Source organism: Tamandua tetradactyla, chromosome 13 (assembly GCF_023851605.1).
Source record: "Tamandua tetradactyla isolate mTamTet1 chromosome 13, mTamTet1.pri, whole genome shotgun sequence".
NCBI lineage: Eukaryota > Metazoa > Chordata > Mammalia > Pilosa > Myrmecophagidae > Tamandua > Tamandua tetradactyla.
In genome coordinates, this window is record NC_135339.1 from 56,464,377 (window position 1) to 56,752,734 (window position 288,358).

Genomic DNA, 288,358 nt, shown 5'->3' on the forward strand with positions numbered 1-288,358 from the left:
CGTTATCCAGGGTATGGACAGATGAGTAAAAAAAATAAGGACAGCAATTAGCTGGAAGATGGCGGCTTAGTAAGATGCGCGGATCTTAGTTTCTTCTCCAGGACACCTACTAGGGGAGTAGAAACGATACAGAAAGCGCCCAAAGTCACAACAGAGATAAAAAAGACAGCGTACCCCATCCTGGAACGGCTGGCTGGCTGAGAGAAGCAGCTCGGGTGAGATCGCCGAGGCGCGCGGGCCTTACTGGGCGGGGTGGCAAGCGGCTGGAGTTACTTGTGGAGAGCCACCTCCCGGGTCTGGCCTAGTGGACACGCTGCGGCCTGCTCTAGAGTTCCCCCCGCCCATCGAGTAAGTCAAGATGGCGCCCGCATCCTGTTTCCGCGTATGACGTACGCGCCCACCAACCCTATCTTCCAATCACCTCTGTATACGTGGCACTAACCTATTGGGTTTGGGCACAGTATATAAGAGGTTACCCGGACAGGGTGGGTGGAGACGACCCACAGGGAGCCGTACCTGACGGCCGCATAGAGGTTGTTCCCCCGCGGGGTATCTTGTCCCGCGTGGAACCTGTAACAGAGAATGCAAGCTTAACTCCAGTAAAGGTCTGTGCTCACAACCGTTGCGTGCCTCGAACCCGTGTTTATCACTCGAGTCGGTTTGCCTGCGTCCGTCTCTTTCTCCCCTCCTGTTCCCTTCGCCGGCCGGGGATCAGAAGCCGAACGAGACGGCCGCGGACAGTTACTCCCTTCCCCCTTCCTGGGCCGGCTGGGAGAATTGGAGAGGTGGTCCCCTGAAACCAAGGCGACTGGCGCCCACACCACGCGCAGCCCCCGGACCAACTGAGAGAATTGGATCGGAAACCTCCAGGCCGCGGAGAACGGTGACCCCGTGACTCCCGGGGAACGTGCACTCTCTCGGGCGGGCCGCTGCCGCTGGCGCCCTCCTGCCACGCGTGTTGCCCAGGGCCGACTAGGAAATTCGGACGGGCTCTTTCCCTGGCTGCGGCGACCAGCAACCCTCCCTGCGTTCGGACCCCGGGCCGGCTCAAGCCGCTTCGGCTAGCGAACCCCCAGGACGGCGAGAGTTTTCCAAAGTTTAAGGTCCCACAGCACCTTTTACTGGTGGGACCCGCAGACAAACGTGTGCCACGAGCGCCACCTACTGGGCAGGATAAGAAAAACAGAACCCAGAGATTTCACAGAAAAATATTACAACCTTGCTGGGTCCAACACCAAGAGAAATCTGAATAAATGCCCAGACGCCAGCAGCAGAAGATAACTGTCCACGCTCAAAAGATTGAGAATATGGCTCAGTCAAAGGAACAAACCAATAGCTCAAATGAGACACTAGAGCTGAGACAACTAATGCTGAATATACGAACAGAAATGGAAAACCTCTTCAAAAATGAAATCGATAAATTGAGGGAGGACATGAAGAGGACATGGGCTGAACATAAAGAAGAAATAGAAAAACTGAAAAAACAAATCGCAGAACTTATGGAAGTGAAGGATAAAGTAGCAAACATAGAAAAAATAATGGATAGCTACAATGATAGATTTAAAGAGACAGAAGATAGAATTAGTGATTTGGAGGATGGAACATCTGAATTCCAAAAAGAAACAGAAACTATAGGGAAAAGAATGGAAAAATTTGAACAGGGTATCAGGGAACTCAAGGACAATATGAACCGCACAAATATACGTGTTGTGGGTGTCCCAGAAGGAGAAGAGAAGGGAAAAGGAGGAGAAAAACTAATGGAAGAAATTATCACTGAAAATTTCCCAACTCTTATGAAAGACCTAAAATTACAGATCCAAGAAGTGCAGCGCACCCCAAAGAGATTAGACCCAAACAGGCGTTCTCCAAGACACTTACTAGTTAGAATGTCAGAGGTCAAAGAGAAAGAGAAGATCTTGAAAGCAGCAAGAGAAAAACAATCCATTACATACAAGGGAAACCCAATAAGACTTTGTGTAGATTTCTCAGCAGAAACCATGGAAGCTAGAAGACAGTGGGATGATATATTTAAAATACTAAAAGAGAAAAACTGCCAACCAAGACTCCTATATCCAGCAAAATTATCCTTCAAAAATGAGGGAGAAATTAAAACATTCTCAGACAAAAAGTCACTGAAAGAATTTGTGACCAAGAGACCAGCTCTGTAAGAAATACTAAAGGGAGCACTAGAGTCAGATACAAAAAGAGAGAAGAGAGAGATATGGAAAAGAGTGTAGAAAGAAGGAAAATCAGATATGATATATATAATACAAAAGGCAAAATGTTAGAGGAAAATATTATCCAAACAGTAATAACACTAAATGTCAACGGACTGAATTCCCCAATCAAAAGACATAGATTGGCAGAATGGATTAAAAAACAGGATCCTTCGATATGCTGTCTACAGGAACGCATCTTAGACCCAAAGATAAACATAGGTTGAAAGTGAAAGGTTGGGAAAAGATATTTCATGCAAATAACAACCAGAAAAGAGCAGGAGTGGCTATACTAATATCCAACAAATTAGACTTCAAATGTAAAACAGTTAAAAGAGACAAAGAAGGACACTATATACTAATAAAAGGAACAATTAAACAAGACAACATAACAATCATAAATATTTACGCACCGAATCAGAATGCCCCAAAATACGTGAGGAATATACTGCAAACACTGAAAAGGGAAATAGACTCATATACCATAATAGTTGGAGACTTCAACTCACCACTCTCATCAAGGGACAGAACATCTAGACAGAGGATCAACAAAGAAACAGAGAATCTGAATATTACTATAAATGAACTAGACTTAATAGACATTTATAGGACATTACATCCCACAACAGCAGGATACACCTTTTTCTCAAGTGCTCATGGATCATTCTCAAAGATAGACCATATGCTGGGTCACAAAGCAAGTCTTAACAAATTTAAAAAGATTGAAATCTTACACAACACTTTCTCGGACCATAAAGGAATGATGTTGGAAATCAATAATAGGCAGAGTGCCAGAAAATTCACAAATACGTGGAGGCTCAACAACACACTCCTAAACAACGACTGGGTCAAAGAAGAAATTGCAAGAGAAATTAGCATACCTCGAGGCGAATGAAAATGAAAACACAACATATCAAAACTTATGGGACGCAGCAAAGGCAGTGCTAAGAGGGAAATTTATTGCTCTAAATGCCTATATCAGAAAAGAAGAAAAGGCAAAAATTCAGGAATTAACTATCCATTTGGAAGAACTGGAGAAAGAACAGCAAGCTAACCCCAAAGCAAGCAAAAGGAAAGAAATAACAAAGATTAGAGCACAAATAAATGAAATTGAAAACATGAAAACAATAGAGAAAATCAATAAGGCCAGAAGTTGGTTCTATGAGAAAATCAATAAGATTGATGGGCCCTTAGCAAGATTGACAAAAAGAAGAAGAGAGAGGATGCAAATAAATAAGATCAGAAATGGAAGAGGAGACATAACTACTGACCTCACAGAAATAAAGGAGGTAATAACAGGATACTATGAACAACTTTACGCTAATAAATACCACAATTTAGAGGAAATGGACGGGTTCCTGGAAAGACATGAACAACCAACTTTGACTCAAGAAGACATAGATGACCTCAACAAACCAATCACAAGTAAAGAAATTGAATTAGTCATTCAAAAGCTTCCTAAAAAGAAAAGTCCAGGACCAGATGGCTTCACATGTGAATTCTACCAAACGTTCCAGAAAGAATTAGTACCAATTCTCTTCAAACTCTTCCAAAAAATCGAAGTGGAGGGAAAACTACCTAATTCATTCTATGAAGCCAACATCACCCTCATACCAAAACCAGGCAAAGATATTACAAAAAAAGAAAACTACAGACCAATTTCTCTAATGAATACAGATGCAAAAATCCTCAATAAAATTCTAGCAAATCGTATCCAACAACACATTAAAAGAATTATACATCATGACCAAGTAGGATTCATCCCAGGTATGCAAGGATGGTTCAACATAAGAAAATCAATTAATGTAATACACCATATCAACAAATCAAAGCAGAAAAATCACATGATCATCTCAATTGATGCAGAGAAGGCATTTGACAAGATTCAACATCCTTTCCTGTTGAAAACACTTCAAAAGATAGGAATACAAGGGAACTTCCTTAAAATGATAGAGAGAATATATGAAAAACCCACAGCTAATATCATCCTCAATGGGGAAAAATTGAAAACTTTCCCCCTAAGATCAGGAACAAGACAAGGATGTCCACTATCACCACTCTTATTCAACATTGTGTTGGAGGTTCTAGCCAGAGCAATTAGACAAGAAAAAGAAATACAAGGCATCAAAATTGGAAAGGAAGAAGTAAAACTATCACTGTTTGCAGACGATATGATACTATACATCGAAAACCCGGAAAAATCCACAACAAAACTACTAGAGCTAATAAATGAGTACAGCAAAGTAGCAGGTTACAAGATCAACATTCAAAAATCTGTAGCATTTCTATACACTAGTAATGAACAAGCTGAGGGGGAAATCAAGAAACGAATCCCATTTACAATTGCAACTAAAAGAATAAAATACCTAGGAATAAATTTAACTAAAGAGACAAAAAACCTATATAAAGAAAACTACAAAAAACTGCTAAAAGAAATCACAGAAGACCTAAATAGATGGAAGGGCATACCGTGTTCATGGATTGGAAGACTAAATATAGTTAAGATGTCAATCCTACCTAAATTGATTTACAGATTCAATGCAATACCAATCAAAATCCCAACAACTTATTTTTCAGAAATAGAAAAACCAATAAGCAAATTTATCTGGAAGGGCAGGGTGCCCCGAATTGCTAAAAACATCTTGAGGAAAAAAAACGAAGCTGGAGGTCTCGCGCTGCCTGACTTTAAGGCATATTATGAAGCCACAGTGGTCAAAACAGCATGGTATTGGCATAAAGATAGATATATCGACCAATGGAATCGAATAGAGTGCTCAGATATAGACCCTCTCATCTATGGACATTTGATCTTTGATAAGGCAGTCAAGCCAACTCACCTGGGACAGAGCAGTCTCTTCAATAAATGGTGCCTAGAGAACTGGATATCCATATGCAAAAGAATGAAAGAAGACCCATCTCTCACACCCTATACAAAAGTTAACTCAAAATAAATCAAAGATCTAAACATTAGGTCTAAGACCATAAAACAGTTAGAGGAAAATGTTGGGAGATATCTTATGGATCTTACAACTGGAGGCGGTTTTATGGACCTTAAACCTAAAGCAAGAGCACTGAAGAAGGAAATAAATAAATGGGAACTCCTCAAAATTAAACACTTTTGTGCATCAAAGAACTTCATCAAGAAAGTAGAAAGACAGCCTTCACAATGGGAAACAATATTTGGAAATGATATATCAGATAAAGGTCTAGTATCCAGAATTTATAAAGAGATTGTTCATCTCAACAACAAAAAGACAGCCAACCCAATTACAAAATGGGAAAAAGACTTGAACAGACACCTCTCAGAAGAGGAAATACGGATGGCCAAGAGGCACATGAAGAGATGCTCAATGTCCCTGGCCATTAGAGAAATGCAAATCAAAACCACAATGAGATATCATCTCACACCCACCAGAATGGCCATTATCAACAAAACAGAAAATGACAAGTGCTGGAGAGGATGCAGAGAAAGAGGCACACTTATCCACTGTTGGTGGGAATGTCAAAGGGTGCAACCACTGTGGAAGGCAGTTTGGCGGTTCCTCAAAAAGCTGAATATAGAATTGCCATATGACCCAGCAATACCATTGCTAGGTATCTACTCAAAGGACTTAAGGGCAAAGACACAAACGGACATTTGCACACCAATGTTTATAGCAGCATTATTTACAATTGCAAAGAGATGGAAACAGCCAAAATCTCCATCAACAGAAGAGTGGCTAAACAAACTGTGGTATATACATACGATGGAATATTATGCAGCTTTAAGACAAGATAAACTTATGAACCATGTAATAACATGGATGGACCTAGAGAATATTATGCTGAGTGAATCCAGCCAAAAACTAAAGGACAAATACTGTATGGTCCCACTGATGTGAACGGACATTCGAGAATAAACTTGAAATATGTCATTGGTAACAGAGTTCAGCAGGAGTTAGAAACAGGGTAAGACAATGGGTAATTGAAGCTGAAGGGATACAGACTGTGCAACAGGACTAGATACAAAAACTCAAAAATGGACAGCACAATAATACCTAATTGTAAAGTAATCATGTTAAAACACTGAATGAAGCTGCATCTGAGCTATAGGTTTTTGTTTTGTTTTGTTTTGTTTTGATTTTACTATTATTACTTTTATTTTTTTCTCTATATTAACATTCTATATCTTTTTCGGTTATGTTGCTAGTTCTTCTAAACCAATGCAAATGTACTAAGAAATGATGATCATGCATCTATGTGATGATGTTAAGAATTAATGATTGCATGTGTAGAATGGTATGATCTCTAAATGTTGGGTTAATTTCTTTTTTTCCGTTAATTAAAAAAAAAAAAAAGAGAGAAGGGATAATTGGAGGTGAAGGGATACAGACTGTACAACGGGACTGGATATAAAAACTCAGAAATGGACAGCACAATACTACCCAATTGTAATGCAATTATGTTAAAACACTGAATGAAGCTGCATGTGAGGTATAGGTTTTTTGTTTTTGTTTTTTTTCTTTCTATTATTGTTTTAATTCTTATTCTGTTGTCTTTTTATTTCTTTTTCTAAATCGATGCAAACGTACTAAGAAATGATGAATATGCAACTATGTGATGTTATTAAGAATTACTGATTGTACATGTAGATTGGAATGATTTCTAATTGTTTTGTTTATTTTTTTAATTAATAAAAAAAAAAAGAAAAAAAGAAAAAAAATAAGGACAAAACATAGTGGGGGTGGGGTAGATAAGGGGGAAAAACTGGGTAAATTGAAATACTAGTGGGCAATGAGAGAGAGGGTAAGGGGTATGGGCCATATGAGTTCTTTTTTTTCTGGAGTGATCCAAATACCCTAAAAATGATCATAATGATGTGATGACACTGGAAGCCACTGATTGTTTAGTTTGGATAGACCGTATGTGTGTGAAGCTATTTCAAAAAAAAAAAAAAAACTAGCCTGGAGGGGGCAAGGAGCAAAGCAGGGAGACCAGTAAGTTTACCACAGTAATCTAGGTGAGAGCTCACTTGGACTATGGGAGTAGAAGTGGTTGGGCCCTGAATGTATTTTGAAGGCACAGCAGATGGATTTACTAATAGAATGCAGGATGGGAGAGCTCCTATGACTCAGGGCCCAGAATTGAGGCTCTCAAACTCCTGCAAGAAAACCCTCTCCCAGGCCTATATGGGGCCTAAATTTGCTAAGAGGGATTCCACTGGGTCACTGTAATAGGGGGTGTGGGTTGTGGTGGCACAGACTGGTGCTTTGAGTGAAGGAAGGCGGAAAGAACAGAACCAGGGAAGAGTGGGTGGTTAGGATTTTCTGTTGGGTCACAGACCTGAACCCCAAGCTGAACCCCATCTGATAGTAAGGCAGTGGATACGAGTAGAGGCTGGATCCCTAATGCTGCAGACTTGGCTTGGCGGGGGTGGGGAAACAGATTGCATTTCACTCACCTTAGTAAGAGAAGACTCAGATTTGACTTAGAAAAAATCAAGTGTGGTGTCATTTCTTGTAATCATTTCTGTGGAGTAAATCAAAACTCACAACACAATGTCTTTGTCATTTTTTTTTAATTTAGTTTTTCTTATTTTTGTTTTTAAAGACATGCAAGCATTGCTTTTATAATCAGAACAAATAAAAATATATATTAGAGAGAATGGTGAAGTGGTTAACAGTAATCAGTTAATTCAAAAATGGTCATGGAGTTGGGTTAAGAAAAGAGTAAGGTAATAAGTGGTGTCTTCAAAGGGAACCCAGATGGTGAGTCCTTAAGAATGGAAAAGGAGCCTTAGAAACTGAAGCAGTGAATATAAGACTCATGAGGAGATTGGCAAAGGAAGGAAAGAAACAATGAATGGTAAGAACAAATAAATGCCACACAATTCTGCATAAAGTTTATTAAATAATATGTACAGCAAATGTAGTAATTCAACACATCTATTTATCAAATCAATCCACTGCAATTAAGGAAAATAAATGAACAAAAATATCTGTGTCTGAATAGGACATGCTATAGGTATGTAATTTAAATGGCGATGCTTTAAATTAATTGGATATATAATGTCAGTGATTTTTCCTTCAAAATATAATTTTTCTTGTAGTAACCTATTCTAGCAATAGGACTTAATAATACTGCGGATAAATAGGACTGCAAAAACAAACAAAACCAGCAAAAAACAAAAACACATACACAAGAACAAAACCATAACTGAGATTACATTTACTGTCTCTCTCAGAAAGAATGATTATTTAAAATTTTAACACTTTACAATGGCTATTTTGGTGCTACAAATCTGTAGGTGAGTTATCTGGAATTCCTTCATTTAAATAAAAATGCAAAAGATGTTATAACTTCCTTATTTTACCCCCTTCCATTGAAATTTTTAAAATTCTTTTTCTATACAAGGTAGGTACATAATATACATACATACAGTCCCACTTCTTAAGCATATAATTTTTCTTTTACTGATCCCAGAGAGACTGCAAAAGATAAGTAATGTGGGGCTTGCCTTTATTTGGAGCATGGCTAATATATCAAAATGTGTTGCAAGGCATGCCGCCAGTTAGTTGCACTTGCTATTAATAAACCTGTATAAACATTTCAGCATAAAAATAGGTATTTTACATTACTAAATGTCTGAAGACAAAAGAGCGATTGGAAACCTTTGTTCCTTGTTTGGTCATACACAGGAAGCGGAAGTTTGATGCGAATTTTAACATGTGATTTTATTAAAGATGGATATATTGGTGAGGCATACTTGGGTTTCTGGAGATAGACAAACACATGAGGCTGGCATCATATGCAAATGTGGCTTTACAAATTGGTTTTATTTTCTAGCTGTATTTAAAGAGGTGTTCAAAATTACCTACCTAATCAAGAAGCACCCCTCAAAAAACTATTAGATAAGATTGTATTATAAATGGTTTGACTCTAAGATCAGGAAACGCATTAGCCAATACAAGAACTACATTCCAAAATGGGTGAAATGCTGCTATGCAAAATGCACGTGCATATCCACTTTTATTTTTTACTATATTCCTTCAGAGAGAGAGGCAACAACAACAACAACTCAGTAGTCTTGGTTGGTAGAGTGGACCTTACAAATCAATGGATTTGTTACTGGGTCCTAAGGTATATCAAGGTGGCCTTTACTGCCCAGGAATTTCACTCCCCTTCCCTATTGGCCTTTTCCCTTGGGATTAAAAGGATCTGGCCTAGTGAAAACAGATGTCCCTGGGAAAACGTGACACATTCCTCTTATTAGTCATTTACACTTTAGTGTGAATAAGCTGGTGGCAGTTTCTTTCCGGAGAGCAGGATTTGAAAGGATAGGGAGAGAGTGAGGTTACTATGCCTGACTGGTGGGAGATGGGCAGCTGGTACACTACAAAACGGATGGTGGGGAGAGAAGCTGAGGCAGAGGCATGAAGACAAACTATGCCTACTTGTAAAGACTCCAGACTTTGGGACAATGTTCGTGCAGAGGACTGGGGGGTCTCTGTACACATCCCCACCACCCAGAATTGCTCCTATTTGTGGCCCTGGATGTGTATTTGTGGGGAGGATGAGAATGGAGACACTGGTGACAGTGTCAGGTATCTTCAGTCACAAACTATCCTCTGATAAAGATTCTTCCAACATAGTTGCTGCTCAAAGATAAATTCATAGAGACAGAAATATGACAATGCTTCCTAGGATCCCTCCAGGAAAAATTCATCTCTTCCTCACTCACACCTTTCTTAGCACGTATCACAGTCTCTCTTGATTTAGTGTTTTCTGTCTCTGTCTCTCCAATCACCTCTGAGATTCCGGAGGGCATTGAATGGGTTATTCCACCTTGTCTCCACAAGGGGTTTAGCGGAAAGGCTCACACACATCCTAGAATTGGAGAGAGCTGTGACTAAGCATCCCAGCGCACCTCAGGGACCGCTCTCCTGAGATCTGGCCCCATTGAAGGACAGGGTTCCTGGTGGCGGAAACATGGCCACACAACCGCACACCAAGGGCCGCCACACGAGCCTCCTCCACTGTGAGGAGATGTCTCACCAGGTACTACAGCCTGGGGCGACTATGTTCTGTGGTTGTCCTTGAACTCCTCTGGGGAGTGAAACTGGGGACTCTGAGAGCCCCTTCTAAGATGCGAAGAATGTCTTGCTCACCTGTGTCCCCAACATCTGGCATGTATTGGTGTGTGCGAAATGAATCACTGAACACTATTCTTTTTTTACGGTGAGAATAGGCCTATCTACTGTAAATGCTCCCAGCCCAAAAGTTGGTATGAAAAGAAAGTTTAGCAATGGTATCCTGTCAAATGAGGCTGCACTGCCCAAATGGTGACCATTTTTAAAAAACTGAAATGGGAAAGGAACACACTGCAAGCAACCTCAAGAGCTACAGGGCTTCTTAATCAGCAGGAAATACAAAGCTCATCTACCTGCCTGTCTACCTGCTCCCAAATTCTCCCATGCAAACCTTGTGTACTTTCTGTCTGAATGCTGTGGGAGCAGCAGCAATGCTGCAGGGCTGGCTGGAAGCATGGGGGCCCCATTTTACCTCAATCCCCCCCAACCCTCTACCTTAGTAGATCTCAGTCTGGGGCAGTTTGGGGGCCTCTGCCACCACCTAGGGACAGCCTTGGATTCCCACACTAGGAGCACTGGGGGCAGCTGGCGAATGAGGCTGGGGGAGTCTGCAGATTCTCAGGCTTGGAGCCTCTGGAGAATGGCTGGGGATCTGTGTGGCAATCTGAGGATTGCTTCAGGCTAAATGACCCCTTTGAGCTGGAAGCTGGTCAAGGCCAGGGCAGCAAGAGGCATTTCAGGCCCAACTGTGTTCCGGACCATACTCTGGGTCAGAATACCCAAGGGGTGCAGGGGAGGGAAGCTTAGACTGGCTCCAGAAGCAGCTAAGTAAATACGGATTTGCCTCATTCCTTTTTGCTCAGCACATGGTTCAGCCCTGCCTGATACACAGTAAGCTTAGACAGGCTTGGGTTTTAAACAACACCACTTCTCTGACCCTCTGTTTTGCTTCTTACTTTATCCACTGCATTAATTATCCTATTGACTCAACATTTAAATAAAGAGACCGGTTCATGAATTATGCTTCATCTGCCAATAAAAATAATATCTGTAGTTTTCAGTCTTCTTATAAATACAAAGGTTTTACATAGTTGCCTGGAAAAGTACCAAACTGCCTTGTCCTTCTTGAAGTACCTAGAAAAAAACACACACACACAGAAAATAAGAACACCTACCCAAATGACTTGAGAGAGAATGCTGCAGAGACTTCTGTTCAAGTGTCACTTAATAACAATCCCAAAGGCTCGTGGAATAGGGTATAGTTTCTAAAGCTCATTGCCCTATCTTTTCTTATTTAGGCTGCAAAATAACACTGGGTGGTATGCAAGGCAGGCATTTCTAATATTCCTATTTTGCAGATAAGTAAGCCCAGACACAGGCTTAGGTCTTACAGACTAAGAAGTACTGAGACAGGACTTGAACCCAGGGCTTCTGACGCATAGCCCATTGATCGTTCCAATACTTCTCCTTTTTGGAGGAATGAGCATGTTCAACTAATACAACCAGGTACCTGGGATTTAGAATTTCTGAACTGTAGGATTTCTAAAAGTCCACTGGCTATGACTCCATATTAAAAGCAAATGTCTCTGAGGAGCCTGTACCAAGTCCCAGATTGAATTCCTTTCTTCACTACTGAGCTGATCAGGGCTTCTGCGGAGCCAGGATATCAAGCTGCCTGGGATCAAAGCTCTGCTTTTTGTTGCTCCACAGCCAGAATTACTGGACCTCCAATCTAGTTCCTTCCTTTGAGATATTATCTCTAATGTGGGGGTGGTTTCATCCCTACCCTCTTCCAAGCAGACATCACCCACTGATCATTGCACCCTTTACCCACCTGGCTTGGTTATGGCCTCAGAATCCTTTTGAACACATTTCAAGCAGCCACTACCAATGGACTGCGTTGCTGTCCACAGAGAAACTGCTAAGCTTAAAGAATGTGTCAGTGCTGGAGAGATCTAAAACATCTAATTAAATCCCCATCCACTTATGAGGTAGAGAGAGGTAGGAGGGGAAACTGGATGGTAAGACCGAGAGATGGTAAGGAAGGTTGGCTCTTATAGATGTGAAAATGAGTTCTGCTGGACTACTTTGTAAACAGTCTGAATACTCGACTATATTTTATAATAGCATTTATTGTTCTCATTTTAATTATATAAGTAATTTAAAGTTCAATACAGAAATCCACTAGGTGACAGCATTATTGATATTTTTGGTGGATGATTTATAGTCCTTATTTATTTATTTTTTTAACTGTAGAAACATAGACACAACATAAACTTTCCCATTTTCACCCCTTTCAAGCATACAGTTCAGAAGCAATAATTATACTCACAATGTTATGCCACTATTACCACCAACCATTGTCAGAACTTTTCCATCATCCCAAGAAAGAAACTCTGCACCCATTAAGCAATAACTCCTCTTCCCCCACCCCTTCATCCTGGTTACCTGTACTCTACTTTCTGTCCCTATGTTTTTGCATATTTTTGGTTTTTCACAGACAACCAAAATATATGTGTCTAGCTTATTCCACTCAACAAGACAGCTTTGAAGCTCATCTATGTTTAGCAAGCATCACCTATTTCTTTCTACTTTTTTCAATATGGCTCCTAGAATAATGTGGCTTGCATAAATTTTTTAACTTCTCAGATCTGGTTTCCTTCTGAACAGAATGACTCAAGGCAGAGAGGGCCTCAGGCTTCTAGAGGCTCAGGCAGGAAAGAGTAGCTTTCTAAGAGCCTGGAAGAGCCACAGCAAATGTTTCTGGTTTTCCATTTATACTGATACCTTGCTGTTCTCACCCCCTGAATCTAAACATTCCTTTGCTTTTACAAAGCTTTTCCAGAGATATCAAAGAAGAACAAGGTTTTATTAAGATGATAAAGGTAAAGCCATTTGTGCAGTGGAAAACTGAGGCAAAGAATGAGTCAGTGGCTCCCAACATTACATTCATATCTGGGCAGAAGGAACATAGGCTTTAGGAAGAGTCAGGTTTGAGTTCAAATCCTGACCTCACCACTTGCTATGTGGGTAACCTTGGGTTCTAATTACTTAACCTCCTTGGGCCTCAGCTTTTGAATCTGTTAACTTAGGAAAATTCTAAAGAATTCTGGGAGGATGGTTAGCAATGGATTCTCAATAATTATGTCTTTCTCTTCCCCTTCCTAGAAATTCTAATCTTTTATTAAAGTGGTTGCTTTGATTAGGATTATTGAAAGCCCAGAGTAAATAAGGTGTTTGGAATGACTAAGTATATACTTGAGTTTTGTGGCAGAGACCTAGGCTCAAATTTTTCTTGTGTAGCTCATAAGTTAAAAAAAAATTTTTCCAAATATACACAGTAGAAATATAAACAGAAATCTAATTAATGAATCTGATAACTGCCCTTTCATGTGACAGATGTTGGCATATTTGATGTTTGGGTCCAATATTAGTATCATCCACATTTTCTTAAGGGCAAACAGACTGGATGGCATGTCATTCTGACTGTGAATCCATAAACTGAGAAGGCTCTTCTCTAAGCGCAGAGAGTATTGTTTTTTGCATGGCTTATTAATCCTAGTTATTTCTCAGTACACAATGAGGAAGAAAAGCATGATGAGGCTACTTACCAACAAACCATCCATCATCACATTTTTCCATGACATCAACGATATCTCCATCTCGGAGTTCCAACTCATCATCATTCTGTGGTATATAGCTATATAATGCTTGGTAGCTAAATCTATAGATGAGAAAAATGAGTATTAAGTGACTTGAACACGGACAGAACTAAATGATAGGCTTTTAAAACTCATTTCATCTGTTCTATAACTAATTGTTGTGATGTGCTCTGAAATGTTTTGCTTTTTTGTATATATGTTATTTTTCACAATAAAAGAACAAACAAGAAAACTCATTTCAATGGAATCAATGTTTAAGTAGTGTTTCCTACCCATGAATGGTGATAAAAGTATTTTATTAGCTATTTCTCTGATAACGCAGCATTTGTAGAGATGCATTCAGCATAAGCAAATCAGCATTAATGGGGATGGGGAATTTCTGACTAAAAGTTTTGATCAGTCCTCTTATTTATTTCCATTTGGTTACCACAGCCAAACTTTTTTGTCTAGATGACCCCACTTAAAGTTAATCAAGTCTTTTCATCAACATAGGATATTATATATAAATTATTGAGAATAATAGGAAGTTACTTGAGGCCAGAGATATGAAATCAAATAAAACAAATCTATGCATACTGGTCATATTCACTGGAAAACATTAAGCAACTGTAAAAATAAAAAAAGATATTAGAGCTAACAAAGTACTTTCCAATTGCCTCAGTATGTGGTACACCCTCCTTGAGTTTCTTTATATACTTGAACACATTTCACTGATTGATTTTAAGTGAGGAATTATTTTGTGAAACTTTTTGCTTTTGGTCTATCCTAGTAATGTTTAGCGCAAGAGGTTCATTTACTTGCTAGTTGGCCAAAAACAAATTGGTCTGTGCTGTTGTCTGCTCTAAAAACAGTCACTGGAGAAAGCTGGATTGCGTCTGGTGAAATCTGATAACTGCTTTGGCATCAAGGAAAACTTTGTTTTCACTTATTCCTTCTTACTATGTACCAACTTCATGATTCTGTTCATTTGCTATTTTGAAGCACAACAGTAGCAAACCAAACTTTGCAAATGAGCCAAACTACCATTTCCAGTAGATTTCAGTCAATCTCAATGAATAAGAGGTTCATTCTGCTCTGCCAATATCAGAAGGAAAAATTAACTTTAGATATTTATCCAAATGTATTGAAAACTTTGGCATATCCGGCTGCCAGAAGGAAGTTCTCTAAAGAAGACTTAAGAAATGCAGCTAGATTTCCAGTTGGTAAATGAATACATTTCTTTATTTTCTTTTTTGATGTCTTTATACGTTGTCTCCTATCCAACCTAAATCCCTCCAGCTGGACTTCTAACTCCTGCCTTACCAACATCTTAGAATACCTAATCCCCTTAACTTCCACCATTGCTGGTCTGCTAGCCTGGCCTCCAGGACTAATTCCTGATACCAACATTTCTGTTCCCACTGTCAAGACAGTGAAGACTGTTAGAAGAAAGCCCAGGAACCTTTCTGCTTAGGTCCACCAATCAGCACGAATTTTGGATGGGCCTCATGCTACTCAGTATACACAGTTCCACTGAGTCCTCCTCCACCTTCTGTCAGTTCTTGTGTCCCACTCTCAGGGGAGTGCGCTTCACTTTGCCCACTTCCTGAGATGGAAGCTTGCTGTGGTAGGCACCTTTGTTTCCTTCCCCTGTAGATTTAAATCCATGACTTCACCCTCCCTCCTATTCTTGAGTGAGAAGGGTTCCTTTCCTGGCCATACTGAACCCTTTTCCCTGGGCTCTTGCCTCTTACATGTTGTTCCTTTAGTTTTATCTTCTCTCTAACACCCTTCTACTGTCAGCTGTTTTTCTTCCGGTGCCAGTGTGTGTAATTCTCTCCACCCTAACAATACCTCCCCAATCCCTGCTACTCCCTTAATCTGAAGCCCCCACCCCAATTCCTTCTACTCACCAAACCTACTCAACAACCCTTTTAACATAGCTTCTGCTTCCACCTCTCTAATAACATTGCTGTTTCAGAAGTCACCAGTGATTTCCCATTTGCCAAAAAAGAATGTCTGGTGGACACTTTCCATGCCCCACCCTTCTTGGCCTCTCTGAAGCAGGTGTCACTGCTGACCAAATGCTGCTCTCTATTCTGTGAAGGTAAGCTCTCCTAGGCCTTCTCATCTGTCTGCTGCTGCTCCTTCTCAGTCTCCTTTGCGGCCTTTAAAGTTGATTCCCCAAGGATCTGTCCTTAGTTCTTCTCTTTCTTGACAATGTATTTCCCTGGGTAATCTTACAAACTTCTGTGGTTTCAAAGAGCCCACTCTGTCCTATCAAGCCTTATCACTTGACTGGATTAATATCTCCTTATCAGTATCTTTGTACCCCTGTTTCAGTATCTCTGAAATCTACCCTCTATTCTGTTGCCAGAGTTATTTCTCTAAACTAAAATATGATTGATATTTTTTTCACTTCAAAAATATTCAGTGGTTCTTTAGTACCTGCAGAATAAAATCTCAACTTCTTTCAAAAGCATTCTGAATTTTATGATCTGGTCCCTATTTACCTACTGAGCTTTATCTCTAATATTTCCTTCATGAGCAGTATATTGAAGTCAACATGCCGTCTTAGAGTTCTCCAGACATGCCACTCACTCCATGTCTTTGCAGGTCCCTTACCTGAGGAATCCTTTACTTCCCTGTTCTACTTCTCAAAATCATACTTGCCCTTCAATGTTGAGTCCAAATCCCTCTTACTCTGTGAAAAGAATTTTCTCCTACATGCTGGGAACATAAGAGGTATCCAGTAATTCTTATTTGAATGGATCAACCAACCAACCCTGTGTGACAGCCCATTCTTAACCTGTCTCTCTCCCAGGAATCACTGACCTATTCAGCCACCACCTGTTTCACATCGACGGAGGAAACATGACTAGAACTAGGAATTTTCAGAGAAGCTGGGAGAGGTTAGCTCATTCCCCCAAACGGCTGCCCCAGAGTCAGCAAATACCTGCTTTTCTAAGGCCAAGAATGTGAGAACTGAAGTCCACCAGGTATACTTACAAATCTTGTGAGGATTGACTCCTGTCTGGGGTGACTCTTCGCTGCTGGGCTTGAGGTTGCTGAGAAATGATTAAAGATGATTTATTGTCAGAAGGGGGCACCTTGTGATGAAAGTCAAGGGGATGAGAGACAGTGCTGCAGTAATGAACAGATTTTTCGGCAATGTTTATGATCTCATTGCAAACCGCTTCCTGTGAGGTGGCCCCGAGATATCCAGAAACCCCCATAAAACAGTCAACAAGGGGACAAAAAAAAAATAGAAAAGAGAGGAAGAGATGTAACATTCCAGATGAAGCACAAAAGTCCAGGGAAATAACAGAGTTGAAGATCCAGGTTAAAAAATATATATATATTCCAGTAGTAGAGTGCAGGAGGAATCCAGGCGTAAGCATGGAAAAACAGGTAAGATACAGAAGAATTTGGGATTTAGTATGAATATTAAAAAAAAAAAAGGCAGCAGCATAAAAGTCTGTTAATTAGTAACTGTTACCAATGGAATAATTTCAGGATAGAAATGCAAGTATGTATCCCCAATCATGCACTTATAAATTAATTTAATCCCACATGGAGGCAAAGTGGAAATATTGTTTCTCTAAATTCTTCTGCCTTTTTTGGGGGGAAGGGCAGAGCTGGGGGTGAGGTTGGGTGGCCTAACATCTCTCTCTACCACAATAGCCATATAAATTTTGTAACTCATGGCTTTGTGAGTTAACCAGGCATTACTCTAGACTCCAAAAGTCAGTAAGGATTCTTTTTCAGAAAAGCTAGTTTTATTCAACAAGCATCTTACCACATAGCTCTTTTCAGATTCTGTGAGATCAGGTCCTGCTCTCAATGAATGATGAGAAGGCTGTGATCACCAAGCAAATTATAAGGGAGACATTTTAGCAGATGTCACATAGGAAAGGATTCAAAATAAAAGCGTGTGCAAATACATGTATCACACCATCACACTCAGATGACACTAGATACTCGTGGTCTATGGCCACTGAGTTTCCACAACAATGCCACCAGTGCACAGTGGGTGACAGGAGAAAATGGAAATGCACAGAGCTAAAGGCAATGGAATGGGAAACTGGAAACATAGCTGCATGAGGTGAGAATGAAGCACACAAGATCCCCAGACTGGCAGGAGACAGACAGGAAAGGTTGACTTAAGGTACAGTTTCATCCCTCCATGAGCCACGCATATCAGTCCCCTTACTCTGAGCCAGCAAGCATCTAAGGAGAGTACTGCATCAAAGTGAGACTCAGTTATTCTGTTGACTGGGAGCCTCATCTGGCAGAGTAGGCTCACAAAATGATTGGATTCTGTTATACTTTGGTATTTAAGAATGGAAAATGAGAATAACATCTTTGAAATGCTCCTTGGAAATCTTTAAAATATCAATGAAGACCTTTTCCCTGGAAAAATATGCTCATGACATACTCCACCTTGGTGTGAGGAGTTCAGATACCTCAAACGGCAGAGCTTGCTCCCAGAAATAGGACTGTGTGTCCTCGCACGGTTGTGGAAACGAACTATTTACTCTTCATGCACCAGTCCAGGCCCCCCACGCTGACACAGAAACACAGGTGCAATCATGGCCAAGCAGACACCTCTGTTTAGTGGGGGCTTGCATGGTAGAAGCCAGGCCTTAATGGCAAGAGGGTTTGAAATCATTTCCACTAGAAAAGATGCAATTCTAAGCTCTAGAATGTCTTCCTGAATGAGTATTTGGAAAGCTATCTTCAGAGAAGGCTTCCAGGTAATGTGCAGTAATAGCAATGAGCCACAACAACTCCAGGGACTCCTGGAAGGGGACTCAGAGATCCTTTGTTTATGACCCACTTGTTTCAAAGAGAGTTCCAGAGAGGGTAAGGGCCACCCCTAAAGTCACACAGCAAATTAATGATAAGTTATCTATCTCCTGGTTCCATCTGCTGTCCCACTAGATCTTCTCTCTCACCCTCAGACCATTTCCCTCCTTACAAAGTGTGCTCACTGACATTATCTTCATTGAATCCCAAGAAACCATGGAGACAGAGAGGACAGGGTTTAAAATCCCATTTTCTTAAACACCCAGGGTAGGTGATGCTCAGAGAGGGTTAGTGCATTCTCCATTGTCACACAGAGAGATAAAGCTGCTTGGATGCTCTTTCCTTCTGCCACATGACCTTCTCCTGTCGCTCTCCTCTGTGAATGCCCTCATCCTTTGGTGTGCCCTGCAGGACCCACTTCCATCCTAGCATCACTTCTACACTAATGTCCTTTTGGGAATCCTCTTCAAGTAATCCAAACCCCGTCCAAACAGCAACCATTCAAACTAGTCCCTCTGGACTCTGGTCAGAGTGGAGGATGAGCTGGAATTTTCATGCTCCTTCTTCAATGTCTGACTACCTGTAGGGCTTTGCTGGGAGCTCATCTTGTATAGCCCCACTCACCACCCATCCAACCTCTGGATCAAGGCTTCCATAGGACAAAGGAGCATTTCCAAGCACCTGTGCTCTTTTCATGTGGCAAAGGGATAAAATCAATTCTGGGAGCCCTAAGCTAGTGATACTTGCAAGCATATTTCGACTTAATAGAAATTTTCTGAAAATTAACTGTCCTATCATAGAAGGGGCTGCCTGGAGAGGAAGTAAGTTGCCTGTGGCAGGAGTTGTTTAAGCAAGGTGCTGACTATTTCTGTTTGGGATAGTTTATAGTGTGCTTCTTAAACCTTACCATTTGTAAGTTATCACCTTGGGCCCTGCTAAAATGCAGATTCTGATTTGACATATTGGGAATCCTGTCTGGAACTCTGCCTTTCTATTTGGTAATGCTGCTGGCTCACACCCCAACTTTGGGCAGCAAGTCTACAGAGACCCTTAATTATGCCGACTGAGGTTCTTTGGCTACAATGTGCTAAGGCTGGCCTGAGTCACACCTCAAGAAAACAAAGTTCTCATGAAAACCAAAATATTTCCAAACCCTAGTTGGTGGCTGAATGACCTCAGCTTGAATGCAGTACAAAGAGAGGGGGTGGACAATCTCTTGGCATGATATCCAAGGCTTATAGAAGTCACCTGGTGTCCTTCAATCAACTTAATTCTAAAGGAGTGACTGGAATCCATCACCTAGCAATAATTGGTACTTCAAAGAGGGTTGGTGAATCAAATATGGTAAGGACAACCAGATATTTCACTATCCTTTTCTTTTGTAAAACCCCCCCCCCCTTTTTTTTGCTAAAGTACTTAAAAACAACAACGACAACAACAAAAACAGTTTTCAAAGCACATATAGGTCCACCACTTCATCTGACTGTTGTACTAACTCTAACGTGGGGAAGGTAAAACAGGTAGTTGGCTCAAAGAAGTTTGAAGATTTGTACGAGGTCACAGAGCAACTCAGTGTGAAAGCCAAAGCTTCTTGGTGCTTTAGCACCACACCCCACCTCCCTCTTGGGTCATGATGGGATAAACTGGTGTAACTATGATAGCAACACCCAGCCTCTGGCTCTTCTGAGAACACGCATTGCAAATTTGCTTCTTTAATATTTTTTACTTCAGGTGCTCAAGGACATTTCCTTTTGTCAAAGACATGATAAACAGTAACAGATACATTCATCATTAACCCAAAGAACCACAGTTTTGGAAGAGATATTGATGACCCAGCTAGTACCTTTCTTGGTCTCAGCCCATATCCAAATTAGAGGCGTAACATCACCATAAACTTTACATCTGGATAACACAAACTCAACCCCATCCCTGAGAGGTAGGGGTGGCTTGGTTCCTTGTTTAATAAATGAAGGAAGAAGATAAGACAAACATTTATCCTTGCAGTGAGGGAAAAGGCAAGATAAACATCCTATTAGCTACGATTCAACTTCTCCCTATCTGAAATGCATCTTCAATTTAAACAAAATATCTCATATCGCTGAAATGTAAACAGGTTTGGGGGTGGGATAGGGATGGAAGTAGCATGGGGTGGACCCTCAGTGGAGATGGACACCACTAATATACAACAGTGTGAGGACCGCTAAGGCTCAGATATTTTTTCCTCTAGGCCTAAGTATTTTCTTTCCTGGTCCCATTTTTTAACCACTGTTCAGCTTTATAGAGTTCTTCCTCTGAACCTATATGGTGCAACATGGTAGCCAGTAGCCACATGTGGCTATTGAGCACTTGAAATATGGCCAGTGTGAACTGAAGTGTTCTGCTGGGATAAAAATGCACACTGGTTTTCAAAGACTTAGAACAAATTAAAGAATGTAAAATATCTCATTAATAATTTTTATATTGATTACATGTTGAAATAATATTGTAGACATATCAGATTAAATAAAATGTATGATTTAAAATTAATCTCACTTGTTTCATTTTGCTGTGGCTACTAGAAAATACACAATTATATATGTGGGTCACATTATATTTTTACCAGACAACAGTGATCTGAATGCTCCCCAGGTCCTCAATACCTGCCCTTACTTAAGCCTCAAAGAAGATCAAGTTGTAACCAGGACCTCTTCCAGGATTGAGAATAAAGGCAGTGTTATCTCATGCAAAATCCATGTCAGACTTCTGGAGATACGTTTTAGTTTTTCACATGTTTAGAAAAACAGCAACTAGTTCAACGTAGAGACGCGCGCGTGTATGTGTGAGAGTTGTGGGAATACGAGGGACTCCTCCCCCATCTTCCCTCCATCAATAGTGAGCAAGGGATAGTCCCTGATCCAAAAACCGCCTTCTTCCATATCTGCATATAAATCACCCCCCTTGGCATAGAGCCCTTGTTTCATTCTCCCCAAGAGAGCCACCCTGCATGCGCCAGCCCTGCTGCCCTTCTATCCTTGGTGCACAAAAGTCCCTCAGAAATCTAACCCCAGCCTCCCTGGGGCTGTTAATCCCTCTGGATCCACAGAACACCTGGTGCAACAGCAGAGTTACCAAGCATTCTTTTCTAACCCTCAAGCCCAAAATAAGTTACAAAAAAGTTAGTTGCAGGCTAAAGGACAGCAAGGAGTCCTGGAGATGTGGCCAGGACAGGGAAATTCAAACTTCCCACACTTCAGTGTAGAAATACTATGGGTCTCTTCTGCTTTCCTCACCATTTATCCTAATATCTTTTTAGGGTTGGACACTTAAGTGTCAGGTCTTGGTTTCTCACCTTAGGTGTTGAAAGTATACCTGCTAGTTATTTTTTGTGAGAACTGTAGTCAATGTCTCACCCCACCCCATAAATTGCTGAACACCCTCTGTATCTATTTAGACACTTCCCTTCCTGGTGAGTGAAATGAAAATGTTTTCTACTTCTAATTAGATTTCTTAACATTTTAAATGTCCTTTTTGTTCATGCAAGTTGCATCAGAAGTTTTTCCTTCTGTTTATTTCCATGCTCAAAGCAGGCCGATGCCTTTTTACTTCTCTTTCTGGGAAATAACCTAATTTACACATAGTAAGGGATGTTCCCTCTGAAGTCACCAAAGCACATCTTTCTCTCTTAAGCTGAGGAGATTTTCCTTCTCCTTTCTCTAAGGTTGTGTAGTGGTTTATTCTTGTGCTTTTCAAAGAGACACTCTGAGGAACTTGGCTTTTCTTTTCTTTTTTTTTTTTTTATTAATTAACGGAAAAAAGAAATTAACCCAACATTTAGAAATCATACCATTCTACATATGCAATCAGTAATTCTTAAGATCATCACATAGATGCATGATCATCGTTTCTTAGTACATTTGCATCGGTTTAGAAGAATTAGCAACACAACCGAAAAAGATACAGAACGTTAATATAGAGAAAAAATAAAAGTAATAATAGTAAGAACAAAACAAAACAAAACAAAACAAAAACCTATAGCTCGGATGCAGCTTCATTCAGTGTTTTAACATGATTACTTTACAATTAGGTATTATTGTGCTGTCCATTTTTGAGTTTTTGTATCTAGTCCTGTTGCACAGTCTGTATCCCATCAGCTCCAATTACCCATTATCTTACCCTGTTTCTAACTCCTGCTGAACTCTGTTACCAATGACATATTCCAAGTTTATTCTCGAATGTCGATTCACATCATTGGGACCATACAGTATTTGTCTTTTAGTTTTTGGCTAGACTCACTCAGCATAATGTTCTCTAGGTCCATCCATGTTATTACATGCTTCATAAGTTTATCCTGTCTTAAAGCTGCATAATATTCCATCGTATGTATATACCACAGTTTGTTTAGCCACTCATCTGTTGATGGACATTTTGGCTGTTTCCATCTCTTTGCAATTGTAAATAACGCTGCTATAAACATTGGTGTGCAAATGTCCGTTTGAGTTTTTGCCCTTAATTCCTTTGAGTAGATTCCCAGCAACAGTATTGCTGGGTTGTATGGCAATTCTATATTCAGCTTTTTGAGGAACCGACAAACTGCCTTCTACAGTGGTTGCACCATTTGACATTCCCACCAACAGTGGATAAGTGTGCCTCTTTCACCGCATCCTCTCCAGCACTTGTCATTTTCTGTTTTGTTGATAATGGCCATTCTGGTGGGTGTGAGATGATATCTCATTGTGGTTTTGATTTGCATTTCTCTAATGGCCAGGGACATTGAGCATCTCTTCATGTGCCTTTTGGCCATTTGTATTTCCTCCTCTGAGAGGTGTCTATTCAAGTCTTTTTCCCATTTTGTAATTGGGTTGGCTGTCTTTTTGTTGTTGAGTTGAACAATCTCTTTATAAATTCTGGATACTAGACCTTTATCTGATATGTCATTTCCAAATATTGTTTCCCATTGTGTAGGCTGTCTTTCTACTTTCTTGATGAAGTTCTTTGATGCACAAAAGTGTTTAATTTTGAGGAGTTCCCATTTATTTATTTCCTTCTTCAGTGCTCTTGCTTTAGGTTTAAGGTCCATAAAACTGCCTCCAATTGTAAGATTCATAAGATATCTCCCTACATTTTCCTCTAACTGTTTTATGGTCTTAGACCTAATGTTTAGATTTTTGATCCATTTTGAGTTAACTTTTGTGTAGGGTGTGAGATATGGGTCTTCTTTCATTCTTTTACATATGGATATCCAGTTCTCTAGGCACCATTTATTGAAGAGACTGTTCTGTCCCAGGTGAGTTGGCTTGACTGCCTTATCAAAGATCAACTGTCCATAGATGAGAGGGTCTATATCTGAGCACTCTATTCGATTCCATTGGTCGATATATCTATCTTTATGCCAATACCATGCTGTTTTGACCACTGTGGCTTCATAATATGCCTTAAAGTCAGGCAGTGCAAGACCTCCAGCTTCGTTTTTTTTCCTCAAGATGTTTTTAGCAATTCGGGGCACCCTGCCCTTCCAGATAAATTTGCTTATTGTTTTTTCTATTTATGAAAAATAAGTTGTTGGGATTTTGATTGGTATTGCATTGAATCTGTAAATCAATTTAGGTAGGATTGACATCTTACCTATATTTAGTCTTCCAATCCATGAACACGGTATGCCCTTCCATCTATTTAGGTCTTCTGTGATTTCTTTTAACAGTTTTTTGTAGTTTTCTTTATATAGGTTCTTTGTCTCTTTAGTTAAATTTATTCCTAGGTATTTTATTCTTTTAGTTGCAATTGTAAATGGGATTCGTTTCTTGATTTCCCCCTCAGCTTGTTCATTGCTAGTGTATAGAAATGCTACAGATTTTTGAATGTTGATCTTGTAACCTGCTACTTTGCTGTACTCATTTATTAGCTCTAGTAGTTTTGTTGTGGATTTTTCCGGGTTTTCACCGTATAGTATCATATCGTCTGCAAACAGTGATAGTTTTACTTCTTCCTTTCCAATTTTGATGCCTTGTATTTCTTTTTCTTGTCTAATTACTCTGGCTAGAACCTCCAACACAATGTTGAATAATAGTGGTGATTGTGGACATCCTTTCTTGTTCCTGATCTTAGGGGGAAAGTTTTCAATTTTTCCCCATTGAGGATGATATTAGCTGGGTTTTTCATATATTCCCTCTATTATTTTAAGGAAGTTCCCTTGTATTCCTATCTTTTGAAGTGTTTTCAACAGGAAAGGATGTTGAATCTTGTCAAATGCCTTCTCTGCATCAATTGAGATGATCATGTGATTTTTCTGCTTTGTTTTGTTGATATGGTGTATTACATTAATTGATTTTCTTATGTTGAACCATCCTTGCATACCTGGGATGAATCCTACTTGGTCATGATGTATAATTCTTTTAATGTGTTGTTGGATACGATTTGCTAGAATTTTATTGAGGATTTTTGCATCTATATTCATTAGAGAGATTGGCCTGTAGTTTTCTTTTTTTGTAATATCTTTGCCTGGTTTTGGTATGAGGGTGATGTTGGCTTCATAGAATGAATTGGGTAGTTTTCCCTCCGCTTCGATTTTTTTGAAGAGTTTGAGGAGAGTTGGTACTAATTCTTTCTGGAATGCTTGATAGAATTCAGATGTGAAGCCGTCTGGTCCTGGACTTTTCTTTTTAGGAAGCTTTTGAATGACTAATTCAATTTCTTTACTTGTGATTGGTTTGTTGAGGTCATCTATTTCTTCTTGAGTCAAAGTTGGTTGTTCATGTCTTTCCAGGAACCCGTCCATTTCATCTAAATTGTTGTATTTATTAGTGTAAAGTTGTTCATAGTATCCTGTTATTACCTCCTTTATTTCTGTGAGGTCAGTAGTTATGTCTCCTCTTCCATTTCTGATCTTATTTATTTGCATCCTCTCTCTTCTTCTTTTTGTCAATCTTGCTAAGGGCCCATCAATCTTATTGATTTTCTCATAGAACCAACTTCTGGCCTTATTGATTTTCTCTATTGTTTTCATGTTTTCAATTTCATTTATTTCTGCAAAGAATTTGTTATTTCTTTCCTTTTGCTTGCTTTGGGATTAGTTTGCTGTTCTTTCTCCAGTTCTTCCAAGTGGACAGTTAATTCCTGTATTTTTGCCTTTTCTTCTTTTCTGATATAGGCATTTAGGGCAATAAATTTCCCTCTTAGCACTGCCTTTGCTGCGTCCCATAAGTTTTGATATGTTGTGTTTTCATTTTCATTCGCCTCTAGGTATTTGCTAATTTCTCTAGCAATTTCTTCTTTGACCCACTCGTTGTTTAGGAGTGTGTTGTTGAGCCTCCACGTATTTGTGAATTTTCTGGCACTCCGCCTATTATTGATTTCCAACTTCATTCCTTTATGATCCGAGAAAGTGTTGTGTATGATTTCAATCTTTTTAAATTTGTTAAGACTTGCTTTGTGACCCAGCATATGGTCTATCTTTGAGAATGATTCATGAGCATTGAGTAAAAGGTGTATCCTGCTGTTGTGGGATGTAATGTCCTATAAATGTCTGTTAAGTCTAGCTCATTTATAGTAATATTCAGATTCTCTATTTCTTTATTGATCCTCTGTCTAGATGTTCTGTACGGTGATGAGAGTGGTGAATTGAAGTCTCCAACTATTATGGTATATGTGTCTATTTCCCTTTTCAGTGTTTGCAGTGTATTCCTCATGTATTTTGGGGCATTCTGGTTCGGTGCGTAAATATTTATGATTGTTATGTTGTCTTGTTTAATTGTTCCTTTTATTAGTATATAGTGTCCTTCTTTGTCTCTTTTAACTGTTTTACATTTGAAGTCTAATTTGTTGGATATTAGTATAGCCACTCCTACTCTTTTCTGGTTGTTATTTGCATGAGATATCCTTTCCCAACCTTTCACTTTCAACCTATGTTTATCTTTGGGTCTAAGATGTGTTTCCTGTAGACAGCATATAGAAGGATCCTGTTTTTTAATCCATTCTGCCAATCTATGTCTTTTGATTGGGGAATTCAGTCCATTAACATTTAGTGTTATTACTGTTTGGATAATATTTTCCTCTAACATTTTGCCTTTTGTATTATATATATCATATCTGATTTTCCTTCTTTCTACACTCTTCTCCATACCTCTCTCTTCTGTCTTTTTGTATCTGACTCTAGTGCTCCCTTTAGTATTTCTTGCAGAGCTGGTCTCTTGGTCACAAATTCTCTCAGTGACTTTTTGTCTATAAATGTTTTAATTTCTCCCTCATTTTTGAAGGACAATTTTGCTGGATATAGAAGTCTTGGTTGGCAGTTTTTCTCTTTTAGTAATTTAAATATATCATCCCACTGTCTTCTAGCTTCCATGGTTTCTGCTGAGAAATCTACACATAGTCTTATTGGGTTTCCCTTGTATGTGATGGATTGTTTTTCTCTTGCTGCTTTCAAGATCCTCTCTTTCTCTTTGACCTCTGACATTCTAACTAGTAAGTGTCTTGGAGAGTGCCTATTTGGGTCTAATCTCTTTGGGGTGCGCTGCACTTCTTGGATCTGTAATTTTAGGTCTTTCATAAGAGTTGGGAAATTTTCAGTGATAATTTCTTCCATTAGTTTTTCTCCTCCTTTTCCCTTCTCTTCTCCTCTGGGACACCCACAACACGTATATTTGTGCGGTTCATATTGTCCTTGAGTTCCCTGATACCCTGTTCAAATTTTTCCATTCTTTTCCCGATAGTTTCTGTTTCTTTTTGGAATTCACATGTTCCATCCTCCAAATCACTAATTCTATCTTCTGTCTCTTTAAATCTATCATTGTAGGTATCCATTGTTTTTTCCATCTTTTCTACTTTATCCTTCACTTCCATAAGTTCTGTGATTTGTTTTTTCAGTTTTTCTATTTCTTCTTTATGTTCAGCCCATGTCTTCTTCATGTCCTCCCTCAATTTATTGATTTCATTTTTGAAGAGGTTTTCCATTTCTGTTCGTATATTCAGCATTAGTTGTCTCAGCTCTTGTATCTCATTTGAACTATTGGTTTGTTCCTTTGACTGGGCCATATTCTCAATCTTCTGAGCGTGGACCGTTATCTTCTGCTGCTGGCGTCTGGGCATTTAGTCAGATTTCCCTGGGTGTCAGACCCAACAAGGTTGTAAGATTTTTCTGTGAAATCTCTGGGTTCTGTTTTTCTTATCCTGCCCAGTAGGTGGCGTTCGTGGCACACGTTTGTCTCACGTGTTTGGAAGGGATCCCCCCGGTCACCGTTCTCCGCGGCCTGGGGATTTCCGATCCAATTCTCTCAGTTGGTTCGGGGGGCCCCGTGTGGTGGGGGTGTCAGCTGCCGCGGCTTGAGGGGACCCTGTGGCTCCTTTATTAATTCCCCTATTGGTGTTTGGTTGGACCCAGTCCCTGCCACTGTCGGAAATTCCCTCCTCTCCCTGGAGGGGTGTCAGTCGCCAGCCGCAGCGGGCCTGGGGAATTCCCCACCGGACCAGGAAGCCGCCCGCGGGGGAGGGCCATCGCAGCTTGGGTAGCCCTCTGATCCGAGACTCGTAGCCGGACCAGGAAGCCGCCCGCAAAAGAGGGGCGCCGGCCGCCGCGGCTTGGGAAACTTGCCTCTCCGAGACTCTCAGCCGGCCCGGGAAGGAGGGAGGGAGGAGCTCCAGCCGCCACAGCTGCCGCTGCTCGGGAAATCGCGTGCCGCTCAGGGATCTCACCGCAGCCGAGTCTCGCAGTCAGACTATCCAGTCTAGACTGGGGTACGCTGTGTGTCCATTCCCTGCCGTGGCCCCGGGAGCTGTTCTGCACTGTTTCTGTTCACCTAGTAGTTGCTCTGGAGGAGGAACTAAGACGCACGTACCTTACTAAGCCGCCATCTTGTGGACCTCGGAACTTGGCTTTTCTGAATAATTTTATTTTAAATTTCTTGCCCTCAGATTTAATATTCTGTTGATTTCCTTCCTTTGGAATTCAGAGTCACATCACAAAAGTTTTGTCAGTTTTCCTAGGCCTCAGTTTTCTTCATTTCATGAAAACGTTAACCAGATTGGAGGTTCTTAGCCCATGGTCCTGTAGAGGATGCGCATATGAACTCAGAACTGAACTTCTTGAAATTTTCTGCAAACTATGAATGCATTACTCTACGTACACGGCCACCAGTGCCTGGCCTGAACTCTGAGCTGAGCTCAGATCCTCAAAATGTTTCAGAAGAGGTTAGAGTTAGACGACATTTAAAGATTTTTTTTTTTCAATTCAGAAATTCAATGAGGCTCTTTGACAAATTGTAGGCACTCTTAAAATCCAAAGCTGGATGCCAGTCAGCAAACAGTGCTTCTAAATATTTGACAATGCTATTGATGAACATTTCCAAGATAGTTTTCCCCTTTACTCTCTTGATTAGTTGTTCTAAAACTTCTTGGCCAAAATTATTCTCAACAAAATCAAGAATTTGGTTAATAGCTTTGAACTTTTGCGCTCTGTGTGCATGTGTGTGTATGTATGTTAAATTAGCTGCCATACTTTAAAAACAAATAAAATGAGATTCTTCCATTTTTCACTTGTGAGAGTATACAAGTCTGTAATAAAATCCCCAAGCTAGAATTTTACACTTGTTCTTCTTTCTCCTTTCAACTGAAATTCACACAAGACTTTTACCTAATCATAGAACATAAAAGCCGAAAAGAACTCTGGTTCTCTTGTCTGAATCTTTTATTTATGGAAGCAGAAGCTGCCAGGGAAGGAAAGTGAGTCATCCAAAGACACACAACAGATTAATGGCAGAGCTAGGGCTAGAATCTGGGTATACCCAATTTCTGTGCAATTCTCTTCTCACCCTCTCCTGGTCTCCCTGAGAGGTCTCCTGTGCTTCAATCATCCCATACTGCTGCTCAGAGAAAACAACCAAAAATATGAGCAACCCATCCAATGTGAAACCACAGTTTGGGAATTCACACATCTGCAGAGGTTTTTTTTGGTGGGGGGAAGGAAAACTGCAAAGCGGAGCCTTAGCACTATACAGGAAAGTGTACTGATTCTCAAGGGCCGCTGTGTCTGCAAGGAAGATGACTCAATACATTGTTGGGAGGTGCCAATAAACATCTGGCGTGGCAAGGAGCCCCCTCCATGCCCCTGGTCCCAGCCACCTCTCCAGACTCATCCCTCCTGTGGAGTTCCTCAGCCTCACCCAAACCAGATACTCACCATCTTCTAGCACCTTTCACATTTCTACCTCTGGGCCTCTACATGGGTTCTTTACCTCAAATGCTGTCCTCTCATATAAACTCATCATATTCTTTAAGGTCCACATCAAATGCTACCTTTTTCATGGTCTTTTCAGATGACCACTTTTCTCCTCCTGTTGCTTATTATTTCTCCTCATCTTGAACTTCCAAACTGCACTGTTTGTGATGCTCTTCATTTGCAAGGTTGCATTATAATTATTCACAACCATGTCTCATTCCCCCAAAGAAGAGCATAGCCATCCTTTGGTTGGGGGTTGTCTTTGTTCTTCCATTCATCCAACATATTTACTGAGGCTCTTTATATGTCAGGTGTTGTGGTCCCTGACCATAGGGTACGAATTCTCTAATGGGGACACAGGCAAGTAAGGCAGTAAATACAGTACAGCTGACAAGTGCTCAGTTAGGCCAAGTGCAGAGGGCAGTGGAAGCACAAAGTCAGAGCACTTAATCTTGCAGGTGGCAGGGGAGGGGAGGAATGCTTCCCAGACAAAAAGGAACACCTGAGTGCACAAGTGAACTATGGGTAGCAAACTAGCAGGGTAAGTGTTGGAAGACGAGGCTGGCATGGTAGACAAGAGCCAGATTACGCTGGGCCTTTTAAGCCCATGAAGGACCGACTTTCCTATGAGCAACTGGAAGCCCCTAACATTCATCCCTGTCTTCCAGCACTTGGTACAGTACCAGAACATCGTGGATAACTGGATGAAAGAGTAACGGATTGTAATATTTCTGAATGTCCTTTCACTTAAGGATTTCAGATAAAATTCACTCTATTTATTGATCAGATACTCAGTCTAGCTTCCTAGCAACTACAATAAAATCAGACTTTTGGTCTGGCTTCCTGCAGCAAGGTGAACACTGGCTGGCAATTTTCTTGATGCTGGCTTAGAATACATTTACTCAAGTCACCCAGCTTGAGGTCATATCATCCTTATGGGACTGTCAGAAAACAGGTATCATTCACATTCTGTCTATATTTATCTCCAGTTGTAACCTGAAGAGGGGTTCAAGAGGTAGGAAGTTTTGCTGGCTCCTGCTCTCAGTCACAGGAGGGGAAAGGGGTAGATGGGTGAGCACAGATCGTTTTTACCCAGTCCTCCAGCTCTCACCAGGAAACAAGCTCAAGGTCTATGGCTTGGGCACACGCATGGGGAATTGGCTTGTGCTGGGAGAGCAGAGGCAGGAATGAGATAGGAAGTGGTGCATTTGAGGTCTGGTAGACCACCAAGAGTTAAAGACCAATGTTCAACAAGTCTGACTTCCTAATCAACAAAATCTCCAGTGCTGCCAGCCACTCTGTTCCTTTCCTCTGAGGAAGCCAGGAGCATATACTCCCCCGGCCCGACATGGTGCTCTGACACTGCGTGCACTTCCTGCCCACAGTGGATCCTGGAATTGGGCTGTGATGATGACTCACCACTGACGATAACAAGGTCTCCAGGCACCTTGGTTCCACTTGGAAAATTTACAGAACTGTTCCTGCGTTGGAGACATTTAATTATTTTCAACTAACCACTACCCCTTCCAAACTGTCTTTTCCTTAAACAGACACACCCTTTTCTTCCCCAGAGAAGGCTGGGAACACCTACTCCAGGGCCAGACAAAGCCTTTCCCAGGTGTTACTGCTTCCCCTTGGCCTCACACACAGGACTCGGGCAACAGTCCACAGCAACTACAGTGGAAAGTCACCATTCTAAGTATTCTTAGTACATGCCCGGTATCACCTTAAGCCCCTTATATACTTCATCTCATTTAATTCTTCCAACTACCCTATGAGGGAGGGACTATTGTCCTTCCTACTTTGCACACGAGAAAACCATGGCTCAGGGAGGTTAAGTAGCTTGCTAGCAAGAGGCGAAACCCGATTTCTTGTCACTCTCCCACACTGCCCTTACCCCCAAGAATCCTCCATTCCTGACATACTGGTCAATGGGCCCACAGTGTTAATATGGAGCTTGAGGTTTCCAAGCACTGCTGAACTAGGTATTTTGCTGTGTCTGCTGCTTTCATTGGAACTCAGGCTCCTCAAGAGTAGGAATGCAATGACCTCTGTGCTCTACTCAGAAGATGGTACCTGTAGGCCTTGAAGTAATATTTTCTGAGTGAATAAACGAAGCTTCAAAAGGAAAGCAGATTGGCAGGTCTGAGGATCAAGCCCAGCAGACACCCAAATGATATGGAGATGCCTCCAGGAATTCCATCTGTTTCTAAAGAGGTTCTAGAATGTCTTCAGTTCCAGAAGCAGTTCTAAACCAAGATGGTGGCTCCTATTGACAAAAGCTGACCATGAAAATCTTCCTGGCTTACCCAGAGAGTTGATGGGATAGTCACTCAAAAATGTGGCATGCCCAATGGATGAACTACCTGCCTGTTAGGGCTCTAGCACTGGGTCTACATGCTCCTTTCCTGAGCCAAAGCGCATTTGGTTATCAATGAACAAAGGCTTCCATGTTCCCACACAAACACACGACAGGACGAAGACCTGACAGAACTGAACACTAGAGTAGTGCCACGAGTTATGGAAAACAGTGCATTGCACACAAAACCAAACCACACCAAACCAAATCAAAGCCTGGTGTTCTCAGCTGTGTTAGTCAGGGCACACCAAAGACCAACAACCCCAAGGCATAAATGGGGTGTAAGGAAGGTTTTCCTTCTCATGGACTTTTACAGCAGGCCTAGAGGTACCCAAAGCTGGGGTAACAAATCACCTCAAGAGGCCAGAATATAACCTGTCCTTGGCCTCCAGCTGTACCCAGCCCTGATGCTTTAGTCAATGGCCCCTCTGTTCCCTCCAGGGCCGTATCTTTGCTCCCAAGGCAAGCAAACGGGTCTCCCCTGCATCCACTCAGCTTCAGTAGACAGCCCATGGGTGAGACATTTGAGCCCACCCTGCTGAGCAAGATGCCAAGGGCACACAGTCATGCTGCAGGCCTACCTGGCTCACACCACTCTGAGTAGCTTTCCTCTTGGCCTGCTCACCACCTCTATGCGGTCCTTTCTGCTCAGTCTCCCTTCCTGGAAAAGGGCTACCCAGGCACTTGCTGGGGTGGCTTTCCTCAGGAGTGTTGAGATCTGAGAGTCTCTGTTCAGTGTTCAGGCACCTGACCACGTCTGAAGGTTTCAAACAGCTCTTCTTAGAGATCTTGGGTCCGCCAGGGCATCTCTCATCTGCCTCCCTCTCTGCTTTCCTCTCATACTGTCTGCTATCTTCTCGCCACTGCTCCTGCTTGCTCTGGTTGCTAAAGGCATCACTAAGCTCCGAGATGACCCTGTCGGAGGTCCCAAGTGGTGGCTGGGAGAAACTATCCTGGTGGACACCTGCAGGTGGTATGTGGGTACCGCTGTCTCCATTGATGTGAAGGGAGGCTTTGGCAATGGGCTCCAGGGAGTAGGCTTTTCGGGGGTAAGGTAGGGCTAGTGGAGTGTATCGATCTGACCAGCTGGAATGGGGGAGGGAGAGGGACAGGGAGGGACTGGGACTCAGCGACAAGGCAAGGTGGTCTGCATTATAAACAGAAGCCTCTGGGAGTGGAGGCAAGGGTGGTGTCAGGGCCAGTGGACGCCTGCCTGGGACCCCTACAGTCAGGGAGATCCATTCAGAGGTGATAGCGTGCATCTCAGGAGACATGGTCCGGCGGGACTGGGGCAGAGATGAGGAGGCTGGCATGATGAGCTTGCTATGACTGGGAAACTTAAAGAGAAAAAGAAGAGAAAAAAGGAGGGAAAACGAAAGAAGCAAAAGGTACAAGTGTCAGCATAAAAAAGGAAGAAAATAATCATAAGGGTATGTATATAAAAAGGAATGAAATGGAGAAGATGGACAGGACACTCTGGTGCCCAAAAGGAGATAATTTGGTTAGGTTTGGAGAAAGGCTGGGATGTGGGGGAGGCAACAACCAAGGTTGTGTGTGTGTGTGTGCAGGCCTGGGTGCAGACAGGAGAAAGATGGGAGAAGCAAATGGTGGGGAGTTAGGAGAAATATTTCCACGTGAGTCGTTGTAGATAGCAGGCAAGTGCCCACTTGGTTTGTAGAATTAGATTTTCAAAGGGATACACTGGAAGCTCCAACCCCATTCCTCTCCCTGACCCTATGCACAGCAACTGAAGGCCTGGCCCAGAACCACAAGGGATAAAAAAAAGGTGGCCCACCATTGCCCTCATCCTTCTTTGGGCGCTCTCTATAGAGTCTCTCTATAGCTTTCAGCAGAAAGTCCCCCTGAGAGCGGTACCGGTAGTGCAGTCACTTGTTTTATAATCACTTTTGAAGTGAAGAATCTAGCTGAATTTTCCAAATCATTACAAAGCAAAATGCCCTGTTCCAATCTTACCACCCCTCCTGTGAGATCACAGGATACATATCTTGCTGTGTAGGATGCCCCAGGGCAATCTGTCTGTTTTCTGCCAAAAACCAATTCACTAGGGTCAGAAATGAGCAGGCAGAAGAAGAAGAAAAGATTAGAGGACGAGGAAAGAGGCACCATCTAAGTGTTGGCTGAGTTCACAGGTCCTGCCCTCACTTCCCTGGGCAACCTCCTTACAACTTAACATGGTGCAACAGTCAGTCCATTTGACAAGGGTAACATCCCAAAGCGATTCTCCTGAACTCAAGATTTCTTGGCTTTGGAAAAGTAGGGGTGGGTTTGGAATAACTTATATTTTAAAACAAGTGAACTAATAATTCATGTTCAGGAAAACAAACATATCATCATGCCTATAAACCTAATTCCTTTTAGCCCAGCATATGGAGAGGTGCTAGAAGTTCCTTTTCCATTTTTGTCCCCATGAATGCTCCGGTGCTGGTCCCCATGTCTGAGAATGATAAACTGAAATTCTCTCTTTCAACCTTTGGCTTCTTCAGGCCAACCTCGGCCAACCATATAACTAAGAGAAACATACTAGACTACTGTTTTGATATAGTGGTGATACCCAGATCACCAGCTTCTTTAGGATGGGAAACTTTTATCCTTGGTCCAATGATAGAGCTTTCGACCAATGATAAAAGCTCTAGTTTTTCTTTCCCTAGTCAATCATCCTAAGCTCTTTTTTTTTTCCTCGAGATATTTCTCCAACCAAGTGGTTGAAAAATGCACACAAACAAGCCCTGGCATATACTCTGCAATTGCTGCAGGCAGTTTTTAATCACAGTGCTTCAGGACCAGTCCAGGGGGACTGTGTGCCATCAGCACTGTTGGCGTGTCAAACTGAGTGTGAATACCAGTGACGAGCTGCTTAAATACCTGTGGGCTTGCAGTGGCACTACGACTGGGGGAGGAGGAGTAAGGCTGGTCAACATAATCCATGGGGTTTTTCACCAGTGGCCTTTTGATCACATCCACATAGGTGATGGGGAAGATGCCTTGCCGGGATGTTCCTGGGATCCTTCCTTCGTACCAGTTCTCATCCACCTGTCGAAGCAGTGTGATCCTCTCACCCTGCAAGACACAGCAAGGCAAGGACCCTTGTCCCACCATGCCTCAGCATGTCAGAGGCCCCTGGCTGCACCCTGTCATGTCCTGCAGGATTTATCATATTTTGGGCTCAGAAAAACCTTTCTAGCTACACTGGATTTCTCGCATGGAAGATGAGCATTCTACCACTGAACATCCCATGCACCCATTACATTGAGTTAATTGGCTGGATTAACATCACTGGGATGGAGAAATTAGTAGCACTAGAGCTACCTTGATGCTAGGAAGTTAAGCTTGGTCTTTAAATACTTCAAATAAAGGAGTGTCATACCCCCTTGAAAAGATTCATACCCCACCAACCTTGAAAGTAAATAAAGTTTATTTTTTTTTACTCATTTAATGCAAAATAGATACCCAATCTCTTTCTTTAAGATAATGTTTTTGGGGGGAGTTTTCTTTTTTCTTTCCTTTTACAGCTTTGTTTTTCATATGTAACTATAAAAAATAGAATAAAAGTGAACATAAAGAAAATAATAATCACCCATGACCCCATCACTTGCTAGTCCCATCACTGTTGATATTCTGATAAATGTTCTTCCCAGATTTATTTCTACACACATGTATTAGACTGCCGTGTTTTCTTATGAAAATTCAGTGTTTATTTTCCTTTTGCAACTTGCTTTTTCATTCTTAATAAATTACGTTGATACTCCCAGTTTATCAAGAAATATACTTTTACATTTTTATCAGTATTGCAAAACTTAATGTGCCACTGCAGGGTATCTTGCATGCATACGTGACATCATTACTGATTCCCTGCTGTTGGATATTTAGAAATCTTCCAGATTTCTCTTTTATACAAGGTGGCTTGTCTTTTTCTACGGCCCATGCTCACTTCCTCCAGTCCTTGATAAAGTGCATAATTTTAACAATGTTAGCAAGACAGAGAATTTTGACATGTAAATAAAGCGTATGAATTCCTGGGAAGAAGAGTCTCTGCACAGCTTCATTATGTTCAGAGTAAACACGCTGAGTTCCTTGACGGTAATAATGGTAATAAAAAAACTGGCAGCTCCTGTTTCCTTAACACTAATGCTATCTCATTTAATCTTCTTACAACAGCTCTACGAGAGAGCCATTTAGCTTCATTTTATATAGGAGAAAATTGTGCCTCAGAAAGATGACTTAATTCCCCAAAAGCTGCACAGCTGATACACTGTGACATTTGGCTTCAAAGCTTTCTAAAACTTCTCCAGGGGTCAAAGTACTTGTTTTTTCTACCAGGCCACATCACTATGTTGTAAAACATAACCCCCAACACATCAGTAGATGCTCAGTAGATGTTAGTTGAATACAGTTTATGAAAGGTGTCTCAGGATTCCAGAAATATTGCCTTTAAAAGTGAACTCAATGTAATGGGTACACAGGTCGTTCAGTGGTAGAATGCTCGCCTTCCATGCAGTAGACCCAGGTTTGATTCCCGGACCATGCGCCACCATCACCCCCACCTCCCCCCCCCCCAAAAAAAAGTGAACTTAATGCAGTTAAAGGCTGATATTAGCCTATGGTTTATTTTCAACATATCTAAGCTCAGAAATTCTCAAATTGCCCTTCTTTCAAAATTTGATTGGTGTACATCTCTTAGGGATACAGATGGCACTGCCAGACTGACATATGCATCAGAGCCACATTTCCCATAATAGTGCATCTGACAGAGCCCTAAAGTATGGATGAGAAGGGTGGCTTACCTTTCTGAAGGACATTTCTACTTGCGTATCACCATTAAAGTTAAACTTAGCAACAGCTTCTCCATATTCCAAAATCTGCACTGGTGTCAACTTTTTGGGCTGAGCTTTCTCAGCAGGAGGAAGAAGCTGAGAAGGGAAGGAAGAAAAAAGATCAAGGAAAAAGGAAATATGATACGTTCATTAAATAAACGATGCTTTGGACAGGGCTGGGCTTTTCCTTAGAAAGAAAAGAAGCAGTGGTACCTCAATGTAGGTGCGTGGGAAGATCCCCACCCGGCCGTGGTGTTCTCCTTCGTACCAGTTCTGATCAATCTGCTTATAAATGTAAACAATATCTCCCTTCTGCAGAGGAAGCTCCCTGTTGACACAGAGAACCATGGCATTTTATTTTTTTTTAATTAATTTAATTTAAAAAATAGTAACAAATATTCTTAACATATGATCATTCCATTCTACATATATAATCAGTAATTCACAATATCATCACATAGTTGCATATTCATCATCATGATCATTTCTTAGAACATTTGAACTACAGCATTTTAGCAGATGTTTCAACATGTGTACGATTTAGGCACCAATTTTTTTTTTATCTGGAGACGACTAAAAGTAGGATTGAAGGGGACAAACGGCAGAAGAGTGGGCTCCATACTTGGAAGTGAGAACCCACTATTCACAGAAAGACATCACATTTGGCATTTTTCAAGTCTTTTGTGGGATGGATGTTAACCTTCAAACTGAGCACTCGAAAGTGCTCAGAAACCTTTTAATTTGTATCTGCTGGGGTTTTCTCAATGAATTTTTAAATGTGAATGCTGTCTTACGCTCAGAATATTTACCTGAGACACAGTGATGCACTTAGCAGTCTAAACTGGTTTATTCAATGATGCATAACATCTCACTCTAAATACCTGCCTTCATTACTCTATTCCATACCCTAACAAGACCCATCTTCAGTGCTTTCAATTACTCTCATATTGTTTGTTATAAACTGACATCCAATCAGTCCATCCATTTAGCCATTCCTCTACCTACCCATTTCACCATCTATCTATCATCATGTAGTAGAAAGATTCTGATGTTAGGCAGATCAGAGGTCAAGACGCAGTTCTACCACTGACTAATTCTGGGATCTTGGGCAAGATATTTAACATCTCTGAGACTCTGTTTCTTTATCTAAAAACAGAAACTCAGAGTTTTGGGGGAGAATTCAATGCCCTACTGCAAATAAAGCACCTAGCACAGTGCTTGACATATGGTTAACACACAGTAAGTGTTAATCCCTTTTCTTTTCAATATGGAAAAGGAATTTTGGAAAAAAAAGTGCATTCTCCATATGTTCTTCAGGCCTTCTTTCAACTTCTCCATATTCATTTCTTTGCTTGCCTCAGTAACAATGTCATAATCTAACCAGGACCCCTTTTTTTAAAAATGACATTAAAAAAATGCTAAACCAAATGAAAACTTAAAATGAGAGCAAAAATCGTAACTTGAAATATTCTTGAATTAAAAAAAAGACCAAGATCTTTTCCATTTGCGTCAAACCAACAGCATGAAAGAAAGCCTCTGATTGTAATTTGGAGGGGGTGTGCCTGCAGTGCAGTATGCCAGGGAGTCCATGGTACATGAAAGATGCTAGCTAAACAATGCGGCACATCTGGAAAAATTTACAGCCAGTTAACACTGTGTTGAACGAAAGAACAAGGCAGTCTTTGTGAGTCCCAAGCTGGTAGATGCTAATCTGCTCCTAAAAAGCCCAGTGAAGGGGATCCAGGGCACTTGTCTCTGTAAGAAAGAATACCTTAGGCCAAATTTTGCCAAAGCCCTCTTTGGAGCTGTTGTGAATCAACACCCCTCCCACCCCATCCCCCCATTACCCACCCTCTCAAACAGATGACCAGGACTCGCAGCAGGACCACCCCAGCTGGAGAGGTGTTAGGGAGCTGTAATGGTCCAGCTGAGAAGCATGGGAGGTGGACATCACATATACTGATGAAACTGAGAGTTAATTTATATATCTTTAGTATCCTCTCTCTGGTTAGCAGAGGCAAGGAGGTGGATAACATATTTGGAGTACTTACTTTTGCTACATTTGCAAAATGTTTTAAGGGTATTGCACCACTTACATCCTTCGCTGTCCTGCACAAGAGGTTATCTTTTTAACCCCTTCTTATAGATAAAGAAACTGCAGAGGGGAGAGGTTGGGTAACTTCCCCATGGTCACAGAGGCAGTATGCAGCCCGATCAGGATTTGAAGTCAGGATTGCCTGATTCTAAAACCTGCAATCTTTCCATCACATTATTCCACCACCTCTCGTACAGCTGATGAGTCAAATGATTGGAGTAATTACAAGCAAACCTAAGTGCAACAGATTTGTGCCTAAATCCTGGAATCTATGGCTTGGTCATTCTTGTTAGATTGGAGATCAAACCATGGCTGCCCAGCCTCCGCTCAGTGTCTCACAGGATCCAAGGATGGGAGCTCCCCTTCTCATACCAAACACAGAAACTCCCATTGAGTCCCCCGTGGGCAGGACAGTGGGATGGCTGTTGCTCATTTTACTTTCCGCTACCAATGAAAACTTATGATACATTATAATCCATAATTAGAAACAAAGTGAGCAGACTGCTTTTTGGAACCCAGTCTTTGGCAGCATTTTCCATACTGTGTTCCATGGAAAATATAAAGGTTTCCTGGTCACCTAAATTTAGAAAACACTGGGTTAAATAGCAAAATCAGGTTTCTCCACTGTAGGACTTCTAAAGCCATTAATACATGCCAATGATACAGTACGCAATAGTTCCCAAATTAATTTCCATGGTGGAACACTGTATTTTTCTAGAAAAATATCTATGGGGTTGGTTATAATTCTGAGGAACGTACTTGGAAAATACTAGTTTCTTGGGAGTTCCCACAAGCCTTTAATCTCCTGGAGCAAAGCAAGTTACTAAATTGGAGGCTGGATTTGGTTCCTTCTATAAAAAGAGCTCCTCAGATTGACCCAACACTTAAGCAAACTGAGTCTCTATGTAGGAGAAGACAGGGTGTTGCAGTAGGTAACAGCACAGGTTCTGATGCCTGGTGGCATAGGTTTGAATCCTAATTCCATCACTTAATGGCTTAGGTAAGTTTCTTTCTTTTTTTCTTTCTTCTTCTTTTGAAAGAGAGAGAATTACCTGTAGTGTCTGCTAGCCTGCCTGTATTTAAAATATTTCAAATAACTAGTAAGCTTCATTAGAGGAATCTTCCATTTTGTTTCTCTTATCTCCTTAGTACCTAGTATAGTGCCTGACTGGGTAAGTTTTTTAACCTTGCAGTCCCATCTTCATTTGTGCAGTGGGATAATGGAAGCACTCATCCCATTATGGGAGGGTTGAATGAATTAACATTTTTGAATAGTGCTTGGCACGCACTAAACTTTATAAACTATGGGTTTTTATTTTTATTTTTTCATTGTAGTTATTTCTCCAACTCTTCTCTAAAAGTGAATTGCTGTGCTTCAAAGAGGTAGCTAAGGAAACAGATGAATATGACTGGTGGCACTTACTTTAGTGTCTGAGCTTTAAAGTCAAATTTGGCTCTGGCAGGTCTCATCTAAATACAATAAACAAGGACAAGTTAAAATCACAAGTCATACACAATGAAAAGGACATATTCTCACAAGTCTCCTGAAAGCAAAGCAGAAAAGATTCACTCTAATAATTTCATTATGGTGTAGAATTCTGGGCAAAATTTCAGTTGTCTGCCCTTAGCAGAACACTAGATGGACACTCAGTTAACCATGTCATGCATGAAAATATCCCCAAAGGGGGCCAAATTTGGGGAAGAGATGGTTAGAAAAGTTCCAAAGCTGATCATGGCTATTAAAAAATGATGCCATGGTGACCAAACAGAATCAGCCAGAAGTCTGGAGATGTTCCTTATCTTACTTTTTGGTGGATATCTATTCAAATTACGACCTGCTAATCAATGCAACCATGATTCACCTCTCACATCATTTTTGACTCTGTATATTACTTTTGGTCTATGAGGTCATCCCAAAAGCCACATAAGTGAGCCCTGAGCTCATTGTCTTTCTGCCAATGCTTTTCCATTCCTGTTTGGGTAAGCCTCTCCTTCCAGACCCCCAGGCCTGGAAATCATCCTCAACCCCAGTCTCCACTTTCTCATCAAGTCTGTCATCAAGTTGCCTTGACCCTCCCTGCATTCCTCCACAACCCTGCTTAGGTCTGACCTCTTGTTTCTACAGGCACAAAGCTTCCTTTTACTTCATGTTCTCTTTAATCTGTCACTCAGGGGCACAAATAACATTCCTCAAATACTTCTGTCACACCACTTCTTTGCTTTGAAGTCTGCCAAGGCTCTCAATTGTCCCTCAGATCAAATCTCAGTTCCTGAGCTGGGTTAAGGTCTTTGGGCACCTTCTCTTCACTCTTACCTAACTGCTTTTATCTCTTAATACACTCTTCCTATTCCAGTCTGGCAAATCTATTTGCTTCTACACCTTGTCTAAATAACCCCCCTTCTCTGTCTGGAACTTCATCTCCAATTCCAGAAAGAAGTGCACCTTTACTTACCATATTTCTTGTGTGTATTTTTCTTCCCCACCTTTAAAAGTAATCATGTTAGCTATTTATTTTTAAAGGATGGTAGGAGAAAAACCATGTGAGCAAACTTTCTGACTGCCAGTATAATTCTGTTCCCCAGCCATGAACAGCCCCCAGAGTCAACAGGAATAACTAATATCTGGAGCTGCATGAGCACCAAAACTTTCATTCAGCAAACGGGGTCTTCAACTACTATGACCTTCTGGTCTGGGGAAACAGTGTGATGGAAATTAAATTATACATTTCCTCCTCAACATTGGAGAGCATGAACGAAATGAAGGAAGAAAACCAGGAGACTCTAGGTGAGAAGATGTGGTACTCAAAAGCTCCATGAGGCTTAGTCAGAGATTCCAACCTCTAAGTAATATGTCCCATACGTCAAGGCTCCTTAAACTAGGGTCTTTCAGAGATCTTAAGGACCGTGAATTATCTACAGGATTTTTTTTTATTTTTGGATTTCCCTTTTGACCTTTCCATCCATCTTATCTGTATGTGTCCATATTAGGGATCACTTGAATGGCTGCCTCATAATCAAGTTAATACCACACAATTTCAATACCTGCATTTGTATCTGGCTGTGATTTAATAGCAATTTAACAGTTGCAGGCTAACAAGAAAAGAATGGTTAATGATAAATACCAAGTTCACAAGAGAAGACCAAAAGACTAAAGGGTGCATTTTAAGGACAAAAATTTCAATGATTCCAGTAGAAAAAAAGTAATAGAAGTGAGCCACAATACAGCACTAAGCTGCAAAGCTATGTGAACTTTAAAGAATTTATATCACAATACACCATATTCATACCTTGGGAGGTAATTCAGTTTGAGTAAAACAAGGGAGTGATCACCTATCAATTAAATTAATAAAACTGGATAGGTGTGTAGTTCGTTTAGTACTTAAGTTGTAAATTGGTTTAGGTCAATTCTAGGGGTTGTTGAGACTTTTTGCTTGTTTGCATTAAAAAGAGAAACACTATCCCACTGAACAACGCTTAAGACATATGTATATGAGTCATCTTTAGTTGTACAGAGCATTATCTCTTGTCTCATCTTTCTAATCCTTCTTGAAGGCAAATCCATTGTTCCCTTCTCTGGTTCCCACAGAATTGCATTATTAGAACAGAGATAAGCAGTGTATGTGAGTGCCTCTCCTACTAGACCATCAGTTCCTCACCTTCCCACAGGTCTTACACAGAATTAGAAGTCAACCAAACTCTACTGAAAGCAACTGAAGTAGTCTACATAGCATGGTGTACTTGGGACTCGATGGTCTCTATTTTCTCATGTCTGTCAGTCAACTTCCAGAACAGTGTGGCCTAAGCTAACATCACCTGCATACCCTAGGAACTTCTTTGAATTCTCAGGCCCTACCCCAGAATCAGAAACTTTAGTGGTAGGCCCAGCAATATGTACTATAACAAGTCTTCTAGGGGATTCTGATACATGCTCAAGTTTGAGAATCACGGCTCTAGGACGAGGCAGGTTACACAGAGCTTGCCTGCCTTTGTCCATGGTTATTACATTTTCACTGGCATGCATTACCTACACCTGTAAGTGTGTAGCCCTGGGTACCTTTGCATGTTCCTATGCTCTCCTTCAATCATGCCCAAGCAGGAAGGTCATTTTGAGGAGGAACTGGAACACTGAGGGCCAACGGGTTTTCCTTCCCTTGCAATTGAGTAACACTCGCTAACTTTTGCCTCTTCTCTGTTACATTTTCTTTTTCTCCATCATTCCTTCCTTTAATCTGGTTCCCTCTTTCCTCTATCTCTTCTTCCCAGACAACTTCTATTTAACATTTGATGAATGACAAGAGATGCCTCTGCCATTCCAAAGATACAAAGGTGAGCATTAATCAACTATTATATTGAAAGGTTAAAAAAACTATTCACTCTTTGGGTGTCACTGCCCTACCCCTTAAAGTCCCCACCCTTTTCTCAAAAGGAGACAATCATCTGAAGGGCTACTTAGGGTCATGTGACAAAGTACTAAACTCTTTTGCAAGATGCAATATTTGGCCAGCACAAGAATTTCAGCATGTTGACATCTGCACAGGAGGCCAAGACCTGGATAAAGTCACTTCAAAGGTTTGTTCTTCTTCATTCCTTTTAAAACATTAAGCTTTTGTAATCTAAGTTTAGAAATGTCAAAATTAAGGAAGCAAATGGAATGCCTCACAGAGCTCTCTTGGCTACTCTGTTAGCCTAGCCACAAAACTCTAAGGGTTTCAGAATTCTTCAGTAAGGAGCTTCAGCACTACTGAATGCTTTCTACAACAAATCCATCCATATCTGAGCAGCAGTTTTTGTTTCCTGATATTTTCTATTAACATCACTAAGTTTTGGGGCCTTGGCAAATGATGTGAATAAAGAACTGTTGGCAAATCATTGCTGTTTTCTTTCTTTTCTTTGTATATGTTATGTCTAACAATACAGAACATTTGAAGAAAAAAGAATTGCCAGCTAATTTCTGGAATACACACTTCACTAAACCATCTCTTCAAGGAAGACTCTTGTAAATGCCCATACAATAAACTACTAATGCATATGGACTAAGGCATGAGGTTTCTAAGCAGAATGCACAGGTGTAACAGTATCAGTGATAAAACAGGATGTACAGCACTGGACTCACAAAGGTAGCCGATACTCTAGAGGCATGCATTAGGGATATGTGCCAGCAAACCCCAGTCCCACAGCCAGACATGCTTGAACATACAGTGCACAGGACATAGTGGGAACCATGTCCTTTTACCAGCCATGAAAGAGCCAAAGCAAGCCTAAGTGCAGCCAGGGTGACAGATGCTATTTGGAGAACTAATTTGACCTAGAAAAGGCAATGCTGAGGGGAGGCAAATATTGCTTTGGGTCAAGCAGCAGACTGAGGTGACCAAAACAGACCTCTGACCCAGATTTCCTTTTTGCGGTATCGTCTATATTGAGGAGATCCCCAAAGCGCTCATTAGTGATAAACTGATGGTGCGTTGGAATGACGCCCGTGTGGCGTCGAGCTGCGATATCGGCCTCTTCTTGCTCACGCTTAAGTCGTCTCTGGTCCGCTAAAAGTTTCTGCCATGAAATTGCATAAAATGGGGAGTGAATCATCTGGTCCAAGGGAATGGGAAATTGCCAACAAAAGCAACTAAGGAAGAGGGTGCTGGGGCAACAGGGAGGAGACTTTAAGGATTAGATGACAGGGGTGTTACAGCTAGAACTACAGTATTCCCAGTGTAACCACCTCTGGCCTACCCTGTGTAGAAAGGAGACAGCACTGCAACAGGAGAGACCTGAGAGAATCTGGGATATGGGGAAAGATGAATTATATACCATTACACTGTCTGGCAAATCACCCCTGGCTCAGCAAAAACCTCTTGCTTCCTGAGACACACAGCAAAGGCCAGGTACCCCAGGGGGCAAATCCAGAGCATTCACAAACATGCTGAGCTGGCACATGGGCTGAAAGAGCTATCCTTACCTTGCTTAGGCAGTGACGAACTTCCACAGTGGACTCCCATGGTGGGACCAGGCTGGGCTGATTCCTCCTACCCAGTCTGGCCCATTAAACCTGCTATGGGCTTTTAGTATGTGGAGTCTACGGCAACTACGTCATTTTTTAGTTTTCTGTATCTGTTCCTCTAACACGCTCAATGGAGTGAAGCTGTCCATTTCAGAAAACATGCCCTCCTTCTCCTAGGCCAGCCAACCCTTCCCTTGGGTCCAGTTCTTAGGGGCCCTTAGGACATGCACCAAAGGCTACTTATATTCCAGACAGAGAGCATTAATTACTTTCTTACCTTTCTATTTATTGAGTTAGATATAGCAGAATTTAAGAGAACAAGTTAGAATACAAATATAGAAAATAAATTAATAATGGTGCCTAGGGTTAGAAGAGGATATCTCTTCTAGATTAAGGAAATAGTCATTATTTTCTATTTTTAAAGGTCTTTTACAAAAATTCAACAATGTTGCATTTTATTAAATGCCTGTTACCTAATGAAATAATCCTATGGAATATAATTTTCATCTGTTTTCTTATACTATGCTAGCTTTCCATTCCTAGGATTAACTTTCCTTGTAAGAAAACATTAATTATAACCAATAGGATAATTCTTAGCATGCTCAATAAAGCACTAGTGTTCTTCCAACAAGTAATTATATGCCTCCAGTGACATCTAGCCCCAAAGGATGAAGGGCCTAATTTTTCTCCAAGGTCTACATATAAAGTAATACTCATCAAATGAATGTGGGATTTCTGTGCTCAGATAAATTGTTGTGAAGATTAAATGAGAAAAGACATGAGAACAAAGCCATGTAAAGAGCACTGGCCCAGAAACAGAGAGCCCTGGGTTCCAGCTCTGCCTTGGATATAAGATCACTTGCTATGTAGCCCTGGACAAGCCACTACCTTGCCATGGCCCTTTCTTGGATAAAGTGAAAGAGGTAGACAGATGATCATTAATGTCCCTTCTAGGGCTGACACTTTCTCATATTCTGAATGTTAAAAATGAAGCATTTGCACAGAAAAGTATTTGGACTTATATCACAATAGCTGGGCACTCTGAAGTAGTTCTGTAGTGAGGGAAATGGACTGATGCTTGAGGCTGCCATGTATCCTAGCTCTGTATCCTGGTGTTTGAGTCAGACCTCAGAAAATGCATCAGTCCCATAACTTAACCACAGAAGCTAAAAACCATACATAAAAACACAGAACCTCTAAAGGTCTCAGAGTCAGTGTTATTCAGGAAGCAAACTGTTCACCATCTGTAGGCAACTTTCAATATGTCAATTTCTAAACCAAGAAAGTAAATTATGTTTCCCCTGTGCTAGGCAAGAATTCTACCAAAAAGCCTTTCTGGTTGGAAACCAGGGTTTAAACTACTAAAAAGGAATTACACCTTCATCACAGTAGCCCCGGCCTATACTGGCAGGAATTTCACATTTCAGTGACGGTGAATCTTCAACCAAGAGCTATATAAGTGAATCGATCCACTAGTCTGATGGACCCTCAATGAGAAGGAGTGAATTATCTTATTACTACAGGTAATTCAGTACATCAAATGCTTCCTATTGTTTCTTTCCTTAAACAGGTGAAGTGTCTTATTGAAGACTGTTTACATTGTGCCTGGAGAGCAGGAAAGGTATAGCCATTTCTTATTTGTCTTTTGTTTCACCATCTGCAGCAATGATATTAGTATTTGGATCTCCTCAAAGCCAGCATTACCCTAAGCCCTTTAGGAAAATTCACTTAAACTTTGGAACCACTCAACAAAATCAAACAAACAAAAAAAGAGGGTCTTGGACTTTAAAGGGAAAGAAACAGGGTGTTATACACTGAACACCCTCCCCCACACCAATGGGTTCAAAGCTACTCTTCCATCTCAGCTTATTACAGGAAAATGGGCATCAGAGCTTTGTATAATCTATATATCCCTTTCTCCTGAAATGTAAAGTCTAGAAAGCATTCCTCATAACATTTTATGAAAATAGAAACTTGTGATTTTTTCCTTTCGGCAGACATGTAGAACTATCCCTTCCTACATCCCCAAGTTGTAAAAGCTCCATTCCCTGCTTTTACTGTCATACCACTGTAGTATAGACATTTCAGTAGCAGCAGGAAAATCTACATTTTAAAGGAGATTTCAAATGGCTGGTGGTTACCAATTGTAATAGGGTTTTACCTTCTGACTTACAGGCAGCATTACTACAGGCAATCTTCTCAAACTGTTTTATAAAATGTATCATGGTCATTATTATTTTTCATTTTCTTAATTTTCCTATCACATCCTTCTAAATTTGAATTATGCTTCATGCCATTAGAGGGGTGGGCAATATTGGAGAAGTATATGGATGGATTTCCCTAAAGACTATGGAGGTGGGGAAGGGGGGAGAGTAAACCAAATTCTGATTTTCAATTTACAAACCACTAAATGTAATGAGCAATCTCTTTCTACCCCTCCTGTAAACTAGTGCTGGCTGGACTTGACATTTACAACCTAGTACTTATGGGGAGATCAGTCCTACCTTTTGGATAAGAAGACATTCCTAGAAGGGGAATGAGTATGGTGATGCCAGGAACAGAGGCACTTATAAAGACCTCAACCTTTGCTTCTAACTGCTAGAACGCACTAACTCTGACAAATGCCAAGAATATTTACTTCCTTCAGATTTTTAGCCTGGGAAGAACTAAGAGACTTTAAAGACGGATTTACCTCTTTATCATCATGACGCCGTCGAATAAATTCTTCTGAGGATTCCAGATAATCAGCTGGTATAAAATGCCTTGGTGATTCTGAATCTTCAAAACAACAAAGTAGAGTTAAAATAGGCAATGACGCAGTTCAGGAAACCAGGTTGGGCAAAGAGTTCCAGCTATTAACCTGTCATCCATTAAAAATAGCAAGTTTTTATAGTCATTGTTGATTAATGATCAATAATCTCGTTCTGAAGAAAAACAAACACCCCCACCCCAATCTTGGAACTACTAGTGAACTGATTTCATACAAAGAAAAACAATCAGAAGGCAAAACGTGAGCAAAAACAGAGGTCCTTCTTTGAAAAGTGTCCCTACTAAGAAACGTGCAGTGTCTTCAAGGGACAAACCGTGCACTCTCACACACACACACACACACACACACAGGGCCACTGAGAGAGGCTGCCTCTCAAAAAACCATGGGGTAAGTCTGGGATTGGTGCAAACACATTTCTCAGATGAGCTAAACGGCCAATTTTTCTTTCGAAACACAGTTTGGTGGTTAGTCTAAATGACACGGGGACTTTGTTTTTAAAGAAGTGCAGCCACTATGAGCCATGATTAATTGCCAAGCAAAACAAACAGAAAACGAAAGATGGACCGGAAAATGAACACCCACGGGCACAGAGGAGGAGGGGATAGAGCAAGCAGAGTGGAGACACAGATGAAGTGAGACTGGTCAAATACACAAAATGCCACCTCCACGGGACGGTCCCAGCTCACTTTGGGGGTTGTTGTTCCTATCCAGGCCGTGGGCTGAGTAGGGCCCAGCGTTCCCATTAGTAAAGCCCCTTGGGCAGGTCTCCAGGACCACAGGGCTCTCCTGAGGGGACTCGGAGATCCGGCTAAACCTCTCCATGGTGTGCCGGGAAGACAGGCGTTTGGGAACACAGGGCTTCCCCCTCGATGGGGGCTCATCCTGATGGGGTTGACTGGGGTGCTCAGCTTTCAGGCCTGGCGAGAGGCCCAAGGAGTCACTGGGGGAAGGCTGCCTGGGATGGTGCTGGAGAGGCTTTTTCAACCGGAAAGGGAGGGGGCTCATCAGGTAGATATTCCTGAGGAGAGTGCTTTTGTCCCCTCTGGAATCTGGCCGCCAGTCGGGCTGTCTGGGGATCTGCTGTTGCTCGTGCTTCCGGATGGTGGTGAAGCGGGTGTATGAGGCTGGGCAGGTGCCCTTGCACTTGTTGAGCCGATGTCTGGGGAAGTCTCCATGGACACTGCCACTGCTGCCCTCTCTGCTGTCACTGGAGATGTTTGAACAATGGTCTAGCTCATCAGAGCAGGCTGAGAGGGGGTCAGAGGGCACGAGGCCCGTGAAGCCCAAGGCATGGGGATCTGCAATATTGCTACATGTCGGGGAGGCATAAACACCTCTGGGGTTCATCCTGCCCATCTCCCTGGGCCGGAGCTTGGTTGACTCAAGGAGGGACTCGGCCGAGCGGGCTGAGGTCAGGCTGCTTCGGGACAGCATGGGCGTGGGGGACTTGCTCAGCCTGCCGGATAGGTCCAGGGACGGCATGGACCGGGACCGCTGAATCAGCTGCTCAAAAGCTGTGATGCGGGAAGAGACGGTGTGTTTGGGGATGTGCTCTGAGCCCTGCTGGCTGGGGCCCAGCTCACCCCTGGCCAAGGCCAGGCTGCTCTTTTCAAAGTGGGAGGCAAGATCCCGCACACTCGAGGAGGAGACAGATCCCAGGAAGAGTCCAGCTCGGTTGATCTGGTGCATGTCCCTGTAGAGCATGGTGAACTGCATCCCAGCCTTGCGCGAGAGTGGGCAGGGCCTCCTGGAGCTGGAGCTGTACTCCTGGAGGCTCATGGTGCTGCCGGACTTGCTGTCGTAATCCCGCCGGGAGCGCATGAGTAGGTTCTCCATGCTCCCTCCCGCGTGGAGGGGGAGACCTCTTTTGGAATCATTCAAAGAAACGGAAACGCAAAGGTTCTCACAGCTCTGAGCCTTCTCTGAAGTCAACAGGACACTCTTCTGTTCCTGCAAAAGAGCGCTGGGAGCAGAGAGCCTGGGTTTGAATTTGGAAGGAAGGATTTCCGAAATGCAGGCTTTAGCAGCAGACAGGGGCTTCTTGTGTTTACAAACAGGGCCTAACACATTGCTAGTGTTAAACGTTCGGCTATGAACTGAAGATGAAGAAATCATGTGAGCATTCCCACCTTTACGATCCACTGGTAAGCATGCAGAATAAAATAAACAGACCCATTAGGTTAAAGCTGAAAGCTGCTTTTTTAAAAAAAAAAAAGGAGACGTAACATGCTCATTTCTCATAAGGGCCTTTTTTTTTTTTTTTTTTAAATTTTCCAGTCGCTATCTGGAAGCAAAATAATTTGTGCTGCAAAGCAGGTGCAAAGATGCAACGAAAAAAAATGGCCACCCTGCTAGAGTCAGGAGAAGCTGAAGCTCAGCTAATTTCTAAGGGAATTAGAAAGAAAAAAAGAGAGAGAGAGAGATGCTTCAAGGAGAACAAGGTTGGGGGTTCAAAGGAAGGGAATCTATTAACGCCAGAAAGAAAAATGGCCGGTGAGAAAACGGGAGGGGATATAAAAGGGCTTGAAAGCCTGGGTCTGGATCTGAACAAGTCAGAACCTGCCCCAGATGTGGAGGTTCACCCGCCGAACACATTGAGGTAACACGTGTGTACAGGAGAGAGGCCTCCAAGCTACACCCACCCAATTACCTTTAGCGGAAGCCGAGCTGGATGGTCGCTTGAGTCCGCTTAGGCCCTGAAGAGGGATGTCGCCACCTTCCAAGACACTTTTATAAATCTGCCTCTCATTCTCCAAACTAGCGAGATCCCCAGAGGCCCCATCTGATTCCCTCTTCACTGCATGGAAGTTGGAAGAATATATACTACAAACAATGTAATTTTGAAAAGAAAGAAAAAGATACGGATAAGAGTTAGCATCTTCAATATTTTTCCTAAAACATGCATTTCTAGAAATGCATTACCAGCTGAGGACTAGAAAGACATTCATGGCATCCTAATTAAGCACTGTCCTTTCTAGAGGGCATTCTTATTTAGACACAGATTTCTACAAACAAGACAGGCCCCCTGAGGCCCCCAATGCTCAGGAATCTCATTCAAACAGCAGGGCTCTCATTGAGATTATTGAATTTGCACATAGAAGAATAACTCAGTAAAACACTGCCTTGGGGAGGGAGAGCTTGGGGCCCAGAGGTTGCAGACAAGTTAGTACAGTTGAAATATGAGTGGAGCCTTGCGTCAGATGTGTCACTGGCCAGTACCAGCTATTTAAGCCCACCACTTACATTATTTTTCTCGATTATTCTCCACAAGTGCCTTGGTCGATTGAGGATTAAAATTACCTACCAATCAGTAATAAAATGAGGGAGTCCAGCTGTCCTGGGCTTCCAGGAAAATGAGCAACCAAGCAAAATCGGAACCAAGCATTCTATGTGCTTTTATTATCACAGGCCAAATCTGCACATACTTCTTTCTGTGTGTGTTCAGAACCTTATGCTATGTATTATGAGTATAAACTACTGCTCATTTGTATTCCTGATTTATTTTTCTCGTTTTAACTTTTACAAGTTGCTACAAATCCTTTTTCAGAATGAGGTGTGGCAAAAACAAAACAAAACAAAAAAACAAACAGTACTTACTCATTGTCCTCCTCCCCTCCCCTAATCCCAGTTTTCCATGCCCTCCTACGCTGCTACACTGACACTGGCACTGAGACACACACTTGTGCACGTTTCCCAATTAAATCAATGACCTCTTTCTTGCCAAAGTATTTGGGCTTCTGCTAGGCTGCTTTTCAATCCTACTGAATTCAGTTTACTAGTATCAGTATGGATTTTTCATCTCTGAAGACCCTTAGCTTAATGAAATTCTTTCCACCCAATAATATGTGCATATTTCAAATATATAGAAAAGCTTAAAGAATTATGACAGTGAATACCCACAATACCCATCACCTAGATTCTACAATGAACACTGGGCTATATTTACTTTATCACACATCTGTCTTTGACTCCACCCATCCACGGTGGTGGACCTTTTTGTTGTTTTTTTTTTTACATTTCACGCTGCTGGCCTTGCCTTCTGTACATATCCCCAGCCTCGGAGTCCCCATGGTGCAGGCAATGACGGACTAATAACCCATTAAGGAGAAGCTCTGGTAGGAGACACTATATTAAATGCTTAACAATCTCTCTCTAGTCATAATCCTTTTTTTTTTTCCATTTTTTAGATGAAGAAACTGAGGCACTGAGAGATCCAGTAACTTGTTAAATCAGGCACAGTTAGTAGAATAGCAGAGTTGGAACTTGAACTGTGTCGTTAGATACCACAGATAACACCCTCAGCTGCTGTTTTATAACATTTCCCTCAGACTGAAGATGCAGTGCCTTCTAAGAGTCCCGGCTCATACAACCACAGGAACCCAGAAGGGAGCTAAATTCCCTTGTCACCATCCTCACCGAGTGTTAGCTGGGCCCTACCAAGGGCAAGCAGCACTAGACCTCAGTGAATGGATTAGCACCCTTGTCAAAAATCATTGGTGACTATGCACCAAAAAAAAAAAAAAAAAAAAATCAATTGGCCATAAGTGTGTAGGTTTTTATCTGCACTCTTCATTCTATTCCATTGGTCTATATGTCTATCCTTGGTGCCAGTACCTATGCTGTTTTGCTTACTGTACCTTTGTAGTAAGTTTTAAAATCAGGAAGTGTGAGCCCTCCAACTTTGCTCTTCTTTTCCAAGATGGTTTTGGCTATTAGGGACCCCTTACCATTCCACATAAATTTGATGATTGCCTTTTCATTTCTGCAAAGAAAGCTGTTGGAATGTTGATTGGGATTGCATTGAATCTGTAAATTGCGTTGGGTAGAACTGACATCTTAACAATATTTAGTTTTCCAGTCCGTGAACACAGAATGTCCTTCCATTTCGTTAGCTTTTCTTTGATTTCTTTTAGCAATGTTTTGTAGTTTTCAATGTACAAAAGTCCTTTACATTTGTGGTTAGATTTGTTCCTAGATATTTCTTTTAGCTGCTATTGTAAATGGATTTGTTTCTTCAGATTGTTCATTACCAGTATAAAAATACTGATTTTTGCAAGTTGATATTACACCCTGCCACTTTGTTGAAATTCTTTATTCGCTCTAGTAGCATGGCTATGGATTTTTCAGGATTTTCTGTGTAGAGAATCATGTCATCTGCAAATAGGGAAGGTTCCCATTTACAATTTAGATATCTTTTATTTCTTTTTCTTGCCTAATTGCTCTGGCTAGAACTTCCAGTACAATATTGAATAACTATTGTGACAGTGGGCATCCTAGTCTTGTTCCTGATCTTACAGCCTTTCACTGTTGAGTATGATGTTAGTTGTGGGTTTTCCCAATATGTCCACGTATGTGTTGAGGAAGTTTCCTTCTATTACTAATTTTCCAAGTGTTTTATCAAAGGGTACTGGATTATTTGCCAAAGCAGGTTTATAATCTTTTTTTTTTTTTTTAAACATGGGTACGCACCGGGAAATGAACCTGGTAGCTGGCATGGCAGGTGAGAACTCTGCCACTGAGTCACCGTGACCTGCCCTATAATTAGGTTTTATTAGTAGACTCTTTAATAACCATTTGCTTTTCAGCCTTATGTACCCTGTGGATCCCTACCAGAAACTTTAAATTTGCCATTGGTTGAAAAACATGCCTTTCTGGCCATCAAAATGATCTTGGTTATGGCTGTACTTTTGTGAAACAATTATTTATGCTGAAAAAGCTCCCTTGAACTGTGATCATCTTTTTATTTTTGCTTACAACAGAATAAAACAGGTTTAAGGTAGGGAAAAAAAATTTTAAGAGGGTATTGGATTTTGTCAAGTACCTTCTTGCACCAACTAAAATGATTATGTGGTTTTCCTCCTTCATTCTTTTAATGGGATGAATTACATTAATCGCTTTTCTTGTTTTGACCCACTCCATAAATTAGGGATAAATCCCACTTGATCATGGTCTGTAATTCATTTTAATGTGTTGTCGGATTGTTTACTATTGTTTTTTGAGGATTTCTGCATATATATACATAATTATATCCTATAATTTTCTTGTGATATCCTTTTCAGGCTTTGGTATTAGGGTGATGTTGGCTTCACAGAATGAGTTAGGCAGTGTTCCCTCCTCTTGAAATTTTTATGAAGAGTTTGAACAAGATTGGTGTTAATTCTTCCTGGAATGTTTGGTAAAATTTACCAGTCAAGCGATCTGGTCTTTGGTGTTCCTTTTTTGTGAGGAATTTTATTATCGATTCAATCTTTTTATTTGCTTTTGGTCTTCTGGGATATAATTCTTCCTGAAGCAGTGTAGGCAGTTTGTACATTTCTATAAACATGTTCATTTCATCTAGGTTATCGAATTTGTTGGCATACAGTTGCATAGTATTCTCATAATCCTTTTTACTTCTGTGAAGTTGATAGTAATGTCCCCTCTTTCTTATCTGATTTTATTTGCATTCTCTTTTTTTCTCTATCAGTTCAGCTAAAAGTTTGTTGATTTTACTTATTTTTCAAAGAGCCAACTTAGTTTCGTTCATAATTCTGTTTTTTTTTAACTCTCTATTTCAATTATCTCTGCTCTTGATCTGTTATTCTTTCCTTCCTTCTGCTCATTTTGGGTTTAGTTGCTCTTTTTCTAGATCCTCCAGTAGTGTGTTTTAGTTCTGATTTGAGATCTCCTTTTTTAATGTAAGAATTTAGAACTATAAATTTCTCTCAGCACTGCCTTTACTGCATCCCATAAGCTTTGGTATGTTGTGTTTTCATTTCATTTGCCTCAAGATATTTCCTAATTTCCCTTGCGATTTCCTCTTTGACCCACTGGTTGTTTCAGAGTATGTTGTTTAATGTCCACATATTTTTGAATTTTCCAGTTCTCCCTCTGCTACTGATTTCTAGCTTCATTCCACTGTGGTCACAGAAGATACATTTGATTTCAACATTTTTAACATTTATTGGCCTAACATATGGTCTATCCCGGAAAATGACCTTTGTGCACTAGAGAAGAATGTGTATTCTGCTGCTACTGGGTGAGGTTAGTAGTCTGTGAGGTCTAGTTGGTTAACAGTATTGCTCTAGTCTTTTATTCATCTGATTGAAAGTCATGAATTGAAGTCTCCTACTATTAATGTTGAACTGTCCATTTCTCCTTCCAAATGTGTCAACATTTGCTTTATATATTTTGGGACTCTGTTAGCTGCATATATATTTATAAATGTTTTGCCTTGCTGAATTGGCCCCTTTTTCAGTATACAGTGACTTTCTTCGTCCTTTGTAATAGCTTTTTACTTAAAATCGATTTTAACTTATATTAGTATAGCTACCCTAGTTCTGGGGAAGATGACTAGTTGTTTAAAAGATTCTGCAGGGAAAGGGTACTTTGGAGCACCTTATGTCACACCATCCCAGATGACCATAAGCTGCTTTGTCTCCATTACTTGCATGATTGACTCTCACCTTCTCCCAGGGCTGCTGGGTAATGGACACACTCATGCCTCACTTTTCCAAATGTCACACTGCAAAAACTTTTTCAGACTTTTGTCTCTGGTCTAGATCATTCACTTACCTTCTAAGTGGTCACTCTACTTGCGCTGAGGATATCTTTTCCATTTGTGAAATCAGTCATTTAGAAATTCTTCCAAAAGTATAAGAATGACATCAGATTACCTTTTCTAAATCCTGACATCAGTGATCATGAAATCGTCACAATCCTCTAAACAGTAATATTTCCGGGAATTAGAACAACCCAGGCTTAGGATTCCTGTCCTTAACTGGTATCTCTCATTCCGGGCTGGAGGTAGCCATTTCTGTCTCCAGAGACAAAGCGCTTTGGTTTTCCTAGGCTCAGGAGCCAGCTCGAAGGACATGGGCTGCCACCTGATACAGTTTTAGGGGTTCCTGCTTCTGCCTGCAGGGAACCCTCACAGAGCTCACCAGGTTCCCAGCAGTAAATACCCTCAAATCTTGCCAGAGGGCAGAGCCTTATAGGTGGCTTGTAAATCCTATGGCACTATATGCCAATATAAACAAATGTAAGCTCGCCTAAACTGGCTTTAACTTAGAATTTCTCGTTAAAACAAGTCTCCCTTTTTTCTAAATTTCCCCTTTATAGTCTATTTTCCTCCCTTTGGTTGTACTTTCTGATTTCAACCCTTCAGTTCAACCCCTTGGTTCTCCCTTTTGTCTAATTCCAACTGCGAACAGATCCATGCATAGATAACGCCCTTTTTCTTGCCAACTAACAGCTGCTGATCACTGAAGTCCATTTCACGAGGGACTGTCTCTAAAGCCCTGCTCAGAGCAGTTTTGGGCAACCAGACCTCTCTGGCGCATTGGGGGAGTGACTAAGAGCCAGCTTCCATTTTGTCCTTTGAATAGCCTACCCTTAGCCAGAACTTCTAACCCAGCTTCTCTCGTTACTCTTAACTTCCTTCAGTCTTTACTCTAGACTAACCTGGCTGTTTTACCCCACCTCACACCTCTTCTACCGCACCAGTCTTCAGACCTCCCACCCCCACACACCCACCTCCCACCCCTTACCCCACTCTCTGGCTTTATTCCACCCATTATCACCATTTTTTCCTGCTTCCCCACCAGAACAACAAAACAGAACTAAGGAAACCTCACAGAATGGATTTGCTATAGCCAATTGTTTTGTTCCTGATACCAAAGCCAACATACTTTTTCCAGATGTATAACACTTTGCAACTGCAGAGCTCCTTATTTAGAAACAATATATAAGAACTCTGGAACAATGTTTTAAAATTTATTATCTCTATTGAATCTCCTTATGTTGGAATGATGGGCATGATTTGTCCCTTGTACAAAAGGAGAAACTGACAACCAGCATGGTGAAGGCCTTCTGCCCAAATTCACAGAGTTGTTGGGTCTTTACTGTGGCCAAGTAGATCAGAGAGAATGAAAAAAGCAAACTGATATCCCAGACTGGATGAGAAAGATCCAATCAGGATTTACCAATTACTTAACAAAACAAGTTGAGTTCAGAAGCTCAGCTCTGAGTAGCCAGGGATGAACCAGCTTTTGGTTTAGGAAGAGCAAGCCAGGAGACAGAGCAGAGAATTCACCATCTGGTTAAAGGGCAGAGCTGGCTGTCAAGTTCCAAAGGGATCCAACACACTTACTGGAAGACTAAAGTGAGAAAACAGAACAGTCATTGTAGGGCCAATTGTTTCCAATTGTGCTAACAGGCGGACTTTGGAGACCGCGGGTGAAATCCTGAAAGGCTGGGATTTTAGCTGGACTCCGAGGAATGTGGATCAGCTGAGGCAAATCTGCTGTTTAAAGACTTGGAAACAATCTCTTTCGCTCAGCCTCAATTGCTTTCATCTGCAGAACTAAGAGGTGTGGCGGAGACAACCCAAGAAATCTACCTTCAAACATGTTTTCTATACAGACCTTTCTTATGAGCTCCAGACACACACAACTACCTCTAGACATCACCTGGATGTTTCTCAGGCATCTTAAACCCATAATGTCCCAAACCAAACCCAACTGTTCTTCTTCCAGTGCTGTAAAGTCAGCTTCCATCACCCAAGCCAGAAAGTCCAGGGAATGTTCCCATTTTCTCCTTTTCCTTGCTTCCCCAAACTAATCAGTCACCAAGTTCTGTTTACGTCCTCTCCTTCACACATGTCATGTTAACCTATCCAATCTACCTTTCCGATCACCACCTCACCGCCTCTCACCCACATCTCTGCAATAAGCATAGCAGCACTCCTCCGACCTCAGCTTCAACCATCTTTGCAAATCACTGCCAGGAGTATACCTAGAAGAGACCTGATCACATCATTCCACTCCTCATTTATTCCTCAACAAATATTTATTGAGAACGTACAAAGTGTCAAATCACTATCCTAGGTGGACAACTAACCTTCCAGTTCTTGTCTGGAAATATATAAATACATATATATATTTCTACCTTCATGGAACTTACTTATATTCACTGTTCAAAATCATTTGGTGACTTCAAGAAAGAAAAAAAAGTAACTTGTTACAATCTAGAGAGGGATGTTTCATTTTATAGCCTTTTATACTGTATGAAAAAATTTATGCTCATGTTTTATTTGCAACTCCTTTATAAAGCCTTCCTTGACCTTTCCTCCTCCAAAACTGGGATGCTCCGTCCCTCCTGGGTCCCACCATTGCCTTTACCACACTGGATTTAATGGTTATTTGCACATCTGTTACCTCTATTACACTCTAAGCCCCCTGAGGCAGGAAGTTTATTTTACTAATCTTTGCATGCCTGGTGGCTAGCACTGGTGTTCAAAAAATGCTAGTTGGTTAAATTATTCTATAAAATTAAATGCCTAGGTGCATGCAGGCATTTCTGACAAATTCTGACACGTCTGTAAGACACTGGAGAATTCTTAATGTTTCATATAATTCTTCAGGTTACGATTCGTATTTTGTTAGATTAAGGTGGGGGGGGCGGGGGTGTTCTCCCTAAGTATAGTTACCATCACCATTTAGGAACAGAGGCTTGTTCTTGAGCGCCACCTGCTGGTCAAATGGAGGAAAACTCTTTTGTTAGGCAAAGAGTGTGTTAGTGCCGATCAATGATGAAAACAGTAAGTAGCCCCTACTCCTAATTTATTTATCTGATAAACCTAGGGGAAAAATGACAAAATTTCACAAAAAGCAGTGGTGGCAACTAGTTATATGCAAATTCATTATATATAATTATAAATATATAAACACATATTTATATTTCATATATAATTACAAATTTATATATATATATGTTATCTATATTTTTTCCCAGAAAAGAACTACAAGGTAGTTGTATTAGTATATTGAGACTATGGGTGAATTTCTTTTCCCTGTTTCCAGTTCTCTTTAATGTTAGGGTCACTGTAATCATGTTAATTAATAAAACTCTAAACTGCAGTCTCTCCAAGATATGAAAATGGATTTAAAACACTACCATCACTCCTCAGTCACCACAAAGTTTTGAATCTGGGCCATTTATGATTCCTCTTTCTTCCTCATTCTTTGGATTATGTCAAGGCCTCCCAAAGTGTCTTTCGTACCACTTATATAATCCCCATCCAACCAACGAAAGGGGCCGGATCCAGTTCACAAGTTGGATGAGCTGGATTTTAGTAATTAATATTTACAGATGCATCCATTTATTCAACAGACGTTCGTAGTGCACTTTTGTAGGTGCCAGCCCCTATATTTAAGCTGCTTCCTCATCAATTCCAAATATGGAAAAATCTTACTCATTTGAACAAACTGGGAGAAAATAATGCCAGAATCACTGAAAAATCCCCAAGTGGTAGAATAGCTGGAGGAAAAAACTCATCTATTACTGCCAAGTATTTCATGAATGCTAGGCTAAGGCTAAATAATGGAGGTCTTTGAAGACCTATTTCAATGATATAAATAAAAATATATGGCAAATTAACATACCAAATGTCTATATGAACATAATACAAACTGAAACAATGTGTTCTTTTAAGCAGTTTACATTAGTTTTCTTTAATCCTCGTCACAGTATTATAGTTGCTTAAGTTGTTTTTTTTTAATAGTTCAGAAACAGTAAACTAAAGTATGGTTTCTGCTAATTCGCTACCAGATTTTGAAACAGTATGCTGTAGGTGGGCGGTCACTGCCAAAACCATCTCCTAGTCTAGAACTCCACTGTTCCTCCTCTAGAAACAGTCCTGCCACATACCTGCTGTGGGAACTTGAACAAATTACATTGCCTCCCTGGGATTTGTTTTTACCTACAAAATGGGAATGGCACATAATAAGCCTGGGATGTCGAGGGGATTACATGCATTAACTGAGGTAGGGTCTATAAAGTACCAAGCATAGGACCTGGCATATAAAAATGCTCAATAAATCCTTAAAATTATTTCATTCAAGACAGGTGCTTCTAACCCAAATAGTCTGTGACAGCCGCATTCTCTTCTGAACCCTCTTGACCCTTGCAGTCTATTTCATTTATTTGTCACTTTGCCTTTTTGTTTACTAATGCTTCTTTTTTGTGTTTTGCCTCCCAAACTATTAACCTATCTCAGATGTTCCTTTGTATCTCCTATTATAATGTCCAATGTTGTGCCTTACATCCAGTTATGCTAAGGGATTCTCTCAGTCAGGCCACAAAGTAGCATGCTGCCTCACCCCCTTCAGGAACATAGGGGTGGAGAGGTAGAGAGGAGAAATCAGGCAGCAGGGTTAACATTGGGCAGTCCCGAAACAGCAGGGGACAGGCAAAGTGACAAGCCTCACACAAACAGATGGCCTCAGGGACCAAGGGGAGTTTGCCATGGGCTGTGGCTTTGGGGAGCCCCTTTATTGCAGGTAGCCTAAGGTCATTCGGTTAACTTTACTTCTGAAAGTACATCTTGGGACATAAAATACACATGTCTGATATCCTTAGAGCTGAAGGCCCAGTTTGATGTGAAGCTCTTTTAAAGAGAGTAAATCTCGGAGCCCAGAGTCAGGGAGAGAATGGGAGAAGGACCTGATTCTCCAACAAATCCTGAAGCTTTGCTTCCATATCCGCATGCAAGGTATACGCAAAAGCCTTTAAACCTGGCTTCCTTCAAGGTGGGAATACCCTGTAAGGCAGGTAACTTTTACTCTAGCTGCTGTATGTCTTTCCCATTTCTTATCATGCTCTAGAAGCACATATCTGTATAGAAGAAAAATTAACAAAGTTGATATAGCAGGAGCTTTTGATCACTACTCCAAAAGGATTAAGGTTTTACCACTAATCCACTGAAAGAGCCAAAACCCAGCTGACTCACTTTCAAATGACACCCCTCCTACAAAGCACCTTCTTTGGCAAGGTAGGCGAGACATGCCCAAGTAACTGTAATTCTTATCCAAAAAACCCATAAACTCAGCATTCAGACCAAGCCAGGCTTCTTACTGGAACAGGTAAACTTCACTCATTATGGCTTTACCCAACCCAAATAGAACAGGTAATTGCGTTTTTCCATATATTTCAGAGAATAAGATGTAGACATGATGGTGACAAGCCAAGAAGTCACTCCCACCAGAAAAAGGTCCCTTCCCAGATCTAACAGGTGTATCTTGTATGTAAGAGTGCACCAGGCACTATGGAAGTGCAAACCTTGCCTTGAGGGGTTTACAGTTTAGTAGCAATTACAAAAATGCAGAGTATAATTCAGGTGAACAGCAGACATGAGTATCAGAAGAGGTATATCATGAGACTGGGTAAAGTTCAGCTACATCACATAACTCAGTTCCCTCTTGGCCCCCTATGTCTGCTAACTGGTCCAAGCCCTAGATCCAACTGCCCCACCCCCACCCCTTTATGCCAGACATGGCTTGTACCAGTCATCCACCCCACACCCCCACAACAAGAACCAGCCTACGAGGAGAACTCTGTTTCTAAACTCAAAGAAACTCATATTCTAAAGGCAAAGATGACAACGTGGAGAAAAGCTTATCAAAGGTAATATGAAACATCACAACATTAAACTGGAAGAGGAAGAGAGGGGAGAACAAAAAAATAATTTGAAGACCATAATTAGATTGCTACTTGTCACCAAACGATACATTATTCAAAACCACTAGACTGCTACAGATATAACACACTTTGGATCCCAAAACACAAGCCCCTTCCCATTTCTGACATTTTATACATTAAAGTATAAATACAGAATGTGACTTACTATCCAGGAGGCTCTGAAGAAGTTTCCGGAGTAGGGCTGACTCCTGAGCTCTGTCAATGTCAAAAAAAAAAAAAAGTATAGATGATTTATTTTGACTCAGGTGCTTCACAGTAAGGGGAAAAAGAGAAAAGTCACTTGGATGGGAAAGTTTTTCCATGATAGTAGAGGGTGTTCTCTGTCTTTGGGGGGAAGATTTGGGGGCAGGTGGCCTCTACTACCTTACACTTTTGCCTTCCAGTGGATGGAGCTAAGGCCCTCTGAGTGGGTCAGGAAAAGGCTTCGGTTTATATTTATTTCAAATCACAGGTGCACTGGGAAATGGAGGAAGAGTCCGCCATTTGGCCAACAAGCATTAGAGGCACAGACAGCACACCCTCCACCAGCTTCTCCCCAATCCTCAGACCTTCTTCAGAGTCCACTGCAGATTCCTTCATGCAGCCCAGATGCCAGAGAGTGTCATTCAACACTTTAGATACGGAATGTACAAAACCTATCGTGAAATACCACACTGCATTTAGATAACTCATTTATGCCTGCAGATTTAGAAGTGTGGAAATGGGGAGATATACAGTTCCACAAAGCCTATTAATGACCACTTCCACATGGGTGGGGAATGCTTTATAAAATTAAAATTATGGGCCAAAGGAAGAAAACTGTTAACCTAGACTGATACACAGAGAAAAAACAGCGTAATTATGTAGTTTAGTTTTTCTGTTGTCTTGTGGAGAAAAATGTAAAGGATTCAATGTATTCATTTAAAAAAAAAAAGTAAAATGGTAGTTGAATAAATCAATGCAAAACTTAACTTAAAAAAATACTCCTATCTCTAATAATGACCATTTAGAGGGAAAAATGAAATTTGAAGAAGGAGAGACATTTGGGGAAAGGAGAAAAAGAAAAGAAAGGAGGAGACTGTGGAAGAGAGAGAACAAGATGACAAGGAGGGGAAGCCACCTTCACCTGTGGTCACTCTAGCTGCCCTCTAGCTGCTCAAACACCCACCCTTGACCTCTTGCATCCTTTCACTTCTGAGGGCACCTAAGGCCCAGGATGAGGACTTCACATCCCCACCCATTATTCCTCCGTGCAGGCACCTGCTCTTCCCTCACCATTCCTTATGGCTGCACTGGTCTCACCTGACCAACCTTCTCCCACTTTGATCCTCCCACCCCTTGGCACCTGTTCCATTCTGGTTCTTCTACTCCCTTTGACAACCACACCATGGTCTCCCATTTGCTTCTTTCCTTTTACAATCACATCTTTCCAATCAGTGCTGTACCCCTCATTCTACAGTGTCATATTCTAGCTCACATCAACTACCCACCTAGCAACCTCCAAAGTCTTCAGCAATCTTCGTTATCAAATTCTTTGACTTTTCTTCATATTTAATTTTTTCTGGACCCCTGGATACTTCTTATGCTTTCTCCTCCTGTTCTATCATTCACTTTTTCCCTACCTCTCTGAATTGTTATTTCTCTGACACCCCTCCCCTCTCTGATCCCATGTCAGTGCACCCCCAGCAAGCAGTTATTGGTCTCTCGTCCTTCCTCCCAACATGATCCCCTGCCCCTAGATCTTTTATCTACTCCTAAGTTGGGTGTCCTCATTTATTAACCTCTCTTTAGGTGACCACCATTAATTTCCAAGACTTTGCCTCTCTCAGGAGGCCTAGTTTCAGATTTCCAAATGTCTACTGGATATTCCCTATGCGACCTAACCAATATTCCAAAAATGAATTATCTAAAATCAACTTCTTCATCTCACCCCTACTCTGATTTTCCTCCCATCTTTTTTATATCTCCACGTCTGATGACCCTATTCTTGCAGCTGCTTGGCTCAACTCAAACACTGTTTTTGCCTCCACTCCCACCCCTCCACTCATTCTTTGGTCTTCACATCAACTACTTAAAATTTCCTCTGGGCTCTCTCTCATATCTGCCCTCCCCCTCCCTTCACGCTGGTACCACGACAGTATAGGCTCGTACCACTTCTAGCCTGGACTACTGCAACAACCCTCCTCACCAGCCTCTCAGACTTCAGTCTCTTCTCCTTCCAGTTTAATCTTTCTAGATTCATGACACTGATTTTCATAAAATACCTTCTAAATTACACCATTAGCCAGAGCACATTCATCTCCTTAGCCATTCTTCATGAGCCTCTGCAATTCAATCCCTCTTTCCCAAACCTACCTCCTAATATTCCTAAAAACTTTCAATTCCAGCTCAACTTGTCTACTTTAGTCCTCGAATATACCTTAAACACATTCACTTCTGTGCTCTTTCTAATGCTTTTACCATACTTCAAATGGTTGCCCCCTACCTTTGCCCTACTGAAGTTCTATCCATTCTTTAAGATCTGCTAATTCCTTGGAAAAGCCATCCCTGATTTCAACATGAGTTCTCTCTCTTCTGGCACTCAAAGCCCCTACCATTCGTTTAGCTCTTACAAGGCAATGCCATGTACTGTTGGAGATCTTTTATTTATAAGGGTGTGACTAAATTATCAAGTTCTAGAGAGCTAAGTCTATTTCTTATACTGATGTGAAACCCTCCTACAAGGGTTACTAACAAGTAACAATTAACTAAACCACTAGGCCCTGGGCAGGATTCCGGTATTAGAAACAATCTCTCGCCTGGAAGTTGCAGTTCAGTAGTTTTTCTAGCTGCCTTTCACCTTTACTTGTGTTACAAAACCTCTCATTAATTTGCACCATTTTGAAACATGCTCCCAGATTTGTTTTCAGTTGACCCATAATCTCAGAGCTCCAGCAATGCCTCAGTCTATTAGGACTTACCTGCAGCCACAGTTCTCACTCTAGAACTCACTGTGATTAATCCTCACCAAAGACTTTCAATACCCACCACTCAACATACCCTCTCCTATGTCATCACCTCTTGTGCCTCCATTAAGTTCTGATTCCTGGGTCTAACCCTGGTCCCTGCTGGCTCCCTCATTCTCCAGGGATTCTCTGGATTCCTGAGTCCTAATCTCCCAGGATTTGCTTGCAGCTCCTTAGTTTGTGACCCTCTTTTCCCAGTCCTCCTTGGCTGCTGCCATAATCCTCTGACCTTTCCCAAGTTTGAGTCTTTGGCACTGACATGACCTGTTCATCCCCAATCCACTCATGCCAGTGGGCTGACCCTCCTCATTTTAGTCCTGCTTAAATACTGTATGGGTCAACTAGCACTTTCCACTTTCCCTGCCCTAGTTTGTGGCCCTTCTTAGCCTCTTCAGCAATGTCTGTGTTCCTTTTTTGTTTTCTAAAAAGATAACAGTTCCTTGTAAGAGTCCCTTTTGTTTCAGGGAGCCTTGGGACAGTTTTTCAAACATTTGGCAATTTTTATCCCAAGAACCCATTTACTTTGGATCCCCTCTCCGAAATAGCCTTTAATAAGCTATATTTTAACATAGCTTCTTTTTTTAAAGTATCAATGCAGGTTGAGTTTTAAATGCTTGTTTGTGACCAGGCCATCTGGCTCTGAAATGCATTTTTTCATTGAGAACTTTCTGACCTTTTAAATTACAAATACTAGTACTCTGACAGTGCCATACACATAAGAGGGACTTAAATTGCTGCTGCTGTGTTTTTGAAAATGATCTCTGAGGTTGGCATGGCTACGAAAAAGGCATGGAAATTGCCCAAAATGGCTCCCTGAAATTTGAAAGAAGGGACTGAGAGGCTAAGGATGGGAATTTAAAAGGATCACCCCCTTAAAGCAGAGAAAGAGAATAAAATGTACGTGTGGTGGGGATGGGGGTGGGGGGGTAAGTTAAGTCATCAACCATTCTTCACATATTTGAAAAATCCCCTTTAAGGAAGATGCTGAGCTCAAAACAAACCCAAGCAAAAATTAACTTGGGGCGGGGGGGGGGGGGGGGGGGGGGAGGGGGAAGGAATCTAAAACAAGAATGAGAAAGCCATGCAGCTTAAAATAACCAGCATAACCATCCATCACCTCAACTACATAAAAACCATAGAGCAACGAAGAAAAACAGCTTGAAAAGGAAATGACGGCATGAGAAAAACTAGGAAATACCTGTGACAGGTTTGCACTGGGTACTTTATTAAGCGTCTCCATTTTTTCTAAATCTGCCTCTAACTCTGTTTGGCAGAAGTTGAGATCTTTTTCTAGATTACTCTGGTTCAAGAAAGAAAAGATGGGAAAGAATGTTTTAGTTTAGGGGGAAGGGAGAAAGAATGGAAGGTTAAGTTCGAAAAATGAATTTTTTAGTGTTATACTTTTTAAAAAAAGCAAAGATGGCATGACTAAAACACAAGAGTTCACTAGAAATTAGTTAAAGACATGAAAACAGAGTGCAACATTAGGCATATAAAATATAAATCCAGAGGCAATCCAAACTTCTAAAATCTATTCTACTTACTAAAGAGAACTACAAATACCACAAAAACCTACCTTTAGGAAATACCTATTTTTCTCTTTCCAGAGTGTGGTGACTATGACTGTTGCTATATGTCAGAAGAATAAGTACTTGCTTAAAAAAACCTCTCAACATTAGTATATGTCTTAGAGACTTTGTTAAACAGTTTTATCACCAAGTCAAACAAAAAAGTTCTCACCAAGTTAAAAAAACAAAACAAAAACAAAAATAAAAAAAAACCTCACAGCACACGCACACTAACCAAGGCTAGAGAGCAAACACACACACACACGCAGTCCAACGGAGGAGGCACAGCGGAATTACCTTTCTATCCTCTCTAGGAAGGATAGAGCAGTCTCCAGGAGTATAATCCCATATCTTTTTGGGAGGCTGACGGGAAGCAGAGGAGGAAATGGAGAAATGAGCATAAAGACATCAAGACAAACATGGAAACGGGTTCAAACAGAGAGGGCCAGACTAGGAGAACTGTATCAACAAAGAGAGGCGAACTCAAAAGCAAAGGGAGTGGGTAGTCTGCTGTTCTAGGGAGACTGCTGAAGGCTGCAGGGCTGCCCCCAATGAGGGACCCTGGCGAACTTGGGAGCTGGAAACATAACTAGGAAGTTTGTTTCTAGGTCTGTGTCTCAAAAGTAAGTAATTGCTGAATCCCAAACACTGAAAACTTAATTTAAAAAAAAAAGAGAAGAAACCAGTAACAAAAATAAAATCTCTTAAATTCCCGTGGCTCTTTACAAATTAAGATTGATGCTGGAGGTCCTACATGTTTGAAGCCGTCTTCCCCACTGTCAAATTCAGTACATGTTAACAAATGTGTGAATTTAGAGATCTGGCCAATGTAGGGTGAACTGAACTATAAATATGCTTTGTGGTTTTTCTTCTCTCTTAAAGCGATGAAATCTGTTTCCAAAATGGGTGTTAAATACTACACTGCTTAACTAGACAACTTCACACGAGTAGTTTTTAAAATCTCATTTCACAGTTGAGCTGGACTTTGACAGCACTGTAGGTGGTACAGACATACCTTCCACATCCCTTAGACAACAGAGTTTAAACAGTGGACTGTAAGGTTACTTGTTTTCTCCTGTAACCTTTCATATTAGAATTGGAGTCACCTGCTAAGACAGAAATCTGTCAGGAGATTGTCAGTAAGTTTAATGAGGAAGGGGTTAAAAGGGTGGGATATTCAGAAGTTACAGGCCACTTTTAACTGTGGAAACTCTCTCCTACCACTGAGTGAAACCTCTGGTTCTCCCTACTTAGACCTGAAATTTCTTAAACAATGACCTCTGAATTGTTGAGAAAGAGGGAAGGTGTGTAGCTCCAAGAATTGTGTGCAAATTTTATCATAACTAACTCGTATTGAATTACATTGTGAAATTTTGTCTGGAGCTTACTGGAGGAAATCATGTTAATTGCTGTAGAAAGTAGATAAAAGAGAAGAAAAAGCCATTACCTAACCTCTTTGTAATTCATCTGTAAATGAAACATGATCTGAATCCAAGGTGCCTTTACCACTGATAGCAACAGGCCAAGAGTATCATCTCTGCATTTTGTAAAGCAATTGATATTAACAATTATCATTCACCTTTAAGCACTTACTACATGTGGATTATTCATCTGGAGAGAGAGACTTTAAAAGCCATTTATGGTAACCCTAGACATTTCTTTATTTACTGTAAACAACAACAACAAACAAACCAAGAAAGTATTCACAAATACAACTGGTTTTAAATAACAAAAACACAATTCTTTGCAATGATAGATTTAGTAAAAGTAATCATTCATATTTAATTAGGAAAAAACTGTTTCATAACTTCTAAAATATAGCATTTCAGATAAAGCTAGTTTAATTATTAGACAGATGCGGAAATGGTAATTTCTGGATTCAGAAAGAGACTTCAAAAATCAATGGCAGGGGCGGGCAATGGTGGCTCAGTGGCAGAATTCTCACCTGCCATGCCAGGCTCAGTTCCTGGAGCCTGCCCGTGCCAAAAATAAAAAATAAAAATAAATAAAAATCAATGGCAGGGACTGATGATTATGCATAATTCCACTTCAAAACTAATAGCTTTTAATTTCCTTGATAAGGGTGTGTCATTATAGATACATATTTCACTTATTGTGGGTATTTTTTTTTTTAATGGGAGGGTGTTACATGTACCAAAAAAAAGCATTTTGTGGGATAACTGAGCAGATCCTTTTTTTAAAGAAAGGAAAAGGGTGAAAATACAGTTCAAATATTTGCCTGTAGAAAAGACTGACTGAGGCAGACTTGATTGATGTCCAAATGGTGAACAGTAGAGGAAAAATGGGGAGAAAAGAGAAGAAATGGTATATGCACCAAAGTTCTGGGGAAGAAGAAAGGAGAGGGTGCAGACTTATGTCAGCAGGTGGTGCTATGAGCACGACAGCGTGGCTGCTGTTTGGAAATTGTTTTGGAGGGGAACAAACAGGGAGAAACACTAGTGCCTACAAGGAGGATGTTTGCAAGCAGAGTGCTCACAACTCAGAGGATGCCTGGACTTTTAAACAAAACTCAGCATGATTAATTCAAATTAGCACTTCTAGGTCTTAGTCTTAATGAAAAATACATATGAATTTTAAAATTTTGTTGAATTCCTGTCTGCAAATTAAACTATTACCCCAAACTGTAGTAGTTCAAATGCTGCAATTCAGTGCTTCAAGTCTCATACAAACATCAAATAACATGTTTCATTTTTATACATTTAACCCCTCAGCTGTGAATTTTTTTTGTGGCTGTAATGAGATTTTACATAACTAGAGTTGCCAAGTCAGCTTCCTGTCATCTTCAGTGGAAGAATGAGCTCAATTCTCCCTGCTGGTTTGATATTCCTCTGGGTGCAGGACCAAGAAAATCTTCCTTTAAGTGCCAAAAGCCAAACTGTATCAAGGCCAACTCAGAAGCATCACAGGGCAGCTGCAGAGCATTAGGCTGAACACTAACTTTGCTACAATTCCTAACTTCCATTTCAAACTTTGGCAAACATTACTCTAATTCATGGAAACCATTCCCCAAAAGTCACTTAAAATGGGGTTGCATTTGTGGGGCATATCTGCATAGAGGGGCCCTTTCTGGCCTGCTTTGGCACTTCCCTTACATATGTGCTTTAAAGATGCCATGCAAAGCAGAGACAGAGCTGGCTTTCTCTGTGTGTAATGCATTTTCCTGCTTGTCTGCAGCAGAGCATAAAATCTTTAGCCAAGGAAGGAAACAATAACTGAAACGATGCCATCTACAGGTGCTCACTATTTGTTATTAGTGGGTGGGAGGTTCTAAGACAAGCAATAATTTTGTCATGTCTCTCTGGGATATGTGGCAAGAAATAATTCCAGAGCTCACTGTCCTTTCTTGGAGAAGTAACACAATGGAAACTTTACAGGCTGTAGTGAGAATAGAAAACCCCACCACCGACAACTGAACTGATGCAGCTGCTCCCCACTTCCTGAATTCCTCACAAATAGATCTGATTCTTTAGCAGCAACAATGCCCCAACAGCATATTTTTAAAAGGTGTCTATAACCACTGAAGCTATTAAACTTACCGGTTTCCCAAACTCCAATTCCGAAAAGAATTTATACCAAGGTTCATTCTTTAAATCTATCTCTTCTGGGCTTATATCCCGACTCTATAGGGGTTGGTGATAGGGAAATGAAAGAGAGAGAAGGATAATATTATGCAAAGATTACATAGGAACAGGCCAGTAGAGATGCAGTGGTTTCCAGGTATATACTGCAACTGTATTCAATAGCAGCAACCGTCCATTTTTACCTACATCAGAAAAAACTGGATGAGCTCAAACAGATGGGAGAGGATGGGTTTATAAAAACAGGAACACTGAGGTAGGGAGCAATGAGTGAATCCTTCTCAGTCCTAAGGCAGAAGGCAAATGGACTGCAGACGTAGAACTCTGTACCATGCTGCTCCCTCTACAACATGTGGAGATATGGGCACTTATTAATTTTCAGCACTTAGGAGAAAAGAAAGCCTTTATTTCCTCTTTACAAAGAACCATTAGTTACAAATGAAAATCTGGTGAGTACACCAAACATTTAGCCATCTATGCCAGGTGAGCAGAGCAAACGATTTTTATGGGCTAGTACAGCTTTAGTACTTATTTGCAAGGCTGCCTTAAGATTTCCAAAATAAACACAGATACTGACACTTTATAAAAGCCAATCTGTTAATACTGCATCTTTAATGGCATATGAGTAGGTGAGAAACCATGTCCTATACACAGTAAAGTGAAGGATGACATAAGTAAAAACAGAGGACACAAGTGAGAAAACACTTTCAACAAGCATCCGTAGGGTTGGATACAGAGAGAGTTTGTGCTCTAACAAATAAATGTTAAAGAACTGGGAAAAAAAAAAGTGCAAGAGAAGCTGGACAAGACAAAACAAGAGGGGGTAAAAACCTTCTGAGTTATATTACAGAAAATAAATGTTAGATTTCTCAGTTTATATAACTTTGAAATAGTTCACATAGATTGATAATTTGATCCCACAAGATTTAAGTGTTAGTCAAATGTTTATAACGTTCTGGTACCTTACTCTAAGGAATAATATGTGTTTCCGGGAATAATTAGTTGTAAAATGAGTGCCTGGAAAGCAAATATGGTGTTCCCGTTATTAAGCTGGAGAAAAGTTCACGTGAGACAAGAGTGTTTGAGGCTTAAGGCATAATCAAATTTTGAAAACTTTTGACAGCTACAAAAAAGAGAGAAATGGTGATTTTCTGACAACAGTGCAAAATATTAAAAATGCACAAATTTTCTATTGCAATTGAAAGCATCATATGAGAACCTTCCCTCCCTCAGGGCAACAACCTAGGAGAAGTGGGCTTCTGAGCCCTGTGTCCACATCTTCAATGCTCCTGCTTCACAGAGCAGCGCCTCCTGGACACCACCCTTCTACCAATTCAATTAACTGTCCTTTCGCAGCTTGGAAAAATGACTAATTGTCTTACTGACCTTTATCAACCCCTTCTTTAAGATTCTTGGAAGAATTTTTATCATTATTTTTATTTTTGCTATAGGTGGAAGAAGTTATAGATATATGACAGAGGACCTTTCTTTAACTGAAATGAACAGAATATAAGTTAGTTGAAACCAGAAGAAAGTATATACTGAACACACAGGGTTGGCCTTGCATCCAGTTAAAACCTCCTCCAATAGGCTTTAGAGACTTGGGGACTAAATCTTGAAGGAGAAGCTATGCTCCACTGCAGTAAATGAATCCTAAGTATTTATTCAGTGAAATGGGGCATAGTACCTTCAGGAGGGATGATTTAGACACTGAGGCATTCTAGATTCCTACAGGATGGGGTTTCATGAAACCTCGTTTCATATTTACTATTTTTATAAAGACTGTTTGCAAACTACTCTCTGGGAATAGATTAGGCTTTTTTTTTTTTTTTTTAAATAAAATGTACCAACTCTTTGGGACACAGCCTGAAAATTCTGGAACTCACAGTCCTCAAAGATTTAACCCATTTTATTCCAAAAGGCTGTATGCAGATTGTTTTACTACTAAGGCTTATGCTGTGTATTACCGAGGCTAACTCTGTGTTGAGCATAAAGTCAGGAGGTATGTCAACCAGCTTGGGTCCAGAGCAGCCTGCCTTTGTGTCCTTGAAGCTGCCTGGAGATAAAAGGTAAAAAGGCAAAACCATGGAGCACTAGCATCTGCATTTGAATTTGTCATTTGTAACTCACTTGTAAATACAGTTCTGTAACAGTCTTTTGGCTGCAGAGCAGGCTATTTCTGTGCTGTTAGTCAGGGCAGATTCCACAATGCCAGGGCAAGTCCTCTAGTACTCTAGGTTATTCTTTTCCCAACTTGAAAAAATTATTGGAAAAGGGAGGTGACTCCTCAGGAAAATACCTGATTCTCTTCAAGAACAGTTTTGCTGCTTGAACAGGAGCCAAAGATCGGCTTAAGATTCTAATGAAATAAATCATCTAAACATGATGTGTTCACTTAACACACTTTATAACTTTCATAGTTCTTTTACATACATTATCCCATGTGATCCTGTCACTCAATATTTCAGTAAGGTTGGCAGGCCACGCAATATTTTCAATTTACAGATGAAAACACTGAGATTTAGAAATGTTAGTGACTTGCCCCATGACATAAAGCAGAGTCAGAACTTGAGCCCAGAACTCAGATCTGTGTCCCACTATACTGTGTTTCATTTCTCATACCCCATATGAGAAGGGGGCAGACCCACTAAGTGTGCAGATGACACTAAGTTAAAGCAGGGCTAAGTGACTAACTTAGAGTTGCCAGGGAAAGAACTCAAGGTGAACTTTGCAGAGGAGGGAAAAGCTAATCTGGGTAAATGCCCTTATTTTACACCTCCAAAACATGTATCATGTCTGTAATTACTATTTAAATATCTGTCCTTCTCACTGTATTCCTATGGAATAGGGACCTCAACATCTAACACAGAGCTTGGCACATACAAGTAATTTCAAATGTATTTGTTGAATTTATCTCAAATTATATAAGGGACTTAGGAAGAAAGTATAAAGGAACAATGCCTGGAAAAGGTCATTTCCAACAAAACAGGGAGCGACCAATAGATCTCCATCTGCACAGCCAAGAGAGAAGAAAATGGACTCATCCTAAAGAAGAGAAGATCAAGTAAGTATGAAGAACTTCACACAGGTTTACCAAACAGCTGTGGGGGATTTTGAAAGTAGTACAGGATTTCATCTCTCTGGGATGGCTTAGACACACCCCAGGGGACAAGATGAGCTCTAGGGTAGCCTTAAGAGTCTACCATTCAACTGTTCCTGCTAATAACAGAGATGTGCCTGGAATTTAAAATTGCCAAGCTTAAGCAGACATGAGGACCTCAAACTGAAAACAACTTTTTCCAAAAGGTGTTGTATCTGTGAGCAAACTCAGATTCTACATCTGTCACCAGTTACATACTTATCTACAGTCAACAAAAAAGTGTAAGTGTGTCTGAAATTCTGACCAACTTGATACTGGATGCCAAAAGGCAAGCCTCATGCACTGACATGCACATTCCAACTTCTCTGTTTATGTGAAAAAAGAGTAGGGGGAAAAAAACTCAAAAATAAAGGACTATTCAACTATAGAGAAGGTTAGACGATCAAAAGGTTAAAGATTCAATGGAAAATTTTCTCTAAAATTAAACTTCTATTTGGAAGAACAGTGTTAAATTGGGTAAAAGGCACAAAATTAAACAACTGGCTGGTCACACTCCTCTTTGGCCCCCCTTCAGTGTTTATGTCCCAGTACAGGGTTCACCTAAGAGCGTGGTGCAACACAGGGGAGGGTACTGTATAGAAACACCTAAATGGTGCCCTACAATCCATTTATGTGGTCAGTACTGCTCACCAAGGAGGAGACCTCCATGCGAGTATGAAACATTCATTTTTAGGGTTCGTAAAACAAACATAAATGATGTCAAGAACTACTGTATAGAAGATGATTTTAACTATTGTGGTCCCAGTGAGAAAAACAGAACTATGTTTTTTTTTTCCTTGCTCTGAATAGTGTTCAATCACTAGAAACCAAGGAGATGAGGAGGAAACAGAGAAGACATTAAAAAAAAAGTATACCTTCAATAAATGCAATTACAATGAAGAATGGTAATACTGCCCAAACCCAAACACCCAAAGCCTACAAAGAGTCCAAGAAATTATTTAAATGTATTTAATATATTTTGGTGAGCCCTAGGCTTGTTTTAGAATATCAGGAATACACCCAAAGAGGATGTCTTTTTCAGGAACACCTGTGTGGAAGCTGATGTCCATGTTTATCATGTACCTGGTACCTCATAACAGGGAGAGGGTTTCCAACGAAGGGTGGAGCCAGAGGCGAAATTCTCTGCTCCTCTCTGAACTTTTGTGGTTAAAGCTGAAGAATGACAGCTCTAAAGCATTTCTGTAAACCGTTCACCATTTCTCTTAATTAAAATTATTTGTCCTTTTGTGCTCTTAAAGATGTCGCCTTTATTTTAGTAAAAATCAAATCAATTACTCCTTAAAAACATGTACAGCAGAAAGGCAAAGGGAAAACAATTTGAACCCATATTTCAGAGGCCATGGGAACATGGTGGTAACAACTTTTTAATAAAAATCAATCCCCAGTGTGATAATTCCATCCTGCTGCCACGGTTGGAGGGCTGCGATTTTCATGGGGAGCTTTGAAGAATCCCTTAACCACAATCAGAACTACCAACCAGCTTCTTCTTATGACGGGTTAATGAAAGGAACATGGTAGGCAGGATAGGAAACTAATCAGCATGTAAAAAAGTCTTCCATTTCACAAAATAGACTGCTTTTCCTGGGTGGCCTACTATGTCCACAAAGGCTATTTTCCCCACTCAGTTGCTTGGAGATGTGAACTTGGTCAGGGAACTAGGAACCAGATTAAATCTGAAATTGGCCCTCAACATTGCCATGTCAGAAAAGGAGGCCCTGAAAGACATATTCTAAGTGATTGGTGCTTTTTGTCCAAGTTATAAATAACATCATATTGATTATTTAGCTTTAAATGATCCATTAGTAACTTGTACAAAATTTATGTACGTTCAAATAAAAGTAACTTTTTTTAAAGATTTCAGTCCAGTTAATAATGAGCCTGATAAATTAGCTGTTAGATGTTTAAAAAAAAAAGACAGCAGCAAATCAATCTTTACATTAGTATACAAATTAAAATCCGTTAGAACCATGCACAAAAAAGAGAGTCACAATAAGAGGATACTTTAAAAGCAGACTTTCAGAACTTATGTTTAAAACACCTGCAAAGATGAAAAGTATAAAAATACTTTTTGCTTTCCTTGTCTTCTAAACAAAGCCAGACTATCTCAAGGGGGAAAGGTTTAAATCCATTGCACCATGCTTCTGAATTAGGGAATACCGGCAGGGTGAGACGAATGAACTTGAATATGCACATTACCATCTTTTCGTTGGTCAGAACGGAGGACTTGCCCGGCTGATACTCGTAAATGCTTTTGGGCTCTGCACGGTATTTTCTTGTGTCCACTTTCTTATCTGGGGGCTCCCAGTCGTTTCTGTACAAAGAAAATCCCATTAACACTATTTTCGTGAAAATTGGCATCAGCTTTTGACACTGACTTTGACTGATTGTAGTCTAATCAAGGACTTTTTATATCTCAAGCACAAAATCAGACTCAAGGTGAACAAGTCAGGTGTGCTGCTTTCCTTCTTAAAATAACCTGCTGAGCCTTGGTGCTTGCTTCACAAAGGACTTAAGGTGTTCTGTGCTTCAAACCAAGCTTCAGGAAGTGAGAGAAGAGAAAGAGAATAAGGGAAGGAGGAAGAAATAGCTAAGCTTACACTGGAAAAATCTTTCACTTTCCTCTGTTCTCATGAGCTTAGACCCAAAACATGCCTGTACCTCCCACTCACTCTAGTGCAGTAAGAAAAGGCAGGTCCTGGAGCCAGCTGGCTGTCCTTCAAAATCCCTGCTACACTACTTGCTAGCTAGGTGATTATGGCCAAGCACTTTACCCCTTGGTGCCTCAGTTTCCTCATCTGAAAAATGGGGGCGGTTATGAGGATTAAATGAGATGGAGCATATAAACCACATAGCACAGTGCCAGGCCCACAGTAATTACTCAGTAAGTATTAGCTGCTATTGTAACTGTGCCCCTCCCCATGCCTTCCTGCCTACCCTGCTCCGCCTACCACCAATCTCAGACTTGGCAACCAGCAAAGGGTTTCAGAGTTTTCTAGACACGTGTATTTTTTTTGCATTTTGCACTGGGATTATATTTACTTCTTTTTGCGAAGGATATAAACTTCTTGAAGGCAGGGATGACAATTTATATACGTTTATATTCCTTCACAACACCTGGTTCAGTCTGCTCACAGATGGTACCCAGCAGGTGCTTAAGGAATGCAACTGTAGAGGATTTATGAATGCACCAAGACTTCCCCTCTAATTAATTATCAAACTCTTTGGAGAGATGCAACTTAAGTATATATGGGGATTTTAAAACAGCCATGCATTTTCCTATGAAGATGGAAAAGGCATGGAAGTGTGAAACTGAGTGTGTATGTGAGGATAAAGTAGTCTGGCCAGAGCATTTTTATGTTAAGAAGTGGCAGAAAATGGAGCTGGAAAGGTACATGGGACAGCAATCCAGACAGTGTAAGGAGGTTGCTCCACAGGGCAATTTTAGAGAGGAAGAACTCAAAGGAAATTGGGTTGCCCAGTACAGGTACTGAGAGATGACTTATGGCTCAATAATATGTGTCATGTGAATAACAGATATTAAAAGCTGTGGCTTCATTAAAAAAAATTTTTTATTATGAAATATATACACAAAGAAAGAAAAGGCAATATTTTTAAAGTACACTTTAAACAAGTAGTTACAGAATAGATTTCAGAATTTGTTACAGGTTACCATGCCACTATTTTCAAAATTTTCCTTTTAGCTGCTCCAAAACACTGGAAGCTGAAAGATTATCAATACAGTGACTCAGCAGTCACTATATTATTATTATTATTACTCATTTGTTAAATCCTACTTTCTCTGTTATAGCTCCTTCTTCTCCTATGATCTTTCTCCCAATCTATAGGGATCTTTAGGCAATGCCTGTTCTGACTTTTTCATATTGAGAAGGGGTGTTAACACTAAAGGATAGGGGGATGGAATTAGTTGATAATCTTGGAGAGGCTATTCCTTCTGGGTTTCAGGATTTATCTGGCTTAGGAACCCTCTATTTGATCTCCGTAGCCATTGATGCCTTATTTTATTACACTTCTTTTGCCCCTTCTGGTCAGGAAGGCATTGCTGATCCCCTGGTGCTAAGGCTAGGCTCATCCTTGGGAGTCACGACCCAGGTTGTCAGGAAGACTTCATCCCTGAATGCCGTGTCCCATGTAGGGGGGAGGGCAATGATGTCCCTCACAGAACTGGGCTTAGAGAAAGGACACATTTGAGCCACGAAAAAGGTTTCCTGGAAGCATTCTTAGGCCTCGTATAAGTAGTCTTAGATCCTCCACTAAAGAAATAAGTTTCATAAGGGCAAGCTTCAAAATCAAGGGCTTGGACTATCTTCTTGGCAGTCCCCGATGGTTGACAGGGTATCTGGGGTTTCCCAAATGGGAAAGTTTAATAGTTCTGTACTTTCTAAGGGGCTCTACCAATACTTTTTAATTATCAGCCCACCATAGTATACAGATATTACATTAAGCTATCAGAATTACAAGGCCTCGTTCCTGTTCTAGACTCCAGATGTTTGAGTTGTTTAAATGAGCTATCCAGAAAGGTTGATTTCGATTGTATGTTACAGAAAATTTAACTTCTAGACACAATAAAACTCTCTGCCTTTGGTTTCAAACAATAGGTGAAAGTCAAGAGTATATACACTATCATCTTTTATCCTGAATTCTGATTTACTTTAGTCCCAGCCACACTGGCTTCATTTTTATCTTTAATTGAGGCCTGATCTCTTTTTTCCAGTTACTTTAACCATTACTGTATGTAACTATGCTAATTTCAGGGCTGCATGTGGCTTCATTTTAAGATGAGATTCCCTATATGGACCCCGTTAGTATGCACACAGTGAATGAAAATGTGACAAATCTTACAGCTAAGATTCCCCTTCTGATAGGTAAAAAGTGATCATTAGTGTTAACATTAAGCCTATACTGTGAGTCATGCAGTGCTGAGAATGTTATATGCACTATTTCAATTTATCCCCACAACATCCCTATGAAAGTGGGGTATACTTTTTATCTCCATTTTACAGATGAAAATACTGAGACTCAGAATAAGTCATTGCTAACAGATGAGAGAATAGGAATTTGAAATCAGGTCTGCCTTCCTCCTGGCTGTGATGTGTCTGACCCAGCAGAGAAATTCCGCACGTAACTGGTAGGTTGTGTAGGAGAGCCAAAAATCAGAGCTGACTGTGTTTGTCTATGCAAAAGGGGAAAGAGAATGCTCTGTTTCCATTTTCGAAGGAAGGAGGCTCCTCGGTCTCCATAAACATTTGATGAGGTCCTGGCTGGGAATGATGAACAAAGAGAGAGCACTTACCTCTCTGGGCTTGACTTTAGCGAGGAAGAGCGGGCTGGGAGGGGTAGCGTGGCCGACCTCTTAACTACCTTCTCACCTTCGATGTAGCTCATCTCACTTTTTGAGCGAGGCACAGAAATGGGAGACTTAGCTGGAGAATGAAAGTGTGTACAAAAAGCTCTTAAAATTGATGGTTCCCCAGGAAAACTAGAAATAGAAAGATGTCTTCCCTTATCCACCACCCTCCCTCACTCCCTCATGATCAGGAAACTGTCACTTACTGTCTTCAGAAAAGGAGTATCGAGGAGAGTACAGATCTGAATCATCATCTACCGAACAAAACAAAACATAATCAGGAGAAATACTGCCAAGGTAAGAGAAGCGAGTTATATGGTCCCCACTTCCAAGGTCCTGCACTGGTATCCTGCCACGTCAGGGAACCCGATAGAGAGAGGAGAGAGGAGGAAACAAGAGCTGGAAGCTATGCCACGGCAAACATTCCAGAGGGGTCATGTTTGTCAGTTTCACCCAACTAAGCTGGGCTTGCAGTCCTGAGAGTCCATTCACGATGCCTGGGGATGACTGTACCTTACACCAAGATGTTCATGGAGTCAAACAGGCAAAGATCACCCTCAAGGGATTCCCCACAAAATAAGTTGAAATGCAGGGTCCTTGGCCTGGCTGGCAGAGTTGCGATGGATCCATGGATATTCAAGCTGGAGAGTATCCAGTCTAGTGTGCTAAGTTCTACATGTAAGGCCTCTTCTCAGGAGTCTTGGGCTGCTAATGGATGGGATGGACATGGCTTCCAACTCCCCATCTTAGCTTTGATCTGGTTTGTATGTTAGCATTATCAGTTAACAAAAAAGTTCTGCAGCTAAGAAAACACAATTGAGAAAACCACTCAATCGCTCCTACCCTCTTCATCATAATTTGTTTTGATTCCACCTTGACTTGGTTCCTCCAGTGGGTTTCTTTCCTTGGAACATACCACATCTGTGGGTTCATGTGGTTCTACAGTTGAGTGGCTCAGCAAAAGTCCTCTCAGAAAGGGTCTAAACTGTGACTCTTGAACAAATCCAACTCACATGAGTTTGTGTGGCCCTCCGAGGGCATGACAGCCTTGAATGGCTGAACACTGGGGCCTTAAAACTCATAGAAATGAGGCTAGCTCAGAATCCCTCATGGTAGTGACTGGATTTTATATATTTTCAAATTGTTGGAGAAAATACAGAAATGTAGTCTTTAAATTCACAATGACGCCCCCTAAAGCATTATTCCAACAAAAATTTAGTGTAAGACAGTCAGCCTTTCCACTTTCTTACTATCTTGCTAATCCGGAATTCAGAATTCATGAATATGGAATGAAGACCCAACTCCTTCCCTTAAAATCCTTAACAACTTTAACAAAACTCACGGCAAACCTGCAAAGGGAGGTCAAAGAATCCAATGTAATATGTTATTGATAAATGCAAACCAAGCCTTGTAACTATGCATATCATTTTAAGTTTCATAGCAGAAAAAGCCAGAACATTTTATGAAATGTAAATAAAGCTAACACTGCTACCTTTCGAGTAAAGTATTGTTCAAAGTCAGCCTATCACCCCTTCTTTATCCCCTTCCTCTCACCATTTTTTCTTTCCCAGTTCTCCCCCAGCCCAATTAAGGGAAATCATCAGGTACCAGGGTTCCTTCCTTCCTTTCATTCCATCCTTTTTGCTTTAAGGTTACAATTGGTCAAAGTCAAGGTTGAGCAGGGCTTAACATTCTTCTAACAACCGAGCAAGTTTTTCCCTGTTATAAATTGAATGTGGAAGCTTACTCATGCTAACTGCAGAAAATAGGCAGAGGGAGGAGTTACATAAAATAGGGTTCAGAAATATGTATTTTGAAAGATCATTCTGAATAATTTTATACTACCAGTTTTTTAAAAAAGAGATCTGATTTTTTGCACTGCTAAAATGCCATGATGTCAAAGAGAACTAAAAATCAGCTTTAATTATAGGGATCTGATAGGAAATTGTGCTTCCACCAAATGAAAAGCCAGCTTAGATAAAAACCAATGTATGTACAGATTAAAATCCAGCTCAGCATTTTAGCTCCAGACTCTATACTGCTCTGAACCATGGAAAAATTATAGCCTATCAGTAGATAATGAGGTGAGGGTTATTTCATAGCTATTACCTGGTTCCTGAAGAAGCAAAATTTTCATGGGAGCAGGGAGGGGGCAGCATTTAAGTAATCAAAAATTAAAAACTAAAGTCTGAGCTCTTTAAAAAATGTTTCTCCCTAGCTTTCTAATGTAGAATTCTAGAAAGCTTATTAGAAGAAAAATGAGTAATTGTTTCTATAAAATGGGAAAAACTGAAGTGGGAAAAACGGTGGATGAAAACAGCAAAGGAGGTGTGAATGACTGAATGCTCTTAAAACTATTTTCTTATTTGGTGCTGATGGAGAAAGAAACCTCACTCATCCAAGCCTAACACAGGGCATCTCTGCATGAAGATAATTTTCATTTCTCACACAGTGTCCACAGGATGTCAGCCTGACACTTGAATTTCAGTGCAACAACTTTTACTTTTTTTTATTGGGTGTATGGTCTGGGAATCAAACTCAGTTCGTCCATGTGGAAGCTGAGCATTCTACCACCGAACCACCTGTGTACCCTCAGTTCGATGACTTTTAAGAAGGCAAAATGTAAAGTTGTAAGAATTCATCTGAGCAAAATTGGGACAAGTTCTAGGAGATGTATAATTTATTCTTTTATTTTTTGATGTTTATCTTACAAATCTAATACAATAAATTTATATCTTAGCTTATGAATTAAAATAATAGTTGCTACCCTTACTAAGTGCTTAATCGCTGTTGGCGATCTACTAATACCATCTCACTTAACCCTTATTATAACTTCACAAGGTACATAATATTAGCAATTCATATGATAAACAAGGAAGCTAAGGTCCAGGGAGGTTAAGAAATCTGCCCTTAGACTCAAGGTCTTTCTGACTTCACCATTTAGCCCTGTGGCAGGGACAGATGGGTGCTTTATTCTATTTTTCACGCAGCCTCATCTGCCTAGTCCTGGGAAAGGTAAAAGGGTGTGACCATTCAATTACAACTTTTATTAAAGAAGAGGCAGGGCAGGGTGTTGTCCTGAAACTCAAGTCATGCGCTGCAGCACCGGCCAGGCCAACCTCCAGTCCCGGAAGGCTTTGCCCTAGTTTTCTGCATCACCCCTCCCTGGTGACGCTTAAACAAGTCACCCGAGTTATACACCCCCCACCATCATACTTTTAGTTTACCATCCTGCTGGTCTCCAGAGACATTGGGTAAAACTGAACCACTCTTGCCACATTTTCCACTGGCTGCATCTTGCTACCTTCTCCCAGTAGTTTCACAACTGGGGAAAATGGACATAGAAACAGAAATGCCAATGAATAGGGAAACTGGAAGGCAAGGCTCAATCATATGCACGCCTACACACAAGAAGTAGCCAAATGGAATGTGTGTGCATGTGTGCTTAACCACAGTTAAGACACATTAAATGAAATGTTTCCCAGGTTTTTTATAAACCAGAGCCTGAAACTCTGCCTGCCCTACTCCCCTAAGGGTTCCTCACACAATCCCGTATTGGCCTCAGCTGAGCTGGGATCTCATGATTCTTGCTCGTGGTGGAGCCACATGCTGGTTGTGCCCCCAAAGCAGCAAGCAGCGGACATCATATCTAGGCAGCAGCCCTTGGAACCTCCTGAGCAAGGAGTTAAAGGCAATTTTAACACTAAATAGGGCTCACACAGGGGGGACAACTCACTTCTCGGCCCTGATGTTTACACACCACTGGTTCTCAACTGCTTTGGCACTCTCCTTAGCAGCACAATGTGGGGACAGCTACTCTCCTAAATACTGCCAGGAGGCACACAGTTTCCTTTTCAACCGTATGACTTTAACCGAGCTTCTAAAATACTTTTTTGTTGTTGCTGAGAATTTATAACAAACTTAGAGACAACTGGATAAAGTACTGGTTGAGAATTCTTGTGCTATAAAAAATATGTAATTGACAAAAAATAGGATAATGGGCAAAAAGCATTATTTACATAATCACTTGCCTATACTATTGATTAAATTTTAACTTTAAGCATTTCTTTGACCTTTCCACGTAAAGTGTTACTATTTTTGTAACATTAACAGATCATTTTTAACACAATTTTTCCCTTTGCTCAAATTAGTTTCTTCTCCCATTTTCCCCACACACACACTCAGGAAGAAAAATGATAAAGGGGAAAGATAGAAACACATATACAGACACAAACACACACACACACACACCACACAAAAGAAATATTCAAAGAAAAAGTATTTAGAGTTAGATATAAAATCTGGGTAGAATGGAGGAGTTAGAATAAGCAAAAGAGGTTACGGGGCAAAGTCAGGAAGTCCAGAGAGCTTTGGAAAAGACTGACAAAAGCCATGTATGCTTTGATGAAAGGCAATCACATTCTAAAGGATTAAAAAAAAAAAGATCAATATAGGGTATAGAGTAGCTGTTGTAGACAAATTCAGAAAAAAAAAAAAAACAGAATTCTGTAAGAGTAGATAAGAATGAGGTTGAACCAGAGAAGAGTTAGAGGATTAAAAGTTTGGGAGGTCCAGAGAAACGAAAGAAGACTCACCTTCCTCATCTCCTCTTGTATTCCTGGGCCTCAAAGTGGAAAGAGAAAACTGATACTGTTTCTCAACTGTCAAAGACTTTTCTGCCTGCTGGGCTGAGCCCCTCTGGGGTTGTTTTAGTTAGGAGAAAGGTGACTGCTCCGGGCAGCTAGCTGGAGTTTGGGTCAGGAGGCACAGCTCTGGCCAGGCTTCTTCACAATAGAACTATTTGCTTGACACTCAAGCAAAATACGGTTATTCTTAGAAATCCTAAGACCAGCAGAGTACTATTTTAACTCAAATACAGATGTGCCTGGGAAAATCAGCCACTTAAAGCCTTGCCTTACCACATCCTTTCCTAGGAATGAGGAAAAAGCACAGGGAGCATATAACATGCCTCCCTACTCCTGGGGATGCCTAAAAGTGCCTACAGTCACTTCACCAGGAGGTGGCAGTGGCTACCAGTGGCCTAAATGGTGGGTGAGGTATTGGAAAGAGCGAGAAAAAACAAAGTCACTGGGACTTCACCTCTGGCCAGTAGCCCTTCACCCTGACATAAGATTGGAGCACAAAGTAACTCACCATGTTGCTTGGTCTTGCTGCAGGATCTAATGCCATGTTCAAATTTCCAAAATTGTACCTGGGTATCTTCCTCTTTCTTGGGGGTGGGGAAGGGTGGCATCCCTACATTCCAGTGCAATCCCGGCTGTGCATCAAAATCACCTGGGGGAGCCATCCTAACTTCATCGTCCCAGATACCCTCCTGGGAGACAATGGCTCAAAAGATGGACTCACAAACACCAGGGAGATCGAGGCCTGGACTGAAGTGTAAAAGAGCCCTTGTACAAGGGCTGAAAAATAAAAAACACACAGTGTAGCAGAAGAGGGGAAGGCCTGAAAAGAGAAGTAAAAGCCCACATTTGGGAGCCACACAGGCCTGGGTTTGAATATTGGCCTGCCACTTAGTTGCCCATGTTACCTAACCTGTCTAAACTTCAGATTTTTCCATGATAAAACGAGGACTAACTTCACAGCATTGCCCTGAAGGATGAAAATGAGATAACTGTGATGCACTCAGCTTGGGGTCTTATATACAATAAGGGTTCCATAAGTGGCAGGCACATTGTCATTGTAGTGGTTATGTTATTATTAATAAGATTATTAGTGTGAGCTGCTGATATGCCAACCACCACACTGCTAATCCTCAAAGCAGGACGGAGGGGAAGGGGCAGAGACTGAGTTTCTGAAGCTGTTTCTCCATAGCTTATCTCCCTCTCGTACCAGCTCTAGGAGGAAAGCAAGGATAGGATTTCTGAAGACTCACCCTTGCAACCCCTCCGTGGTTTGGGGTGTAGGGGTGGGTGCAGATGGAGTTGGTGACGGCGTCTATCAACACCCAGCTCCCCACCCCACAACCATTTTGAGCAAACAGTTTCTCCGGTACAAAGAAAGGACACTTACCTGTAACAGAAAGAATGGAATGTAATTCACAGACAAGTAATTTTGGGTAAAAGGGATGGAATGACAGGCAGGAGAGGGCCAAGTGAAGATTAAAAGGCAAAGAAAAACTCATTTGCCTAGTTTTATTTGAAAGTTATTACCAAAGGAGTTCTGAGAACTGGGACATGTAATGAAATTATAATAAGTCTCCTGAGTTTATTCTACTCCCAAATTTCTTAGCCCCAACTCCTTCCAACTTTCTCATAAAATGAAGTGTAATTATATGTAAGATCTCTCTTGCCCCATAAAGAGTGATCTCAAGGATCATAAAATGATTAGAACTGGCTGTTCCTTGTTGGAATCTACAACATTTTTAAAGGTAAACTTTAAACCTCATTGACTCAGACATGATAATTTTATTATCATCTAAAACTCTAGCTAGTTTACTTCTCCACTGTTCCTGGGGATAAAAGGTTACTAAGCCAGCACAAACAAACTTTAATACAATCATTTACTATTTGGGAGAATCAGGTTTGAGTTATTTAGAAATGTCTCATATATATACTATATGAACAACCAAAATTTAGAGGCAACAGCTCTTAGGCTAGGCTTTCATATGCTTATTACAAATAATTCTAGTTCCCAATTATGAGTTAAAACAACAACCTCTTCCTTCCCAGAGGATGGACTCTGAAATGATGGCCACATTTCTCACCAATGACTATATTTTATTGCTCATTAAAATTAGAGTAGTCTCAATTAGTTGTGAATTTGTCTTTTAACAGCTTTCTTTGAAAGTTATAAATTTTTCCTTTGTAAAGAAGGATGTACACAGAGCACAGGGCAACCTGCAGAGGGCAGGGCTGGAGTAACACCAAGGACAGAGCTGAGATGAGGGACTCTGGGAATTCAGACAACATCAAAACCACAAATCTTGGAGAGAGAGATCCAGAGACTCTCTCTAAACTTAAAAAAGAAGAAAGAAACATTTAAAAAATGATCTAGCTCAAATGTTTCCCATGAAAAGCCTTCATCTAATTAAATAAATCAGTGATCTGTGTCTGGCTCTGTCAACATGGCAGAGGGAGGGTGAGGGATGGAATCTACCCTAGAGTACTTATTGGAAACCTGTGTTAAAGTCTAATCATCTTTGTTATTAATGATTGTTTTACAGCCAACCTAACTTTTCTTCACCTTTTAATGCTATTTCTTTCTCTTTGGTCTTAGAAAATAAAATGATAGTAGGATCTGCTTCTAAATTACATGTGAAGTGTTATATCACCCTTCCCGGTTTATGTCTCTAGGCAAAATAGCCCCAATGCCCTTGTGTTTGACTTGATGTGTTCTACAAAAGCAGACATTAACATGAGTCAGGGTTGCTAGGTATGGTGGCTGATGGCATGGAAGCTCTGGGAATGAGGCTGTGAAACCCTGACTTCAGACCAACAGTCAAGTTGATCGTGAAAGCAACCAGCACTGCCTGTGTTGGGTCTAAGGCAGTCTACCAGCCCAATGGGAGTCACTGTTCCTCTCCACAGGGACCTCTCCAAGAGGGCCTTCCGCCGCCCACATCTACGGAAGTACTATACTTTCCAGCATCATGGTTATCAGAGGTAACTGTGCTTGCCACTTCCCCTAGAAGGGAACCCTAAATAGTGGGTTGGGCTCTCAAGCCCCAAAACAAAGGTCAAATAAAAAACTGCATCTAATCCAAATTGCTCTTGGAAAACTCAGGTTACTTCTCTGGCAGTGCTTTTGAATAGAATCAACACCCCAAAATAGAAAGAGCAAGGTATGTCACATCAAACAGAAGCTCTGGTGGCACTGAAGATGTCATTGATTAATATGTGGCTTTTTGTTTAAGTCTATATATGTTTGGTAAACTTTTTCATTTCTTTCAAAACAGGCCCCAGCATGAAACAGATGGAAACCACTTATCTACCACATACAGGACTCATCTATCCCTTAGATTGAACTAAATCTTGCTCAGTTTTAGGAGACCAGAACTGAAATGTGGCATTTAAACTAAAACTGTAATATATCCCAGCATGTGATCCCATACAGGTTAAGTGATCAGTAAGAGCTGAAGAATGAATGGATGACTTTACCAATAATGAGATTAGAGGATTAGAGCAGAGACTCTATGAGCTGATAGCTCTGAGCTTCATTCCTGTTTCCATGGTCCTAACCCTTCACTTGCTGACATCATTCAGTTATTTACTGAGGACCTACTATGTGCCTGCAGTGCCTTCTGTGACCCTCTGGACACATACTCTGGCAGCTGCAGTGCACTGGATATAATTCACCAAGGTGGTCTTAACAAATTTCTCCTTGTGGTCAGGAGCCGTGTCTTGTTCACGGCAATATCCTCAGTGCCAAGGACAGTACCTGGCAACACCTCATCCTAGAATAGCATTCAATGCAATTTCCTCCTACATATCCCACCCACTCCCCTTCTTCTAGACCACTCACCCAAAGATCAGACAATACCTGGGACTAGGATAATTCTCAGGATGTTGCACTTTGGCACCATTTTAGTATACTTCTTTTAAACTTAGACTTTTTACCCCAGAAAAGAATATCTCTTAGATACAAGGGTGACTATCTTCAAATTCCTAAGCAGATCTTTAAAAAATGTTTTCCAGCTTGCCAAAACCCTTATTTTCAAGATATAGCATCTCCCACCATAAATGAATATTATACCCAGCTACCTCTTTTGGGAATCCCCTACCAAGGAGCTATACCTTGAGGGCCCAGCAGTGAGTTAGTTGCATTATAGGACCCTGGCGATTCTTCTGTTGTAAACTGGCAAGTCTACCTCCTTTTGCCTACCAGCCATAATGACTCCTCTTTCCTGTGTCACTGTCTAACCACCAGCACGATGCAACCTTCCCAAATACCAAGCCCTGGGGAGCTAGTTAGGGGTAGTTTTACCCAGAGTCCCAGATGTTCAAAGCATTAAGTTAAGTTACATTTAACTACTACTAAGCATGTAAATCCTAAGGGAACAGGATTTAAATATCACCTGCAGAGACCCCGGTTACACAGTAGGCAAGGGGCAAGACAACACCACAAAACAGAAGGTTGGAGGGAAGCAAATGCTTGATACACAGCCTTTAGTAACCAGGAAAAACCCCAAGGTAAAAAAGAAGGGAATAGCACTGGTACAAAGAGAAGCACACAATTTTCCTTTAATTACCTTCAGATTTAGGACTAGGAGTAGATGCAGGAAACTGGTAGGTAGGAGTGTAAGGATTGTCCTCTGTAGCAGAGAAAAGCAGTGGATTTTCAAACTATCCACGGTGAAGTGGAGGGATTGCCAAATCCTCAATCAACTCTTTTAAAAGATTATCTATTTTAGTGTTATTAAAGCACATGGGCATCACACTTAAAAAGAGATTAATGAATTAGAAAGGACTTAGTTATTTTACTATAGCACGTCATGCAAATGAGCAAAATAAAATTTTCACCAACCAAAAACAACTACAAAAATAAAAACTAAAAGCCAAATCTTATTCCTATAATGGAACTATAAGAATTAATTTAAGTCTAGGACAACAGACATACTGTCTAAGTTTATGGTACCTTCAGAAATTTGCTGGATTTCAGGAAGTTCAGGGAATTTGTACGTAGGGAAATAAGGGTTTTCTTCAGGAGTGTCTAGGCAGAGGAGCAGGTTTGGGAGAGAGAATAGAGGAAGATATAAATGGAGAGAATGAATGACTAGGAATCCACACACAATTTAGGTTCCTTGAATTCTGGAACATAGTATGCTTCACTACTGATATGAAAAGAACATCAAACTGCTTTTAAAAATCCAGTCTTTTTGCCTGAATGACTGCGACACATGTAAAGAGACAATATAATTTCTCTTCTTGGACAAAGAAATATACACACGTATACAGGCTCTAACGAGTAACAGCATTTAGTACAAAGTTTCAAGTTTTCACTTTTTATATAAGGCCAGAAACAGTAAGTATGCTAGTAAATAGTATGTAATGAAAACACTACCACAAAATTATTATTTTTTTTAAATCAAAGCTTGTGTTGTGGACATTAGAATCAAGGCAAACAAATGGATTCTTAACTTTTCAAATACCTTGGCCTACCATCACGGCAGGTAGTTTTGTTTTAAAGCTGTAATTTAGGTTGAGTTAATAATTATAACATATAAGAAGACCACTACTGCCTGTGGGGCAGAATTTCATACTTTGCACATATGTACCTTTGTCTAAGCATCTGAGCTGCCAAAACTGGGCTTGAAGGAGAGAGAGAGACAGCCTGCTCCAATACATGGACAGTGGCTTTAGGAAGTGACCAGTGGAACGGACACCATCTGATCAGATACCCAGCATTTAGCATGGTCACAGTGACTGAGCTCATTTACCCAACCACAAGGGATTTCCTCTTGACTCGGAAATGCTAAGCACCAAGCATCTTATTTAGAAACACTAAAGGGCACACCCAGATTCATTCTGAACACTGTCGAAGCTAATTAAGTGTTAATTGGCATCCACAACTAATGTGAAAAATTAGACATTGTGGTGTGGGTGGAACACTGACCAGAATGCTTTTCCTTTGCCTTCACGTGTCACCTGTGCCAGGCAGCCAGACTGGATTTGGCCATCGGAAGGACAGGATGCTCAGCCTGCAAGGAGCAGTATCATCCCCCATCCCTGCCCATCAGCTGATTGGCAGTATGGGAGGTGACGCAAGCTGATGGGGCCAGGAACTGCCCAAGCACTGGCCTGAGGTTCTTCCACCATGCTGGGTCACCTGCTGACAGCCAGTAGACCCCTGATTGGGAAGCACTTCTCTTCCAGCTTGAGTGGGCTCCAGTGTGTCAGCTCTTAACTGACTCTCAGGGCTACATGTCAAGTGCTGGCTCCCAACTGGGGAAGATTATTTTTCATATTAACGCTGCCTTACAGGTGCACCACGCAGTCTACTCTACAAGGCATGATTTGCTCTCACTGGAACCCAGTAACATAGGTACTTGGAAGTCTGACCCAGGTAAGAATACAGAGATTTTAACAATCAGCTCAGCACTTCCTCAACTCACCCTGTTCACAAGGCAGTCGTGGGCTGACACACAGTGGCGCACCTAAGGCAGGAAGCAGGTGGGAGGTGGAGCTGCTTGCATCCCCAGGCAGGTAGATGCTGGAGCACAGATGGTTGGGTTTGACCTTGCTGGCATTCCACAACATTTGAGAGGGAGAACTTGAGAGCTGCCCTCAAGTTCCAAATCTGAGGCAGGTGTACAAGTACTTCCTCCCTCCTTTGCTTGAATGGTACACGGGTGGGCTCGGGCAGGCCAGTGCCTAATGAGGCCAGCCAGGACCCCGTCTTCTGACACCTAGTAAAGTGAGTCTAAGCCTTCACCACAGCATAGGGCCACAAAGCATAGCACAACTTCTACAAATAAAAATCAGTACCTCGGGGCGGGCCATGGTGGCTCAGCAGGTAAGAATGCTTGCCTGCTAAGCCCGAGGACCCGGGTTCGATTCCCGGTGCCTACCCATGTAAAAAAAAAAAAAAAAAAATCAGTACCTCGGTTTAGTTTGTGGATCTGTTTAAACATAGTCTTGTACCAGTCTTTTGATCTCTCGGTGTTCTGGATAAAAACAAAGGCAAATAGTAAGATAAAATGAAAATCCTGGCAAATTTGAGAACTTCCATAATTGCAAAATCAAGCAGGAAAGTGACAACATCCAAATCAAAATTCAGCCATGAAACTATATAACTTTATCTTTTAAAACATGCAAAACTTTTGAGAAAGAACAGACAGACCAAGAGATTCAGAACTGAATCTGCAAAGTGATGTCTGGCCAAAAGGATGCAGATTTAGAAAAAAGTAGGCAAGGACCCACATGAAATGTGTCCATTTTTATATAATTTTTAAATTTCAATTTTACAGAGAATCTGTCTCCATATAGATAACACTAAACTGAAGTAAATGCTCCTAGAACATGAGAGCAAATTTGCTTGTTAAACCATGTCCCCACCACTTTCAGGTTATTCAGGTGGCATCTATGTCACCTTGCATAGGGCCAGATTTAGAATGCATACATTAAGATATAACCCATTATAGCATCCAATGCTACAGAGTTTTCACTCTAACCACAGCTTTTTTTTATTTTAAGACAAAAATAAAACAAGGAAGGAGATAGCTAAGCGATTAGACAAGATATTTTCACCCCTACTTTACAGATGAGGAAATGAAATAGGGAAAACTGAAGTGAGCTGCCCAAGGTCACAGAGCCGGTGAGACGGTGCACAGGAAGGTCACCCAGGACAATGTTAGCCACACGGGTTTGGGGGTTGGCCAGACCATCCCGTTCCTACAAGCTGTGGATCTTAGGCAAGTAACATATCCCTCTGAGTCTCTGCTTCCTGGTGTATAAGATGGAAATTATTAATATCCTCGTTCTAGGGTGATGTTTAAAAAAAATCCCTCAACAAACGACAGCTACCATTTACTATTAATGATAATTCTATCTCTATATTATTATCCAGGACCAAAGAACAGCTCTTCTGAGGCTCAGTCCAGTGCTGTTTCTATCAGGTGACACGCCTCCTCCAAAGGGATACCAAAAATGGTCCATTTGCCTAAACAGGAATCACAGAAGAATATATTACAGCCAGTGGCTGGTGGGCAAGAGGAGAAGATTGAAATTTACCCTAATCCAGTTTCAAAAATCAGGCTTCCCAAGAACCCCCTAGGGTTTGCAGGAGGATCCAGCAGCCTTGTACACCCGGGGAGAGCTGTGGGGTGGGGGTGCGGAGTGTCTGTTGGGAAACCCACTCTGTTCTGGGGGCCTCAGCACACTGGATCCATTCTGTGTTCCTCCTCAGCCTAGAGAAGGGGTGCTTCTTCCTGAATCTGTAAACAGGGACTGTGGGCCTCTCCCCTCACCCTCATGTTCTCTAAATAATCCTGGAATACCAGTTACCTACAATGCTCTACCGAATAATAATAAAGAAGTAACTGAGAGACACTGCCCACCACATTCTCCCCTTGAATACTCACAAGCCCACAGGCTCTCAGAAGTTCTGCTATAGAGAAACCTCTCTAACTCTATTCCACTTGCCTACCCCCCATTTTCATTTGACCACAAAACCCTTTTACCTTTAGGATTAAACATCCAACATGCTTTGAGAAAAGCTTCTCCACCCTGAGCTCAGGTCCAAGGTGGGCTTGGGTTGCTGGAGGGCAGCTTCCAAGGACGCCACAGCTATCAATGGGCTTGGACAGTTGAGAGACTAGGGACCTTGCCCCTGAAACCCATGTAACCTACAGATGGGGTAATGTGCACTTGAGGGTGTGCATTTGTCACTGGCTTAGTCAACATGAAGCCTAAGAAGAACTTCTAGGTCCATGCTCGTACCCGGAGCGGGATGCCCACTTCATCCATGGAAACATCTCTCAGGTCCTGCGCGCTCTTCACCACCCGCCTACTGTCATCCTTTGCTTTGATTTCAGTAGCCGAGCCAGGTGAGGTGGGTTTTTCCTTGGTTCCTGCTGAGTCCTGCTCCTCTACTCTTCTTTCCGAGACGGGCTCTAGAAATGAAAAGCAATTGTTAGCTGAGGTGCTTCTGGTACCTCCAAAGTAAAAATCTCCCAAATAGGGCAGCTACGAGAAAGTGTGTTTCAATTCTCAATGGGAACTGTTTTCACTTAGAAGAGGGGTCAGCAAACTACTGCCCGTGGGCTGGCAACCTGTTCTTCAAACAAAGTTTTGTTTTTTGTTTTTATTTTTTTTAAACATAACAACATACAAACACCAACATTCTTAACATATGATCATTTCATTCTTGGCATATAATCAATAACTCACAGTATCATCACACAGTTGTATATTCATCACCATGATCACCTCTCAGAACATTTGCATCAATCCAGAAAAAAAATAAAAAGGAAAAAGAAAAAGAATTCATACATTCCATACCCCTACCCCTCCTCCTCACTGATTACCAGCATTTCAATCTACTAAATTTATTTTAGCATTTGTTTCCCCTATTATTTATTTATTTTTAATCCATATGTTTTACTCATCTGTTGATAAGGTAGATAAAAGGAGCATCAGACACAATGTTTCCACAATCACACAGTCACATTGTGAAACCTATATCATTATACAATCATCTTCAAGAAACATGGCTACTGGAACACAGCTCTATGTTTTCAGGCAGTTCCCTCCAGCCTCTCCATTATACCTTAACTAAAAAGGTGATATCTATATAATGCGTAAGAATAACCTCCAGGATAACCTCTCGACTCTGTTTGGAATCTCTTAGCCACCGACACTTTATTTTGTCTCATTTCGCTCTTCCCCCTTTTGGTTGAGAAGGTTCTCTCAATCCCTTGATGCTGAGTCCCACAAACAAAGTTTTATTGGAACACAGCCACACCAATTCCTTTAAATATCACTCGTGGCTGCTTTTGAACTACAACGGCCGAGTTTAGTAGCTGTGACACAAATTGTATGGCCTACAAAGCTTAATATATTTACTACCTTGTCCTTTTAAACTGTTTGCCAAACCCTGACCTCAAGGATGCAAAGCAAGGCATCCCCAAATCCCAAAGATTTTACTTAACTCGTGAATTTACTCAGCTGTGGTTTTCTCTTACAGCCTTCATATAGAGAGGCATGGTTTAGATATTAAATCTTAATGTAACTTGCCAAGCAGAAAGGGAAAGGAAGGGTATGAGATAAAGACATGATTTTGAACTTGGAGAAATGAGTTTTTAAGGTTCAAGCATGTTTATTCTATAGGTTTCCCAGTGGAAGTGTAGTCCCTGAACCAAAAGCACCAGAGAATGCAGACTCACAGGCCCTATCCAGATCGATCAGATCAAAGTATCAAGAGCCCCAAATGATTTCTATGCACATTAATATTTGAGATGCACTACTCTCTAAGACTTTAGCAGACAGCGTTAAGGGAAGGATTACAAGAAATGCAGCATAGTAAGGAAAGAGCAATGTGCCAAAGGTAATATGGATTTGAATGTCGCTCTGACACTTACTGTGTGACGCCCGAGTTAGGCACCCAAGTTAACCTCTCTGAGCTTTACTTGCCTCCATTAAAAAGTGAAGTTAATGCCTGCAAAAGTCCTTAGTGTGGTGCTTAATCAATGAGAATGCCCCTTTATAAAAACGGGGAAGTCAGCACTGCCTGCTCCATGGGGTGACTCTGCCCGGAGTTCACACTAACTTCTGAAATGAGGGCTCATTCTGTGCCCACGGAGCAATTTTTAAAATATTCTGTGTGTGAGAATTAGCTTATGCAGGTTTCGGAACACCTGGTCCCAAGCATCATCATCATAAGCTTTAAAAGATGTTAAGCCCAGATGGGCTTTATGGGATGAGTTCTCAGGCTCCCAGCAAATTGCACACCAAGTCAAGGATTCAGCAAGAACCCTGGAAGTATAGGGGGATATCAAGTTACTACAGCCTGCTCTTAATGTGGTTCAGCTGCGCATTCTCCACCCGCCCTGAATGGCCTTTCCCATGTGCTCAAAAAGCAGCAGGTAAGATCAATTTCAAGTTGTTTCACCTGTGTGCTCAGAGGTGCTCTCACCCCTCCGTCTATGATGGCATCCCTTAAGGAGAGAAAGATCAGACACGCCATTTTCAGGGTTGCCAGTTCCAGAGTAATTTTTTTTTATATAATTTAGGGCAGGTGATTCTAACAACAATTACTTAACATCAAAACTCAGGCTGACAGCTCTTGAATTTGCTCCAAAGCTGCCTGAATCCTCATCTATATATATTTTTTAAATCCTGAATTATTTTACTTCAGAATCATGTGACCATGTGATTCCTGATTCAGTGGATTTCAATATACAGAGGGTTGAACTGCAACCCTTGAAGAAAAAGTGCGACTTTAAATCATGAAAACCAAAGTAGCATTTAATTATACCATGCAGGTGATGGGGGCACCCTTTGACAATCATGTTACAAGGGCAGCTTGCTGTTATTTCTCAACAAGCAAATATTCGTCCATAATCTAACATCCTGGGGGCATTTCCTTCCAGCTTTATATTTTGCTTTAAAGAAGAAAGTTCTGGAAAAGACCACTAAATAAATAGCAAAGCGCACAACCTCAGACAAGGTCCCTGTGTTTGGGGGAATCAGGAACGCCTTCCTTCTCTTTGGCCTAAAGTAGTGTGATTGAGGATTAGAGCAATGGTTACTCCTCCCTCAGGGAAGGGAGGGAGCCCCTCTATACCCTGGGCCAGCCTCTCTGTCCTAACCCTTTATCTTGTACTCTTGTCTATCTACCCATGGAGACTCTGAACTTCATGAAACCAAATAGCAAGTACGTCTCATCCCTGGATGAATCAAGCACCAAGCCAGTTGGGGGTAGGTGAAAACCTGTTAAAAAGACAGAGGTTGACTGCTGGCCCCTCCAAGTCCCTCACTGAAGTGTGATGGGCAAGGCATACCACATGGCACCGAGAATACAGAATGTCAACCCAGCCAATACTGTCTCCTTCTGGAGCTTTGAATGTAATGCTACCTTTTAACAAAAACTAACACTTAGTGAGCACCTACCTACTTCATGCCTCACTCTCCTAAACATCATTGTTATTTCTGTCCCCACACCCAAAAAGCAAGAAAGTGTTACCCTTGTTTTAGAGCGAAGAACCTGGCTTTGGTCTGCCAGCTCATGTTGAAATAGCACTTTACAGTTTGTAATACATGCTTCCTTTCCCTGTCACTTATGAGCCTTATAATATCCCTCCCTGTCCAAGGCAGGGGCAAGAATTATCATTCTCATCTCCCACATGAGGAAACTATGGCTCAGAGAGGTAAAGAAGTCACTTACACAGGGACAAACAGCCTTAAGGGAGGTGGGGAGGGGAGAGCCTGGACCAAGCTCTAGGCCTTCTATCTCACTGTAAGATGCCACTGCTCCTTTCAAACTCCCAAAGCAGAAAGGAGCATTGCAGAACCACCCTGCTCTCTGCAATTTGGGCTGAGGCCAGGGAATGAAGTGGACTGAAGTGTGGCAGCTCAAGGAGGGGGACAGTGAAGGGCACCTTGAGCTCAACCACAGTCTGTCCTGGTCCTGTGGCCAAATCTTGATAAAGCTGAGAGGGTGTGAGAGCCCTATGCCCTCCCCACCCATGCTCTCCACGAATCACAGGGACAGCTGTGGGATGAAGTCATGCAGCAGGCGCTCAGAAAATGGGGACTTCTATTGTCCACCAGATCAGCGGTTTTTAACCCTGGAGTTCATGAGTATCTGCAAATCCAAAGAAATCATGCTTACACGTGTGACTTTTTCTGGAGAATGAATCTACTGTTCTCATTAGATTCTCCAAAGGAGTTCATAACCAAAGGAGGATTACAAACTACCACAACACATTATAAGGGCCTGAAGGCAGCACAGTTCCCTGATGTTGCCCCAGAGCCTGACACAGGGCCTGACACATCATAGACACTCAAGAAAATGATGGTGGGAGTGAATCAGTGGAGGCACCTGCTATAACTTAAATCTATAAAACACGAGGTAGTGGGCACTGGATCTCATTTGATCTTCATAACAACCCATTAGCTAGCCACTACCCTTTCCCCATCTTATAGCAAAAGAGAATGAACCCAGAGACACTAAATAACCTGCCTGAGGTTATGCCAGGGGTAATTACTGAGGGGAAAAAGCAGAATTCAAAATAGAATGACTACGGGAAGCCCTAAAGAAATGGTTAAATATTCCCATTCTTGGGCTCCCTCAAGATTTCAGCCTACAGGGTTGTTTCTTCCTCATCCTCCACCATTGTTCCAATTGTGCGCACTCTAGCAGGGAGTGAGCCTTTAGATCTGCTTCCATTTGCCGTTACCCCCTGCACTGTTGGCTCTTGATGAAACACTTGCTACACGAAGTGTGGTCACACAACAGCATCACCTGGGAGCTGGTTTGAAAGGCAAATTCTCGCCCATTTCCATTAATGCTGTATTTCTGGGGATGTTCCAGAAGATCCTTATGCCTGATCAAATTCAAGAAGCATTGCTTTGGTTCTTCCAGGCACTCCTGGTCTGAAGGCTCCTACCTGGGCCCATCACCCTGGGGTCATCCACTGGCATTTGGGCTGGCCACCAAAAAAAGAAAGAACTTGCCCATGTTTCTCAACTCCAGATTTGTCATATTCTAGAAGACATTAAGAAGGAATAGAAAGGTGACCTCCTCAGAGAGACCTGCTATGGTCTCCATCTAAAGCATGACCCTCTGTTGTTTTTATTCAGAACATCCTGTTCTTATCCATGCAGGCACTTACACCATTCCAAAGGATGTGCTTACTAGTTTGGTTCACTTGTTTGGTCTGCTCTCACCAGCCTGCAAGCTCCTGGGAGGCAAGAACCACGGTAATGTTTTCATCATCCTTGCAGTCCAGCAACAAGCAAGGTCCCCGACGCATCAGAGCAGCAATTTTAAGACAGTGTTGATTGAACATCAGATGGTGACCAGACACCAGCTTTAACAGAATCAGGAGTTTAACATATAAATAAATATCTCTCACCTACCTGAGAGACTACTGAGGCGTTTTTGCTGTTCTGTGACAAAAGAAGGAAAGAAAACAAAGTACAAGTGAGATGTGGATGGCACATGGTAAGATCTGGCATAACTTGTTAGGATCCCATACTCTGTGTTCTTACTGCCCCCTGGCTTAGATGCTGAAATGCTTTATAGCCCCGCTGACTACAGGGACACTATCTGGGTGTGGTCCGTCCTCTATAGATCTGTGCCAGGATTCAGAGGGCTGTCACTATTTTCTGGCTGTGTCTATCTTGTCTTATGGACAATCTGATTACCCTCCCTACTTCCCTGGGTTCCAGTGAACAGGACCTTATATGTTTTCAGTCTTGGTACCATTTGAAAGAGATTTAATTGTAATCATAACTGCGGCAGCTGCTATTTCCTGAGAGCTTGCTAAGTGCCCTGACACTCTTTTAAGAGATTCTACACACATTAATTATAAAAAGATTATCTTCACAATAACCCTAGCAGACAGGTAGAACTGTCCCCCTCACTGTGCAGATGAGAGAACAATGGCATAGAAAAGTTAAGGAACTTGTTTGAGCTCATGTTGTCAGTCACTATACCAATCTGGCTGGCCCAGGGTCCAGGGAAAATCCTAAAAACTATTGGTCAGATATAGGGGCACAGATTACTCAAGATTACACTGAAAATCAGAGCTGGGTCTAGAACTTGGATATTACAGTTCCTAAGCCAGGGGCTCTTCCCAGCCATAATCAGCATGGACCCAGGTCTACTGGTCACCACTCTCCTGGGCACTCATGGTGGGGAAGAGTCCATCTACTTTGGAGAGTCCTGTGTGGATGGGCTATGAGATAGGGACAAAAGTGACCTTTACCTACCACAGCTGCTAAATATAAAGTAGCCACAAAGTTAAAAATAAAATGCTTGCCATCTCCGGGTGCTCTGTCATCACTATAGAACATCCCCCTTGGTAGTGTCCCTACCCTTCACCAGAATCACTGTGGGCAGGAAGTAAACAGAGAGCAGCCATAAGAGTTCACAGTTGTGAGAGCAGGCCCTGTCCATCTTCTTGGCATGTGGATGAAGTTAGTGGTGGCTGGATCGACCAGAAGCCCAGCTGGGACACGAGTCAAGCCTCTGCCACAAACTGCCAAATGACACCAGTCAACTGCTTAACATCTTAGCCTCAGTTTCCTCTGCTATTGAATCAGTGTGCTCTATTAGAACTATGGTTCCCAAATCTGATCTGCAGGCCAGTGGCAAGGCCTTCCAGAATGGCAGAAGCAAATTTATTCAATTAAAATTACTACATTGTTCCCACTTCTGAGGTGTGAAATGGCCTTTCTTAAGTGATGGTAGTTAGCAGTTTTGCAGTGGTGTTATTTAGCAAAATTAGAAATTGGCAACCTAGGGTAGTTCCAAGACTGTTTCATGTGTCCATAAAACCCAGGAGCCTGGGAACCACTGAACCCTTGTTCTCTGAGTGTGGCTCATGGGCCAGCCACACTGGAAATGTCTTGCAAGCTTGTTGAAAATCCAGGATCTTGGGTCACTCCCCAGCCTCCTGAAGTCAAACATACACATTAACAAGATCCCTCCCCTCTCCACTGCCAGAATTCCATGCATGTTAAAGACTGAGCCTAAGGGACTCTTCAAGTCCTAAGAATTTTCTGATTCGAGTCTTCCTTCCTAGATTGATCATGTGGTGTGAAAATTTAGGAATGACTGGAATCATGCTAGTTGTATGCAAATGTCAGTGCCAGGCAAGAGCTTAGAGCCCCTCTGTTTGGTTTATGGTAGTGGGGAGCGGGGCTTGCAGAGCTGAATCATTGTCACACTGTGCCCAGGGATGATCTAAGCAGAAAAAAAGGGAATCTTTTTTTACAATGACAAAACTAGAAATCCAGAAGTGGAGTAGGGTTATCATTCCCTCAGGAGACTTTGCAACTGTTAAGAAACTGTTTTTATAGGTACTCTAAGGGAAAGCAGAGCTGGCTTGGGTCAATGCCAAAGCAAAGCCACAAACCCCATCTGACCTAAACCCCATTTGAGATTACTGACATGATGCTGGGCAGCTAGCCTTCTATTCTCTTTGGCTCTTCCTGCCCTTTCTTCTTAGTGAACATGTGGTTTGCTCTTTTATAGGATGCTCCTGCTTCATTCCAAACACTCCAATGACATTACTTATATCCTCTTCTGAAGGATAGGTCTCAAGCCTCACAAGTGCAAAAACTGGGCAAAAGAGAAAGGCAAGAACCAAAGGTTGTTTGGGTAAACACTTGTTCAAGGAACAAAAAGAAACTGCAGACATTCTGTGCCTGAAGATGTCTCACTAGGTGTTATCAGAGGAACGTGGCAGAAACAGCTAACATTAGACTTGGCACTTCCCAAAAACCAAGTTGCCTTGGGAATAAATTCCATTTTTAAAAGAAACCATCTTTTCTTCTGGGAACTAACTTGCTTCTGTTTGAATTAAAAAAAGATGAGTCATAAAGAACTTCATAGTGAACCAAAATTTCACTTTGTCCTGCATTACAGACACTTCTGGGCAGACAAAAACTACTGCACATGAGGGCAGGGCGCTGCAGGGAGAAAGAACTCTTACATAGTTTAGTGTGGGGGTTGGGTCCCTTTTAATGTTTGAAAGAGTACAGATTCATGGGTGAAAATTAATATAGGAGTCCACACAGTGAAAAAAATAAAATTACTAAGCGACTAAGACTTGAGTGGGAAGGTTTTGAGAGAAAAATAAAATGTTTCATTCATCTGCTTTTCAAATTAGAAGCAGGAAACAGAACACTCTAATTTGGAAAACAAATATAGATTCTGCTCTCATTCTCATTGAAGTTAATGCAGGGAGAAAGATGGAGGGGAAAGTAAGAAAACTATGAAGTAGGTGCTTTGAGCTCTAAACAAAATAAATCTTCACTGCTTTTTAAAATTCAGACTACAAAAACCCTTTCTATACTAGGAAGCAGCTTGAAAACATTACATTTCACATGCAAAGGCCTTTTTGAGGGGAAAGTTTATTTCTCTGTGGAATTCAAAAAGGAAAACTTGGGATTGATCCTCTGGAATTTTAAAGCCGAATAGTCAACACATATAAGTATTACTTCAAAATGCTTCTGCTACCCTAATCCCAATGTCCTTTCAGAGATGGGGAAGAGCTAACTAGAAGAAAACAGAGAAACTATAGGAAACAAACACAAAAACTCAAAGCAGAGCTCTCTGCTGCTGTGCAGTGTAAAAGCAAAAAGCCTCATGAAGTTCATGTCCCCAGAGGGCACCAATGAACTACAGCCTAGAGAAGGCCAGTGATTACTAAGGAAAAACTCAATAATCTCTGATTGAGAGGTAGAAAAACATCTTTTATATTTTAGAAAAATTTCTACCCATAATGTACCCTTTTTAAATTTTGGCACTTAATGGACATAGGTATGCTTTCTAGAAAATTCATTATCTAAAAACTACATCAATTATGACATTACTTCAAACGGGGTATTACTATGTCTAGATTTTCTGAGCAAAGCTGGTGATCAGAAACTCTCATTTTGAGGAGTTAAGGGGCACAGACTTTTTCCTTGCGCCCTTTTATTGTTGTTATTACCAACAAAAGATACAGGCAAACTACCTACCATGTGCAACATGTACTACCCCAGCTTATTTATTCAGACACTTGACATCATCCCGAATTGGGGGCCTCTGTCAGCCTGTTATGATCTATTTTATGGGTCAAGCGGGCAAGCAAAGTGGGGCAGATGGCCTCAGGAAAGGATGGGATTTGTGAAAATTTCTGTGGAATGGCAGAATTCTTGCCACAGATTTCATAGCTACATCAATTCCAGTGATCGACGGTGGGGGAGTGGGGTAAAATCCTTTACCTCGATTATGTTGCAAGAGGACAATAGTAGGATTCACAATTGTTGTAGAGGGATAAGCAGATGATGGCTTGCTGACAGGTGTAAAGGTTTGGGATTTAGTTTCAACACGAGAAGGAACTTCATTTAGTAGAGGACTCGAACCCTGAAAAGAAAACAATGTTGTAACTAACTGTAAACACATGGAACCTAGATGCAATGCTTTTTAAGAAGAAATTTAAAACACAATGATCTTAGTCATAAAAGGAAATGTAATCAGTGAAACATATCATTAATTCCAGCTAGAAGTTCAATCTGGAATACATATTCTGTTTGTTGGGATTAGTAAAGAGGGAGAGAGGAAAGGTGAATGTTACTGAAAGTCTCAGCAATACCATTCATTATTTTTACCTGGCAATATAATCATGGGTCAATCTGGTTACTGAAAGAGCAAATTCAAATAAAAATTGAATAACATGCAAAACACATGCAATTCCAAATGCAATCCAAGAACGAGAGCTGGTTTAAATGGGAAAAAAAATCAGAAGAGTTTTAGTACACTTGTGTAGAAAAACATGAGACAACATGAGCACACGAAGACATTGATAGGATAGGGTAGAGTTAAGTAATGGTACTCTTGGAAAGCTACTCTCAACATTAGCATCATTGAAAAGTATACTAAAGTTTGCTTCTGAGATTTGGATATTATCTTGTCCTGCTGTGGCATTTTTTCACTCCAATATTGAAGTGACAACGGTCCCTGAAATATTTATGAAATTCCTGACTTTACATACCCAAGGTCCCTGTCCAAAGTACCAATAAAGATATTAATACTAATGCTATCTCCATGATGGGAACAATGTTAGTTTCGGATGTTTAGTCACTTTTCTCCATTATACCAATAAATTCTACAGTTTCTATTTTAGAATTCAGAGACCCTAAAGTCAGGATGTTATTCTTAAAGGGTTCTAGGACAAAGATTTTGATTGTTACTATTAAAGCAATTATTACGCTCCATTTGAGATCAACTACTCTTCAGCACTTCTAGGACAAGGGTCATGCCTCCCCCTTCTTCCTGCTCCCATCAGCATCTAGCACAATGTAGACAGCAGATGCTCAATAAATCCCATCTGAACAACAGGAACCACCTACCAGCAAAGGTGCTTCTGGACAACAAGAGAACATGTGTCCATCAAAAGAGATGAATGTATGTTAGCACCCAGGACAGCTCCCGACACACAGTAGGGGTTTTGTAAATGCTGGCTGGGGCAGACATCTCCTTGTAAAGCTCCCTATTCTGTGGCACCTGTCAGTTATGAGGGTCAGCTTTCTTTAGTGAGTAACACTTTCCCAAGATTTGAGAGGCACAGTATGATCTTGTACAAAAGTGCCTCATCTCAATATCTTCGTTTGTAAAGTAGAAAATAATAGCACTTTCCTTAAATTTACTTCCCAAATGATATAATAAAGATAAGTGACATATCAGTAAAAACTCTGCCAAAATGCACCCCAGAAACACAAAATACCAAAGCATTCAGCTCTTTAAAGTATAAACGTCTAATATGATTTTGGATGGATCATGTGAGAAATAGACATTTTACAAATTTTACTCTGTGGCACCTATCTTATTTTTGGAACATCACACACACACAAAAGGGCTGTTGCCTAAAAGAACTTTATTCTTCTCTCTTACTCTCAAACAACTGTAGATCATGGATCAGACACCACCCACTTGGCTACCTGCTCTTTTTGACAATTGTCATTCAGTGGAGGGGGTGCCCAAGCAGTTCACTTTCACCTCTTTCTCTGTTACTGTGGATGAAACTAGAAGTTATCAGGCCAAGGGACGTCTTCCTGGGAAGTCTATATCAGGCTAATTAGTTGGGTTTGAGAAATTGAGGATACTGCCCAGCACCATGCACTATATGGGGCACCTGAAACAAACTCAACATGAAAACCTAGATCCTACGCAATGATAACTTACACAACAAAACGGACTCAACAAAACTACTTACACAGTAAGACTACTCACAGTGGTATACCTGGACACTGAAAGTAAGACACTTCACAGGCTACTCTAGAGAAACACATTCTGTGCCAAAGGGAAGAAAACCAGCAACTCTCCAAAACAAAAGTGGGTCTCTAAGTTCACATATAAGTTGAGCTGGGGATGGGAAAGATCTTGGTGTAGGCCAGTGCAGCAAGGAATAATCTAGCATTGTTCTCCAACACAGCTGAGCTACAAAGCTCAAAGCTCAAAATCAAAGGAAATCCAGCCCACGGGTTGCATTTGGCCAGGTCTAGACCTAACAGCATTGTGTTGCATCTAGAGATTTAAGAAGCCCTAGCCCAAGAGGCAGCTGTTCCCAGCTTTGGTGCACCTGATGCTGCACTGTGATTTCTCTAAAAAGCCAAAAAAAAGTTTCCTTCATGCTTTCTGCATGACTGACTTCAGCTTAATGAGCTATTTCGGCCAGTTTTACAGACAAGTCTCCTTGCTCAAAAGGGATGTTAGTGAATTTTTAGGTCCATTAGCCAGTTACATGACCCACCAGATCAGTGTTTCTCAAAATGTGGTTTGTGGACCCCTAGCATCCGAATCTTCCTGGCTGCTTGCTACTCAGACACATTCAATCAGAAATTCTCAGTCTTTCAATTCTCCAGACTCCTGAGGAGAAAACAGACCTGAGCACTTTGGCTCAGTTTTTTTTTTTTTTCTCTCAAGTTAGGGCTTTCCCCCTGTGATGAGGATGTGTCCTCAAAAGGATGAGACCCAAGGTGTCAGGGCCCTTTAACTTGACCACTGGTCTACTTTTTCACACAAAGGACCCTGAGAGCCATGACTCAGGGGACTCATCACTTTTCTACTTTTTGGGATAACAGTTCGAACACTTGCACAGGCTTTCGTATCCTTTCGCTTAATTAAACCAAGTCTCTTATTTTGATTTTTTTAAATTAAGTATCTGAAATTCCTACATATAAAGAGTGAATCTTTTCCTCCCCAAGAACCTCCCTGCTTCCTGATGGAGAAACTGTTACTCAGCACCATGCACCAAGCCTATAATTCTTCAGCTTTCCGGAGCAATCAATGTCACATCTGCCCTGCCTCTGAAGAGCACAACTAGCCAAAGTAAAGGCAACAGATGTTGTTTTCTCTGAGGAAAAACAAAGGTCGTTCAGGAAGATGTACACTCTGAAGAGGACAGAGAAGAGGTCCTTAAGAGATTCATAAACAGCCACAAGAGATTCAGGGGACACACGGGAGAAACATGCACTCTCGTGAAAGCAGACACAGGTCCAGTCATCAGACAAGCACAGCGGCAGTCAACGCTCTTTTCTCAGAACTTAGTATTCCAGTGATAAAGGGTTTTTTCACTGCTGGCAGGAGACATTCAGGAAAGTTGTAAAGGAGGGAATTCCAGCAAGCTTACGGTACTTGAGACAGCTCCCGTGAGGTCAGGTTCCAAGACTCTGTGGAGGTCCTCCGGTACTGGGGGGACCAGCGGAGGTGGTGGTGAGAAGGATGGTGGTGTCTGGCTAATGGGGGGAAAAGAGCCAGAAGCACTGGCTGGCTGGCTGTGGGGAGGCCGCCTCTGCAGATGAGGGGGAATGAAATCATCTAGAGTCGGCAAGGTCAGAGGTGAGCTGGCAGAGGCGGTCGCTGGGAATGTGGGAACGTGGCCAAGTGGCCCCAGAGATGCTGGAGGTCTGGCAGTGCCTTCTTGCCCTCTGTCAGTATTAACCAGGTAGAGAGGGACAACTATTACCTCAGGCTGGGCTGAGCTGGAGGAAGTGGCATCCTGTAGGAAATAAGGGGGGCGTTACGTAAAGGAGTACTGCAGGAGAGAAGGAATACCATATTTAAACAGTTGAGAGTGGACATGCAATGATACACTCTGAGAAATATTTAATCGGTGCCCTTTCCTCAGAGTACATGAGACTGTCAGTGCTAGCCAGCTGGCTTGCTGATACTCTAGGACAGAGAGGGAACCCCATCCAAGTTTACTTTCCATCCATCTATTTTTGAATCCTTTTAACACTTTATGAGAAAGAAAAGAAAGGAAACAACAGAACAGGCAGGCAGGCTGGGCTTAACCCCACAAAACCACTTGTACAGACTGAAATTGTATTGGGAATGAACAGTTTCTTTGGCACCTTGCAATAAAATACTGATATATCTCACCATATTTGTATTAAGTCTGCAGACTCCACACTTTGGAATACTTACACATTTATAGAAATGAAAGAGAATGAGGCAGAGGGAGGACTGGGCTGCGTTGTTTAGAGAGAAGAATTTGGGGTTGAAGCTACAGCAGTATTACCAAGGAAAGGGAGGGTAGGGCAGCCCAGAAAACAAATGAGCTACTCGCATCAGTTTAAAAAGAGACAAAAGACACACAAACATTCCTAGTTCCTTGCCTTGGCTGGATAGCACGGCTGCAAAAGGTAAGGTTCTTTTCTCTTCCAGCTTTCAGGGCCAGAGGTAACCTGGGGGCCTAGCACAGGTGGTCTCACTGCAGCTGGGAATGAAGGCCGAGTCCCCACAGAAGGACCCTCACCATAGTTAACAGCATCTTTGTGGACGTCAAAGAACAGTTTGGGAGGATCAGGAGGAGGAGAAAAGGGTGATTTTCCCGTGCCGGCTGTGTGGGAGACACGGCAGGGGGCTGGTGCCCGAGTGCCCACAGCTTCCCAGGCAGTGCCTCTGGCGGGGTCACGTGCAACGCGAGAGGAGTTTTCCGATGCCACTGGGCAAATGTTACTGGATAAACAAGGTACATATAAGCTGCTGACCTTTTTACTCCCAACTGCCTTCTGACGTGGATTAGAGCTCACATTCTCAATATAAACTGTCCTGGTGGCTACACAGAGGTGCTGGGGTGGGGACGAAGCACCGGGGAACGTAGGACCCGGAAGCGTGGGACTAGGATACTCCGTGCCTTTGGGAACTGCTCTGGCTGCCGGGGGGAGAGAGATGGGCCAGGCTCGTGAGGGGTTCTGCTGGCCAGGGGTGCTGAGTGGGATGTAAGGCTTGGGTGAGCTCAAGTACAGGGAGTCCTTGTAGGTACTGCGGACGGTGGGAGGCTGCCATGCAAAGCTGCCCTCTTTGGGGAGAGGACGCCGTGGAGGAGAAAGAACCTTTAGTATTATTTTCAAGACACGATACCCAAACAGAAGGAAAAAGTAAGGAGGAGGAGGGGAAATGGAAAGAAGGATGACCATTAGAAATGGCAGCATAATGCAATATTAAGAAAAAACAATATTTGACATGTTTTCAAGCAAATCCTCAGTTTAGACTCATGGTCCCAGTATTTCTCTTTTGAGTACAACCAAAAGACAGCTAAGGACATAATCCTACTCACCTGTGGCAAGGCTGACCTGACTCTCCTTACAAAGGGAAGCCAAGCCCAGCCTCTGAGGGGCCACTTGCTATGTCACCAATCCCTGGTTGACCTGTACTTTTCAAAAATCTCAAATGGACTAAAAATTAACTAAAATATCAGAAGCTGTCCCAAAGACCCCGCTTCCCTGTCACATCTCCTTTCCTCAATTTTTTTAAACCTTTGGCTTTATACCTTTTTGAGTGCCTTTCATTCTTTTCTCTGAGAAAAAAAGAGTGTTAAAAGAATCATCCTCGTTTGCGTTCACAGCAGACAGATGTCTTAATTAGATCATTTAGATTTAGCAATCAATTCCATAAGCATAAGGAATAATGCTCACCAAGAAGAGAATGCTACAGATTTAGAATTCACATGCTCTTTTCTCAGTGGAAACAATCCGATGAAACTAATTACTAAGAAGGAAGACACACAAGAGATTAAAAGCATATAGTCTCCCATATTTGATGTGCATAAAAAAGGGACCAGGCAATGAAGCCTGACTGCCTGGTTTGATTAGACAACCAGGTTGTACCTGATTTATCAAATTCCAGGGCCTACCCCACCACCAGGCACAGAAATCCGGCGGGGGGGGGGGGGGGGGGGGGGGGGGCGGGTAGTAATCAGTCTCAAACTCATGGCTCAAGCCCAAAGAACTGGTTACAGGTTCAGAACCAGAAAGGAGCACTTTGCATCACATTTCCCCTCCTCTCAACCAGCATAGCTCCTAGCTCCTCTTCAGGTCTTCACGGGACAGAGGGTTGGGAAATGGGCTGAATGTCTGATCTTCATTTTACCGAGAGTCATCTACCAGCCTGTGCTCAACTGGGGAATCACAGCCCACAAAATGAGGAAAGTTCATTTTCCTGGATTTTCTTCCCTGGTCTTTATCTTTAAAGATAGCCCTGCACTGGAAGGAAATGAAAGCCTTCCTCCAAACTGCAGAAGTGAGATATATTAGAGCTTGGTCAATATCTGGTGAATGGGTTGTAATCAAAAAATGGGGAGTTACCATATTTCAGAGCAATATGGCCATATGTACCAACCCCAAACACAAAATGAGCAGCAACCCTTCATCAGAGAGCTCAAACAAAAACTTTGAGATGAACTCACTTGGTTTTGATTAACTTAGCAGCCTAAGTAGGGGCATGTTTATGGACTAAATGATGCTTTCTAGAAACAAAACATGTGAACTACTATGTACCAAAGGGACTGCAGGATAAGTTAATAATAGCTGCTATGGATGTAAGTAAAAGACTATTTTGATTTGGGCTCAGATTTACTTTTACTTTGAGCTCACGGGTCTCGCATGTGATTCCTTCTTGTCCAAAGATAGGAATCAATTTAATGAGTGTTTAACTTAATTTGGTTGTAGCCATATATGATGGCAGGGCTGTATTATATCAGGCCTCAAGCCTTCCCAAAGCTTTGACCCTTTAGAGGATGCTTCCCCCGAGTGTTGACAATATACTTAGAGCCAGAAGTCTTCCTGTCCTGGGACTTCATTAGGCCCTAAAGGAGGAGGGGGGATAGATCCAGCAACATTACATGGAAGGAACTACTTTCCCCATCACATCCCTTTTTTTAAAAAAAAGCACTATAGGAACCACAGAGGCAGTTCAAATTCCTACCCTTCAATATTAACTGAAATCCATTTACTTTTTTAGAAGGTGGGTCAGAAAAAAAATGGGGCTGCCTGAAGAATCTGACATGTTCATATAAAGTTCCAAAAACTACCAATCCACTTCCACTGGGGTCCACCATGACACTGATGTCAGAGAGAGGGAAGCACCTGTTCCCAGTTACTCAGGTGGGAAGAGCAGGGGCTAACAGGAGGAAAGGCCTATGGGAACATCAGGAGACAGGATTCCCATCCGGCCCAAGAGTCTCCTGGATCCCATCGTGGTCTTTTGAGAAGATACTGGGACTGCAGGAGTCTGAGGACTTTCTTCAGTTAAATCCAAGTCAGGGCAATCACCAGATCAGCCCACCTTGGCTTGGCCTGTGGCAGTATACCCTTAGCTCTGGCAACAGCTATATACAAGAAGTCAATTTTGAATTTAGAAAGAAAAATCCAAGAGGTAACACATGATCTAAAGATTTTTGAAATTTGGATAACCAATTTTCGTTTGTTGTTAGGATAACCAATTTTATCATGAAAATGCAAAATACCTCTACATTCAACAATTTAGCAGACTCTCCTTAAAGGAGCCCCAGGAAAAAGAAAATTCTTGCAAAGTGACAGATAATAAGAAAACATATTTGAAGTGGATATTACAGAATGTTTTATCCTTAGTAGACCATAAACTCCTTGAGGGAAATGTTTAATGCAGTGATCTGAACAGATGTTCAATAAATCCACGTTAAATAAAATATTTTTAAAATACTTAAGGCATATTCTATATATTGCACATGCTTTTAAAATTACCTCTTAGAAGAGCTTTTTAAGGAGCCAAAAGGAGGTACATAGTGACCCTTTGGGTTAAGGCACTGATAGTACAAGAGGGTGTGCTTCTACATTGCTTTGAACTAATCAGCACTACTCCTAATGTAGAAATAGCCAATTGTATCAGTTTCTGAGATGGTGAAAAGGAAGCAGTTCTGCTACAGACAGCATATTTATACACAGGAATGGTTTTAGAAAGGAGGAAACCATGACAAATCATTTATTGGATGACTGACCTCCAGAGTCTCTGTGTCTGACAAGGACTGCAGGCCAGCCACATTTGCAGTCCCTGCTTCTAACCAGTGACCCTGTGTGCACAAGGCTGTATCTAAGGGAGGCAAGCTATGGCAGGCTGTAGAAGGGCTTAGGCTGCTGCTCAACACACAAGGCAGATGATTTAATGACTACCTCCAAGCCTGGGAAGACACGGGTCTTCAGTGAAATTTCAAGGAAATGAAATTTCATTTCAGTGCAATTTTATGTCCTCAGGAACAGAGACAGTAGGAGAGTGGGAACTGAGGAAAGACATGGAATTTCTGAGCACCTGTGAGAGGGCAGAGGTACAGGGAAGTGGGTCACACAAAGAACCCACTTGTACAGCATTTCTTGAGCAGCACAGCTGCCTAGAACAAAAAAAGACTGCTCCATTCCATGCATGTGGCTCCTCAATGTAAAAAGTTTTCAGTGTTCCTAAATTAAAACAGGGTCCATTCCTTTCATCGAAACGGAAAACTAGCAGCAGGAGGGAAGAGCTCAGTAAACTGAGGGGGAAAGAATTAAACAAAATTATCCCTGTTCCATACTGTTCAAATTTGGAGGATATTCTTCTGTAGGGTCAAGCTATGGTTATGTACTTTCCATGGTACTGCTATTCTGACTTCAATCTGCCTGCTTCTCAGCTGCTGAATTTAGGGTCTGGGCACAGCTTCATCTGTAAGAATATAGTTTCTGGAACTCTTGCAACCCCCACTGCAGCTAATTAATAGAATAAACCCCAAAGCACACTCTTCTCTTGAATATTAAACCCTAAAAAGTTTTATGTTGCTTTATTTTCACAAAAAAGCTCAGATCTTTTCCTCACTTGTTCAAGGCTAACTGTATCCCATCATTCAAAGCATTTCCATAAAACAATCAAGCCTAGGACCTATGTCAAATACCCTAGTACAGACCAACTTCATTCTGTGGTCCTACTCCCCTTGATCTCACGGTCCTTGCAGAGCTTTTCCAGAGTTGGACAGAAGCTTGACCCCAAACCTAGAGCATCATCCAGTTGAGCAAGCAGGCAGTCACAAGCCTAAGCAAAAACACTCGAGAAAAGATGCCGCTCACCCGTCTCAGTCTGTGCTTGGGCAGATGCCTACCTGGGGCTTGTCGGAAGGAAGGTTGGGATGCACACTTCTGTAGCCCTTGGCAGTGAGTGAAGAGGGCTGGGCATTTCCATTGGTGTCGGCATTGGAAGAAAACCTCCACTCATCTAAGAGGAAAACAAAACAAAACCCCCTCACTCATAGGGAAGTCTCCGTGGTCCCCACTAAATGAGGGGCCCCTGGTAGAAGGCAAAGACAGAAAGACTGCACAAGAAACCTTACCTGCTGAGGAATTCTCTGACTCCAGACCTACGTGTGATAAAAGTGATGAAAAGAAGAAGAAAAGGGGAAAAACAGAAATGGTTACAGTAGCAGGAAACAATCATGAGCCACACAGAGGGACCAAAATGGTTGTCTGACACAAAATGCCCTCAGTCACGATGGCCTAATTACCATAGGAACCCACTCTAAACCATGATGTGCTCACAGGCGCTGACCTTTGAAAACACAAGGCTCACATTCACAGTAATGAAGAAACAATTGTTCCTTGACATTCTTATTTTACAGACAAAAAGGCAACAGAACTCTCTGGTGCCCAGACCCTACTCACTGCCTCTCATTCCCCTTTGTCAAGCCTGATGCCAGTTCAGAATGACTCTGCTCATTAGCAGCCTGGGCTAACTAACAAATCTAGGAGAGGGAGAAGTGGATAGGTACTTTTTTCCACGGGTGGTGGTGCTGCGCTAGGAGCAGAAAGTGATTTAAGCTTAGAGGCATCTGCTTTGATAAGGACATGTTTTTCTCCCTGCCTGGTTTTCTTCTTTCCATTAAATGAGCCATATAAATATTTCAAACTCCAATCATCCTTCCTGAGTTTTCATCTCACTACAAGGCACCCTTGGTCTCCCCTCAACCGGCTACCATCCTACCTTCCCAACTATAACCCAATGCATCTCAGGAGCCCTGTTTTTTCCTAACTTGACCCACCTGGCACTACAAGGATGTAGAGCACAGAGGTTATGAGCTCAGTTGGGGAGGTAGCCGGACCTTGAGATAAATCCTGGCTTCACTACCTACGGGCTCTGTGACCCTGGGTGAGTTTATAAGCCCCAGTTTTCCCCCATAGGATAATAATCTATCTGCTTTACAAGGATTGTTAGAAGGATGAAGAGACAAAATGCAAGTGAAATGCTTGGTATGCAGGCAGTAATTTGACAGATGTCAGTAAATGTTTGCCATTTGTCATCCTCTTCTGCAAAACTCTTGCCTCTATTCTATATACTCCATCAAGCCCAGGGGTCAGCAAAGTTTCTGTAGAGGGCAGGATGACAAATATTTTAGGCTTTGTGGGCCATATAATGTCAGTCACAACTATTCAACTCTGCTACTATAGCACAAAAGTAGCCACAGACAATATGTAAATGAGTATGCGTGGCTGTGTGCCAATAACCCTTTATATTTACGGACAATGAAATTTGAATTCCATATAATTTTCACGTGTCATATTCTTTTGATTTTTTTTCCTAACCACTTAAAAATGTTAAAATCATTTATAGCTCGTGGGCTGTACAACAATGGGCCAAGGACAAATCTGGATCATGGGCCATAGTTTGCCAACCCTTGACCTGGCTGATCCTTTCTTTTCCTTCTCGCTGGCTGCCTACTCTTGTCTCACTCCACATACAGTTAAAGAGCAGACTAGTATTGCAGTTCCCACAGCTTCAATGTAGGTCCCTCAGGTGCTAGAGAGGGGCCTGCCTGATTTCAAGCCGAGATTTATAAATATTTATTAAACCAGATGCTGTTAGTCACATTTGCACTTATTTAGTATTTAGTTTAGTGCACATAACTCTGTGAGGCAGGTAACCACTCTACTTCATGGATGAGGAAGCAGAGATACCAAGTGACTTGCCCAAAGTCACACAGCCAGAAAGTAGCAAAGTAGCCACCCCAGATCTCCTGCAAATGCAGTACTTTGTCCATCACCCATAACTGCCAACCCCACCATCAGCTACAACTATAGTAGAAGCTATATTTCAGAGAGGCAGTGGGAGCCAAAAGGTGTTAGGGTAAAAGGCAAGACAAGGTTTCAAGTGACACAGTAGTTTAGATGCATCAGAATTACCTGGAAATCTTGTTCAAACAGATTGCTGAGCCCTACCCACAAGAGTTTCTGATTCAGTAGATTGGAGGCAGGCAAGACTCAAGAATTTGCATTTCTAACATTCTCAGGTGATGTTGCTATGGTCTCAGGTGATGGGTTCTATGAGGATTCAGAGATGAGGTAGGCGAAAATATCTCTAAAAGTGTCCATTTTTAACACTCACTGTTGCTTCCATTCAGCTCCCTGGTCCCGAGACTTCCTCACACCTGGCAGGCCCTCAAACACCAGTTGATGCACTGTGATGTGTCACCTTTGCCTTTCAGGAAAACTTTCACTCTCTGGTCTACACAGAAGGAATTTCTCAGAATGGCCACATTTTTCAGATTGGTTGGGCATCAAAACATTTTTCTCTTTAAATTGCAATAATGTCGAATGAAAACCTTTCTAAAGTGCATTTCACACTTTTCATGGACACTTTGAGCTTAGTGAAATCTTGAAGACACAGCAACCACAGAATGGACAGGTATGACTGAGGCATAGCTGAGGCATGTGAGGCCATCAGAATCTGTGCTACATAGCCCCAGGCTGCAGGGATTGGGGGATGCTTGGTCCTTCCCCGCGTGTATTACTTCTATCGTATACCTTACCATCCCATCTTCCTGAGTTGTTACATCTGGTCTACCTTGGTCTGTCGAGTCATTCTATGAAATTTATTAATTCATGTATAAACTATATATCAGCAGGTTCTGCATGAGGAACAATCTATATGAACTTTGTATATGAACTTTGCCCTGTTATCTTGCCTACTTTGTGGTTCGCAGTCAGGTTATCAAACAGATGTGTCACGGAAAGTAGAGATGTGTGGCTGTCCCTCCAAACCTCTAGGTATCATAAAGGAACTATCATCTTTGCATCAAATTTCTTAGTCTGTGTCTTGACTATCTAATTGCATGCCCTGTGGCAAATGACTTAGCCTTATCTGTGAAAGGGAGATATTATCTACATCTTTTGAGTCATGAGACTAAATGACAGTATCTGGCACAAAGTAGGTGCTTAATAAAATCAGAATCCAAATCACAAGGAAAAAAATTTCCCCAAACACAGAAACAAATTAGACATTGTTGATCTCCACCAACTGATAAATAGCTTTAAGAACAAAACATCCTTGGGGATCAATTCACTTTTTCTTCTCATTCCAAGTTTTTAAAACTGTTCCACTTCCCCCACCACAAACAGGCAGTTTCCAAGACCTCTTCAAGCATTCCTCTATTCCTTATTAAAAGAGTGCTGTACTTCCAATGTTTCATTAGCCTCATTTGTTACCTAGTCATCTGAATGAACCTCAAAAGTTGGTAGCCGCTTCAAAGTGAAAAAGAAAAGAAAAAAAAAAAGTTGGTAGCAGCCCAGGGCTATTCGTGCCTGAATGCAGGATGAAATTTTATACACATAATCATCAACTACTAATTTTTTATTGAGGAGACTGTCAAAATGATTCTTCCAACAAACATATCCTCAGAATTCCCAGGGCAGGGGACATGGAGAAAGCCTTGGAAAGCTGCATCCCAGGGAAGGTTTGCCATGCTGAAGAGACCAAGTATTTCAACAAGAAGCAAAAATTTTGCCTTATCATTTCCTCCATCTATTCTTTACATACAATCTTTCCTGGTCTGTGGCCTGATATTCTCTATCTCATTCTGGCCTAATTTCATTTTAGCCTGCACTAAAGATTTCGTTGCTAACAACTCTTCTGGGGACATTATGATAATTTTCATTGAGGTGGTCTTGATGTTTCCCATAGAGTATCCAAGAGTTAGAGGTGTTCAAAGTGGACCTGACTGAAGAGTGTCCCGAAGCATATGTGTACTTATTTTTCATTCACGCATTCTTTTAAGAAAGACTGTGATTTAGCAGAAGTGAAGAGGTGATTTTAACTGCTTCAATACCAGTCTTTCTTTTAGGATATCTTTTTGCTGTCATTTCTGGAGAGCAAATCTGAGAGTCAAACTAGAGGAAATGAGCTGATTCTAAGTCCAACGTTCTTTACGTCCAAAACTAACTCTGCAGTCAAAAATCATGCAAGTAAGGACTGGAGCCAATTGGCACAGAATTAACAAAACTTAAGATTGAACTGGACCTTGGCAGCCAAATCAGAACACAGGAATTGATAAAATAAGCCACGAATCTTCGGGCAAAACCCGATAGGAAATCTGGTATCCACCATGAGCTCAGGCTCCTTGTCGCCTATTGAGTAAAAACACCCTGACTTGGGGATACAGGTCGAGTCACTCTCGACCAACACTGCCAAGACCCAGACCTGGCTAGACATGAGATCAGGAAGTAGGGAGTCAGTACTGGGATTACCACAATTCTTTCCAGATGATTCCTATCCAAAAACCAAGGTCCATATTCAGAACTTGGGAAGCTGTGGTCAGGGATCCAGAGTCAAGCTACCACTTGAGGGCGGGTGCCTGGAGGGTGGTTTTAAATTGGGCAACCACGAATGCTCGTCTGTTATTCCACCCACCTAATATTCACTCCGATGCAGAAGACTCCCAAATCCACACCACTGGATTCAAATCTCCAAATTCCTACTAGAAACTTCCTCCTAAAAGCTCTTGCTTACCAAGAAAACATATTTATATATAAAATGGGAGTTCAACATTGCATTCAATCCCTTTCAGAAAACACATCTTCATGAGTGTTGGTTTATTCTCATAGTCAATCAAGGAAGACACCTCCTGATCAGCAGGACTCTGATCCCTCCTTACTCCTGAAATATACAGTATGGAGCTCTGTGTTTCCACCCTTCTAAATACACATTCATACTTGGACCCTACTCTCCATTTCCTCGGCCACCACCCTACACCCAGGTCCTCAGACCTTAAACTTAAATGACTTCAAGCCTTTGGTAGGTCTCCCAACCCAGGGTAACTAGAATGGTCAGCATGAAAGCTGTGTGTCTGGCTCAACACCCATCCTTATTTTACAGATGAGGAAACAGAAGCTTCCTAAGGTTGAGTAATTTGCCCATATCACAAAGACAGTAAAGGGCAGAGCTCAGGCTCGATAGAGGACTACCTAGTTCTAGAACTATAACGTCTCTCACAGGATGAGGGAATTGGAACAAAAAGCAGAAATAGGGGCATCCCTGAAATATTGGTGCTAAGGGGCCATGTAAGAAAAGAAATCAGGAGGATATAGATGCTGGGTGGTTATGCAAGACTAGAACTTCTAGTTCAGACAAATAATCAACCAGATCTAAAGGGCTTTGAGGAGGCAGTTAAAGCCAGGGAGCAAGGAAGAAAGGAAGCAAAGCAGCTGGGGGACAGATGTTGGGCCTGATAAAGGACAGAGCTAGACATTACCTGGGAAAGGGCTGGGAACCGGAAGCATGAGGACGGGGATAGGAAGCATGCCCAATTCTTGGCAAGAGGTGCTCACTGCCTGACACTCAGGCTCCCATTCCAAACTGGGCATTGCCAAAAACTGCTTTCATAAGATCAGTCAAGGCCCAGGGGCCGCCAGGTTCTGGAACAGGCCTGGAGACTGGAGTGGACCAGTAAGTTTCCATCCAGAGACTTACACAGAAAGAAGAGGCAGGAATAAGAGGAGGCTGGGGGGCCACATGGACACAGGCAGCATCAGGAGCTGGCAAGTTGCTGGCCAATGGGTAGTAGTGTAAGAGGATAAAATCCCCATTCCTGAAAGTTCTTTCTCCAGAGTTATACTCTCCCCACCCCCAAATGATTCTGTGTCCACTTCCTTTCCTCTCTGGTCCCAAGGGAGTGGTTATCAGCTCAATTTAATTTATTTCCTCATCTCCCTCAAGAAAAAAAGAAAACTCCCATCCCCTAAAGCACTAATTCTCATTCCCCAGTGCTAAGTCACTCCCACATACTTTGTGCTCTTGATCAGTGTAGTGTTTTTCTCCTTTCTATTCAAACTCAGCTTGTTCCTTCCTGCCTACTCTACCCTAGTGTATAATCTTGAATTTATCCCCAGGAATGGGGCATCAGATAAATTTCCAAAATTCCCAGAATCACAGAGTATTTTGAAATGGAAAGGCTTGGAAACTATCTTGCCAGAGTCCCTCATACTTTACATGGGCTTCAGAAGCACTCTGATTTACCCATGGTCAGAAAGCAAGCTCGTGAACCAAGAATCCACTCCTGATTCTTCAGTTGCAACAAACAGCCTCTTGCCCTTACCTAATAAATACACTCAGAATTACTCTCCCTTTTCCTTTCTTAACCCCATTTCTCATCACATTTCCCTACAACAAGCTTAACATCTGGCATAAAGATGATACTGAATGAATGTCTGTGGATGTGGATTCAATGATGTTGATTTACCAGGAGGAAAATAATCTAGAGGGTTAGTTTACTATAGGTTGTGAATGACTGACAGCTTCCCCCTAATTATTCAGAATATTTGCATTTTAAAATGCGATCTTTTTTCACCCAAATTAGCTGGTATAGTTTTGTGAGATATAAGGGAGTTACTCTGGGACTAGTTTCCTAAAGACCCACAAATCACCATGCGTGAGTTCTACATTAGAGTCACACTCTAACCACTAGGGGGAGCCCACGGCTTTCTCTCCTACACCGTGGCTGGAGGTTGAGGAGGTCATTTTACTGGGACATTCAGTCGCAGGCATGGATGGCATTTCTCTTTGAATCATTCCTTGGGATTCTCTCTTCCCCAGGTGTCCTCCAGCTTGGGAGCTAGATCTTCCCCAGTTAGGCCTGGAGAGGCTGGGTTAGGCTAGTTTTAGGAAGAAATTATTTTGCCTCCTCTCCTCGGGCCCACCTCTCCTGGAGATGAGAGTAAGAGCAGGTCATTGGGCTGCCTGCACTTCTCAGCCTCCCTTGGCTTCTTCTCCAGTCCAAGCCCTGCCTGGATGGGTTGTAGTCAACCTCTCAGAAGCAGGAATAGGCTCAGAGAAATCTAGCTTCTAGCTCATCTCACCACAGCCTCCCCATACCCCTATGCATCTCAGTCCACACAAGCACACACCGCAAAACCACTGGCTCTTTTAACAGGGTTATCTGTTCACTTGCTCAGTTAAAAAATGCTAAAATAAAGTGGTGGTCACTGCTGTGCCTTCACCTGAAAGCTTGTGAGCACCTGTCATTTCAGGGCTTTATTACCATGACCAATCAGAGAACAGAAAAGGAACTGCCTGTCTTGAGTCCCCTGGGAGTCAGGAGGCAGCTGATAAATTCATACCCCCTGAGAACAAGTCAGAGGGCCTCCCTCTCCAGCCAGTGGTTGAACCTCTCCCTCCGGTCTGAGGGGTAGCGCACCTGGTTTGCTTTCAGAGTGTGGGATTTCCTGAGCGCTCACAGGGCTACTGCTTGGGATTTCCCTGTAGGAGGACGAGGCCCGCAGAGTCACCGCTCCCTTCCCGGTGCAGATTTTTGTTGGATCCATGTCTGTAAAGAAAAGACCCAAAAGAGAAGACTGAATCCAGGACTCCCAAAGGATTAAAACAATAGTGGGTTAGCAAGTTGTTACTGCCAGGGAATGAGATGAACCTGGTTACAGCCACGCAAAGTCTTCACACATTTGTGGCCAATGGAAATTAATGAGTGGGTGGTGAAAGGGAATGGATCATGTTTCAGAGGTTTACCATATATGAGGTTAAGGAAAGAAATAAAAAGAGGCAAGAGTAAGTTCTGAGTAAACGTGCGAGTTCAAATACCAGCGGAAAACATTTCAAAATGAAAGCAGGTTTGTTCCTTTTATTAAATGAAGTTTAGATTGGTGAGCAGACTTTTAACCTATTAGTAAGGCACAACTGAAGAAAGAGTTTATGTGAGACTTCTCAAGCTTCCAGACCATTCTTCTTATAAAAGAACAATATCGGGTCTTAGGTGGTTGTTCTAGGGAGAATTGCTGTCTCTTGAAGTTTTCCAAGGGAAAAGGATAAGAAAATCTCTTTGTATCAGCATTTCAAAATCTCTGAAATAAGGAAACAGAAGAATACACTGACTTGAGAGAGAGGTCACAGGTGAGAGAGTCTCACATTCCAGACTTAATGAAGAAATTTACACCAAAGGAAATGACTAGAAACACTAAATTCTTCAGTGAACAGTGTTCACTGAATGCCAGCTGTGCCTTCACCGGGTCCGACCTCTCCTATAGTTTCACAACGGCATAATAAGAGACCCTGGTCATCTTTAAGAGTTTCATTTAGAAGGATTTCAAAATAAACTGCAAAAAGATCTAGATGCCCATCCTCTAAGAAAATTCAGTAATAGGGAGGCAGAAAACCAGTACACAAAACACAGCTCCAGAAGGCACACATGCTGAATGTTTCTCTGTGCAGCTGAGATAAGCTGAATTCCAGGGCCATTTTTTTTTAATTGTCCACAGCCTGGATCCCTGACCCAAAATAGCAAGATTAGGATTACAGGTTCAAGGTGGGCACTGGGCAGGATGTGAGCTCAAGACATGCAGCTCATCCCTATTTGGAGAGAAGCTGAGCCTCTTCTCTCTTGCTTTCCACGCCAGCAACCCCCTTTCCATCAACCCAGAACAATCATTAGTGTTATAGAAGAGAACAGATCTGTCCTGTCAGCACCTCTTCTAATGAAAGCAAAGCACAAAAACACAATGTATGGCAGAGCTGGCAGAGGACTTGAGAGCATCTGACTTGTCCAACCCAATCAAGAGGATGAGTGACTGATGTCACAATACTACTGGGAAAGTGAGTTCATGATTATTGCAAAAAGGTAAGGGGCAAACTTGCAGATCCAGTGCGCTGATGGGTTCCTAGACTCACCCCCAGGTTTGCTCAACTCCCAAAAGCACCACCGGAATAGAGCATCACCTATGCGTTATTTGTACAGAAGCAAGCTATGAGACAGGGCTGACATCTCAACTATACCATTCCCCGCCCTTGAAGAGGAGAGGCAGGAAGTGACTGCAGCTGAAGGGGGGGGGGGGGGGCAGGGGGTGTGGAATGCTCTAGGGAATGGCCCCTGGGAGCATTATAGAGGCCAATGCAAGGTTTGGCATTCAAGGCAGCTGCTTCAAATTCAGCCTAATTCAGAGGTTCCCGGCAAGAGAAAATTAATTCTGGGGATACTGGTGTTTTCAAAAAAGTATTAGGAGTTGGAAACCTCTAAGTCCACATACTTCCTAACTGCCATTGTGTATATATGTCTAACCTCTACACTGCCCCTTCTCTAAAGAGGGGAGAGGTAAAGGCATCTGTCTTCAGTTCTTCTCCACACTTACTGGCTCTCAGCAAAACACATACACACATCCATATACCCACAGAGAGGAAGAAAGGAAACCAACGGAGCAGGAAGTGAGAGAGAATGTCTCCTAAACACGCAAGGTTTAAGTCTCTAAGTATTTGTTAGAACGAAGAAGGGAAGGAAGGAAGACCATGCATGCTTTAAAAAAAAACAAAAAACAAAGAAGCAAACCAACCCAAGGAGAGATACCTGTAGGGAGTACTAGGCCTGAAGAGTTTTTCACTGTCTTCACAGGAATTATTTTAACAGCAGAAATAGAGCGTGCACGTAAAGGGTCGGCAGTTGCTGAAAACACAAAAGGGTAAATGGCACATCCAGAAAGAACATTTGGGAAACACTCAGGCAGTTGAGGAACTGGGCAGGGACAATAGGAGGAAGTCGCCCACACAAAAGAACAATACAAAGAGCAGTAGATGCAGTAATTAAAAATAACCTGCTTTCTCTCTTCAGAGTTACTGGCCAATACGGCACAAGGCTCCCTCCTCCAACCATCACTCAGATACATTTGGTCAGTATCTATCTGTGCCTCCTGCCACACCAGGAGCTTGCCAAGGCTCTGGAAAAAAAAGATTTACAGAGACACAGATGGCCTGGCAAATAGAGGAAGGGGACAGCAACCAGGGTCCAAGGGGCCGCTTGGGAGAACGGGGCATCTGCCTGGGGTGGGGGGTGGAGGACCCTGAGGAGGAGAGTTACCGCCCGTAGGCCCCCTGAGCAGAGGAGGAAGGAGCACGTCCATGAGTTGCCTGCTCCCTTCAGCCATCACAGCTGTTTCCCCTGATCATAAATTCCAGGGTCCTATGCCTGCCCTGACCATCATATCCCTCTTACTCCAAGCAAATCAGAACCCCATCTGTCGGGTAGCAGACAGCATTGCTTAAATTCCTGCTTTCCTGGTTGAGAAGTGGTCAAGCAGTGACATACATGCTCAAGACCCTAGGCACTCCCAAGAGGACACAGACCAGGGTCCAACCCAGCTGAACTTTCGGAGAGCAGGATAATTGCCTGGGATGCAGCGAAGGCTGGTGTCCTCGAGTGATGGGAGACATGACTATCTATCTACAGGGTTCCTTGGGCTCCCTTCCTTACCAGATTCTGGAATCTCAATAGTGGATTTATTCTCAAATCCTCTTTCTTAGGACAAGTCTACTGTAAGGTCCTTTAGTCCTCCCTCTCCAATGGCTGCACATAGGAGGAATGGGGGCTCATGTGCTATGGTGCCAGTGGTGCTCCAATGAGCAACGCCCAGAGATCTTGCAGCCACAGATTCAGGAAATGAGTGAGGGGCAGGGCTGTTGGGGAAGCATGGCTGCCACTGCTGAATCAGCAGTCACATTGGTGAACCTATCAAAGGGACAGTGGAGACGGGAAGGAGGCACCTCAGTGCTGGAATGTGCGCCACCACCCCAGTCCATCACGCTGCCCTTTCATGTGGCACAGAGCAGTCAATAAGTTGATAATAATAATAATATATATATTAAGATAATAAGATGTTTTCACAGCAATTCTACTGACTGCTCTTTAGGATGACCTGGGAGACTGGCTGACTAGTAGGACATTTGTTACCATTTTCAGATGAAGAGGGAAGGGGCTCTGAACTGCTCAGGATCATTTTGTTTTCAAATGGAGAGGCTGAGACTCAGGCTCAGCTGTCCTGGCTCCTGGTCAGTGACCTTCCCAGGCCACCTTAAGTCCCTTATAATATACCTGCCTCCTTTATTCCAGAGAGATGTGGATCTAACTGAAGATCCACATCCACCTGCTACCCCACCTCTCCCTTATCCCCTTGTCCCTTAAGGCTCTTGTATAAAAAAAATTCACAAAGGATGGGCTTGATGGCCCCCAAATGTTTTAACAGCTTTGGAATCCCAGTCCTCTAGATGTTCATCATTGGATGCTTCAACATTTCACTGAAGCCACTTCACAGGCACTGCCCTTCATTGTTCCATAAGCACAACTTAGCCAAGAGACCCCCAAGAATACAGCAGACTCAGTCCCATACTAAGAGTGAAGAAAGGAAGCAAAGTAGGAAGGAAGGAGGCAAGGACTCTGCCACCAAGGAACCAACTCCCAAACCAACTGGGCCCCCACATTCCCCAGCTCCTCCTGCTCTTTCTGCCTTCCTTCTCCAGCCAGTTCCTCCCAAGTCTATACTTTACCTTGTCTCAAAAGGAACACTTGGCTGAACCAAATGGAAATCGCAAACAAAGCCCAAACATGTCAAACTCTCAACGCTCTCCTTTAAGAGATGCCGCATGTTAATTTAAATGCCCAATGCCAGGATATTTGCCTTTCCTTTTTGATACGGTAAAATTTAGCTGGATGGATGATCCTAGAATCACTGGAACCCAGAATTTTGGAGCAGGAACAAAATAATGTAGATCATCAAATTTCTTCATTTTACAGATGAGGAAATTCATACCCTCAAAGATAAAGGACCTCTCAAGATGCCTCTGCCTGTGGAGCCACAGAACTGGGACTTGAACCTGGATCTCATTACCTCCAACTGAAGGGCCCCATCACACTGCACTGCACAAAGGGCCTCAGTCAGCCCACTGCCTGGCTGCTTGGGCAGCCATGGCGAGAATGTCAGGATGAGAGACACAGGGCAAATAGGACCGCAATGGTTATCTAATCCATCATTCATTTCACAATTAAATTTTTCATCCTAAAATTTTTTAAAACTAAAAATACAAGAGGGAAATTAATGCCACAAATAAAATTTAACAATTCAGGCTCTTGCCTCAGGGCATGGACAGTGACCATGTCAGCATCCTACTGCAGGTGAGGGTGAAATGCTGGGTAAGGGAGCTCTCAAGCTGATAAATGCCAGGTGCATCAGGCACAAAGCGCACCTCACCCAGAGTGTGTGACGTGTTATTCACAGCATCCCTGCAAGTGAGCCACCACTTTTAACACCATCATCTCACAGTGGGGAAATGGCAGCCTCAGACTCAGGAGATGCCAAGACCTTGCTCACAGTCTCAGAAAGTCAGTGTGGGGAACAGTTCTTTTGTGCACAGGCGGATTAGGGCAATAATTGTTCTCACCAGGCAGGTGAGCCAGACAGGGTCTGACCTACTCTGCTCCTTCTGGAAAGGCTTTCCAGTACTGAAACCAGGCTTCTCTTCAAGAGCCTTACCTTTGTCTTGCCCATTGCTGCCTGGTGCCAACCCATTCATCACGGCTTTGGAAGCACCATCATCACATTCTGAAAGAAAGAAAGAGCGCGTGTGGCTTGTGATTATGCATACCCTACTGCTGTGGGCCAAGCAGTGCAAGGTGCTGCGGTCAGAGTGAGGAGAGAAAGCACATGGGGACCAGTCCTCGCTGGCCTTGGTGTGGTCCCATCCACCCTGCACATTCTGTTAGCTCATCCCCACGCAGGCTTCCTCGGGCTTGGGGATGGACGCCCTAGAATATCATTTGAGATTGCTGTGTGGCTGGAACTTGGGCAGAACACAAGGGCTGTTTGGGGATGGGGAGTATGTTGTAGGTGATAAAAATTCTCTTGCCTCCTTGCTTTGGCTTCCTTTTTGACATTTAAAAATATCTGTGAATCTGTTCAGTTCCCTCAAAGCAGCATCTCCTGCCTGCCAAAGGCCTGTCTCCCCACTCAAGGCCAGCCCCAATGTGCCTCTGTGTACCCACAATGCAATGTTTCAGTCAACTGGGATAGAAACCTCAGGCCCTTTGACACTGCCCTTCACTCTCACCCCCACATCCCATTTGTCATCAAAACCATGCTCTTCTTCCAATGAAATGTCTCTAGATACTACCCCTCTTCATCCCACTGTCCCCAGTTCAGGCCCTGTGCTACTGTCCCAAAGAGGACATGGTTTTCTGACTGTTATCCCTGCCTCCTTTCTATCCATTTTCTAACCCAATCCTCAGTTAGCAGCCAAGAGCACTTTCTAAACTCCCATCTAACCATAGCCTACCCCCACCCCCAGTTAAAAAAAAAAACCAAACAACCCTGGGTGCAGGATAGATAGAAAGTAAGACATGATTTTTAAAATCCCTCTTATGTAAACACTGCATTTCACCTCTGCTATGTATACAAAGATTTGGGCTCATAACAATCAGTTTCCCAAAAGACTGGTTTCTCGATGTAAACTGCGCTGACGGCCACACTTAATGCTGCCTGCATCCACATGTGAGCTGCACCACTGCCCCTCTGTCCTAGCAGCCTGGACCTCCAGACATTGGCCCCACATGGTGGCTCCTGCTAACTGGCTCAATCCACCTACAGGCAAGGACTTCTTGTCCTAAATGCCAGTCTCCCTCATGCATATGTTTTTAGGCTGGGTGGAAGCAGGGTACTGCTGAAAAGGCCAAAAAGAAACACCAACCTCTGAGCTCCTACCAGACCCAACCCATGTCCCCCTCCCTTTCTAATTCAACATAACCACACTGAAGAAATTTTAGACTCTATAAAAGGACCCCTCTTCCCAGAGGGTCCCTAGGTCAGATAAATCCTGAAACTCAGAGGGACCAGCCTCTCTAAGATTATCAACTGATTACATCCCCCTATCCTTTAGTGTCGACACCCCTTCTCAGCATGAAAAAGTCTGAATGGGCACTGTCCAAAGATCTCTATAGACTGGAAGAAGGATCAAAGGAGAAGGAGGAGGTATAACAGAGAAAATAGGATTTAACAAATGAGAATGACTGCTGACTTACTATATTAATATTCCTTCTAGCCTCCAGTGTTTTAGAGCAGCTAGAAGGAAAAATCTGAGATAGAAGAATGGTAGCCCATGACAAACTCTGAAATCTGTTCTGTAACTACTTGTTGAAGTGTCCTTTGAAAATTACTCCTTCTGTGGTTTTTTTGCTTTGCATATGTGTTATATTTTATAATAAAAAAATTGTAAGAAAAGTAATAAGGAAGAGCTCTATAAGACTTATATGATGAGTGACCTCCAGAATGTATAAGCAAGATGCACAACAGTATATATATTATATATTATATATTGCAAAAATAACATATTTACTCTCTTTTAAACACTATTGGAAAGACAGAATACTAAGTACAGTGGTTGCTATGAGGGAGAGAGGGAAGAGGATACATGGAACAGTGATGAAAGTGAGACTGGATACACTTTAAATATAATACATTTGACTTTGAAAAGAAAAGCACCAATAATCCCATCATCTTCAACTCAAACTTTGTAGCTCAGGGTTTTGGTGTCAGACAGCTTGGGTTTGCCGCAGCTCCACTACAAAGAAGCTGGGTGATTCCAGACAGGTCATTCATTTCTCAGGGGCTTAGTTTTCTCAGCTATACAATGGAGTGATAAAACAGTGCCCACCTCATGAGGTGTCAGGAAAGTGAAATGAGCTATTGCAGGGAAAAAACACTTCCCTCAAAGACTGACAAACCCAGTCCAAAACTGTAATCAAAAGTACATCGTTATTATTTTGCTCTTTCCACCAAAGATTAAAACAAGTATTTTTCCATGCAGCTGCTTTCCATTTTAATAGCATAATAGTCCATCAAGTAAATGCACTTTATGCACCTCCTCATTCCCCCATCTTCATGTCTGTGATGTTTTTGTTTCCTTCGAATTAAGACAGAAATTCCCAAGAGCAGGATTATCCAGCTAAAGACTCTGGGTTTTTTTGGATGCTTCCCATGTAATACCTCCTTCCAACACCACACCTGAGTGGAAGATCCTGGGGTGAGTCCCCTGAGCATTTCCACCCTCTCACTCTCCCTCCAGGCCCCTCCCTTCCTCCTTCCTCAGCCCTTTTTAATGCCAGGAGTGGCAATGCCAGTTTAGGCTAATCTCAACATTAAGGACAGGTAGAAGTTTTACACTACAAAGTATTTTAAAAAAAGCTCTCACCTGTTTAAACGATCACAAAAACAAAAAGCAAAACAGACGATGACAAAAATAAGTTGCAAAGCAGGAGCTACTAGCAATACCTGTGTCCACTTGCAAAGGAAAAGAAGGTTTCACATGCAACAAAAGCACTCAAGGGATCAGGAACAAGCCAAGTCCCTCTCTTTGAAAGGAGGAGGCCTGGGCTAGCAGTAATAACTGATGGATGGAGCTCTTCCCATGTCATGGGAACAGGCTAAGTACTTTAAAAGCATTACCCCAATGAATCCTCACAAAATCCCAATGAGCTGGTGCTTCTACTACGTCCATTTTACAGAGAAGAGTGTGAGAAGGGTCACCGATAGGCCCAAGACCACGCAGCCAGTTGGGGTGGGGGGTGGGCGGTATGGGACACAGGTAGTACCACCCCAGGCCCTCCTCCACTCCTAACCACACACCGTTCTGGCAGTTTAGAACTTGGCTATAAAAGCCCTATATATAAATAAATGAAAATGTGTTTTTATCTACAGATCCCTCTGATGACACTTCAGAAATAATGCAGGATTAGGAGACCCTCGAAGGAGATGTCCACATGGTCACCCCTCCCACCTCTGCTTCAACCCAGCCTGCTGGTCTCAAGAGTCTCCAGGATGTGTTCGGCAGCCAAGGTTGGGCCTTAATCTCCAGATGGAAACTTCTCTGCTTCGAATCCTGGGCTAGAAACCTGACAGCTCTTGGCTGCACAACGAACAGGGATCTGTCCCTTCTTTGCCTTATCCACCCCATCCCCCATGCTTTTCTGCCCCACTCCCAAACTAAAAATACTCAAAAGTGGTCACTAGTCTAGGTCTTGATTTATACTACCAAAGGCATACCAAAAGGGTGAACAGACTGCTCCACCAGCCTGGATAAAGATTAGCTCATACCCTGGGGCAATTACAGTCAATCTGCTTACTTTGCTGCTATCACTCAGATTAAGAAATGCCACTGAGGTATATCCATATGCCAAAACTCACCAAATTACACACTTTATGTGCAGTTTATTATATGCCAATTATATCTCAATAAAGCTGTTTAAAAGTAAAGGGCAAAAGAGTAAAGGACACGGTGCATGTAAAGTATATAGCACAGTTTTTGACACAAAGATGGGGCTCAAAAAATCATTAATAACGATGGTGACGATGATGATTTATGACAATGCTTGGGCTCTCACCCAGGTCTCATAGAATAAGAAATGCTGCTGAAGGCTTCAGAGTACATGGGAAATCTGGGTACACTGCCCAGTTTTGTAGATTTGCCAAGAAGAGAAAGACAGGGTTTTAAATTACTTACTGGAGCTCATGGTGATAACAGGACAGGTCTTCTATGACTGGGGCTCTGAATTGCTCTGCAGAAAAACATACATGCAATGGAAATGATGAATGGCAAGTTCAAAATAAATCCCTGGGTCTGGTTAGCATTAAAAATGCAAACACTGCAACCCCTGAAAGAGGCAGAGCTGAACCAGGAGTTGCTCAGCCAAGCTTCTGACTCTTGTTCTGCCACAAGCTATGGTGGCCTCAGGCACATTATTCAACCTGGACTCAATTCTGCCACCCATAGTTGGTTTCTTTGCTACCCAGGCTCTCTTCTTATTTTAAATTTCTGTGACACTACATGAATGCCCATGGATTGAGGGAAAGAACCAAAGTTTAGGAGAAAGTAGTAAAATCAAAACATAAAGTCATCATTATTATTGTTCATAAAAATAGTGAACAATTACATATTACTCCCCATGTGCAAGGAAATGTTCTAAAAGCTTTAAATATAATAACTATCTTCATGAAAGCTCTAAGGGGTAAATACTAAAATTGTGTTTTTTGAGGAAACTGAGGCACAGAGCGGTGAAGAAACTCTCCTGCCTTCATGGTAGAATTGATATTGGAACTCATATAGCCAGACTCGAAGGCCCAAGTGGTTAGGCACTACATTCTACTCCTTAAGGTGGGAATACATTCCACTGGTGTTCAAATTGATAATCTTCCAATTTAGTATGATGTCACATCAAAGTAACTTTTACTGTGGCTCTGGCAATACATTAATAGATATATCCAGAAGATCTTTTATTGAGGTATAATTTGCACCCAACAAAATGCATGCATTTTATTTGTACAATTCTATGAGTTTTGACAATTCTATAATCACTACTACAATCATGACATAGAGCATTACCATCACCCCAAAAAGTTCCCTTGTGCCCTTCTATATGCAAGTTTCATCCCAAGCCTCTGGCAACCATTGATTGGCTTTCTGTCACTCTAGTTTTACCTTTTCTAGAATTTTATAGAAATGGAAACTTAGTGTAGGTAATCTTTTTTGCCTGGCTTCTTTCACTTAGCCTCATACTTTTGAAAATCAATCAGCCATATATGTGTTGGTCTTTCTTGGTACTCTACTCTGTCCCATTAATCTGTATTATCTTCTTTATGCCAAGAACACACTGTCTTGATTACTACAGCTTTGTAGTATGTCTTTGAAATCAGGTAGTATGAAATCTTCTGACTTCATCCTTTTTCAAAATTACTTTGGCTACTCTAGGTCTTTGCATTTTCATGTAAAGTTTAGAATCATCTGTCAATTTCTATTAAAAAGTTTAAAATTAGCTGATTTTGATAGGGATCATGCTAAATTCATAGATCAATGTTGGGAAAACTAACATTTTCAAATACAAGTCACCTGATTCATGAGTATGGCTTATGTCTTTCTTTATTCAGGTCTTCTTTAATTTCTCTCAGCAATGTTTGGTAGTTTTCCGCGTACAGGTCTTACATATAACAAGGTCTCAGAGGACACATTTGAAGGGTACACAATTCAAAAAGCAAGTCTTCAGGATACGTAGAACCTTGCTCCTTAAAGTATGGTCCACAGACCAGCAGCATTGGCATCACCTGGGGCCTTATTAAAAATAGCTCAAGTTCTGTCCTAGACCTCTTGAATCCAAATCTGCAGTTTAACAAGATCCCCAGGTGATCCCTATGTACTTTAAAGTGTGAGAAGCAATGATGTAGAGGAAATCAACTCCTTGGTTCATGAATTCTATAACAGGCATGTCAAGATATGGTATCAAGACTTTGCATAAGGAGAGACACTTTAGTTTCCTTTTTTAACACACTAAAGTCAGGCACGGGTTTCCTGCCAGGGCATTTGCCTTTACTCACCGTCTTTGGAGTTGAAAGAGTGGAATGCTAGGGGCGAAAAGGAAACCATTCTAAATTAGTTCTCTGCTGCCCAAATCAGCAGGAATTTTGCCTCTGTCACTACCAAATACACCTGAGACTATTCGTGACCTTCACTAGCTCCCTCGGATTGTTTTCTGAGCTATGCAAACATTTGTTCTTTCAGTCAAGGATCACACAACCTGCTGTGTTCTCTATGCCCTGGTGGTCTCCTATTCTAGTTTATAATACTTCAGATTGCCTCCCAGGACCAAAAGAGCTGTTATGATATCATCCGGATGTATTGCTGTTTTTTTTTCCACTTTTAAATAACTTTACTATTCAACTTTATATCTTAAAGTTTTATTTATTCAACTTTTAAAACATAATTGAAGAAATCCTTTTAAATTTAACCATGAAGCTATCTTAACAGAAACTATTTTTATTCCTTTGCAGTCCTTTCTAACCTTTATCTAGATACATAAATAGCATTTAAGCAGCTGAAAAAATGTGTGGACAGGTTTTCAAATTCAATTCAAATTCAATTTTCAAATTCAATAATTTTCAAACCAATTATTTCTTGAAAATTTTTCTGGGTTTCTACAGTCATCATATGCATCAAAGGCTGTATTTCATTGTGATACTAGTCCATAATTCATTGGCCAATTCCCTTTATACAGGTTACTTTAATTCATCCTAATTTTTAAAATAAATACATACGACACAGCATCCTTAGGCTGAGGAAGAGATGAAAAGAAATACCTATGTGCCAAATAGGATGCCTCAACTCACACTCTGTGATGGGCAATCACTGTCCTATGTGGGAAGCCTTTTGGACATTTTATATTTCTCTGTCCATATAGAAACTCCGAACATCTAAGTGTTAGCCCCACCCTTAATTACAAATTGATCTGATCTACACAGGGTCAGGGATGATAGTCAAAGTACTTAATCACTTTGCCACAAATGTCCCCCACTGGAGTGGACACCAGCAGCAGTACTGAGGACCGTGCCGTGCCAGCTGTTAACCCTTTGTTGCTGGATGGTGAGAAGATGGAGGACAAATGGATCCAGGGTGATATGGAACTATTTCAACATTTTAACAACTATTATGATAACGATGGTACAAAGGTGAGTACTGGCTCTACACACAAAGACTTTTCCCAGCAGTAGATTCAGTTGCACGTGCTCACTTGGCAATCACTGACACAAAGAAGCAGGGCGCAGTTTAAACCTTCTTTTTAAAAGTTGCAGTAAGAGCAGCAGTTGATCCAAGGACAGTGCCCAGTGTCCAGTCCTCGCCAGTGGTGGCAAGGCATCAATGCTATCCCCAGACTATGCCAGGCCCCGCTTGTGGCTCTGGTCTTAGCCAACTTAGCACTTTCTGAGTGCAGTTTTCCAGCCTCCCATAAATCCTGTGAACTACTCATGATCCTGCTAACAAATGCCTTTTCAGTTTACCTTGACCCAGAGGTGGTTTCTAGTTGTTTCTTGCTGGTTTCGAGCTGTTTGCTCAACCAGGGGGAAATAGTGAGGGGGTCACAAATGTTTCCTTCAAAGAGGAAAAGTTTTTAAAAAATATTTTGATTGAGAAATCTTCACACACATACATTCCGTACACAGGATACAGTCAGTGGCTCACAATATCATCATATAGTTGGGTTTTCATTACCAAGATAATTTTTTAGAACATTTGCATCTCTCCAGAAAAAAAAAAAAGAAAAATCTCGTACATACTATACACTGTTCCCCTTCCTCTCATTAACCACTAGTGTTTCCATCTACCCAATTTATTTTATTCTTTGTCCCCCCTATTATTTATATATTTATTTTTTATCCATATTTTTTAACTCATCTGTCCCTGGATAAAAGGAACCTCAGACACAAGATTTTCACAATCACATTGTGAAATGTCACATTGTAGATGTTGTATCTTCATACAGTCGTCTTCAAGAATCAAGGCTTCTGGAACACAGCTCTACAGTTTCAGGTACTTCCCACCAGCCACTCCAATACACCATAAACTAAAAAGGGTTATATCTCTCAGCCATTGAAACTTTATTTCGTGGCCTTTCTCTCTTCCCCTTTTTGGTCAAGAAGGCTTTCTCAATCCTTTATGCTGGGTCCCCACTCACCCTGGGATTTCTGTCCCCCGTTGCCAGGGAGATTTACATCTCTGGGAGTCATGTCCCACATAAGAGGGAAGGGCAGTGAGTTCATCTGCCAAGATGGCTTAGAAAGAGAAGCCACATCTGAGCAACAAAAGAGGTTCTCTGGGGGTGACTCTTAGGCCTAATTTTAAGTAGGCTTAGCCTATCCAAAAAGGGAGAATCTTCATTTCTCTTTCCTGAAGTGAGATCTGAATCCCCAGTGACTCAGCAGTAATCTTGTCCTTATGGTCTGAAAAGCTCAGAGTCAGGGCAGAAAGAAGCCATCCAGAAAGCTGCACAAACTGAGCCTGACCAGAAGAATGCTAGAAGGAAGCTCTGAAAGTATAATCTAGTCTCTGCAGTTTATTTAGGGATAGTGCACGCTATTACCATCATACATAGAACTTGAGGGTTTATTTTAATAAAAAGCTATGACAAAATATTTATTTAAAAACTAGTTGAGGATGATGGTCCATCGTTGGAATTTCTCACTCAAATTTCCTCCAAAGGGATGAAGCATCTTTGGGTAAAAGCCAAAGATGCACAGTGCCATCTAGTGACCAAACAGAACCCCTGCAAGTGGGCAGTTATCCCTGCATGGGTTGCAAGAACCTATACAGATGTTACAGCTTGAGTGCACCAGCAAGGGTCAAGCCTCCACTCCTTGCCTTAGGCTGTTGAAATCCTCCATACTTGGTCAAAGCACCACAACATCAACACAGACATTCCTCCCAGAACAAGATGTGAAGTAACTTGAGTTAGGAATGCATTCAGATAATTAATGGTTCTACGTGGTCCTTCCCTAATCCCTGATCTCATAATTCTTATTTTAATGATACAGAATAATCACTAAAAAGTAACAGTTACACTCATGCTTCCAGCTAAATGTGAGGTTATTTGTTGGGAGAGGAAAGAAGGTCCCTGTGTGGATGGTTCAGGGATCTCTATCTGGGGAGTTTGATTATAAACATGAATTCATGGTCGAGCAAAGATTCCTGGAAGAGAATGAGCCTTTGGTTAAACCTCCTACACTGCCTGCTCCAGCTTCCACTATGCACTGTGGTGCTTTTTCTCCAAAGCTTCTCACCCACTCCTCATTAGATTGTAAATTTCTAAAGGCCAAGGGCTGTGTCATCCTCAGCACTGAGCAGCAGTGGATACTCAATAATGGACTTTGCCCTTGTCTTCCATTCGCCTTCTGAACCTAACTTTGGAGTCTTACATTCAAGATAACTGAGACCCACCTTAACTATGCTGTGGCTGCTTAAAAGAAAGGTACCACCCCACTCCAACAAAACCCTAGTTATGGTCTAGCTTTGAAATCCAATCTGGGACTTGACTTGATAAACCTACAGCTACTTACAGTGGCTTAAAAAGAACTGAGACAGTTCATAAAGCCCCAGAATAAATGTTTGGCCTTATTTCATTGTACTTTGCTGATCCACAAGTGAACCCATGTTTCTACAGTTTAATGGCTTCTTATCCTACTTCTCTTCAAATGCACTATACATTATTGGAGACGGTGCAGAAGACTCTTTAGAAAGCCAGAAAGGATAAACACTGAGTTGCTGACACTTCCTTTCGAGGGGAAGAAGCTAGGATAAACTTGACCCTGATACTAACTTTGGTCTGGAATCCTCTAATACAGCTGGAGGCTCAGAATATAGCAAGTACAAGGTTCCTGTGAAAAAGACTGATGTTTCTGGAGGGGGAGCAATAGGAAAACACATCAGAAAGGCCATCCCCCACTGTCCTCCCATTTCCTCCTGGAGTCAGTCCAATGCAGTTTCCGTTCTAACCAATTATCTGAAATGGCCTTCAGAAAGGTTTCCAGTGCTCATACAGGGTCACATTCAATGGTGTGCAATGGATGGGACCTCGCTAACCTTTTCACTCAATTTAAGACAGTTAACTCCTTCTTCCTCCCCATGAACCCTTTCTGGTACAGATTTTGGAGTATCACTTTGGACTGGTTTCACAGGGCCATGAGGCTCCTCCTTCTAGAAGAGCACCTCTCTAGGAGGTCAAGAGCTAGAGGGTCATGATCTGGGTCCTCATTTCTTTCCATTTACTAACTTTCTTGAGGATTTCATTTTAAAATATTAGAACCAGGAGGATCCATGCATTTCTGTAGTTTTCCAACTATTTGAAGGAAGTTCCACAAAGTGTCCTCTGGCCACAGTGCAGGCACCAGCCCACACATTCTCCACCATTCACTTCAAAAAGAGCAGCTGTGCTGTGATTGACTTCATTCATTCTGTGACTACAAAAAAGGCTCCATAAACCAGAAATCTAATCTAACCCCCTTATTACTGTTACAGCAATGCCAGGGAAAAAGTCTCCCTTTATCCACCTGTCTGGTACCCTCTCAACTAAGCCACCCTGCCTGCTTCTCCTGATACTGAATTCTAAACCATGATCAGCCCTCCACAGTCAATGCACAGATGGTGTCACTTCCACCTTGAGAACTTTTCAGTAATTCCCCATTACTTACTGGAATAAAGCAAGGTCCTGATGAGCTACCAGAACCTGCTGGTCCACTACTCATCTCTCAGTTAACTGCCTCCCCTGCCTCTGCCCCTCCAATCAGGCCTGCTATATCTTCATACATGAAGTCCATTAGACACTAAGCACCTCACCAGCAGGGTCTTGTTTCATCTCTTTATCCTAATGCCTAACACACTGCCTAGCCCAGAGCATGTACCTAGTCAATACTGATGGATCAGTCCGCCAGACACCTGTTTCTCATGCACGTTTCTGAATACACTACTTTTTCCTCTTTCCCTTATCAACCCATTTCCACCCCCACACCTGATACAATACCTGTCCTGTCAATTCTTCCATCTTCATGACTCATGCATCCCAGCCAACCCATCTTTTCCATCCTCACATTCACCATTCTATTCCCTCACTTCATTCCTGGAACATTATAATAGCCTATAATAAGCCTCAGAGCCACACAATATTCTATGTACTGCCATGTTCTGAAGAGTTCCCCGTCAAATTTCAACAGGGAAAACATAAACTGACAGGGCTAAAAGTTATAAGCCCAGAGGAGTTTCCTGGGCAGTGTAGGGCAAAAAGGAAAAAGACAGTGAAATTCCTGGAAAAGAATATCTAAAACACAGGTCAGATAATATAATTCAAACAGTGTTTCTTTAGCACCTACTATGCACCCAACCCAATCCTTCCCCCAGGGAGACCAACGTGAATCAGAGACAGGCACTCTCTTAGAGGCTATATTAAGATTTTGGAGTGACAAACATTATCCATTTAAACATGATGGGATAACTCTCACGCCAGCAATCTGACCTAAGTCTTCTGGGAGTAAAGAAAGAGGACGAAAAAATTCCGCATGCAAGAGAGAACAAAGAATGAATAAATACTATCATTTTTAAAATGTATGACCATGAACCTTTTAAAATCACTTCAAAATGTCACATTTTGGGAAACATTGGTCTCAAAAAGTCAAGCCCAAATTCTTCAGCATGGTATTCAAGGACCTGCAAGATCAGGTCACAGTTATTTTTCCAGTCTCATTTCCCTATGTACTCTGTAAGTCCCAAACTCCATGTGTACTATATTTGTCATTCCAACTGACGCCTGAAAAGATTTCCCATTTCCAAGCTTATGGTTACTTCCCATTAATACCCTGTTCCTCACCTCTCCAAACTTTAAGACTGATACTGACCCAGCAAAACCTAAGGTTTTTAGTTTTGTTTTTAACCCCTATTAAAAGTCATGGAGATGAGGATCTCGTTCCCACAAGATCCGATTATAATCACAGAACTCAGAAATTCCTCGTCCAATCTCCCACCAAAGTCATCACACTCTCAACCCGGGCCCATGCCCAGAGAGAAGTCGTATCTAGATAATGAGTACCCTTTGTAGAAGGTGGAATGTTTAACCATCAAAATTCTGTAATCATTACTTTTACCTTTTGTACTTAAATGGAGCCTCTAAATAAATACACAAAGTTGATTTCTGCACCCAAAACTGCTAATAAGGCAAAAACAATCTGCAAAAGAGTTTTAAGCCTTATAAATGCAATTTTTTAGCTTTAGACAACAGGTAATCATATATATGTAATCATATATTACATTGTCTGTGTAATAAAATGCCAGGTTTACAGTAAACATAAGAAAAGGGTAGATTTTTACTTCACAGTGTACTCACACTAATTACAAAGAAAAAAATCTTAAAGATGTGAAAAATTAATTCCCAGAAGAGAAAATGGAAAAATATAAACAAACCTATAAGAACATGTTTGTTTACTGTGATTAGTTTAAAAAATAAAAAAGATCAAACTAATGACTAATGATTTTTCCAGTTCTGAAATTTATTTACAAATCTAAAAACACTTATAGTCGATGTGGGAGAAAACACAAAGGCATTGGGCATTTTTCTACACAACCATGAGTGAAACTGCACAACCAAAGATACTACACACCTTTCTTGGCAATATGCATCAAAAGCCATATACTCATATCCTTTGTTCTTTAAGGGAATATAATATAGCCCAAGAAAAGGAACCTAAATGACAATGAAACTAGATGTACAGAGATCATTATCACAGTCTTATTTTAGGCATTTTTTTTGGGGGGGGGGGGTGCATGGTCCAGGAATCAAACCCGGGTCTCCTGCATGAAGTGTTCAATAATGGGACACTAATTATATTACCACATATCTACTGGGTAGATTGAACAGTTACGAAAATAATGGTTCTATAGGACAAACAACATGGGAAAAAACTTATAAGGTAAGGTGAATAAAGCAGGATATAGGTTTGTGTGACATCTGTGATTATAATTATGTAAAACAAACAAAACACATGCACAAGTTTGAAAAGAAATATACCCAAATTCTAATAGTGACCGGAGTGGGGTGAAACTTTAGATAACTTTGTTCTCTTATTTCTATTTTCCAAACTGTTTATAATGTGGTTATAACACATTTCTTTTTTAAATGAAAAGTAAAAGATTTTTAGCTCATACCTGGCATTCGATACTCGACGGGTTAAGCTCTAGAACTTTCAAGAGAAAATTCTAGAAGATAAGCTAATTGATACCACTAACAATCTTTTTCATTAGAATATGGCAGCTCATTCAATTCAATCTTCCACAGGACCACTGGCAAATTCCCCAAATGTGGAATTCCAGCACTAATTGTCAGTGATTGCTTTTGTTTATGGAAGTCAAACCATTCCCGTGTGATTCCTTATGAGGACGAGGGGTAGGGGGAATAAAGCAACTCGAATGTTCAGCCAGATTTCCTAAAGAAGTAATTGCACCAAAACATCTCATCTTAAAATAGTCAGCAGGGGCTGCCAGGTGACAACACACACAGTACCCGCCATCACTCCCTAGGCCTGCTCATTGCCAACTCCCTGCTCCTGACTCCACTTCATGGCATTCCAGAGCCCTGAGCTCCCTCTCAAATTCTTTATTTGTACAACTCTGGGCACACAAGGTTTCTTAAACATGCATTGTTAACCAAGACAAATCTTTAATGCAAAATTGGTCCATTTGTGTTTCCCAAATACGGTGATGTCTACAGAACCCAAACACAGCTATCTAATTATAGCAACCAGTAAATCTGGAACCCTGGACTTAGACAATCTAGATAATTAAAAAAAAATTTTTAAGAGGCAGATTCCCAAAGTCATTAGATAAAAGCAAAACATCTTAGCTCTATTTAAATTGTAAACACATACCCTGAAAATAAGAAAAGTTATGGACGATGTCTTTTTACTGGAGTGGTCACTATTTAATGTCTACCTGTAGAGAGCATAAACGAAAGCATTTAAAATTCTCTAGAGAGTGAAGGTTGGGACATAGGCCACAATATAGGCAAATAAAACCAATAAGTTATTGAATGTGGCTGAAAAAAACAAACAAACCAAAAACTAGAAAAGGAATGTGTTAGAGCTTGTGCCAGGGAAAAAAGGGTGGATTTGCTATGGCAGGAAAGGTGTTCGCTCTTACAGACAATCCATAGTTCCCTCTCAACTCTTTCTTTAAACCACAAAATTCCTAAGGCTATGTATTTAGCACATCATATGTTATACAGACATCTGCAATACAGGCCCCATACCATGCTTAGAAATGAGGAAACAGAGGTTGCATTCAGTAAAAAGACCTTGGGTCTTTTGCAAATACTTAAATACCTTAAATACCTCAATTCATAATACTGGCTTATTCAGGAATTGCTTGTTTTCCTTACGAAGTACTGAAGTTTTACTGAAAATGTACCAACCTACCTAAAAGCCAGTAGGAAACATGGAAAACATTATCCTTTTCTGAGAAACCCTCTCTTCTTGGTGGCATTTGTTTAACAACTGAGGTGGAACACATACATACAAGCTCAAAAGCAATAATGTCTGAACTTGATCTGTGGAGGCCAAGGACCACTTCAGATCATTAGTTTCTACCTATAATAAATGTTAGACCTTCAGCTCCTGTTATTCACTTGGTGAATTATATCAGCTATTTTCTCTATTAGCTCTCTTTTGTGCTAATTTTAAGCAACTTTCAAATATATCTGATATAAAAGCTGAATTCAAGCATGAGAGAACACAATGTAAGCTTCTGAAATGGGTTTTCTTCAAACTAAACAATGCCACTAAAAGATTCTATATATTACTGAGGTTAAAACAAACATTCAATAAAAATATTCTTAAAGACCTATGTAATCTCTCAGACCAGACTACTTGGAAATAGGCTGGCATCTAGTATATATTTATATATTAATATATCCACATCAGAATTAATGTGGACATTATGGACATAGAAGGACCCTGGCTCAGCTAGTATCTGGTATATACTTTTCCAACTTCAGTTGCCACATATATTTGGTGGCTGTAGAAAGATAAACAAAAACCAAGGTCAGAAGAACTGGGTTTGGATCCAGACTTTGCTAGGACTGTACAAATTGGGAAATCCCTTAATTCTCAGCCTGAGTTTGCTTACCCAGAAAAAGGAAACAGTAATATCTATCTTGCTGAGTTATTTTTTTAATTAAATGTTTAAAATAAATAAAAGAACCTCATGTGCATTATAGAAATGCATTATAGAAAGGTATTCTATTAAAGAAGATGCCAATCTAGCCCTCTTTATCCTTTGTTTTTTTTTTTAACAGATGGGTGAATATATTCATGAGGTCACCATTACCAAGACTGACGTACAAAATGCCAGGTTTTAGGAAATGAAGTAGAAGTTGGCTCTGGGCTCCACACCTATGCACAGTAGGTGACACAGTACACTCTTGATTTAGGCATCACGTTTTAGGAAACTTAGGAGTTTCTCTCTCTTTAGGGTTAGGGTTCCAGAAACCAAAACATTATCGTCAAGACTTGTCTATTAGGTATGCCTTCCAAGCAAGGCCCTGTGCTCATGCTTTAGGGATGGACAGACGAATCATCTCTTCATTCCCAAAATGCAACTGTGAACCAGCTACCTTACATATCTCACTACTAAGCAGCAGCACACCTTACAAAGTTTCTATATCCACTATTATAAATAGAGATACTAAGCCTAAAGAACAGTTAAAAGATTCGTTGGGTACTCTTACAGAAGCGACTAGGAACACCGAAATTTAAATCCAGGTGTCTGCAGACAAAGCCCAGGCTCTTTCCATTCTACCACTGAGCCTCACTGAAGAAGGCACCAAACAGTGCCTGCATCTGGAGCAAGATGCTTCTGCAGGCAGGCTGCTCAGAGAATATACAGACCTAAAAAAAAGAGAGAGATGAATAATCCTCTGGGGCATTTCCATCCAGTTGTGGTAATAGAAGACTCAAACATCAACCAAGATAAGAGATAGTAGCTGCCCTCAAGAGACTTCATATTCTAGCTGGAGAGAAGAGACTAATATCCCTGAAATGTAGATGAATCATTAAAGACAGCCTGGAAGAATATCTATGGACTGCCCTCTCCTGCTGGAGCATGCATACTAAGCTTCACCCAGCTGCAAACTTACCCAGGAAAGGGCTGGAGGCATGGTGACAAACGCACCCTTTTCCATTGAAAGTGTTCACTAGGGAAAGTTAAAACTGAATAATAGACATTTTCTAGCATCCCTTAGGAAACAATGACATCTGCCAACACCTCCCTACCCACACATACCTTTAAAAATGTGCAGAGGAAATCTGGAATAAATAAAACTAGGATTGGAGTTGCTGTGTTACACTTACTAGATGTGTGGCCTGGTTTTAGGCAGTGAAACCTGCTAAGCCTCAGTTTCCTCTTTACTATAAAGTGGGAATAACGACCACTGTCACCCTTAGTGTGTTAAGGTGAGGATTATGAGCTGAAGCACCTGGCACAGCAGCCCTTAGAAAGTGCTCATCAAATTTTAGCAGCGGCACCAGCATTCAAGAGTGAGGCTCATAACAATTTCTCTTTGGCTGGTTTCTCTGAGTAGCAGCAGATGCTCTTCTTTTTCAACTACAGGGAGGCCAGCCTTTTCAAGCTAATTAAAAGAACAGTCTCAGTCAGTTCTCCTTTCAAGGGCTTGCAGAACCTACTTCCTCTCTTGTGAAGTTGCATGGCCTATGGTTCCCCAACAGCACCATCCCCTCTATAACCCAACTTCCCATAAGAAGCAATGCTTCTCTTCCAAAAGTTCATTCTCATCCAGGCTACCACTTGATTTACATAAAAAACTTATTCTCTTCTGGGTCTTTTGTTATTAACAATCTGTTCTCACAAAGAGCTTAGTCTAGAGAGTTTCCATACAAATAGGCCCTAATATACAGCACAAAACATATACAGAATTGACAGCTCAGTTAATGGAAAGGGCTTGTATTGAACAGTGTATGGAAATAACTTTGGGTAGATGGTGTACCAATTTGAGGCCCTGAAACAGCCTAGAAATTACAGGCAAATGGCATTTGTACTTGCCTCTTGCAGGCCCCTGGGAATCTAAGGTAAATTCTAAAGAGAATTTTCGTAATTCAGGATTAGGCTGGCTGAGGCACACAGGTGGAGGAAAGGAGAACATGTGGGCTGGTTGCTTGTGTGAGCTGAGGCCAAATTTTTATCAAACCCTACCCCCACCCCTCAAAAAAATTCCCTTAACTATATCCCCTGTCTGCAAAGGAGACAGCTCTCAGCAAACCTGCTTTCTAAATTTCTCTCCTCTTGCTTATTTGTAGTAAAAACTGCTAGGAGAGAATTTGATTTTCTGAGCATACTCCCTAAATCTCATTCTGCCACTCCTGCACACAGCTAAACCTTTTTTTTTTTCTTTTGGTCCAATTGCCTTGGCAGCTGACAAGACAAAATTATCAGAAAGATATGTCAAAAAATCCTTTAGAACTCAAAGCTTTACTAATTAGAGAAAATAACAACATCAACCAAAAATAGAACAGAAAGGTTGGAGTCAGGGATGTTGAAGAGATTGTTTCTAAGCAAATAACTGTTAAAGAACAGTTAACACAAAATGCTCTTGGCTTTAATCAATTCACAGCTTATATAAATATAAGATGTTAGAAGAAAAGAACTATGTATTCAGTTAGAGTTGGTATAGAACACTGATTGGGAAGAGTCATTGGTGGGGGGCCACCGATTGAGAGAATAATTAAACCCCCCCACCCAACTCTCTCAATCAAGTTTTAGGCAGTTAGGCAATGACTCAATTGCTCTGAGCCTCAGTTTCCCTACACGTAAAACTAACACAGCACTAACTTCCCTGTTGTGAGGATTAATGGGGTCATGAATATACCCACACAGTGTTCGGTACACAGTCAGAGCTCAATCAACCTTCAAGTATTGACACACCTGGTTTTTTGCCCATTTGTCTCTTTCTAATGCCAAAAATAAAGGGGGAGGAGAGTTGGAGGTAGGTGGAAATCCTGGTTAATAAAAAGCTCTAGTTAGACACTGTTTTATTATAAGAACAGTTTATTGGCTTCTATGTGAAAGAGGTGAAGGGGCGCAGCCAGGAATGAAGGCTTGTTGCTTTGAGCAGGGAAAACTCTCAACACAAACCTGGTGGTGGTCCACCCAGCAACCCTGGCACTTGTACAGAACTTTGCAGGTTAAAGAGCACAAGTGCTGCCCTTGGCTGTCTGCAAACAGGTCAGCAATTCAATTCACTCCCAAAAAGCAACAAAAAAAGAAAGGCAAGGTAGTCTGTCTTTAAGAAGGGCTTCATGTGACCAAAAGGACTCAAAGCATCACAGAATTTCAGGGATGGAAGGACAACAGTTTCCAAATGTTGTGAGCCTTGCAGTCCTGATCAATCCTGAATGTACCACCCTGGCACACATCCCCCCTGAAGTAAAAAGCAGCTCCACCCGGCCCCAGCTTTTCCATCAGGACAAGGCAGGGAAAAGCAAGTTATTCACAGACTTTTCAGTTACTGTGTTTGTCTGTGAGCCTGCTGAGCTTTCTAGAGGCTAAGTAACACAGAGGCAGGCATCTATGCCTAACTGTATATTTGCAAGTCCCAAAGGCGGTAAACTATTATTCAACAGAGTTTTAAAAGTATAATCATGGCATTCCCTTCCCCTCTCTCTCACTCTCATAAAAAAAAAAAAAGGACTAAAAAATTAAAATCTAAGGCATCAAAACATTTACTCTAAGTCCGTCTTTCAAACTAAAATCTTACTAAATTAAGAAGTAAATGTTTTCTCCCTTTTTTTAATCATTAATTTAAGGCAGGTCTACAATCAAATGCCCTTTGGTGTTTCTGAACTTAATTCATTTAATAAAAATTCACAAAGTACAAGGCACTGAACAGCAGGTCCTCTGTTTAAATTTATAATATGTCTTGTTTATCTGGAAATCAGAACTATCAAAGGTTCTAACAGAATATTTTAAGCTAACTGCAGAGATGGGCATAAGGATAAAAGTCCCATACAAGAATCTCTCTATCCTTTAAGTATGCAACACAAATTCTTCAGAAAATGTAACTTTAGAACTCTTGGATTGGTTCCCAATCTTCTTAAAAGGAGCTTTAGTATTTTTGGAGTTTGGGGAATATTTTATATGTCTGAAGGAAATCCAGCTTAAGAAGCATACGATCACAGACTTTCTTCCTATCTGTTTAATAAAAGTATAAAAAGTGGGTTTTTTTCATGTGAAAATGTAAAGTCTAGGTAAATACACCAGATTTTAGAAAATTAAAATACGTGCCTCAACTCTCACTGAAAACAGAAATGCAAAACACTTGTACTCTCATCATTGTAGCAAAGAATTTCAAATTCCCATCTGCTAATATCACAGTTCTAAAAACTAACCGGCAAATTTAAATGTGGAGAATCAGGAGCAGTGGGTCTTTGGGTGGCCTGAAATCCAGGATGACTAAACAAGTTTGACCAGCAGGATTTACTAAATGGTTGAGTCCAACCAAAGGCTAGGAACAGAAAATCCCAGTGACTCCAAAAGTTTCATATACGCGTGATTTAAAATACATTCCTAGTGCATTGCTGGTTACACTGAAGTCTAACGAAAAGAGGAGGAAGGAGAAGGCTGACTCAGGAATGTGCCCTGGGCCATTTCTTGGAGCATTTAGTCATTTAACATGGACAAGCAGTGAGTCCCTTCCAAAGGGGTGCCACAGGGGGAAACCCTTCCCTGGCTGCTAGCCTCTCGCATTAAATTCAGAGTGAAACCAGCTGCCGGGACAGTCAACGGGTGAACCCAAGAACAGCTCTGGAAAGTCCTAGCAAGGGAAATAAAGTGAGTGCCTGGGTCTTAGGAGCTCACAGAAGACTGTGCTGGAAGGGAGATTTCAGGTGATGATAAGGAAGATAAAGAAAACATCTTTTACAGTGTTGCTCTTCCAATTCGAAGACCACTTTTTTGAGTTGAAAAACAAAAATACCACCTCGCCATGTACTTCTGCTCCTGGCTGGAAATAAAGTGTGGCTTCACTGTAGGGTGCTCTGGGACCACAGTCCTGTCCCCCTCGCCCACACCTCCTCAGGGAATAGTCCTGCCACCATCAGGGAGGGAGACACAGGAAGAGGGACATGGACACCCTAAAGAGCAGCAAAACGATGTGATTAAATAATAGACCAATATTTCCCAACCCAAACAAATCATTCAACGGAAACAAATGGCCGATTGTGTACAGAATCACGGATATAACATAAATACAAATAATATCCTTCACGATGTAGAGATAAAAACATTTTATTTACATCCCATTTCATTCATTTATTACATCATGAAATCTACACAAATTTTATGTGGAATCATTTTTTTTTTCACTTTCATTGGAATGTTTTATGTTTTTAATTTTATTTTTATTTTTTTAATTGGCAAGCCAAAACAACATACAAACACGAACATTCTTAACATACAAACATTCCATACATGGTGTACAATCAATGGATCACAATATCAGTGCATAGTAGTATGTTCATCTATATGAAATAATTTTAAAGTCACTTAAATTTTAAGATAACCAAAGTCATTGTTTCTCTCATGTACCGATGTTTTCCTCTTTAAAGATAACAGTATGACGGCAATTCATAGGACCACCAGACACAAATTCACTTCTGGGGGCTGCAAATTTCATTACTCCAAAAGCCAAAAATGCTGCTTCATGGAAGTATACGGGTAGAAGACCCCAATAAAGTCATCATTGTCTTTTTGTGGAAAACTGGTATTATCTTTACTTTTACTCCAAAATAAATATTATACTTACTGAAAATTTATTAAAATTCTCAATATGAGTTCATGCTGGGTCTCTCCCTCCATTTCTTTTCCTCCAAACTTGGTAATTACCTTCAAATTTACTGCTTTATAAATTTACAAATGACTTAATATATTTCCCAAATGTAAGTTTTCTTATGGGCATTAAGAAAATATTTGAAAGTAATGCTTAAAAGGCTACTCCAAATCAACTCTGATGAATTAGAGAATTCAGAAAATAGCACGAGTATTTTATAATTATTCTCAAATGTGCCCTCAAACTTTAAAAATTGATTTTATTGTACACTATTCAGAGTGGTTGGAAGTCTCAAATCTCATTCATACATGAGTAAAACATGCCCACCCCCGCAAAATAAGTCTACTTCGTTCTCTGATTTTCAATATAAATTGGAATTATTTGGATTTAAAGACATTTTCAGTTTAGCTAACTTAATCTTTGCAAAATCTCAGGAAAAAAAAACTGCTGTACATTTATCACCTGGAGAGCCACTTATTTGAAATGCAGATCTACAGGTTCTGTTCCTCAATATATTATTCAGAAGTTCGCATTTCTGGCAGAAATGGCTTAAGGATATACTCTGAGAAACACCGACCTCTACAACTAAATTACTGCAGCATCAACTATCAGATGTCCATGCTCAAACTTCAACCCTTCCACAAAGCCTGAAATGTTTGTGAATTCACGGTACTACTTTAAATATAATTTATAATTTGTACTGATTATGTAAGAATTTCATTTAAGCAGGGAAACAACTCCCACCCCCCACACAAAATGTTCACAGTGAATAAAACCATGTGTGAATGTAACTTAGAGTGCCTGCCAGTCACGACTGCTGCCCCATCTGCACACAGTCTGGCACAGAGTTTCCAAATGAGAAATTTACTATGAGTATACTCAGCTCTTGGCTTAAGTATTTCTATAGGACATTGGAGAAAACATTTTACTGCATCCTTTAGGATTACTCCAAATCATCATCCACAAAATGGCTGTAATCTAAAAAATGGATATACTTTGACACACTTGTAGATGCCCATCTGAAAAACAAATGTTTATTTTTTTTAATTTAGACAAGCTTTGACTTTTGAGAGTCCCTTCATACTTTAGCCTATCATACTACGCAAAGAGGAAAGTTTTCATTTTGTATCAAACTATTAAACTCACAACTTCTCTACATGTTTCCACTAAATAGTTTCATTAGCTTTTCAGCAACAGAAAATAGTTTCTTGTAGAGAACAATTGGAAAAGCAATGAGAACCCAAAGAGTTCGAAAGTAGTTCTTCCAGTATTAGATTTTTTTTAAGAAATCCTTTTTCATCTCATTCCCAGAGCAAGTTGCATGTTTGTTTTTCTTATTTAACTGATTCATTTCATTTTTTAAAAACTTTTTTAAATTGCAAAATATATATAGCTCTAGAACAAAGCATTTGAAAATAAAGTACACGATCCTAAGCCTAAAGACAACCCTCATTATTTTGCTGAATTTCATTCTAAACTTTCTTTATATTAACTGATTATGATCATGGTGTATGTATACCATTGTTTCATAAGCATTTTCTCTCTTGCTATAAAAGGGTTGAAATATGGCTCCAATTCTGCATGTTTTCTACATAAATGAGAGTTTTTTAGACTCAGAATTCGGTAGGACTAACATTTCCAGAAATGGTATTTCCACCTAGGTGAACTTGCCTCTGATCCAAATAATTGCAAAGTATTCAGTGTTCAGAGTTATACAACTCTGTGACACTTAAAACTCTTTTTCTTTGGGGGGCATACAATCAAGTTCTGCTTCCTTTTCTTCTGAAGGTGTTTTATTTACTGCTGAGGAGAGAGCCCCCTTTTTAAGTACAGACACTATGCTGAGCACATTGTATACAATACTTTATTTAATCTGAATAATCTATGATGTAGGTGCTGTTATCAAAAATTTATAAACAAGGCAAGCAGACACTCAGAATGATTAAATGTCTTCTCCCAGGTCACACTACTAATTGTTGGTAGAACTATGGTGTAAAAACCCGGTCCATCAGACCCTATATCTTAATCTACTACCTCATACTACAAGATGCACTTTTCTTTGCATTTTCCATCCTTCCACTGCTAGTGCATGTTTAAAACACTTTTCAATTGCATTTGTTTTTAGGGTGGTTAAAAAAAATGTGCTCAATAAATCATTCAACAAATTTACCAAGCATTTGTGAAGTTCCTGCTTAGTGCCACTCATTATGCTAAATGCCAATTTAGAGATGAAGAATAACATTGCCCTTGAAAGGCTTAAAATCCAAGGGGGTGGAATACTTTAAGGCAAGACACTGACTTTTTTTTTTTTTTAAGCCACTTGATGCCTGGACATCATCCACTGCTGGCTGCTAAGAGAGTGACAGTGAACAGAAGCTTGGAATGAGGCCCGTGAGCAGATACAAGTGACTCCCCCTACTCCTTCTGTCCAAGAAATGAACTGAAAAGCTAGTTACGGATACTTCATCGTTCAAGCTGAGCCTTTCACAGTACACTTTCCAAAACTAGCATTTTTTGGCTCTGCAACTGAAGGCATTAAAAGGGAAACATCAGTTTAAAATTAGAGCAAGTTTTGGAAATTTTAAAAAAAGGTTTTTTAATCTTTTCAGTTATTATACTGCTGGGGTCAACCTTCAAGCCCAAGTGGATTTTTGAATCCAGGCTGTTTACTGCTTTGACTTGGCTCCCATCAACTCAAGTGGCAAAGATACCCAAAGCTCCAGTGGCAAAGACACCCAAAGTTCCAGTAAACACTTGGTCTTTTTTAGTACTGCAGTGTTGGAGGGGAGCCAGCAGGAGTTTTTTGGCAAAGCATGGGATCAGAACCATAACAGGGAGTCAGTATTTCCCAGGGTCTAGAAAGGAGTTAACTGGTAATCACAGTGAGAAAACCCCAAGGAAACGGTCCTTCCTTCTCCTTCCATTTCTAACCCCTGCCAATTCCATGGTTCTTTTAATAAGAGGCCAGTTGCTGCTCTCCATCCACGCCCTCCCTCAGCTTCCTTCAGAGTGGTTAAGGATAGTGGCTCAAATGCAAAAACAGCTCCACCACTGTGATAGTTAAGTCCAGGTGTCAACATGGCTAAGTGATGTTGCACAGTTGTTCTACTGCCATGGTCTTCAATCATCAGCATGTGAAATTCATCTATGGCTAATTACATCTGGGGTCAGCTAAGGAGAGTGCTTTCTACAATGAATGAGGCTTAAATAAAGAGAGAAGGAGCTCAACACAGGCCAGTACAATGCAGTTCAGAGCTCAGCCTGCTCAGACCCAGATGTTTGGAGATGCAGAAAGAACCGCCCAGCAAAAGCCACTGAACCTGGAAGCCAGGAAAGAAGCCCAACAAAAGTTGCTGTGTGCCCTCCTAAATCAGTACATTTGTAACTAAATAAATCCCCTTTATAAAAGCCACTCCATCTCAGGTGTATGACATTCTGGCAGCTTTAGCAAACTAAAACAACCACTTATTAGCTATATGACCTTGGGCAAGTTATCTTACTGTCTTTATCAGTAAAATGGAGTCTAAAAAGCAAGGCTTGGTGAAAAACACTTGGAAACACTTGGCATTGTATCAGGCATAGCACTGTCCTTGATAAGTGACAGCTATTACTCAGTTCTGTCTATCCCACTCACTGTTCACTCATATGATAGCTCCTGTAATGTTGATTCTTCCCTAAACCACACAGGTGGGGCTGAATGCTCTATGCATTCTGGCGCTCTTTCTGCCCATCCCAACACTCAACTCTTGCCATATGGTTATTTAGCTAGGAGAGACCTTTGAAAGCTTCCAGAAGAGATTCTCTTACACTCACTTAGAACTATCTCAGTACCTGATACAGTGGAAAGTATTCACTAAAATCATTATTGGGTCCGTTTTGTTGTGAAGGACTTTAGGACTGATCTAGTTGGACAGCTTCAACATGTAGATGAAAACATGGTACAAATGGGGAAAGAAGTCAACCCACCAAGTCAGAGTTTATGACTTGAATAAGAATGAAACAAGGGCTTCTAAATTCCAGAGCTGTTTCTATCACAGAATGTTGCCCTGAGTAAAGGCACAGCTAATTGGCTTTACCTTCTACAGACCAAGTGATAAGGAAAAGGCCCCTCTAAATGTCACATTTAAGAGGGTCAAAATTCCTCATTCACTGCAAACATCCTCTCTGAATTTTAACACGGTGTCTTAGATGTGGTAAAGGGGCAATAAAGATTTTTATTGATTTGATTTTACCTAAAAAGGCAAATGATACTAGGACATATACCCTTACTGCAAAAAATTATTCTAGATACTTAATTTCATAACGGAATGTATTGGCTGAGAAATCCAATTTTTGAAGAATGAGAAATATCTTGAGATGAAATATCCTTAAAGCATCCTTAAAATGGTTATCTTTCTATGAATCAAAAGGCATCTAGAGAGCAAGGCCTTGGGCATTAGTGACCATGAATCCGAGTTGCACCACACATCAGGACAGCCCAGGTTCCAATTTTCTGTGTCTCTGTGTCAATATATAATTTAAAATTCTTCAAAAATTTCAATTCTTCAGAAACTAGTAATTGAATATATCAAGTCAGTAAACATAATAAATAAATAAATAAACTAAGACATAATAGGCTGAAAAGCCACATAGGGAAAGCCCATGAGCTTACCATACAAGCATGTACATATGAACAGAAGTGATTATGTCTATAGCTGTAGATATGGCACATATGTACAAGCTTCTAAATGTGGAGTCAATGTGACAGCAGAAACAACTTGAGCAGCAACACAGACTCTATAATCAGAACCTTCTCTTACCCATTTTCATGGGAAAGCAGTAAATGGCATGAAAAGTGGATTATCACAGATTTCATTGGAGAAAAAAAATCAAATATATATTCAAGAACAGAAAACACTGGATCCAATCTCTTGCATCTTCCACATTATGGGACTGAATCATATTAGACTGCTTTTGTAAACTCAAAATAGTGAGATATCACGTCGTTTAACCTAACATACAGCATTATGAGGTAACGTAAAATAACAAAAACAGCCTCATAGTTTCAGGAAATGTATTTCTGTTTTAGAATGATTCTCCCCAGTGAGTTCTAGGGTGGAAAAAGTAGCAGGAGGAGGGTTGGACTCAATTTTTTAAGTTACCAAAACTCCACTGAATATGGGTCTTGATTTTCAAAAGCATTTCTATTTAAGTTTTACTGCAGAATAACTTATGAGATGTCTGCAGCATGTTGTAAAAAAAAAAATTCATCTGACATTTAAGACTATTTTAAAACATCTCTCTTGTAAAAAACGCCCGAGGTGTGGCAGGTTTGGGCCCCATTCGCACCCAGGAGAAAGTTTAAGTTTTCAGTGGTTTAGGGCAGGGACCTGGCACAGCTGCAAAGCTCTGAGGCCCAAGCCAGCTCACTACACATCCTGAGGAGCTACTGGGCAAATACACCATCTCTGTTCCTATCTGGGGCTTCAGACCTCTGTTTGCCCTTCAAGGCTCCCTGCTGCCTGAGGAAACATACGAAATATTTCCGTGAAGACTGCTGTGTGTAAGCAACAGGAAATAAAGGTTTATTCGAGCGACTCCCCACGAATAAAGAGGTGGGGGTTGCATCTGAGGAATCAGTTTCCCAAGCAGCTTGTTATTTTTACCAGATGTTTTCAAAGTCAGGTCTTGTCCACAATATTTGAGAGATGTTTTTTTTTCTCTTTGAATAAAAAGTACTTGACCATAAGATGAATTCTATTTGAACAGTAAAAGTCAACTTAAATTCAAATTAACATGGGGGGAAAGAAACCATCTCAGAAACATAATTTTTAGGTTTTCTAAGGGCATAAAGGAAATTCAGCATTCACATACTCTGAAACTTCCTGAAGGATATAAAATCAGATCTTTGAAAATTCAACCGTGACCATCCATCTTCTAATAAAGGTGTTTGGCTAAAGAGACTGGCCCAGATACAAAAACTAATGTCAAAGGTACCCTAAGATTCCATCATAATCTCTTCCACCAAGTGCATGCCCACCTCTCAACACCACTATTTCCATTAGATTAAGGCACCCATGAATAGAGCACCCTTTCATTCTACTATTCCATGGTCAAGCCTTTACTAGCAATGCCATGTCTAAAAATTTTCCCTTTACCCCTTCCCAACCCATAACAGGTTAAGTTGCCTCATTCATGTCTTTCAAAAGGCTCCCACATCCTCCAAAAAGACTTCCTAAAATGGATAGACCCTAGAAAAGGACAGAAGATATCCATAGCCCTGACCCACCTAAACCTGGAAACTGAAGGTCTGCAAAGTCTCTCTACTCTCTATGTATGTAACCTGCATTCTTTTGTTAATTTATATATTCATTTTCTGACTGCTCACAGCAGCATTACTAGCTCAGGCCAAGGGGTTGAGACAGCAGTGTTTGTAGGCTCATCATGTGGAGAAAGGTTGAAAGAAGGTAGGGTGTTCAGACTTAAGAGATGTGTAGTGGAACGCATGGGGCTTCAGGTCTGAGAGATCAGAGTTTGAATTTTGCCTCCTTCATTTACTAGCTATTAACTGAAGGGCAATCTGCTTTACCTCTTTTGTTTCCTCTTCTGCAAAGTGTGAAATAATAAAACCTACCCTGAGAGTTATAATGAGGACTGATTATGATCCATGTAAAAGAGGACTGATTATGATCCATGTAAAATCAGTGGCGTATAGAGGAATTCAAGTCCTGCCTCAACCATTGTTGTGTTTCCCAAACCATGCCGACACCTTTGAAGTAGTTCCTTTATTAAAATCTCCTTAAATTACCTGATTTGAGCACGCTATATGTTTCCTATCAGGATTCCAATAAGCTCAGTAAGTAATATTTTCCTTTTTTCCTTTTCCTTACCTCACCCCTACCTAATACATGGTTTTCTACCTAAGAAAAACTAGTTGCTTTTAGATTTATATAACCATTTATTTTTCAATGTTTAGTTAGTTCCATATCATCTCAATGTTCAACCCACTCTATAAGTCTGTTTTACTTAAAAATTACAAATTTTGGAATCAGGTCTAACTCAACCTATATTTGAAGTGACTGAATTTCCCACTGATTTACAGGGCCATAAAATCTCAGGGCTCAAATTACCCTTACAGATCACCCAGGCCAGCATCTCCCAAAACGTGTTTTGCAAAACACCACTCCTAGAAAAGTTAGCAGGTGTGAGGCAGGTGCTCTAGAGTATTAAAAGTTTACGAAATTCTGCCCTCAATGTCCTTCCATGGAGACTGTCAACGACTTTTGATGACATATCTAGGAATGTGAGAAGTCCTGCCATAAAGAAAATTGTTTTAATTGGCTAAGGCAGCATTTCTTTAACTTATTTGGCCACAGAACCCTTGGCCCATCCTTTATCCTCTAGGGTATCCATTAACATCCTGCAGAACAGATTTCTACAAATGATCACTGGAGGGGAGAGAAGAAAGAGAAAAATTCACTTTTCAAGGTCAGTCAGCTAGTAAATGGAGGAGGTGGGCTTCAAACCCAGGTTTCTCAGATCCCCCAAACCCCTGCTCTTATCACTAAACCAGTGATTCTCAAACTTCAGTATGTGGCAGGATCAATCATCACATGGCTTGTTAAACCACAGACTTTGTAATTAAGTGGGTCTGGTGTGGGGCCCAAGAATTTACATTTCTAACAAGTCCCCAGGTACTTCTGCCAGGAACCATACTTTGAAAATCACCATCTCACACCAATCTGTAGGAGTTCAGGGAATCCATAGTGCCTCGCCCTAAAGAGTAAAGACCTAGTTGGGGAGTCAAGGCATAAACATGGATAAATACCTAAATGACAATACAGTTAACAAATAGCAATTCAACACACAAGGCTATATCTAACATTGCCAGTCCAACAGCAAAGAAATACAGAAGTTGGACAATGTGAATTGAGCTAGATTTTAAAGGATAGGAATGTCTGAGTTGGAAAAAGAAGAATGAGGAAAGCATGCCAAAAGAAAACAGTAACGCCTTTTATCCAAATATTTTTGTTTGTAGAATTGCAGACTTTTAGAGCCGGAAGGAACCTGGCCTGCACGTCTTTGGAGAGCACTCTGGTTCTCATATTTGAGTATGGTTTTGACTGCTATTTCAAAAATTCACCAAAAGCTAGCCAATGTCTCCCTGATCCCTTTCCATCTGTAACTTTACTTCCTTTGCTTGCCCCCTTTGCCCAGCTGCCCACCAGCCCACCTCCAACCAATGGAATCAATACCCAAGCAAAGCAGGCCACTAAGTCTGCAAGCCAATTGGCTCATGCTTTTCTTGGAAGTGGAGGTAAACAGCAAAAGTTGTCCTCCCTCAAGTGCCATTTTGAAACAATTTCTAAACACTCCCTTTGCTGCCCCCTCCCACCCCCCACCCCAGCCCCCCAAAAAAGAGTATCTGGGAAAAGAAATTTTCTGGAGTAGCAAATTTCTTGTAAGGAATAACCAAGGAAAAGATACCATGCTACATGATCACTTCGGGGACTACCATAATTCACTGTGTTCCCCAATTCCAATCTCGCAAGGCTGTTGCTAGCTACTGCTTTCAAACAAACAGTGAGGACTTCTCTAGAGTAAGGAGATGGTAAACCTGACTCACTCACTCATTTGCAGGCATTCATTGAACATTCAGCTAACATAAGGTAGATTGCAAATGGCAATGACTGAGCCATAGGCTGCCCTCCCAGTCAAGGCAGAGAAAGCACACTGGTAAACCATACTGCATGAGTCAAGAGGGAAGAAGAGATGCAGCACATTGCAGTTTAAAGTGAAGAAGGTTATATCCAGGGGACCATGGTATGGAAGAAAGCAGCAGGAAGTAGAAGAGGAAAGATAAAATGAACTGATGGTTAACGAACACTTGTTCTATACCGGACACTATCTGGTCCTTTACCTGCTCTCTCCTGGCATCCTCATAAAGCCCTATGAGGAGGATAGGTGTCCCCACTTCCAGATAGGGAACCAAATACTAGGAAGCGTAAGTGACTCGGCCAAGGTCAGAGAGCTAGCAAACACCAACACAAGGATTTTAGCTCTGGTTTGTCAGAATCCAAAAGTGGTGATCACTGATAGGTGACGTAATATCCTGGAACTTCCACCACCAAAGTCAACTAAATCAGGAGAAGTAAACTTTTCATCTTTTCCAAAGATTCAATTTCTAACTTGTAATGATGACATCATTCAATAGTAAGTCACACATGTATAAATAAGCTACATATTTACCTAAATGTAAAAATATTTATGTATTGTAAGATTCTAAATCAGTTATACTGTAGGAGGAAATAAAATGGAATCATTTGTTAAAACCATCCCCATTGACAACACATTTTATTATGCCCATGAAGGGTTTGGACACATGAGGACAGTGGCCTGAAACACATCATCTTCCCTTTATTTCCTCCAGAATGTTACACAAAAGCAACAAGGAAAATGGGGCAAGCATGAGCATGCCTAGAGTAAATCTACGAGACAGATATAATCCACAGATTCAAACGCTATTACAGCTTATAAACGCCACAAGGGTGGTTCAGAAGACATGCAGGTGTAAGTATGCCTTAGGATTAAGGTTTTTCCGCATCATATAAAATAATAATATTAATTACATACAGACTTGCCTATATGTCTTACATTGGTCTATTAGCTTTATATTCAGACTAGCGTTTTTTTTTTTTTTTTTTTTTTTAAAGAGAGAGGGAGGAAGGGAAGGAAAGACAGAGAAGGAAGGAAGGATGGAAGGAAGGAAGGGAGGAAGAAAGGGAAACATCTTTAAACATTTTCTTGTTTTATTATATTTTGTTTGTTTGTTTGTTTTTTACATGGGCTGGGGCCGGGAATCGAACCGGGGTCCTCCGGCATGGCAGGCAAGCACTCTTGCCCGCTGAGCCACCGCGGCCCGCCCAGACTAGCGTTTTTAATCATTGCATCCTATGAGAGAAAAACTGTCTTAGAAATGAGGAAACTGAGGCACAGAGAGTTTAAGTAACTGACCAAGACCATAGGGTTTAATAGGAAGTGGAGAAACTAGGACTTAAACCCTTAGGCTTTCACAGAAACAGGCCGCCTATCCTAGAGCAGATACACAAGACTATTCATTATACCATGATTTATGGGCAAAAGATTAGAAACCACACATCAGCAATTGTTTCAATAAATTATGACATTCACCAAAGCTGGGTGAGAGAACGAGGTGGTTCCATACGTGATGTTGAATGGTCTCCGAGGTCATGGGTGAACAAAAAGTGTTCAAAATACCTTAAATAGTAAGAGGACTTTTGTGTGGGGAAAATATATACATATTTATAATGCCAAGACACTCTCTGGAAGATTACATAAGAAAGTAGTACTCAGGATTGCCTCTGAAGAAGGAACTAAGTACCTGGATACAGGAGAGGTGGGAGATTTAGCCTTAACTGTTAAACTTCCTTTTAATTTTTGAAGTTTGTACATGATCATGTATTACCTATTGTTTAAAAGAAAATTTGAAATCAAGTAAAATTTTGGAAAAAATCATGATGAAATGTTTTCCCTCCTAATTCACAGTGGGTAGGGAGGGTAATCAGAACAGTTAGTCTATGACAACTATTTTCTATTCATTCCATAGAGAAAAGTGAATCACTGTGTTTTTTCATCATAGAGATCTGCAATCCTTAGAACTTAAAACAAAAAATGAAACTGTGCCATCCACTTTCTTTCACCATGACACGTCTCTTAAAAATGCAGTGGACAGATGCAGCAGGAAAGAATTCCCTGAGTAGATCATAAGAAGAGCTGTTTCAATATATGTGTGTGCAGCATTCATGAGAGAGAGAAATTCTTGAAAAAAAAATAAAGACGGCAGGTAATGACCCAGCACAACTATAGTGAGGCTAAAATAGAAATGGGTATGTCACCTCTATGCCACCAAAGAAACTCAGTCTCTCATGTCCCACAAAGCATGCAAGGCATCTTGCCTTACCAAATTTAAACAGGGACATTATTTTTAAGCTACTATAATTAGTTTCCATTTGTCTATGAATCAGCCTTTATGAGGCAACAGCATCTAAGCCCCATCAGATGAAACCTGAGGCAACATCATCTCTGTTTATTATTTTGAAAAGAAAGAGAGGGTGCCAAGTTTCCTGCAACACCCAATTCAAACACTGAAATTTGGAGGACAGAATGTCCTGTTGTCCATGTTTGAAGATAAGAATATATTTTCATCTAATACATCAGCCCCAGGTTCAGCTGGCAACAGGAAGGAATTGAATTCCAGAGCTCAAAAATAGGACTTAAGCACTACAGCACCTTTCATTGCTCATATAGGATAATAATCATATTTTAACCCCTTACACTGAAGCACTGTTTCAAAGTGCCCATGTTTGTGAATCAACATGAAAGCTTTTAGACCAATGATATCTGCCTAAGTGACAAAAGACTGGCAAATGCAAGTGTTTTAAAGCTATTTTCACATTCCCTTATATACTGCCTTCAAAATTAAGTTTCTCACAAATCAAAGATTTCAACACCAAAGGCCAGGCAGGAGTTCCTATTTATTCTGGGCTTCCCTTGAGTGAAATGGCTCCTTTAAGGGAAGCTCAGCCAGAGAGCAGGCAACACTAAGGGTGCTAGAATTTGGAAGAGGTTTAAACTGGCAACTTTAATTAAAGTCCCAGAGACCCAACTGGAGGGTAACAAGCTGGACACTGTAATGCCAGAGAACATCAGTCAACAGTATGACAGGGGGCATTAGCATCTTTTAGAGACAGCAGCGGATGCAAGCAGGGAGAGAGGGAGAGAGGGAGAGAGGGAGGGAGAGAGGGAGGGAGGGAGGGAGAGAGAGAAATTCCTATTCACTTGTCTCCAGATTTATGTTTTAACATTAAAGGCTTAACATTTATCATTTGCCCTTGATAAGTGTACATAAGTGTACTTGTATCTTCTCTTATGAAAAGTACTATGGGTTCTGGTCCCAGTTCCAATATTTACTAGCCCAGTTCCCCTCAACAAACCACTTTGGGTTTTTTTGGCCCCTCATATTTAACAACAAAAAATAGGGAATGAGAGAGTGGGGAGTATTCCTTAATCTGTCTAATCTCACAGGATATTTTATAAGAACCAAAATGAAATATTTTTATAGTTTTTAAAATGTAGCGTTTATAAGACAATATAGGCCAGGTGTGCAGTGCTTTACATCTCTTATATTTATAACACCCTCTGAAATGGGTACTAATTTAATCCCCATTTTATAGATAAGAAAGCTAAGGCACAGAGAACTTCCAAAACTTGTCCAGGGTTACCTAACTAGTAAATGGGATTTGAACTCCGGCAGTCTGAGCCCAGAGTATGTGCTATCACCATCTGCTATGATATGCAGCTTGTCACAAGTCATTATTTTTATAACAACTACCATTATTACTTACCCCTATATTAACCCCAATTCCACAAATGAGGAAAATGAGGCTCAGAGAGGTTAACCCCAAAAGCAAATCAAGATCATAAAGCAAGCAAATGGCAGACAGGATTTGAAACCAGGTCAGATGACTTCCGACCCTGCGCCCTCAACCACAAAGTTAACAAAATTCAAGTCCACAATTATTTACTCTACAAATATTTTACACCTCACGTGCTCCGGGAAGGTAAGGTGGCTTTATTGATTGCTTTCTCCTTAGCAGAAAGGCTGTCCCATCACCTCAATACTAAGCCAGCCCCACCCACGCTCCCCAAACGCCAAGCCCACCCCCTCCACCCCCCAACACACACACATACACACACACACACACACACACGCACGCGCACACTTGAAGCCAATAACCATGATGATGATGACAAAAGCTTACTGGTTTTTTTTCAAACTTTGGGATATAGTTTCAAAAGGAAATTCAATTTGAAGGGGTAAAAAAAGCCCTCCAGGGCAGAAAGCAACCAGCTTTTAAAACAAGAGGAACAGATGTAGCCTATCTTGTGGAACATTTTAGGAACTTTGTGGTTGCTACTTCCCATCAACCTTTCCACTTCTGAGACAGGATGACCAATACATGCCGATTTGCGGCTGACTTTCCCAGTTCTAGCACCCATAGTCTCCTGCCTCAGAGGGCGACTGTTGGGCTTTGCATGTTTGGCATCCCCTCACCCACCCTCAAAGATTCCAGCACAGTGCCTTGCAAATAGAAGGACCATAATATGTCTTCGTTGATTAGATGGATAGAAGGAGAGAGATTTTATTATTTTCAAAGAACATTCATTTCCATTATACACGGGTTGCCAAGCAGCTGTCTCCCCACTGCTAAAATGACGATGTGAGAATCATTTTAATTAGCACTTTCATTGTTTGTATGCAAATGTACATTCCTAAAGTAGGTTTAAAAGTTCCTTAAAAAGCTGTCCCTAAATCAGCATCCCTCACTGTGGATTTTTTCTAAGTACCTTTTCCATAAACTGTAAGGAGATAAATTTCAACCTAGTAAGCCTGCGTCTTAATGATTCTGAATGTGTAATACTGGAGTCATGACATTTTCTTTATAGAAATGGTAAATCTAAAGCGCCCCATGACTTATGCCATCCCACAACAGGACTGGTGGCCCTAAGAGGGGAACACTCTCCTAACACTGTGTCGAGTGGAACTCCTCTTGTAGAAAAATGCACTGAACTGGCTGCTGGAGTCCCCTGGGTTATAGATTTCTGAGTCCTCAGAGTCATCTCAAGCAGTTTCCTTTGCAACATTCTCCTCTTCTCCCTTCCCCAAGTGTTGTGCACCCAGCTTAGGGAGCTGATCTCTCAGCAGGTCTATCCCTGGCCTGTTCTCTTCCTTTCTGTCTCTGACCTAGGGGCTGGGTGGCCTTGGTCTTGTGCCACAGCTTAAAAAGAGGCCCAGATGCTCCCAGACAACTCAACCCTGGCAAAGGTATCAGTGGACCCAGCCCGACCATGCCTGGGCAGAAGTCCGAGGAGCTGGTCACTGGGGAGTCAGGGTGGGAATAAAAGATCTGGGTGGTCGACATGGCTGAATCTCATGCTGAGGCACTAACTCAGTCCTGCACGGTTATTCCAGGCAGCCCAGGGAGCCAGGAACAACTTAAAATTAGCAAGAACATGGTGGTGAGAAAAGAAATTCTTGGAAGGGCAAAGGGGGAGTCAAAGGCTATCCGTGTTTGAAGAAAAATTCCTGCGGTCCAAAGAGGGCAGGGAGGTCCTGGAGCCAGGAGAGTACTGGAAAGTCCTTTAAATGGCTGCAAAGCACTCCCGGTGCTGGAATGCTCTATGCGCACGTGGGTCACAGAATCGAAGTTAAACAATGGACTAAATAGCATTTATCAATCAGAAGAAGGTCAAAAAGTCTAAAGTCTGGGTGAACTGAAACGTGAAAAAATGTGAACAACCATCATGAGTCGTTTTTTTTTTAAACTATGATCAGATCAAGAAGAGCAAAGAAGTAATAGGCCTGCCTAGGAAAGATGGTGTAATGTTGGAGCAGAGATGAAGAATGTCAGCTCACCTGAGCTGTTTCCACCTCCTCCATTGCAAAGATTGAATGATCTTTGTACAGAAAAAGTTAATTCTGGGAAGAGGGGGATTGAAGCAGAAGACAGTTAGAAGGCTAGCACAGGTTTTCACACTCAAACGAATCACATCCACGGACACCAAAAGATCTTGCAGTTGTCACTGATGAATCACTGTCACTAATTCCTCAAAAACCTCAGAAGAGGAATGGTATTAAAAGATGAGGTACTAAATAATTAACAAAAGAAATATTATAGAAGTATAAAAGAAGACATTTGGCATCAATTTCCAGAGAATTCTAACCTGTATTATTAAATAGAGGAATATTTTAGAAAAGAAAGTGGTGATCACCAAGAGCTGAGACAGCTTCACTATGAACAAATACCAAATTAACCAGTTCCCTTCTTTTATTAGGTTTATTAGATGAATAGTTCACATGAATGTAACTTGACTTCAGCCAGGCTTTAACAGAGTTCCATGATATTGTTGAGTACATGACAAAAGAAATATGAGCAATTAGGCAGACTTCTATATAATTGATTGAACCACTATCCCCAGAGCCTCACTGTCATGCTACGGGCATCTGGATTTAGCCCTGTCCTGCACATTTTGGTCAACAACTTTGGTCTGAAGGTGACATACATGAGGGAGTGACCACAACCATGTTAAGATGTCATAAGCTGGATTTTAAAATCTCTTCATAGGTTGTAAGATTAATCAAATCTAACATCATGACACTTAAGAGGAACACATGTAAAGACACAGCATTTCAACTCAATTACTAACTTCCGTGGGTAAAGGCTTAGGAAAACTCTGTGGAAAAAGTCTGGGGGATAGTGGGGAGGCGGTGGTACTTTGGTTAGCTAGATGTTCTGCATAAGCCAAGAGCTTGAAGTGATTACTAAAAAGACTGGTCAAGTTTTGTCTATTAGGATCCTTATTATGAACCTCAGGGAGCTTCAGAATAGAGTCCCAATTCAGCTCTGGCATTCATTCAGAGCCCTTTTTGACCCTCTTACACATAACCCCAGGTCTCTGGTACCTCAAACCTAGAGGAATGCTCAGGTTGGGGCTTAAGGGAGGCCACCAATTGGGCTTTCCCTTAAATTTCACCTCAGACCACAGCCCATAGCATTATGATGGCTGGTACTTTAGAAACATCTAATTTGATGACCCCCTATAGCTGCTGCTTCAAGACTGTCATTCTCAAAACTAGCCAGCATAATTCCACTGCTGGTAGGGCAGGGAGGAGGGGGAGATGTCAGGGGCATTTTTAAATTGGTGACACCCTTCTCACCTAGTGAATGACCTGTGACTGACAAGCAAAGATCCCTGAATGGAAACTGCCTAGTTGGAATGCTTTCTTAGATCATCAGACAGGCGTCTTTGGAGTTATTTTTTTCCAGGGAAGGGGACGTCCCTGAAGGAAATGAGTAGATGCCAAGGAGAGATTATAGCAAACCAAAATACTTCCTAATGCAATTCAAACGCTTGATTGATATACTTCTAGTCCAACACCTAGAACTCAAGACTAGCCCAAGGAGAATCAGAAACAGACTCCCCTGTGGCTAGGAGCCAAGAAGGTCCAAAGGGGCTTCAGAAACCCCCAAAACCAAAGACATGTTCCATAACACAGGATTTCTGAGCTAAAGAGGGCATTGGATATCATCTTCAAAAAAAGAAAAAGAAAAATGTGAGAATGTAGAAATGCTAAGGAGAAGTAGCATTGGAGAGCTCTTTAAGTAATGAAGAATTTAAAGAACCTGGTCTTTTTCCAAAATGGGCATTTTTAGCCATGTAGTGTTAGGTTAATTAACAGACAAACTCTGAGGTTCAAACCAGCCATCTTGTCCCAGCTGTCAGCAAGTGAACCTTCCAGTGCTGTAACTAACCTGAGGTGCTTTGGACCAAGGGTGACCCAAAACAGCTCAGATGATCTGCAGTGATCCAGGATCAACCTCAGAAAACTGAGTCATCCATGGAAAGATGCCACATCTCACCCTCCATCACTGAAACTTCAATCCTTATTGCCCAAAAGCTCAGAAGCAAATTTTAAAGACAGAAAATATACAAACCAGCAATTCTAAACATCCCATCTTGTATCTTTTCTACCAGGGATACCCAGGTCTGGACACCAAAAAAACAGTGGTTTTTTTTTTTTTTAACTGCCCCAAAATGGTAAGACAAGTGTTCACTTTTTCTCTCCTAAGGCTTCCCTTTTACAGTGCCCGTTCATTTCTTCTGCTTGCTCCTTTAAGGGAACTTCCATTGTGTACTACCAGTCTTTAACATATGCTAAATCAGGGCAATTTGGAGACAGGCAAAGCAGCGACAGCAGCCAGAGGAGACAGGCTGAGGCAAAGGCCCTAAATAGTTGGAACCACAAATCCTAAATCTGCAATTCCTCTATTTACATAGAAACAGTTGCTGATACTTATACCACCAAAGATAAAATTGGACAAACCCGGAAAGGGAAAGGGAAGCAGTGAGGTAAGGGCTGTTATAAGCCTGGCACCATGGAAAGGAAAAGCTCTTCAGGTTGTCAGGACACAGTTTTCCTCCCTATGAGAAAAAACAGTGAATAATGATGTTGGGCTCTAATCAGGCACTAAGCGGACACAGGCCTGCCATCTTCAACCATTCAGAAACCATCCATCAGCACATTTGGAGATTATTTCAACATAGTGGAAAGAATGTGACATTGGGAGTCAGAGGAGGTACATTTGAGTCCTGCCTCTGCCTCGAGCAAGCTTTGTGACACTGGGCCAGGTACCTAAACTCACTGGTTTTGGTTCTCTATGAACAATAAAATGAATGAGTTAGACTATCTGATCACATAGGTTTCCTCCAGTTTTAACATTCTGTTACACTACTACTATCGCAGCAAAGCAGCCATGGATCCATTCAGTAAGCATTTACCAAATACATTCTGTATACCATGTACTCTGTGAGGTATGAGGGAAGTTGCATTCAAGGAACCTTCCAACCCACAGATGCCAGCAGTGCACAAACAAGCTTCTGCAGCAGAGTGGGAGAGTCAGAAGCCTGTAGACAGGGGGAAGGGTCAGCTGACATGCCAGAGAGTGGAGCAGAGGACAATCAAAAGCAGCTTCCCAGGAGGTATGCCTCGGTCAACGCTTGAAGTGTGAGGTAATTAGGCCAAAGGAAAGGGCAAAATGAATAAGATGCACAAAAGAACACAGGAATGACCCAAGAGGGTGTGCATGGTAGGGGGGTTCTGAGAGATACAAGGCTGTATAAGCCATGATACAAGCCATTTCCCAGCACCCCCAAGCCCTCACTTTTCCTGCTGTCCATCTTAATATCTCCCAGGATGGCCAGATTCTCAGGGTCAGAAACAGTGCCTATAACAAGTCTACTTATGCCAACAGTAGTTCGTCATCTAACCCTCCAAACCAGCCCTCTCTCTCTGTCCCATCTGGCTCCTGCCACCCTGCACAGCCAGGCCACACCTACTGTATGGTAGCAGTTTCCTCTCATACAGCAGGCCTTGCTTTCAGCTTTTGCTCATCCCCTAGTGCCCAACCCATACCAGCTGTTCTAAATAGTTTCCAACTTCCTCAAAGCCACAGTTGCATCCCACCCACCCTACTCTCACGCTCAGTAAATGAATCCCCCACCTCCTCTGTTCCTGGGAATGACTGTCCAGCACAACTCCCGTAGCAACCCTTCTGACCACCTGTCCCACGTTCCTTCTTAAATGGCTCAGATATAGTCACATGTTCTGGACATCTATGGGTATCTCTGCTTACAAGTACAAAAGAAAGTAAAGGGAATGACTCCATTAAGAAACAGTGGTCTTAGTCATTAACCAATGCAGGCTGTTGCCCATGCATTTGACTGGGCTCTGAAGCAAGCACACTTAATGGGACATGTGTATATGAATGTACTCTGCATGCCAAAAGGCATCACACAAATAGTATGAGCTACACCATGACTGTTGGCTGAATAAATGCGTAAACAAATCAATGGATTTGATGTTGATGAGACAGTCTAAAAAGTTGCAAAATACAGTATCTTCAGGCATGTGAGCCAGGAATGCGGTCTAGAATTCCACTCAGAAGATCCTTTCTATAGCATAGTGGAAAGGTCTTTGCAAGCCTAGTACTCCGTCTGGCCCCTGCTTTGCTCCTACATACACTGCCCATCTCAGGCAGCACTAAATGTGTTTCTTAAAACAAACACAAATAGGGCCACAGTGGCTCAGCAGGCAAGAATGCTTGCCTGCCATATGAGAGACCCGGGTTCAATTCCTGGTGCCTGCCCATGTAAAACAAAACAAAACAAAACAAAAACACAAATACGTAATATAAAACATAGGCACGATAAATTTAGTATATATTACACATAGATTGTATGGTACTTTTCTTCATATGGTACGTCTCTTCATCCTCTTGACCAGTACGCCAAAGGAGTCTGTAACGAGCCCTCAACACAAAACAAAGAAGCTAAAAATGAAAAAGATTAGAAGGTGCTCTCTTCATCCTGGCTAGTGTTTAATTTTCAGATTTTATAAGGATATATATAAATTTTGGGGGGGGTAATGGCAGTACTAGAAGGGGAAAAAAAACTGTCAATTATAGTAACTCATAATGAGAATTTGGATTACAGTCACATGGTTGGTGTGTTGGCTTTTTCTTGCTGATGTTAAATTCCTTTTCCATACTCTAATGCATATCTTTGGGAGATAAAGAGTCCCCAAAACTAACAACTCTATTTCATTAAAACATTGGTGGCTCCTCTGTTGTTCAGTTTCATTTTTTTGTCTGCTTGCTATGAAAAAGAGAGAAAAAAAAAAACTAAGAAATTACTGACTTCATGTTCAGTTTAACTCTATTTGAAAGAAAAAAACTGAAGTATTTAAGAGGCAATGTCATTAGATTTGTAGATAAATGTACTCAACATGGCAATTTTAAGAGTTATACTATATCACAGAATACATTTTTCAAAACTAATAAAATGATCTGATATGTCTAAATACTAAAAAAAAAAAGGCAACTGCTTTATTTCCTTCCCCTATTATCTAAAAAATGCACAAATCTTTTTTAAAGACAAAACCAACTATACTCCCTATCATTTTGAATTTACTGTCAAACAATATTTAAAAATGTTTCATGCAGTATTTTCAGAAGGGGATACTAAAATGATCGCTGTTGAACCTTAAAATCTCTTTTTCAGGATTTTAAACTGCAAATCAGGGGCTGTAAAACCAAAAGCCTGAAAGAGTCAAACAGTAACTAATGAATGGTGGGAGCAGGGTGGAGACCACAGTAAACTGGGACCCCCTGAGTGGACACCTACTTTTCCACTCTAGCCCACTATTCCACATGAGAATATGGTCCAGTGCTGCTAGATATTCTAATTTTTCAAAGGTAGCTGGATATCGAATTATGTGAGATTTTCTGATTTTTAGAATTCTGGCCAACACTTCAAAAACTTTCAAAATACTGGTAATAACCACACAAAACACACCTGTGGGCAGCCAGCTTGCCAACCCAGCATGGAGGACAAAATGCTATGAGATTAACTCAAGTTATAGATACAACTTCTACAAGCAAAATTTGGTTGGAAATGAAGGTTGATTTCTAAACATACTTTTCTACTATTTTCTAATATATCCTATATTCCCTTATAATCACTTTTCCTTTGGCTGGGGGCAAGGAGTATAAATAGACTTGAGAAAAGTGAAATTTACTGTCAGAAAGCAAAATGGGTAGAGGTTCCTGGGCTACATTTTTTTTTTTATTAAAGCAGCAATTCATATTATAGTATTTCTAGCTTCTGATTCCACACGAAGTCAATCCCAGAAGATACAAATTTCACTACAGTTAGGCTGCCTTGAACACAGCTACCCTCCCTAATCTTTCTCCATCAACTCAGAAATGCCATCTTAGAGCAAGTATCTGCCACATGAAGCTCCCCAGGCACAGCCACATTTTAAAATAGTGTGTGAGACTAAATTAGAAGGAATAACAGGATGAGGTGGGGAGGTCACTCCTAAAACTGTAAAAGTATTACATATGCAAAATGTATATGTCTTATACACCTTAAAGGAGCTCTCGATCTTCTTTCTCCAACAAGACTAAGAATCAATATCTAACCAATTATAATTGCGAAAGTTTAATTATGCAAGTTCAGCAAGCACAAACAATGCACCCCTTCTTTCAATCGTACCTCTGCAGGAACCAGTTTTTATTTAATCACAATCACGATCAGCAGAACAGAGAAATTCTCTTTGAGTGAGGATAACACAGAGTGGGTAATGTTTATGATGAAAAAGAGATGGCAGGATGAGAGCACTGCTGTGAAGTAGGCATCAGATGGTGCCTTGTCTAAATTAGTCAGTGGAGCAATCAGAATGATTTCTTCCAATGACATACAGTAATCAATGGGGATGATGATGTTGTTCTTGTTTCAGTGACAACCCCAAACACAACAAGGAAAAAAAGACCAAAAAAATGTATCTCACTCTCTATTTGTAGTCACAAGACAGAAAAGAAGAAAATATCTTGTTTTACACACAGCAAATATGATCCAACTTCCTGTTTGTTCAAAAAGTACAAAATCCAATGTGTAAATCTCTTGAAGAAATACCAACACCTAAGAGATGTCGCTGCTGCTTGAAAAGGATATTAAATCTCTGAAGGAAATACCAGCTTGACAGAAAGTAGCCTCATGAATCTCTGGTTACAAAAACTAATACAGCAATCCAAGGGGAAATTTGTAGATAATGCACCTGCAGAAGCTGTCCCCAATAGTACACATACTAAACAGGAGTATAGTGAAAAACATCACAGGCTCTAGGTGCTGAATTCTGTCCTTCACTTTCAGGAAGGTTACAAGCTCTACAAATTCCATTTTGAGTATTTTCCTGTAGTCGTTGAGATGCTTAAGACAAGGAAAATGAGTTCAGATTGCTTTTTAATCTGTCTGAACTCTGGGATTAGAAATTTTCAACCACAATGGATTCCAAATCCCATGCCCTGCTCCCCAATGCAATTAAGATTTTGCTGTAAAGGGTAGCAGTAGGATGCTGACTTGAAATACCAATAATCTTTGGCCCAACTCATGGCAACCACTCCTTATTTCAAATCCATATTTGTCTAAAATTGAATAAAACATTAGCCAGAAACAGTCTTATGTCCTTTTTGAAATAAGGGAAGAAGGAAAGAAAGAAACTGGACAGTCAAAAGTTTGAACCTCAAATCAAAGAGATAAAATCCCATGTTGCTGATGAACATGAAGCCTTAAATAAAGGCAATGGACAATGAACATGCAAGACTTCAATCAAAATACACATTATAATTTGATCATTTGGGCAATTATAAGTCATGTGGTAAAGGAATTTTTAATTTTTCTAAATCATTTATTATACCTAGAAGGGATACTATTGCCTTTTTTAAGGTAATACATAACATGATACGAAAGATTAAAAGTAAAAAAGGGTATACAGTGAAAAATCCCCTTCCCACACCCCCTGTGCTCCCCACAGATCTCCAGTGTCTTGCATCTCTTCCTAGAAATAATCTACACAGGCACAAGTGCTACTCTGCAAACCCTTGCTTTTAAAACAAACAAACTTGAGGAGGAGACCAGGTTTCTTTATGTTTTGTTTTGTTTTTTTAATGTCCTACCCCTCTAAGTTTGGGGGTGAGGAAGGTAGAGGTCATGGGATGGGTACCCTCCTTTTTTTATTCCTGAAAGTCTTACTGACAGAGGAAGCAAGGAGGAAAAACTCTCCCTTATGATAGCCAGTAAATGTCATTCTTTTTCACCTTAGGCCCCACTCTGTGAGAAAGACAACAAATGAAAATCAGGATTGAGGTCAATCAACATGAATACCATTCCACTGAAACCTTCATTATGCCACAGACCCCTGGTTATATATACAGACTGCTGCACAATCAATGCTCATTTCCAGAGATTAAATGTTTCAGAACTCTCTTTCTGGGTATTTTCACCCTAACACAGGAGTCTTGAAATTCATGTAAGACCAAGTTAGGGCGGTCACTGCCCAAGGGACACTTTAGAGTGCTGCTTATCACACTGTTCTCAATAGCTGAGCTAGTGTCCCTCTCCTTCGCCATCATTTTCACAAAAGACCTGAAAAGTTCAGGGATGGGGAGAAAGTGAAAATGTTTTCAAAGAAGCCAACCTTGAGGATATTCAAAAGACTCTGGGGATGGGCTAAACTGAGAGGTTCACCACGACTGTTTGTGAGGATGGAGCCCACATACCAGGGCAGAAGGAAGGACGCAGTCAGGCTTTGGAGAAGGTGACAGGTGAAAAGGGGGCAACAGGGGCCAAAATGTCTTTGGGAGGTGATGACAGAAAAACTAAGGAAAACACACCAAGAGTTGCAGTTGAAAAATTCTAAAGGGCCCAACAATAATACAGAGGAAGCTCAGTGAGGGGACTTGTTTGGAATTGGTCAAAACCAATTCTGAATTTTAAGCCAGAAGGCCACAAATAAATGACAATGTGCTTGGTTTAGAACGGATTTTCTCCTATCAGCCAATAACAGTTTTTGGTATGGGTGGTACCTGAAAGGCACACATCTAACACAACCATCACAGTTCATTTTTGTTGCTATTTATCTTGCAGTCTTTATCCTTGATATTTTGAAGAGTACTCTCTTCTAAATTAGTGGCCCTGTAAATCATGGTGCTTGTCTGGCCTTCTTCATAGAATTTTACCACATCTAATTTACAACCCAAAATTACTGGTTTTCAGGAATGTTTTTCACTTAATGAATCTTCACTTAATAAACTTTTGGATGACATGATTATAGGATGAAAAATTATCTGACATGTATTCACGAATGAAACTTAACAGTCATAAAATGGCTCACAGAAGTCCCAGATCATATAAAGAATAGCACAGTTCAGAGGCTATTGGCAAAGCATACTGGATCTCCTTGCTTACTATTCAAATGCACAGCCTTGTGCCAATTGCATAAATACAGTTTATAATTCATTTAGCTGACCAGATTTGAAATTATGCAACTGTAAAACTAATTTTCTTGATTTGGAGGAGTCACAATATTTCAAATCTGCAGAATAGGTGAGGCTTTATTACTACTTTTAGATCATACTCATTTGCATCACCATATCTGCATAAAGTGGATTCATACCATAGTTAACAGACTGCATCTTCATTTACTTCTTAATAAGGAATGTATATGGAAAAATCCAACCCTTTACCTCTTTTCTCTGTCCAAATTCTATCCATCCTCTCCTTTTTTTTTTTTTTTTCGCTCTCTAAGTGAACTCATCCAGTCTCATAACTTTAAATACCACTGAAGATGATTCTCAAAGAAACTGTCTTTAGCCCCAGTTGATTCTACATCTATCTGGGATTATCCAGTGGACATCTTAAACTTACTATGTCCCGAACAGAACTCTTAAGATCCCCTTTCCATCAAACTTCCATCTCCCCTATCTCAGTAAATGGCAATGCCATTCACCCAGCCAAAAACACTGGACTCATTCAAAACATACCCTGAGCTGGACCATTTCATGTCACTCTATAATTGCCACCCTAATCCAAACCACACCCTTATCTCTTACCTGGGCCACTAGAAAGTTCTCCCTGTGGGTTACAGTGATTCTACTTTTGTCCCCAAAATCTATTCTTCATACAGGTTCCAAAGGAGTATATAGATTGCATCACTATTCTACTAAAAAATCCCAATGGTGCCCAATCACACTTGGTATAAAATCTAAACCTCTTAATGCAGCCTACAAGATCTGGCTCCCACCTACCTGTCTGATCTCATTTCATAACAGTGTCCCCTCCCCATAAGAAACACCAAACCCAAGTCCAACCAAACTGGCCACCTTCCTGTTCCTCTCTCATGCCAAGCTCATCCTACATCAAAAACCTTTCTCATCTCTTGCTAAATACTCCCTCCCCAGACCCGGCCCCATTCTTTCACTCCATTAAGGTCTCTACAAACCGTGGGTCTCTGTCTGTGTCTCACATACACACTCCAAGGCCTTTTCAGATCACTCTTTCAAAACAGCCCCACCAGTCCCTTCATCCTATAGCTTTTCATCTTGTTTTTTTTTTTCCATAGCACTTGAATTCTATACTTACTTGTTTACTTCATTTATAAAACAAATACTTAGTGAGCACCCATGTGCAAGGTACTCTTCCAAGAGCTGGAGATAGAGCAATGATTAAGATAAGCAAAGATGCCTGCCCTCATGGAGCTTACTCTTATTTGTCACCCCCATTTGGAATTTAGCTCCAGTAAGTCATGGACCCAGTCTGCCCATGATCACGGAATTCCAAGAGCCTAGAACAGTGCCTGGGCACAGAGTAGGCATTCAATATTTACTGAATAGATAAGTAAAATGTTCCACCTGCTTGTGGCCATCTGTTTCCCACTACAGAACTCTTCCTGCTACCCAAGGGGACTCAGTTTGTAGAACTCAGGATGTCCACAGTGACCTCTTACACACAGCAGTCTGAACAGTCAGCCTCCCACAGCTGAATCAAGTCACTAACCCTGTGTCTGCCTGTCCTGAATGACAATCCTTTCTTCCTGTTCCAAGCCCCAGAATCCTGTAAGTTCCCCAAGAAGTGGCCATGCCACTGAGATTTGACTCACTGGGTCACAAGAGGACTCAATCCACATAGTAGAAGCTGGCCCAGACGTTAGACCAGCTTTTCTCTCCAAAGGGTTGTAGGAATCAACATGCACAGGTCATACTGCCTTGCTAGCTCTCGGTGGTCCTTCCCCTCAATAGCTCATGTGAGACCATCAACATTGACTAGGTTTAATGTCTTGAAGCTTCCTCATCCCAGCATTGGAACACAGTTATTAAGAACATATTTTTCTTTCTTTCAACTGCCATACAGGCGGGATGTTTACCTGCTGTGAAGAATAATTAAGTGTCTTTCAAAAGAGGAAGAACATTTGTTAACTGTGAAATTATCTAATCTCAAATTAAAATGAAGGTAACTGTGATGTATAGTTAATTCATCTTTCAGGAAAACAGCAGCTGCTGTGGTAGGTATTTTTTTAAAAAAATGCAAATCTCTTGAAGAACCACTCTGGAAGTCCCTGAATAGGTATTTAAAACCCACATTTCCAATATATATGTGGTCACATTTTAACTTAATCATTAGCTTAGAATTGCCTTTTCCACATCTCAGAACCAAATAGTATAACTTTACATTTGCCCAGAACTTTATTTCTTTTGAAACTCTCACACACACAATTTTTTTTTTGGCCTTCATAGGAACCCTGTGATGTAAGCCTAAAATCCTATAACAAAAGTGGTAGAATCAAGTAGGTATCAGAACCTAGATATACCTAAGCCCAGTGCGGTGTCCTTCCTTCTATAATAGATAGAACAGTGTGGACCTCTGTAAATCATACTCTATAGTCACCTGAAAATATTTCCCTCACTGCAGAAGGGAAAAAAAATCATATATTCACCAGTGGATTAAGAGAAGATGCATTGGTCCTGGAGCTCTACGCGTGGAGAAGTGGTTTCACAAACTCTTCCAAAGGACACAACGACCTCCTGCAATGACAAACATACAAAATACCTGGTATGAATCACAGGCACTCTATGGCCTCTCCCCAGTGGGGACCCATGCAAACATCAATAGGCAGGCAACTTGTTTGAGTTCAAAGTCCCCATTTACCTCTTCCAGTCACTCCCTTCCCTACTCTGACTTTCCCAAGTAGAATGAGAATCTTCACTTCACCAGATGAAATGGTCCCCAAACTCAATCAACTACTTTGAAGAACATTTTAAAGATTAAACTCATACGGTCTTAGGCACAAAGGAGTTTTAGAGGGCATTTATAACAGTGGTCACAAACACTAGCCCACCAGGTCATATCCAGCTTGCAAAGGGATGCACTGGATCTACAGGATGTGTTCAGAAAATCTGAACAAAAACTTACAAATCAAAGATGTCACATGAAAACCAGATTTCTGACTTCTCTTTTTTTTAAAAAAAAAGTAATCAGAGGATCTATCAGCATGGCCCACATTCATAGATGGCAATGATCAGCTGGTCATCCTTCATACCTACTTCACAGGTAGGGCTTGATTGCTCAAAATGCCACAGTCCCCACCAAACCCTATAGTTTCCTCACACCAAAGAGAGCTGTGGTTGCCATTAACCACTGCCCTTGAATTACTGTTTTTCTTGTGGTGCAGAAATATTTTCCTTTACCTTGTCTCTAATAATAGCAGGAAGAAAGAAAGGGGCTGAGTTCTAGGGGGAAAAATGATAGAGCATATACAACAACTTAAATTAACAACCTTGCTCCTGTAGACATATGTAATTCCTGAACAAGTACAACATTCCAATTTCACACGAGTTAAGTGTAAAAAGGAAACTGACTTGCCCACTCCCACAGTTAAGGGCAGAGCTAATTCTAGACCAGGTCTCTTGACTGCCAAGCCAGGGTTCTTTCACTGTGCTCCACTGTATAGTAGTCTTGTATTATGAAAAAATATATAATATAAACACAGACAATTACACATGTATATATTTATCCATGTATGTATATATTTATCCATTTTAGCTTTGAGAGTATTAAATTCAAGGAAACACAGTTGAAGTATCCAACCCACATTCTACTAAACTGCTTGCTATACCTTCATTTGTCACCAAAAAATAGAACAGCAAATTATATCAGGTTCCCTAAGGATTTGTCCTCTACTATAACATTTTCAATAATTTCACTGCTTTAAGTACAAAAAATTCTCACAAATATCATGTATCTACCACTTCAAAAGTACTCATTTGTTTCAAGCGGTCTAAAATATCCTTTATGCTAGAAAAATTTCCCTTAATATATACCTTGCATTAAAGACTACAAATAAACTTATGTACAAGGTACCAGCACTATAATAAATGAGTAATGTTCAGCTACAAGATCTTGGTGGAAGTTATGCCATGTGCTCAAAGAGTTTATTGATTAATTTACTCACTAAGCATTTACTGACCCCCGTGACATGCCCAGCAGTATGTAAGGTGATAAAGACACAAAGATGAACAAGGCTCAGTCCTTGCCCTCAAGCTTTTCTGTCTGCTTAAAAGATAGACTCAGACACTCAAAAAGATAACTATAAAAATGGGTAATGACATAAGTAATAGGTGATGATAAAAGTGATAGATATGAACAGAATAGATAGATATGAACAGATGCATGGGAACACCGAGCAGGGGCAGTGAAGAGATACTCCCTAATGTGCACCAAGGCCTGAGGAAATCCCAAAGCGTGAGTAGGAGTGGGCCAGGTAAGGGAAAGAATGGAGGGGAAGGTGGGAATGACAGGTAGAGGGACAATACGGACAAAGGCAAGAGAATGGGAATAGCCCCTCTAATTTGTTCTTGTCCAGATTACATACTTCCTTATGTGTTTTAAAACCCGAGCTTTATTCACAACAGCCAAAAGGTGAAAACCCAAATGTCCATTAACAGATGAATGGATAACAAAGAATGAAGTTCTAATACATGCTACTACGTGGATGAACCTTGAAAACATTATGCTGAATGAAATAGGCCAGACATAAAAGGACAAATACTATATGATTCCCCTTGTATGAAACAACTAAGACAGATATATTCAGAGGGGCAGAAAATAGAAGAGAAGTTCCCAGGGACTGTGGGGAGTTAGTGCTTAATAGGTACAGAGTTTCCATTTGGGATGATGGAAAAGTTCTGGAAATCGCAGTGAAAGTAACACATGGTGAATGTGCTTAATACCACCAAATCGTGCACTTGAAAATGGTTACAATGGTAAATTCCAAGCTGTGTACAGTTTACCAAAATAAGGTTTTTTTTTTAATGCTGAATGCTATGTGACCAAACCAACATCTGCTATGTCTTAATACAGAGTCCTACATGTTCACGCTCAGACTTTTATCTCCCTAGTGCTAAGATCAAGAATGACACCAATTCAACTCTGCTCCCCGGCAATGCCTACCTATGACTCTCTCGGGACAGCCAACATTCTCCCAGAGCCTGCAGGTCCTAAGAAGCATGGTGGTAGAAATACTGAGCCTCCCATAATGTCTCCAATATGGTGGTAAATACAGATTTTTGCCCTGTGTGAGCCATGAGACTGTTCTATCCATCTCCACTACAGGGCCTGGATTTCCATGTCCAGAATCTACTACTCATGTAAGCCTCAAGTAGTAGGTTTTGAGAGAAAATGTTCCAGGATACTTGTCCATCAAAATCCCCAAGTGGAGCTCTCTTTTACTTCATGAAAAAGAAAGGGAACCAGCCCTGATCTAAGCCAGGGGAAAGCTCTCAAAATGACAAGCCAGAAAGAGGCATAAACAGGAATGAAGGTCAAACATGTGGCCATGAGGTTCAAGTACAGGGTGACAAAATAAGGAGGCAGAATTTAGGCCTGGAGAGGGGGAAGAGCTTTCCTGGATCTGTAACCAGTGGGCAGGCTCCCAAATCTGGCTAAAATTTAGAATCACCTAGAGAACGTCAAGAAAAAAAAATTCCTCAGACCCAGACCCACTGAATTAGAATCTCTGGTTTGGGGACCCAAGAATTATTCAAATCTTCTGAAAGGTGATCATTATACTCATTTGGAAAGGGGTATCTTTCACCCAGAGGCCTCAGAAGCTCCAGAAAAATCTCTTCAAGGTCATCAATTCAGCATTCTCCAAACACGTACAGGTTTCATGTACCACCTTTTAATTTTAAATAAATATAACACATAGGATGTCAGTAGCCAGGATGGCAAGTGGATAAGTGAAGGGGACCTCCCTCTTTGATGTGGTTGCTTGTATGCCATGACCCCACATCAATGTCTCCAGATAATCTATTGGGGCTGTTCAGTCTTAGCAGCAGAACTGAGTTCTCATATCTATGTGAGCTAATTCTGCCAGAAAAAAATTGGTCTGGGAGCATCCTGTCATCAAGGTAGCCTTCGAGGAACAGCTTCCAAGGCATGCAGTACCAATCAGGTCCTTTCTGTCCGACACAGGGCAGAACACTGCAGATCAATGTAATCCTGGAAATCTGCCTAGTCAGCTGAGCACTTCTCTTCAGATGTTCATTTTGCGGTCATATATTGATCTGCGCAATCTCAAGTCAAGACTGACAAAGTAAATGCTAAATACCACAACAATGACAGCTCTTGGCAAGCTAGTTCTCTGAATGGACCAGCCTGAAAAGACCTCTTACCTGACACCAACAGGTGCTTCCAGGTAACCTTCACACAGCCCAACAGGAGAGGAACCCATGGCTGATCAAGCTTACCTTCCTGATCGCCATGTACTGCAGCAATTCACAGCAACCATCACAGAGCAGGAGATTCTCAGACATTTCCTTAAAGCTGAAGGTCCTCCGCTTGAGCCATAATGCCAATTTGGAAGAACATGGGTAGGGGAGGAAGTCTACAAAAAGCTCAAGATACGAACTTGCTCTTTCTGGAGCCATCAATTTTTAGGTGATTCATTATCTCCTGCAGTACTATTACGTCCCACCTCAAACCAGACCTCTCACTGACCCGATCCTCCAAAAGAACTTACAAGAGTAACTCCAGGCCCTGCCAAAGAATGAATCATCACCTCCTTCACCTGTATCTTCATCTCTGCCCCATTCGAAAAATACAGAACACCACTGGTTGTTGCAGAAGTCACCTTACATCCTCATTCCTACAAACATCAATCCAGACCATCCAATGGCTCTGGCTTCTCCTGTTATATGTCTCTGTCCTTTAAAGCATGAATTATTCATAATTTTACATTGTTGTCTGTGTATATGTGTGTTTTCAACTATGTCTACCTTTCCCACTAACCTACATATAGACAAGAATCTATGTTGTCATTCTTGTTTTGTTTTTTAAGGGTTTTGTTTGTTTAACTGACTGATCATTGTATCCCAAATGGTACCCTGTAACCTTCCAGGTTCCTTGAAAATACACCCCAAATTTCATGCCTCCAAGACAACGGATAATTAAAAGCCAACCCGTTCCCCAACTACTTAGTCTTGCCACTGGCCTCTGGAATCTAGGTAGCCACTAATTAGTCCAAAATTTACTGAATTACAAAGAACTCTGCTCAGAAGGCTAGTCTAATCTTGGTGGCTGCTAGCACAATTAGACTTCCAAGGCCAGGTTCACCTATCATCAAAAAGAAGCTTACTAGTTGATATAAATGAGAGAAGACAACCAAAACATGTAACTCGAGGCTCCTGCTGAACCCCAACCAGAGTCTTCACTACAGCCTGATGCTCAAAGCATTTGCTCTCTACGGTAGGGTACCATTTCAAATGTGGCCTGTTTTCTGTCTCAACAGGAATCTTATCACAGGTCCAGTTGTAAGGCATAAAGCTAGGCCAAATTTCAGGAACTGCTCAATGTCAGATCTTCATATTATCCTTTGGGTCCTCTAAACTTCCAGGTTCCTGACCATTGTTGGGATTCTGGTTTTACCCATCAACCCAACGCCTGCTACTTATGTGTGTCCTATCTCCACTTAACTATGTGACCTCAAGGTCAAGGCCCCAAACTGCTCAACGGTCTGAATGGGGCTAGTTCAGACTCCCAGTTCTGTCCTGACCAAAGATGTGTTCCTAGAGCCTTGTGCACAGAGCCTGGCACTCAAGGAATACCTGTCAAAGGGAACTGAACCTTACCTATCCATTCTCCTTGCTGCCTCAGATTTGGCCTCTATCTCCTTTGTTCCGAATCCAAGGTCCAATTTACTTCCTGAGCTCATGGCAGACATTCTCTGCTCTCCTCTCTCTCCACGAACTCCACATCCTCCATCAACAATCCCAGAGAGTCCAGGAAAGAAGATTCCCCAAGTAGCCTCAAAATTGATGAACTTAGAAAATAGACAAATCACAATAATTACCTTTATTTTCTCTTGTGCAGTTTTTGAAAATCCCATTGCATTAATTTTATTTAAGATAACTTAAAAAAAAATAATAATTTGCAAAAGTGAACCTTTTTTTTTTTCACCTTAACAGGGACTTCCCTGTTTCCCAGAATAAATTTCACTGAGGCCGTGCCCCTCCCCACAGTGCCATATCCTGGGGTCTTGAACCCTGCAAAAGCATCCAAGATGCTCAATGCCAAGGAGGTTCCCACTTCCCAAATGCTTCTCGCCTCTGGTCTCAATGCAGATGTCCTCCTTCTGCATCCATTGACAGAGGAGTGTGGGTCTCTGAGAGCTTTTTAAAGCTTCCCCACCTACTCTACAGATTAGGTAGGAGGGAGACTAAATGTTTCCAAGTTCTCTGAATGACATATAAGCTCATAAAGTAGAATAAAATTAGTTGAAAATAGCAAAATGATTTTAGTTCTCCCTCTAAAATAAAAGAACGCCTACTTTCAATGATTCAGTGACTTCATACTTTTTTTTTCCACTGTGATCTTCATTTCTCCCTCCCTCTCTACTCTTAAAGATAGCACAGGGCCAGGACAAGATTCCTGCTTTATCTGACCACTGAGAAAATCTTAACAAAGCCCAGAGTACCTCCTGCAGAGAGCCTATGCTCCTTCTCCTGGTGTTTTGCATTTTCTGTTCTTCTACAAAGCTCTTTTCAGGTCTCTTGCCATGTCTGGAGCATTCTCACCATTTAGAGCTCAGCTGAGACCAGTCCTAACTATGTCATTTTACTTCCACCAGCAAAAGACACGATCACATCCCTCTCTTGGTAAAGCATCACAATCTGTAATTATCTTAGTCATTCACGTTCCTCTCCTCAGTATATAAGCTCCATGACGGCAGGAATCTTGCCTGACTTACTTATTGCTGTAACACTAGTGCATAGGACAGGGCCTGGCACATAGAAGTCCTCCATAAACAGCTGCTGAGCGGGTTGGAGGGTGAACAAGGTAGGTGGGAGCAGGGCTGAGAACCCTCCAAAGACACCCAAAGGCATGACTTCATTGGGGCCTCTGAAATGGACCTCCTAGTCTCTCTTGCCTTGATTCTTCTTAATCCTTTTGCTACTTACATGCCCTGTACCAACCCGCTGGCACACACTGGGCATCCCTGGAGGATTTAATTCCCAAGACTGGCTGCTCCTACTATGCTTCCACTTAGCCATTCTCAGCTGAGAAAAGTCAGACATCCACAGGGATAGTTGATCTTCTATGATCTCAAGACCCTCAGGAATCTGGCCCAAGCTCACCCCACTAGTCATATCTCCAATACCACAGCTTCCCACTTAACCTTTCATCCCCAACACTCAGCTCACAGCTCAGTGCCGCTGACCCACATTCCTAAAGTCGAAACATTTGTTCGGGCCTCTCCTTCAGCTCAAAATCCTTCTACTGCTTCATTACTTGTTAGCTCCCTCTCATCCTTCAAGTCTCCCCAGGTTGGGTTTGGCACCTCTCCCCTCCATCCCACAACCATGATGTTTACCTCAATACCCTGAAATTACCTCTCATCTGTGTTTCCCCCAACTGACTGGGGAGTTTCTACATGGTCAGGGCCCTATCTAACACATCTCTATAGGCCCTGAGCCTGGCACAATAAATGAACACTGAACTGAATTACCTTGTTTTCTCCTTTATAATTCCCATTTGCACGGTGGTTTTCTGAAGAACAATAACACTCAGCACAAGTAATAGACAATGTTCTTGTTAAGAATGTTAATTAAAACCAACTGAAAGGAAATTATTGGTGTGGCAGTTTCATGATTATCATCGTCATTATCACCACCATTATTATAAGACTGAAGAGCTGAAAGTTGAGAAGCAGAGAAGTATGGCAAAGGGCACCGGTTCCAGGTTCTAGCCCAGACTTGGCCACTCAATAGCAGTATACCCTGGGACATATCACTTTACCTCTCTGACCTCAAATCCCTTTCTCTGTAAAATGAAGAGGCTACATTAGAATAGAGGTTGCAAACTAGAGGGTCAATAGGCTAAGACCTAGACATAGTTTTTCATTTATTTGCACAAATGATTTAAAAGTCAAAGATTTTCTTGATTGTGCCAGCAGTTACTCAAATCTACACACAAAGTTACTTAGATTTACACTCACATTCATACACACAAATACATACACGCACAAAAGCGCATATAAAACTGGTAAAATCTGAATAAGATCTGTAGATTGTACCAGTGTCAACTTCCTGTTTTGACCTTGTAATATAGTTATATAAAATAAAACCATTGAGAGGAGCTGGGTGAAGGGCACATTACACCTCTCTGTACCATTTTTCCAACTATCTGTGAGGATATAACTTCTAAATAAAAAAGCTAAGCGCAAAAGTCAAAGACTTCACCTTATAAATTCCAAATGTGTGGCTTTTCCTTAAAAATCACAAAACCTGGTCCTGCTGAATCCCAATGGCACCTACTGGAGGAGGCTGGGTAGTAGCTGCTCCCTTAATATGGGCATGTTTCTCAGAATCAGCTGAGACTGAGCCACTTGCCATTTATCCTGGTACTTGCACTGGTCTTTCTTTTCAAGAAGAGAAATATTTCTCTATCAATAGCAGGGAAATCAAAGACCAAGAGGGTCTTGTGTTACCAGAAAAAAAAAAAAAGAGAGGGAGAGAGACCACAACATTTTTACGAAAGTGAAGATCATTCTTAAGAATTTACCCTTCATCCCATGTTACCTGCTTACTTCTGAGGCACTGAGGTTTGGACTCCTGGACTATAATTTGTTAAGACCAAATTTCTTACCCTAAAGCAGCAATAAATGTGAAAACCAAACCAGTGGAAAAGAATACAGCCTAAGTATATAGTATCACATTGTCCCCTAACTATTTTGGTTCTTTCATCTCACCTTTCATAGGAACATGGGATCCTGCCATGAACTCACACCCACCAAAAGAGAAGGTCCCACCCCTTATGCGTTATCACATCCAGATAAATAAGCAGGGTTTCTTTTCTCCACTGCAGTTTTATACAGTAGGGAAGGAAAAAAGCCCTTGGGGTATGCTTTCCCCCACCTTTTCCAACATACCACCAACCCCACCCCACCCCACAGACATGCTTGGTATACAACTGTTTCTGGAAAGCAGGTGAGATAAGTCACAGAGAACCCCAGGTAAATTGTCCAGGGAACATTTTCAGTGCAGTAATGGTTTCCAATCTTCAAAGAATCACTGGGGCTCCAGACTAATTCAGGAATCTTAGTATCCTCCTCCTCAAGTGACTGCCCGACACTGATCCATCCTTTGGCATTTGGAAATCATTCATCTAGAATACTGCCACCCCTTGCTACCCCAGGAAGCCAGGCAGGACACATTTCCAGATACCTCTCCAGTCAAAGATGCTAAAACTACACTGTCCTATACAGTGGCCATTAGCTCCACCCATGTGGTCACTGAGTGCTTGGAATGTGACTAATATGACTTGGCATGCACTGTAGATGGAACATACATACTGGATTTCAAAGACCTGGTTTAAAAAAACAATGTAAATTATCTAATGAACATTTTTATATTATTACATATTGAAATGATAATGCTTTAGATAAACTAGGTTAAAGAAAATACATTATTAAAGTTCATTTCATCGGCTTCTTTTTACTTGTTTATTGTGGCTTACTAGGAATTTACAATTACAAGTATGGCTCACATCTTATTTCTATCAGAAGGTGCCATGCATCTAAGAGATGCTCATCATTCTAGCATAGGGATTATAGTCATAATGATAAAAGCAAGGCACTGGTCAAACTCCACCGACCAGCTGTGTGACCCTAAGCAAATTATTCATATGGCATTCAGGTTCCTCTCCTACAAGTGGGCATGATAATATCCAGCACACTGGGCAGTACATGAGAGCAAATAAAATATAGTTGGAAGGAGCAAGGATGGAACCTAATTCCACCTGAGCATCTCCTTCCCTTCCTCCATCTCTGTCTTCATGGTTGTCCTAGCATCACATTTACTAACCACAACCTCTAGCACTGCGCAGTACCTTCAGCTGGCACAATGGTTCTCCACCCACAGGATACACCTGGGAAACCCCAATCCCCCCCACTGCCATTCTGACTCTGTCCACTTGGTGTGGGGCCAGGAACATGCATTATGCATAAGCACCCTGGAGCATTTGGATGCTTGTGGTCACCCTGAGAATCAGACACAGCTGAAGAATTGTGAACAATGCCCATAATGGCTGTCTCAGGGCTCCCCTGATCCACAGTGAGACAGGGCAGCCCGGACAAGACAGGTGTGGCCCATGGAGAGACCAGGATCTGACCACAGGCCTTTCCTCAGCAGAGGGCTACTTTCCCCAAACCTAAGTAGGAAATGACTGTCTGCCCTGGGCACGGCTTCAAACACAGGAATGCAGCTGATACTTCCTGCCCTCGCTAAAGGCCCCTAAGAGGGGATATCAAAGGATATACATGATTTTAAGGTGCCCTAAAGAATTGCCAAGCAGCCTCTAAAAACACTGTGCTGCGTTAGCACTCCCACCAGCAACACGTGAGAGAACTCCAGGAGGGACTTCCTTCTGTTCTTGCCCTGTACCCAGTGCATCATCTCTCACCTGAACCCGAAGGATGTTAGTCCAGTCCTGCTCTTGAGCAGAAGCGAGTCTCCTGCTCTCCTAGACACCAAAAGAAAGGGGCCAGGATGTCCATGCACAGACTTGTAAATCCCAGCAGCCTGTTTACTCTGGGGCTTTTAGCCTTTTGAAGCAGCCATCTTACTGAACATGAACGCCAGCCAGGCAGAGTACACAGATCAGTTCAACCCAGGAGACACACTGACAGAAAAACGTGCTCTCTTTATCTATACTGAACAGTCATTGTTCCTTCCCTTGATTTAAAACCCTTCGAAGTGCCAAAACACCTCCTCCTCAAATAAGTGGAAAACAGCAATTTCTTGGGGAGCAAAAATTAAAAGATTTCTTCCCCAATAATATTTCTGTCAATAACAGTTGGCCAAGAAATTCAATCTTTCCTTCTTCATAGGGATAATTTCCTTTTTATCTATGGAAAAATGCAATCTGAATGAATTGACACATTTCCCCCACTAAATCCAAACTGCCTCAAATTATTCTTGGAAATAGGGTATAAAACGAATAAGCACTGAATCTGAGAATCTTTTTTTTTTAATTTTTTATTTTTTATTTTTTTACATGGGCAGGCACCAGGAATCGAACCCAGGTCCTCTGGCATGGCAGGCAAGCATTCTTGCCTGCTGAGCCACTGTGGCCCACCCGAATCTAAGAATCTTGAAGTATTATTTCTAATGCATGAAAATGATCCAGGATTTGTTCAGAGTGCAGTGACACAAACTTAGAGTGCAAAATGACTCTGACACATTAGGTCTGTACCCCTAGACCCCCACAAGACAGCATTCTCCTCCCCAGATCACGATCCTTCTTTGGAATAATCTACTTCTTGCATTCTGCTGCCCCACAATTAGCCTGTCTCACAGATAGAACATGCCAGTGTAACCTGAACATAACGGGGTCTCCACGTAGCCAGGTGTACAGCTAGTAGCCATACAAATAATCCAAATCAAACATTAAAAAATTCAAAATTTTACTGGATCACTTGTTGAGCACCAAAGGGAGGGAATTACATTCCTAATGCACAGGCAAGTTATCTTTAAGATCCTTCCTCCTTCCCTGATCCTTGGTATCCCAAGCACAGACAGCAGCTGCTCCTTTAAAAACCCTCCTCTTCACCTCCCCTCTCTGGCCAACACTTAACTCCTAAGTACTCAAACTGCTTCTTCCTCTACTCTTTCTTCTCTCCCACAAGTACTGGGCCTTTTCAAATACAAGTATAGCCTCTCCTTATACACAGACACACACCAAACCAGACTGACCCCGTCTCTGGTCCTCCAACTCAACCTCTACTCATTGCCCTGACTCTATGTGAGAAAGGTCCAGGAACTGACCTAACCATGAGAAAATCCCCCTTGGAAGGCAAAGCAACAGGAAAAGATAAGTAATAGAAGATAAAACTCTTTTTAGAGAGAGAACAGGGAAGTCCATGAATACTCACAGTGGGATATGGCAAGGGGTAGTGAGTGTAAGACACTAATGCCTGGTGCTGCTAGATGGTACCAATCAAATCAGCTGGGCCGTTTCAAAAAAGATGCTCTTTATATCCACACTATACCTCTGTTGGCTAGAGAAATCCAGCACAGCCATCAATAGACCATATCATCTTGGTACCCCAAAACTTCCTTAACACATTGCCTAGACATATCCATAGTACATTAACTGGGATAAAACAGTATATGGAGATGGCATTTCCCAGTTTCTATCTGCAGCAAGATTCACCTCGGTGCTTGGAGAAGTTAAGGACGATTGAAAGTGTGGAACCGTGGGCTTAGCACCATGAAGAACTTCTGAGATGGCTTTGCTTACGCAAATGGGTCCATCCTTCCTTTACCGTGCACTAAGCTCCAGCAGGCAGTGTGGGAGGCAGTGAGGAGGAAGAGACAGAAAATGTGATGAAAACGACCGAGCCCTACTTTCAAGGAAGCAAGTAGAGGGAACAAGAGGCATACAACGTAAAAACTGATGAGATGTGTCTGGTTGCCAAGGGAGTTAAAAGGACAGATAAAGGAGAGCCACAGGTATGGCACAGTAGAAAGAATGCTAACGGAAGCTCTGGCTCTGCCACAGATTAGCCATGTGGTCTTGGACAAGTTCCTGCACCTCTCTGAGCCTATTTCCATTCCTGCAAAACAAGACAGCTGGCCATAGGTGATCTCAGTTTCCTTCTAGCACTGACAATCCTTGGATCAATGATGTTAAGGCTACCTGCTGTAGGGGGTCATGAACAAACAGGTGGGGAGTAGAAAGGCAGGCAGGAGGTATACAATCTATTAAAAAATCTTAATACTAATAACTGGTTGTCACTCTAAAATACAGCCAGTTTCAAAAGTTGCACTTGTGAAGTCAAGTCAGCAAACATGGGTTAGTTTCTGAGCCCATTAATCTTAATAACAGAACAGTGCACATGCTGTACTTCAAGCAGACTGTTTATAGGCTGCACCAAAGACACATTAAGAGATTAAGGGTAGTGCCTTCTTCCAACCACAGCAAGACCCTCCACATCCTATGAAGGGAACAGACCAGAAATCATTTCCCTGGTTTGCAGATGAGCAAACAGGCTCACTCACAGCGAATGACTCCCCACATCACATGGCTTGGAGGTGGAAGAACCAGGAGAGAAGCCCATATTGCCTGACTTCCCACCTAACATTAAATGTCACTTAGATAACTGTGTGGGTTGCCGGCAAAGTTTGGACACTTGGAAACTCCCACGTATATGTACCTAACTGATCCAAGAGGAGGGGGACGGAAGGAGGGTGGGGAGGCCTTTCCTTCCTCTACCACCTTGACAAACAGGTTGGTCACCTGCTGTGGAGGATGGTATCTCCCCACTATCCTATTACATGTACAAATTCCCATCTTTAGGCAATGCAGATGCCTTGTACTCAAAAACGGAAGTTATTAATCTGGGTCCAGTCAAAATCATATTCAAATATAGCCCAAAGTTATCTATGGACTATAGTTAACACAATTATAATATTTTTTTCATCAATTGTAACAAAGGCCTTACACTAATGCACAATGTTAATAGGGAAAACTGTGGGAGAGATTATATAGGAACTCTTTACTTTCAGCATGAATTTTCTGTAAACCTAAAAATGCGGTAGTGAAAAAAAATCACATACAAAGACTCCACCACTTTCTAAATGCATTCATGGGCATTTAACTTCTTAAAGCCTCAGTTTCCTCATTTATAGGATGGAGATAATAGCACCTACACCTCACAGAGTTATGATGAAGAATACAAGAGACAATACATGCAAGTGCTTAGCAGAATGTCTACAACATAATTCTTAGTTATCACTCTAATTTTTCTGGGGAAGGAATTTAGAACTTTCATTAGATACTCAAAGGGCCCATGATAAAAATTAAGAATCCTGTTTCACCCAGCGTCCTTGGAATGGAATTCCGGTGGGAAAGGAAGAGCCTCCTTTGGCTTCTCAATTCTCCAGAAGAGAGAAATGAGATTATCCATGGCCCCTACTCCTGGAGGGCAGAAGAAAAAGACTGATGAGTTGCACTGGAGGCACTAGTCATTTTTGTTGCTGGGAAAGGCTTCCTCATGTCACTTAAGGTCCCAGTCTAAAAATGGGAAATTAAGAAAGAGAATTCCAACCCCAACTCCAATTTACAGGCACTCAGGATAAATTCACTCCTGTCTCATCAGTCAGGGAACAGGAATAGGTTGTGCTGGGATGGATTCAAGGGAAAGAGTACATAAGGAGGAAGAGGAGAGAAGCAATTAAAATCCTGGCTTTGCTGCTTTCTGGCCTCAGGACCTTGGATAAAGTACTCAACCTCTCTGAACCTTAGTTTCTCTATCCGTCAGACAGGGTTTAATTAAAAGCCTTTAAAAATCTGAAAAGGAAATCAAGAAAACAATTCAGTTGCATCTAAAATATACCTAGGAATATTTTTAACCAAGGAGGAAAAGACATGGAAAACTATAAAATATTATTGAAAGAAATTAAAGAAGACCTAAATAAATGGAAAGATGTCTCATGTTCACGGAACGAAAGACTTGTTATTAAGATGTTAATACTGCCCAAAGTGATCTAACAATTCAATGCAATCTGTATCAAAATTCTATCAGCCATTTTTGCAGAAATGAAAAAAGCTGGAATGGAAGGGCATTGAATAAAGTCAATGAATAGAAGAAAACAATCTCAGAAAAGAAGAACAAAGTTGGAGGATTCTTACTTTCTATATTCAAAATTACCACAAAGTTACAGTAATTAAAGCAGTGGCGGGTGGGCCACGGTGGCTCAGCAGGTAGGAATGCTTGCCTGCGATGCCAGAAGACACGGGTTCGATTTCCGGTGCCTGCCCATGCAAAAAAAAAAAAAAAAGTAGTGGCATAGGATCAATGGGATAGAGATAAATAGATCAATAAAATAGAACTGAGAGTCCAGAGATAAATCCATCACATGTATGGCCAGTTCATTTTCAACAAGAGTACCCAAATTCATTCAATGGAGAAATAATCTCTTCAACAAATGGTGCTGAGACAACTAGCAATCCAGATACAAAAGAACGAATGTGTAATGAGAGCCACTGATTGTACACTTTGAATGGATTGTATGGCTGGTGAATAACACTGTTTTAAAAAAAAGAATATGGATCCATACCACTCACCATATATAAAAATTTTAAATGGATTGACAACCTAAATATACGAGCTAGAAATTATAAAACTCTTGTAAGAAAACATGAGGAAGCGTCTTCAGAACCTTTAGTAGATAATGAATTTTAAGTTTTACACAGAAAACATACACAACAAAAGAAAAAAACAGATAAAATGGACTTCACCAACACTTAAAACTTTTGCGCAAAGGACGTCAACAAGAAAATAAAAAGACAACCTAGGTATGGAAGAAAATATTTAGAAACTATATATCTGAGGAGGGTTTAATATCCAGAATATTTTTTAAAATCCTACAACTCAAAATCAAAAATAAAAATAATTCAATTTTAAAATGGGCCAAGGACAGTGAATAAAGAATCATCTGCAAAGTCCCCTTAGGGGAATGGGGGGAAAAAAGGAAAGATTCAACTTCCCCATTTGGAGAATTTCTGATAGTCCTGCAAGCAGAGGGGACCACCAAATCAATAGGCCAAGCTCTTGATCTTGGGGTTTGCCCCTTTGAAACTTATGCCTGCAAAGGACATGCTAAGCCTACTTCAAATTAGTTCTAAGAGTCACCCCCAGAGAATATTTTTTGTTGCTCAGATGTGGCCTCACTCTAAGCCGACATGGCAACCCAATGCCCTGGCCCCCTGATGTGGGACACAACTCCCAGGGGTGTAAATCTCCCTGGCAACGTGGGACAGAAATCCTGGGATGAGCTGGAACCTTGCATAAGGCATTCAGAAAACCTTTTTGACCAAGAAGGGGAAGAGAGAAATCAGAAAAAATAAATTATCAGTGGCTGAGAGATTGCAAACTGAGTTGAGAAGTCATTTTGGAGGTTATTCTTATGCATTATACAGATATCCCTTTTCAGTCTATGTGTATTTGAGTGGCTAAAGGGAAGTACCTGAAACTACGAGTGGTTTTCCAGTAGCCTTGTTCTTGAAGACGACTGTATAATGATATAATTTTTACAATGTAACTGTGTGATTGTGAAAACCTTGGGTCAGATGCTCCCTTTATCTAGGGTACGGGCAGATGAGTAAACAACACGGGTAAAGAAAAACAAATAATAGGGGGAACAAAGGTTAAAATAAACTGGCTAGATGGAAACACTAGCAGTCAATGAGAGAGAGAGGGGTAAGGGGTGTGATATGTATGAGTTTTTTCTTTTTCTGGAGTGATGCAAATATTCTAAAAAATTATCATGGTAATGAATACACAACTATGTTATGATATTGTGAGCCAATGACTGTGCACTATGAATGGAATATTTGTATGTTAAGAATGTTTGTGTTTGTATGTGGTTTTATCAATCAAAATATTTTCTAAAAATGGGCCAAGGATTTGCATAGACATTTCTCCAAAAAGATATTCAAAAGGCTAATAAGTATATGAAGAGATGCTCAACAGCATTAGTCATTAGAGAAATGCAAATTAAAACCATAATGAGATATAATTTCACATTCATTAGGATGGTATTATTTTAAAAACTGAAAAGTATTGGCAAGGATGCAGACAAATATGAACCCTCATGCATTTCTGGTGGGAATATAAAATGGTGCAGTTACTGTGGAAAACAGAGAGTAGAACACAGAACTACCACATGACTAGCAAACCCACTACTCAAAGAACTGAAAGCAGAGACACAAATATTTCTATACAAGTGCTCATCTCAGCAATTTTCACAATAGCCAAAAGGTGGGACAACCCATGTGTCCATCAACAGATGAAAGGATAAACAACGAAAGATGGCACAGCCATACAATGGAATATTAATCAGTCATAAAAAGAAGTGAAGTGTTGATAAATACTACATGAACACTGAAGACATCACATTGAATGAAATAATAAACCAGACACAAAGGGACAAATACTCTATGATTCCTCTTAAAGAGATGTCTAGAATAAGCACATTCATAGAGGCAGAAAGAATAGTAGTTACCAGGGGTAGGAAGAGAAGCAGTGGGAAATTATTGCCGAGTATGAATTTTGGTTTGGAATGAGGAAAACAGTCTGAGAATAGATGGTAAAAGTCACACACTATTGTCAATGTGCTAACTGTCAATGTAAAAAAATTGTCCACTTAAAATAGTTTAAATGAGCACTGAAGAAAGAAATAAATAAACGGGAGCTCCTCAAAATTAAACACTTTTGTGCATCAAAGAACTTCATCAAGAAAGTAGAAAGACAGCCTACACAATGGGAGACAATATTTGGAAACGACATATCAGATAAAGGTCTAGTATCCAGAATTTATAAAGAGATTGTTCAACTCAACAACAAAAAGACAGCCAATCCAATTACAAAATGGGAAAAAGACTTGAACAGACACCTCTCAGAAGAGGAAATACGAATGGCCAAAAGGCACATGAAGAGCTGATCAATGTCCCTGGCCATTAGAGAAATACAAATCAAAATCACAATGAGATATCATCTCACACCCACCAGAATGGCCATTATCAACAAAACAGAAAATGACAAGTGCTGGAGAGGATGCGGAGAAAGAGGCACACTTATCCACTGTTGGTGGGAATGTCAAATGGTGCAACCACTGTAGAAGGCAGTTTGGCGGTTCCTCAAAAAACTAAATATAGAATTGCCATACGACCCAGCAATACCATTGCTAGGTATCTACTCAAAGGACTTAAGGGCAAAGACACAAATGGACATTTGGACACCAATGTTTATAGCAGCGTTATTTACAATTGCAAAGAGATGGAAACAGCCAAAATGTCCATCAACAGACGAGTGGCTAAACAAACTGTGGTATATACATACGATGGAATATTATGCAGCTTTAAGACAGAATAAACTTATGAAGCATGTAATAACATGGATGGACCTAGAGAATATTATGCTGAGTGAGTCTAGCCAAAAACTAAAGGACAAATACTGTATGGTCCCACTGATGTGAACCAACATTCGAGAATAAACTTGGAATATGTCATTGGTAACAGAGACCAGCAGGAGTTAGAAACAGGGTAAGATAATGGGTAATTGGAGCTGAAGGGATACAGACTGTGCAACAGGACTAGATACAAAAACTCAAAAATGGACAGCACAATACTACCTAATTGTAATGTAATTATGTCAAAACACTGAATGAAGCTGCATCTGAGCTCTAGTTTTTTTTTGTTTCTTTGTTTGTTTGTGTCTTTTGTTTTTTTCTTTTTCCTTTTTTTATATATATATATTTTTATTTTTTATTATTTTTATTTTTTTCTCTATATTAACATTCTATATCTTTTTCTGTTGTTTTGCTAGTTCTTTTCCTAAATCGATGCAAATGTACTAAGAAATGATGATCATACATCTATGTGATGATATTAAGAATTATTGATTGCATATGTAGAATGAATGATTTCTAAATGTTGTGTTAATTTCTTTTTTAATTAATAAAAAAGTTTAAATGATTTAAGTTTTATAAATGTTATAATTTAAAATAAATTGTTTCTAAAAATAAATTAAAAATTTAAAAAGTTATTGCTTCAGAGGTGTTATGACAATCAAATGGCATAATCTATGCATACACTAAACAGTATCTGGTACATCCTGAGTGATCACTCCATTAATCCCTACTATTATTACTATCATGATGATGATGAAGATTGATACAGACAGAGATTAGCACAATCATGAAGTTTAACTTTATTATTGGCTTTGGTTGTTTAGATGTCATTACATTAAAAATAAAATCAAAGCAGATTTTTTTAGAAGAAATACCATCACCCGAGGAATCCAGGGTCCTTGGCCCAGAACATAACCCTAGGTCCTCAGCCCAAAAAGTTTCACACAGGTAGCAATGAAGGTGGAGGACACAGATGGTACCTAACAGAAGGGCCAACACAAGTGTCACATGTCTTCGGTCTTAGCTGGAACAGCCTCAAATTCCATAAAGTAACCTGGTTACTCTCTAACAGCCAAGTTTGTCTTTGATTAATCAATAATGGAGAAAGTAATTACTACTTAAATGCATTGTTGGGTTAGACGAAAGATTTCAAAGCAAGGAATACTTAGATGAAAAGCAAATATACAAAAATAAAAGAAGGGTGGTCTTTGATGGCAAAAAAAAAGTTGAGACAACAGTTCCCATAGCAGCCCTAGGTTCCCAACATTCCTGAACTCCAATCTGTTATTCCTCCACCACTCTGATTTCACTGGCAAAGTGGGAATTAGTTTGAAAGCAGCAATGCTTTTTTCCCCAAGTGCTTTTCTCCAGTATAAAAGGAATACATGTTCATCACAGAAAGCCTGGGAAACAAAGGGAGTCTCAAAGGAAACTCGATAATCCACCCATCAGTGTTGACTTGTTAATTGCTATCAGTTTTTTTTTTAAGGCAAATAATTTTTATTTAAAGACAATGTCACACTAAATTTCCTAAGATGGTGTTTTAGATTCCTAGCTGCTAAAACAAATACCAAGCAATGGATTGGCTTAACAGGAATTTACTGACTTTCAGTTTCAGAGACTAGAAGGCTTGCTTTCTCCTAGGGTCAGTATCTTCTGGTTGGCCAGCAATCTTTGGGGTTCCTTGGCTTTTCTGTCATGTGGCAATGCCCATATATTTACCTTTCCCTGCTGGGTTCTGTTGAATTACAATTTCTTGCTTGTCACAGGCTTCTTTCTCCACCTGACTGACATCACGTTGCTTAGAAAGAACTGCAGTAATCTGGATTAAAGCTCAACCTGATTCGATTGGGCCTCACCATAACTGAAATAACATTTTGAAGAGATCTTATTTATAATGTGTCCACACCACTAGAATGACCAAGAATTTGTCCAAATTGGGGTACACAATCCAATCCTCCACAGATGGCAAGCATTTCTGAAGATTCAGTAAAAGCAGAAAGAATCAGGAAAGATCTAGAACTCCTTGACAAAAGGGACACAGTGCAGACACATGCGTGCATGCACGGGTGCAGGTCTTGCCACTTACAGGCCTCAAACTCTCACAATGCAGGAAGGTCACTATAGTCACCAGTGAACGAAGAAGTTTTTTTAAACTTAAAGGATCAAACGAGACCTCCACCCACTCAAACAATGCTCTTTAAAGTATCAAGAAGTCTAGCATTTCAAACAAGTGTTTTGAAAAACATATTTTAAAAAATCCAAAACCTATGATGTGGTCCTTGGCACAAGCCTGGGTCAGTTCCTGCTGGGGCTCCAGCAAAAAATTTCAAAAGATACTGTCATTATTCCTCATATTACTGATACTGTTCTATCACACTCAAATAAATCAAAATTGTAACGAAAAAGAAAAACAAAACTGAACCTCACTGGCAACCTTCTTAGGGCTTAGAAAATATGAATCTTGACCAGCTCCTTTTATAGCTGCCTCATAAAACCATTTTAATGTTGCTTGTGCCTGGGCAATAGAAGAATAATTTGTTGACTGGTTTCAACAAACTGCATCCAAGTGATTTTTCCAAAAAGAGTCAAAATATTTTGGGACAAGGATAAAAGGGAGGGGCCTACTACAGGGCAGGAAAACCTAACAGTTGCATGTTAGACTCATCTTAACCAAGACTCAGATATACAACTTGAAGATACTTGCTACTGGTTATTTACAGAACTGGTCCTCTTCCCCAAGCATATCTAGAAATAGGTGGGGGAGGACTTGAGAAAGGATACAGGCACTTTGAAGTGAGGGATGGATGGGCCCGGAGAGCCACAAGTCCGTTACCCCACCCCTGAAAGCCTGTGTTCTTAACCATTATGCTATTCTTTCATCAAAATTATCTAAGTCCTTCCTTTCATGAAATATGACCTACCCACTAGAAAATCCCAATCAATAAAATTGAAAAACGAATTTAGTCTTTGATATCAGAATTTCCTTTTTAACGTGATGGTTCTTTCTTAGTATCTCCCTCCCCACCCCTGCAAAAATACCCATACAATTTAAAAACTAAACACACATACACATGCGCATACACATCTACATGCATATAGAGATATATATTAAAAATTAACACATCGGGGAATGCTAGGGTAGTTCAGTGGTAGAATTCTCACCTGCGATGCAGAAGACCCGGGTTCGATTCCCGGCCCATGCACTTCCCAAACAAAGAAAGAAATCAACAAAAACAAACAAACAAAAAGTTCAACAAATGGGGCTGAAATAATGGGATACTCACATCGAAAAAGAATGGAATGTGATCCCTCCAAACAGCACACCAAAAAAAAAAGCAACACACATAAAAATAAGGGCATCTAAGCCAAAGCAGTTGGTGGCCAGACAATTCTCATTTACAACTGTTTGACACTTCCATGGAATAAAGACTGATCGTGACATTTTTCAATACTGAATAGGCTCCAGGAAATTTTATTTAGGTTACTGTAATGTTCTACGCTGACGGAGTATATATTGCTGAAAGTTCAGATCAGACTCATCTAAGTCATTAAAGTTGATTAATAATGTTATCTCACATTTGTATAGTACTGTTACTTTTTCCAATGTGCTTATTCATCTATTACCTCATTCTATACTGCTTATGTCAATGCAACAGGAAGAAGTAACTTGTTCACTTTAACAAGTTTGTACAGTTTAACAAACTGTATTCAAAACTACCCCAGCCTCTTGAGTGGTCAGAAGTCTCACACAAGATGTTAGTTCAGCAAGGAAGAACTTTCCAACGGAAAAAAAAAAAAGACACCCAACATTGGAAAGGGTGGTTCCTCCTAGAAATAGTGAGCTCCTCAATGTTGGAGGTTTACAAGCAGAGTTGTACGCATTGGCTTCTAAGGTCTTTTACAACTTTAAGATTCAGGGTCTTAAAATTCTTGTGGTGGAAGCCACAAAGACATTGCCCTGTTACCTTCTCTCATTCCTCAAAAATGAGAAAGAAGGTAAGATTACTGACATGGGCCCCAGTGAGATCTTCTCTAGAACACAGAAGGGCCATAAATAGAGGCAAAGGGGAGGATATGGGGGTCAATCATGAGCCTGGGGGGAAACAGGGCAAATCTCTTCAAAAGATGGTGCTGGGAAAACTGGATCTCCCTATGCAAGTGAATGACAGTGGATCCCTACCTCACATCATATATGAAATTAACTGAGAACAGATTTTTAAAAAACCCAACTATAAAAGCCAGAACTATAAAACTCCTAGAAGAAAACATAGGAAAGCATTTTCAGGACCTCATGCTAGGCAACAGTTCCTTAGATTTTATACCCAAAGCACATGCAACAAAAGAAAAACATAAATAGGACTTCATCATAATTAAAAGCTTTTGCACAAAGGACTTCATTATAAAAGTAAAAAGGCAAGCTACAGAATGTGAAAAATGTCTGGAAACCATATATCCCATTAAGATTTAATATCCAGAATATATGAAGAAATCCTTCAATCTAACAACAAAAAAGACAACCAAATTTAAAAATGAGCAAAAGACTTAGCAGACATTTCTTGAAGAAGATAAACAAATAGGTATAGAGTACATGAAAAGATACTCAGCATCATTAGCCATTAGGGAAATGCAAATCAAAACCACAATGAGATACCATTTCACACTTACTAGAATAGCAACTATTTAAAAAGTGGAAGTTAAAAGTGTTAGAGAAGATTTGGAGAAATAGGAGCATCCACTCTATGTCAGAGAGAAAGTATAACAGTACAGCCACTGTGGAAGTTAAGTTTGCCAGTTGTGGAAGTTAAGTTTGCCAGTTCTTCAGAGAATTAAGATAGAATTACCATATAAGCCAGCAATCCCACATCTACAAATATACCTAAAAGAATTGAAAGTGGGATCTCAAACAGATAAATGCATACTGATGTTCACAGTGACATTATGCATGACTGCCAAAAGATGGAAGCAAACAAGTATCCATTAACTGATAAATAGATAAGCAAAATGTGTTATATACACACGATAGAATATTATTGAACTGTAAAAAGGGATGATGTTCTGATACATGAGACAACATGGAAGAATCTAGAAGATATCACGTTGAGTGAAATAACACAGAGACAAGAGGACAAATATTGTGTGAACTCACTTATATTATAAAATAACTAGAATAAGCAAACTCATAGAATCAGAATCTAGAATATAGGTTACCAGGGGACAGGGTGGAGGAAAGGAATAGGGAATCAATGCTTAAAATGTACAGTTTCTGCTTGGGATGATGAAAAGTTTTGGTAATGGACAGTGTTGATGGTAGCACAACATTATGCTATTAGGTAATTAACAGTACTTTTGAATGTCGTTAAAAGGGGAAATTTTAGGTTGTAAATATGTTACTAGAATAAATAAATGAAAAAAAAATCCATGGAACTGTATAACACAGTGAACCCTAAGTTAAATCATGGACTCTCTCTCTCTCCCCCCCTATTTGTTTCTTCCTATGTGAGTCTCTCTTTGCTTTGTTGCATCTCTTCCTACCTTATCCCCCTCAACCCCCTGCCCCACCTCCACCTATCACTAGTTTTCCCTGCCACTCCACCCCAATTTCTTGTTTTATTCCCCTGTCTCACGTCTATACCTTCTCCCCTGCCCCCTTAGCTGGATGCAATATAGAACTGAGGTCACATTCTTATTACTTTTTGCATCTACAGAATATAACTGGACACTCCTTGTCTTTAAATTTAAAATTAGAATATAAATTGGAGCATAAAACATTCCATTTATCATTTTCTAAAGCCCATGTTGCCGTTTAAAAAAAAAAAGTAGCTGCTGCTTACAAGTCTAGGACCTGACTAGAAAACCCTCTAGTCAGGAATAAGAAGAAATAAGAAGAGCCTAACCCCTGCCTAAAGAAGCCAGTGACATGGAAGATGCCTTGTGTTGGGGAAAGGATGGCTTCCCAGAGTAGAGACCAGGGAATAGTATCAATGCCAAGCTACTCTGTTCCTGGGATTCCAGGGGGCAAAAGGGACACACACCCAGCCTAGCATCACCCCATGTAGGGAATGCAGTAGGTCCAAAAGGCAAACCAAAAACTATCTGAGCATCTAGCTAAATACCCACCCAATCCTTCCTCCCTCTAATAAAAGGAGAGTATCCGAAATTCCTGAGTCTTTTTGCACAACAGTTTCTTTTTAAATCAAATCACCCTCATCCTACACATATAGGATTTTTTTTGGTAATTTGGAGGCTTAGATGGGTCCTATAAGAGCTTTCTGGGTCCTGATTACACCTTGAACTATAAGCTCTCAGAGGTCTCACACTTTCACATAGCTGTCTTCTAAATCTCAAAAAATATATGAACCAGGACAGGCCCAGGCACAATCCCAAGTCTACCACAAGAGCCCACCTCATGGAAGACACAAACCTAACTGGCAGTTCAACAACCAGCAGTGAATCCCCGTTATCATCCAGCCCTCACTTCCTCAGTTTAGTCACAGACTCATTATGTGATTCTTCCAGTTAGAGGTTTCACTGAAATCAGCACATACAGAATGGTATTTGCTGCATATTTCCATGTCAAAAAGGAAATATGATTCATTTGATGTAACTTGTACTCTGAACCTACACTGGTTCTTAATCACCACTGCATTCTTCTTGGTAACTCTTCCCAAGCCATCTCCTGATGATGACACATGAAAAGAGAAAGAAAGAGGAGCAAAACGAGGCAATTTTGCTTTCCCCAAGTCTTTCTTCAATAGTTCCAGTTGTGAAAACAGCCAGTAAATTTCCAAACAATCAAGTTTTCTAAAAATGATACAGACCAATTCTCATCAAAGAACAATAAGAGGAGAAGAGTTTTCATACAGTGGCACCTGTTCCTTTTGGACTTGCTTCAAACCTGTGTGTGGGCTAATTTTCCAAAATAAACAAATTCTCACGTATAACAGAAGTTATGGGCGACTAAGAGGGTAAGTATTCTGACAGAAGAGAAACCACCCACAAATCACCTTTGCTTAAATGAGAATGTCAGTTCTCCCACCTGCACTGGGTTGGACTCAGCTAACCCCGACCAGAGACATGGAGCCATACCAAAGGGTCAATCCCATAACTCACTATCGCTGGGTGTATGCTCTAGTTTAAGTTCAATGGCAACCTAAACTGGTACAGCCTTCAAGAGCCTTGAAACTCCCTGTTTCACCCAGCAAAGAGCTGGGCTGCCAATTCTGGCTTCAATCAGCACCCATAAGCTGCCAATAGAGGCACAATGTCCCGAACAGCAGTTGGCCAAACACGTGTGAGGGAGGTGCAGCTGCCCAGCCCTTTTATGTTTACCAGGAAGAAAGAGTTGATTTTGCAGATTTTTGATAATGTTTGCACAGCTAATGTTATTCCCAAACCATTTTAAAATGCAATCTGAACAACACCCCTTTCTTCATCAGACTCCTTGTTCTTAAATGGTTTCATCAAACTTGGCCCTGGAAACCCTTTTTTCTCCACTGACCACACCTAACATTTGACCGAGTGGATGAGAAGGAAACAAAGGATCTCTGCAATGGCAGGGCAGGGCAGGCAGAAGAAGAGTAAATTTAAACACAGGAGACCTGGGTTTACGACCCAGACACCAAGTAGCTACAAGACCTCTGCAGGTCAGAGAGGACCATCTAGAATAGCCCCCTGTAGTTCTAATCATCTTTTGACTCTGTGGTTCTAGAGAATTGACTCCATGTTCTCACTTTAAAATTCGTTACCCAAACGCAGTAAAGCCATGAAAACTAAAAAGGACTAGAATGAAAAGTTACTTTAGATTGAGAGCCGAGAATGGGCAAAGGAACAGGCAATCCTGCCAGAGGGATCTGGCATGCCACCCCAGCTTAAAAAGAGCCATTGACAAAATGCTGAGAGTTTGCCCAGGCCCTTTTGAAAATTGGGTTCTTCCATTGTGTCCTAATTTTTTTTTTTTTTTTTTACACAATCTTGAACATTGACTATTATGTAGGAAAAAAAAAAGAAATATTTAAGGGAAAAGAATATATCCTCGGGAGACACAAGAAAAACATCGCTTGAAGTAAGAACCTTTTCTCTCTTTCTCTCACACACACACAAACTCATACACACACACACACTCAACTAGTCTTATGAGTAATTCACTGCAATGGCTGATGGCCTGGCTAAATCTGTTGTAGCAAGCAGCCTCCGCCAACCACTGATGCAGTGAAATAGTTGTTTGACCAGCTCCCTTCCTGATACCGGTCTATTTTCGGTAAAAACCCTCTGGCTTCAGTTTGGGCCCAGATAGGGATCCCCTTGGAAATATGATTTAATGGCAGTGATCCTCAATGGCCTATACCTCAAATAACCTTCAATCACTATTTTGGGGATCCTCACATGGATCAAGAGGTGGTCACCTCACTCAAGCAACATCAGAATGGGAACCTATCCATCCACCATTTATTAAATATCCATATGCCCAGCACCTTGTAGATTCCATACCTCCATGATGCTTCTATTTTATTTATTTCAAAGATAAAATCATCTGAGTGAAGAGTTCAAATAGAGTTAAGAAGCTATTCTGGAAGCTACTCTTATGCAAGCTTCAGTTAGGCATTGCTAATTATCACGGTTTGTTAAACCCCAACTAACATCATTTCTGTTAATCCTATAGAACACCTAGGGCTCCATCTGAGAGCCTACAAAAGTTGGACCCACTAAGTTTACTTTGCAGAAACCTAAAACATTCAGATGATTCCTAGGCAGATAAGTCCTGAAACCCAGAGATGCCAGTATCTCCAAGAATATCAACCAGTTCCATCCTCCTATCCCACATCGTTGATACCCTTTTCAACATGAAAAAAGTTTGAATGGGCATAACTCAAATATCTCTAAACACTGGGAAAAAGATCAAAGAATAAGGAGGAGTTATAACAGAGAAGTTAGGATTTAACAAAAGAGTATGACTACTGAATCATTATATTGCTATTTCTTTTTTAGTCTCCAATGACTTAGAGCAGCTAGAAGGAAAAACATAAATTTGTAGAATTGTAACCCATAGCAAACTTTGAAATCTGTTCTATAGCTACTTGTTAAAATGAACTTTGAAATGTACTGTTTTGCATATATTTCACAATTTAAAAAAATTAGCCCAGTGAAAACTAATCAGACAGCTATAGAAGACGAAAAATCAAAAAAGCCCATCACAGGCCAAAGACAAGTTCTAGAACGGATTATGTGTGAGCTACAAAGGTCACCCAGACCTCAGATGTGCACTGGGCCTTGAGGCATGACAAAAGTTTATATAAGTAGACACTCTATGTAAAAGACCTCTTCAGAGGTCATAATGGAAACCCTGAAGCTTTCATCATCTCAGATAAATCAATGGCCAGGCCACTTGTCAGCTGACCAAGGAAGCAACCATGGAGCAACCTACCCCACTCTCATCCCCACTGCTTTGTGTTTCTCAGTTCTAGGGAGAATGGTGATGTCCACACAGGGGCACTTGGGTGGTTGGAGTAAAAGTGGCACCCACCACTTACTGGTAAACTAAAAAGCAAGTCAAATTCTCTTTGGTTATCTCCCTTAGTTCTCAGACCCATGTATCTGAATCCCTGGGATCTCTCCAGATCTGAGAGATCAAAAGCTTTGGTGCAGGGCTTGCCTAGGAATCAGCATTTTTAATAAATCACTCAATATGATGCCAAAAATGTGAGAACAATTGCTAGCCTGTTGCAGACTGTCCTGTTCTGAAATGGGGGTAGTTAAGGAAATTGGAGAGGGTCTCAATTATGAACAAGAATTAATGCAAAAATCAAAAATTAGAGGTTGGCTGGAACATTTAGCAGAAGAGTCTTCCTAGGGTTAGAGAAAGCTATGATTAGCCACCCAACTGCACAAGGAAACTCTCTACTGTGACCTTGGGAGATGATAAGAAAGTAGACAATTTCTTTATAGGAGCCAAGGAGGGCTTGACTTGGGTGGATCCGGGCTAGTCTCAAGAAAGGAGGTACCCTTGGAGAGGCAACTTCTACCCCCACCCCCACAGCTCTATTTGGCTATACCATGATTCTGAAATGACATCTACCCTCACCCTTCCCCAAAGGCTAAACAGCTAGACCAGGTGCTATGTGCCAGTGGTTCTCAAAGTGTGGTCACCCACTCAGGAGTATCAGCAGTATCTAGGAACTCACTAGAAATACGAATCCTCAGGCCCCATCCTAGAGCAACTGAATCAGAAACCTTGGAGGAGGGGCCCAATAAATTTGTGTTTTAACAAGCTTCCACATGCTTACAATGCAGCTAAAGTTTGAGAACCAGTGTGTATGCTGTTAACAATGTGAACCAAAACAGTAAACCAATAAAAGTGGCACCCATGTACATAGACCTAGAAGACACTTCAAATATATCTAAGGATACACCCTTATAATCCTAAAGTTCTGTAATTCATTTGAACCTCACAGCAATGAGGAAGATAAAACATTATCCAATTTTTGAGACTGAGGCTCAGAGACGTTAAGTGACAGTCACAGATCACCCCACCAGGGCCTAGAGCCACAGAGTCCACTCTCTGAGAAACCACATGAGAGTCCCTGAGATCTTAAATAATCAAAAGTTATCAGCCCAAACCAATTTCTTTACCCCATGGCCCAAGAGAATACTGCTGGCAGCAGGAATGAACTTGACATGCTTTCTTTTTATCTGGCCTCCTGTTACCTCAAGTGACTATTTCTAGGGCTGGCCTCCATTAAGTCTGGGTTTTAACTGAAAAAAAGCAATTTTAAAACCACTGCAAGGCATCTCCATGTAGTCTTGCTATGGGCCTGAGCCAGAACTGACACCACAGTCCTCAGCTGACAAACAGGCCATGGGCCAAAAGGTCATTTATAAATTGGAGGCAAGGCATGCAGACTGATTCTCCCACGGACATGACGGAGATGGTGTTAGAGTCCCAGGTCACCCACAAAATCTGTCTGAGAGGGACAGGCAGAAGGGCATGAGTTGCTTTGGCAATGAGTCAAGGATTCAAATTCCAGCTTTCCAGTTATCAGCCAACATGAGGCAATGCATCTCTGAGCCTCAGTTTCTACATCTGGAAAGCAGGAATCTTAACACTCACCCTTCAGGGTTTGTTGAGAGGACTAAATGACAGTGTATGTTCAGGATTCAACAAATAGTTGCAGGTTACAGTAACTTTTAAAGGAGTAGCCATACTCTTATTTCTGCCTTCAAAACAATACAATTTTAAAAAGTAGAATACATTTGAAATTATAGATTCCAGGACTGACCACAGGGGGTTAATTGTCTCGTTAAAGACCAAGGAAAATAAAGGAAGGTGGTGGGTTCAAGGGGTGGCACAAGAGGTCAGGTTCCACATCACCTGTCCTCACTGTCTGCCCCCAACCCCCACTTTGCTCCCATCTTCCTTCAACTCTCAGCTCAATTATCACTCCTTTGGCCTCCCACACTGAGTCCAATCTCCAAAAGCTCCAACTACCTCCTCTTCATAGCCTTAGGGCAGTCATAATGTTACACTTACTTGCTTAATGTCTGTCTTGCCCCACAGCCCCACAAATTCTAAGACCAGGTCTGTTTCTATTCACCAGTGTGTCTTTCCCTGACACTTGCCCTATGTCTGGAACAGAGTAGCCACTCAATAAATACTTGTTGAATGAATCATACCAGGGCAGCTGGGCAGGAATGGTTAATGGTTAAGAGGCGTTTGTGTGCAGCTGGATGTGGGTATGTGTAGATAATGCAAAAGTTTGAAGTTTGTGATTCAGGGGTATCTGGAGGAGCACACAGCTCTTCCACCCTGATAAAAATCAATATGTCTCTGCCTTTTCGCTGGGCCAAAAGGCTAATGGATAAACTGACTGGTATCCTTGTCCAATAGGCACACATCCCCTAGGGCTTTGGTCTACTCACGGAGGGCATGTGCTGAACAAAGTGGATATGGTGCAAGAATCCATACGCAGGTTTGGGATTTCTTGCAATTCTCCCTACCGCAAAATCCACTAAAAAGGAGGGAAGACTCCAGCTTCCCCACAGCTGGAACTGAAACAAAGTGTGGAAAACGATGCTGCTAGCTGCAATGTATTGAATGTCTATATGGATCAGGGGACTGTCCTGGAAAAACCTCAAAACCTAATGAGATAGGTTGTTCCCCACTCTACAAGTGGGGAAATTGAGACTCAGGAATGGTAGGAACTTACTCTCAAGGTCACATAGTAAGTAGCAGAACCAGAAATGGGGCCCAAATTGGTCAACTTTCAAAGTTCATGCTCTTAATCATGTTGATGTAAGTTTCTCTTCAGACTACAAGGGACATGGCAGGCCTCTGTGGTGTGTTTTATACGCAACATGGTATAAAACACACCACAGATAAGAGACAATTCTAAGTCTGGATTCCTCTACTGCTATGACCTTGGGTCAGTCATTTCACCTCAGTTGGACCCCAGCTTCTTTCTTAACAGACTAGGGGGCTGTTAAGATACGGTGCTATTGAAAATGAAAAAATGCCTGACAGTTAAGAACAATCACAAGACAACATCTGCCTGGTCCCTTATCCAGGACCCAACCTGCTGCTGCTCAGCCGTCTCACTCAAACTGGAGGTTAACAAGAAACTTTGAGCTTTCTGGTAGGGAGGGAAGGAATGACAGAGGCCATTAACTTTTCTATTAGGTCCCTGAAGCTGGCTTAGAATAAACCAAGGATGAGCAACAAGGGAAAGAAGAGTGTTAACTATATATATAAACCTCAACCTCCCTTCTCACAGCAAGAAATCAAAAAAATATATATGGTGTGAAAGAAGCAGGTATCTGCCCCAAGTCTCCTTGGGCTCATGCCCATCAGTTCTCTATGCGTTTTGGCTCCTTTTGGAATATGTTCAGCATACACACAAGACTTTTGCAAGAACAATCTTCAGAAGCCAAGGCCATCATCCAAGCACAGATTCTCCCTAACTTCAATCTCTGAACCACTGTACAGAGCAATCTGGAAATTATAGTCTCTCCTACAAAGCCTTACAAGGTCAAAAATGTTCACACTGTGTAATTCCTATGATGAAAAGGCCGGGGAATATGCACAGCTAAAAGGCCAATACAAACGACACTTCAGAAGGCAAAACCTCATAGCCAAAGTGTGGAGTGAGCAATGGGCAGAGCAGGAGCCAACAACCCTGGTGATGGATAGGCTTCAGCAGGACTCAGGCCTGTGCTGTCACCAACCCTGAGAAAGTTAACATCTCTTGCTTCCCCCACCAAGAGTGTAAGGTCACCCCCAGCACTTTTTCCTATTGCACCCACACCAAAATAGGAGTCACAAATAGCTGACATCCATTTGGGAGAAGGTTGCTGACCCCTGACCCAGAACAGTCTTTGCAAAACCCAATATTGGCTTTTACATGAATAGCAGGGCACAAAGGAAACGGCTAAGGCCATTTTGCAAAAAAGTTCATCAAAATGAAACCTGATTGTAAGCTTTTAGAGCAGACACATTAAGTCCAGAGTGATGATTATTATTTCTGGATTTTGAGAGGCTGTAATATATATATAACCTGATATTTAGAGATAAGAACGAAGCTGAACAGATAGGGGTTAAAGTAATTCAAAACATAGGAGTAAGGAAGACAGTGTCTATATTTTATAACCACTCATACTCTTTGAGACCAACGGAAGAAAGGTTTATTTGGTCTGGAACTGAAATTTTCTATAGTACATAATCTAATTCAACCTATCTGTATAGCTCATTTGAACAACTGAAACACAGGGAACACAGAATAAGAAAGAGGTCCTTTAATCCTGTATAGATTATTGTAACACCTGGATACATCCTAGAGTATATTAGGCAGATAATCAAAAAGTATTGGCAAAGTCCCCTGAGGGATGGGAGAAAGACTATGGAACTATTAAACCTTACCATCAGGGAATTCCCTGATACTGCGTCAAACTTTAGGGACACCCAAATCAATAGGCCATGCCCTCAATCATGAGGCTTACTCTTGTGAAGTTTATGTAGGTAGCAGAGAAGCTTAGACTACCTATAGGTATGCCTAAGAGTTACTTCTGGAGGACCTCTGTTGTTGGTCAGATGTGGCCTCAGTCTCTCTAAGCCCAACTCTGCAAGTGAAATCATTGCCCTCCCCTCTACATGGGACATAACATTCAGGGGTAAAAGTCTTCCTGGCAACATGGGAGATGACTACCAAGGATGAATCCAGACCTGGCACTGTGGGATCAACAATTCTATCCTGACCAAATGGGGGGAAGAAGTGTAATTAATAAAGTATCAGTGGTAGAGAGACTTCAGATAGAGTCGAGAGGCTACACAAGCTTCAGGTAGACCTTGCTACCTATCATAACCTGCCAACCCCCTACCAGGACCATTCCAGTCAATCCTAAATAACACCTAGGACAATATATCAGATTACACAAGGATTCCAGACACTAAAATAATTTTCCAGAAACGTACAACCTCTAGATGGGTCTCTGGTCTAGATCAGTCCTAAAACCTAGCCCATCCTCTCCAGAACATCAGATAGTTCCATCTCCCTACCCCATATTAGTGACAGACACTTCCAATATCAAAAATGTAGAATTGCCATAGCCCAAACATCCCTAAAGAGAGGGATGGAAAGATCAAAGGTGATGATGGACTTACACAGAGAAGATAGGATTTAACAAAGGAATATGAATGCTGAATCATTACATTGATATCTCTTTTAGTCTCCAGTATTTTTGAGCAGCTAGAAGTAAAAACCTAAAATTGTGAAACTGTAATCCATGTCAAACTCTGAAATATGTTCCACAACTAATTGTGATGCTATGCTTTGAAATTTATAGTTTTCTATATGTTATTGTTCACAAAAAATAAGAAGGAAAAGAAGTAGACTGTGATGATAAAAACATACGTAAGCCCTCTTGCCTCCTATATTCTGGAGCAGCTAGAAGGAAAAATATGAGAGGATTGTATGGTAGTCCATGACAAACTCTGGACTCTGTCCTGTAACTACTTGTTAAAGAGTACCTTGAAAATTATTGCTTTTTTATTTCTTTGCTTTGTATATATGTTATACTATACAATAAAAAAGCTAAAAAGAAAAAAAATAGCATTTACCTCTGCAGAGGGTGCTCATTAGAATCTTCCAGATGCTGGAAGAGGTTCTATATCTTGATATAGGCGGTAGTTACATGAGGGTACATATCTTCAAAACTTCATCAAGATGTACCCTTAATATCTGTGCATTCTGTGCATATTATAATAAAAAAGCAGCGGGTTTGCTGGGGAAAAAAATGAAACCTAAACTATGAGGAGGAGAAGGAGAGCAGTGGGGGAAAACAACAACCCTCTTCTTTACAAGCCTTGATGCACTAAATCTAGCAATGTATGCAATGTATCTTGGGGGTGTGGAGGCAAGCAAGGGGAAGCAAGGGAAATAAAGAGGGAGAAAAGAAAAAAGGAGAGGAAATGGAGTGAGGAGAAAGCCCAGGGTCTCATTACCCCAAACTAAAACTGGCTTGGGAGCCTTAATCTTGCTGCCCCATCCCTAATCATCACAGATATTCAAAAGAAAGTTTGGTATTCCACGCTAAATATCAAATAAAACAAAATCTAACAAATCAATTGTACTAAGTCAGCATTTGGTCTCCTATAAATCAAGGAAATCAAACTGATAAAGGCAGAATGAACCTGCCACCATGGAGGACACCGGATACACTAACTGAAGATATTACCAACTTCTAAAATAAGATCCTAAATGCCTAGGTATACTTAGGCAATCCCTTTAGAAGGAAATGATAAAATATACCTTTATTTATGAAATAAGTTATTTAGAAATAAAGAAGGTACTATTCTTGGATACTGAAAGTGTATGAAAAAAAACTGTCAAGATTTGGTGAACACCGGAGGGCTAAAAAGAATGAAGTAATACTAGAATAGATCTAATCTATAAAATAAAAAGCTATGGCTCTCAAAATTAAGGAAAAAGGAAGAGGCAGATAAACTGAGACCAATGGATTTCACTCTCTGTTAAGTTTGTAAAAATGGCAATTCTACAAAATGACTTTAAAGTTGTTTTTGTATATTATTCAGAGTACTCTGACTTCCACCTACCCTACTATTTAGATCTAAGAAAAATGCAAACGCAAAGGACAGCTGCAGATCTACCTGCACCAAGTTCAACACCACCGTACAGTCTGTGGTGTCAAAAAGACACAACAAAAGAAAACCTGTTTATTAAATACCTACTTTGTCAGAACTAAGGTTCCCTTCTGCCTGACCCTCTGTCCTCCCAATCCCCAAATGGCTGTAGAAGGTAAAGAATAGAGAAAACAGGTTGAAGATCATAACATGTCTTCAAACCCAGCTGATACTTAACAGCAGGCCAAAGTGAAAGGTAGAGAGAGAACTCAGCGCAAAGCGTAACCAAAGTATATGTGAGCCCTAATTTAGAGATGACTTTGTCATCTTAAGAGGCCAACAAATGTGGATTGGTTAATGCTTTTCTCATCCTTTGCTCCAGTGCCTTCTGAGCCATCTTCCTGCCTTCCAGGCCCTGGGGATTGAGGGCAGAATCTCCTGCCTTAATTTTATCTTGTATCTGATCAGCAATAAGACTGAACCAAGGAAATCTGCCAGAACCTTAAAGAAGTAGAAAAGTAAAAACTGAGGCTATCCTGGAGAAAGTGTGAAGTTACATCACTAACATCAAGATGGCAACTTTCCAGAGTCTCATAAATCTCATAGCAAGTACCAGTGAGGTTATAGGCTAGAGAAAGAACGGAAGGGTGTGGAAGCTTTTACACATCCCAGAACCCAACTCAGAGGTGCCTCACCTCCTTTTTCTTCTCCACATTGCCCATTATTCCCTCTTTGCCTTTATATTCCATCAGTATATACTTCTTAGCCCTACTTAACACAGGTATGTTTCCCAGTTTAACACCGCCTTCATCAAAACATGATGCAGTCATTCACAGCACCAGACATTTCATTCATTCTCCCCTTCAGGAATCTTGTAGAAAGTCTTGTGAAAAATATATCTGACTAGAAACTTCAAACTTTAAGTTGGACCACAACTCCCACCAGCCCTCCACACCATTATAACTCCATGTCAATGTTGAGAATCATGAGGCAAAATATAAAGTACCGATGATAAAGGCAGGGCCAGAGGAGTTCTCTACATGCATAACCATGTAAAGGACACACACAAGCTGGTTTACAAGGCTAGAGCTAGCAATCAAGCCACAAGGTATTGAGCACCTGTTTACACATCAGGCATTAGGTTGGGTGATTACATACATTAGTTCAATCCTTCCAACAACTGTGAGGTCAATTTTATCCCACCAGTTTAATAGAGAAGGATACCTGAGCTCAAAGACCTTACACACAGTGACACAGCTAGTAAGCAGCAGCACCAAAATTTTTACCCAGGAATGTCCAACAACTATACTTCTCCTTTCCCCAGTGGGTGGAGTCAGAGTGAACTTCAGGATGTCTGAAGCATATGTAACAAGACTCTCACCAAATTCGGGAACCCATTCTTCTGTCTGTGAACGCAGAAGGGGAAAATGAATGCTGGGGGAGGGAAACCTGTGAGCCATAAATGAGGGAATGATGACAATAGATACTTGTTTGCTTTTTCATTTTAAGTGAGGGGAAGGGAGAGAAAGAAATTCACATGTAAACATTTTCTGTATATCCCCAGTAATGTAACTTATCTCCCATACCACAGTCTTTTGTACACAGGCTTTTGTACTTGAACATTTTAAAGGTATTTCTTACTATGTAAAAGACTCCATTACAAAGATGCAAAGTCTGACCTGATCAGGCTGGGATGCAAAGAAGAAACCAGCACCATTTAAGTTACATTTCAAGATTTGCCTAGAACTTTCAGGCTTCCAACCTAATACTAGACTACACCAAGGACTAGGCTACCAGAAAATTATTAGCTTCTCCTCCTCCTCCCTACCAACAACGAACACAAAAAGGGTGCACGGGCACTGCCGACTGAGCTCCAAGCTCCCCTATCATGCAGCAGGTCTACAGCCTGCTGTGCATCCCAGAGTCACTGAGGACTGGGGCACACAATTGTGGTGCTCTTTAAAGAAAAATTACAAGACGCAATACACTCAATTGGAAAAGCAGAGAAAATCAAGTCACATTCACCAACACTCCCACTGTGGTATTATGTGGGGACATTTTTCAAAGCTTTTTTTCATATGCATTGAGCACATGGTTGTGACCACAGCTTATACACAATTCTGTTTCTTTTCCCTCCAGTTACTATTGCTGCTTGGTTAAGAAGGGCCATATGTGCTGTAGAGATTTTCCCAGTCACCTTCTTGCCCACGTGAAATTGACCCCATTTTCCTGAATGCTTCCATTATCCTTTGAACACATTTGAATCATGTCCCTTTCAAACTTTACTATTCTAATTAGCCTACAAATCTGGCTCCCCCTATAAACCATATAAACCCCATCTATAGCAGTATGATCACAAGCTTTGATTATATTTCACAGTTATAATAAAAGATTGGCAGAAGTGACGCCAAAATGTCCGTAAGCACCGTATTTGAGTGGCAGCACCATAAAGGTGTTTTAGTCTTCTTTTCACTTTTGATGTGGTTCTACATTTTCTTTAGACAATATAACTATTACATGCATATTTAATTGATAATATAAGTTCCTTAGAATTACTATCAGTCGACTTCAAAATTGCATACAGGAAGCCTTGCCCCAATCAAGATGGCAGAGTGAGATGCTTCAGGGCTCCATCCCTCCACAAACGCTTTGCACAAGCAACAAGAACTGGCAGAAACATCTTTCTCAAAGCTCCAGAGAACAACTATATGACTGCAGTAACAGGGCAAGTGCCAAATCAAGAAAAAGTATACTTAAAAGTAGCAGCACTTTGTGGTATCCTGCTGGCCCCTCCCAATACCTTGGCCCATGCTCCCAGTGCCAAGATTCCTGGTCCTGGTTCCAGAGGGAACTAAGAAACCCTCATGCACTTACCAGAAGCTTTTATGTCTGGCCCAGTCTGTCTGACGGTGGTAGGAGGGACGTGCCATACCAGAACTCACCCTGTGCGTATAAGGCAGTTCACAGAGCTGCCCTACAGAATACTGGGAGAGTGTTCAAACTGCTGACTGTATTACCACAATGCAATGCCCACAACCATGAGGAAACAGTTTCCTAGGAAGGAGGGAATATTTCTATGCACATAAATGGAAAAATTCCTAGGGCTACAAACATGTGACCAAAACCAAATGCATGAGCAGAAAAGACCAGGGAGAATCCTATGGTTGGCATAGAACTATTCTCTCAACTCACTGCCAGGATACGTCCTGAAAGAGAACACTTTTCCATTAGAAAATAACTCTCTTCTCTCTTTTTTTCTGTTTGGTTAGCTCCTGGCATACAAGGAAAGCTCTGTCAAAACACTAGATGGATTAAGGAACAGATACCTCAGGGTCTAAATTCTAGCAATAAAACATTAAAATATCAAAATGTCCAGGTTTCAACAAAAGATTACAAAACACACAAATGAAACAAGCAATGGCCCAGGCAAATGAAAGGATTAAAGCATTAGAAAACATCAATGAAGAAGACCAGATCTGGGACATACTAAAGACTTTTTTTAAATGGTCCTAAATATGCTCAAAAACCTAAAGCAAAACACAGACAAAGAACTAAAGGAAATCAAGAATATAACAAATGAATACAAAGAGGATATCAATATAGAGATGGAAATTATGAAAAGGAACCAAACAGAGCCAAACACTGCAGTAGCAGAAATTAAAAATTCCCTAGGTTCAATTGCAGATAGGCATAGGCAGAAGAAAGAATAGGGAATATGAAATTAAGACAACTGAAATAATCCCATCTGAGGAGCAGAAGGAAGAAAGAAGGAAGAAAAATGAACAGAGCCTGAGGAACCTGTGGGACACTATCAAGAATCCCACAATACACTTTGTGGGAGTCCTAGAAAGAGAAGAAAGAAAGGGGCAGAGAGAATATTCAAAGATACAATGCTGAAAACTTCCCAAATTTAATGAAAGACAGAAATATTCACATCCAAGACACTCAGTGAACCCCAACCAGGATAAACCTATGTTGACCCGTGCTGCAGCATATGATAAACTGTTGAATGCCAAAGATAAAGAAAGTATTCTGAAAGCTGCAGAGAGAAGCAACTAGTCACGTACAAGGGAGCCTCATTAAGGTTAAGTGCTAATTTCTCTTTGGAAACCATGGAAGCAAGAAGGCAGTGAGATGACACATTCAAAGTGCTAAAAGTACAAAACTGACAATCAAAAGTTCCATATCTGGTAAAACTGTCTTTCAAAAATGAGGGAATAATTAAGACATTTCCAGATAAACAAAAGCTAAGGGAGTTCATCACACTAGACTGGCCCTATAACAGATGCTAAAGAGAGTTCTGCAAGTTGAACGGAAAGGACAATGGACAACAGGTCAAAGATGAATGAAGAAATAAAGATCTCCAGCGAGGATAACAGCATGGGTTAATATAAATGCCAGTACTATTGTATTTTTGGTTTGTAACTCTGATTTTATTTCCCACAGGCTCTAAAAGGCAAATGCACAAAATGTAATGAGAAATCAGTGGTTTGGGACTCAATGAATAAATATGTAATTTGTGATAAGACAGACAAAAAGGTGGGGGAGGACTGAGGGGTACAGGAACATAGTTTGGGTATATTATTAAAGCTAAGTTGGTATCAAAGCATCAAGATTGCTATACATTTAGGGTGTTAAATTTAAGCCCCATGGTAGCTATAAAAAAATAAAATATGCAAGCATATAGAAACAGATATCAGAGTACAGGTTGTCAGGGGTAGGAAAGAGGGGAAATGGGAGTTAATGCATAGCGGGTGTAGGGTTTCTTTGCAGGAGATGAGAAAAACAAGTAATGGAAGGTGGTAAGGGTACAATAATACTGTAATTGTGATTAATCCCATTGAACAGTTTGCTGGAGATGGGGAAATCTGTTGAAAGGGACAACTAAAGACATGACAATTAAATGCAATACATGATTCTAGATGGGCTCTAATATGAAAAATTTAGAATACAGACTGCAAGCTTTTTATCAGTGTTAAATTCTTTGAACTTGATAATTGTACTTAAGGTGGTTACATAAGTGACAAGGTGCTTTCATGTACTTAGGAAATAAATATGGTAGTGACAAGTATTCAAGGAGCATGATAAACACAACCTACACTAAAGTGTTCAGAAAATAGATTGATGATAGAATAATATGGCAGATGTAACTAAATGTTGAAATGAGTGGATCTGGGTATCTGGGGGGTAAGGGTATATTATGAGTTCCCTGGATGAAGTCGTAGTATTTTTGTAACTGTCCTGTAAGTTTGAAAATATTTCAACATAAAAGGTTTTAAAAAAAATCATACAGGAGAAAGGGGTCTGAGGACACAAGACATGGGTAAATGTCCAATTTTAATGCTGGAAAGTGGACAGATTGTAACATCAACAAATAAACAAATCCTGACAACTACAACCCTATAGTGAGTTCTGGCAAAATCATAGAACATATCTTTTGAGGATATTTAGAAAAGAATGTGAGCCTTTGGAAAAGCCAATGTGGGTTTAAGATGGCTAAATCATGCCAAAAATCAACCAATTTTCTCTTGTGGTGGTTATCAAGTTGGTAGATCAAGTAAAATGAGATGGAAATAATGTATCTTAATATCAGCAAAGCATCTAAAAAATCTCCTATGATTCACTTATAAACTAATGAAACAAGTCAAATAGTTTGCACTCATAGGAACATATAGCCATTGAACAACCACTCCCACCAAATGTACACCACTTCCTCCTTCGGGCCACCACTGTACTTTATACATATCCTATAATAACACTTAGTAAACTTGACTGAGCTATTCATCTTGTCTTTCTCCTAGACCAAACTATGGTAAAAGGACCAAATGCAGCCTACCACATGTTTTTGTAAAGTTTTATTGAAACAGCCACACCCACTTACTAAGGTTGCTTTGTCCCTAAAACGGTACAGCTGAGTAGTTACAGAGATTATATGGCCTAAAATGCCAAAATATTTACTTACTATCTAGCCCTTTACAGAAAAAGTTTGTCACGTCCCTTCAGGCAGGCAGGTTGCCTTATTTCTCTTTGTATCCTCTGTACTAGCACAGTGCTTGGAACAAAATGGGCACACAATAAACATTTGATACATAAAAGCACACATTGGTGTCCTTAGTGGCTTGATGATAGGCTAGAGAAAGGTTACTGGTGGTGTGATGGTTAGGTTCTGGTGTCAACTTGGCCAAGTAACGATGCCAAGTTGTCTGGTCAGGCAAGCACTGGTCTATTGCTGCAAAGATGTTTCATAGCTGGCTGATAAGCCAGAAGACTGGTGTATTAAATCACCAGTCAGTTGATTGCACGTGTGGCTGATTACATCTGCAATCAACTAAGGTCTCCCACCACCGAGGTAATTCAATCAGGTGAAGACTTTCAAGGGAGAACAGACTTTTTCACTGCTCTTCAGCCAGCGAGTTTCTCCTGTGGAGTTCATCTAGACCGTTCATCAGAGCCGCCAGCTTAACAGCCTGTCCTACGGATTTTGGACTCTTCCATTCCCACAGTTTCGTGAGACACCTTTATAGATCTCATATTTACAGATATCTCCTGTTGGGTCAGTTTCTCTAGAGAACCCTAATACAGGTGTTATGACACAGGGTTCAATTCTTAGCCACACCTAGTCTGATGTCTTCTTAACAATGACTTAGCTGAGGAAAGACTCAGGAGGTCAACTTATCAAACATTCTGATGGCACAAAGCTGGGAAGAAGAGCTAACGATACAGATAAGAGAATAAAGATTCACATGCTCTTGACAGCCTAGCATTCTGGACCAGAAACAAAGCTGACTGTGCAAGTACAGGCTGAGGGCAATTCTAAATTTTGACTCCATAGACCTGCCCTGACAATCATTCACATAAAATAAAGCTTGATGCTGTCCCTGACCACAAAGTTCATTAGAGCCCATGGTGACAAGAGCAAATGCAATCTTAAATGGCATTAAAAGTAGTACAGTGGCCAGTTCACAGAAAAAATGATAATATTCCCACCGTACCTACAGTGATCAGGCCACATGTGAAGGATGCAGTTTGGGACCCACTTTTTAAAAATATATTTAACAGATCACAAGCATATGACTTAAAAAAGCACCAAAGGATTTATAGCAAGAAGCCCCCATCCCACTCAGTCCTGCAGCCACATAGCCCCTCCCCAGAGGCAACCAAAAATGAACTGTTTCTTAGGTGTCCTTCCAGAGATGTTTTATGCATATACAAGCAAATAAACATAGATGCTCTTCCCTCTTTTTTGGCCCAAATGGTAGCAGTTCCACACTCTTTTTCCTAGAGAATCCCATATCAGAATCCTCCATCTTTTCTGTGGCCACACAACGTTAAATTGCATGGAGATTCTAAATTGACGGATGCTTAGATTATTCCAGTCTTTTACTATTACAAACAATGCTGGAAAGAAGAAACATCATATTCCACACGGGCAGACTTATCTATAGGACAAATTCCAAGAATCGGAATTACTGGAATAAAAGGTAGCATTTTGTAGTTTGGTGGATCTGTCAAATTGAACATAACCTTTTTTAAGGGCATTGGACAAAATGGAATTCTCAAAAAGGGGGCTAGAAACTATGTCCCAGGAGGAAGAACTAAAAAGGGTTAACTTGGAGAAAAGAGGGCTGAGAGGAAAGATGAGGACCATCATTTCCCAAAACAGCTACCACGTTTAAGTTCAGTGCTCATTCGTTTACCACATACCTAACGCATCTTTGGTGGCTGACATATTTCATCTAACTTGACTGTCACCTCAAGCCTGAGGGATGAGTGTTTTTATCCTCACTATGCAGACAGGAACCACAGGCCCCAGTCTTCTTGCCAAAGGTTACACAGTTGATAAACAGAGCATGGACTCAAACCGAGTAAATCCAATGCTATGTGCCTCACCCCCACAATTTCCTACCTTCTGCCCTCATGGCAGAGCAGCAGCTCTCAGCACCATGTGAGAATCATCTATGTGGGTTCTGCCAAGACCCTACCCCCAGAATTTCTGACCTAATTTTCAGGGGTCAGCATCACTGTTTTAATGTGAATGCAATGGGCTGTTAAAGCTATGGCTCTAGTTTAGAGCTGAGGGTCTCCAAGTACAGCAGGAATCAAACTCACCTGGAGGGCTTGTTAACTAGTGATCGCAGGGCCCCATCCCCAGACTTGAGTTAATAGGTCTGGGGTGGGGCCCAAGACTTTGCATTCCCAACAAGTTCCCAGCTGATACTTATGCTGCTAGCCCTGAGAGCCACACTATGACCTACCGCTCTACGAGCAACAGCTATTCCTACTTTCAGTCGTATATAGCAATTAATATTTTGTAAGGTACATTATCCTAATTAACCTGCCCTGCTCTGGAACGTCCCACTAGGATAATGCCCTCTGTAAAATGAGGTGAAAAGAGGTACTCAAGTGTTTTATCCAAACTGTACAGATTATAAATGGTACAAACCTTTCTTTCCTTTTTTTTTGTAAATTTTTTTGGCTTGTACTCAGGTCTTTTGGCATAGTTCAATGCTCTTTCTCCTATATTAACACCAAACTCTTAAGTTCCAAGAGAGCAGGAACTATGTCTATCTTATTTAGTCTTACTCCTTCTGAACATAAGAAGTGTCCGCTACCTACTAGGTGCTCAATACATGTTTGAATGAATCATGGCATGTAAAAGTATGGGACATGAGTCCTAAAGGAGGAAATTGTAACACAAGTTGATTTTAGCATATATCCAAGGCAGACTGACCTCCATCATCCTTTGCATCTTTTGCAATGCTAAATTCAAGTTATTTTGCATGCCAACAGAGGAGGTACTCTATAAATCCTTCTGAATTACTGATCAACTAGCCTGACCATAACTCCATTGGGCAAGTTTAGACCAATTACTTCACTTCTGTGCCTCAGTTTCCCTGGACTCAGCATGAAGGTGTCTGCCCAACAATCTCTGTGAATTGTCTAACAAAATGACTGACAAATAATAAACATCTAACAGATGTACCAAAGTGTTTAAAATGCACACAAGGTCTGCCTTTTCTCCCTCTCTGTCACTCTGCACTGTAACTAATCCTCTATCTAATTGATATTTCCATGAAAATTAAACTTGAGGAAGAACCAAGGGCAAATTCAAAATCACACTTATCTACTCTTGTGCATCAGTTTAATTACTGGTCTATCATTTTAAGAAAATGCATTCTTCCAACAGCAAGTTAACAGAGCATGCATTGCGGGCAGAGGGCTATTGGGACCCATGGGGAATACAGGTCAGAGTCACATCTGACCCTGCCTTCTTGAGCACATACCTGCATCCACTACTTTTATCTTTCAAGGCCGGCTTAGGATTTCCCCCACCTAGTAAGGTCAAGAGGTTCATCAGAATGTACCAGTATAGAACTCTGCATTTACAAGCTGATTTCAATGAGGAAAACACAATAAGAGAACCAGAAGTAAACCAAGATCCAGCGGAAAGTTCTTAATTTTCAAGGTGTAGGACACTGGCTGTTGAGGTTTCCATCTTCGTGACTGGCCGGAATACAGTGCCGTGCCTGACCATGCCTTCACCTGAGAACTATTTCATTCACGCCTGAAGGATGTGAAGGGTAAAGCCTGACAGTGTTTCTTGGGCGACTACTTCTCAGCATCACCATCATTGTAAAGTCTTAGGGGCTCTTAGGCAGATTTCTGAGGGGAAACGAAAAGAAACTTAAAGAAAATTCCCAGACGCTATGTAAAGCTCTATTTACTTATTTCAAACATCAAAACCGCTTCCAGACAACAAAAAATGAGAACACACGCAGCAGCTATTAAAACATTGTGACCATCAGGTGCGCAGGTGGCTCAATGGTAGCATGCCCGCCTTCCATGCGGGAGACCGCAGTTTGATTGCCAGACCACGCACCAAAAAAAAGTATACTCCAAAGGCAAAACATTGTGACCAACCCTTGATGACCTTTCAAAGACAACTGCATGGGAACTAAAGTGGAGGTTCCATTTGTCAAAAAGAAACTGAAACCTTGGCTCAGGTGCTGAACAATGCAAATATCCTTCTCAGGATGCAGGAGACCAAGAAAGAACAACACAGAAACTGAAAGCCAAACACTCCACAGCCAGAGATGAAAAGCTGAGACGGGTGGTTGTAATGATTCAGCTCACAAACAGATTTTGACAGTCACATACGGGTGCCTGCTAACAAGGCTTTTCTTTCTCAAGGAAAATCAAAACCAGCCCAGGAACAGCTTATAAGCACACACTGTCAAGATTCAGGCCACCCAAACTACATAGCTGTCTGCTGAAGGCATCACTGCACGGATAAAACCTCGAGAAAATGAACATTTTATTTTTCTAGTTCCTGTGGACATATGGATAAAGGGATTGGGGATGAAAAGGATTAGAGGTTGAAATTGTGTGACCCAAGGGCCCCAGAACTCAAGCGTGCCTAAAAATCTCCTGAAATGCCTGTTTGGAAGCACATTCCTAGACCTTGCTTCCAAAGCGTCTGACTGCATGAACGGGGAGGAGGCACCACCCCAAAAGGACTGTGCTTTAGCAAGTACCCCATGCCATTCAAAGGTACGTGGCTCCTAAACAGCCTCTTGAGAAACATTGATCAGGTCCAACAATCTCTTTTATAAGTGAGATAAACAAAGCCCAAAGAGGTGAAATGACCTACCCACGTCCAATTTTCTGGTGCTGGCTCTATAAAGAAGATATCTGAAGCATGAATAGATGCCTCACAGCATGGTCCAACATGCTGTTGGGCAGGGTCAACCCCTAGGGCAGAAGACAGCTTTTTGAATACAGCCTCTCACCAGTGAAAGAACCTGCAAAGGGGTCCTCAGGAGGATGACTGGTACAAATATCAATAAGTGAATTAAACAGCGATCTCATGGTTCCTTGGGACCATATCCTCACCGCAATCACACTGTCATTTCCTCTTCAACCCTGACTTCCCAGCTAGACTGGGAGTACCTGCAGGGCAACGACAAGCCCCACAATCCCACAGCAGGCTTTCATGAACTTTTTAATTATGAGAATGAATAATGTTATTCTGCCTAGGATGCCTCCCAAGAGGCTGGTCCACTTGGCACTTTTCCCCTCCCGGGCTTCCAGCCCCAGCTCAGGTGTCACCTCCTCCAAGAAATAACTGCTCCTCCTCCCACCAGACACAGCCAGGTGTTCCCTCCTACCACTTCCAGAGGCCCCTGTACATACCTGTTTGCACTCATCACACAGCTTCCTAATCGTCTTATTTATCTATGAGATTCCTCAAGGGATGATTTTTGTCTTGTTCATCTCTGAAACCTTAGCATCAAGCTCAGCTTGCCATGCAGAAGTGGCTCAACAAATGTCTATAAGGTGTTTGATAAATAGGAGGGGAATAGAATGGATAGGAGGAAGAAATGAATCCTAAAGAGCCTGCCATAGACTCAAAACCCTACAAGGCTGTGGTTATTTCACTAGAAGAAAAAAAAAAAAGCTTTCCCCTACTATTTTGTCTTCCTATTTGCAAAGTCAAGACACCTTCTCCCCACAGCCACCTGTATCAGCAGCATGGGCTAGGTGCACTTGTAAAGGTCCTCACCTGTTAATACCACACACACACACTTGTGATCCACCCTCAACACACATCTTCAACTCTCTCCTTCCAGTTTATGCAGAGCCCCTGGGGCTCTCCACAGCAGCTCCAGTCTGTACCATCTGTATTAAGCACTTATCTCTGCCTGCCTGGTGCTCGCTGTTATCTTCCCGAGGGCATCCGCAGAGGCAGCGGGCTCCTGCACAACATGCCCTGAGGCGCAGGCCAGGCAACGTGCCCAGGGAGGGCTCCAGAGCCAGAGAGGGGCTTTCCAGGTAAAAACAGTTTCTGTTTGTGACGATCCTAAAGACCAACAAGGTGCCCTTAACCAGCTATTACTCACGGCTGAGCGCTAGGCAACTAACAGCTCACAACCAGGTACAGCTGAACTAAACTTAAAATTTTGAGGGGCCAAATCTATGGCTTAAACCCTGACATTACCTCATCTTTGCAAAGCCTTTCACAGTTGACAAGACTTGCTCCCCTCATTACTTCTTAGCTCCCTCCGCCCATCGAACTGCCGTCCAGGACCCCATTTTACGTGTGAGGCTCTGAAAAGTCAAATGACTTGCACAAGGACGCACAGCTCAAAAACGGCTACGCCGGGACTCAAACCCAGGTGTTCAGACACACTCCACCCAGCACGCCTCATTGCTGCTGCACAGCTCACTATTTTTTTCCTATCCTCACTCGGGGGTCTTCCATCTTCAAATTCAACAAAGCTTTAGGCTTTTTTGAGAATTTGTCCTAAGCACAGTTTAGCTGCTATATAACAAACCAGGTTTCCTGTTTCTCTCATGTTTATAATGTACAGGATATTTTTGCCTAATGCCCTGAGAATTATTCCCAGAGGAAACATTCAGCTCTTTTGGAACTCTTTTGACACTAAAACCCCTTTCCCTGGGAACCTTCCTTCAGGGGCATAACAAGGCTGGTTGACGCTGATAAGCCTCGGCGCAGAGTGGGGAACCTTTGCACTAAGCAGCCTGCCATTCTAGCTCCACCATAGTCTACTTCCCCACCCTGAGCCTCAGTTTCCCCATCCATAAAGTGAGGATAATAAAATCTAACTTGAAGTTGTCTTCAGGATTTAAAATACTGTATGCATAAGACCGAACACACAGGCTGGCACAAGTAGGCCCCCCAACAAATAACAGCTGAAAGTATTTCAAATGCTTTCCAGAAGCCAATTTGGAAGTGGGGAAAGCACAATATATACATATATGTATATATTTTTTTCTAATGCCCTGAAAAGTCTTTCACTGGAAAATAATCAAGAAAGCTTCCTGCCCCGCATAATTGCAGTTATGGAGGAGAAATGAAAATGAAGGTGCCTCTTTGACACCTAAGGAAGGAAAAAAGATGATTGCTATCTTGGGGCTAAACAGTTCTCTTCAACATCCCAGTTCCCTCACTCCCAAACCACACAGGCTCCTAAGCTTGTTACGTAGGATCACTTACTGAACCTGAGTCTCACTTCCTCATTGACACAAGAGATGCAGATAGAGAACCCTCACCTGTTCCAGATGACGTGAGGCAGTGCTTCTCAGTGTGGGATCTGCAAATCACCTGTACAGGAGACCCTAGCAGGTGTCCTTCCAGCCTCTAGTCCCTGCTCCTTCCTTCCTAAGAACACCTCCATTTGCTGGGTGTCTGGCCCTCCTCCAGGGAGCTCCAGCAGAGGGCGTGAGTGCGCCAGGTGTAAACTCCTTCCCGTCAACGGTGATTGGCTCAGGGGTGGACATGTGGCCCCAGGAGGCATGAGTAGACTGCTAAAGGTGCCTCAGGAAGCTGGGTTACTTCTGAGAGAGAGCCAGAAGTCAGTCCACGTCCCTCTTCTTTCTCTAGCTGTTGTTGTGTGTTACTGAGACATTTGGAAATGCTGTAGCCATCTTATTCCTATCCTGTAGAGAAAGCTAACACCAAGATGGCAGAGTAGAGAGATGGACAGAACATGGAGGCTTGTTGATGTCACTGAGCCTCTGGAACTATCAACCCCAAAGGCTACCCCTCCTCTGGATTCAGAGTCCCCCTGCTGCACAACTCCAGGGAGCACACATCACAGTTCACATGAATGATGGTTCTACTAAAGATGTACAGTGCACCACTCCTGTTTACAAGACAGTGAACGTCCCTATTTTTGACCAATCTGAATTGGAGTTTATTTCCTTCTGAAAATATCCAGACACTACTCACATCATCTAGGAAGAAAATACAGATCTGGGGGTTCCACGAGAGAGTAAACCCCGGTAATCTGCATGTTGAAACAAGCACCCTAGATAATGCTTATGCTCTTCAAAGTTTAAGCACTGATTTAATGGAACATAAAGATAACAAAGGCAGCCAGGCACACAACACTCCCAACTTCAGTCTAAAATGGACCTACAGAGAAATGCCATCCTATTTTCCTATTTCTCATGAAAAGCACTGCAGAAGGAAGAACAGATGTGGACACCAAGAGAGGACAGTGAGTTGTCAAATGAATCTCACCTCCTCCCCAGTTTTAAGTAAATGTCTGCTGACATTCAGCTACAACCCTCTTCCACAACAATCTGACACTATTCATACCCTCTGCAGTTGAACAATTAGAGTCATACCTGGAACTCACTTCCATGCCAGCCACAGCACACTGCTCACAGCCACCCTACTCTCCCAGGGGCCCTTTCAACTTTATTAAAAGGTCATTTTCCTGGCCTGATCAACCCCTGTGGCATAGGAAGACTACAAGGAAAGTTGGATTTATTACAAGGTTAAGGAAGGAGCAGGATGAGCCACCATGCTGATTCTTGATCTTCAGGGGTTCTTGGGGGTCACAGTTTACCCCATCATTTCAAAGGAGAAACCAAGATGAAAGAAGGGGGTGGGAGAGGGAACTCCAATTTCTGCAGCTCTTTCCTTTCAATTCTGCTCAGAGTCAAGGGGGGGTTTCTTGATAAAACAATGCCAGTGGATGGGAGGGGGGAACAAGGATGATCAGGGTGTGGGTGAAAGGCAGGGGGGACACAAAAAGGGAAGGGCAGGCACCAATCTGGAGGGGTCCATGCTTGTTATCACTTGCTTGGTTAAACCATGAAGGCAAAGGAAACCACCTCACCCATCTTTTTGATGATAAACTCCCTGAGGCTAGATCTTTTTTATTTAGTTTCTTTTTTTCCCATTCATTTGAGTGGCTACTAAATATAGAGGACTACACAGGGGTTGCAGTGACAGGGGTGGGGACCAGAGATGACAATAACATGAATATCTTCAGTCTAAGAGTGAAGATAAGGCAAATGCTTATAGAAAGTAAAAATCAAATCCCAGAAGGAATTTGATTTTTTCTTGTCTTCTTCAAGAAAACTCCCCAACCTTCCCAAGCTCCAAAGGACCAAGCACCCTTCTTCTGTGCTTGCTTAGCACCCTGGGCATAAGGTTATCATTGCAACTACCACCCTGCACAGAAACTGCCTGTTCACTCATCTGCCTCTCTGTATCTCCTAGAACAAGAGGCTCATCATCTTATTCATTTTTACATCTCTAGCACAGGTCCTGGCACAAAGAGGCACTCCGTGAATACTGGTTGATTAAATGGATGAATGGAAGAATGGATAGATGAGGAGATGGATGGATGAGTGGATGGAAGATGATGCCAAGGAATTCTGCCCAGGGAGATCAGGGAAGGGCTGAGGCATATAAGCTGGATCTCGAAGAATTTAGAAAACGGAGATGAAGGGAGGGCACACTTCATCCAAATGCCGAGTTAACCTGGTGTTTAATGAATGCTCCCTGGGCGAGGTTATACTGAACTTCTCAGAAGTGGAGGAATCTGGCTTCATGTTCCCTTCACTTCTTCCTAGGTAAACAGAAGCAACCCCTTAATAGCAATTAAATTGGTAAACCAAGAGAAAGACAACATAACTAACTGCCTACGAGTCTCTACAAACACTACTCTCCAGAGACAGTCTGGCAGAATGAAGACATACCATATCTACTGATATGGAGAGTTTTCCAGAATATACTGTTAAGTGACAAAGGCAATGTATAATGTCACCCCCTTATGTATGTACCTCCATATACAAATATCGGAAGAATACACAAGACACTAACAAAAATGATTACCTAGCTACAAGGGAATATGTAATTTATCATGCAAACTGGGTCACTTATGAGAGTGAAAGAGGGCAGTATTGATCTTTTCATTGGGACAATGAATATAAATTGGGACGGCCCTGGGCAAACTGGAATGCCTGGTCACTCTACCTAATGGAGAGAGGGGGGAGTGGAGTGAATAAAGCAGGGGTGAGAATGAAATTTTTCAATGCATATATTTTTGCAGGGCTTTGATTCCTAAATTACGTGTATGCATCACCTTTTAAAACTTAATAATCTTTTAATGGGATGAAAAAAGAAAAAATAATCTAGTTTCCAACTCGGACAAAAAAACCTCATTTGGGTACAACACTGTATTGCCACTCTGAAGAAAAACCCTGCTTATAAAATGACATCACCACTCATAGCACAACCCTTTTGCAGTGCACAAGAAAACAGACCTCAGAGAAGAGAGCTGAGCATGGCCTAAAAAGGCTCTGACTCTGTGTGGGACCAGCTGCAATGGGGAACATCAAGGAACGTAAACAGTGTGAGACAGATATAAAGCAGTTCAGGTTTTACACAATCATGGTAACAAAGTGAGATTGATTCAGAGCTGAATTAAGCTCTTTATATTGTTTCTACTTAAAAAGGAAATGTATTGACTACAGTCCTCCTCACAGATTTATCTTTCCTGACATCAAGCACATTCATAACCTATTTTAAATTCCAAGGAACAATGCCGAGGGGGTTAGGAAAGTGAATGCCAGCATGCTTCACCAAACCATTTTAGAGGCTGGGGAGAAGCTTCTCTGACTTTTAATTGCTCAGGAAACAGGCACAATGTAGATTTTTCCTTATCAGTCATAATTTCAACTTAGAAAAATGCTTGTCCGAGATATCTGAATTTTAGAAGGGGCCTATTTTTGGAAGAACCATGTTAGAGCCATTTTAGAGACGAAGCACGGTATCAATTCAGCCTTTAGTCTCTCCTAACCATCTCCTTTCAGACATCACAGCCTGAATTACCGTGACTAGAGGTCGTCCTAACTCATGTCCCGCCCCCAGGCTCCACCAAGCACTGCAGGCACTTGCCTTCCTTACCAGGTCCCACCACAAAGCCCGTAGGGACTCCACATGGCCTTTAGGATAGCAAAACTATATAGTTTATATCCAGACAGGGAGAGTTGAGAGTGAAAGGGGCACTCTGACTAATCACACCAGGACAACAGGCAAAATGGGGACCATCCTTGAAGACTGAAAACTGATATCATCCTACACTACAGGCTAAGTCATATTCCTTTAACATAGCTTGAATTCAAGTCTCCTTGCCCTCGGACCCTGTTTTACTTTGCTAATGCTGCTGGAATGCAACGTACCAGAAATGGGTTGGCTTTTATGAAAGTGATTCATTAAATTACAAGTTCACAATTCTAAGGCCATAAAAATGTCCAAATAAAGGCATCCAGAGAAAGATACTTTGACTCAAGAAAGGCTCATGGCATCTAGAACATTTCTGTCAGCTGGAAAGGCATGTGCCTGGCACCTGCTGGTCCTCTGGCTTCTGGTTTCAAACAGCTTCCCCAGTGGGGGGTTCTTTCTGCATCTCCAAATGTCTCTGTCTGTGTTGGCTCTGAAGATTTTTCCAAAATGGTTACCTCTTAAAGGACTTTAGTAAGTGGATTAAGACCCACCTTGAGTGGGCAGAGGTACATCTCCATGGAAACCACCTAATCAAAAGGTCCCACCCAAACAATAGGTCTGCCCCCCACAAGTGTGGGTTAGGATTGAAAGAATGGCTTTTCTGGGGTACATAAAAGTCTCAAACCAGCACAAACCGCAATTACTGTTCCAGTCTTTTTGCATCTCACCGTCCACATGGTCCAGTCAAAACAGACCTGCAGTTACCTAGCACACTTTAGGCGTTACTATCTCTGTGTTTGCTCACACCATTTTCTTCTCCTGCTTTCACACCACTCTCATCTCTTCTGTAATGCCAGTCCCCACTGAATCTATGCATGTCTGAATCCTACCCTTTCTTCAAAACCCAAATCAAATGGTACAATTCATTAATCCCTTCATTTGACAATTATTGCTTACTCATTATGTGTCGGGTGCACGGAGAACAAAATTGAAAAATATTTCAGGTCTCAGGTGTGTTTGTAATTTCAGATTGTGATAACTGGTATGAAAGACAGGCACAGGTTGATATACTGGTGAGCTTACCCAGGGTTATGGTTTTGTTCAGACACACTCAAAGCCAGAGACCAAGAGACCCATCTTTCTAATACTGCCGAACCCATCACAGATCCTTAGACATAGCAAGCACTCCACAAACATTTGCTGAGTAAAAGAATTAATATTAAAGAGCTTACTTAGCCTGAAGAGAGTTTTCTAACAACTAGCTCTAGGTTGAATCTGTGGGATCAAAGGAGAGCCTGAATGTCCACTGACCTCAGAGAAACTCCCCAGGTTCCATAATTGTGACTCTCACTTGTCACAATGCTGGAAGGGAATTTTAGCCACTTGGTCCAACCCTATGTCTCTTTTGGGGCTAAGTGTCTCATCCAAAGTCACACAGTTAGTTAATGACAGAGCCACCAGAGAGATGAAAGGGTCACAAAAGAAAGACTCAGACTATCGTGAGTGGTTAAATACCCAAAGGAGTTATCCAAGCAGAGGGCATCTGAGGACAGAGGAGACACTGGTAGCTGGAATGACCAGAGAGCTTCATGAAAGAGAAAGATTTTGGAAGTTGGGGATCGTGCCTGTCAGCGAGGCCAGCAGGAGGAAAGGCGCTTCTATAAGCATGTGTTTGTGGCCAGAGCAAAAACTGGGCAAGTGAGGGCTAGCTCGAAACTGGGGTCACAGGGGAGAGCTCGCTGTGGAGGCAAAAATGAGACCTGATGATGTGAACCCTCTGAGATGAGAGCACAGAGCAAGCTTTTTCTGAGTCTGACCTCAAAGAGGGATCCTGAAGGAATGGTGGGTGGAGCAGTGGATGGCTTTTCTTGGGATGATCCAAGCACTACTCTCTCAGCAGAGAGAGGGCTGCTCTAACTCTACTCAGATACTGACAATTTCCAGATCACATGCTCAGAGAATCTCGAGGAAAGACCAGGAGCCCTAGAGTTTCCCCAGATTTGAAGTACTGAGGGACTGTTTGCAGTTCTCCCCTAAGTGGAATGGGGTTAACCAGAGTTTGATTAAACAGTAACAAGTAACAGACAAATTTGGCAAGTAGCATACCCATATCTGAGTTTAGCTGTGCAATTTGTGTATCGCTTTCTCAGATATTTCTGATGGTGAGTAATCAGAGTTATATAATGAGAATTTAATAAAAACATTTCTTAAAGAAAAAATACAATTGGCTGGATCTGACTTTCTATTTCAGTTATACACAGAAAAGTAGCCCAATCACTTCTCAGCAGCCAACATCAGACCCCACCCACCTCTTACCTGCTGTAACTCACTTGCAACCCCAGATCACTCTGACTTGTCACACCTTGCTGAAATTTTTCTTCCTGGACTCCTCCAACCATTACCACCACCGTAAAATTGCAAACAACCCTTTAAGTACAACATAAGCCTCTGGAGCAAAAGGAACAACTTAAGTTCTCCAGATGGGCTATCCAGATGGTCCTTCCACTAGCCCTGTGTGCTGAGTGGCAAACAGACCCCTATGTCCCCAGTGAGCAGGGTTTCTCAGCCTTGGCACTACTGGCATTTTGCATCAGATAATCCTTTGTCGAAGGGGGCTGACCTGTGCTTTTTAAGATGTTTAGCAGCATCCCTAACCTACCCACTAGATGCTAGATGTGACCTCTAAGATACAACGACCAAAACTGATTCCCAATATTGCCATAAGTCACCTAAGGGCAAAATCATCCCCAGTTGAGAACCACGGCCAAAGAGTTAACCCAGGCAAGTCTGGGTGAGAATCCTGTTCTACCACTTACTGATGCTGTAGCCTTAGTGAAGTCAGCCTCTCTAAACCTCAGTTTCTTCATCTGTAAAATGCGGAGCTGGGGGTGGGCAATGGGGAGACCATGACAAGTATATAAACATGTAAAGACTGGTTGGCACAGTGAGTGTGCAGTAAAGGTTAGTAACTATAATAGGCCTGAAAAATTCCTTTTAGCCAAGCCTAGAGTTTAGGCTTCTATTTTTGTGGTTTCTGATCTTTCCCTTCCTCCTCGGCCTCTTTCCACCTATTAAATGCCTTCGGTCTTAACCTTTAAGGAATCCTTCCTGCTGATTCAAAGGCATCTGAAGTTAAAGGGAAGGAAAGAAAACACACACACACGCGCGCGCACACACACAGAGGATGTTTCAGATTCAACTCTGCCCCAGACAAAGGTTTCCATTGTTGTCTAAAAACAAACCTTTCCACTGGGAGGCCTCAAAACAGACACAAGGTCCAAAGTCCACAGACTCCTTTAATGCTCATCTGCATTCTGCCATCGACCCTGACACATCACTTCTCCTTTCTGAGCCTCAGTTTCCTAATCTGTAAAATGAGGGTCTTAGACCTGGTGAGCTCTAAGTGCCTACCATCTCCAACTCTCTATGATTTTCTGCTGCACTGGGATGCCACAACATGGGTAGCAGTTGGATCCACATTTTAAGCAAGTGCCTAACTGGGAATAAGGACCACAAAGACAAATTATGCTCTTATTTCTTATATTCCTCTTATATTCCAGCAGAATATAGTGGAAGAGGTATTTGTTGGCATTGGATCTGAGTAAAGTGAAATCCCAGCCCTATCACAAACACCTTGGGCAAATTAGTTCATCTATCTAATTATGTTGCCTTTATCTGTAAAATGGGATAAAAATAGAAGCAGAAATGATGCAAAGATTATAAGACAAAGGTTATGAAAGTGCTTAGTGCAGACTGTGCACACACTAGGTGTTTAAAAACATGCCTTCCTTTCTGGAATCTCTATTTTAAATTTTGTAATAGAACTTTCCATGTCATTCCTCTCCTCTGGTGAGACTTGCCTCTCTGCTTTCCCATATACCTTTGGTCTTTGAAGGCTCTGTCCATGTCCTCCTCCAGCCACCTGCCATGGCTCCTCTATCCCACTAGATCAAACCTAGACTCTCTTGCCTAACACACCCAACCCCCAGGAGCCAGTTCCACCCATGCCAGCCAAGCTGATTTTGCCCTGCTCCCCTGAGTTTTCCCTCTCCTTAGCCTGGCTAACGCCCCCCCAGCTCCCTCCTCTAGGCCTCTGCCTATATGGCACTCCCCTCATTTGGAAAGTTGTCCCTTCTCCCCTTTCTCATACCCTATCTTTCACAACTCTGTCCAAGTCCCCCTCCACCAGGAAGCCTCCCCTGACCTCCACAGCCAACAGAGATCTCTGACTCCTCTGCACACAGTCACCTAAGCCTAATGCCCTCCCAGCCTCATACAGTCATTGAGTGACTTGAGCTGTCAGAGCCTGACCTTCCTCACCAAACAGCAAATAACCACACACCAATTTGGCCATGACACTTTCAACTTCCAACCTAAGCCTAGCACTCATTCCACCAACATTAGCTGAGTTCCTTTGATGTGCCCAGAAAGTTCTTTTCCTTCCCCTTAAAACCCTCCTCACCTTTCAAGGCACAGTTTAAGGGCCACCTGCTCTGGGAATCCTACCCCAACCCATCCCCACCCTCCCACCCCCAGATTCCCCTTAGGATCTGCTTTGCCAATAACTACCAGACCACTAATATCATTCTGACTCGAATCACACTTAATGGAACTCTTGAATCATCCTAGTTGTTCTCAAGCTCATGTCCCCACTATGCCCTATAAGACCCAGGACTTTTTCTTCCTCATGACTAGGCCTCCTACAAATACCCTGTATTGTCCCAAGAAGAGGCTCACTGAATGGCTTTCACAGTGAACTGAACAGAATCTGTCCAGTTCTCAGGCCAGTCTGGGTTCCTGGGTGGCCTCAAGCTCCGTACATCCAAACGACCTCTTACTGTTCTTCCAAGATTGGATTTGGGCCCAGACTGAGTCAAATGACCTCTTATCATTCTTCCAAAATTAGGCTCTCCTCTTTAATTACACCTTACCTGGCCACATTCTTTGTGGACTCTAATTACACAATTACTTCAAACCTTGAGACTTAGAACCAATAAAAGAAAAGAAAGATGTGTGGATGACTAATTACATAAGCAACCAAACACACCAGTTATGCCTACTTATCTATACCATATACCATTTCCTTTTTCACATCCAATTCTGTCACCCAGAAAATATAGCCCAGGGAGGATCTAAATTACATTAAGACAGAAATCCCACTGGGTAAGAAACAACCATGGAGAACTTCACAGGGAAGCCTAAACCTGAGATGGGCTTTGAAAGGACCTTGGAGTCAATGTCGTGCCCCTTCCCCTTTTCCATGAAGAGAAAGGCAGTGTGATCTTGCACATGTTCGATATTTAAGGCTGAGCCACACATGATCCCTCCTTACCAAAATATTCACTCTTTTCTATATTCCAGGTATTCTCTGTAATCTCACTCCTAAAACACTTTTTTCAAGTCTCCTCTTCCCTATTAGACTGGGTCCTTTCTACAGGCTAGGGCTGTCTCATCTCGCTTGGTATTCCTGATTCTCAATACACATGGTAGAGGGCACCTAACAGGCCCTCCTTCCCCCTTATGCTCCAGTCTTAATAAAGTTTCTGCCCTTTCCCCCATGTACTAAGCCCTCTCGTGCCTCTCTGCCTTTGCACATGCTGGTCCCACTGTGTCTACCTGGAATGCCCCCTGCCTGGCCCCTCCCTTCACGGCCCAGTCCAGCTCCCCTCTTGTGTGCTCTCACTGCACCCTCCACTTATCACTAACATAGTGCTTATCACTCTTTGGCACAAAAAAACAATCATTGGCCTACCTCCCCCTTCAGAGCAGTGGACACCAAACTTTCATTGTCATACCTGCCTAATAGTAAATAGCTTTGAGCATATTTATTTATAGGTTCATCATAAAATCTGTATTACTATAAGTAGGAAAGCTACAAAGAATAGAAAGAACTTCAATAGATAAAATCTTCTTCCTGAGCCCCACAGATACCTTGAGTGCTCACCTACTGCTCTGGGCTAGGAGCTCCCAAGGACAGGAGAGGTTCTATTCTCTCTGTATTCCCAGAATCTGGTTCAGAACCCAAAACTTATTAAACGAGTTAATTTTCTCAGCAGATATTAAGTACCTCTTCTGTGCCGGCCTGTGCCAGACACTGGAGATATAAAGGGGAAAAGAAAACATGGATTCTTTTCCCTAGTGCCTGTCATCATGGATCCTACAGACCGGTGGAGCTGGGAGATGAACAAATGATTTTCCAAACAAGTTTAACAAAGCAGCCAAGACAAATGCCATGAAAGAGAGGTACCTGGTGCCATGAGAGCTTCAAACAGGGGTGGGTTCACCTGGTCAGGAGAATCAGAGAAGGCTTCCGCAAGAATATGATGCTTCAAGTAAAATCTGAAGGTTAAGTGGAGCTAACTAGGTAGGTGAAGGGAGGAAAAGCACTCCAGGCTAAGGAAAGAGCAAATGCAAAAGTCCTGAGGCTGAACAGAGAATGATAAATTCCAGGAAGGACCCAAGATCAAGAAAGCAATGAACAAGCCCAAAAAGGATGGTGAGCTCTCCTCTCCTTTACTCCTCTCGACTTGTCAAAACATGCCACCCCTGATTTCTGAAAGGGCCACTGAGCCTGGCTACTGTGCAGCTCTGAGCCACAGAGAGTACGTGGGCTCTCTGCATCTCAGCTGGCCTCCCAGAAGCAGGTGTGCCCCCAACTTTTGAGGTGCCCAAGAGCCCCAGGAAGACACTCCCGAAGGCCACAGATGTTGCCATGGCACCACTAACCGAAAGCTCCTGGGCAGTTTAATTTTTTAAAGAGTGTGTTAAATATTTTACATATTCTAACAGCACTGTTTCTTCCTTACTACCATGGAAAGGAACGCCCTATACTCCTTGAATTAAGGACTCGTGCAAAATAAATACCAATCTACAAGACAGCGCCCAGAGGTCCTCGCCTTGCTGTCAAGGGCCTCCTATGGCTCTCCTGGGTGCCCCAGGCGTGCATTATTTCAAGGGGTCCCCTGGGGAATCCAGAACCATAGGCCTCAAAACCTCTTCTTTGCTGGAGCTCCTCTGACACCAGGAAGGGAAAATTATTCACAACGACGCTTCCGATGAGTGTTTAAAGGGCCATGACTTTAATAATTAAAGATAAAACCAAGAACATAAACAGTAATGCAGGCTGGCGGGCTGCAGGGCCTCCTCCTGGAGCAGCTGTCTTGAAGAGGCACCGTATCTTCTATCAGTACTCAGGCATGACTAACGTTTCCCAGTTCCTGGGGGCCTTGCCCCCTCACACCTGCTAGTGCTGGCTCACTAACATCCCACGTCCAAAATGGTTCCACAAAGCAAACACGAAATCATCCTAAAAGGCCTGAGAATGCCTAGGCCCGGACTCACGGGCCTGGCAACTTGATTTTCAGCAATCACCAACCACCAATTTCGGCTGAGGCCCTCGGCTCTCCCACGTCCCAGCTTTCTCTGGCTACTCTAATTTCTGTCCCTACTGGGATTTTGCTTTCTCCAGAGCCTTTTTTCACTTTGCCCTGGTTAAAACAGCCCAGTCCCTATATTCACTTTGGCCTCTCCACTCAAATCTCTGGCCAGCTCTCAAGCCCACTGCCCAGGGCACTGGGGCAGCGACTCAGATGTCCCAGCTCTAGTTCCGGCTGTTCTTACTTCACCCCTGGCTTCAAGATCCTCCCCAGTCTCCTATCACCAGCCTCCTATGTGCATTACCTACACAGAAAGGCTCAAACACAGAGCAGTCAGCAGTGCAAATGTAACAGCAGCCTTGGGAAGACTCCTCTAAAATCTACTTACAGGAAAATGTTTCCATTCCCACCCAGCTCCTCACACACACCCCACCCCTGCCACTTTCTGTATGTTATAAGCAGGTACCTACAACCCCTGGCCATCATCTGATGCTCACAGGAAACAATCACCCAACACTGGATCTGCCCTAAGTAAGAATACTCTAAGCAGAGAAGAGCAACCTACAAATGAATGATCTATTTACATGTCAAACAAAGAAACTGCTCAAATGCATAGCCACCAAGTTTCACAGATTCCCAGCAATAAGAGAAACTGTTTGGATTTCAGAGGGATGTCATAGTGACCTTTCATACTGGGAAGCCAAGCTCAAAGGCTGGCTCATAGGCTGATGTTAATAATCAATGCATAAGGCATTATATAAATGAGTAATGAGTTTTCTGACATGCAGGCAAAAGGGCAATTCCGGGATCTACTGAGTGCCCGTTCCTGGTACTGCTTCTCTGAGCTAGAACACTACCCATGATGATGGAAAGTCAAGGCCCAAAAAGGGAGATGAGATTGGCAAAGCCAGTTTATAAGTCATGCTACAAGTGCTCAATATCCCTGATCACCAGTATTTGAACTGGTATTTTTATGCCAAGTGGAGAGTCAAGGTGGGCAGGAACAAGATCAGTCCTGGGTCCAGCACTGCTAGCCACCTGACCTAAGGTACACTGCTGGCCTCAGTCCACTACCTGTTCTGTGTGCCTCATGTGGGTTATGCCGTGGTCCCTCCCCCCCCCACACCACCCCCCACTTTGTCACATTAAACACTCCTACTTCATAATACGAAACAAACTGTTGAATGCCTGTGGGAGATGACAAGAGTCTTGCCTTCTCAGATGTTAACAAGCAAATAAACTCCAGGAGGCCCCAGCGCATGTTTACTTCACTCACCAATATTTGTATAATGAATGAAATGAGTCCATGGCTATTAAGGCATTTTATAAAGTTCCATGCACAAGTAGGGATTCCCCTATCAAATGGGGCTGCCTCCCGTTCCTGGGACAAACATTAGAGTTCTCATTCTCCTAATTCAGCAAAATGGAGCATCTCCAGAACATATTTGATGTACCTGTTTGCAAGACTGAGCAGCAGTGGGAATGCAAACCACCAGCAAACAGAAACCCCAAAGAAAAGACTAGGATCCAACTGCTAAATTAGCCGGGCTTCTGTTTCTCCTCTCTTCTGCACTCTCCTGCTCCATAGGGGTGGTGGTAAGTGTCTGTGACCCCACACCCCCAAGACGGAGATGTAATGAGGGGTCCTCTTCCCCAGTGTGGGCTGAAGAAAACTCCCAGAGCCCCCAATCTTCCCATGAAAGGGCCAGACCCCCAAACGGAGATGTAATGAGGGGTCCTCTTCCCCATTGTGGGCTGAAGGAAACTCCCAGAGCCCCCAATCTTCCCATGAAAGGGAATGTTTGGGGACAAGACAAAGGACTGTGGGGACCAGCCTGGAGTAGAAGTAGACCAGCAGGAAGGAGACATCAAAGAGATCCTTGTTCAGCGTACCAGCGACCTGTATTGGGACTCAGAGGAATTTATAAATGTGCTGGCACTTTTATGGCAGCTCACATGACTGAAGCAGCCCTGGCTTAGTAAAAATTCAGTTATGTGTCCCTTTCCAGGTGGTCAGTCACCTCTACAAACAGCCTCGCCTGCCAACATTCTTTTTCCACTCCACAGTCTCCTGTTTGAAAATGTCTCCTTGGCTCTAACTCCTGTCCCCTTCTCGTTTTCAATAACAGTGTTCAACATTTACCGAGCGCTTACTATGTGTCAGGCACAGTTCTAAAAGATTTACATTACTGGTAATGATCTGGTTCCAGCTTGATCCCAACCAGTCATTTGAGCTTTAGCAAAGGGCTTTTCTATGGCTCAGTTGCCACAACTACGAAAAAAGACTAATCAGAGCCACCCAGCCTAGAAACATAGCATTTTAGTTCTCTAGCCCAGTGCTGGCTAACTTCCTGAGATAACATAAATGTTCTACATCTGGGCTATCAATATGGCAGCCACTAGTCACACATGACTGTTGAGCATCTGAAATGTGACTAGTGTGACTGATAAACTGAACTTTTAATTGTATTTAATTTTAACTTTAAAATTAAATTTAAATTTAAATAGGCACACATGGCTACTGGCTACCCTAGGGGTCAACACATATCTAGTTTACAAGCTCCAGGACAGCAGGTGCCATTTATCTCTTATTTACTTCTACATTCCCAAAGCCCAGCATAGACTCTGGTCTATAGTTGGTAGAAAAATTAAAAGCAAAGAACTTTTGGGGTATTCTAATACTACTGCACCTCCCATATAGGCATTGATTTTTCAGGTTCCCTCCTAATGGTCAACCAGCCTTGGCTTGTCAAGGAGCTCAGGGCCTCCCAATGCAGTATGTTAGGGAACAGCTCTCATAATTAAAGTTCTTTCTTCCACCTGCCTAAATCATCTCCCTGAAATTTCTACTTACTAGTCCTGGCACATAAAATCATAGGTTTGGGAAAAACAAAATAAATTATGAAAAAGTACTTAAAATTTGTTAAACACTGTAAATGCAGGATTATATTAGCAATTCATTTTCATAGTGAAGATGAATCTGAGCTTAACTGGTAACCACATGAGCCCTCTTGAACAAATAAGCAGCTGTGTTCTGTTTGGGTGAAAATCCTCTACTATCAGGGTTGTGGTCCAGAATTTCTATCTCCACTCGCTTTAATACCAAAGCGTTCAAACCCCACTGCCCCCGAACTCCATAGATGAGCCAGAGAGGTGCAAGAGACCAGCTGGACCCCCCAATAAGCTGGGCTCCTTGTTCCCCAACCAGGGTCTGGGGATTCTGGCAGAGCACTTCACATTTTCATATCCCCGTGATGTACTTCTAAACGGAAAAAGCCAAAATTTATTATATACCTCCTATGTGTCAGGACTCTAGTAGACAAAGGGAATGCAAAGATGACTATGACATAGTCGTAACTCTCAAGGAATCCATGAGATTAAACTTATAAGTACTTAATGTGTGCAAGGCATGGAACTAAGCTCAAGAAAAAGTCATATAAACTAAACACAATCCGTTCAGTCTGTTACATGCCATAAGAGAACATATGAACAAGATACTGAAACAATGCCAGTGTATGAATGAACTGTCTGCCTTAGTAGAGATAGCTAGAATGATGCTTACCTAGCACTTGCCTTGCATATAACATGTGCTCAGGGCACTGAAATGAATCAAACCTTGACAAACTTCATTTTAAGGCTAAAGAAATCAAGGCCCAAATAGGTTAAATGACTTTTCAAGGTGCCTTAGGTAGTTAGCAATGGGGCTTGCTACTCACCAGTCAAATGGAGTACAGTGCTGTCTCATGGTGCTTCTTATCCTATGCTGCATGGTACATGGGCAGGATCTGTTGCCTCTTATGACTCAGAATAAGCAATGGATTTATTTTTTGTAAAAGTGGGTGTTTGGGGATTCTACTGAAATCTGCAGACTTTCATATCATCTTGGAAGCATTCATTCTGCCATTAACAAACATTTCTTGTTATCTTGGGAATATACTATATATCAGGCACTACTTTTAGGGCTTGGATAAAGAGATGAAACAAACTTGTGGTCATATCAGAAGACTGCACACACATTTATCTCTGCTTTTTTCTAGAATCCCATTAAAAGGACAGTAGTAGAAAGGAGACAACAGCAGACAGGTACGTTGACGGAACTCTGGAAGACTGATATGCAGTATCCCGTTTAGATTTCTGCTCTTGTCTGCTCTGCTAAAGTGCAAGCATTTGGAGAACTAAGGATCTCTTAAAAGTAAAACATATAAGCATGTTGCATGTAAAAATATGAAAGCAGAAAAAGAATGTAAAAAGATTAAAGATAAAGCTGAGGACATCTCTCAAAAAATATAATAGAACGGAAACAATATTTTTTAAACTATGAACTCAATCCAGGAGGGAATTTCAATTCCACCTATTAATAGATACTTAATAGGGTTCAAAAAACAAAACATAGAAAATGGAGAAAAGAAAAAGAAAACAAAATTTCTCAGAACTGAAGGATGTGAGTCTTCAGATCAAAATGGCCTATCAAGGACTCGGAACAATAAGTAAAAAAGCAAGGAAATTTCAAATACAGGGAAAGAGAGGACATCTTGAAAACTTTCAGAGAGAAAAAAAGCAAGTTACCTATAAACAATCAAGAATCAGAATGGCATGTGAATTCTTAACATCAATACTGGAACCTAGAAGAGAGTAATGCCTTCAAAATTCAAAGGCAAATGACTTTCCACCTAAAATGCTGATCCGGTCAAATCACCAATCAAATATAGACTAAAAACATTTGTAGACATGCAAATCTGAAGTGATCAACTTAAACAAACTTCCTCTCCTAAAGGAGTAAGTCAAAGAAGACAAGAACAATTGCCACAGACCCTCTCTGAGGAACTCCTGGAGATGTAAATCAAGAAAGAGGAAACAGAGGCTCCAACCCAGGACAAATGAGGGAATTCCCAGAATGGCAGTCATGACCTAGGTCTAGAGGTCAATGGACCCACAATAAGGCACAGTGATGGGGGCCTCTAGGAGGGAAGTCACCAATGGAAAACAAATTGCAAAATTAAAAGATGTTTTTAAATGCTGTCAGAGGCTTTGGTAATTGTAATAAGCACAATGAAAATTTCGTAAGTAGAAAAAAGGAGGCAATTATTAACTCAAAAAAGGTGTACAAGAAAAGAAATATCATTATAGTACACTCTATGGCTCTGGCATAAATGCTATTTATGCAGTCAAAATAATGTAAACATCAAATATCAATGTAACCAAAACTTGTGATGTAACCATACCGGGAGGATGGAAAAATGTGGGTGGAGGGAGGGAGGAATCTTCTAATACATAGTAAGATTGTATTACTTACTTCTTACTACGTATCTAAGAAATTGAACAACCAAGAAACGGCATCGTTAACAGGCAATTTACAGATAGGACAGTAACATCAAGAGAAACTCTTGAAAACCCTCTCTTTCCAGATCTCACAGCCTGGCTGGGGAAACAGGCAAGGGAACCAGGAATAAGAGAGGTGGGAAGGTGAAAACAGTTATTCTGGGAACACAGAAGAAAAACAGCTCTTTCAGATGTAAGCTAAGTCGGAAAGAAGTCAAGCCAGGTAAAGTAGAAAAAGGCCTTCTGGCGAGGGAACAGCAGGCAGCAAGCCCAGTGGTGGCAGGTGATGGAGAGAACCTGGACCTTAGAGGACATGGAAGAGTTCTGAAAGGAACATATGGTGACTGTGACAGAGAGGGAAAGACTGGAAGGCAGTTCTCAACAGCCAGTTTGATGCCTGCCCTGGCTTCTCTAACTGGGGTATGGGACCTGCTGAACATATATCTACAGTAGGCCACGGCAAGTGAAGGCCCAAGATAAACGTATTTTCTTGGACCATCAATGGTATTCAACAGTACATATTTTAAATACTCTTATACTAAAACCAGCACACATTATAGAGCAGCATACAAAATTCACATGAATTTTTAACATAAAAACCACAGACCTCAAGGGCACTTCTTATTTGCAAGGCCAGCTTAGGGCACTAAAATACCTGCTGGCCTCTGGGCATCAAAATTCAAATCTTCTCTGCAATTAGTCAGGAAAAAAAATGATAAAATGGCACAGCAGGCATCCTTCAAAGCGTCTGGGACTTCACACCAGCAACCTGTCAGTGTATGCTCATCTTCCTTCTTCAAGATACCTCTGAGGTCCCACCCAACACTAATCCAAAAATTGACGAGTATCTCATCATTTTCCAAATGGATCTGGGTCCTGCTACTGCCAGTTGGGCTAACTCAGCCTGGGGAAACAAGAAAAACCAACTCACTGAGTTCTTCCCACCCTTGGCCAGAAGCCTGGCTTCCTTCCCAACTTGACACACTTGCAGAATCACTGACAGCTGTCCCACCTCCATCGTCGGCACCCCCAACCCCTTACACACAGGCCTCTGTAAAGAATAAAGAACGAACACTCTTTCCCCTCTTTCCCCGAAAGGAAGTCAAGAAATTGGGCACATCTCCAGGGGGAGGGTGTCCTTTGTGGTCAACAATATATGGGTGGAAACTGCTTCTATTGTTGTAGGCGTTTTGTTGTAAAAACAATAATAACCATATGACAGAGGGTTGAGAAGCCTCCCCTCACCCACCCCACCTCCCTTCCCACCCTTTAAAGAGCCACTACAGACCCCAGAAGAAGGAGAGAGGGAAAAAAAAACAGTGGAAGTCCACACTGAAGTAAAAAGCAATTTAACTGGGTTTGGATTGTTCGCCTTTTGTTTGTTCTGGGTGTTAAACACATACGTACACATTTGAAAAGACTGTGCTCAACTGATTTTGAATTAAGAACAGAGATCATGAAACTTTAATAACACAATAAATATGTTAAATTACACTACAAAGCCATAGTATTGACAGTAAAAGAAAAAAAAAGGATGGAGGGAGGAGGGCAAGGAGAAAGATACAACAGGAAGAGAGAAAAAGAAATGTATAGCGAAGGGAAATGTAGGTAAAGAAGTGTGGGAAATAGCCAGATGCAGGGAGAAACACACATGCCTAACAATACCCCAAAAGAGGAAGAAACTCAAGAGTTCTCAAGGATGCTTCCTAACATCTGAAATAGTAACCAAAGTAAATTACACTGTTCATGGCCTGTGGTTGGGCTTGGGCTACAGACTTCAAAGTATTAACACCTTTTATCCTTACCTTCGAATGGTTAATAATCTGCCTAAGCACTGTTCACAGCTCTGTGTCTGCTCATTGAAACATCCTGAGGCTTAACTCAGGTCACAGACTAGAAGGTCCCCCCAAATGAGTGGCAGTTCATTAGAGTACAGTCATCTCCAAGCATCTCCTTTGAAAAGGGTGTAAATGAAACACTATCTCATAAAACATACCTAGCACCTAGGAAAATCAAAGAAAATGCTGCCTGAGTCAATGAGAAATTGCATGGGATTTTTTTTTTCTTTTTTTTAATTTTGCATTTAAAAAAACCTGGGGCTTCAGCAGAACTGGGTCCCACCTCAGCATTCTCCAACATCATTACCAGCACACCGGACCCCCACACATTCAAGTCCTGCATGCCCCAGTGGATCTAAAGGCCTCATCTGGCCCTGAAACTAAGCAGCTCCCTCCACACTGGAGGTAGAGAGATCCCAAGGAGACTCCAAGTTAGTCTCTGTCCCAGACTAGATCCTCAGTCCCTACCCTCATCTCCACCCCCAACAAGCTCTTGTGTAAGCCAAGCCTCTCCTTACAAGGACTGAAGAAAGACTCTGCTATTTCACATTTCATAGTGCCTCCCCCAGTCAGCCTCAAACATTTCTCCCTCCTCACCTGAACTGTCCCCAACCTCTTACTTTCTCTATTTCTCCAACCTCTCCCTTCTTCTGCTCCTATTTCCTCCTCACTTTTCCCTAGACCATCTTAGAATCATATCTCTTGGAGGAGGAGGGGGCTTGAGATATTTCTAGGTCACAGAACCTGGAATAAATTGACCAGAGATCTTGCCCAGCTCTGCCTCTTGCTATCTGTGACACTGAGCAAAGCTCCAAGCCTCCCAAACCATCCAATTCCTTAGTTGGGGTGAGGGGAGGGACCCACTTGTCAAACACAGAGGTCTCTTACAAATGTTCTAAATATCTAAACATTCACCTGTCTAACCATAAATAAAACAATGAGTTAAACATACACAGGAAGAGAGAGTGAATATACAGAAACTTCCTTTCCTCGGGGTTCTGTCATCCCACCCTTATCTCCTTGGCCAACTGCCCATTCTGAGAGTCTGCATCTCTGACTCCTGGCTATTCTAGCTCTGAAATTTTTACATACAGTAAAACTTCACAAATCACACTGATCAAGGAAAAAGTGAATCTGAATCCATCAAGAGACTTTCCCATGCCATTGGTCAATACTGTGAATTGAACATCAATTTAGCAAACAGAAAAGAATTTAAAATGCCCTCACAAACTGTACCTGTGACTCTAGGAATGATAAAGCTCTCAGGAACCCTGGAGACCATCTGCTCCCAACCCTCCTAATTAACCAACAAGGACACTGAGGTCTACAGAGCGGAAACCACTAGCTCAAAGCCAAAGAGAACACTGACGGCCAGAACCAGCTATCATGCCTCTGGTCCAGAGCTCCTCCACCAGGGCTTTTTGAGACCATTCGTTTCCTTTTCATAGAAGCATCTTAAATTTTAAATTACTAGTGAGTGCCCTCTACTGCAAACCTGTTTCCATGTCCCAGGGAAGGATCCAGAGCTATGTCTGGATAATGAGATATCACCAATTCTGTACATTACAAGCTCTCTTTCCTGGACCCTGCCCATTCATTTTCTGCAAAGAAAATCCCAGATTGTGCCATCTGTATTGAACTCTATTTTGGACAGGGGTTAAGAGATAGAAGAGTGGAACAGATCTTTGTTCTGCCAGTAAGAAACATTTGCTCATCCTTTCCTACAAACCCCTACCTCAGCCTCCAACATTCCCAATTCCTTCAGAAAAGCTCACAGAAACTCCCAAGTACAATAAAATGAAAGAGGAGAAAAGGGCCAACAGGGGGTGGTGTTGTAGGTTCAATGACAGTACCCTCCCATCTCTTCACTCTGCGAGGTAGAAAGTATTTCTTTTCAGTTACTAATTCCCCACTGGGAAGCTACCAGTTCACCTCTGGGCTCTCCAGCTGAGAAATGTGCTCTCCACAACCCATGGAAAACTAACCCTTTTCTAACCATCTGCTTCAACAGTGTCCAAAGCAGAGGAGCCAACAGACCAGCCCTTCCTTGCCTTTCCCCTCAGGCCAAGAGGGCGACATCAGAACTTGGCTGGCATGGAGCTATTTAAGGCAGCATCAAGAGGGTGGGGCAGAAAACTGCTGGCAGCATCCTTCTCCTCTACCCCTCCCTTCTCAGAGCCACAACACACACCCGCGCATGCACACACACACACAAACACACACACATCTCACTCCATAGACAGCCTCCTCCCACTTAAGTCTCAGAGCTGAAGGACTGGAGTCCCCAAATATCTAGCATATGGTTTTCTGTCACTGATGATGTTGTCCCACCCTGCTGCCCAGTTCACTTTTAATCTACCCCCCTCTTTTCAGTCACCACCAAGCTCCCTTTCCAATCAAAACCACAGAATAGGATCTAAGTGGAGGGGCTTAAAAACCAAGGAGGATGTGGAGACCGACAAACCATCCTTGGCCTTCAATTAGCAGAGGGAAAAAAGGGCGCAAAAGGAGGGGAGTGGAATTCAGGGCCTGACATGCCAGATAGATTCCAGGATGTCTCTAAATGCACCTCCCTCCCTATTAGACAGCGAAATCAATTCAGGCCATTTTAGTAGGTCGACCCTGTAACAAGAGGAGCATCTCAGTGCTCAGCGTTTTAGACAAAAATCCAAACGCTCCGCCAGAACATGCTGGGAAAACCCAGGGTCTGGATGAAACGAGCCACGCTCAGCGGGATCCCTTCTGCTTTTATGTAGCAATGTAATAGCGTAATAAATTCCGTCTGCCTGGAGAAAGCATGCACCGGTGAATTTCAAAGCCATCTTACGACAGCGGATACACGGAGATGCAGAATCGACAGCACGGTCCCCCATGAAAGGAATATAATGACTTCAAGCCTCTCTTCCTCCCTATCTTGAATGGCGCTACTGCTTATCAAGGAAGCCACGTTGGAAAGCTGAGGTGGGAGCCGGGGATGCCCGGGGAATTCGGAGAAAGGAGGTGCTCCTCGTCCATCTCGGTGACAAGCTGCCTAGCAAGATGCTGTCAGCCACTCCGGGGGATGAAGGAGCATGGGCGGGATGGGCTGGCACGGTGTCCCCGGACACACACACGTACCCGCTCATTCTAGCGGGCCGTCCTAGAGCCCCTCCCGCCGCCCTATCCTCCGGGGGATGCTCATGAATGAATGCTCCCGAGATGCCTCCATCCTGCCGCTCGCGCCCTCCTTCTTCCTCCGGCTGCTGCAGACAGCCCCTCCTCAGTAGTTTCACTTTACCACGTAAACCCACCCGGGCTCTGAGGTCTCCTTCACCCATCCATATTGCAGCCATCCTGAAGCAAGAGGATGTTCTCTCCCAGCAGAGGCCATGATCGCAAGTACACCCCAGCCCTCAAAAGAAAAAACAAACCTGGACTCCCCCAGACGCTCCGCACCCCAGGGAACTTTCCGTGAAAGACCCAGGACCCACCAAGCAGGCAGAAAGGTGGGTTCGGCCGAGGGAAGGCACGGCTCCCTCGACCAAGGGATGGGGATGCTCCGGGGAAGGTGGTCCCCCAAGTCCCTCCAACAGATGGCCCTTTAAACGCCTTCTCCGAGCGCGGAACAAAGGCGCCGCCCGCGGGGACCGGGAAGGCGCACGCCCCCGGCGCCGCCGCCGCTGAACGGGCGAGCACGGCCGGTCGGCCGGGCGACGGGCGCGGGCTTACCTTGAGGGTCGCCGGGCGGGCGGGCTGCGCGCGTCCTGCCCCACTCGCACTCCACGCTGTAATTGGCCGCGCTCTGTTTTTCTGGGACTCGGCGCTGACTTCACAGCCCCTCCTCAGCCGGCCAATGGGCTGCGGCGGCCGCCCCCTCATTAGCATGCGTCTGGAACCGTCCACTCGGGCAGCGCCCGGGCAGCGGGCGGTGCCAGGGGGAGGTGACGGGCCAGGCCTTGACAGGAAGGGGCGTGTGCGCCAATGGGAGACGAGGAGGCGCGCGGCCTGCCCGCCTCGCAGCTCTGTGAGTCAGAAGCGCGGGCCCGCGGATCGCCGGCAGTCAGCGCGCGCGAACCCGGTAACCCTTTCTGTTTTGGCGGAGCCTGCCGGGAGGCTGGCCCGGCTCGCCTTCTGGTCATTGAGAGGAGTCGCCCGCGGGGGAGCTTGGAAGGAGTCTTAAAAACAACAGCTAGCGTGTCTTGAGTGCATAGAAATTATTTAACCTCTGTGCCCCATATGTTTTTCTGTAAAATGGGAAAACAATAGGACCTATTTCAGAGGATGTAATGAACATCACTGTAGTTAATAAAGCTGAACGTTTAGTTGGATCGATGCCTGGCCATAGCGCTACATAAATATTTGCTGTTATTATTATCGTAGTCTGTACCAGCCAGTCTATCTAACGCTTTCCAATTATTTTCTCATCCGGTCTTCATAACCTTAAAGGAAACCTACTCCCTATTTTTTTCAAGGGAGAAAACTGAGGTGTAATAGTTTAAGCGGCTTGCCCAAGGTTATAACAGCAAGCGGTGCAATCAAGATTTGAATCCAGGCTCTGAGATTTCATTCATGCAATGCACTTTTATTGAAAGGGGTACTCCACAGAAGGGACAGTGCTGGAGCCTGGGGTTACTATAGATAATAGGACAGGCATGTTTGTGAAGCTTCAGCTTAAGTGCGGAAGACAAATAAACAAGTGAATATATAAGATCATCTTCAGTGTGAAAAGTACAGTGAAAAATATTAAACAGAGTAATGTGCAAGTGGAGGGGAGGAAACTGTGAATGCTGGATTGAGTTCAGCGCTCCTGTGAACCACTGTGCTACAGTGTACCCCTGACCTACTCCAGTTTCCCTTGAGTATTACAGAAAAGGAAACGGACTCAGAAAGAGGAAACTACTTGTGGGCCCAGAACTTGCTCCCTCCATGCCTAGCTACCCATATCCTAGGACATTCCAGAAGGTAGGGCAATCACCCTTGGGCTGAGCACAGTGGATTTTGTCAGCTGCCCTCGGCAAGAATCTTCCACCGGAGCATGGTCCAATTCACAGGCTGTATGTGGCTAGGTTAAGACTTAATGCTGGCACAGGCTGATGGGAAACATCTGCAACATCTAAGTTTCTTAGATATCAGGTAATAGTGGCAGGTCTTTGCTGAGCATCTGCTCTCTGTCCTTTGCTGTGCAAAGAAAAAAAAACTGGTAGACTCCTAGCTGTATAGGAGCTTACTCTGTAATTGAGGAGACAAGAAACCACTAGGGAACTACTCAATTTAGGGAGCCCCTACACCATGCCTCCTCCCACCCATACCTCATCCTGCTGCTTAGGGGAGAGCATTGGACTAGGAGTCAAGGCTTCCCAGCCTCTACTATTAACATGCTGTACAACCCAGACATCAGAGTTCCCTCGAGGTCTGTAAAGTAATAAAACAGCTAATATTAATTGAGCACCTCTAGCCTGCTGCACGTTCTACCATACTTGTTCTAAGAGCTTTGCATGCATTAAGTCACTCACATAACACAACTCCTGGAGTATTATCCTGATTTTACATAGGTGGAAAATAAAGAGTAGAGAGACCTCATAAATTGTCTATTCTACAAATTCAGGGCAACACAATCTAGAAAAGCCAAGACGTTGAAAATGATCCAAATGTCCAATTTGAGTAAATTGGTTTAAAAAAAAAAAAAGATTACAGCCTAACAATGTGATGGAATGCCATAAAGCCATGAAAAATGAAGAGGTGTATTGACACTTATTAGCACTTGAAGCTGCTCAAGATATATTGTCGAGTGGAAAAGTATATTAAAAACTAGTTTTATGCTGCAATCCCATTAGAAGTATTTGTTATAGGATTATGGGTAATTATTTTTGCTTGTCTATCTTTTTCTTGTTTCTTTCTTCAATAAACATCTATCAGTGTTCACTGGAACTAAAACAAAATAATTTGAAAATGAAAAAGCAGACTCTACCCATGAAGACCATAACTTCCTATACCTAGGAGAATGCCTTGAGGACTCTTAGGTGAGAACGTGTCTTCCCATGATTCACCAATCGTTTAACTCCTCTACTGGTTCCAGTCAGCATGACTGTTGCTTTTCTCACTGAAAAATATAACATTACCATTAGGGTTTATGAGAAAATAGAAAAAGACTGGAAGGACTAGAAAGAAGAAAACCAAAGAAAGAAAATCCTACCATCCTTCAAGACTCATCTCAAAATATCTTCTCCATGAAGTATTCAAAATTATGGCCTCATACCATTTTTTCATTTTTTAAACTTTTTATTTTGAAATAATTTCAAATTTATAAGAGAGTTGCAAAAATAATACAAATCCCATACAGATATTTTAATAATTTGCTAGCTTTGCTGTATCATTCTATCTATCTATCCATCTATTTTTCTGAACATTTGAGAACAGGTTGCACGTATCATACTCCTCAAATGCATAATAGTCCCAAGTATATTTCCTACAAAAAGAATGTTCACTTACACAATCACATTAAACATAGTTATCAAGTTCAAGATATTTAACATTGATATCAAGCTTACATTCTATATTTCAGTTTTTTCTTACGGTCCAATAATATCCCTTTGAGCCTTTCTCCTCCCTTATTCAATCTCATCCGATATCAGTATTGCATTGAACTATCATTATCTCTTTTCTTTTTTTAAAATTGTGGACACGTATTATGTAACTTAAATATTCCTATCCCAAACCCTCCCAAGCATACCAGTTAGTGGAATTAATCACGTTCATAATGTTGCAGTTTCCTCACCACCATCCATTACTAGAGCTATACCTTCACCCCAAACAGAAACCCTACCCTCTTTTACAAAACTCCCCATTACCCCTGCTCTCCACCACAGTAACCTGGGGTTGACTTTTTGTCTCTATGAATTGGCATATTCTCTGATACTTTCTTTGTGGTTACCATAAAGCTTAAATTTAACATCCTACATGTATAACAATCATTTGCTTTGATTCCAACTTCACTTCAATGATATATGCAAATTATATTCGTATGTTCCTCCATCCCCCCACATTTATGTAGTTCTTGTCACAAATTACATGTTTATATATTATGAGTCTAAAACCACTGGTGTATCATTACATTTTGTGCATTTGTCTTTTAGATCTTGTTGGAAATAAAAAGTGGGGTTACAAACCAAAATGGAAATAGTATTGGTATTTATACTTACCCATGTCATTTTCTTTCCTAGAGATCTTTATTTATTCATGTGGCTCTGGTCAATTGTCTAGTTTCTTTTCATTTCAACCTGAAGAACTTCCTTTAGCATTTCTAACATGGCCAGCCTAGTAGTGATGAACTTTCTTTAAATGTGTTAGTTTGGATAACTTTTTTACCCGGTTACTTAAAAGATTGACCATATTCATTTTCAGAGGTACCAGCCTGGTGAAAGCCAGGCGGGAGGAAGAAAATTGATTGAGAAAAAGGAAATTATAAATCAAAGAATTTAGCTGTCATATCACAAAAAAATCCCGGTGATTATTTGTACCAAATTTCTTTTGTAAACAAGTGAGTAGTGAAGTGAGTAATGGAAAGTGAACAACTTCCTTAGAGAATGAATTCTCTTCTTTCTTATGATTAGATACTGAGAAAAAAGTGTATCTACACTTTCATGCCTGAGGTCACAGAACTGACTTGAAGATCATGGGATGGAAGATCCAGGAATTCCAAATTCCTTGGAGGTCAATGTTGGCTGACACACTTTAGGGAAGTTTGGTGAGGTGGGTGGAGGTTGTCCAGGAGAAGTCTGTGGCACCAGGTAGAAAACAAGAGGATCAGCGAGGCTTGCTGTGCTTGGGAAAGCAGGACACGGTTGAGAATGAATCAGTATGACCAAGAGTTTGATCACAAGAATTCTGTTTATCAATCTGAAACTTTCTCCAAACTGTTTTGTGTTGTTACTTGTGTGAAAATGCATATAGAACATAACAGAACTTCAAATACTGTATTAAATTTGACCAAGTATGCTAGGTTTGGCTTTGAGATTTTTTGATGCAATTAAATAGTCAAAATAAGACACTTTAAATGTTGGTTTGGGTGGACCTTTGAGAGAAAGCAGAAGTACAGAATGCATTTCCATCTACTTCCACTGTGTCAATGGAGGGACCTGCTCTGGGTTGGGAGGTTGGGAGCGGGGAAAGGAGAAGGAGTGGTCCAAAAGCAATTTGGGAGATAAGATTTTTCTGAGGAGGGCAGAGGTTTTATTGGTTAGAATATGCTGTGTTTACTTTAGAAGACAATACTCTAGTTAATGAAGTGTGTACTTGAGAAAACCATTTTTAGGGTTGATGGATATAGCTGACAACTCTGAGAGAATCATTCTGATTGAGGCTGGAGAGATAAGAGGAGGAAGCCAGAAAGAAGGAATAAAAAGGGGGAGAGGTGGGGAAAAGAGGATGTTAGGGGGAAGGAAGGAAAGATTGATAGAATGTGAAAAAGCACAAAAGAGAAGAAGAAAGATCATTTTAAAAATGGCCTGAGAGAAGAACACAGCAACTTCAGAATCTGGGCAACTAGCGTCACTAAATTAATGTAACCTTAACAAGTTTAAAAAATCAACCACAATGATATTAGAAGGATAATTGACATTCTAGAAGCTGTTGGAAGCTTGTCAGAGGTGATTGGAAGAGTTCACCAAGATAACTTATTACACAGGACCAAACTGAGTCACAGGAGCGCCCTGAGAAGGCTAATAGTATTTCTTCAGCATTTATTGAGAGCAAATGCCAAGTACTGTGAGGGAAAGGACAGAACGGATGATGGCTGAAGTACCCTTCTCCATTACCTCAGCAATTCTGTCCCATCCCCAAATTTGCTTGCCTATCACGACATAGCAAAGCCTAAACCTTCAGTTATCTCTACCCACCTCTTTGGAAGGCAGCTTAGTGACCATCCCTAGCCACTTTGCCATGTTGTTTAGGGATCTTACTACCTGCTTCCTAGCTGGCTGAACCAAGAGATTCATCAAGGCATCTGTTCTAGTTTGCTAGCTGCCGGAATGCAATATGCCAGAAACACATTGGCTTTTAAAAAGGGGAATTTAATAAGCTGTAAGGTTTACAGTTCTAAGGCTGAGAAAATGTTCCAATTAAAACATGTCTATAGAAATGTCTAAGCTAAGGCATCCGGGGAAAGATACCTTGATTTAAGAAGGCTGATGAAGTTCAGGGTTTCTCTGTCAAGTGAAAAGGCACATGGCAAACACAGTGATGGTATCTCTCTCATCTGGAAAGGCACATGGCAAACATGGCATCATCTGCTAGCTTTCACTCCTGGCTTCCTGTTTCATGAAGCTCGCAGGAAAACATTTTCCTTCTTCACCTTCAAAGGTCACTGGCTGGTGGACTCTCTGCTTTTTGTGACTATGTCATTCTGCTCTCTCAGAACCTCTCCTTTTCTCAGAAATGTCTCCTTTTTTATAGGATGCCAGTAAACTAATCAAGACCAAGCTGGAATGGGTGGATACACATCTCCACCTAATCCAGTTTAACAACCACTCTTGATTGAGTCACATCTCCAAGGAGATGATCTGATTAAAGTTTCAAACATACAGTACTGAATACTGTATTAGAAGAAATGGCTGCCTTTATAAAATGGTATGAGGGTTAAAACATGGCTTTTCTAGGGTACATGCATTCTTTTAAACTAGCACAGCATCCATAGTTTCCCTTGAGAGAAGGTCTGGGAAATTCTCATATTCCTGGGGATGTTTGGAGCCCTCTTTAAATTGACAATCGAATCAGTGCTTGCATGGCCAACCTATTTATCAGGCTCTGTCTGTAAGAAAGAGATAATCTGAAAGAATCATATCCTATAGACAAGGGAATGAGAGCAACTGAATCTTGTACAAGGAAGAACTGGATGGAGATATTTATCTCCTCTCATACACAGAAAGAACCAAGGACTTCCTCATTTGACTGTGAATTAGAAGTGGAGCAGAACCAGAAAGCATGCCAGAAACAGGTTCTCAGTGGCTTTTATAGCCCAGGCTGATACTTCCCTAGAAGAACGGTTATTCAGGGTGAAGCCTCTAACAAGGAGGAAAGTAAGGACCCTGAGTGGACAGTGGCAGCCCCTTTGCTCAGACTCAGTATGACCCTTGGACAAGGTTGCATGCGGTTAAGCAATGTGGTTCCAGTTGTTGGTATTCACAACACAGAATGCTGGGTGGATGAGACTCAATCTGTGCTTTCCCAAGACAAACCCACAATACTCAAGTAGGGCTTCCAACACCCAAACAGTGCATTAAGTGTTGGGGACCGAGCCAGCCAAGTAGCCCAGGAGCTATGGGAAGAAAACCCTCAAACCATCCAATTAACCAGTATCATGTGCCAACTGTGTTTCAGGCCATCTACTTGGTGCTCGAGAACCAGGAAATAAGGACAGACAGGACCCTATCCTCAAGGCACTCACAATCTAGTAAAAGGAACAGATAAATAAGCAATTACCAAGTCAATATGATAGACACTTTTTAAAATTGAGATATTTACATGAAATTCTCTCTTTTAAAATGGTTTTTAGTATATTTAGTGGTTTTTATTATATTCACAAGGTTGTGAAACCACCACCGCAATCTAATTCCAGAACACTTTTCATCCCCCCAAAGAAGCCCAAACCCTTTAGCAATCACTTCCCATCCATTTTCCCTCTCCCCCTAGTCCCTGATGACCAGTAATCAAATTTCTGTCTCTATTGATTTGCCTATTCCGGACGTTCCATATAAACGGAATCACTTAATATGTGGCCTTTTGTGTTCAGCTTCTTTCACTTAACATGTTTTCAGGCTAACCGTGCTATAGCATATTATCAGTACACCATCCCTTTTCATAGCTGAATCATATTCCATTGTATGGATATACCATGGTCTGTTAATCCATTCATCTGTTGATAGATATTTAGATTGTTTCCAGTTTGGGGTTATTATGAATAATGTTGCTGTTAACATTTGTGTACAAGTTTTTGTGCAATCATTTGTTTTCAATTATCTCGGGTAAACACCAAAGTGTAGAATTCTGGGTCACACAGTAACTCTGTAGTTAACTTTTTGAGGAATTGCCAAACGATTTTCCAAAGCAACCACATCCTTTTACAATCATACCAGCAACATATGAATGTTTCAATTTCTCCACATCCTCACTATTGTTGTTATCTATCATTTTAATTATAGCCATCCTAGTGGGTGTGAAGTGGTATTTCATTGTGGTTTTGAATTGCATTTCCTTAAAGACTAATGATGTTGAGCATCTTTTCATGTACTTATTGATCATTTGTATACCTTTTTTGGAAAGAGATCTGTTCAAATCTTTAACCCATTTTTTAACTGGGCTACCTTTTTATTGTTGAGTTGTAGGGATACACTCATAGAAGGAGCTATGGGATCCCAGTGGAAGGTATTTATTCAGGAACGTATGTGCAAAGGTGTTCTAGTTTTCTAGCTGCCGGAATGCAATATACCAGAAATGGAATGGCTTTTCAAAGGAGAAATATAATGAGCTGCTAGTTTACAGATCTAAGATCGAGAAAATGTCCCAATTAAAACAAGTTTATAGAAATGTCCAATCTAAGGCATCCAGGGAAAGATACCTTGATTCAAGAAGGCCGATGAAGCTCAGAGTTTCTCTCTTAAGTGGAAGGGCACATGGCAAACACAGTCAGGGCTTCTCTCTCATCTGGAAGGGCACATGGCAAACACAACATCATCTGCTAGCTTCTTCTCCTGGCTTCCTGTTTCATGAAGCTCCCTGGGAGGCATTTTCCTTCTTTATCTGCAAAGATCAGTGGCTGGTGGACTCAGCTTCGTGGTGCTGCAACATTCTTTGCTCTCTCTGAATCTCTCATCCTCCAAAACGTTTCTCTTTTATAGGACTCCAATAGACCAATCAAAACCCACCCAAATGGGTGGAGACCTGTTGTCACCTAATCCAGTTTAACAACCACTCTTGACTAAATCACATCATCCAGGGAGATGATCTGATTACAGTTTCAAACATACAATATTGAATAGGGATTACTCTACCTTTATGAAATGGGATTTTGATTAAAACATGGCTTTTCTAGGGGACATACTTTCTTTTAAACCAGCACAAAAGGATAGATAGGGGAGTATTCATTGGAGAAGACTTCCTGCATGATGTAATATATGATCTAAGAGACGACTAGAAGGCTGACTAGGAAGAAGCAGAAATTCACTCCTTTATTCAACAAATGCTTAACAAAAGCCCACTTTCTGCCAGGCACTGAGGCAGTGCAAATTCATGTGATCCTTCCTATCAAGGAGAAAATCGATTTCTTCCGATTATCCACAGGACCCATGAAAGACCTGAGTCAGAATCTCGGGAAAAGAGAGTATTGGGTCTCAGTCAGTGCCCTCGGCCTTCTGGGCACCCTTGGGTTGCTGACCCCATAGGGTAACTTGAGCCATTATTTATTTTTCTACTGGCTGTGTAAGAGTTACCTGATGGGCTGGGACTGCTGGACTCTGATCCTTGCCTGGGTCACAGTTCCTGCAGGAAAGATTTTGTGTTAACCTGCTCCCTAGGATCAGATTTTGTGTAACCTTCTCCTTCTCTACTTCTCCAAGCTGAAACATCCATTCCCATCAGGCCTCCTAAGGATCAAGTGGACTTCCACATAGGCAGGGCATCAGTAGAGACTTGACCCTCCCAGGCAACACCAGAACTCCATGGAAAGACTCATTAGAATGTTATGGTTTTATTATTTTAAAAGGAGGTTATAGGACATGTATTATATGATCTTATTTTTTAAATAGTTATGGATAGAGAGAAGTTTGGCAAGAATATAAAAACAATTAAACAGAGATGATCTAAATTTTTTTCCTTTTGCTTAATATCAATTGTTTCTAAATCTTTCCTAATGATCATATGTTACTAGTATAATAGTCAAGGGAAAATAAACTTAGTGACACAAAAAATGAGTATAAGATTTTAAAAGCATCACTCAAAATTATTTTATGTTTTATAAATATAAATTAAAAATAATTTTGTGACTTGCTCTCTTGGAAAGGTCATAATCATGTCATTTAATTACATCACCTGGTACAGAGGATGGTTTAGAAACATAAAGGTTAGTGCTTGCTTACAAAAGTGAAAGTCCCCACTTCTTGCACTTGCTTGTTGTCCAGGCCTTTCAGTTACAGCCACCAGATCATGGCATTTACACGTCCCTGGGCACATGAAACTCTGGATGAGTTTCTCTTGGCCCGGCCTACAGAAGCTTAGACAAGAGTTGCCACAGAAGCACTAAAACAATAGAAAGTGATGCTGTGGGCATCCCAGGGGGAAATTAATGCTAGATTGAAATGCATTTTTTACATCACTGATTTTCCCTGTTGATTGAGTCCTGTTTATCTCATTTGGTAGATCAGCCTCGAAGTGCATGAACTATTCGTGGCTCATTAGTTTCCAATAGATTGATTTTGCTAGGATTGCGAATTGGCCATTTTAAATGGCAGCCAGGAGAACACGACTCTGGCTCAAACCCCAGGACAGAGGCGCCTGGAACAATACTGGCCACCACAGCCACCACCACCGGAAAAGAGACCAGAATCCTGTTCTGAGGCCTCTAGGACAACACTGCCTTAAATCCTTCTGCAGCCAGGCAGGATAAAATATTAGCTTATAAGGAAGCAAACGTGGGCCATCTCTGCTCTCTTGTCTTTTTCTCTCATATATCCTCCTTGGTTTCTCCCTCTTCTCTCCCTCTAACCCTTCTCTCTCACCTTAGCCTCCTCTTCAAAAGTAGGAAAAATAAATAAAATTTTTAAAAGAAAATAGATAAACAAATTTGAGGACTAGTTTATAAAATGGTCAATGCTGAACTGCTTACAATGCAATGATTAGAGAGTATAGCAGATACATACAGATTACTTTATAAGATTAGAAGGAAAAAGCAATCCAACTGCAGAGTGGGAGCTCTGGGAGGTGGGAATATGGGGGGTTTTAGTTTTTCTTTCTTTAAACATTTCCACATTTTCCAACTTGCATAAAATGGTTAGTAGTACATTTGTACTCAGATTTTTTTAAAATAAAAAACATAAATAAAAGACAACATACATAAGTTAATAAACTGGTCCATGGCTTTCATTCAGCAAGGTATGTTGGTCTGGATTCTGCCAATTAAAAGTAACGGAAACCTAATTCAAGCTAGTTGATGTGGGGAAAAAAAGGAATTTGTTGGCTTAGTAATTAAAACAGCATGTGTCAACCCGGCTTTAGGCACAATTTCATCTCGGTGTCTGAGAGATGTTATCAGGTCTCTGTGTTCTGGTCTCTGTCGGCTTCTCTCTAGGTGTTGGCCTCATCCTCTCTATTACAGGCCAACTTCTTCTACCTAAGGGGGAAATTGGTGACCCCAGATTCATACTTCTCCACTTCTGAGATCAAGAAATGGGAAGTCGGGCGGGCCACGGTGGCTCATCAGGCAAGAATGCTTGCCTGCCATGCCAGAGGACCCGGGTTCGATTCCCTGTGCCTGCCCATGTTAAAAAAAAAAAAAAAAAAGAAATGAGAAGTCTTTCCCCTCTAGCTTCAGTTTGACTAAAACCAGGGAAAGACTGAGGTTGGATCAGTTGGGGTCCCAGATGATGATCAACCCTGGGGATGCAGGAGGAGAGGGAGAAAGCTGAAAAGCACACAAGTAAAAAATGTTCCTAAGACACAGCCATCTCCCCTGCACAACAATTTGCTCTACTTAAAAAGCTTAGACAAGCATAAGAAAAAGATTAAAAAAAAAAAAAAAGGTAAAAGGATAAAGAACAGTTCACTGCAATAAATAAAAGATGGCACGTAGTAGGGCATGGTGAATTATCCAACCTTGGCATAGACAATATAAGTCCTAGAACAGTGGAATTCAGAAAAGTAATTCAGGGTTGGAATGACCTGATAAAACTTCACGGAAGACAATGCGTATGAACTAGGTCCAGAAGGATGGTGTGGTTTGGAGAACAGATAGAAATGGGAATGTCAGTCCAGAATGAGAGAATGAGGGAATGAGGTGTTCTAGTTTGCTAGCTGCCAGAATGCAATATACCAGAAATGGAATGGCTTTTTAAAGGGGGAATTTAATATGTTGCTAGTTTACAGTTCTAAGGCTGAGAAAATGTCCCAATTAAAACAAGTCTATAGAAATGTCCAATCAAAGGCATCCAGGGAAAGATACCTTGGTTCAAGAAGGCTGATAATATTCAGGGTTTCTCTTTCATCTGGAAAGGCACATGGCGAACACAGTCACAGTTTCTCTCTCGGCTGGAAGGGCACATGATGAGCAAGGCATCATCTGCTACTTTCTGTTTCATGAAGCTCCCCGGTAGGCATTTCCCTTCTTCATCTCCAAAGGTCACTGGCTTGTGGGCTCTGCTTCTGGCTATGTCATTCTTCTCTAATCTCTCTGAATCTCCTTCTTTCTCCAAAATGTTTCCTCTTTTATAGGACTCCAGAAACTAATCAAGACCCACCCAAATGGGTGGAGACATGTCATCACTTAATCAAATTTAACAACCACTCTTGATTAAATCATATCTCCAGGGAGATGATAATAGGAATTATTCTGCCTTTATGAAATGGGATTTAGATTAAAATATGACTTTTCTAGGGGACATACATCCTTTCAAACAGCACATGAGGGAATGGACTGTGCAAGGTCATGGAGTTGGTCAAGTGTAAGGTGTGCAAGGTCAAAATAAAGGGTTTAGGAATGTGAGTAGGTTTAGGCATAAGGCTAGAGATGTTAATTGGGGCTGTAATAGAGTGGGCCTTGAAAGCTAAACTTGTGATTTTTGAATCTGGAGTCTTTATCCAGTACCAGTCATTATCTGGTAGCTGGTAAGGAGACACCAAAGGTTTTTAAACAGGGGAGTGGTCTGTTACAGGGAGGTGGCATGTAAGGACAGCCTGACTGGTGGCAGCAGTAGGGGGAACTGGAGCTGAGATCAGCCAGTGGAGAGGTTACTGCAGTGGTGCAGGTGTAAGGCAATAAGGGCTGAACTGGGGAGATGACTATGGGGAGTGGGAAGGAAAGACATTTCATTATTCATTCATTCATTCACCAAATATTTTTTGTAATTGCTAAGAGCGAGGCGCCATGCCAGATACGGAGGTTGTGCTTGTGAAGGAAGATGTGGAGAGACTTGCATTCTACTGGGACACAAGGTCCTATGCAGAAGGAAACCAAAGATCACCCCACAGATGATTTAGGGTGATGGTGTTATCATTCATCTGTAATTAGCTGCACTGAATTAAATATATATGAATGTGGTTAAAAGGGGGAAACTTTAGGTTATATATATATATATGTTTCTAGAATAAAAGTTTTAAAAAACATAGGGCTGTAAACATAAACATGAACCCCAATATAAACTATGGACTATAGTTAATAGTACAATTATGATACCATTCTTTCATCAATTGTAATGAAGATACCATACTAATGCAAGGTGTTAATAATAGGGAGGTATATCGGAACTCCAATTTCTGTATGATTTTTCTGTAAACCTACAACTCCTCTAATAAAAAATGCTATTAAAATTTTTTTAAAAGATAGAAAGAGATAGGAAAGTCAGGAGAAAGAGCTAGTGTGGAAATCTAAGAGCAAATAATTCTGAATTTGGTTTGATGAGCCAGCAGGACAAACAGAAGGAAGTACCCTGTAGGCAGGTCGGATTGCAGGGCTTGAGCTGGAGAGGGAAATCGAGGCAGAAGGTAGAGACCCCGGTACCTCTGCAGAGGAGGACTTCAAATCCACAGGAGCACTATGAATTGGGAATGTCTGAGCCTGCCTGATTTAACTTCACAGGGTGGAGGGTGGGAGACGTGGGGCAGGGTGGAGTTTTCTTGGCCTGCTCTCTGTGTGTCAGGAATGATACAGACCTGATACAAACCTCCTGCCTACTGAGATTCATGACACTATGGGCCCATTGCATCACACACACGTTGGGATAATTTTTTTAGAATTTTCTTATTGAAAGACTCTCTTCTGGCTCCCCTTTTACCTCTGGTTTGAATACTGTTCTTCCCCTTCTCAGCTAGGAAAGGGTATACTGTAGCCAGATGGTAAATTGTGAACAGAAATAAACTCTGCTCACATGTAGCAAGTATATTTATATCCAATCCCATAATATCACTGCAGGCATAATTATAGCCAATCCCATAATTGCATTGCGGGTATCAGGCATCAAAAACCAACCAAATGCGCCGTGGAGACCAAGGAGATATGGCTGTTTGGACGGGGGCTGCCGGCCCAGCGGCTCCTCCTGCGAGATGAGTGGATGGGAGCAGGGCAGAGCTGTCTGGAGATTAGCAAGGGCCCTGCCACATGAACACAAGCCTCCCGAAGGTGGGGAGGGAGGGGATAATTTCAAAGGGAACAGTTCAAATTCCCATTTCAGTAGTACTTCATGCTCAACATATTTTACTTTTTTTTAAATTATAAAATCAGTGCTTATTCATTAACAAGATACAGGAAATATGGGAAATCATCCATAATCCCACAATCCAAAATTATCATTATTAACGTTGTTCTGTTATTTGCCATCTCAGTGTTTCATTTTATGTGTATCGTGTAAATAAAGTTTTATATCTTCTTTTTGAACTTAAACCATGCATATGTCCCCATAACATTAAGATGTATTGCCAAACATTGTTTTGAAAACTTAAAAATAGATATTTCCTGAATGGAATCATACAAACTTTTTATTGTGGTATATTCTTAAAATGAAATACTATGTAACAGTTAAAATGAAAAAACTAGAGCTTCATCTATCAACACAATTTTATTTATTTATTTTTTTATATTGGTAACATCTAAATAACATGAAATTTGCCATTTTTACCATTTTCAGGGTATAAATTAGTGGCATTAATTGCATTTACAATGTTATGCTACCATCAAAACCTCCATTATCAAACATTTTTCATCACCCAAAGCAGAAACTGTCTACCCTTTAAGCAGTAACTCTCCCTTCCCCTTCCTTTGTGCCCTTGATAACCTCTCATATATTTTCTTTCTCTATGAATTTATTTAGTTTAGATATTTCTTGAATGGAATCATACAATATTTGTCCTTTTGCACCTAGCTTATTTTACTCAGCTTGATATCTTCAAGGTTCATCCATGTTGTCACATATATCAGAACTTCATTCCTTTTCGTGGCTGAATAATATTCCAGTGTGTGTGTGTGTGTGTGTGTGTGTGTGTGTGTGTGTACGCATACAAGTGTGTATACCACATTTTGTTTATTCATCTCATCTCTTGATGGACACTTGGGTTGTTTCCACCTTTTGGTTATTGTGAATAATGCTGCTATGAAGATCAGTGTACAGTGATCTGTTTGAGTCCCTACTTTCAGTTCTTCGGGTTATATACCTGGGGTCAATGCAGTTTTTGAGAAGTTAAAAGATGAAAAGCAATACTATATATTATTTGTGTCCACAGAAATATAGCAAAAATACAGAAAAATAGATGAAAGGAATTTCCTCTGAGGAGGGAGGAAAGAGGTTGAAATTGGGAGGTACAAGAGGTTTTAATTGTTTCTATATTTTGTTATTTCTCTTAAAAAATGAACTGAAGCAAGTACATCAAACTCTTACGAATTTTTAAATCCATGACATGAGGGTTCATTATATTCTCTGTGTTTTCTGCATGTTTGAAATATTGTAGAATGAATTATTTTTAAATTAAACATTTTAAGCCATTTATAATGAAGAAAATAAAAATCACCAGTATTTTCACTAATAGTGAACCAGTAGCTTCACTATTTTGTGATAATGACTATTAACCAAGCGCACAATTTATCCTTTTTACATATAAATGGGATCATAGTATGCTAAATAATTATACATATAAAGTTTATGATCTTACCTTTTTTTCACTCACTTTGTCTTATAAACCCCATGCAACTCAGGATTTTTTAAAATAACATTTAAGGCCTGCAAAAATGTTTTGTGGTTTGAAATATTACATTAGTATTACATCAGGAAGTTAACCAAACTTTTATTGTTGAACTTTTAGACTGTTTTCACTTGTGTCAGGTATTGTTTTCTGACATTGGGAATCCACCCTAAACTAGAAAAGGCTCTTGAGATCTCCAGAGGACAAGGGTTCTTCAGCTCTCTATGATATGAATCCCTTGTATACCATGCTCGATGTTAACAATGAGCTTCTTAGAGTCAAGGGCACGTTTTAACCTCTTTTCCTCCCCTCCACATTACAGGTGCTTGATAACATGGACTAAGTTCCTTAGTCTCTAGGGAAATTTCCAGATCACAAAGGGGGCTGACTTCTTAAAGAGCTTGTTTCAGAGAGCACCAGGAATTAAATAACACAATCAAGATGGCAAAAAGAAACCCTAAGTTTTAGAGCAGACTGCATCGGTGCCATGAAGGTCTGGGACGTGGGGTCTGGGTAGGGAAGAGACGTGGGCATGTCTGCAGAGAGGCGCTGGGAGTGCAAAGTGAGAACTTTGGAGAGCTAATTGCCCTCATGTTCACCACAATCCTATGACTGGAGTTTTGTACGGGCAGAGGAAGATTTGAGGCTTCCCTGAAAGCCTTTTCTTTGTTTTTTCCTTTCTTTTCTTTTTCAAGCCAGTTTATGAAACTGAGAACATGGGATCTGGTATGGGGCTTCTGGTTCCAGCTCAGCCTCTCTCCGACTCTGACATATTGGGAAAATGAGTAAGCCCTGATGGCTTCAGCTCCAAAATGGAGATTCAAGAGCATGACCTTAAAGAGATGCTGAGAAGATTAAGTAAGGCACTAAGCAAAGTGCTCGCACCTAGTAGGTGCCCAATAAATGTTAGTTATAATGACAACAATAATTAAAGCTTAGCACCTAATCATTAAAAAAGCAAGTTGGTCAGTCAGCAAGAACATGAGATTGCCAAGCCAAGAAGAAAGTCAGAGCGATTCTCTCACTTTCCTTCCAGAGAAAGGCCCAGTACCTTTCATAATGTCAGGCGTGGCCTGGATTCAAATGGGCAGGGAACTGTCAGTACAGGAAATGGAAATACCCTGTTATATTATTCAAAAGTAATTTGGGCTACTTTAGTGATTTTTGCAAACTACCTGCGCACTACCATGTTTTTATGTGGATCCTCATGTGTAGACATTGCCAGCTTGTATCTTTTGTTTGATTGCTAAATCCAACCATTACAGATGGATTTTCAAATGGATACATGACTTTCAAAGTCACCTAGTTATTCTTCCTACCCAACGGGTAAGGGGTTTCTATAGCTAATATCCCTTACACATTCTCATCTAGTCCAGGAGCCATCCTGAGTTCCTCTCTTTCCTTCAGTCATTCCCAAGCAAACCTTGTCGATTATATCTTCAAAACAGACCTTAAACCTCCCCTCTTACTCTGTCGCCACCATGCCATGCCCCTTACAGCAAGCCTCTGCCATCCCTTACATAGACTATGCCCCTACATGGTCTCTAGACTTGCCCTCCTACAGCCTTTTCTCTCCTCTACCCATCCCGACCCCAGGAGCTACTGTATCTTTTTAAGATATAAATTAGATCATGATTCTCTCCCTATCTTAGGGTGAGATAAGGATAATCCTGAGACAAGGATTCATGAGCAAGAGGTTTATTAGAGAAAACACCCCAGGAAAAGCTGTAAGGGAGAGGGGGGAGGGGCGAGCTGGCACAGTGAGACCACAAAAGAGGTCCATGGGAATCTGGGCAGAGCACGGACAGGGTCCATTCCACTTCCCTCCCTTATTTCCTATCTCAGGCCCTTGTTCATTTCCTTTATAACATACGTCCTTATTTATAAATAATTTATGTAACTATTGTCTGTATACTTGTTTATTATCTGTTTTCCTTGCTAATATGAAATCTCCAGGGCTATAGTGAGCAAATTTGTACTGTTGCCTTTTGTACTCCAGTCCCTAGAATAAAGATGGCACATTATGAATTCCCCATAACAATTTGTAAAATGAACAAACCTTGGTTTGGATGCCTTCGATGATGGGGATCTTCTACAGCATAAAGCCACTCATTCCATTTCAGAAAACCCTAACTGAAAGTATTGAGCTGAACTGAATTCTGTTTCTGGGTCACTTCCATCATGTTTCTCCTCTCTGGAACTACTCAGGGGACTCTCTTCCCTGTCAGTCACTGCAATATCCATGTCCCACCTTTTCCTCATTCAGATTCATCAGCCCCAGCTCCTACAAAAGTTCCTCATTTGACGTAGACTTTACACCGAAGTTCACTAGTCTCACAAAACTCTTTTTACCTACTCACACAGTGTATAGCAATCCTTCCACAACAATGCTGAAAACACCCACTCTTGGAAGGTAAACTGGGTTAAACCAGATGAGAATCTGGCTGAACAAAGCTGAAGATTCTAGAGTCAGCAAATCTAGGTTTGAATCCCAGCTGCATCTATGATTGAATGACTGATCTTGGGCAAAATACTTGATTCCTTTAAACCCTAGTTTCTTCATCTGTAAGTGAAAAAAATAAAAGCAGCTATGTGACAGAGGTGTTCTCAGGACAATGAGTGTAAAGCACTAAGCAGAGTCCCTGGCACATCCTTAAGGTTCAAAGTTTGCCCTAACTTCATCTTTGACATAATGGCTCTTCATATATCTTCAAGCTACTTTTTCCCAGTCAAAACCTCCTGCTAACCCTGCCCTATCTCAGACACCTTTCTATATACCTTCTGTCATGATAAGGCTTCCCAGGTCTTGTATCCAGATGTTTTCCTGGTTATTATTTCTTCCATTTTCTTAGCTTCACTCTCCATATCAGGATTCTTCCTCTCAAGTCTACTCCTAGCTACTCATCCAAGAATCTACCACATACCCATTCTCCCTTCCTCTTTTACTTGTCATTCTTGCTCACTTAACTTTTCTTTCTTACTCATTGTTTTTTGTCCTGCCACACCTTTATTTATGGCATAGAAACTCTAGACAGTAACAGTCTCTCTTTTTAAAATGTCTCCCCTTCTGTTCTGCTTCCTGCTTTGGCTCCAGATAATCTAGAGGAAATGATCAACATGATGACAGCAAAATAGGTACATGCTAGTCCTCTGACCCCATAGGCACCTTAAAGCAACAGGCCATTTACCTGCTATTCCTTGCTATAAAATGGAAAGATTGGAGAGGAAGTCATCAGCAGGATGACCACAGTACCAGGAAGGAGAAACAGGGAGCTCTCTTTCCCTCTCATCTATGTGCTATGCTTCTCATTTCTTTCTCTTGCCCATCATGTTAGTAAAGCACTTCAGTACAATGATACTGTCTGTCTTGTTCCAATATTGAATAGAAATGCTTCTATTATGTCATTAATTATTTTTCTAGGTTTTGTGCTATATAGCCGTCAATCAAATCGGGGGAATTCTCTTCTATACCTAGTTTGCTAAGCTTATAGAATTTGTGGCATATACCATAAATTCTATTTGTGATGAGCCTTGAGTTTCTAGGTGATGAGCCTTGAGTTTCTAGGTATAATGGAGCACTGAATATCAGAGAAGCAGTGTGATAAGTAGGTTGGCCTAGGAAGTACCCCGGGTATATCAGAAGAAAGAATTGAGGCCATGAAGGCAGACGGGAGGATGGTGGCGTGTCCTGTCCCGAAGGACTATCGTGGGGCTGATAATCATTCCTCACACTCTGTGCTCAATACTGACTGAGATGATGTAATTCAAAGACTCTGCTGGACTTTTGAGCATAGTAATGCAAAACTTTTTTCCTAATTAAAATAAACAACTATGGACTTTCAAGATGCTTTTGGGTTAAAATTGGAGCAGATAACTGAAACCTCATCCTTTTTCACGTGAAAGGCATTTCAAAGTGGATATGATCCTGGCTTTCCATTCCAATCAGCTGCTCTGAAAGCCACTTCTTGTTCTTGCTGTGGGCAGATCAAACTTCTTTGTCTCTCTGATGGAAATTCAGGAAGGAAACCAAATAATTCCCAAAAGAGACAAGAGTTGACCACAGTACCGTCCAAAAGAGCTTTTAAAGATTTCAATCTTGCATGTGAGGACATTGGCAACCGCGGTTGGTTGCTTGCTCTGCATGTTCAGCTTGACAGGAGGCTTGGGAGGAAGACGTGGTTCTGCATTGTGACAGGGAAATCTTTTTGATGGAGAAAAGATTCCAAGTGAAACATTGCTGAGGTGCACCTTAATGCTGGAAAATTTTCAGTAAAAGTGTTTGTGATTAGCATCCAAAATCAAGCATTCATTTACAGACAGTTATCAGTAAACAACTTGCATGCAGTGTGAGGCGGTGAAAGGAAGGACGGTCTAACATTAAAATTACCCAGTATGGGAGAGTGTCAAGATGGCAGCTTAGCGAGGTGTGGGATTTAGTTTGTCCTCCAGAACAGCTACTAAATAGCCAGGAACAGTACAGAACAACCGCTGGGGCCATGTCAGTGACCAGACACACAGTGTACCCCAGTCTGCACCAGCTGGACCGGCTGTGAGCCCCCCCAGAACCATGAGTTCCCCTAGCTGTGGCAGACGGTGCCCCTCCCCAACAGGCTGCTTCCCAGAGGGGAAAGGAAAGAAACTTTACCAGCAGCAGGGGCTGAGCGCAACTAAGCTCCAGTTGTGGAATTAATTCACAAATTCTGACTACTAAAAGTAGGCCCCCAGCTCAGCTGAACCTTGAGTCAAAGTGGAGGCTGCTGATTTTTGCCCTGGTGCCAAGGGGGCAGGGCTGATGGAAAAAGAAAAAAGAAAAAAAAGAAACAGAGGTTTTTTGGATTGGATAGCACATAATACTTGAAAGGGTCTCGGCCCTGAAGGAAAGGAGGGGACATATAGGATCTGAAGGTACACAAAGCAACATACCAACTTATGGTCTTGATGGGCAAATCTGAGGAATGGGGGGTCCTGCATTTTCTCTTTCTTTTTTGTGGCTGTGTTTATAAGGCTTGACTGCCTTTGGATATAGCAGCAGGGCTTCTCATGCCCCAACTGCTCCAGGCACAGGCAGAAACAAGCTTGTTTGAGAGCTTGTCTGGAGCCTGTGCCTTCCATAGGGGAGGAGTGAGGCCCAACTCAGGTGGAATCCCTCCCTCAAGGAATTCAGACCCCAGGGTCTGGAAAATTGAAGCTATTAAAACCAGCTTACAACCTCTCCTCTGTCTCCACTACACCCCCAGCAGGGAGAGTCTGCTGAAGTTAAAGGTTCCACATCACCTTATGCTGGTGGGACCTGCAGGCAGACAAGCACCTCATACTGGGCAGGATAGGAAAAACACAGAGTCCAGAGACTTCATAGGAATCTTTCAACCTGCTGGGTCTCACCCTCAGGGAAAACTGATGCAGTTGACTCTTTCCCCCTGACAGGAAGCCAGTTGGGTGGGAAAATCTGGCTGGGGTCTATAATACCTAAGTAGACCTTCCTAAGGCACCATACAGGTAGGGCAAGAAACAGGAACACTAGAACTGAAAAAATTCCCCTCTGTTAAACAAAACCTAAGCAAGTGGTCCAGAATAAGCTGAACTGAATGTCAAAGAACAGATAGACAACAAAGTCATCCAGCAAGAAAATCCTAGGTTAAAAAAAGTTAAAACAATCTCCAGAATAAAATAATTAAGGTAATTAAATGCCTAGACACCAGCAAAAAAAATAACAAATCACACTAGGAAAATTGAAGATATGCTCCAGTCAAAGGAACAAACCAACAATTCAAATGAGATCAGGAGTTTAAACAATTAATTCAGAATGTTCAAACAGACATGGAAAACCTCATCAAAAATCAAATCAATGAATTGAGGGAGGATATAAAGAAGGCGGGGAATGAATGAAAAGAAGAAATCGAAAGTCTGAAAAAACAAATCAGAGAACTTATGGGAATGAAAAGCACAGTAGAAGAGATGAATAAAAAACAATGGAAAACTACAGTGTCAGATTTCAAGAGGCAGAAGATAGTATTAGTGAACTGGAGAATAGAACATCTGAAATCTGACAAGTGAAAGAAAATATAGGGAAAAGAATGGAAAAATATGAGCAGGGACTCAGGGAATTGAATGACAACATGAATTACACAAATATACATGTTGTAGGTGTTCCAGAAGGAGAAGAGAAGGAAAAAGGAGGAGAAAAACTAACAGAGGAAACTTTCACTGAAAATTTCCCAACTCTTATGAAAGACTTAAAATTACAGATCCAAGAAGTGCAGCGTACCACAAACAGAATAGATCCAAATAGATGTATTCCAAGACACTTACTAATCAGAATGTCAGATGATATTCTAAAGAGAAAGAGAGACTCTTGAAAGCAGCAAGAGAAAAGCAATCCATCACATACAAGGGAAGCCCAATAAGACCAAGCATAGATTTCTCAGCAGAAACCATGGAGGTGAGAAGACAATGGGATGATATATTTAAATTAAAAGAGAAAAACTGCCAACCAAGAATTCTATATCCAGCAAAATTGTTCTTCAAAAATGAGGGAGAGACTTCCGGAGAAGATGGCGGCTTAGTAAGACGCGCGGGTCTTAGTTCCTCCTCCAGAAAAGCAACTAAAGAAACAGAAACAATACGAAACAGCTCCCGGAGTCACGACAGAGACCAAAAAGACAGCGTACCCCATTCTGGAACGGCTGAACGGGCAGGGAGAATCTGCTGCGGTGAGATACCCAAGGGGCGCGCGTTTTCCCGGCCGGGGCGGCTGGCGACTGGGGTCCCCTCCACGCACCTGGCTCCCCGGTCTGACTGGGAACGTTGGATAGCGGGGCCCTCCCGTCACGCTTGGCGTTTCGGGCCAGCTGGGCAATTAGGACCGGCACTCTCCCAAGCCGCGGCGGCCAGCGACCCCCGCCTCCACGCGGTTTCCCGGGCCGACTGCCGTGCAGACAGACGAGCGCCACGAGCGCCACCTACTGGGCAGGAAAAGAAAAACAGAGCCCAGAGATTTCACAGAAAAACCTTTCAACCAGCTGGGTCCCACACCCAGGGAAATCTGATCAAATGCCCAGACACCAGCAGAAAATAATGGATGACGCTCGGAAAATTGAAGATATGGCCCAGTCAAAGGAACAAACCAATAGTTCAAATGAGATACAGGAGCTGAGACAACTAATGCTGAATATACGAACAGAAATGGAAAAACTCTTCAAAAACCAAATCAATAAACTGAGGGAGGACATGAAGAAGACATGGGCTGAACAAAAAGAAGAAATAGAAAATCTGAAAAAACAAATCACAGAACTTATGGGAGTGAAGGACAAAGAAGAAAAAATGGAAAAAACAATGGATACCTACAATGGTAGATCTAAAGAGACAGAAGCTACAATTAGCGAACTGGAGGATGGAACATCTGAATTCCAAAAAGAAACAGAAACTATAGGGAAAAGAATGGAAAAACTTGAGCAGGGGATCAGGGAACTGAATGACAATATGAAGCGCACAAATATACGTGTTGTGGGTGTCCCAGAAGGAGAAGAGAAGGGAAAAGGAGGAGAAAAACTAATGGAAGAAATTATCACTGAAAATTTCCCAACTCTTATGAAAGACCTAAATTTGCAGATCCAAGAAGTGCAGCGCACCCCAAAGAGAATAGACCCAAATAGGCGTTCTCCAAGACACTTACTAGTTAGAATGTCAGAGGTCAAAGAGAAAGAGAGGATCTTGAAAGCAGCAAGAGAAAAACAATCTGTCACATACAAGGGAAACCCAATAAGACTATGTGTAGATTTCTCAGCAGAAACCATGGAAGCTAGAAGACAGTGGGATGATATATTTAAATTACTAAAAGAGAAAAACTGCCAACCAAGACTCCTATATCCAGCAAAATTGTCCTTCAAAAATGAAGGAGAAATTAAAACATTTATAGACAAAAAGTCACTGAGAGAATTTGTGACCAAGAGACCAGCTCTGCAAGAAATACTAAAGGGAACACTAGAGTCAGACACGAAAAGACAGAAGAGAGAGGTATGGAGTAAAGTGTAGAAAGAAGGAAAATCAGATATGATATATATAATACAAAAGCCAAAATGGTAGAGGAAAATATTATCCAAACAGTAATAATACTAAAAGTTAATGGACTGAATTTCCCAATCAAAAGACATAGAATGGCAGAATGGATTACGACCCAGCAATACCACTGCTAGGTATCTACTCAAAGGACTTAAGGGCAAAGACACAGACGGACATTTGCACACCAGTGTTTATAGCAGCACTATCTACAATTGCAAAGAGATGGAAACAGCCAAAATGTTCATCAACAGACGAGTGGCTAAACAAACTGTGGCGTATACCTACGATGGAATATTATGCAGCTTTAAGACAGACTAAACTTATGAAGCATGTAATAACATGAATGGACCTAGAGAACATTATGCTGAGTGAGTCTAGCCCAAAACTAAAGGACAAATACTGTAAGGTCCCACTGATGTGAACCGACATTCGAGAATCAGCTTGGAATATATCATTGGTAACAGAGACCAGCAGGAGTTAGAAACAGGGTAAGACAATGGGTAATTGGAGCTGAAGGGATACAGACTGTGCAACAGGACTAGATACAAAAACTCAAAAATGGACAGCACAATAATACCTAAGTGTAATGTAACTATGTTGGAACACTGAATGAAGCTGCACCTGAATATGGTTTTTTGTTGTTTGTTTGTGTGTTTGTATCTTTTGTTTTTGTTTTTTTTCTTTTTCCTTTATATATATATATATTATTAGTATTATTATTTTAATTCTCTTCTCTATATTAACATTCTATATCTTTTTCTGCTGTTTTGCTAGTTCTTTTCCTAAATCAATGCAAATGTACTAAGAAATGATGATCATACATCTATGTGATGATACTAAGAATTACTGAGTGCATGTGTAGAATGGAATGATTCCTAAATGTTGTGTTAATTTCTTTTCTTTTTTTTGATTAATAAAAAAAATTAAAAAAAAAAATCAGGGAGAAATTAAAACATTTTCAGACAAAAAAATCACCAAGAGAATTTGTGACCAAGAGACCAGCTCTGTGAGAAATAATAAAGGGAGCGCTAGAGGCAGATATGAAAAGACAGGAGAGAGACATGTGGAGAAGAGTGCAGAAATGAAGACTATCAGTAAAGGTAAAAAGAAGAAAAATTGGATATGGCATATAAAATCCAAAAGGCAAATGATAGAAGAAAGTACTACCTGTACAGTAATAACACTGAATGTTAATGGATTAAACTCCTCAATCAAAAGACATAGACTGGCAGAATGGATTAAAAAACAGGACCCATCTATATACTGTCTACAGGAAACACATCTTAGACCCAAGGATAAACATAGGTTGAAAGTGAAATGTTGGGAAAAGATATTTCATGCAAATAACGATCAGAAAACAGCGGGAGTAGCTATACTAATATCAACACATTAGGCTTCAAATGTAAAACAGTTAAAAGAGACAAAGAAGGACACTATGTATTAATAAAAGGAACAATTCAGCAAGAAGACATAACAATCAAATATTTATGCACCAACCCAGAATGCTCCAAAATACATGAGGCAAACACTGAAAAGAGAAATACACACATCTACCATAATTGTTGGAGATTTAAATTCCCCACTCTCATCAATGGACAGAACATCTAGACAGAGGATCAATAAACAAACAGAGAATTTGAATAATACAATAAATGAGCTGGACTTAACAGACATTTATAGAACATTATACCCATGACAGCAGGATACACCTTTTTCTCAAGTGCTCATGGATCATCCTCAAGGATAGACCATATGCTGGGTCACAAAGCAAGTCTCAATAAATTTTAAAAGATTGAAATCATACAAAACACTTTCTTAGATCATAAAGGAATGAAGTTGGAAATCAATAATAGGCAGAGTGCCAGAAAATTCACAAATATATGGAGGCTCAACCACACACTCTTAAACAACCAGTGGGTCAAGGAAAAAATTACAAGAGAAAACAGTAAATATCTCAAGGCAAACGAAAATGAAAACACAACATATCAAAATTTATGGGATGCAGCAAAGGCAGTGCTAAGAGGAAAATTTATTGCCCTAAATACCTCTATCAAAAAAGAAGAAAGGGCAAAAATCAAGGAATTAACTGTCCACTTGGAAGAACTAAAGAAGGAACAGCAAATTAACCCCAAAGTAAGCAAAAGGAAAGAAATAATGAAGATTAGAGCAGAAATAAATGAAATTGAGAACAAGAAAACAATTGAGAAAATGAATAAAACCAGAAGTTGGTTCTATGAGAAAATCAATAAAATTTTTATTGATTAGTGAGGTTTACAAAAAGAGAGAGGATGCAAATAATAAAATCAGAAATGGAAGAGGAGACATAACCACTGACCCCACAGAAATAAAGTAATGAGAGGATAGAACAAACAACCTTATGCTAATAAACTCAACAAAGTAGATGAAATGGGCAACTTTCTAGAAAGGCATGAACAACCACCTTTGACTCGAGAAGAAATAGATGACCTCAAAAAACCAATCACAAGGGTGGGCCACGGTGGCTCAGCAGGTAAGAGTGCTTGCCTGCCATGCCCGAGGACTCAGGTTCAATTCCCGGTGCCTGCCCATGTAAAAAAAAAAAAAAACAATCACAAGTAAAGAAATTGAATCAGTCATTAAGAAGCTCCCTGAAAAGAAAAGACCAGGACCAGATGGCTTCACATGTGAATTCTACCAAACATTCCAGAAAGAATTAGTACCAATCCTGCTCAAACTCTTCAGAAAAATTGAAGAGGAAGGAAAGCTACTTAAATCATTCTACAAAGCCAACATCACCCTCATGCCAAAGCCAGACAAAGATATCACAAACAAAAAATCTACAGACCAATCTGTCTAATGAATATAGATACAAAAATCCTCAAGAAAATTCTAGCAAATCGAATCCAGCAGCACATTAAAAGAATTATATATCATGACAAAGTAGGATTCATCCCAGGTATGGAAGGATGGTTCAACATAAGAAAATCAATTAATGCAATACACCATATCAATAAATCTAAAGCAGAAAAAATACATGATCATCTTGGTTGATGCAGAAAAGGCATTTGAAAAAATTCAACATCCTTTCCTGTTGAAAACACTTCAAAGGATAGGAATACAAGGGAACTTCCTCCAAATGATTAAGGTAATATATGAAAAACCCACAGCTAACATCATCCTCAATGGGGAGTAACTGAAAACTTTCCCCCTAAGATCAGGAACAAGACAAGGATGTCTCCTGTCACCACTGTTATTCAACATTGCGTTGGAAATTCTAGCCAGAGTAATTAGACAAGAAAAAGAAATACAAAGCATCAAAATTGGAAAGGGAGAAATAAAACTCTCACTGTTTGCAGATGATATGATACTATATGTCAAAAACCCTGAAAAATCCACAGCAAAACTACTGAGCTAATAAATGAGTAGAGCAAAGTGGCAGGTTACAAGATCAACATTCAAAAATCTGTAGTGTTTCTATATACTAATAATGAACAATCTGAGGGGGAATCAAGAAAAAATTTCCATTTACAATTGCAACCAAATGAATAAAATATTTAGGAATAAATATAACTAAAGAGACAAAAGACCTATACAAAGAGAACTACAAGAAATTGTTAAAAGAAATCACAGAAGACCTAAATAAATGGAAGGGCATACCGTGTTCATGGATTGGAAGACTAAATATAGTTAAGATGTCAATTCTACCTAAATTGAATTATAGATTCAATGCAATACCAATAAAAATCCCCAAAACTTACTTTTCAGAAATAGAAAAAACCAATAACCAAGTTTATCTGGAAGGGCACAGTGCCCTGAATAGCTAAAGGTATCCTGAGAAAGAAAAATGAAGTCAGAGGTCTCACACTATCTGTCTTTAAGGTGTATTATGAAGCTACAGTGGTCAAAACAGCATGGTATTGGCATAGAGACAGATATACTGACCAGTGGAATCGAATAGAGTGTTCAGATATAGACCCTCTCACCTATGGACAATTAATCTTTGAAAAGGCAGTCAAACCAACCCACCTGGGACAGAACAGCCTCTTCATTATTGAATGGTGCCTAGAGAACTGGGTATCCATATGCAAAAGAATGAAAGAGCATTCGTATCTCACACCCTATACAAAAATTAACTCAAAACGGATCAAAGACCTAAACATTATATGTAAGACCATAAAACTGTCAGAAGAAAATGTAGGGAAATATCTTATAAATCTTGTAATAGGAGGCGGTTTCCTAGACCTTACACCTAAAGCATGAGCATTGAAGAAAGAAAGAAAGAAATGGGAACTCCTCAAAACTAAACACTTTTGTGCATCAAAGAACTTCATGAAGAAAGTAAAAAGACAGCCTACACAATGGGAGACAATATTTGTAAACAATATATCAGATAAAGGCCTAGCATACAGAATATATAGAGATTGTTCTCCTCAACAACAAAAAGACAGAAAACCCAATGACAAAATGGGCAAAAGACTTGAACAGACACATCTCAGAAGAGGAAATACAAAAGGCCAAAAGGCACATGAAAAGATGCTTAACTTCCCTGCTATTAGGGAACTGCAAATCAAAACCACAATGAGATACCATCTCACACCCACCAGAATGGCCATTATCAATAAAACAGAAAACAACAAGTGCTGGAGAGGATGCGGAGAAAGAGGCACACTTATGCACTGTTGGTGGGAATGTCAAATGGTACAACTGCTGTGGAAGGCAGTTTGGCGGGTCCTCAGGAAGCTAAATAAAGAATTGCCATATGACCCGACAATACCGTTGCTAGGTATCTACTCAGAGGACATGAGGGCAAGGACACAAATGGACATTTGCACACCAATGTTTATAGCAGCATTATTTACAATTGCAAAGAGATGGAAACAGCCAAAATGTCCATCAACAGACAAGTGGCTAAACAAGTTGTGGTATATACATACGATGGAGGATTATGCAGCTGTGAGACAGAATAAAGTTATGAAGTATGACAACATGGATGGACCTTAAGGACATTATGCTAAGTGAGATTAGCCAGAAACAAAAGGACAAATACTATATGATCTCACTGATATGAACTGACATTAGTGAATAAACTTGGAGAATATCAATTGGTAATAGAGACCATCAGGAGATAGAAATAGGATAAGATATTGGGTAATTGGAGTTGAAGGGATACAGATTATGCAACAGGACTGATCGTAAAAATTTAGAAATGGATAGCAGAATACTACCTAACTGTAATACAATTATGTTAGAAAACTGAACGAAGCTGAATGTGAGAATGATAAAGGGAGGAGGGCTGGGGGCACAAATGAAATCAGAAAGAAAGATGGACAATAAAGGTTGAATGGTATAATCTCGGAATGCCTAGGAGTGTACAATGACAGTGACTAAATGTACAAATTAAAAAATGTTTTTGTATGAGGAAGAACAAAGGAATGTCAATACTGCAGGGTGTTGAAAACAGATGGTAATCAATATTTTAAAAATTTAACTTACGTGTGAGACTAAAGCAAAAATTTTTTATTTGGTACAAAATTATATTTTATATTTTGACTAGTGCAGTTCCTAATATAACTTATGTGAACAGCTTAATGGAATACCATAAGTATGTGGAACCTTGAGTAGGGCATAAGATCTTGGGTAATTGGAGTTGAAGGGATACAGATTATGCAACAGTACTGTAAAATCAGGGTCATGCCCCAATAAATCCCAGAGTGATTTGAACAATGAGGAAAAAAGTATTTGCAAAATCCCCTTGGGGAATGGTGAGAAAGGGGAAAATTCAACTTCCCTAAGTGGAGAATTCTTGATATTCTCACAAGCAGTGTGGACAACCAAAGCAATAGACTGAGCCCCAATCTTGGGGTTTGTTCACATGAAACTTAACCCCACAAAGAATAGGTCAAGCCTACTTAAAGTTAGGCCTAAGACTCACCCCCAAGAGAACCTCTTTTGTTGCTCAGATGTGGCCTCTGTCTCCAGCCAACACAACAAGCAAACTCACCACCCTCCCCCTGTCTACGAGGGACATGACTCCCAGGGGTGTGGACCTTCCTGGCAATGTGGGACAGAAATCCTAGAATGAGCTGAGACTTAGCATCAAGGGATTGAGAAAACCTTCTCAGCCAAAAGGGGGGAAGAGCAAAATGAAACAAAGTGTCAATGGCTGAGAGATTCCAAACAGAGTTGAGAGGTTATCCTGGAGGTTATTCTTACGCATTAAGTAGATATCACCTTGTTAGTCTAGATGTAATGGAGAGGCTGGAGGGAACTGCTTGAAAATGTAGAGCTGTGTTCCGGTAGCCATGTTTCTTGAAGATGATTGTATAATGATATAGTTTTCACAATGTGACTGTGTGATTGTGAAAACCTTGTGTCTGATGCTCCTTTTATCTACCTTATCAACAGACAAGTAAAACATATGGAATAAAAATAAATAATAGGGGGAACAAATTTTAAAATAAATTTAGTAGATTGAAATACTAGTGATCAATGAAAGGGTGGGGTAAATGGTATGGTATGTATGAATTTTTTTCTGTTGTTTTTTTTTTTAATTTTTTTTATTAATCAAAAAAAAGAAAAGAAATTAACACAACATTTAGAAAACATTCCATTCTACACATGCACTCAGTAATTCTTAGTATCATCACATAGATGTATGATCATCATTTCTTAGTACATTTGCATCGATTTAGGAAAAGAACTAGCAAAACAGCAGAAAAAGATATAGAATGTTAATATAGAGAAGAGAATTAAAATAATAATACTAATAAAAAATATATATATAAAAAAAGGAAAAAGAAAAAAACAAAAACAAAAGATACAAACAAACAAACAAACAAACAAACAAAAAACTATATTTCAGGTGCAGCTTCATTCAGTGTTCCAACATAGTTACATTACACTTAGGTATTATTGTGCTGTCCATTTTTGAGTTTTTGTATCTAGTCCTGTTGCACAGTCTGTATCCCTTCAGCTCCAATTACCCATTATCTTACCCTGTTTCTAACTCCTGCTGGTCTTTGTTACCAATGATATATTCCAAGCTGATTCTCGAATGTCGGTTCACATCAGTGGGACCATACAGTATTTGTCCTTTAGTTTTTGGCTAGACTCACTCAGCATAATGTTCTCTAGGTCCATCCATGTTATTACATGCTTCATAAGTTTAGTCTGTCTTAAAGCTGCATAATATTCCACCGTAGGTATACGCCACAGTTTGTTTAGCCACTCATCTGTTGATGGACATTTTGGCTGTTTCCATCTCTTTGCAATTGTAGATAATGCTGCTATAAACACTGGTGTGCAAATGTCCGTCTGTGTCCTTGCCCTTAAGTCCTTTGAGTAGATACCTAGCAGTGGTATTGCTGGGTTGTAATCCATTCTGCCAGTCTATGTCTTTTGATTGGGAAATTCAGTCCATTAACTTTTAGTGTTATTACTGTTTGGATAATATTTTCCTCTACCATTTTGGCTTTTGTATTATATATATCATATCTGATTTTCCTTCTTTCTACACTTTACTCCATACCTCTCTCTTCTGTCTTTTCGTATCTGACTCTAGTGCTCCCTTTAGTATTTCTTGCAGAGCTGGTCTCTTGGTCACAAATTCTCTCAGTGACTTTTTGTCTATAAATGTTTTAATTTCTCCTTCATTTTTGAAGGACAGTTTTGCTGGATATAGAAGTCTTGGTTGGCAGTTTTTCTCTTTTAGTAATTTAAATATATCATCCCACTGTCTTCTAGCTTCCATGGTTTCTGCTGAGAAATCTACACATAATCTTATTGGGTTTCCCTTGTATGTGACAGATTGTTTTTCTCTTGCTGCTTTCAAGATCCTCTCTTTCTCTTTGACCTCTGACATTCTAACTAGTAAATGTCTTGGAGAACACCTATTTGGGTCTATTCTCTTTGGGGTGCGCTGCACTTCTTGGATCTGTAAATTTAGGTCTTTCATAAAAGTTGGGAAATTTTCAGTGATAATTTCTTCCATTAGTTTTTCTCCTCCTTTTCCCTTCTCTTCTCCTTCTGGGATACCCACAACACATATATTTGTGCGCTTCATATTGTCATTCAGTTCCCTGATCCCCTGCTCAAGTTTTTCCATTCTTTTCCCTATAGTTTCTGTTTCTTTTTGGAATTCAGATGTTCCATCCTCCAGTTCGCTAATTGTAGCTTCTGTCTCTTTAGATCTACCATTGTAGGTATCCATTGTTTTTTCCATTTTTTCTTCTTTGTCCTTCACTCCCATAAGTTCTGTGATTTGTTTTTTCAGATTTTCTATTTCTTCTTTTTGTTCAGCCCATGTCTTCTTCATGTCCTCCCTCAGTTTATTGATTTGGTTTTTGAAGAGTTTTTCCATTTCTGTTCGTATATTCAGCATTAGTTGTCTCAGCTCCTGTATCTCATTTGAACTATTGGTTTGTTCCTTTGACTGGGCCATATCTTCAATTTTCCGAGCATCATCCATTATTTTCTGCTGGTGTCTGGGCATTTGATCAGATTTCCCTGGGTGTGGGACCCGGCTGGTTGAAAGGTTTTTCTGTGAAATCTCTGGGCTCTGTTTTTCTTTTCCTGCCTAGTAGGTGGTGCTCGTGGCGCTTGTCTGTCTGCGGGTCCCACCAGTAAAAGATGCTGTGGCTCTTTTAACTTGCCCATATGAATCTCGCAGTCGGCCCGGGAAACCGCGCGTGGAGGGGGGGTTGCTGGCCGCCGCAGCTTGGGGGAGTGCCGGTCCAAATTGCCCAGCTGGCCTGAGAGGCCAAGCGTGGCGGGAGGGCCCCGCTATCCAACGTTCCCAGTCAGACCGGGGAGCCACGTGCGTGGAGGGGACCCCAGTCGCCAGCCGCCCCGGCCGGGAAAACACGTGCCCCTCGGGTATCTCACCGCAGCAGATTCTCCCTGCCCATTCGGCCATTCCAGAATGGGGTACGCTGTCTTTTTGGTCTCTGTCGTGGCTCCAGGAGCTGTTTCATATTGTTTCTGTTTCTTTAGTTGCTTTCTGGAGGAGGAACTAAGACCCGTGCGTCTTACTAAGCCGCCATCTTCTCCGGAAGTCCCACCTTTCTTTTTTAAGGCTCAACTATGCCAGTCCCTTCAACTTTCCTTCAGAGATTTGATTTACTTGCCACCTTCTAAGACTGTTTCAGAGCTGTTTGACACATTACCAGTTGTTTCAATCTTCCCTTTATGACATCTTCCCTTAGCTTTTATTCTCCTCACTCCTCTTGAGTTGTTAGGAGTGAGCCTGAGTAAAGAAGTCAAGCACAGTCAACCCCTGGTTATGGGTTATATGGTCTCACTGATATGAACTGACATTAGTGAATAAACTTGGAGAATATCAGTTGGTAATAGAGACCATCAGGAGATAGAAATAGGATAAGATATTGGGTAATTGGAGTTGAAGGGATACAGATTATGCAACAGGACTGATCGTAAAAATGAGGTAACCCCTGGTTAACCGAGGTCTGGTTGGCCAATTTTCTGTCAGTCATGGTGAAACAAGGCAAAATAAAACAAAAGCAACCACTTAGCAGGAGGAGAATAGCAATCAAAAAATGCCACTGGGTAATTTTTTCTGTTTGATTTTTAAAAATTTTTTTTAATTTAAAAAAAATATAACAACAAACAAACACAAACATTCTTAACATATGATCATTCCGTTCTACATATATAATCAGTAATTCACAATATCATCACATAGTTGCATATTCATTATCATGATAATTTCTTAGAACATTTACATCAATTCAGAGAAAGAAATTAAAAAACAACAGAAAGGACTTCCGGAGAAGATGGCGGCTTAGTAAGATGCGCGGGTCTTAGTTCCTCCTCCAGAAAAGCAACTAAAGAAACAGAAACAATACGAAAGAGCTCCCGGAGCCATGACAGAGACCAAAAAGGCAGCGTACCCCATTCTGGAACGGCTGAACGGGCAGGGAGAATCTGCTGCAGTGAGATACCCAAGGGGCGCGCATTTTCTCAGCCGGGGCGGCTGGCGACTGGGGTCTCCTCCACACACGTGGCTCCCCGGTCTGACTGGGAACGTTGGATAGCGGGGCCCTCCCGCCACGCTTGGCCTCTCGGGCCAGCTGGGCAATTTGGACCGGCACTCCCCCAAGCCGCGGCAGCCGGCAACCCCCCCCTCCATGCGCGGTTTCCCTGGCCGACTGCGAGATTCGGATTGGCAAGTTAAAGGAGCCACAGCATCTTTTACTGGTGGGCCCCGCAGACAGACAAGCGCCACGAGCACTACCTACTGGGCAGGAAAAGAAAAACAGAGCCCAGAGATTTCACAGAAAAACCTTTCAACCAGCCGGGTCCCACACCCAGGGAAATCTGATCAAATGCCCAGACACCAGCAGAAAATAATGGATGACGCTCGGAAAATTGAAGATATGGCCCAGTCAAAGGAACAAACCAATAGTTCAAATGAGATACAGGAGCTGAGACAACTAATGCTGAATATACGAACAGAAATGGAAAAACTCTTCAAAAACCAAATCAATAAACTGAGGGAGGACATGAAGAAGACATGGGCTGAACAAAAAGAAGAAATAGAAAATCTGAAAAAACAAATCACAGAACTTATGGGAGTGAAGGACAAAGAAGAAAAAATGGAAAAAACAATGGATACCTACAATGGTAGATCTAAAGAGACAGAAGCTACAATTAGCGAACTGGAGGATGGAACATCTGAATTCCAAAAAGAAACAGAAACTATAGGGAAAAGAATGGAAAACTTGAGCAGGGGATCAGGGAACTGAATGACAATATGAAGCGCACAAATATATGTGTTGTGGGTATCCCAGAAGGAGAAGAGAAGGGAAAAGGAGGAGAAAAACTAATGGAAGAAATTATCACTGAAAATTTCCCAACTCTTATGAAAGACCTAAAATTACAGATCCAAGAAGTGCAGCGCACCCCAAAGAGATTAGACCCAAATAGGCGTTCTCCGAGACACTTACTAGTTAGAATGTCAGAGGTCAAAGAGAAAGAGAGGATCCTGAAAGCAGCAAGAGAAAAACAATCTGTCACATACAAGGGAAACCCAATAAGATTATGTGTAGATTTCTCAGCAGAAACCATGGAAGCTAGAAGACAGTGGGATGATATGTTTAAATTACTAAAAGAGAAAAACTGCCAACCAAGACTTCTATATCCAGCAAAATTGTCCTTCAAAAATGAAGGAGAAATTAAAACATTTATAGACAAAAAGTCACTGAGAGAATTTGTGACCAAGAGACCAGCTCTGCAAGAAATACTAAAGGGAGCACTAGAGTCAGATACGAAAAGACAGAAGAGAGAGGTATGGAGTAAAGTGTAGAAAGAAGGAAAATCAGATATGATATATATAATACAAAAGCCAAAATGGTAGAGGAAAATATTATCCAAACAGTAATAACACTAAAAGTTAATGGACTGAATTTCCCAATCAAAAGACATAGAATGGCAGAATGGATTACGACCCAGCAATACCACTGCTAGGTATCTACTCAAAGGACTTAAGGGCAAGGACACAGACGGACATTTGCACACCAGTGTTTATAGCAGCATTATCTACAATTGCAAAGAGATGGAAACAGCCAAAATGTCCATCAACAGACGAGTGGCTAAACAAACTGTGGTATATACATACGATGGAATATTATGCAGCTTTAAGACAGACTAAACTTATGAAGCATGTAATAACATGGATGGACCTAGAGAACATTATGCTGAGTGAGTCTAGCCAAAAACTAAAGGACAAATACTGTATGGTCCCACTGATGTGAACCGACATTCGAGAATCAGCTTGGAATATATCATTGGTAACAAAGACCAGCAGGAGTTAGAAACAGGGTAAGATAATGGGTAATTGGAGCTGAAGGGATACAGACTGTGCAACAAGACTAGATACAAAAACTCAAAAATGGACAGCACAATAATACCTAAGTGTAATGTAACTATGTTGGAACACTGAATGAAGCTGCACCTGAAATATAGTTTTTTGTTTGTTTGTTTGTTTGTTTGTATCTTTTGTTTTTTTTTCTTTTTCCTTTTTATATATATATATATATTTTATTAGTATTATTATTTTAATTCTCTTCTCTATATTAACATTCTATATCTTTTTCTGCTGTTTTGCTAGTTCTTTTCCTAAATCGATGCAAATGTACTAAGAAATGATGATCATACATCTATGTGATGATACTAAGAATTACTGAGTGCATGTGTAGAATGGAATGTTTTCTAAATGTTGTGTTAATTTCTTTTCTTTTTTTTGATTAATAAAAAAAAATTTAAAAAAAAGAAAGAAAGGTGATGGGATAAGAGAGGCTGTTTTGTAGCAGGATAAATTAGAACATTTACACACTCCACAAATTCCTTCTGTACTTAGCCAATGGAGGTGTACTAGAAACAGCAAAGGACTTAACTCCAGGAGACCTGGGGTCCCGTCTCACCTCTGCCAACAGAACACCTTCAAGGCCTCGTCCCTCTCTAAGTCTGTTCCTGCCACTCTAAAATTAAAAGGTTAGACCACTTTGGGATTCCCAGCCAAGGCTTGACTATCTTTAAGGTGACACAAAAAAAGAAATGTTTGACTATTTCAAACCATCCCAAAGATATAGGTCATTTAAATTAATACATAATAAATGCATTTCTTTATGAATCAAAATCATTCAAACATGGGGGCTCATGAGGAAAAAGAATAATAAGAGGTGTTTAGTGATAAGAGTTTGGGAACCAGACTATAAGCAACTCCCGAACAGAGATGCTATCTGTTTTGTCTTAGAATCCTTAGTCCCCAGCATGCTTCCTCCCTTGCACATGTGACTGTGATGTGCTCCGTAAATTTCAAATATATACAAACATAGAACACACAATAAACTCCCAGGTACTATTACCTACCTCCAAGTATTATCACTCATAACCAATCTAGCATTTTCTGTCTCTAGAACCTCCCTCCTACAGCTTTTGAGTCAAATCCCATAAATCACCTCGTTTTGCCCATAAATTTGTCAATGGATCTCTCTAAAAGGTAAGTACTCTTCTTTATAAATATAACCAAAATATCATTATATTATGTAAAAATTAACAATATTTCCTTAAATTCCAAAATCAATTCAGTGTTCAAATTTCCCTGATCATGTCATAAAAATAGGTATTTTTTGAACTAGGATCAAAATATTGCAATTGGGTGATATAGATAATGTTTCTTTTTTTTAACTTTTTATTTTGAACTACTTCCAACCTTATAGGACAGTCAAGTAATGCAAATCCCATACAAAGAACTTCAACATACCCCTACAACCCAAGATACCCAGATCCACCTATTATACATTTTGCCATATTTTCCATATCATTCTATCCATCCTTCCATCCATCCATTTATTCATCTCTCTATCTGTCATCTATTTTCTGAACTTTTCAGTGTAAACTGTATACATAATGCTCCTTGAACACTTAATAATCCCATACACATTCCCTAAGAACAAGAATATTCACTTACGTAACCACTATAGGTACAGTTACCAAGTTCAAGAAATTTAGCATTGTTATAAAGCTTATATTCTAAAGCCCAATTTTTCTTATGCCCCAATAATGTCCCTTTGAGGTTTTTCCTCCTCCCTTGCTAGATCCCATCCAATATCATGCACTTCTTTCCATTGTCTTTGTCTCTTAAGTTGCACTTTCTTTTTTTTTAATTGTGAGAAAGAACATATATACAACATAAACTTTCCCATCTTGATGACTCCGGTATACCATTCGATGGGATTAATCATTCACAAAATTGCAGTGCCCTCACCACCTTCCTTTACTAAATGTTTCCCAGCTCCCAAAAGAAACCTTACAGCCATTACACATGAACTCTGCACCCTGCCCTTGGAAATCTGTACTCTAATTTCTGTCTTTATAAGCTTGCATACTTTCTTTATAGCTACATGGAGCTTAAATTGAGCATCCTAAATCTGTAACAATCTTGTTTGCTTTGATACCAACTTAACTTTAATAGTAAAGAATGTAATAGTAAGAATTTAATAATAAAAATGGTCACCTTTCTGTCATTCTGTTACCGGACAAAGGCAGTAGATTCTTTTGCCCTATGCGTTCAAATGACCAATTTCTGAGATACCAGGCTTTCGAAGAGAAAAAAAGTTAGTTACTTAGGCACATAGCAGGAGATCATATGACCTATCAGCCCAAAATCTGTCTCACTGAACTGCAGTCATTCTGATAGTTATATAGCATCAAAAGATGGGCAGAGGGCAGTACTACAGTGGCTCAGTAGCAGAGTTCTCACCTGCCATGCTGGAGACCTGGGTTTGATTCCTGGTGCCTGTCCATGCAAAAAAAATAAGATGGGCAGGTTTTAGGATAATAAGCATGGTGGCCCCAGATGATGTAATTAGTGACGATTTAATTATTTAGCATGCTCAAGTTGATTGCATGCTTAGTCATAGAACTAATTTGTAAGAAAATGGCAGCCTTGATATGATGTGGGTATGATTTTTAATATTGTAATGAAGTATAGGTGATTTATAGGTTAAAGTCTAAGCTACTACACATGTCAGCCAGGCCCATTTTGGTTAGATCCAGTGCTGGTTATCAAGATAACGTTGGACTTGGTGTGGGTTAGTTCTAGACTGGCCCAAGACCCTTTATTAATAAACATTAGGAGCAGTCTTTAATGATCATAAAACTCTAAAGTTGAAAAACTGGGTAACTGGGTACAAATGAAGGTTAATATCAAGTTTTTGACAATCACAGGGGCAGAAGATAAGGGCTATACACTCATTATTAGACATCAGGACAACTGGATTACAGTTCAAAGACTTAGGTATTTTCCTTTGTCTACTCCAGTATATCAGAAAGCAAAAAGGAATATTTATATAAGGATTCAGCAATCAAAATCATTCCTCAAATCCTAATTCATCAGTTACAATTCTTATCACAAATTGCATATTTTTATGAGTCCCAAACCACTGATTATCATTACTTTTTATGCATTTGCCTTTGAGATCTTGTAGGAAATAAAAAGTGAAGTTACAAACCAAAAGTACAACAGTACTGGCATTTATATGTATCCATTTTTTTTTACCTTTACCAGAAATCTATTTCTTCCGGTGGCTTCGATCAGTTGTCTTTTGTCCTTTCCTTTCAGTTTACAGGGCTCTCTTTAGCTCTTGTAGGGCTGATCTAGTGGTAATGAATTCCCTCAGCTTTTGTTTATCTGGGAATATATACATATCTATTTTTTTACTTGGGCATAAAACTGAACCAGGGTCTCTGGCATGGCAGGCAAGAACTCTGCCTGCTGAGCCACAGTGACCCTATTTGGGAATATCTTAATCCCTCATCTTTTAAAGTCAGTTTTGCCAGAGATAGAGTTCTTAGTTGACAATTTTTTGCTTTCAGCATTTTAAATATGTCATCCCACTGCCTTCTTTCCTGCGTAGTATCTGATGAGAAATTGGTATTTAATCCCACGGAGGCTCCCTTGTATTTTGCCTCTCTCTTGTGGCTTTCAGAATTCTCTCTATCTTTGTCATGCAACATTCTGATTATAATATGCAGCAGCATAGCTCTATTGGGGTTTATCCTGTTTGGAGTTCATTGAGCATCTTGGATGTGTGCATTCATGTGTTTCATTAAATGTGGGAAACCTTCAGCCATTATTTCTCTAACTCTTCCCTTTGCCCCTTTCTCTCTTTCTGCAGTTCCCACGATGTGCATATTGGTATGCCTGACGGTGTCCCACAGGTTCTTCTGGCTCTGCTCACTTTTCTTCGTTCTTCCTTCTGCTCCTCAGACCAGATGATTTCAATTCTTATCATCAAGTTGTCTGATTCTTTCTTCTGCCAGCTCCCATCTGCTGCTGAAACCCTCTAGGGAATTTTACATTTCTGTTACTGTGGCCTTTAGCCCTGTTTGTTTCCTTTATATAATTGTCATTTCTCTCTTCATATCCTCTTTGTGTACATCTATTGTTTTCCTGATTTCCTTTAGTTCTTTGTCCATGTTTTCCTTTAGCTCTTAGAGGATATTTTGGATTCATTTTTAAAAATCTGTGTCTGGTATATCCCAAATCTGGTCCTCCTCATTAATGGTTTCTAATGTTTTGATCTCCTCTGTCTGGGCCATCACTTCCTATTCCTTTGTATATTTTGTGACCTTTTGTTGAAACCTGGACATTTTGGTTTTATAATGTGTTATTGCTGGAGTTTAGACTCTGAGGCATCTGTTCCTTAAGCTTCTTGCATCTATCTAGTATGTGATAGAATTTTCCTAGAATGTCAGGAAAAGATGGGGGGGAAAAAACCACCTCGCCCAATCTTTGCAGACTGACCTATGGGAGCTGTTCTCCTTCAGGGTTTAACCATACAATCTCAGTTTAGAGAGTAGCTGCAGGGCAAAGCCTAGGAGTCATCCTGATCCATTTCGCTTATGAAAATTGTCTTGGGCACACACATATGGCCTTAGAAATTCTCCCACTTAGGTGGATAAGAATGTCCCCTCTTTCCTAGGAAACAGTTTACCTATGGTTCCAGGCACTGTACTGTATGTCCCATATCCAGCAAGCAATCCCTTGCCATAGGTGACCACTTGTCAGCTCTCCCACAGCACTCTGCACAAGAGTTCTTTGTGCCATCTTCCATACACATGGCAAGTTCTGGGATAGTGGGTCCTTCAGGCCACCACCAGACAAACGAGCCAGGACATGCATGCTCCCAGTGTGAGCACAGGGGTTACTTTGCCCTGGAAACATGGGCTAGCTCCATGCTGAGCCACTGAAGGATGGGGAAAGTGTAGCCAGGGGCCACCAGAGCCTACTTTAAAGTAGCCTTTCCTTAATTTGGCTCTTGCCCTATTACTGCAGCCCTTTAACTGTTTTCTAGAGCTTTTAGGAAGATATTTCTGCCTGTTCTTTCTGGGTGTTCAAAGCTTCTGTTGGAGGACACAGCAGTGAAGCCTAGAAGCCTTGGTTTCCACTCCACCATCTTGATAGGGATGGGGCTTTTAATCTATAATCTCCCCCACCCCTTGTGATTTACTTGTTGAAGAAAATGGATCATTTTTTTTTAGAGAGTTTTCCACAGTATGGATTGCCTTTCTGTTGTATAATTTAACAAATACTTTGTATTTCCTATAAACTGGTCTTTAGATCAAGAGACTTGATCAGGTTAAGGTTCCACTACTCTGCAAGAATGCTTCTTCGCAGGTGACTTTTTGTATTACCATCAGGAAGTATATAATATTCTATTATCTCTTTTCTTGATATTAGCAGCCACTGATGATCATTGCCTAGATCCTTTATTTAGTTAAGAGTTGCAAAATATCAATGTGCTAATTTCTACCATGTCTTTTTCATTTATTAGTTAGAATGTTCTATAAAGGAAAACTTCCCAGGAACAACTATTTGATTATCCTGACACACAGTTGAAAAAGGAAACACAGATTAAATACTTGGGTTTTTTCCCTTTTATTTATCAGTTTTCAAAATAGTAGGTTGATTCCCTAGTGTCCTTCAAAATATTACCAATGAGAGTTGCTTTTTTTAAAAGTACACTTATGATGTGTCTGGCCCTGGCCCTGTAGGATCGCCAATGTCTTCCAGACCAAAAGAGGGGAAAAATAAAATAAGGCATCAGTGGCCAAGAGAGTTTAAAATAGAGTCAAGAGACTATTCTGAAGGCTACTCTTATGCAAGCTTCAGTTAGAGAGTGCTAAATGCCATGGTTTGCTAAACCCCACTAACATCCCTCCTGTTGACTCTTAAGAACACCTAAGGCTCGAATAAGACTCTATAAAGGTTTCACGCATTAAGTTTGCTTTCCTGGAACCTATAATTCCTGGGAGGTTCCTAGGTCAGCTAAATCCTGAAACCCAGAGGAACCAGCCTCTCCAAGACTATCGATGGATTACATCCCTTTATCCTTTAGTGTTGACATCCATTCTCAACAATGAAAAGTCAGAACAGGCTTTGCCTAAAGATCCCTAAAGATTGGGAGAGGGATCGGAGGAGAGAGAGGAGATATTACAGAGAAAATAGGATTTAATAAACGAGCGGGACTGCTGAGTCACTGTGTTGATGTTTTTTCTTCTTTTGGGGTCTTATAAGAAAGTATTTTTTGTTGGTTTGTTTTTTATTTTATTTTATTTTCATAGGAAAGTTAGGTGACCTATTGAGTGTAGGAGGGAGGCGATGTGTGTGAGTCCAGCTGGTCTCCTCAGGTCAGAGGGTGAGGGCTGAGGCCACCAGTGAGTGGGCTGGGGATGGTGAGGGGGGAATGGAATCCCAGCTTCTGTCCTGGGAAACAGTCTCAAGTTGGCCTCTCAATTTGACTGTAGTAAGTGTCAAGTCAAAACTGTTTCCCCAGATAACGACCTATCTTCCTACCCACCCCTTCTTCCTTACCCTCTGTTCCTCTGCAGGGGTGGTAGAGTTTCTGGAGGTACCTTGAATTGTCTGGAAATGTAGAGTTGAAAAAGTCAGGTGTGGGGGAGGGTAAGCTTCCCACTAACTTCAGTGGAGCTTGAGTGGGTCAGTCCCTATCCTGGTATTGGCTGGATCCAGTCACAACCCAGGATTCTGGGCCTGGCAGCAGCTTCTGGCTTGCCCTGCCCCAGCACATCTGTGATTTGACTCAGACATCAAGGTGGCAAGAGAAAACTAGGGAGAACTAGCTCTTTAGCTCCCAAGTTTTGAGAGAGTAGGCTTGGGTGGGTGAAGGATGGATGGGAGGGGAGAGGAGTGAGAGGAGGGAGGGAAAGGCCTGGGATAGAGTGTCTCACCAAGGGTCAGAGTGGCTATGGAGGTGAAAGATAGGGGACCCAGGGAGTCTGAGCCAGTAACTATTTACCAACTGATATGAAAGCATTTTATTCAATGAATTCTTAATTTCAGATACTGCATTTTTCAATTCTAGAATATCCATTTGATTCTTTTTTTACAAATTCCAGTTCTTGGTGAAATTCTTCATTTTTTCATCTATTTTGTTCTTTCTCCTCTATTTTCTTTACTGTGCTTATAATACTTATTGCAAAGTCCTCATTTGTTAACTCAGAAATCAGGATCGTTTGTGAGTCTTCTTCCATTTTCTGCTTTTTCTATTAATAGTTACATTTTCCTGCTCTTTATCTCATAATTTTTTTATTGTGTATAAAAGAAACATAGAGGGCAGGCCACAGTGGTTCAGCAGGTAGAATTCTCGCCTGCCATGCCTGAGACCTGGATTTGATTCCTGGTGCCTGCCCATGCAGAAAAAAAAAAGAGAGAGAGAAACATAGAGGTTGCAGATGATATCCCCCCACCCCTGAGATGATTCTTGTTTCTTTCATCAGCAGATAGGGTAAGGAATTGATCATTTCAACGTAGTCAGGGTTCAGGTTGGATTGGGGTTGGAATGTAGTTTTTACTTAGCCCTAAATCCAATTGTAGGTCATCCTTGTTCCTTGGATAGAGCCCACTCTAGCTTTAGATTGACAGCCTAAAAGATCTCTTGTCTCCTCAATCTTGAAAACCTGTGGAAGTCTCATTTCTATTGATGGGATGCTTGAGCTTAGCTCTTTGGTCTCTTGCCACACACAGTTTCAAAATTAAGCCAATGTCTGAGAGGGACACCAGCCTCATGTTTGATGCAGTCATCCTCCCTCTATTGGCTTTTGTTTCCTGCATACTGCAAGACTTGGGAGAATTCCCCTCTGCTCTTCAGTGCTCCTAGCCTAGTCTCTTCTGCTGTATCCCAGAATCCAGCCAATGTCCCAAGTGGGAAACTGGTCATGTGCTTGGAGCTCCTCTAGATTCCAATGTTAGGCCAGCACATATTGATCTCAAAAGCTCTGCCAATTTCTTTTTTCCCAAGTAGAGACTTTATGCCTTGACCAACCCCAATTCTTGGCCTGCACCCAGATTTGGCAATACCTCTAGGAAAGAAAATGGCCAGAGTGTGTTAGGCCACCTGAAAGACTTTTTCTCCCCTCAAATTTTAGTTTATTAGTCCTCATTACTATGAGAACTCTCCAATGTCTTTAAAAATAAGATTTGTGTAACTTAGTTTTTTTCTCTAGTTGTAATAGCAGGAACACCGGATTTTTGTTATGTATTATGCACTATCCAGAAGAGGAAGTCATAGAAAGTATTTCAATGTTTTAATCACAGAATTGTCATACAGGTATATATGGCTGAGTCAACCCAGATCATACCTTGGACCCTCCTCCACACCTCCATTAAAGTGGAGAACATGTGGCCCAAGTAGACCAACCAAACTTATTTTGTTCCGGAACCAGGGGCCAAGAGCCTTTTTCATTGCTATTGCAGTAGGTGGAAAATAAGGACAAAGCTGTGGGCCAAAGTCTGGAAGCTTCCTCTGGCTATGTCCCATGCTTATGAAAGAAGTCAGTCTCTAGTAGGAGGAAATGAGGCTGCCTTGCACAAAGGAGAGGCACTGTGAGTGCCGGGGGATGCAAGAACCCCTAATTCCAGCCTTGTTCTAGCTGTATATGGTTACCAAAGCCACATATTTTCCTTTATTGCCCAAGCTAATTCAAGTCTCAAAGATGAACTAGGCCAGCTCTTTTCTTGTCTTTGTGCTTTAGGAGATATCCCTGTGTCCATATAATACATTATCCTTTCCTTCTTACGCAAGGTAGAGGTGGTTTATGTTACTTGTAACTCAAAGAGTCTTAACTAAGACTGCTTCTTTAATGATGTGGCAGGTTTAGAAGGGTCTGAGAAACGTATCTTCCTCATTCCACAAAAGGAAGAGAAAGAGGATGATTCATGAATTTCTGAGACCTCAGCTTTGGAATGTGAATCCTCACCCCTAGGAGAAGCTGATGTTTCTGAACTCTGATCATCCAACCCACTGTGGGAGGGACTTCAGAACTTGCCAAAAAAGTCCTACAGAATCTGCCTGCCAGTGTCGTGCTGTTTTATCTTCATCACACCAGGAAACTGCTTTCCCATCCCCAAACAATATTAAAAGGTGGAGAGGGAATGGAAACGGGAGATTCCTGTGATTGTGCATTTTACCGACCCCCTGCAGCTCCTGACTTGCAGATTTGCCTGCAGTTTACACTAGAGGATAAACAAGATAGCTATTTGGACATCACACACCACTTTGCCAGTTTCCGTTCTCTTGAATTATTTACCATCTAATTGTCTGCATTGAAATAGAATCTTGAAGCCCAGAGTTAAGAGAAGTAGTCTTCTTTTCAAGTCAGAGAAGAAAAACTTGAGTTCAGTGAAGTACCTGGAGCAGAAACATTTTATGGCTTTCTGAAGTTCTCTTGCCCTGGGAGGGCTGTGAATACAGGTGGCGGAAGCAGAGCAGCTGCCCAGAGACAGGGAGCCACAGGCTGGCTCATTAGTCCAGTCTCTCCTCTGAGGCCACAATCCCCCCCAACCCCGCCCCGACCAAGCAGAGGCCTGGGCTCCAGCATGCGCTTCCCGCTCAAGTGGTTGTGACAGTTAATGACCGTGAACCTCAATTTCTTCATCTGCAAAAGATAGGAATACAAAGGGGTATTCGAGGATGGGGGACATAAGCCTCTCTTTATATTTAAGAGATCACTACAAATTTTATTTTCATCATTGCACCAATAATTATCCATTGAAAGAGAAATTAGTAGCCATGAAAACAAGAAAAAAATTTTTTAAAATTTTTCTTAGAGTATTTGTGGGTTTACAGAGCAATCCATACATAAAATACAAGATTCCCATATACCTCTGCACTACCAACGTTTGCATTGGTAGTGAGGAAAATTTGCTACAATTGATAATTGTAATTTTTGCAATTCCACTATTTTTAACAGTAGTTATCATTGTTACAACTGATGAAAGATTATTAAATTAGTACTATTAATTATTGTCCATAGTTTACATAAGGGTATTTTCCCCCATATTCCCAACTTATTATTACTATTTTTTTCATACATGTCTTTATTTTATTACTCATCTACCCATACACTGCATAAAGGGGGTGGCAGTCACAAGATTTTTACACTCACAGTACCAAGATGAAAGTTGTATAGTTGTACAATCATTATCAAAGATAAAGGCTACTGGATTTTAGTTCAACAATTTCAGGCATTTCCTTCTGGCTGTTCTAAAACATTAGAAACTAAAAAGAAATATCTATATAATGAGTCAGTAAGGATTAATTTTTTTAATTAACTCAGGTAGTAAAGTAGAAAATTTGGAAAATATAACAATAAAATTAAAACTTACTTGTAGTCTCACTCAATAAGAAACACTCACAGTATTTTGATACATTTTCTTCCAGTCTTTTTTCTAACCAAATATATACAATTGGGCAATATTCATTATATTGTTTCTCAGTCTACTTTTTTATAGTCAACATTTTGTAATGAGCCTTCCCCCCATGTCAATATTCTTCAAAATCAAGATATTTAAGGCTAATTATTTTCAATAGTCCACTGCAAAGAGACACATGATTAAAATATTATAAATTAGCATTCAATAGATTTAGTTTGATTTCCAGTAAAATTTAGTCAGGACAATAAAAATCTGAGTGAGAAACCACCTCACACTCACTAGAATGGCTATTATTAATAATAAATAGATAATAAAACAAAAAATAACAACTGCTGACAAGGATGAGAAAAAATAGGAAACAGTACATTGTTGGTGGGAATGTAAAACGGTACAGCCACTGTGGAGAACAATTTGGAAGTTCCTCAAAAAGTTAAACATAGAGTTACCATATCATCCAGCAATCCCGTTTTTAGGTATATACCCAAAAGAGTTGAAAGCATTGATTCAGACAGATATTTGTTCACAAATGTTTATAGCAAAAAAAAAAAAAATGTTTACAGCAGCATTATTCACAATGGCCAAAAGGTGGAAGCAATACAAATGTCCACCAACAGAGGAATGGATAAATAAAACATGCTATATACAAACAATGGAATATTATTCAGTCATAAAAAGAAATGAAGTTCTGCTGCGTTCTACAACATGAATGAACCTTGAAGATAGGTTGAGTGAAATAAGGCAGACATAAGAAGGACAGATATTGCATAACTCCACTTTATATAGAATACCTAAAATATGCAAATTTATAGAGACAGAAAGTAGACTACATGTTGCCAAGGGCTGGGGGAAAGAGGAGTTAATGAATAATAGGCCTCTGTTTGGGGTGATGAGAAAGTTCTGATAATGGATAGTGGTGAGGGTAGCCCAATATTATGAAGGTGACTAATTCCACTGAATTATATGCTTGGATGGGGTTGAAATAGCACATTTTATTTTGTATATGCTTCTTTAACTTCAAAAAGAAAAAGAGGAGAATAAAAAGACAATAGAGATTAAATGCAATACACGATCCTGGAATTGGATTTAATAAGGGAGGAAAAAATGTCCCAAAGGACATTACTGGGTCATATAAAAAAATTGAAATATAGAGTTGAAGCTTTATTATCAATGTTAACATGCTTGAACTTGATAACTATGCTTAAGTGGTTACATAAGCGAATATCCTTTATCTTAGGAATTGTACATGGCAGTATTAAGTATTCCAAGAGCATAGCATATACAACCTGTTCTCAAATGTTTAGAAGATAGATAATTAGGTAGACAGATGGATGGACACATGAATGAATAAACAGAATAATACAGTAAATGTGGCAAAATGTTAAAATTTGGTTGATCTGGGTATCTGGGTGGCAGTTAATGCTAGAGTTCCCTGAACAGGTCCTGAATTATTTTTGCAACCATTCTGAAAGGTTGAAATTATTTCAAAATAAAATTTTAAAAATATTCCAAATGGGTTAAAAAATAAAAGTAGTCATAGTATTACGCAGGATGCTGACTGACTGATCATACTACAAACCACAGGCTAGATAGAGAGGATAAGGAACAAACCTGGAAACCAGTCGTACCTTACAGGATGATTTCAAGCTGCAAAAAATGACCCACACCACTGGCTCTCGAACTGGCAATGAGAGAAGGGGAGTGATGGATGGAAGGCTAATGGATGGGTTGTATGTCAACATTCAGGTAAGGTTGCATGAATTTGGGAACAAATTCTGGAAAATTCATGATCCCAATCATTGAATTTATTAACACCTGTCCCTGCTAATGAATTATAGGCCAAGTCCCATCTTCACATACATATTTCCTTTCAGGCTTTTTTCTAAGCATAGTATTCCCCCCTTTACATAGTTGAAATCTACTAGCATGAATATTTTTGTTACTTTTTTTTTTACTTACACAAATTCAGTCTTTATGTGTGATCTGTATAAGATTAAAATAGAGAGAAAGGAACGTGCGTCAATAGGAAAGGATCAGTCATCCGTTCACCAGGTAGCATTGTATTTATACTACTGTTTTCAATTCATATCAGCCTGAATTTGAGTTTTTTGAAGGAAAATGTTCAATTTCTTGGAAATGATTTTCCAGATGGAGAATGAGGGGAGAGGCAGACACACATGCAATGTGGAGGGGAACGATGCTGTCTTTTCCCTCATAGACAACTATGGGGAAGGGAAAGAGGGTAAGTAAAGGCATGTCAGGGAAGTTAGAGAAGCATCCACACCTGCTCATTATATCAAGTGTCTGGAGACCATCTAAATAATTAAGGCTCAGTCAGCTTCCTCCAGGGGCAGGTGTTGGGGAGAGTTTCCAGACAAACATCTCCTCTTGCAAAACTGGAGCAGACCAAGGATCTGATTACTTGAAAAGGGGTTCAGGTAGTGACTAGGACAACCTCCTTCTTAAGACTTACAGCTTCCCATTGGCTAAGGTACTACAGGCTTCTGGGAAAATACTACTGCTATAGCCCAGCATGGTGGTAAAGAGCTTTGAATCTGGTTTGAATCCAGGTTCCACTATCTCCTGTGTGACCTTGGACAATTTACTCAACTTTCTCAGATCCTCAGTTTCTGTAATTATAAAATAGGGATCAGAATTCCCTCACTCGGGTTGTTGTGGCATCATATGCGAGGCACCTAGCATAGTGCCTGCTACCTAGTGGATATATCTTAAGAGCTTCCCCAATTTTTTTTCCTAGGAAGAGATGTTTAGAGTTTAAGCAAAAGAGCCATGTCCTGTATTAACAGAAAGCTATTCCTAGAACAATAAAAACCACAGTTATGGGAGATTTACCATATGCCTGAGATTGCTTTACCATATGCTGAGCGCTTTTCATACAATCTCACAAAAGCCACTATGGATAAGAAGTATCAAAGTTCAGAGACATTCAGAGATTTTCCCCTGGCCAAACAGGGGATCAAGGTCCAAATCCAGTTCTGGCTCTTAACCAGTGCTCTTTACAAACAGAGCCTATATCGTCCATGGCATACCTGGCTCTGGAAGTTATTTGATGGTGCCTACGTTTTGTTCCAGGTGCGCAGTCTGAGTAGGGTAGGGATGTGGTTCGCCGCCGTCTTGGGGTGGGGGAAACCGACTTTCTTAGGTTCATGGGGCCACACTGCCCTCTAGTGTCGGAAGAGTCCTGGGGCAAGAAGGATAAAGAGCAAGCTGTTTTTCTTGCTCACCTGTACTGAGCCCTTCTCCATTCCAGAATGGAAAACTAGTAGCAGGTGAAAGCTGATGTCTGGATAGTCGGACCGCAAGAGTTTCTCCTTAGAGTGAGGGTACGATAGGCGGCAAGGACTGGGAGTTAAGGGGAAGAGAGATCCGGGGTTAGAGCTGCAATTCTCAGACAGGTTAAGATTTGAACTATTGAGTGTATGCGGGAGGAGGAATGTCCTCTATCTCCAGCATCTGGCAGGTGGAATTCAGGTGTTCGCTGAATAGTGAAGGAAGTTTTAGCTCTCACTTTTACTAATATGGGAGTTCTGCTAATTTAAAGGAGATGCCAATAAGAGTGGTTATAAAGTTATTTGCGATTTTTTTTTTGTCAGAAGCACAAAAGCAAAGGCATTGTAATATTTAATCCACCCTCCACTCCAAGAGATCCCACAGGGTGTTTTCACAATTCTGTGAGAACAAGGAGACTTCTCTGTTATTTAGAAATGGGTGGGGGGCCAGGAAAGTCCTGTGATCATTTTAGGCTGTCCACCTCACATCCTCTAATGGTTCATGGATCATATCAAAAGAAATCACATAAGAGACATGTTAAATATTCAAGTTCACCCTACCTCCAGAGATTCTGGCTCAGTTCATCTGGGAGAAGAATCTACAGTTTTAGTTAGTCCCTCAGCTCAACCTGATGCAATGATCCTTGGACCACAATTTGAGATGTTCTGAGGCCCACAAGTCCAGCGGTTAGCACGGGTACTGACAGTGGAGGAGTTTAAGACTTGGCTTTCAAATACCCATTAGCCTTGGGTAGCTGTGGCCCTCAGAAAGGAAAAACACCCTGTCCAGCTACTTTGCAATTTGGGAATGAGAATGGAAAGCTGATCTAAACTCCTCTTTTACATGTGGGGAAACTGAGGCACAAATGTTCAAGCAAGTTGCCCAAGGTCTCATGTCCATTCAGTGGCAGAGCTGGAAAAAAAAAAATACCGGAGTCCCAGTTCAAAGCTCCCACCATTACACTGGGCTGCAGATGGGACCACAAGCCCTTAGAGTGTTGGGTCACCTCTCCCTCTCCATTTTCTGTCTGTGAGACAGTGTAGTGGGGCACTGTGGCTGCCTCCAAACCCTCATTCCATCTCTCCCTCATTGTGCAGCAGCCACGTTGTTTAGGTGAATGGATCCCACCTGCAGCTCCATGAATCCATTTTGGATAATCATCTTCCCCTACCCAACTTCCCTTCTCCCTCACCAACAGAATCCCTACCTCATGGAGGTACACTTTCCAGTTCTCTTGCAGACAGAGTCGATAAGACAGTTCTGATCAAGCCATTGGGTTGGTCTCCCTGGACAGTGACTTAAAAGGGGGCAGCTGGCACATATCCTTTTGCTCGTGGCTCTTCCTCCTTCCAGCTGCCTGAAACACAGTCCTGATTGTTGGAATTTTACTTGCTTCTTAAGCAAGTCCCTAATGACATCATGGAGCCATCACCTCAGCCCTGGGCTGCGTACTAACTGAACTCTTTTTACATGAGAGAAAAATACCCCTGGGCTTCCTTAGATATGTAGGTAATAGATCCTATGTTTTGTTAAAGCTAGTTTGTGCTGTGATTTTTGTTACTTGAACCTGAAAACATTCCTCACTGCTTCTATTGCTGAGACACTCTGCATAACAGGGCACACATACTACCCCAAAATATTTCACTCCATGTACATTTGAGAGACTGATGAAAGTAGAAATGGCATCAACACTTGCTCCTGAGTCAAAAAAGACTTGACTAGCAGATCTAAAGCCTTAGGCAGGCAAGATCTCCCATTGATTCATCAAAATATACAAAACCTTTGTGTTTGCTTGGAGATTTTAAAATGAAGTTCCAGCTCAGGAGAGCACATACACTGCACTTTTTATACTATATGGCAGAGCTTCCATATAATTATCTAGAGACCCAAAGTCTCTTGCTGTGCCCCCACAGCCCTGGGTACAACAGACCTTCTCCTGACCAGTGCTCCCAGGATCACCTCTTTTCTTTCGGGAAGAAGGTAACATTCACCTGGACTCACCTCTTTCCCAGGACCATAAAAGGGTCTCTATGTCCTACCCATCCCCTGTTT

The 288,358-nt window shown here is 41.2% G+C and overlaps 1 protein-coding gene across 50 annotated transcripts; it reads right to left on the bottom strand.

Annotated features, from left to right (window-relative positions):
- Positions 1-7,756: 7,756 nt before the first annotated feature.
- SORBS1 (sorbin and SH3 domain containing 1) lies at positions 7,757-237,628 on the bottom strand. Of its 50 annotated transcripts, none has more exons than XM_077125510.1 (34): positions 237,523-237,628; positions 168,849-168,936; positions 126,205-126,259; positions 122,187-122,255; positions 119,234-119,329; positions 117,083-117,211; positions 109,955-109,981; positions 109,727-109,839; positions 104,961-105,680; positions 103,973-104,341; positions 100,566-100,707; positions 96,708-96,737; positions 91,566-91,738; positions 89,728-89,791; positions 87,763-87,837; positions 78,372-78,419; positions 78,112-78,241; positions 74,997-75,111; positions 69,599-69,682; positions 66,339-66,404; positions 65,672-65,773; positions 61,635-61,684; positions 50,622-50,794; positions 47,894-47,979; positions 44,586-44,753; positions 40,630-40,676; positions 37,325-37,439; positions 37,082-37,207; positions 35,163-35,357; positions 32,861-33,616; positions 17,726-17,785; positions 16,936-16,994; positions 13,897-14,009; positions 7,757-11,419 (listed from the first exon to the last, which is right to left on the bottom strand). In XM_077125510.1, the coding sequence occupies exons 3-34, from the start codon at positions 126,212-126,214 to the stop codon at positions 11,352-11,354; spliced, it is 4,578 nt and encodes a 1,525-aa protein (XP_076981625.1). In that variant the 5' UTR covers positions 126,215-126,259; positions 168,849-168,936; positions 237,523-237,628; the 3' UTR covers positions 7,757-11,351. The 50 variants fall into 50 exon arrangements, with proteins under 50 accessions (XP_076981625.1, XP_076981619.1, XP_076981620.1 ...); XM_077125504.1 differs by having other exon boundaries at positions 16,936-17,126; XM_077125505.1 differs by lacking the exon at positions 237,523-237,628 and adding an exon at positions 237,225-237,246 and having other exon boundaries at positions 16,936-17,126.
- Positions 237,629-288,358: the final 50,730 nt, after the last annotated feature.

Excerpts from the sequence above, each read along its gene's own strand:
- SORBS1 (XM_077125554.1), bottom strand. Across the intron at positions 78,242-78,371 it reads ATACTCCTTTTCTGAAGACA|CTAAGTCTCCCATTTCTGTG; the intron begins GTAAGTGACAGT and ends TTCATTCTCCAG. Across the intron at positions 50,113-50,621 it reads CAGCTCGGCTTCCGCTAAAG|TGGATCGTAAAGGTGGGAAT; the intron begins GTAATTGGGTGG and ends CATGCTTACCAG.